General features: G+C 38.7%; 6 protein-coding genes across 7 annotated transcripts; 4 read left to right on the top strand and 2 right to left on the bottom strand.

The window, feature by feature from the left end:
* Nucleotides 1-53,776: 53,776 nt before the first annotated feature.
* Nucleotides 53,777-59,292, top strand: LOC142979050 (uncharacterized). The gene is made up of 2 exons (XM_076123811.1): nt 53,777-53,788; nt 58,426-59,292. The coding sequence occupies exons 1-2, from the start codon at nt 53,777-53,779 to the stop codon at nt 59,290-59,292; spliced, it is 879 nt and encodes a 292-aa protein (XP_075979926.1).
* Nucleotides 59,293-124,245: 64,953 nt separating this feature from the next.
* On the top strand, nt 124,246-228,505 carry LOC142978983 (neurotrimin-like). The gene is made up of 8 exons (XM_076123649.1): nt 124,246-124,710; nt 192,730-192,821; nt 224,882-225,021; nt 225,373-225,607; nt 226,026-226,219; nt 226,470-226,575; nt 226,847-227,063; nt 227,502-228,505. The coding sequence occupies exons 2-8, from the start codon at nt 192,752-192,754 to the stop codon at nt 227,533-227,535; spliced, it is 996 nt and encodes a 331-aa protein (XP_075979764.1). The 5' UTR covers nt 124,246-124,710; nt 192,730-192,751; the 3' UTR covers nt 227,536-228,505.
* A 1,233-nt stretch (nt 228,506-229,738) lies between these two features.
* On the bottom strand, nt 229,739-238,899 carry LOC142979049 (uncharacterized). Its single transcript, XM_076123810.1, has 13 exons — nt 237,497-238,899; nt 237,302-237,411; nt 237,065-237,231; nt 236,817-236,985; nt 236,503-236,690; nt 234,272-234,426; nt 233,376-233,497; nt 232,378-232,542; nt 232,104-232,281; nt 231,901-232,020; nt 231,694-231,824; nt 231,110-231,320; nt 229,739-229,845 (listed from the first exon to the last, which is right to left on the bottom strand). Exons 1-13 carry the CDS (start codon nt 238,479-238,481, stop codon nt 229,739-229,741), a joined length of 2,808 nt encoding a protein of 935 aa, XP_075979925.1. The 5' UTR covers nt 238,482-238,899.
* Nucleotides 238,900-241,467: 2,568 nt separating this feature from the next.
* LOC142978830 (uncharacterized) lies at nt 241,468-255,057 on the top strand. Of its 2 annotated transcripts, none has more exons than XM_076123418.1 (15): nt 241,468-241,670; nt 244,863-244,982; nt 245,068-245,151; nt 245,252-245,305; nt 245,656-248,803; nt 248,879-248,978; nt 249,065-249,188; nt 250,719-251,003; nt 251,102-251,204; nt 251,318-251,631; nt 251,718-251,841; nt 251,935-252,037; nt 252,125-252,217; nt 252,296-252,393; nt 254,759-255,057. In XM_076123418.1, exons 1-15 carry the CDS (start codon nt 241,607-241,609, stop codon nt 255,018-255,020), a joined length of 5,076 nt encoding a protein of 1,691 aa, XP_075979533.1. In that variant the 5' UTR covers nt 241,468-241,606; the 3' UTR covers nt 255,021-255,057. The 2 variants fall into 2 exon arrangements, with proteins under 2 accessions (XP_075979533.1, XP_075979534.1); XM_076123419.1 differs by having other exon boundaries at nt 245,236-245,305.
* A 3,673-nt stretch (nt 255,058-258,730) lies between these two features.
* Nucleotides 258,731-267,896, top strand: LOC142978717 (uncharacterized). The gene is made up of 16 exons (XM_076123252.1): nt 258,731-259,010; nt 262,642-262,761; nt 262,836-262,910; nt 263,037-263,090; nt 263,171-263,446; nt 263,531-263,756; nt 263,832-263,931; nt 264,018-264,141; nt 265,559-265,840; nt 265,931-266,033; nt 266,147-266,460; nt 266,547-266,670; nt 266,764-266,872; nt 266,960-267,052; nt 267,366-267,463; nt 267,590-267,896. The coding sequence occupies exons 1-16, from the start codon at nt 258,947-258,949 to the stop codon at nt 267,849-267,851; spliced, it is 2,424 nt and encodes an 807-aa protein (XP_075979367.1). The 5' UTR covers nt 258,731-258,946; the 3' UTR covers nt 267,852-267,896.
* Nucleotides 267,897-274,676: 6,780 nt separating this feature from the next.
* LOC142978718 (odorant receptor 4-like) lies at nt 274,677-278,594 on the bottom strand. Its single transcript, XM_076123253.1, has 9 exons — nt 278,561-278,594; nt 278,273-278,450; nt 277,862-277,991; nt 277,583-277,781; nt 276,991-277,113; nt 276,768-276,890; nt 276,108-276,207; nt 275,907-276,011; nt 274,677-275,034 (listed from the first exon to the last, which is right to left on the bottom strand). Coding segments are annotated over exons 1-9 (1,281 nt in total). The 5' UTR covers nt 278,563-278,594; the 3' UTR covers nt 274,677-274,713.
* Nucleotides 278,595-288,358: the final 9,764 nt, after the last annotated feature.

The following is a 288,358-nucleotide window of genomic DNA, read 5'->3' as shown; positions in this document are numbered from 1 at the left end:
CAAAAACACATCGCACCGACCATATCGAATTTAGAAAACTTTTATCAATCTAACATAACCTCAGTCTAGACTACAAAAGTCAGGCTGACTGTGCTTAACGATAATAATGACACACAGATTTTTTATCCACGTATGTTGGCGAGTCGATGTTTGGCATCGATGCAAAACGAGCGATGATGTGATAATCGATACGACGGTTAACGATATGTGCTCAATAAATAACTGTATTCTGTAATGAGTGTCGTGGAATAATGTGAAATATTGTAATGTAGGCTGTAGGTCAATTTAAGTTGATAATTATGCCACTACTGAGTGCAAGTCTTCAATCAAGAGATAATGAACGAAGGACTCGGCTTTGAGTTTAAAAAGAGGCGCCCATAGCCAGTTGCGCTCACCGGTCGGTAAACGATCCGTGGGTTAAGCAAACCTTGGCGCTGCCATTCCATAGATTGGTGACCACATGGTGGTATTTGAACTGGGCATCTCGGTGCTTCGGAGGGCACGTAAAAAGTCGGTCCCGTTGTTGTCGATTAAGATAACAGTCGTTAAGCCCCGTCAAAGGCCTTCGGGCGGCTTGAACCACTTTGACACTAGGTAGACCACTGACCATACGATAAGAAGAATGCCATATATTATACAGGGCATGTCCAACTTCGCGGGACTATTGATAAGTAATAAGTAAATTAAAAGACATCCCTAACCCCGGTGTCTGAGGTACATTTAGCGGTAGTTTATCTATCCAATAGCGTTAAACTAAACTTAACTTATATAAAAAAAAAACTCTATTGAATAGATAAACTACCGCTTAATGTATCTCAGAAACCGAGGGTAAGTGTTTCATAATATAACCTCGATACTTAAACCTTCACACTTCAATAAACAGCTATAAAATACAAGCTACTTTTATTTCCAGACGTTACCTTCAAGTGTCTCGAACAGTTCTCACTCAAGGAATAACTGAACTTTATGATTCAGGATTATAAGGTCGGACTTCACCTCCCTTGGGACAAGGTACAAGGTTCTTGTATAATAACACGACGTTTCTAAGAAAGACGAGAATTTAATATATCTAAAATAATTTTCATAGCAGTCTTTAATGTTGTCAAACTATGAAAAGTTAACAAATATTATATGAAAGACAGGAAACTTGAAATTGTACTTTAACCAAGCGTTTTTCATCCCAAAATAAGAGACGAGGAGAGCTAAAGTCTTAAGACCATCACACTAATTGGTTAGGTTGAGGATTTCGCATATTTTCAAGTCCTCATATTATTACCCTCAGACATTCGTGGCTGTCAATAATATTTTCCTTCACCATCAATCCAAGTGTAATATTTGTAATGTACATTTTGTCACCTTCGTCTTTCTTTTACGCCAAAACGACTAAACAGATTAAGTACAAAATTGGCAGACAGATAAAAGATCCTAAAAAGACGTAATCTACTATTTTACCAGTTAAAGCCTCGCGAGTGGAGTCACAAACATAAGCTAGTATATAAATAAAATACATTGGTAACACAATAAAACAGTGACACAGATACATGGCGGACACATAAATGAATCGATCCGAGTTGATTCGATAATCGGTGTCAGCGTCACTCGCCCACCGATGCATTCGCGATGAATAAATAAACCACTCTGTTTTATATGCATTACTGGTTTTGTTTTAATTTCTGTTTACAATACCACTGTTTAAGCCGTAATGAAAGTTTACAATGATGAATTATTTCTTTGTTTATCGGAGGGTTTTTGATTTCTTTGGTTTCAAATTCCAAGTAGTATTGGATGCTTAACCAAATTCAGATCTTTGCGATATTGCATTGACATATGAAACCACCTTTTTCCTGTAACAGAATAATATATTTACAGCAAATTGCACTTAATCTTATATTATCTTAAGGCAATCGATAGAAAAGATAACAATTTGACGATTGACCTGTGTTCTAAAACTGAAAAAAATAATCCTTTACATTTTAGAATGACATAGATTACGTTTGCACTGCATTCGTCTAGTAAAATTGTAGTGAGTGTGTCCGTGCGAGACTTGCTTCGCATCACAATCGTGTGCTATTGAATATTGTCGCCCGCGTCACGTCGCCGGAGCCTCGTCGTCGCCTTGTCGCCTTGTCGCCGCCTCGTCGACACTTAACTGAATATATAATGTACATTTCACAACATTTTTACTCAATTGAAGGATTTGAACAGGATTTTTCAGTAAGATTAGCGTCAAAGTTCGAATGGATAAGAAATATGATTTGATGTGAAATTATTCGATTTTTAGCCGTAGTTTTGAAGACATAGAGTTGTTAACTTAAGTACCTTTTAGTGGGGCTGTTGTAAGTTTGATTCTTGTATTATGCCGAAGTACTTCTCACTACATGGAACAATATAGTTTTGTTCTAACAACATAATATTTACGCTTAGCCTTAATATCGTGGGTTCAATTCCCAAAGCAGAAAATAAAGAGTAAGTGATGAATTCAAAGTTTAAACCCTTCTTCATTCCGGGAGAGAGACCCTTGGCCAGCAGTGGGACAGTCCTTATCTAAGCCAAGCTTCACTTCCAACTATGTTAGAGTCGGCTTCCAGCCGTAGGCTGGAAGCCGACTCCAGTCTCCGGATAGTATGGTTAGCGGTCAGGCCAATGACAAAGTGTGTTCAAGCCGTTCGAAGCCGAATACCCGTATGTTATATGAAGTTCTCGAATACCTGGGTTACACGACGGTAATTAATTAAACATATTTATTTTTAGAATATTTTCCAATGAAAAGTAATTATACTTTAGTAAACATAATTAAACAATTTCAAATTAAAATGTAGTTTCAATAAATATCATAATTGTGCAGTGACAACGGTGATATAAAATTCTGAAACAATTATCCCGTTCATTCGCTACAAACTAAATTATTTAAATTGACTTACAGCCAAATTAATTTACAAATTCATTATTATTTGCAAGGTAGAAATCAGATTGGTGATAATTAATATATTTGTCAATATTTTTATTACTTTTCAGGCTGTAATTGGGCTGGTGAACATCAAACCGAGATATTATGAACTTTAGATTTTAGTATTATTTGGTTTAATATAGCTTTAAACTAAAAAAAAACATGTAAATAGATAAATCAAAACAGACTTTAATTATATAACATATGTTTTTTCGTTTTATAAGGATCGTTCGTACCTAGTTGCGTTCTGTGGTCTCTGCCAATCTCTATTGGAATATTTTTATCCTTTTACAAAAGATCAGAGTTGCGGGTTTCCGTTTGTGACCTAAAAGAATTATATCAAGACCCAGAATAAATATTTGTTTACATAATATTATCAAAAATAACAACAATTAACTTAATTTCACGTTTAATTAAAACACTATCGTTAACGAAACGAAATATATTCAACAACTAACAAGATGAAACGTCACATTTTTCCAAATTAGCTTATTTTATTGAAACAGGCTAAGGTCAGGACTTAGTGATGTAGATCACGTAGTAATATCTAAAAAACTTAATTAACTTTGTTCTACTGAGAGTAATTAATGTGTAAAGTTAACACTTTGTAAGTCTATGATGACTTATTTAAATGCTGAATGTTTAGAAAATATTTGAAATAATACAAATTTTAATGCAAGAGAAATAGTTTAAATTTTGATTGATGTTAAGAATTTATTTAACTGCTAAATAAATTACGTTTCGATTATAAATGTTAAGACTATTGATTATGAAGTAATAATTAAGGATCTTGTTCTTAGCACAACAAGGTATAATAAAATAGGTTTCGGTAATTTTGCCTGAAAATAGGTATTTTTGTAGGCCAAATTTGCTACGAACATTTACCTTTGAAACTACTGTTTATATTGTTAATAAGAAGTTATTAAGATTACCCTGTAACGACCCCGAAAAATAAATTTTGTTTTCGTATGCCCAAGAACAAAAAAATAATATTTTAAACAATTGTCTAAACACAAGCCGAAAAACTGAGTTATTCCGGTCTGATCCCCCAAGCCGATCCACTACCAATTAATATTATTTTTTAATTCCTGTCTGATCTACTTTAAACTTTACCATTCCGGTCTGATCCCCTTCCTATATTTAATGGATAAGTACAGTCTATAAAAACAGATGTTATTCAGTACTTTAAAAAAAAAAAATGTAAAGAGAAGTTCAAAGGTTTTTGGGATAAACGTTTGTTAGTCGATTACTGTTGGGGTATTTTAAGAGACGCTGATCAAAATCAGTTTAAAAAAATGAGTGACCTGTGCCATTTTTGAGTTTTTGTGAGTCTCATACAAAAAGTTTTGGCAAAAATATGGTATTTTTATATATTTTTAAGTGTATTTATGACGTCCTATTTATTTTCACTTCAGTATATAACTTAAGGTTTATAATCCTATCGATACACATTAGTTTCATCTATGGGTAAAAAGCCTTGTAAAGTATCAAATCAGTTTTTATTTATAGAAATAAAAACTGATTTGAGTTACAATCATCGCAGATTTATATTGTTTGGTCTTTTGAAATAAAGGTACTACCTATATAACATTATAACAGTAATCACATTATTGCAAAATGAAACTAGGATTTGAAAAAATGATATAATAAAAAAAAATGTAAACATAAATCAAATAACAAACATCAAATTTTAATTATTAAATACAGATATAAAATTATCACAGTAATCATATTCAGTGTAGAAATAAGACTAATACAGTCTCATTGATAACCGATTTCTCAGAACGACATCACGAACTTAACTCATCAATGATTGGTTAGTTTGGAATCAATAGACAATACATTCACACACCAACAGCCTATTTCGCAGGTAAATATACTACAAAAGCTTCAGACTTTGCCGCAACGATGCTAGAAATAATTATCACATGCTCTTACGGTGAAGGAAAACATCGTGAGGAAACCTTGCAAGCCTAAAATTTGTTTGATACATTTATTGAGGGCATGCAACGTCCCCTAACCTGTACTCGGCCAGCGTGGTGGACTCAAGACCTAACCCCTCCCCTCGCTTCGGAGGAGACCCTTGCCCTGCAGCAGGACAGTAATGGGTAAAAAAATAAAATAAATAAAAACGTCAAATCAACTGTTCAGCTAGCCAAAGAAATGAATAAATCTAAATAGACTGCATGTTCCTGAAATACTAAGATAGATTTGGAGATTTCTGGGTCAAAATGTATAGAGATGAGATTAATAAAAAAATATATATATTAATTCTATAACATAATCTAATAGAACCTGTATACATATTTTGTTATTGACTGTCCTAAAAATGTGATAATAGACAGTCTGGGTATCCGATCGGAATAAAATATTTAAATTTATTATAATGTTTATATACGGGGGATCAGACCGGAATAGAAAATAATTTTCAAATATAACTGATCCCCTAGGGTATCAGTATTGGGGATCCGAACGGAATAACTCGAAAAACCACCAAAACAATTTATTTACACAAATTGAACAACAAAAAAAAAACTATTTTCAAAATCGAACAAAAGGAAAAAGTCAAAGGGCTCTCCAGCCAGTGATCATCACAATCTCGATTGTATAAACAATCGATATCTGTATCTTTAGTGAAATAAATTCGTTTTAAAAACAAACACTCGCTGAAACAGTTCGCGGGGAGACATAAAGCGTGGCTCTATCAGCTGCGCTATAAATCCTTGTGACGTATGTGTACGTACCTACAGGAGAGGACAATGAGCTAAGATGAGTATAAAGTTTTCGAGAGAAAATTTGGATAATTTTCAGGTAACGTACTCAACAATACTGTTATACCTACTTCTTTATGTGAGACGAAACAAGAAATTATAATAATACAATGATGTATATTAATAAGTCCCAAAAAAGCGTATGGTGTGGGCTACATTTTGGAATATTCGTTGTGCTACGTAAAATTAAGTAAGACAGTTAGATTAATGACAATCGCGTTAGAACAGTGATATGTAAAGTCATAATGATTCAATATCATTTGTTCCGTAAAAAGAGGAAACATGTGTCGCATGTGCATTGCAAAATTATTGAATAAAAAAATAAGAGCATCAGATACACAATTTTGTGAAATGCAAACAATATTATACATACAAATAAATCCTAACAGTAAAATAACTAATTTTAAAGATTGAAAAAACGGGCTAGTTACCGGGTTTATTGCCACTGTGAATTTGTTACTTAGAATTATGCTGATCATAACATCTCAATATTTAATATAAAAACCTTTCATTTGAATTACTCGAATGTCTCGAACTATTTAATCCAAAACATTTTTTTCCTTTTAAATACTCTTAATTCAACTCTCCAAGACTTTTATGAGGTATATCCACATGTGCCCTCTGTCCTCTATGGCGGAGTCCCGCTCCGGTGAACTTATGTCTCTCCCGGGAGCTTCTCCGTCGCTGGAGCAAACTTTTTTTAACTCTCATTACGTATTTACGACCAACTCATATTAAAAACTTTTATATAAAAAGATTTATCATCACTTTGTCATGTTTAAGCTCTCGCCTTCAAACTGAATTATATTTTTGTTAATTCGTCTGCACATTAATTTAGTTCAAATAATTTATTTGTGTAGAAATTTCTAGAATTGTTTGAAATCATCTGTTTTTGTTTGATTTTAACTTTTGATTTGATTTGTGTTAATGTTTGAATGGAGGGTCAAATACCTTTGAATTTAATAAAATTAACCTCAGTACTCTCTATTCACTAGTCACATTATTATTTTTAATATGTTTTAGTATTGAACAATGGTTTTTAATAAAGAAACAACGCGATTTGTTCAATTTAACACACCGAAATTTCGTAAAGAATAGAAGCAAACCACGATTTTATTCTAAAAAGTTAAACCTACTAGATTTAAATATGTATTTAAATATATCAGGGATCACAAAAGGAAAAGCTCGACACTTTTACATAAATGCAATTCATGATATTAGAATAATTTATAAATTAATCTAATTTCATACATAAATACACCCTACACGCCGCCATACTGTATAATATTAGCCTCTTCTCCCTTTCTTCGTATTATGATACATAAATATATCAGCCAATAATCCCAAGTGATTCGAACCCTAACGATATTACGCCCTTCGACAATGTGTGAACTGGCTAATATTGTCCGGACAATCTCTATTATTTTCGTCCTAAGGAAGAACTATCTAAATATACGACTACTAGATTTGCTCTTGATTCTGCATCCATTATATTTCGTATTTTTGGGATTATAAAAATATATTGTTTCACCGACCAGAATTTTCCCTTCTATTCCAAAAGAAAACATCGTGATACAATTATGCACGCTATTAAGTCTGAAATCTGTACTTGGCCAGAGTAATGATTTCAGTCTTGACTTTCTTCTCTTTTCAGAAGGAAACCCAATAACCCATGCTTGAGACACAGGGAGGTTAAAGAAGAATAGAAGAATATCTTGTGTTTTGTGAAGAAAAATCACCATCATCAGTGATTAAAATGTGAAATCAATTTGTTGTCCGTTTGCAAGAGTACAGTTGACATTTTCTGTTATTTTTGATTGCAGCATAAAGTTTGAAAAAATAATGAGTTGACATATCAATAAGGGAATGTGACTTATTCAATGTCGAGCTATGTAATAAATGACTATAAAAATACTAGGCTGAATGTCAAAGATATCAGTGAAAAAAGAGTGAATTTATACAAACATTAAGTTTTTTTCGCCACCTACGCAAAGGTGTATGACTTCAAATCACTAAGTACCAATTAGCTTTATACCTCCATACAAATATGAAACTGCATTAGCTAGAGAATTACATTTCACATCTTAATAACTTAAATATAAACTACACTCAAATGTTTGGTTTAAAAGAAAAACTTAATAAAAGTTCTCTTTGAGAATTACTCGCAAAAAGATTAAGTGCTTATGTTAAAACCTAGACTAAGTCTAGCCTGTTAGTTAGAACTAAGTATAATGTCACGCGATTTGTACTCAGAAAAATCATTTTTGTAATATTATTATTATTTTCAAAGTATATTTAAGCTTGCATTTTGGGGATTTTCTAGAAAAAAATATTCTTGTACTAGTAATAATGTTATATTGCCATTATATTTTAAACCAATTTGTAATCGACTTGCGCTCACGATCAACAATTCTTGCTAAGGAAAGTTGATTATCTACTCTATTTAAGACAACTGTGTGCTACAGTTGTCTGATGGTCAAGATGTTCATCATACCGATAGACAACCAATAAAAGGCGTAGATTTAGTTTCTAAATGAGGCTAATAATAAAAGTACTATAATAAGCGAGCCAGAGATATACACCGAAGATTCTCATAAATGTATACGGTCACTATCGAGCGTTCTCGGAAGCGTCCCATTGCATTTACTGTACTGGCGGTTCATGTAGTTCATTTAATTGTGATTGTACTAGGAATATCCATATTTTGATATGTGTAAAAGTAGCTGTCACACACCGAACACTAACTGCAAAAACTACTGTTAATTTGAGCAAAACTTTTAACAAAAAAGGCGACACGATAGTATCAAAACTTCGACGTCGCAATTCTAAAAAACAGCGAAACAAAACGAACTAATCAACAAAACATTTCTTTCTCTAAACATTCCATCAAGTCTTAAATGAACACGTGTTCGTAAACATTTACATTATTTATACACTTATAGTACATTAAATAAAAGTGAAGTGTAAACATCGTTAACCTATTCCCTTTAAGGTTTTCTTTGAAGATTACACTACGTCAAACGTTTACTGCACTGAGAGTGTATCAAAGGGATAAAAGACGTACTCGTATTCTAATTCAATTCAAAGTTCAAATTATCTGTTTAACCCATTACTGTCCCACTGCAGGGCAAGGGTCTCCTCCCATACGTGGGGGAGGGGTTAGGCCTTAAAATATCTTATATTCCATAAATTGTAGTGCGATTTTCTACCACTACCAACTATCGATCAGCTAGCTATCAAGAAATTAAGTAAGAAAATCTGATGATCAGCGCTTCTACCGGTATAGAAAAGGGCAATAAGCTCGCCTCTGCTATGATGAGACTAACATTGTGAATGAAAACGAGAGAAATGTGTATTTTAGGCACTTTTGCGAATATCTTCGGATATAACAGGAGTCATCGTCACCTATATACTTGTATTGCTTCAAATTTTCATGTTAAATTATACAACCTTACAGCGAATAGATACATTCTTAGATTTACTTAGTACAAAAAAATCTAAACAAACTAAACATTTTTACTACTACAACAATGAACTAACAAAATAAACAAACACCTGCACTCTGACAGTCACGTCTTAAAGAAAAACAGCTTTATTTATACAGAATGCAATTAAAAATAGAAAACTTCTCTCCTCTTATTTATAAGCAGTGTTAAATTAAAAGCTAAAACTATATAATTTAGGGAACAAATTACTGAAACACGAAGTCGTATTTAAGGGGAGCCCTTGAACTAACAAGTAGAAATAAATTGCCCTCTGTAAAGATATTTATTTGTTTTTATTAAGGACTCTTTATAATTTTAACTTAGTTACGGAATTTGTTTAAAGTGGATTTTGTAAATATTTTTGTATTTATTTTATTACAGAAAAGAACACTTTTCTTATTTTCAGTGGTTGTTTTTCTTATAATGGGCGTCTGAGATGATACAGATTTGACAATATCGAAAAAATTTATGCTACAAAACCTGAAAGATAAGAAACAGATTCTAGTATATTATAAACTTAAACATATAGAATGTTATAAAGCAAGGATCATCTTTAGGAATAATACTCTAGTAATTTCCTGTACTCCAGCATAAATCGTTAAAGATTTAACAACACTGAACACTCAACATTAACCAAACTTACAACTCGAGCAAAACCACACTAGAAACCTTCCTCCCATTATCTAAAAGAAAATTAATAATATCGAGTACACAGCGTTACGTTAACACATTAATTCACGCGGAAGAGTCGCTACCGCGCCGCAATCGCACCGCAGCCGCCACGCAATCGTCCCGCAGTTGCCACGCAGCCGCAGGTGGATTGACGACGGCGGTAATTAACGGGATTTAACGATTAATGTTGTTTTGGCGCATCGCGGTCGGTGTGACGTCGACTCGCACTACAATTAAATTACTTGGTAAATGAAAATGTCGAGCTAAACAGATGTGCGTGAACTTTGACGACGCTTTCAGGTTTTGTGAATTATGTGTCGAGTGCTGTTTGATCTTTATGCTGGTTTATTGAACATAATGAGTAGAGTAGGGCGCCATATTTTTAGCGTATGATTATTTTCAAACAGATTGCACGTTTTGAAGATTTTAACAGCTCATATCAACTGTAATGATATAGTATGAAATAGATTTGAAGCAGAAATAGGTGATATCATATCCGCTGTTATAATCCTTTGCAATTTGTTTCTAAAGGTGCCCTACCAGATTCTAAACACACAGAACTATTTGTATATGGATGAGACAAATTTACAAGTAAAACATGCTTACATAAAAAAAATAACGCCTTTTCTGATATGGTTAGGTACGATCCTTGCAAACTTCCCTTGCTTCATTCTAATATTGTTATATAATATACCACTATCAAAATAAAATAGCTAAATCATCAGTAAATCCTATAAGTGTAGCTACAGTTTAGTAGGCCACCTTGATTGCTTCACTATAAACAAACAAACAAACAAAGACAGGTCTCTTTTGTCGGTTCAGCGGCTCGCAATCAGCCCGCCCTACATAAAACGAGGCTTGCATAAAGATAGCGCTTCACTCATTACAACTGCTACTGAAATTTCCACTACTGTTACAATTATATTCAAATAATTTGACACTTTATGAAACACTTTCATGTAGATAAGTATTGGATAATTTATCCGATGGAAAAGTCTGATAATATCCTTCTTATGAAACTATCAGAAACATAAATTCACATAAAATAACGCCTTCTTCCCATAGGGGCAAGCAGAGACCAGAAAACGCCACTTCAGAGAACGAACAATCAGAGAACGCTTCAATCACATCCATACATCTTGTCAAATCATATATTTATTCAGAGGTTTTTGCTTATTGGCTTAATTTAAAGGAAGTATTGTTAGTTGTAAAATACGAAATAAATTATCCTGAGTACAAATATTTTTGTAGCACCACGTAATTTTAAACAATTTATTTTAACACGATTTGAACCTAATGCAGCCTCGCTGTTTTGATATCTAAGCAGGCTTGATTATTATTTTAATTGCTTTGCAACTTCAAAGTCAGTAAAGACCAGCAGAATCATAAAGTAAAAGTATTCATAATTCCATTTCCCACACGTCCGCAGTAGTTTAGCTAAATACATAAAAGTTTTGATTTAAAACTAAATTTTCCTCTCAGATTTTCCAAACGTGTGAAGTTTATTCAATATTAGCAGTTTAGCTAAGCGTATTCCGCAAGTGGTGAGGAGTGCCGACGGAAGCCGAGGGAAGCCGGCGAAAGAAGCCGAAAGCCGACGATTGCCGACGATGTTTGTCAATGGAAGTCGTCAGCCTCAATTTATAATGCACACAAATTATCTCCTCACACACGAACACACCAGATGTTTGGAGTTTCTGTCAACTATTTATCTCTAATATTATAAACGAGGAAACATTGTTTGCTTGGAAGTAATCTGAGGAATTACTTATGTAATTCTGATAAGTCTTATGATTCGTATAATATAAGCTCGATAGTAGTAAAAGTGGTTGTTCTGAAATCTTTCCAAAAGAGCATTCGAGTTTTTTTTTTATAACTACTCAGATACAAATATCATCACAGAAAAAGCTGTATTCGATATAAGAGAATTTTGATTTGTGTATAAAACATGGAAGTGTATGCCACAAGATGGCCGGCGGCGACGGGGAAAGACTAAATGGAGGTGGCGGGATGACCTAACCGCGTTCCTTGTTAGATGTCCAGACGCAGAAATCGACTAAAGGGACTGGAAATTCAAGGGAGAGACCGTTCTTCAATAGAGAGACATAGAAACAGACTAAATAAAAACATGCAACTTCTAGATACTGGCCTAAAAATACGTCATTTGCGAAAATTACTGTCGTATTACCGACCCTGGCTTATACGTTTTATTTTAAGTCGTTATTACCAAGACACCTAGTCCTCCTCAACTCCCCCATATTCAAAACAGCTCTGAAAAGCGTGACGTCACGAACTAATAATAGTCTTCCACGATGGTGTGAAAGTAGATTATAGGATTAGAGTCGGGTGAATGAACTGAATTATCCAACGATTTGCTATAATTGAACATACTTGTAATCTTAAGCTGCTTGCTCATTTACGTGTGATGGCGGGATTACATGATACACTGGGAAAACAGGTGGATGTATGTATGGACTTACTGTCAAACTTTTTTGAGGGTTATTAATTTTTGAAGTATAGGAATGCTAAACAAAGTATCCTTTTGGATATTTATGTCGTAAAAAAATCAACGGCTAGATACTTACAATAAGAAATAATAATATGTGAATTTGGATTGGTGATTTTGGTATTTTAGGATTGTTTTAACATTAGTGATACATACGTAAAATCACGCCATTTTGAAAAAATGCCATATTGGTACAGTCCTTACATATTTCCTTTACATCATTCACTTCCATATATCGTGTCATTCAGGACCGCCAGTTACGAGAACTACGAACCTGCACTTTATGCAAGACATCACCGATATGGCATGTTTTCCCTACCTGCGTTTTCATTATCACACAGTAAATTTTTCAAGTTATTTGACATTCATTGATTTAATTATATTATGATATTAAGATTTGAAAACTAAGTTTTTTGTTGCAACATAAAATTGCGTAGTTCAGACACTGATACAGCAACAGAAAAAAAAAATCGCACCTTCATAATTTTGATTTCGCAAAATGTAATAAAGTGATACATAAGTGAGTACTGAGCTTAACACCGTTACGTTGCCAGTCAATTGTGAAGATGTTTGTTCGTGTGGTGTGATTGATGATGAGAAAGTGATATCACTTAAATCATTATCATTTTGTGCTCTGAATTCAGTTCAGTTCAATTAATTAGTAGAAATTCACGATGTTCGTAATTATAGACTACGTTTTTTTTACGATCGCAGTAGGTAAATATAAGGCGGAAAATTATATATAACTAACTTTATATCTCCCTAAATATTTTCTCCAAAAAAGGAGCAGTATTGCCCCCGCAAAAAAAATCACCAATCTTTACCAAAACATAATATATTTGTATGTCAGTCAAATTTAACAAAATATTTATGATACTTACTCAGAAAAACAAAACACTTTTCTATCACATAATTCAATTTCCTTTCTATTTATACCGTACAAAAGGTTTAAATTAGCTGTTTCACTTGTACAAATATTATCGTAACCGTTCACAGTCACATTATCGGCTCGGCGCACACAAAACGCTCGTAATGAGCTACAGTTTTATATTATTGTGATTCTGTGTACGTCACGGCGCGCAAACACACGCGAACCGCACGTGTGTACACATGGCGGACAAAGAATTGTACTATAGATGTGACAGATCTTTGATATATTGTACTATATTTTACCTTTTCAAAAAGTCTTTCAGACTCCATTATTTGAAATCTCGTGACTTGCACTAGTAATATTTAATGGTCTCAAGCTCGATTGAAAGTGTAAGGTTATGATGCCAAATTTGTTTACTCTCATCTATACTAATATAATAAAGCTGAAGCGTTTGTTTGTTTGTTTGTTTGTTTGAACGCGCTAATCTCAGGAACTACTGGTCCGATTTGAAAAATTCTTTCAGTGTTCGATAGCCCTTTTATCGAGGAAGGCTATAGGCTATATAACATCACGCTACGGTCATTAGGAGCGGAGTAGCAGCGAAAAATGTTACAAAAACGGGGAAAATTTTGACCCATTCTCTTAGGTGACGCAAGCGAAGTTGCGCGGGTCAGCTAGTTACATTATAATACTATTCTTTATTGGCATTTTTATTTAATATTATTTTTACTTATTATTGCTCTTGAAGAAATGCAAAGTCCCCAATCCGGACCTGGGCAGTGCAATGGATTCAAGGCCGTTTCTCTCATTCCGTTTCCCTCTTTCCTAGCACAGGGACAATACTGGAGGATGGTCTAAACTACCTACCAATTACTTGGGACTGGCGAGTCAAGGTAAAGGTCCTAAGGCATAATAAAAGACGTTTAAGAACTCTTAGGCTGTATAGGGTAGTGAAAATTACATAATCTTCAGTACTTCAATAAACAATAGTTACCCGTCCAAAATCGATTTAGTTTCAGTGACATAACATACCATACATTAATTGGTAACACATTCCAATTCCCGGAAAGGTTAAAACTCATTATGAAATAATTTCTGATATTTCCACGAACACGACATATTGAAATTAATCACAGTGATTGTTATCAGAACAATTCCAAACTCGATATCGTTACTAAGAACTTATCTCGTAGGCTGAATTTAAACCAGTTTGTTGGATTGGCTGACAAAATTAGCGAGGTAGGTAAAATATGCTTCGGTTTACAGACTGCAATGGTAAAAAATGTGAACTCACCTTAAAAATAGGGCTAAACTGCACGCTTTCAAAATGATTACAAATACTGCAACACTAGATCTTCTTGTGGCCGTTTATGACTCAATATTGTTTTTTTCTCTCTGTACTTTCTTATGGTCCATTAATTATCATTTATCTTCAGCCAAATTTCGTCCACTACCTGGACTAAAAACACCTCTAATAGCACATAATATAATTCTTGAATAGCACAAACGCAATTCTAAATGCAGAGATTGTCTACTAAAAAACAAACACTTCGTCCCTATGCAAGGCCCTATAGTCAAAATAAACGTTACATGGTCGCATCTATATCACATAATCTTTGCTCCATCGCCGTATTCCTGTAATTCACAGCATGATGAATAATTCACCGTCCGAAAGACCAATTGTTTACCCCCGCCCCAGTGGCTGCGTGCGACACTATCTGCATTTATATTAAAGCATCATCGCTGCGGGCTCAGCAATTTCAACCATCATCTCGGTAACGTGTCGCTGTCAAATTAAGTGGTTTATGTGATGAAATTGTATGAGCAAAATATCTGTGCCTCTGGTGAAAAAGGGTATAAGTCCAATTTAGAATAAGAGTTCAGTTATACAGGGTGTGGATAATCCTTCACCAGCGGATGGGCGACCAGATTATAATTTATCTCTGGCATAAGTATCATAGTTTTTGAAATTGCGGCCATTTTGTGTGTTTTTTAAGAAAGCGGTTTACGTTCATAGTAGCCAAAATGTATATTGAGCATAATAGAGCATTTTTTCTAAACATTTTAGTTTACCTAACTTATTGTCGACAAAATCGAACTTATACCCTTTTTCACTAGAGCCACAGAAATATTTTTTGTTGGTATATTTTTTCCCAATATCAATGTAAAAATTGCGCTAAAGTTTTATGCTCTATTTTTAAGCGGATTTCTATTTACGCGTGTAATAAACGTTAGAAAACAAGTGAGTGAATCGTTTTTATTTCGCTTTTTATAATATACATATATAAATATCGCTTTACGCATCGATAAAGGCTTAACATATTTTCAGGAAGCCTTGATGACATGATGTTTTTAAATGTTTGATGTCATAAAAATGATTGCTTACATCATTTACATAAGACCATGTAAATTGGTAACTTAATACATACATACATAACATTACACCTTATTCTCACAGGAGTAGGCAGAGATCAAAGAACGCCACCTGGAACGATCCTTGCTAACTTCCTTTGCCACATTCATCCATACATTAATAATGCTGAAAAATACAGCATCTACTTGAAGATTTATCTGTTTAAAATACTTAAGCGGAACAAATAATAAATACAGCAAGAAAACATTTGCAGTGAATGCTAGCGTTTGCAGCCATGGGGGAGGCCTTTGCCCAGCAGTGGGACGATATAGGTTCATAGTGAAGTCAAATAATAAAAGTGATATCTTCTACTCATATCCACCTGTCTTGACTAAAACTAATCTAGTGTAGTTAGCACAAAGGCAAGATAAGCCGGTAACGAGCATGACCGACGGTATCACTAGCGGGTACAGTCAGCGTTATTTCAGTTTTAATAATCTAACTCTAGTATCATTTTAAAGCAGATAGTTTAGTATATAACGTTTACTTCATACCTAAATGTAGTATTTAGTCACATGACAGTATGCGTATCATGTATCTAAGTTGACAACTTTAAAAAAAGAGTGACATGCACAATATAAATACACGCAATAAAGACAAACTTGTTATCCCAGCCACTAGGCTCCAAAAAATAAATAAATCCTTCAGAGGTCAGCGTGTGCGATTCTACAATAAAATCCCGAGTGAAATTCAAAATTTAAGTCTCAATAAATTTAAGTTATTAGTTAAAAGTAATTTATGTCGTAAGGGATATTATACTATTAAAGATTATTTAGATGATAACAAAGCTTGGGACTGTGCTGCTTTTACTAAGTCTATTTCAAAATAATGTATTACAATTTGATATTATGACATTGTTATTAATTTGGAAATATTGACATTTAAAAAGAGCAAGCCGTGAGTTTCTTGCCGTTTCTTCTCACGAGCAACAGCTTATCCGAAACGGTGGTAGTTAAAAAAAAAAATTTGACGATTTCAAATACTTGTTAAAGTTTATGAAATAAAGAATATTTGACTTTGACTTTGACTTTAACTAGTGAACGTCAAATTGATGGTAATTCAGTACATTGCTGCTTTAATATAACGTGTTAATCACTATAATCTAGGGCAGGAAACAATGTGCAGCGTGGTTTTCAAATAGCTCCCAGATGTTTGTGCGATTTCTACGTAATAGCGAAATATTAATTACTTATTTAGCTCATCGTATCTATTTTTTGCTTTTCCAGTAAATAATTATCGACTTTGCCGATTTCGTCTACACCGAGTAAAAATAATGTATTTATTTTTACCTTTTTAATAAAAGAAAAATCAATTTAATGAGACTGGCCGCTGTAGCCGGATACCGGCTAGGACTAAATTATTAATAACAATTTGGATCTATATGTTGTCCGTTAATGTATTGCCTATAAACGTTTTAAACTTAATCACAGTACCAAAGGAAAGGCTTTTTTTCTTTGCATAAAAGGTAATTGCATGAAAAGTAAGAAGAACTGAGAACTTCAGGGCTTCATTCAAAGAATTTTAACTTACGTACTATTTGAAAAACTGGGTCAGAACTTTTGATTTTCGTAATATTGCCTATATCTGTGCCCGTTTTTTCTCGTCAAAGTATTTATATTCTTTAAAGGTAAATATTGAAGTTCAGTACAGTACAATATAGTTAAAAATTTACGACATCCCAATAAGAGCTCGTTTTTACTTAGCCATACTTTTTTCAAGTGAATTTGTATGGAAAACTCAGTACATAAAGGAAATCAATCATGTCAACGTTTGTTATGCTATATCACGAATAATCTAGACTAATAGAGCTTAAGACATAGTTTATACTTATCTAAAGAATTACCCAATTGTAAAGATAGGTACCGCTTCAAAAGCGACGATTACAGTAAAACAAATAAACTGCAAGCCCCTTAACTCTACCTTATTCTATTACAAGCTAAAACGAGCTTAGTCCAATCTACGTGGCTCTACATAGAGTGCCCGCATAAAGGCGCCACTCGTTCGTCGCCAAACACTCTCAAAGACACCATCGCCTCTCTCTACATCGTCTCTACCTCATTTACATACAGACTCTATCGAATAGACAACGAACGCTACATTACACCTGTACATGCTCTACAATTTTATTCCTTAAAGTCGGTTTTATTCGTGAACTCCTGGGAATGGGATAACAAGTTTTATATTGACTCTATATTGCATGTAGAGTCCGACTGGAAGTTAGTTTTAAGTGGGTTTTTGTCAGGTTTTGCTGTAGAAGATTCGTATATCGGATGTGTAGAGTTGGTTTGTTTTGTTTCTCGGTTTTACAGTTTGATATCGTAATTAGTCTTATTTATTTTGTGCCAATGAGGACCTAATATGGGTCTGTTTTGGGCAAGTAGTTCTGATTTTAGAAACTGTGATTCACCATTCGATTCGATGTTGGACAATTATCAAAGCTTATGAAAATAAAAAAAAATATTTGCTACAAAGTATTTTTACTAAAGAACTTATTCTTTCTTTACCCCAATATTACCTTAGACGTCGTGTCCAAAAAAAGTCCAAGAATCAAATTATTTTTGTAATCTAAACTGTGTAAATATTAATCACCAGCATTTCATTACACAATGCTTATTTAAAAGCAGCCCATTGTAAATTTCTCCGAGTGACCGCGCAATGGAATGAGTATTGAGCGTTTCATACGTGTGTTGACTCTCGTTTAATAAAGAGTGAGCTTTTTATAATGTGTACTTAGGCCGGTCACATGGGTAACGGAGATGGGGAGCCCTTCAAAAGGTACATATTCATGAGATTCTATAGGTTTATGGACTTAAAAGTCAGTAAGGATTGCATACATACATAATATCATGCTTGTTATATCCTAAAATGTAGGCAAAGGTGTATGAAACACACCGAAGTTTGCCCATTTCGAATCAATCGTGTTGATCAGTAGCTGGATACACTACCGATTGCGCCACAAAGAAAAAAGAACGACATAATTTTTTCAAACAGATATTTAATATTGTTAATAATAATATAATATAACGCTTAAAACTCCTTTACGACTATTCTAATTGAAATATTACAGTCAACAAAACAACGGTGCATTAAGGGCCTCCTCCGTGGCACAGTGGTATAGGTCGCCACGCCGCTACCAATTCATCTGGAGATCGTGGGTTCCATTCCCACACGGAACAAAAAAATAGTATCTACTTAGCAGATTATTCAATTAAGAGTAACCATTAGGAATTTTATAAAAAACCCTCGACTTTTCTCTATTTTTATAAGAGGCAGTCTCATAACCTTTCGCTCAATAGTTTCATTCTTACAAGGTATTATGTATTCATACCTTTAATTCTCCATTTGACACACAACGACCTATTTTCGCAACATTCAAACCCGATCTGCGCTAATATTTGAAATTGAAAGCCTCACACTACACTGACAGATAGGTATTTACAACTGACAAACGATTTTGAACCTCCTACAGAGTTAAACAGCTTTTGAAGGTTTTGTAGAAATATTTGGAAAGGAATATGGTTAATTTTTAAAATAAGTTAAATAAGAATACTCTCTGTGATTCGGTAGTGTGTTCGACTGCAGCGACATAATATAGCCAAGGTGATCGGTGTGATTTCTGGATTGGAAAATTAATAAGCGATTTTATTTAAAGTCCAATATGTAAAGTAAGTTTATAATATTTAATGATATGTCCCATGTCCAACAAACGGTCAAAACTGAAGCACTTTCATGGAATACCAACATAATATTGTGTGCATGGAAACTTGTAGAAGTCGACATATTTTTAAAACTTAAAAGCTGATATTCGTTTTGATATAAAAAGAAGAGAAGAGCTCAAATTCTTTGCCAAAAATCAATTCAAAATATAAATATGTTTAACTTATTCAAAATCATCAAATTCACACTCCATTGCCGTTTCAATAGATTTTATCTTTCACTTTCAAATCAAATACTCAATGTAACTTAAACCTAGGAAGGTAGGGTGTAAGCAAATGAAACAGCTATGAATTACGGCTGATATAAAACAGAGCGTTATTCTTAGAGGCTGTATTGAAAGAGGTTCTATACGGTATTGTATTACAAAGATTTATATCACTTCACGATTTTCGCTTATAAATATTGCTTAAGTTTAAAAATGTGTTTTTGTAAGCCGATTTTGAGTGCCGTATTTAATATTCATGTGTTATAATAGCGATAATTAGTTTGTCTGTCTGCCTGTCTGTTACGCTGTTTAATGGTAAACAGCTGAATCTATTTAGTTGATATTTAGTGGTAGATTCTACAGAAAGAACACATTTGTAAAGATGTATGTACATATGTATGAATGGATATTTATTGATCCTTGAAGTAAAATTGCTGAACAAATTTTGACGAAACCTTTTATGGTATGGTTACATAAAAAAAAACATGTAATTATGAAAAGACTACTATAGAAAAAGGCACTGATATCAGCAATAAATAATTCTTTACTATATAAAAATATTTGTTTTCATAAGCGTTTCTGAAATATTATTGTACAAAGAGAACTTGTATTTATTACATTAAGTCTGTAAAGGAATAAAAGTTTTGAATATTAATATTATTTCAAGTAAAAGGTCATTGCCCGCGGCTATGGGTTCCATGGAACTCCTTTGAGTAGCTTAGTCTAAGTAATTAATGATTACGATGTAATTATAACGCTTTTTCATAATAAAGATTAAATTATACATATTAATAATTTTAGTAGACCCTTAAAAATTACGTGGAATAATATTTATCTAGTTTTTAAAATTGTTCAAAATTTAGTTTCATTGGAATTTCAGCTTTGGACGAAATATGATGAAATTAAAAAACGCTATTGTATTAACAGAATTGTCTATTTATAAATACTGTTATTCAATTGCCGAATTGGACAGTTATTGTTTCTATTTATAGTTTTCTATATAAATTTTGATAATACAGATCTATTATTTTAAACGCCAAATGTTTTTAAAAAGGTCTTTTTTCTTGCCTAAATTTTCTTTAGATGATGCAGTTACCTCTCTTTATTCAAAGACAAAATTATAAGTTTTCTTGTTCAGTAGTTTAAGAGTTTATGTCTTACTTACAAACATAATTTACTTCTTAACTAAAATATAGACACATAGATACTAGTAAAGGCAATACAAAAGTGTGCAGCAGAGACATAAATATCGGTACAACGTCGTTGGGGCGGGGTTCGAACCCGCACTACTCCGTAACTTATGTGAACAGCCTACAAGTTGTTGCTCCAATTCCGACGATTGGTGTAAGAAACTACACTCCACACGAGAGACTTGTCTACTAAATTGTTCGTGAGTTTATTGATTCATTTGAGTATACGAGACTAGAGGAAATGTATGTTATAATGATAGAATTTTCGTTCTTCTTAATAAATTAATCACTCAACATTTATAGCAGAAGGCGTAGGCAGAGGTGAATAAAACACACTCACGTTTTGCCATTACATCTCATACAATGAAAAATTATCTGTATGATACCTAAGGTACATAATATGTATATTATGTTTTAAATTCTCAACTACTTGCAAAAAGTGGCAAAAGTTTACATGTTCACTCTTTATCATTTTTTTACCTTGCTCAATTGGTATAAATGTCATATTAGTAGTTAACACAGTGCTTTCTACCAATTAATGTATTTTTTTTCCTAAGTGTAAATAATAACATAACAAAAAATAATGTATTTCTCATCGCCCTGCACAGCGCTTTATAGATTGAATTCATGAGCCAGGAAGATTATTAATATCTTGCTAACAGCCGCCGATATGCTGTATTTCATTCAATATCTTCTAATAAATATAAGTCTGAAATAAACTACATAGACTTTTATGCAAACGTTTGGTACTTTTTGTTAGCAGTTGTATCTGTAATATGTTACGAATGCATAGTTACTACGTTTTTTTCTATTGCAGAAGTCTGTTTGTGATCTATTTTGCCTTTACTGAAAACCCGCTGAACTAACTTAGATGATGTTTTTGATGGCATACCAAATACCCGTATTTTTCTGTTTCTTTTTACATTCCCACCCAAATTTCCTAGTGGAGTGAGTAATTATGCCCTGTGCATACGATTATACTACATTAATAAATAGTAACGCAGATGAAATACCTTGCCCAAAAATAACTTTCTCTAACCAGATTTTCCAATAAACAATTATTTATACTGCTTAGGTCACAAAATCAGTTTACCGACATCACAGTAACGCTACAAATTAAATCTAATTCTAGAAATCTCATTGATATTACTGTAGAGTATTTCTTTGATCCTTAATCAAACTGATAACAATAGATTTTCCACGAATCGTTGATATTTATCGGTTTAATAAACATCGCTGCTAAAGTTAGGCGTCGATTATTTAATTTATTTGAAAGGGTCAATGTATGTATAAGGTCATTTTGAATGACGAATGCAAACGAATTAATGTTTGCAATTCTAAAACGGCATAACTCACGTTACAGACAAAATACATGTGCCGTTTTCGAAATGAGATATCCAATTATAATTTTCGTGAAATTATTTAGTAAGTCCTTGATTAGATTTTTCATAGACGTTGATACGAAATAAAATGACAGAGTAATTTCGTGTCAGCGGCAGACAAACTAACTTATACAAAGTTATAATGTGTTATTTTCATTTATAATTTTTAATGAATTTGTCACAACGAGTAAGTTCGTATTATTACAAGCATGTAAGTTAAAACAAGCGTATTTTGTAAAGATACCAAGTGGCGTTCATTGGTTTCTTGCGTCTCTGCCTACCCCTATGGGAGCAGGGCGTGATGTTATGTATGTACGTTTGTATGTATGAACATTGTACAATAATGTAAATAATGTAATTACCTACATACGATCGAGTTTTAATTATAACTATCATTTATTGAATATTTATCATATTATACCGGTAAATTTTCAAGCATACTGTATGTGTTTATGCAAAATTTAATTAAATCAGGTAAACTATTAGCGTTTCAGAGAGTTTATTGCAAGTTGATTTTGATTATATTCCATAGTTACAATATCACAAGCGTAATAAAAAAGGGAATGTACCCTAGTTCATTTTTAGTAAGTCTATAGAATTCTGAAGAAAAATTGAACACGTTACGTATTTTTTCTTTTCGCACTTCGTTGAAAATAATGATGAGATAGGTTGAATAGTAACATGACGTTATGATATTGTACATTTTTATAACAAACTACAACATTATGAATCCCCATTCAGAAACTTAAATACTCTAACTAACTTCTTTAACAGAAGTTTTTTTTTCACTGTCCACTAATTGGAAAACATCCCTAAGTTGTATTTTGCTAGATACAACTAAATTAACATAGTCATACAACAATCAAACCAAAACTTCATTAATCACGAATCGAAGCAGCTGACAGATCGTTCATAGCAATGTCTTTGAGTCCGTTAATCCTGGCGAGTCATTAGACCGTGTCTGGCTGTTATTGTGCTAGCCTTGCCCCCGGGCGCCCGGCCAGCGGGCCCCGTGTTGCCGGCGACAAATAGTCCCGCCCGGCAAGATTACTTACACTCATGTTATTGTCCCAACAAATTATTAGTATACTAGTAGTGTTACAGTAATATTGTAGGCTACAGGGACCTATACACTTAATGAAGTGCTGTTTTTATTTTTCTTACGAATTTCTTAGTTTTGTAAGCGTAATGAGTAAATGTAGAGATTTGTAGCTGATTTATTTTGTTCTTCGAAATTAACATTGCTTTACGTTGAGTCTCAGTTTTGAAATAGAATGCTATAACAATAATAATTACTTTTATATGTGGATTAAATGGGATATGAACGCAAAAAGAGAGAATATGCGCAACATAGCTATAAAAACGACAAACACTTTGTCAAAGGCGCTCAAGTACGTACCTAGAAACAAAACAGATAGCATTGAATTTCCACAAATATGATAACAAGCTCATTCCAATCAGATAGTGCAGCATCGTTCGTAAATCACGCTCAGCCGTATCCCGTAGCCCCGCGATAAATATAAATAAAGGCATTGATGCCGTTCGCACGGCTCCCTGTCCGCACCTCAGCGAGCGGCGTCGGCGGCTCGGGGCATCTCGGGCCGGCTCGGGCCGTCTCGGGCCGTCTTGGGGCCCTAAACGAACCGTTCCGATGCGATATTTTGAGCCGATTCCATGCGATAACCGTTTGTACGATTGTCGGTTCGGGAGTAATGTCCCTTCTTATATCGGCTTTGGGAACAAGTTTTGGGAGATGTTTATAGTTTTATTGTAAGCGTAGGGGCTGTAAAATTTTATGGTTTTTATTGGAAGATAGGTGGGATGGGATGGGTGCACTGTTTTCGTAACGGCTATATCGAAAGTTTAATATTGGATGAATTGTATCGTAAATAAGATTTGGGCATTGTGTTGGCATCGTTGATTTTAAGGCTATAAGCAATCATTAAAGAGTAGTAATGTATCCAAAAATAAATAAATTGGTAAAACGTCAAGGCGAAAGCGACCCTGCTCTCGCTATATAGCAGGGTCATAAAAATAATTGGTAAAAAACATGTCATATTACTGCTTTAAGTCTTCTGTATAGAATTTCACCATTTCAAGCTTCAATTTAGAATAAATTCGATCAAAAACTGTAGACTATCTGGAAACGAATATGAAATATGTAAAATATAACGTTTTGATACGAGACTCCATCTGGCGCCGCCTGTGCTGAATACCTGATGTTTCAGACTAACTGAAATCAATGTCTACATTCAGCCTTACCTAGCTTATATAATAATATCGTCTTCGTTCTAAATTGTATGGCTAGACTGTAAATGATTTATTAACCACCGGTTTCTGAGGTACATTTAGCGGTAGTTTATCTACTCAATAGTGTACAAACTCATGTAAAAACAAACGCTATTGAATAGATAAACTACCGCTAAATGTACTCAAAAACCGGGGGTAAGTTAAATAGATAATTATATTTATGATTGTAAAATTGTTTTAATTTCAGCACCTACAGTTTTAGTACTTTATTTGCTATAGTTTAAGAAACTGTAGCATGATTTTGTACAGAACGGTATTATCAAATACCGAGCGTTTGACATTTTAAATAACTTTCAACAGACGCTAAGGTGGCTGAACAATTTTCCATAGAAAATTTGTCGACGCTAGCCGGTTATCGATAGTTCCAACAGAAAATCGGGTTATTTACTGCAAAAAATTGTATAGAATGGGAATCATTTGTATTTCGGAATGCGAAAATAAAATATTAGCTGATATAATAATAATATTAGGTCGGGGAAAAAGTCTTTTCGCATTATAGTATGTATGAACTTGTAATAAAATCTTTTCTCTACCCAAAAAAGCTCGATATATGGGTACCTCACGAGCTCACTGAAAGAAACCTAATAAACCGTGTACTCATTTGTGACTCTTGAAGCCAACATGATTTTATTACATACTATAATGCGAAAAGACCTAATATTTAGCATTATATATTATAAAGAGAACATTATTTTCTTTATTTATTTTGTTTCACAAAAACTGACAGCCTTGTTGTACAGAAGTCAATATATCAAAACTACTAGGTAACCTAATAACTTAGCTGAACAATATAATATGTTAATATAAGTTAGAGCGCTTATGATCGCTAGTTCAATTACGTCACACGTATACAAGATGTGAACTTAGACATCAATCTTACATAAGTTATTGAGCTAGAATGTCATTAATACACGAACTGGCTTTGTTAATTTACTTGAAAATTCTATTGACTGTGCTGCCTGACTGTCTTACCCCTGGTTTCTGAGTACATTTAGCGGTAGTTTATCTATTCAATAGCGTTTTTTATATGAGTTTTAACGCTATTGAATGGACAAACTACTGTTAATTGTACCTCAGAGACCGGGGGTTTGTAGTATATCAGTAAAACATTAGTACCTTGATGGGTAACATAAAATATTATTTTATTAGGTATAAATTTTATTTGTATCATCATCAAATTTCAGTCAAAGAACTCTTAGAAATGATCCGAGGTATCATGGCAGATAGGTTATAAACCTTCATATCTCACAGACTATGTAAAACACTTGCCTTTCCGCTACTAACATCTGTGAACCATAATACCAGGCTGGATTCAACTATGTGAAATAATAATAATATTTCAGGTATAATAATGATCACAAATTTTCCTTATCGTTGGCAAACTATGCAAAAAGCATATTTTACACAATCCTCAACGTTTCTTTACTTCTCTTCGATAAGCAACTATTGCTCGCAACTCCGTCCACGTGGTTTATAGTTATAGAGCATACAACCTGCATAATTTCCGTTCCCGTAAAATTTAAACACTAGATAAAAACTATCCTAAGTACTTTCTGGGATCTCAAAACAGTTATATTCAAATTTTCATTCAAATCAGTTCGGTGATTTTGGCATTAATACGCTACAGATAGACAGACAGACAGACAGACGGACAGACAGACGGACAGACAGACAGACAGACAGACAAACAAAATAACTTTCACATTAATAATATTAGTAAGGATAGTAGGGATGTATGTTTGCACAGAGTCATAAGAGGAAAAAACACATTAATCAATTAGATATTTATGTAGCTGCACAACAGGATAACACGGAGTCAAAGCTACTTACTAACATTTTGCTAAATAAAATATTACGAGTATTTTTTGGAGATTATTTTCTAAGCAATTGGTTATATCTTTGCGTTACTTGTAGTGTTCTGTTTCTTCCTGCTTAGTTTTATTGATCGTGAATGTAAGTAGATGTTTGTTTGAAGCTTAAAGGCGAATCCAAACTGAATGAGGGAGTTTATAGTTTCTAAGCGACTTAAAGAAGCTGTATACATCTCAATTCGGGCGGTACATTTTTGATGCATATTATGTACACCGATTACGTCGAGATTTGTCAACCAATTTACGTGATATTTTTTCACTTTTTGAAGTCGCTTTTTTAATTATTTAACACTACTAAGCCTTTTATGATAAATAACCTAGAAAACCATGGATCGAGCAAAGGATAGGTAGCTTATTTCCAAACATCCACGACTAACAAAATGAGCTAAAGCCTTTTAATTGGGCGCAAATTCTTCTTATATATTGAAATAATCTGTAATACAACAGAGCCAATACTTTTCAAGCCACACACGAGTCTATTTAAAGCAGTAATGACTCAGGACGAGGCGAGACGAGACAATAATAATACGGGACGAGACAAGCACATGCAGATTTATAAAATACGTCCGATTCAATACAGTGAGCGTTATTGTAAAGCTCCGCAAAGGACACATTAAAAGGCATAGTGTAGGAAAATCAGTATACCAATGAATTAACTGTAGGTAGTTTTTTGTTTTTGTTCAAAGGGCCGCAGGAATTTAAGTTCTTCAAAAACAGTTCATAGATTTTTCGTATTACTGGTTAGGTTGTAACACATGTTAAGATTGTCATAACAGATATTACCTAATATAAAAACTCACTTGACTGTGGACTTGGTACTTGGGATAGTTACAATCATTTTAAAACTCTTTTAGAGAACTCTCAAACATGTGTTCAGCCATTTTTTTCTTTTACCATTAGAATCAGTAAATATTATTTCTAAAAACAGCACTTATTCGATTTATTATATCGATTAATTTGCTTCAATATATGGCCAGTTTATGTCCCATGTTGCTTAACATGTTTGTCGTCTATCTATTACTTAAGCAATTGATAGAAAAGGCTATATTTATAGACTAAAGCTCCACTAACTCTTTATCTACTCTGTGACATCTAGCAGTGAGACTCACTCGCAAGGGGAATGCGAATAAGACAATATTGTCTACCGAACGTTTGACCCGCGATAAATATCGCCATCGGTTGTCCTTCTCGCACTGACCACACCTGTATATGGCTATCTCTGTCGCTCGCACACCTCATCCCGATGCCTAATGGAGAGGAATGTTCTGTACGGGACTCACTTAAGCGTCGTAAACAAGTGTTGACAGTTGAACCCTTAAGAATACTGTTGTACTTTGAGATTCGACTTACGATATATGTTATTACGGATTAGAGCGTAAGTTGAGTCCGCGTAACTCGGGATATGTTACAAAAAAAAATGATTTTTGTAATCGTTTCTGCTTATTTTTGTTACTTTTACGCTAATAAATATAATGAGAGCTAGTGCAATGATTTTAACCAATTAGTACTAGTCAATGGTTCTAGTCTGCAAAGAGCGCTTGATAAAACAAAAATAATGGTACTCAATCGTATCAGCAGCTATTTTCACGATGTTTCAATAGGTAATAACGCCTTACTATGCTCTTTTATCGTGTGTAGAATTGAGCAATTTCTATTAAATTATTGAATATTTTAATAATTTTCATGAATATTATAGACATAACTAACAATTTTGCTAAAACAAACGTGTTGTAAGTAAACAGTCGCGTAACTCCGAAGTAGCGTAAAACGAGTACGCAAGCTATTTTTGTATCCAAATGTTTTATTTCGCGTTGCATTAAAGGATTTATTTGTTATTGGAAGCCCTTTGAGAGTTACTGTCGTTTATAAATGAAGAAATGAATTTGTTTTGTTATCATTCAAAACAAAGGATACGTCATGATAATGGTGTTGTTTGAAGAATTTGAAAGTTCCTTTCGACCACGCTAAATGATATCTGAAATTTGGTAACATAACTTCAAATATTCGAAATGAAATTACTTGTATGGTTGCTGCTATGTAACCAAGAAACAACTGCACCAACAAATTAATCTCTACGTCTAATATATATGTATGTTGTGTATGTATAGTGGTAAAAGTTCGAAATAAAAGAACGTTCGGACTTTTACCATCGAGAGTAGGTAAATCTTAGGTTTTACCTGAAAATCTTAGGATTTACCATAGTTCGGGCTTTTACAGTAACATGTACAACAAATATATTATACAATTGCTAAGCTATGAATCTTGTACAGTAAAAGTACAGCCCAAGATTCATGGCCTGGGAATAGTAGTTTTTGAAAAATACGACCCTTTGTGAACACATTACCATCATCTAACTTAGCAACTAAATTACATATGTATTTATACACCCCTGCCTAACCTCTTAAGGTGATAGCCCTCTGCTAATATATAGCGTGTTCATCGACATAAAACTAATTAATAGCAACAAACTGTTGAGTTCATGAATAACTTTCACATTGTGCGGTCACATCCCTCACCACTAACTAAACTATTTCTTTACCAACCAATTTCCCTAACTTTGATCCATTAAAATTCTCTTTAAACTGTATAGTAAACATCATTTATCTGTATTATATGCAAGTAGTTCCTGAGATTCCCGTTCAAACAAACAAACAAACTCTTCAGCTTTATAATATTTGTACATATAACATCACGCGTCTTATACCCGAAGGTATAGACGGAGATGTGTGAAATACAATCACGTCTCCCCGTAATTTTATTAGTCCCATGTAATCAGACCGAAGTTGTTGTAACTTGCGCTGAAACGTCTAGTAATTTTGGGTAAATGCTTGTTTGCAGCAATGCCCATTGCCCAGAAGCCCTGAAGCTCTATTTTATACCTTAGTTTTAAAGTAAGTTCTGCGAAATTGCAAGCTGTGAAGACCTTGTATTGTTTTCATTCTATCCAAAAATATTAGAAACAAACTAAAATATTATTCTACGTCTGCTTTAAATAGCAATACACCCACATTGTATTTTTACTTAATTATCTCCAATACAAAAGACTGCTCGACTATCACCTATTAAATTTTATTACAAGTTTACAAAGCGTTTACAAACTACTAATAAAAATATACTGTCCATTTTTTAAACTTTTATTTCGCTTCATTTGATTAAATTTAAATTTTCAGTAGCAATCTAGTATTGTTCGATAAAGTGTCGATTGGTTCGACAATATTGTGTGCGTCTAGTGAATAGTTAGTACCATTGAATTTTGTGAACACGAAAAATTATGTGAATAAAATTTTATTTGATTATCTACTATGGTTTGAATACCTCTGGATAAATATGGATTTCTTTAAAAAATGTGTTTTATATTGTATATTTTAATGAAATTAAATGTAGTTTGCTGCATTGTGACAGCAGCATATGTAGCATTGACGTCAACTTTAAATTTTAAATATTTTTATCACCTCTTATGTCTCTTTTACTTTCCCTATTCCAATTATCATTTCCAAGCCCTATTGCAACTAACAGTTTCTTAAAAAAATCACTTCATAAACCACTTTTTGAACGTGATATGAGAAAATGCAAAACAAATCCTATCCCCGTTCAAAAAAGCACCTACGCCACAAAAAATCGCACTACCCTCACAATTTTTCAGGTAACAGTGTACAAACTACCCTCATTCGTCGGTAGCTAACAAAGAGGTGTTACAGCGTTACAGCCGTGACGTCATATGACGCTGACACGTGATGACGTCACAAAGGAGGCTTGTTGCATTTTTACCCTACGCTTTTGAACGTATAGACTGAAGGTGTACTATGTTTCGTGAAAACGAAGTTTCGTAAAATATTGGTGTTCCTTTAGAACCTTTCTCGATCCTGTTTTGATTCTGAGTAGGCAGTATGGGATACGACCAACATTTTTATCTATACTAATATAATAAAGCTAAAGAGTTTGTTTGTTTGTTTGTTTGAACGCGCTAATCTCAGGAACTACTGGTCCGATTTGAAAAATCTGTTATTATTTCAATGTTAATAGCCCATTTATAGAGGAAGGCTATAGGCTATATATCATCACGCTACGACCAATAGGAGCAGAGTACGAGTAAAAAATGTTACAAAAACGGGGAAAATTTTGACGCATTCTCTCTTATGTGACGCAAACGAAGTTGCGCGGGTCAGCTAGTACCGGATAAAATTGTGATAAGAAACAAACGAAATTTCAACGAATATACATATATCATAATCCAGTATAGTTAGTAACAGAAGGAATTCGAAAAATCAATAGCGTTGGAATTTTTTTGGTACCTCTATAAAATTTCCTATACTACTATAACCAATAATTGGTGTCATGTGCGAAAAGACATGGATCAAGTGCCTAGAGACGCACATGATCTTCTAAACAACTTAAATATCAGATAAACCTGTCATCAACAAAACTAAATCACAAAAGCAAAGATCCTATTCAAAGATTTATAACAACAGGAATAAAATCTTCTTTCTAAGAATGACGTCACGGCACGTCGTTTATATTTCTCAAAGCGTTTAAGATTTTATTTCAACTCAATTACTTGGACGGTGCATCGTTTAGCGGTATTTCCATATTTCCTAGCTCTTTGTACAAATTGTTTTGTTAGAATAAAAAGTAGTTATCTTTTAGTTAGCTGTTGGATAAAGGATGCGGTTATTGTCTTGTTTTTATTTGATTTTGAGTATGCACTCTAGAAGGATATGAACAATATTATTAGTAATGGTTTTAAACTATAGTATGTTCTGACTTTGGGTTTGTTCCCGGGATCGAGTGCAGATATCGTTTATTTTTCATGTCTTTTCTTCCCTAAGACCCGCCGCTCATAATTGGCATTAGCAAGGAACTGAATCTTTCGGCACTTTTACATGCAAGCCTACTAGTTGAACACCAAACCTTCGTATGTTGTGGACTCCACGACATCCTTAAGGACGTTGCTGTACCCAAGGCATGACACCATAGGACACTTTTGCCCCTTTTCATTGTCGATACCAAGAACCAAACCTATGTATCCATACAGTACTTAAACCTAGAGATGATCTACTAAAAAATGTTCACAATAACCTCAAAATATTCTTTCAACTCCGCATACAAATCTGACGGCGCATGATAGGAAAATAAATACACAGAATGCAAACCGAATGTTCACTCGGCGTCGTCACGTTTTCCATCTACGACACACAGTGATCCGTCGTCAACAGAACGTTGAACATCCGTCGACACGGTGTCGCACTGTGTCAACACAGATCGTGCGGTGTGTGACGTTTGTTCTGCCTTGTATATTGAGTATGGACTTTGGAACGTAATGCAGTGATTGTACTCCAAATTTCAGTGAATTATTGTTCTCGTTCGGGTCTCCATAAATCTTTGGTTCAATGTGTTGGCTAGTTTTATTAACGAAGTTACGTTAACTTCATGTTTGAGGACATTTCAAGCTTTCAGTATTGTAAATGAAAAATGATTATTTTTATTGAGAACAAAATTTGACATGTTTTTAATCAACTCCCGCACTGCACAATTGCTCTTGTGTTGCGGGGACTTTTACAAACATACGAACAACAGACACAAAGTATAACCAGACCTAAAACAATTATTATTTTGTTGATCACACAAATAATTGGTTCTTGTGGGAATCGAGTTCACGGCCTCCAAAACCACTGATGCAGTCAAATTACTTAAGTTGTCATAAAAATAAACTCACCTGAATCTTTCAGCCTTTTTTTTTCACAAACAAAAAAGATCTAACTTCAAATTAAATAGATTTAATCAAAGACATTAATAAAACACACTAAAAACGTGTCATAAACAAAAGAACGTACTTAATTAAATAAATTAAAAAAAATCAGAACATTCCTAAAATGTCTGTATTGAATGTTATAACAAAACAAACTAATCAGTATAGAAGCTAATTCATTAGTGCTAGCAATCAGTGAACTTAATAATAGATCGTTTATTAAAATATAGAGGCGTGATGTAATGCGCTATGAATTATTAATTACAACATATTGAGGGCAATGAACTTCGTGATGTATTATTGGATCAAATTGTTCGGTTATAAGTATTCTCTGCTATTATATATTGTAGGTTATATCAGCCTAGCCTTTATTCTAAATATGTTGGAGTTGATTTCCAGCCTCATCAGATGCAGCTGAATACTAGTATTTTACATGGAGCGACTACCTATCGAACCTCCACAACCCAGTGTATGTTAGAACACCTTCGGTGAGACTGGTTGTCAAACTTTCAAACCTCTGACTGCTGGTAACGACTGTCTAAGATCTTTAATAACAACAGCCGAACTCACAATTTGAAGAGTTTTCCGAAAATCTGAGAAACTCGGTATGTATAATATGGTTACCCATGCACGGAACAAACTTGGCAAGCATAGCTTAAACATGCGACAGTTCCTCAGATATATTTTTGTAGGAGATTGTAAAAAGACACATACTCTTGAAATTATCTTCACTTTTTATTCATTTTATTAATATACAATATACATGTATGCGAAGAACAGATAGATATTATTTGACTGCCAGTCTGTTATGCTTTCACGACCAAAAAAGACTTTGAAGTTAAAGAAAGATTGAATATAGATTTTTTTTATTAAATCTAAAAGGGGTTTAAATAGGGGTTGAAAGATTGTATGTGAGCAATACCGTTTGTCGCGGTTATCAGATTAAAAATCAGCATTGACGTTCATTCGTAATTTTAGATTCTGTACATTTGCTCCTGCCATACGTCTTCTGTACACCCTAAATGACGAGGCTATTATTTATCTACTTTCTCCCTGTATAAATGTCCCCTATTTGAAGATAAACCCCATCAGTTATTGTTTATCTTGGCTCCTACTATTGTACCAATCGACGCATTAAGATCTTGATGAGTGAATGAAAAACTGTACTGTCATTGCTAACGTATTAACTTGATGATTGAAGTTCAATTACTATTTTAGCTTCATTTGTATAAATATTAAGAATTTCTGTACAATATGTATGTTTGAAGATGTGTGGTGTTAGGTTCTTAAAATAAATAATTCTATATTTGAGAAATGCTGCCATTATCTCATTTCGTGTTGGCAGAGGAAAATATATTATTGAATATAGTTTTGAGACTGAGACATGATTGTGAACCTATTATATTTTTGTGTGCAAGACTCCGACATATAAAAACGCAATCCTAAAAAAATCAATTTAACCCTATTTCGCCCAAAAATTTACTCCGGGTACATGCGTTCAGCAGTTGCATACACTGTTTGCTCACACTGTAAAAGTTCCGTAATAACAAACTTGAAATCTTTATTTTCTACTTGAAATTAATTTAAAAGAGTGAGTGTGAAATATATCTTGGTGGAGTTTATTCGTAGCGAGCTTTGCACGTGGTGTGAAGTAAATAAATATAAATTCTCTGTTCGCTTCAGTTCCACGTGTAAACTTCGCTATAGTTTTTATACTGAAGTTTTATGTAGAAATGTAATACGTGGTTCATTTAGATTGAGGTTTTTTTATGATTATTATGATGGATGTCTTTTGCTGTTTGGTTTGCTTATTGATGTGTTAACATATTTAGTTTTTAAGATGAACATAGTACATATTGAGTACCTTTTTTTTACAGATGTTTTCAGGACCATCAACGTTTCTCAGGTTGAAATAATATCAATAATAACGAAGAGCTTATTGCTGTGATTCCGTTTGTAAAACTTGCAGTGACACAATGATCTTTTTTCAAGAACCTTCACCAAAAATTCTTATTGATACATAATTTCTTTACTCGTTTTCATAAAAACCGCGTCACGTTTTTATCCCACTCACTTCTGTGAAGTGTCACATTGTACACAACAAATACACATTAAACTACTTCATACATCGACATTTATTATTTAACATCAGCAACGATAATCAGTGCCATTACTATTTCTTTCACTGGGGTACAACCCCGTATACAACCTCCAACACAGTTGAAAACCTACCCTATATTTAACTCTATAAAGCTTAATTTCTTTCGCCATTAATGTTGTACAACCAAATTATATTGCGGCTTTGAACACTCTTAAGGGGTTGAAATAAGGTTCATTTTTCTATACAAGGGTGGAATACATTATTTCGAGTGTATTTTTATCATGACGTGTAAAGGTAGGACCGGACGCATCGTGTCCGTTGGGAGCCAACGCATCTGCCGTTGAAATTCGCTTGATATATTGTTTCATGTTCGCACGTTGGGTAAGGGGATGGGGGATGAAAAGAGGGCGGATTTGGAACTGTAGATGTTAATTGTGAAAAGATTAGTAGGGTGATAATTTATAGCTCTAATTTGTAATGAGAGGAAATTTTGATTTAACTGTTAAAGTTGTTTTAATATTGTGTTCAAATGTTACTGGGTTGCTCCTAACCTATATGTTTTTTTTAAGTGTGTATGACAAGTAATATACGTGCTTTGAAATAATATGTAGGACTTTTTTGTTTTCGTTGGTACATGGCTGTGTACACTAAGGTATTGACAACGTATAATATAAAGAAAAAGCTCGCCTTCTAATTCAAAATCAACAGTTTTAGTGGCGATTCACTATACTTTTGGGTATACATTTTTGAAAATAATACAAATTACAACAAATAAATCCTTTTCTGTAAGACGATAGTCAAATCTGACAGAACAAATTTGAAGGTATTTCACCAAAAATCTCAGCGTTATATTTCAAAGATGTATATCTTAGCACTTCGTAAGATTGAGTTGAGAGATAGGTTTTACTCAACGCTTTTAGGCAATAGGACAGCGACTGTCACCGCCGGCTATAAATTGTTTTAGTACCATTTTTACACCCCCGGGGTGGTTTATAGTCCTCCCTTCTGATTTACAGCCTTATCGCCAACTATTGAATTGTATATAAAATAGAAGATTTTATCTTTATTGTGATAATTATGTTGGTCGTTAATTCATTTCTTTGAGATTAGAAATTAATATAGAATATTAAGTTACCGGTCTTATACAATTTGTAGTCAGATGTTTAGTAAAATTTTCATTCTAGGTTCAATATTAGTGAGATCGAGATGGAATGTCGACAGGTTATTATTTAATAGACAATTCTTGGAATTAACAATTATTTTGTAACGCGGGACTTCCAGAAACAAATGAAAAACAAAGTTAAAGCGGAATTTTCATATATTTACAATTCTGCGGTCAGGGTTTTACATTGTCATCATACAGAAATCATAACAAGTGTATTTAAACAAAACTTATGATATCAAAATAAAATAAAATATGCAAGCAATACTTTTCACCACTGAGCTCGCAACACAATATAAAGCAAGTCACCCAATATTTGTAAAATGGCGCACAATAAATCCAAATCTCGATAACACGGTTTTATTGTTTTATTTTTTACAAACAACTCGTTGAGTTTCATATTTACTGACCCCCAGGAAGGGGTGTAACAGGGGTGCTGGGGGTGTAAGGGTAGCGACACACACCGAACAAAAGGGTGGTAAACCCAGTGACACATTGAGATACCGTTAACCAATATTTGATTTTTATTGTGTTGAAATTGGCTTGTATGAGTTTTTATTGGTTTTCCTTTCCGTTCTGTAAAATGTAGAAAGCTTTTGCTAATCTGTTTTAAATTGGTGGCGTTGCGCGTTTTTTGTGTTCATTACTCGCGTGGATATTTATCAAGCTTTTTCCTCGTATCTGCTGATATGAAGTGGTACATCTTTGTTTTTTGTTTTAGACAATTACTCTGTATTGAGTTCTTTTAGCAATTTTTATTAAATTATTATTTATATAAAACAGGTTCTTATATTAGTTATCTATCTGATACAATGTATTAAAATATCGTCATATATTATATTATGAAGCGTCATTTTTGTGTCAGTGTATAACCACAACTACTGTTTGTGCAGCATCAAGCAAACCAAGTTGATTATGTTGTGATCATTTAGACAAAAGTTAATTGTAGATACAGTATAAATGTATTATCTATACACTACAATATTGGATTATATTATTAGCATCTAATATTATACGGGAAAGCGAAACAAATATTTTATCTTTGATGGCTTGACGGTTTAATGCAGGTTACAGTTTACACTGACCTAATTCCTCAAAGGCTACCATTAAATATAAATTCAATGCGAATGAGAAACATTTTACATACAAACAATCCTTTTAACTTTACAATATCAATTAAAATACATTAACATTGAATTCCTCTCATGATAAAACAGTATTAACATCATAATATTTGCATCATGTAGTCTCCTGTAATTGAAGGAGCATTAAGACTGAAACATTGTTAACGTTACAAATAATTTTAAGTGTATTGTATCCTTTGTTGGAGACTCAAATAAATTAATAAATCTCTCTCATCGTATGGTTAGTTGTCAACCTAGTGCCAAATTTGTTCAAGCCGCCCGGAGGCCTTTGACGTGGCTTAACGACTGTTATCTTAATTGACAACAACTGGGACCGACTTTTTACGGGCCCTCCAAAGCACGGAGACGCCTTGTTCAAATACAACTGTGCGGTCACCCATCTATGGAATGACCGCGCCAAGGTTTGCTTAACCCACAGATCGTTGATCGAAGGGTGAGCGCAACTGGCTATGGGCGCCTTAATTAATATATAAACAATTTTGAACACAGTAAAACAGCAGTGTATCTATATTGATTGAGAAGCGATTACATCGAGCGAACTGATCGATGGTGACTGCAATTCCACGTCTGATTGCAAGCCTTTGTACTAATTGCATTCGTTTACTGAACGCTGTAGAAAGAATACAAATAAATAATTGAAGAAAAAAAGGAATGTTTTACTGTTTTTTTTTTTTGAGGAACGAAAGCTTTGCTTAATGATATTTATAGTTACTATGTGTGACGAGATATGTATTAAGAAGTTTGCAGAGAAAAATAATTTATTTATAACTAGCTGACCCGCGCAACTTCGCTTGCGTCACATAAGAGAGAATGGGTCAGAAATTTCCACGTTTTTGTAACACTTTTTTACTGTTACTCTGCTCCTATTGGTCGTAGCGTGATGATATAAGTATGCTTTTTTTTTCACGAAAAATATTCTTAATTTTTTTTACATATATCTCTTAATATATATAACGAAGTCGCGCTAAGGCATATCCGCCATTACAACGGTTGCCATGACAACGGAATTTTGTTAATTTAATGTCATTATTCGCGACTTCGTTCACCACCTGAATTTTCCCGGGAAATGAGCCATTTTCCCGGGGTAAAAAGTAGCCTATGTCCTTTCTCGGGTATCAAAATATCTCCATACCAAATTTCATGCAAATTGGTTCAGTAGTTTAGGCGTGATTGAGTAGCAGACAGACAGACAGACAGACAGAGTTACTTTCGCATTTATAATATTAGTATGGATTGTGTTTTTAAAATATTACATCACACAGGAACTTATAATAGTAAATGGATTGGTGCATTTGAGATCTAAGAAGAATCTAGAACAATGGATACGACAAATTCCTTGTGAGGTCCCTTTATTTATTAGGTTAAGTATAGCGTTATGTGGTTATTAAGACTAATACTTATAATTACTAAAACAAACTAAAAACTCTTGTTTAGTGCAATCCTACTTAGCTTTTCCCAATTCCTATTATTACTTTCAAACCCTGTAATTGTGATATACTATTTACTAACAATGCAGCTATTACGTAGTCCATTATACATAATCGTATGTCTTTTATTCGTGACCCGATCGATTCAAGCCTTTTACCATTGCCCCACTAATAGGGCATTATTTTTATATGGATACGTGAATGCAATGTAGGCTAAGACAACGGAAATGCAGAGAATTGAACAAATTCTATATCTAAGGGGGGAAAAAGGTGGATTCTAGGGCCCGGGGGAGGATTTAAGGGGTGTCTTTGAACACCAATGGTGCAGTATATGATGTGGAAAAGTTTATACTTTCTAGTACTTCTGGGATGTTTCACATCTTTGGTTCTATTCAATTTTAATCGCCTCATGTATGGGGTTCAACAACCTTGTCAAAGTAACATTTTTAACATGGACATTGGACATCAGTAATTGTTTATCATATGATGTTGTTTGGTCTCTGTCTACCCTTGCGAAAACATAGTTATTTATGCATATAATTGTCTTATTTTGTAAAAATGACTGACAAAACCCAATCTCCATAACACATTCGTTCACCAAAAAAACATTTTCTAAAAACAAAATTCCACGAAAAAACTTCAATAACATTTTGTCTGACTCAAAAATCGACCCCGCGACCCTATAAATCAGGGGTTATTGCTTAAACACTATTGATATTCATACGTCTAGGGGAGGTCCCTCGGCTATTATTTAGGGGTTGTAATGGATCTAGATGTCCAATTAGAATGGAACCTAATTTAATAGGGTTTATTAATCTATTGTGGGCTCGTGGGGTTAACGTCGAACTTTGATTGGTAATCGTTAAGGGCGGTCACTTATCTGACGATTTAAAAAATTACTTGTTTTGTTGGTCAGTTAGTGTCAATTAATGAAGTCCAGAAATGTATGTTTAAACGCTGAGTTTTTACGAATTGGTATTTTTAGCCCTGGCTTTATCTTCGCTATTATTCTACAAAAAATAATAATTTGGTTTAATAATCTTGACAGAGAATAGTTTTTTGTTCGGTTTTTTTAGACAAAAAAAATAAATTTGACTTTTTTCCAACCATATACTCTCTGGTCTTCATAGTAGCTAAGCGACTAACAACATCAAGTTAAATCTAGAATAACGGGTATATCTAGACTAATCTAAAGTAATATTATAAAAAGAAACATAAAAATACTAGTTTCTAGGAACTCCAACTTACTCCCCAAATTTCATCACCCATACTAATCTTGTAAACAGGCCAACAGAGGGCACTACATATTCACATGATAATTGCATCTGTGCAGTGCCCCGGGGCTGAAGACCCTCGTGAGAGACTGACAGATGTTGTAGCGTGTGCCGAGATTGATCAAGAATGTCTAATTGTAGCCGCGGGGGTCTGTTGCTGTGGAGATTTGGGAAAGACGTCGTGCTATTGTGCAGGCGTTCGATTTCCACAAAAAGGAGGAAATATTTTTTTTTGGAGCAATAACATGATACTTACAAAGGTAAAAAAACTAACCCGGGTTCTGGAATAAACAGAAAAAGTTAAAAGAACAAAAATAATAGGTACAATGTATGTGTCATGAAATTTGTAATTATAATGTAGACTTATATAGTGCATATATTAATTTGAACCTGGATTTATTATATGTCTGGTTGTTTGTATGTGTATAGATGTCTTCTGACATTACCTGTGTAAAAATCCCATTCTATTACAAAACGTATTGAGAGTGCACTTTTGGTATTGTATTTAAGAATTTAAGGTACTTCGTGTTGTTCGTAAGTAAAATATATACAATTATTTTATGAACCTTACTTCTATGCGTAGAAAAATGGCTAATTAGGTTTTCTATCGAGAATTCACTTTAATATACACTTTATCAATTTTATGACTATCAGAGATAAGAACTAATGATTGTTCAAATTCACGCAATTTGCGGTTATCAAGTAATAGAAGTTATTCAATTGAAATAGTTAATATTATATTTTATTTGAATGTAAATAGATTTACTTTATAAATCTTAGACTATTTTCTCAGAAATTCAATTAGCACTAATATTATTTCAGTTTGCTTAAAACTTTGAATTTAACTAAATAGTGCGAATTCACGTTATGAATTAACTATCAAATAGTTGTTATCAGTGAGTGTACTTTTAGTAATCTTTCTATTTGTCTGTTTTTACTGATGTCAGCGGTAAACGCCTGAATTAATTTCAATAAAAATAAACAGAGTATAAAAAAATATGTATTTGGCTTTTCATTCGCGTTCAAAATCTTAGTGTCGTTTGACAATTATATGTATAAATGTTTGTTAAATTTCATCCACATAATCATGAAGTTTTGAGACAGAATGAAGACTTCTTCTTTAAATTAGTGTCTTAATCGCGACGACAATTTCTGCCAAACTATAGAATTACAACTAAACGGTACATGGCACAGAAACTATCATTTAGCTGGCCTGTAAACATAGCTATAGACTGTTTGAAACTCAGTATTCAATGGCGAAACATAACATAAAACAACTTTACTACCATCGATTCTTAAAACAAAAAAGCATCAATGAAGTTCTACTATTCTGTAATATTCCCCACACTTAAAAATAATATCTTCAATTTACGATTTCCTTTGACTTAATATTTTTCATCGAAAACACGTCAATTAAATATTATATCGGTGATTAGACAGGGCTATGGCAGAGGTCATCGTGACCGCTAGACGGGAGGTCGGCTTCGTTACGTATCGAGTGGTGTTTGCATCTGAATGTGCTGATTTTAGGATCTCGATACAATATGGTGTATTGTGTGAGAGTTAATAATGATACTTGTTTGTTGGGTCTGTTAGCTAGTGGTTTATTTTTCCTTGAAATGACTGTGTTGGTAGACGTTATACGGGAAAATTTATTCAATTTTAATCATTTGCTTCGCCCATGTTGCTTCTAGCAGTGAGGAAGTCATGAGTTAAAAAATATTAACAAATAAAAATGCAGATACTTTCCATTTTTGAATAAAATCAATCACATTGTTAATTTAATTCTGATCAGACAAATGTTATGAGAATTTTTGAATTCGATTCTTAACTGTATGGTTAAAATCATCATCAGTCGATACTGTCTTGTATCGAAAGTTTGACATTTTAAATGTACTGCCAAAATAGTTCTCACGACGCCCATTAGAGGCGGTGACTAGATTTTTATAAAAAAATGCTTGATGACAAGCCTGCTATCAGTAGTCGATATTGATACAGAAGCGAGCTACAGTGCATCTGCGACACCCATTAACAAACATTCAAGCAAACTAACTTGCATATATTCATATAACAAAGCAAGAAAAGTAAATATAAAACCTTTCCTAAGCGAAGTCTTATAAGTCGAACAAGTATTATATAAACGGGACGCATTATTGACCGTACCGCTAAGAGAATATGCTAAGTTTAGAGCTGAACAAGTTTCCGCCTGAAAACCGATCCAATCTGATGAATTGACGATAATACAGATATGCTTTCAAAACTTTATAATTTATTATATAAGCCATCATTTTATGAACTGATTCGAGGTTAGATTTTTTTAGCTTCACATTTTTATTTCAATTTTAAAGTGTCTGTGATTTAAGTGGCATGGTTTGTGATCCTTGTTCAAACTCTGGCTATTTAAAAAATCTTCCTATTTTACCTTTTATCCATTGCTGTTTCAAGGATTTTTGAACTTGTAGAGGCTTAGTTACGACCATAACATATTAAATATACAAATTTTTACTTGTTACATGTTTTGCTCTCATGTAATAGTGAGCGAGGCATTTGCTATAAACTGGACATTACATTACCAAACTTCCGGCAAATACTTAAAATAATTCCACAAAATCGGGATATCTCTGAAATACAGTCTCTTAATCTGAGGTGTGAAACAAAATCTTTTTAATTTACCGTCACCTACACTACTTCTTAAACATAAAATTCACTTACTCATTATTCATTACCATTTACATTTCTATCAAAAACTTACAACTCATTCATTATTACAGTACATACTTCCTCTCAATCAATATCAAACTACCCACATTGTAATATCGCGATCAAATACGGAACGAAAGTGTTGCTCTACACGGCGTCACGTATCAAAGACTAATGGCTGGAATAATCTCGAACGATCTAATATATCAAATAGATATACAAGTTTAAATCGAAACTGCTTCACTTAACTATGAGTATTTGTAGTCTATAGGAAGATGTTTTAATGTTTACGAGAAATTAGATTTGTTCTGCACTATTCATATTTTGTAAAATGTAGTATATTTGACATGGTTAATTTCCGACCACCACCGATGCTATCTTACCAAATAAAACCAAAGAAAGCCCCTTGTACTTACAGTTACTAGTCATACATTTACCTAGCACATTACCAAACTCTGGACTACTAGGTATTGAGTGACAAACATTCTAATACAAATTAGAAAACACCATTAGTATTTTGCCCGACCCGGAAATCGAACCCGAGACCTCACAATAAACCGTCAGATACACTACCGACTACTCCACAAAGGCAGTTATATGTTTAAAAATGTCATTTTTCTAATTTTAACTGTACCGAACTTGTGCTTTAAAGCAATTTTCATACGCAATTTCTAATCCCTATCTAAGACGGTATCATATCAAAGTAACATCCACAGAGGAGATGCAACACAATCAAAGTACTTAGTGCTGCCCTCTAGCAGGTACGTTCACTCACAGGCGCACGTTATAGCAATGCCTGTTATTGCTGCTACTGTTGTATCCAATTTGTTAGTTATTGGGAATGTGTAAAGGATTTCATTTGTTTTGGTACATTGAAGCAATTGAAGTATGGTGTAGACTAGTGTTTATCGTGTGTAGATTAACTGCTTTTCCTTTACATTATCTTAAAGTTAAAGGTAACTCTTTTTACAAAGGAGTTTCCGAAGGTGCATCAGTTTAATGTAGCAAGAGAGTAGAAAAGAAAAAAAATAAAATCTGGAGGAATTATTGAATTTCTTTGGTAAGACTAGGTCTTGAAATATTGTATTAGTGCTGATTACCCATAAGATTGATAGGGTAGCGAGTAACCTGAAGACGGTATTTTTTGCAAAAGAAAACAGAATCTTTTCCTTAAGTTCATGAAATAACAATAATTGTGCAGCTTAAGCTTGAATAAAGAATTAGGCTCAAATGTGTGAACAGTTTTTTTTACTAAAGCAATCAAGACGCAAGAAAAATCTAATCAAAATTATTACCAGTACCACCATTCATAACCTCCTATTAACCATACATTAGCTTTAAACAGTTTTTTACACCCCACATACAATCATGAACTAACATATCGTTTACCTTGATGACATTCTAATAAACCCATCACGTAACATCTCCAATGAATCACGTACAAAGATTGAAAAGTGAAAGGATGACCACATACTTTCCCTTTCTGGAACGCAATGGAAAGTGAAATGGAAATGTACTCGTGGACGCGTGACCTCGTCATGGTGGTCTCGTTAAACTGGATGACCTTTGGGAGAAGAGTGAAATCTTGATTGATGATGTGAATTTTTGGAGTACCTACCTTATGGTGGCTTAGAGATTTGCTCGTTATAACCTATGATGATTTTTGCTATGGCGAATTATGATGAATTACATTCATATATATGTTAAACGGTTTATTTGTTGAAGACGCTTGAAGGAGCGTGGTTTTCTTTTCGACATGCAAGCATGAGTTTTACAACTTAAAGCTTATTGTTTTCAATTATCACATGATAATATACTTATATTGAGACAGATACAGTCCCAATGCCGAGTAAAGATTTGCTTTGACCGAAAGTAGTATAGTAAAATGACCTATCAAAGTTAAGTTACCTAGTTCAGTGTTAACTATGAATAAAATAAATATATATGTTCTCTTTATCGCAACGTCCGAAGTGATTCTCAATCAGTCATAAAAACCGTATAAGCCGTCGTATTTTCAATTCTAACCACTCGTGCTACAAGCAGAAAGTGCAAGCTATACAAATAAATATTTTTACAACCTTTCAGAGATCTAATAAAGAAAATGAGCCGACTTGTTCAGAGTCTAAATAACGAATAACTTCCACGTCTATTAACTTTATTAGTTAAACACGGGACATAAAGATTTTGTTTTTACTGCCTTATCTTCGCCCGCAAGCGAGGCGGCCGAGTATTTTTATTTTTTATACCTAGCCGATGTAGTTACACCGCAGTGTGTGTACAGCCTAAAATATTCATGACTTGCCTCGTAATTTCTAGGCGTGTTTAGAAAAATCTAAAAATTCTTTTTTTGCGTTAAATTAAGATTCTCGATGGTTTATGGGTTCGTTATTTTGTAATATCGGTGAGGAATTTTATGTATCTGATTATTTTAGAGGTTAATTAAAAGAAAGTTTTATTAAAAAGCTGTTCGTAATATTTATTATGAGAACAACCTTTTCAAGAACATTTTTTAATCGGGGGGTATTTCTTAAAAGTAGTTAATATACACAACTGTCTCATTAATTAACGTCGTATAAGCTCTAATTAGTTTTCACTTATATACGGTTTCAAAACAGGGCATAACTAATCAGAGATTAATAGACATTTTCTATAATAGTAAGACATTTAGTAAGTTTATTAACTACACTTACAAATGAGTAAGACAGGTCATATATTACAAGAAATTAAAGAAACCATAGATTCCAATAGCGAAATAACCTATAAAGTATATTCAAAATGTCTGGTCAGACTAACAACTACAGATTTTATCCAGTAAATTTCCATATAAGTAGCCAAGATTTAGTAGACGATAAATGCCAATATAGTCGTCCCCTATTAGACGAGACTTGAAAAACAAAATTCGTTTGAAAAAATCCCCTCCGATAGGTAAGACACATTAAGTAAGACTCGAAGCGGATCCCAAGATACTAAAATATGATGAATTCTTAGAAAATTTCGCTCAAGTCTGCAGCCTTGAGAGTGACCTCTGAAATATGAGACCATTAGAATACGCACACATTACAGACTTTTAACATTACTACAGAATTTCGAAAACTTTCACTCATAATAGTTAATGCCAGTTTCACAAGTGTCAGATAATCTAGCTACTGCATTAATTGTATGAAAACAACTGTACAAAATCATCTGAAAAACATATCTAAAGGAAATGTCATATACTTATCTCTTCTACGGCCACTTTCAATTTCAATTCTGTTAATAACTATATTATTAGGTGCAAATGATCTATCTTATTCTTTAAGAAGAAGAAGAAAATATAAGAACTTTGCTATCCATCAATAGTTATTGAAAGCAAAGTATCAATAAATGACAGATAACACTTATCTTTAATAAGTAAACACTGGATAGATAGTGTATTGAAAACGGTCGTTGATCGCTAGTGCGCGCACGATCTTCTGAGTTCATCTACCTGATAAACACATTAACCGTAACATTAGCCATGTAGAGTTTTATTTGTTTCTCTCTTCATATTTTTATTTAAACTTTTGATTAGATACTTAGTATTTTAGTTTGTAGTTTTGGTGCTAATGAGTGCATTATAACTTAATGTCAAACTGTTTAGTAGACTATTAAGTTGAAATTAAGTTTTTTACACCAAAATTTTAGTAAGTATATAAATCATCTAGTTACTGTATGTGCTGTTGTATTTTCTTGATATATTATTGATACTTAGAAGAGTAGAATAGATTTTAGATAGGTACCAGTGGGTGAAACCATAAAACAAAGTCATATGCGAAAAGTTGAAAAATATCGATATTTTTTTATTTATGGTAGCAATTTTGTTCAATAGCCGTTTTAACAAATTACATATTCAAACAAAATAAAAATTTTTTACTACTGTAAATACACGCGCTCAAAGTATGTTGTTCATCAGTCAGTCAGTAACGGAAGAGTTTTCTATACATAGAATATAAATATTATCCAAAACCCAATATAGCTTATCCACGTATCTAAATATATAATTTAGCAGAAAATCTCGTGAATTTATCCACCGGCGTCACGTACAAGAACTGATTTGTATCAATCTCGGTACTTTCATCGTATCGTATTCTATTTGCTACATCTTCCTTCAGCCTATCTCTTTTAAATGAATATTTGTATATAACTGTGTATATTTTTGTATCAAGATAAGCAGGGTTTCAATCTTATAAATCTCGTAGTCTCGCGTCGGATTATAATATTGCTATAATGTCGGATGTCTAAGAGATTGTGTTACGTTAATGACCTTTAGAAATGGGAATGGAAATGTCACGTAGAAGTAGTGATATTGAAAATATGAAGCCTGAAAGATATCTATAGAAATGATGATACCTAAAACCTTTCTAGTACAGAAAGGTCTCTTTGATGTTATTGAAATAGGTATTACAGCCTCTGTGGTGCGGTCGGTAGTGTATCTGACTCTGCTGATCATGGAGTCTCGGGTTTGATTCCCGTACCCGGTAAGACTGGTTGTCAGACTTTGAAGCTTATGACTACTGTTAACGACTGTCAAAAACCTTTGAAAATGACAGCCAAGATACACAATTTAACGTGCTTTCCGAAACACAGAGGAATTCGATATGTATAAGATGATCACATTGATCACCCATCTACGGAACCACCTCGGCAAGCATAGCTTAACATCAGAGATCGATCCGCGCAGCTGTTGTTAACTAAGCCATGAATAAATAATTCTTATATTCTATACACATTATTTAAACGGGTAGTATTTTTCGATCCTTAGCATCTTTATCCTTTTATTTCTTGCTTAACATATAAAAAGAGCATTTTCCTATGACAAAAAGAATGCAAGTAAATAAACCGTTTATGAGGTAAAAGTAAGTTTTTTTACGCGGCCTCTCAAATTATTCGCCTGAAACAAAACGAGTACGTCGATGGACGTCGTAAATTGTACCCACGGCTAGGGCTAAGGGCTGCCACCCACGTAGAGTATACAAAATCATTTTAGAGAATTGACTATAAATTTTTACTAGGTTTGATGGAATAACATCATCAAAAATGTGGTCTCATGCTTTCCATATCTTATTCCTCCTATATAATCGGTATCAGAATTTTAATCTTCCGCTATAAAATTTAATTTACTTCGTAGCAAACCAACGATGTTACTCGATATGTGATAAAATAATACGGGTAAAAGATTCCAGAAGAAATTATAATGAATATTATAAATTAACAACTCTGGGTCGATGACATGAAAACTTTACGTTTAAGTATTTAACTCTGGCACCAATATTAAGTTTAATAATTTAACCAAACTTAACTTCACTTATAACACTATCTTAATTTTGAATTGTACTTAAAAGCCATAAACAGCGCCATTTCAAACAGTACTTAAAATAGAGTACGTTAGTAGTACATTTCAGAATTCATCAACTAGATTTTACGTCTAAAATATTCAAGCAAACTTCCGTAGTTTTCGTCAACCCTGCAAGCTAGAGCCGCAATAGCGAGGGGCGAAGTCTGTAGCGGGCCCCGGGGGCTCCGGCGGCGGATTATCGTGCTGCTAAACAACGCAGCAGACTCATACTGACCGTAAACGTTCTACCGCTATACCGCTAGGGCTATCAATGCAAACTTCGTATAAACTCCAACAAATTTGAACATTTTTGGCCACTAGATTTGTAAAGACGGCTCTGTGAAGTAAGCTAATACCATGGGCTCCGCTGGGGCCCCGTCGACAGATTATGGTGCGTGCGAAATGGTTCCACGCATAAGAATGTCCGCATTGAGTGTTACCGTAACGGAGATGAGAGGTATAATTATCTCACCCCAGCTTCCTTATGAGATTGTGACGTCACGATTCTAAGCGTACGATTATCATTTTAATGAGATCTTTCAGTGCTGATTGTGATGAAACGAACTGAAATATCTCTACAGATTTTCTTACAAAGGAGGTACGTATGTAAATTGTAATCAGGAGACTGCTACAATTTTGTGCGTTTGATCATATCGCTTACAGTTTATATAATTCTAGATGATTAGGTAGATAGAGAACACATTTTCATAAGACACTAGCTGACCCGCGCTGCTTCGCTCAAGAATTTTCTTTGCATTTTTCCGTGTCTTCAAGACAATTTAACAAAAAGAAAAATGCGATTTAGTAGTGCCGTTCTTGACCAAATGTTTTGCGCTAAGCAACATATTTATTTGGTGATTCATGTTGACATAGATTATAAAGCAAAAAAAGCTCTCAAACAATGGCATTCCACAGGTACAAATATTTTTGTACATCTTACTATTTCGTGGCAGCCCTCGTACAAGACGTTCACGGAAACAGTACAGGGTTTAGTGGCCCAGTATCTGGGCTCCACTGTCCACCGTCCTTCAGCGAACGTCCCACACAAATAATATTGTCCTTCCCGGTTTATTGGTCACGTATCACTGTACGTACATCGCTCACGGTACTATTAGATCGTACTTCTATTATTTTAAAGTAAAATACGGTCAGGAGTAAAATCTTTACTTTCTTTGGGAGAGAGAAGTTGTCGATGGCTTTCATAGCACAGTGATAAATGTAACAACTCGTAGTGCATTAAGCGGTAGTGGGATCAATTCCATTAGGAAACAACATAAATAAATTATGTGTTACATTATGGTGAAACACATAATTAATTTATGTTGTTATAATTTTTTTCTTTTTTTTCACATTTTGCTGCTATACTAACATACTTAAAATCACGCCTTCTCCCCATAGGGGTAGGCAGAGACCAAAGAATAGAAGAAATTTTCTGCTACCATACTCTAAAAATATCGTAAATCGTTGCCTTCAGCTAAAAATTACTTGTACAAAATAAATTCTCAACTCAGACAACTCACACCCGGTCATTTGATTCCTAACTAAGCAGAGCTTGTACTATGGCAACCAGACAATTGATAAACATAAGTAGGTTCTTGTAAACTTCGAAATATACAGCTATAAAGATATTGTTTTACGAAGAACACAGTTTCTTCTATCAGAGCACTGTTTAACAAAAATATCCAGTAAGCTACAAAGACAAATAAAATCCAGAACTGAGTACTTTAATACTGTTTGGAGAGCCACTTAGCGTTTATCTATTTTTACCTAGCACCAAACAGAATTTACAATTCAAGTCGGTCTCACTGAAGCCCCTCTTCTAGGAAATGCTTTTCTTAAAGTAGATCTAAATATTGCTAATGTACTGTCGTGGGCACGAATATGTTTATACTAGCGAATGTACTGCTTGTTTTTATCTATTGTTATGGTTCGGATTAGGATTGGTGTTGTATGCCTTGTTTTTTAGAAAGACAGTCTTTTTTGTTTAAACAATTGTCATGTGCTTTTTACTTTAAAAAAATGTTAGAATAGTTCTATAAAAATAATTTTTATTTAATATGAACGACGAAGTCACAATTCCTAACAATATCAAAATATTGGTTCATATAATGTAAAAAAATTGTTCATAATACTTTAACTACATGAATATGACCATATTAATGCTCATGACTACACAATATTTATTTTTCTAGTAGCCAAAGCCCTTAAACAGAAAGCTGACAACGTGTGAAGATTTGTATAGCTCAGAATAAACGCAAAAAGGTAAATGTATACAAAGGTGTACGAAAGCGATTTTCAGCTCGACTGATAAAAGGCTGGCCGGTTATAGATCTTATTAGTTGTAACCAAATCCACTTGAACAAACTATTGAAAAAGGTACAATTGAACAGTATAACAGACGAATTATGGACCTTTTACACGAAGGTAAAATTTCAGAATTTTGTTTGGTATATATCATTATCTTTACATCTTTAATAACCTTTCTTTTAAGCCGTGAGTTTCCCACTGCTGGGAAAAGGTCTTCTCCCAAACGAAGTACCTAAGAGCTTAAGTTTACCAGTCTGGCCAAGCGCGGTTTGAAGACTTTGTTGAATCCCCTAAAGAAATGTAGAAAGTAGTAGTAATTAAATAGTAAAAATTTTGTATTATTATTTCTTACTGTACCGTGCTTTCTCGGCTGAATAATTGTGAAACCGATTGAGATATTTGCTCACGATCCTGTTAGGCCTTTCATACATGCAAGTTTTGGATACTCAACAATTTTAGTCTTCAAGCACCTACTGCCATACAAATCCAATCCCGGGATGAATGACGGCGGTCACCGCGACTTGCGTGCGAACCTCAAAGGATTTATGTACCCGCAGTTGCTTGAAGACTGCCTCTAAAATCAATGAGTATAGGACACAAACTTGTGTACGAAGGGTCTAAATCAGCATTAACTTTCTTAATATTATGAACTAGCTGACCCGCGCAACTTCGCTTGCGTCACTTAAGAGAGAATGGGTCAGAATTTTCCAGGTTTTTGTAACACTTTTTACTCTTACTCTGCTCCAATTGGTCGTAGCGTGATGATATAAAATATGCTTTTTTTTCACAAAAAATATTCTCAAAATTATTTATATCTCATAATATAACGAAGTCGCGCTAAGGCATATCCGCCATTAAAACAGTTGCCATGACAACAGAATTTTGTTAATTCAATGTCATTATAATTTTGATTATTCGCGACTTCGTTCGCCACCTGAATTTTCCCAGGAAATGCGTCATTTTCCTGGGGTAAAAAGTAGCCTATGTCCTTTCTCGGGTATCAAAATATCTCCATACCAAATTTCATGCAAATTGGTTCAGTAGTTTAGGCGTGATTGAGTAGCAGACAGACAGACAGACAGAGTTACTTTCGCATTTATAATATTAGTATGGATATGTTTATAAACTAAGTAAATCATCAATAGGACAAAAATGAGAATCTTGAACCTTTCCCTGTACCAGTGTACACGGTTCTTATTCTGTGTAAACATTATTACAGACACTTTCAAAGTGTCAACGTCCTTATTCTCGGAACTCAGCTGACAATACTATCGATTACAATAGTCCCCAACATGTCGTGATTTATACAACATGTATGATTTCTTTGTACATTTCGACTTAAAAAGAGCTGTTTATTTTCATAATACTTTTGATATTGAATATTCTATCTTTGTTGTCAATAGAATTTGAAATTTTGAAGTTTTCTTTACGACTAGATTAAATATTGGATTTATTCATCGTTTTAGATTTAGTATTGTGAAGTGGTTATTTTATAGAAATGGTTATTTAAAGTCCAATTTATTTATAAAGTTGTTTGTGTACACATAAATAAATAATAATAAATATGTAAAAAATGCTATGGACATGGTGCTTTAGTAAACATGCTACTTTTAAAATGGGTGACCGGCAAGTTAGCCGCTTTTCAGAACTAAATACAGCGTCCACACAATTGACAAAACGCGATGCAGTATAGGTACAGTTGCAAAATCGACGATCTCCGCTTCTAAAATGAGCGTTTAAGAAAAGAGGCTCACCGCCTCTACCGTGGGCCGAAATAAATATTTTTGCAGTGCAATTTAAATGTCAAACTTTCGATACTCGATAGTACCGACTAAACTATCAAGTTTCTGTACTAATTTTTTGAATAATGATCCATCGCATTTTAAAACATAGCGCATTTTTTAATCCCTTCCATACTTATTTAGAGAGTACGAACCATACAAAATGACCCATTGTTCGTTTACCACAAGCCAAGTTACAAACAGTAGTTGAAGCAATATCGAGTAGTACGGTAGAGGCACGGGAGGGCACGTGAGGGCACACGAGGGCACAAGAGGGCACATAACAGTAAACCTTTATCGCGAACATAAGCACACTCGATAACCGCGATGTTGTACGTACTTAATTTACTGTAATTGCGCTAACTATGCTCTACTTACTGCAGGGCTGCTCCTGACTTACTGGCAAATAGTTTTATATATAATTTTAAGGCTATTGACCCTTGCCCATCGATGGGCAACACACACCGGCAATGGGCCCACGACGGGTTAAGAAGAAAAGCCAGTAGATAAATATTAAGATTGTAAATTAACTAACGCATTCTTTGTAATGTAATAGTAATTCTGGTAGTACTTATGTTTCTAAAAATGAAAAACGTTTTTCGTATATATTATGTCAAATTTTATCTAATTCGATTTGACTGTATCATCATCGTTATGTTATATCAAAGAGGGATTAGCAAAATGTATGCATGACTTTCTTTTACATTTATGTATGTATTAAGTACGTGCATTAAAATATAAAATCATAAATGCTTTCAGGAAGTTATTTTATGATAGATTTTTATTATTTTTATGCTAATTTATTTACGTTTTAATATCAAATAAGTCACAGCACACACGCAAGCATCCTTTCCTTTAGGTTTTAAAATAATATAATGACAAAAATTGCATTTAAATATGTTATTTATAATAATTATGCTAATTGGTGTGTACAATACATATTTTTGCAATTTTCGCAAAATTGACCGTAAGTGCATCTTTAAAGATGAGAAAATCGAGTTCATGAAATAAAAGAAAGGTATAAGAAACTAACTTAAGAATATTAATTTAACACCACAAATAGCAAAATAAAGTATTGTTTGTTTGTCGCATGGTTAGTGGTCAACCTAGTGTCAAAGTTGTTCAAGCCGCCCGAGAGGCCTTTGACGTGACTTAACGATTGTTATCTTAGTAGACAACAACCGGGACCGACTTTTAACGTGCCCTCCGAAGCACGGAGACGCCCAGTTCAATTACCACTATGCGGTCACCCATCTATGTCATGACCGCGCCAATGGTTGCTTCACCCACAGATCGTTTACCGACCGGTGAGCGCAACTGGCTATGGGCGCCTCAATAATAAATAAAGTATTAACAGCACCCAATACTAACTCCAAGTAAATGTACTACATTATAATTACAAGTGGCTATGAATAAGCGTAATTGATGTATTAATAACATGATCGACTCAATTAATGTATTTTTTGTTACGGTTCAGAATTCTTGGGAATTCGTTCTAAGTATATTTTGGGCTACGGTGAGAACTTTCTTCATACCTTTTATATGGACTTCTGGTAATAGTCAAATGTGGTAAAAGGAGCTAGATACTGTAGTTTATCTCACCCTTGGATAGCTGACGTGTTTTTTTGCTTCGATTTGGTTATAGTTTTTGCAAATATCGATTATTTTTCTTCAAAAATATTAGACTGTGATAGTTATACTTCAATTTTGCAATGAAATTCTGTACGTTATGAATTATACTCAGATTAGTCAGCTAGATTTTCGTTTTCGTTGTTACTTATCAATCATAGACGAACGTGATAAGACATATGTTATAACTGGCTCTCCAGGTAATCGTCAAAGTTATCAATCAATTGATTAAAGTCTATTAGGTATAAACTACTTATTTGAAACATGTATACCAATATGTAGCTATGTATAAACTTTGACTGCATTTTTAGCAGACATTTTATTCTTATTCTGTCTCCTTTAATAATAGCTCTTCAGTAACATCGTCGTCATTATTTATAAACGTATGCAAAACTACCAGCCAATCGATAATCGTTTACTAGGTCACACAAAATACTAGCATTTTTCTTGGAAGTCCATTGTAGACGTACAGCAAATTATTTATAACAATATTGCAAAGGCTTTCATATCGGTGATAACGCCAGAATACTTTCTTCCCACCTTCACTTTTTACCCAAAATGTTATTAACCAAATGAAGCAAGAAAACTTCGACCAAATCTTGACCATCTTTAAGACATCCCAACTCAACGGAGCTACTTAACCATGCCCGAAGAAACAACGGAATATATTCTTAACATTTAGTTTAGAATTCCGCACAGCCCTGGTGGTTACTGGCCCCTAAAGCCACATTACTTGTGCGGAACCCTCGGCCCACGGCCGGGCGTTTTTGTCATGACGGACGGGTAATTCCGCGGCCGAATTTTGCCCGTTATGACCTCCAAGGTAAGTTTATCCGGATTAAAATGTTCCGCTCTCGATATAGTCTAGGAGCTTTTTGTTTCGCTCCCGGCACGGGCTCCGAATAAAAATGTATTAGTTAATGTTTTATTAAAAGGGTACGTATATAGAATGGGAAACTATTTGTTGGTGCGCTATGTTAGCTTCGGTTGTTAAATTGATAATGTTTTTCGGTTTGTGTTTATTTATGGTTAGCTTTTTGTGACGTTTTTGTATATTATTGTTGCAATATTTATCACTTTCTTACCAGTGTTCAAGTGAACCAAAATATCTGAGAGAGAGATGTTAGTATATCACTCTAGAGTTCAACTACAAACTAAGTATTCTAGTGGTGTGAACAAAAAACTTTAGCAAAGCTTAATCCGGACTCCAAGCCCCGCTTGACAATTGGTCAACTGTTAGATTTTTCACCGTTGAAAAATTCCTACACTAACAAACAAAACCAACAGAAGTAGGATTCAGAAAAATGAATCTGTTTGCAAATATGATAGTTTTTTAATATCATTTGTATTTGTGATGATCTCTTTTATTGTCTTAAAAACCTGTAATAGACACATATTTAGTACATACATATTATAACGCCTGTTAAACCTGAACGTGTAGGCAGAGGTATTATGAAATAGTTCCATGGAATAAGAAGCAAGCCCATTGCCATCATACGTTACCAATCTCCCGGCTTCTTTTGAGAAAAAATCTAATATAAACTAAAAGAGACAAATACCTCATAGCTCAATATTGTCGTATACACTACTGCCTAAACTTTGTAGTAGTAGTAATGTATACATAGTACTGTCACTAATTACTGTATTGTGTATATTGTATCTTTACGCTTACTACAGGAGTCCCTCGTGTAAGCATCCTAATTCAAGATCTAGCACATTAAATATTAAAGTAACGGAACTTAGCAAGCGAATTATATTTGCTATCAAATAGATGTTCTCGGTATTTGAAACTGATGGAATTATGGGTTTGAATTTCTAGGAAAGCTATAAAGACGGTTTAAGTCCGTAAGGTGAAAAAGTTTCTAAGCATTAAATTTATGTACACCTTACCTCGGGATTCAAAGTGCATTTTCTTATATTTATGTTACGTTACATTCCTAACCATCGAGCTCTTACGATCACTAATACCTTTTAAAACTTCCACCTCCTAAAAAGGCTTTTTTGAAATATTACACAAAATTTACATTCACATACTTTGATTGGTCGGAAATGTATGAATAGGTTATTCTGGTCGTCCTCGTGGTCTCAGTATCGTGGATCAGCGCGAGAGAGGGCAAGCGAATACCGACCACAAATTTGTGCAGTGTGGAGCGACTTACAAGACTCAAAAAAGCGCACTTTAAAAAAAAATACTGTTCGGCCCGTGGGCGTCTCACGTTTGGATAATCAAGCATACTCCCATTCCACCTTAAATCTTTTCATAATTCTATAATTTCGGTTACTTCAGTATGTATAGCGATACCACAGATTGGATAACCTGTATCAAATCACGAAATCAAATTAATATTCTCATATTTTCAGCCGCAATTAGGATTTAATCTAAATTATTTAGTTAGTGGAGAGCTCGCGCTACGTGTGCATAATGTGCAGAGCTAATTAACCCGTATATACGTACCAACCTGTATATGTATGTATACGTGACATACACACATACATACAGACTATGTATATACACTTGACATTACAAACCAATGCCGTAGGTAATTAATTTACGTATTATTGTGAAAGCTAAATATATATGCAATAAGATAATTAATTAATTAAAATTATAATTGGTCCAAAATATGATTTTACTATTTGTTTATAACATCACCTTAAAATTTCAAAGTCGAGGCAAGAGTGTATGAACCCAATAAAACTTGTAATGTGGGATTTGAACCCGAGACCTGGCAATCAGCATTTAGACGATTTCTATGAAGTTCTCGGCCTAAAAATCCAATATTTGTTTATTTAGCCTTTTAAATCGAATGCTTTTGAGACGTTATCAATAAAATTGGCTATAAATCCTTTAAACGTCTCAAAAACTACATTCGACCACTAACCAAATAAGAAAGATCACAATAGTCCAATAAAATGCCGCGACTGAATAAATCGTGACGTCGTTTAAAATAGCAATTTAAATAGAAATAGCGCTTCCAATATCAGTGATCTTCATGTAGACGGCGGCTTAGGGCAAATCCACCGAGTCGCGGCGACGACGCGCCGACGCCGGGCCGACGCCGGGCCGACCCCGCGACGGGAGCGCCACGGGAACGTAAGGGAGAGCAACTTGGGAAAAGAATTAGAGCTAGATTTTATAGTTAGTTTACTGTTTCATCTTGATTATTGGAAATGGAATGTAAGTGTTGTTATACTTGTGACTTTTAAAAATGTAAAGCTTGTAAATCGTTGCAGAGGAAGTTGATAGATATTGTAAATCTGTAAATATTTAAGTATTAACTAAATTAATTTGTGAAAAAGTAACAAACATTCATACATCCATACGTCATCCACACATACATACATTCATCCTCACATACTATTATGGCATTTATAACATTATTAGGATTATATCTCACTATCGTTGTTCCCACTTTAACTCAAGAAGTGCTTATTATATCCTCAAAAGCCAGCCTCATCATCAACCATAGAAGTTGGTCAATAACAACACAAGTCTCCCACGACCTCTAAACAAAACACCATCTATCTACTTAGAACCTTCCTTCCAACGACCCACATTTGACCCTCAGAGGTCCCACTGACCCTGCTAAATATTTCCCTTCATTACAAACGCAGTCGGGGCTCGACACATGTTTACTCGAGACTTAAAGTTACAAGCTCGGAAATTCTCTACGATGTTTATGTGCATATAAATGTATGTAGATTTTGTTGTGTTATAAGTCCGTTGAAGTATATAGTTTGGGAAATAACCGACTTATGTGGATAATGTTTTTCTTAACATTTATCAGATGAGTGCGATTTTATAATTTCTTTTGTAATTTTGAAAAAAATCAAGTCTTTATTTTTCGTAATTTTGGTCTGATCGTTTTAGTTTGTTCCAGATCCTGGGAATTTTACTGTAAATTAGGGACCGCTTTTTTCAAGCCGTACTTTTTGTTCCGAACATTACTAAACCACAAATAGGGAATAAAGCAGAAGTTCCGTAGGACAACGCAATACCTATAAAAAAATCAAAGAATATTTCGAAATTCTTTCAATTCTTTTTAGGTGTATATTTTTAAAAACTTAAAGATTGCAATCCTATTTCAGCATACAACAAGCCATAAACAGACTACTTATCTAATCAATAACACATTACTACTAATACTAATTATCTGTAGGTGTACAAGGTGCATCAGCGGCAGATTAGCCGACAATTAGCGGCGAACATTAGGCGCGGTGATTAGCGCGATATCCTGACGACTGTACGACAAACTGTTCATTGTCAACGTTGCTGAATTACTGAATTAACTATAAGTCTGCAGTATGTAGAACGTGTTGTATGTAAAATTAGTTAACAATCTTAATTTATATAACTCAAAGGTGACTGAATAACATAATTGTCTATCAACGTACAGCCCAAACCACTGGACGGATTGGGCTGAAATTTTGCATGCAAGTAGATGTTATGACATAGGCATCTGCTAAGAAAGATTTTGTTAAATTCTACCCCGAAGTGGATAAAAGCTAGTAAAATACCTCGATGTGTTCCTGGATGGATGGCCGGACGCAACAATTGACGGAAAGGACTGGAAATTCATAGGAAAGGCCTTTGCCCTGCAGTGCGACAAAGATACAGGCTAATTTTAAAAACCTATGTGAGGGAGAGGTTAAGCCTTAAGACCATCACGCTGGCCAAGTTCAGTGAACTGTGTTAAAGAACTCTCAGACATGTAAGGTACAAGTGATAATTGTTTCTAATACACTCATAGCTTCGAAGAGTCATTGGTGTGTTGTCTCGGGTTGGTCGGTCTTGGACTTGCGTGAAAGAAAATGAAAAAAAAATAAAAATATTTTTTTATTGTTGGCAATAAACAAATACATACAATAAAAAAAAGAGAACAATATGTGCACGTATTGCCAACAATGAGGCCCTCATTCAGCTATATGCTGCAATACCACGAAGATATTGCAGCGCTGGTTTTCAATGAGAGCTTATACATATATACCACATGGCTGTCACTGCTATTTATATAAGTTATCACATTTAATTTCAATCTCTTTAGAGATCGCAGAAAAGAATGATTTCCATTTCAGTGATATTTGTTGAAAAAACCGTGCCAATTTTATTTTTACAAAATCCTGAAATAACAGAAAACACTTCGCTTGATCTTAAAATCGAACCTGTGTTATTTGTTTTGTATAAAATACTACTTGTTCTCAAAAAGCAATACAAACTTAATGAAAAACATGGCGCCGAGCATTTCCATTCGTCCTAAAAGGATTCACTAATTAAAACACTGAATGCGATTTCGTTTGAAAAATATTTTTCTATTGTTAACTATAGTCTGCCCACTTATTTATTTATTTAAGGTGGTCCAACAGCTTAGGTACTCTAATTTAACAATATTATTAATTTACTTAGAGTAATAGAGAAAGCTCTCTATTAAATTCGACGATGTGCCGACGTTTGTGGCGAAGGAGCTGCACAAGCTGCCCCCTGTCACCTTCGACCACGTCGATGTAACCAGCCTTCTGAAGGACATCGTGTCGCTGAAGGCCAGCCTTGCGGATGTGCTAGTGAAGTTAGATGCATCCCAGAATACCGTCACCGATTTGCGTAAAGAAATAAACGATTTGCGCATTAAGGTGTCGGTTTCTAGGTCAACACCCGATGCATCGAATGTCAACACGTGCCGGCGAGTCGTCGATTCGCCGTCGTCGAACTCTGCGTCAGCATATTCGACGCCAGCGCATCCGTCGCGTACTGTGGAGTGCAGCGCCCCCGCGCCCCCCACCCCCGCACCTGCCCCTGTGACATCACCATGTGACGTCGCGCGAACCGCTCGCCCCGTCCCGCTGCCACGGCCTGCAGCCCCCGTGAAGACTCAAATAAGAGACTTTGCGAGCGTTACGGCGAGCACTGCTGTTCCCAAATTCTTACCAAATGATACGGGGAATGGGAACGAAGACGACGAGGGTTTCGTGAAGGTTCAAAGGAAAAAGCGCGCCACACGAACCCAGAATCGCAGCGGTACGGCTCCTAAAGAGCCAACACCGTGCTTAAGAGCCGCGAGACCGACCACACCGGTGTACGTCTCACGTCTGCACTACCTCACCAACAAGGAGGATGTCGTGACGTATATCAGTAAGAGGACCAAGTACCAGATGAGGGTGCAGCTGTTGGAGGCGCGCCGTAACGTCGGATTCAAGTCGTTCGTGGTGCGCGTCCCAAACGATGTGCTGCCCCTCGTCATGAAGGAGGACTTTTGGCCCCAGGGCGTGGTATTCCGTCGCTTCCGCGGACTTATACCACAGGATAGCACCAAAGACACTGTGCTTAAGTGAAGTGCTACTAACATAGTCTTAAGATTTATTTACTAATAACAATATGATATATTTAATATATATGTTAGTTTGTAAGGTATATATCTATGAGCCATTGTAGCTTGAAAATAAAATGATTTATTATTATATTATTAAATTGTTCGACTATAAGGCTGCAGGCATGCACAATTAATCTAATATTTTTTCTATGTATTTTCAATATAAAGTAGTTGTTATTGTACAAGTCACCATCAGCTACATAAGCCTGTGGATTACCAATGTTTAAAATTTTACGTTTCTGTATGTCTTCAACAACCGTGAACCTTGCATACAAGGCTCTTCACAAAGTTATTGCACTATAGTTTGAAGCTCTTTCTTTCACATAGCTTTTAATTCTACTAAATCTATTATTACACCCACTTTTATGCCAAGAAATATAATCCTTATTGTCTCTGACTTTTGTACAGCTATTTATCGTAAAAGCTTACAAACAGACAAACGTACATATTTCTTTATATAGGACAATATAATCAATAAGCATGGAATAATGAAATGGATCTCAATTAAATATATTTGCAAAAAATCTAAAACTTTTTAAGAGCTCAAGCGCACTCTGTGTTAAGCATTTTGATATCAGAAATATTACAACGGTCGCAGTATAAAACGCTGAAGTTATATTAATGCAGTTTTAGATTTTCTGATTCTATAAACTCCACTTTTGGCACGACTTTCGAATTTGCTAATTATATTCAAGAAAAACATTTTAATAAATAGATAATAATATTATTATCATCATACAAAATGTGTTGATAGTCGGTTGTTTTAAAGGGTAGGAACTTGCCCCAAGCAAAGATTTTGTGCACTTTTTGGAAAACTATCGACTACTAACAAAATTTAAAGGCGCCCATAGCCAGTTGGTAAACGATCTGTGGATTAAGCAACCATTGGCGCGGTCATTCCATAGATGGGTGACCGCATAGTAGTATTTGAACTGGGCGTCTCTGTGCTTCGGTGGGCATGTTAAAAGTCGATCCCGGTTGTTGTCTACTAAGATAACAGTCGTTAAGCTACGTTGAAGGCCTCTCGGGCGGCTTGAACAACTTAGACACTAGGTTGACAACTAACCATACGAAAAACATACAAAAACATTTAAAAATCGCGATATAAAGACCTTCAAGTACAGCCAAGTCATCGATGTTAAAAGTATGATGTATGTACACCTTTATTTTCAGTTATTTATATAAAATACTCGTTCAAATATAAATATTAGACTGTGAATTTATTAGCAGAATTTATTATGTACAGTTTTTATACAGAGCTTTGTATAAACCTTTATTATTCTTTGAGATTCGACTCTATTGGGATTTGTATGAATCAATATTGTATGTTTTGTTTAATACAATCTGATATTATATGAATATGATCTGTTGTTTAAATTTTATTGAAATAAAATTGTGGAAAAACAAGACTTGTGTATATCAGTTTATTAAAATTTGACTTAGAGTTATTATTTTATCATTAATTCAATCAACGTAACAAAATCCACATGGCTTTGTGATCTATATCATCTACACGCTACTCCCACTGTGTCTAGGGTTCGATTTCCATTTTCAAAGCCCGTGGCTGTCCTACTACTGGGCAAGGGCCTCCTCCCAAAGGAGGGAGAGGAGAGTTTGTTGGCCTTGAGCCTAATAATAATTCTACCCGGAACAATTATTGTAATTAGGTCTGCTTTATAAAAAAAAGCGGGCAAACCAATGCTGAAATTTAAGCTATCGAAAACTTATCCATAAATTATTTTCAGATCTACATTTGAATGCATGCATGCCTTTTAAATGACTGAATTAAGTCATTTAAGAAAACCAATCAATTACAATAACACTAATGAATACAATATCTATTTATCCCTATAATATCACAACTCACATTAACCCTGCAGTATATTCCATCTGTCAAACAAGCGAGCGATACTTCGTAAGGTTTGCTACATACTTACACAGATATACGGTTCGGCGTTGATCGGCCTAGCTGGGTGGTAAAACCAAATGGATGTAGATGATGTTCGGAAAAAATGCCGATCAGTAGCACGATTCTCTATTATTGGAACCATCGAGTATCGAAAGTTTGACATTTAAAATGTACTGCCAAAATAGTTTTTACGACGCCTGCTAAAGGCGCTGAACCGATCGTCATGCAACATTTTTTGTTACTAGCTGGTTGTCGGTAGTCGGTAATGGTTGAGAATCGAGCTACATCATCGCCGCATCAGAATTCTGATAGTCAGACTCAAAGGGGCTACCCGAACGGCATAATGGCTACAAGAGCAGTAATTGTCTTTAGTCGGTTTTATTCAATAAAAAAAAATCAAATCATTTAGGTATTCATTAACGTCGAATGCTGACACTTATGGTAGTCGTTACAATTACTGAATCTATGACTAGCTCGGATAGTGTAGAGACTTATGAGAAGAGCTAGCAAGATACTCACGGCCACTCTTTATAATCGCCAATAGATTTACAATATGTTTGATACAATAATGTATCACGTGTGTAGCAAGCCTTATATCTCGAATATCATAAGTGAATAATAAATAATTGATTATGATGTACTATTAATATTAACGCGGGACTAATGTAGCATACGGCTTTATACGCCGTGACGTATGTGCCTGTGACGTCATAGTTGTCTGACACGCGATTGTCAACTGTCACATGGCGTTATGTCAGAGTGTTGTAATAGGGTAGTAGGTTTCTGTCGTGTAAAGGATGGGCTTGCGTGAGCTGTTCTGACTGGGAAAGTTTTTGTAGTATTTGTTAAACGATGTCTTTAATTCACAGACTATTGTAATGTAGAACGATTTTGTTAATGCGTATACATTCGATGATAACAAGCATTATGTATGTATTCGAATGTGCAGTAATTTATATGTGCCCAAGATGTAAGTTTATAGTTTATTAATCCTCATATGTTTTCTTTAACTTTAATCTGAGAAGAGCAGGCAATCAGAAGCTTGTATTGCAAGGTGAAAGCAGAGTCACTGCAATTTGTATTTATAATAAATAAACCTATATTATTTTCTAAGAAAACTAGCGAAGATACAAACAAACATCCGTACGAAGTCCAATAAAACAATAACAATTGTTAATAATCGTTAACACAACGAACAAGTCGTCTTCAAGTCTTCCACTAACGAGGGTGTAAGCCGACACGGTAGTCCACGTTGCCCACGCTGCCCACGATGCCCACTAATGACCGGAAGCCCACGCCCCGCTAATTGCGCTGCAGTCTTTGTCTCTGTGTATTTATTTATCGGAACTGTTTTGTTAGTTGACTTATTTACGGATTTACTCAGTTTATTGTTACTTTGTTAGTGCTTGATATTATTTTGTTTTGCAATATATTTTTATTGATGATATTTTTAAAACGGTAAAAATGTTATGTAACTTTTACGGATCGTGTCTTATTATAGTAAGTTCAGTTCCCAAAAATACGTTATTTTCAGTTCAAAATAATGTTTTTTATGTACGTTTTTAAGGTTTAAGATAACAAAAACTCAAGCAAGAAATAATTTGATTGTACAACTGCACTGCATAAGGATTAGAAAGGATTTAACGAAATCATGTATGTGGTAATTTGCTCCAATATACCTAGTTATAACATTGTCACACTTATTTACTTATGCCTGTATCATTTACATATATTTTTTTCTTCCTTTCCACCGAGCTGACGCAATGATATTTATATTTAGGTTTTTTAAAAATAATAATAATAATAATAATAAGCCCCCTAAATTCCTACCTTACGTCCGAGCCGAACACCAGGCCACGTGGGGGGCGGACACGCATACCATTGAAACTTATGCGGCTAACGAGGATAAAGGTAAACCCTTTATGGAGATGAGTAAAAACGTTTATAATCTACGGTCGCTTCCCGGGGGTCGCCGGGGCACATCTGGAGCCGGTGCTGGGTGTAGCAGCATGCGAACCGTCGGCGATCAGGAGTCGAGCAGGCGGGCTCCCATCGATAAATCTACGACAGCCGATCGTCGGGGGCTGAACAGGCGGGCTCGCGGCGTAGAAGTGACAGCCGATGACTCAGGCGATGAGACTATTTCATTATTTTCTTCCATCCCTTCGACTCGCCCTTCATACATGACAAGAAGTACATCTACCTTGTCCACCATTAGTACGCCCGACAGTGTTGTGCAAGAAGTCAATTTCGACTATGAGCTTGCACCCACCTCGGGCCAAACGCGCAGACGATGGACACCTGAAATAAATAAGTTCATACTGCGCACCTATCTTCAATTAACAGCGTTAGAAACCGATACAAAAACTTATTTAGAACCCCTGCATCTTAAATTTATAGAGAAGTACCCGGACATCCAAGTTAGCCGACAGCGATTAGGAGATCAGCGTAGAGCCATAGTACGTAATAAATTATTACCGCAGAAAATAATAGACGAGATATATAGAGAAGTAAAGGAGGAATTGAACCAGCTACAAATAACACTACAAACACAACACGAAGTAAATCCACTCAATCAACAAAACGTATCTACCCAAAACACAGTACAAACAGTAATCTCACACTCCCAAAACACAACAGTTACACGAATGAGATGGACAAATGAGCAAAACGAAGCTATCATGAGATCCTATTACCGTATCACCAATATAGGCACTAATGAAACGGCATATCGTCAAAAGCTGCACGAAGATTTCATTACCCGATTCCCTTCACTAGCCCACCTAAGTGAGCAACGAATTGCCGATCAGAGACGTGCAATAGTAAATAATAACTATATAAAAAAAGACAGGTTAGATGCACTAAAACAAGAAATAACAGAAGAACTCCAATCACAAAACCGTAATTCAGCCATAACTTCTACAGATCACAATTTATTTTGTAATGAATATCGTTTTGAAAACACTCAAACACCTCACATAGACACCGAACAATTAGACCTGTTTGAAGAATTACCACTGAACCTACAAACAAGTACAATAGACGCACAGACTACTTTATCTAGGGACTCACTAATAGACGAGACATTTCAACAAGCATATATATTTTATAAAGACACCGAACCTACCAACAGAACATACATACCGAAACAAAAACCATCCAGAAAACTTGCTCGCATAGTAAATTATTTAAACGTTATCACACTTAGCGAAAACACCAACAACGACACTGATTTCCTTACCTTACAGACGCTCATTTACTGTGCAGCATGGACGGCTGCAAAATTAAATGGAGCGAAAATTTTACTACAGTCTGGAGAAAATAACACACACCACCCTAAAAAAGATTACAAACCAAGTTGGCAGAAAAGATTAGAAAGAAAATTAGAGGATTTAAGAATGAAAATAGGTAGAGTAACTCAATATATAAATGGTAATAGGAGTAGGTACGTAGAAAAACAAGTTAGGAATATAATGAAACAATACAAAATACACACCATTCATGAAGAACCTAACACTCACGCCACACACACACTAGACACACTTAAACAAAAATTGTCAGTAGTAACAGGTAGATTAAAAAGATATAAAGCCTGCGATCTAAGAAAGCAACAAAATTCACAGTTCACACACAACGAGAAACTTTTCTACCGCCAAATCCGACAGGCTACATCCAACACTCAAGACAGTAGACGCCCTAGCGAAATTCCTAGCAACACTCCCACTTCAGATTCATTACACAGTTTCTGGGCACAAATATGGCAAAACCCAGTACAACACAATGCACAAGCTGACTGGATCCAAACTGAAATAACTAACAATTATGCCGAGGTCCAGTCTATGAATTTTGAGTACATCTCCCCTAGCATCCTTGACAATGTTCTTCGTCATGTACACAACTGGAAGTCCCCAGGTTCTGATAACATCCACAGCTACTGGTACAAGAAATTCACAACAGTACACCCATACTTGCACAATTTTATTAATACCTTCATCCAGGAACCCACCACAATGCCATCTTATCTGACAGTTGGTAAAACTTTCATGATACCAAAAGACCTAGATGACCTATCCAACCCTGCTAAATATCGACCTATTACATGCCTGCAGACCCTATACAAAATCATTACTTCCTGTATATCAGAAGTTATTTACAAACACATCGACTCCAACAACATCTTGGCTGAGCAACAAAAAGGGTGTCGAAGATATAGTCAGGGCTGTAAAGAACAATTAATCATCGACTCTGTAGTTCTAAAACAGGTACAGAAAACTAAATCCAATCTCTTCAGCATGTACATTGATTACAAAAAGGCCTACGATTCTGTTCCTCATTCTTGGTTAGTAAACGTACTTGAGATCTACAAGATTCATCCAACAATAGTCACATTTTTGAAAACTATTATGACACAATGGTCTACTGTTCTAAAACTAATTACATCCAATGAGTCAATAGAAACTCAGCCTATACATATACAGAGAGGCATCTTTCAAGGCGATGCCCTAAGTCCTCTATGGTTCTGTCTTGCCCTGAATCCATTATCAAATATTTTGAACTCGACTACATTAGGATACCCTTTAAGTGACACAACAAATGACGGACAGACAGATGACCAGAGACAATTATTAAATCATTTACTCTACATGGATGACATTAAATTATACGCTGAATCTGAAAATCAACTCATTGAGCTCGCTAACATCACAGAACAGTTCACAAAAGACATACAGATGGAATTCGGCATTGATAAATGTAAAATTAACTCAGTCAGAGCAGGACAAAATCACCAACATAACTACACCCTCAGCACAGGAGAACATATAGAAGCCCTAAGTGAACAGGATGCTTATAAATATTTAGGATACAATCAACTTTTACAAATACACCACAAAGAAACAAAACAAAAACTTAAGACACAATTTCAGCACCGACTTAACACTATATTAAAAACACAGCTCAACTCAAGAAATACCATAAAAGCAATAAACACCTTTGTCATCCCCTTACTAACATATTCATTTGGCGTCATTACATGGACTAAAACCGAACTTAAAACACTACAGCGAAAAATAAATACAACCATGACAAAGTTTCGCAAACATCACCCAAGATCTTGTTTGCAACGTTTGACGCTACCGAGAAAAGAAGGAGGCAGAGGACTCATAGATATCAGTAACCTACATAACAAACAAATTACTTCTCTCCGCAATTACTTCTTTGCTAAATCAACCCAATCCACCCTTCACAAAACTATAGTTCAAGCAGATCACAAACTAACTCCCCTCAACCTCAAAGATGCAACAGAACAACCCAACGAAAAAATAATAGATTTTCAGACTAAAGTTCGAGAATGGACCCAAAAGTCTCTGCATGGGAGACATCGTCATGATCTGTGCCAACAAAATGTCGACAAAGAGGCGTCGAACGCTTGGATCAATCGTGGCGAACTCTTTCCAGAGACAGAAGGGTTCATGATTGCAATACAGGATCAAGTTGTCGAAACTAAAAACTATAGAAAGTATATTATCAAGAACCTAAACGTAGACACATGTAGAAAATGTAATAGCTCTCCTGAAACCATTCAGCATATAACTGGTGCATGCAAGTCATTAGCCCAAAATGATTATAAACACAGACACGACCAAGTATCAAACATAATACACCAGAAACTTGCACACCGGTATAACCTGATTGACTCCATCACGCCTTACTACAAATATACACCACAAACTGTCCTAGAGAACACCACCACTAAATTATACTTTGATCGCGCCATCCTCACCGACCGAACTATTCACTACAATAGACCCGACATCACATTAATCAATAAAACAACAAGAACAGGATACCTAATAGACATAGCAATACCAAACACTCATAATTTACAAAACACAATAGCAGAAAAACTTTCCAAATACACAGAACTCAAAGATGAAATAACCCGGCTCTGGAATCTACAAAAAGTCACAATAGTCCCTATAGTAATATCCACAACAGGAGTAATACCAAAACAACTTCATCAGTCCTTAAACACCCTCAACCTACCAACGAACACTTACCATCTTATGCAAAAAGCTGCAATACTCAATACTTGCCGATTAGTAAGAAAATTTCTGCAAACTGAAACCGAAACCCCACCCAACCCAGCTCACTCAAATATCCCTAACCCACCCTTACCTAGTTCCACTGATGTTCACTTGGCTTAGGCCCGTAACATTAGTTTATCCGGCAGAACGCCGAGAAAAATAAAATCAAATATAAATAATAATAAAAAATATTTATTTCTCTTCAAAGGTAATACAGTTTTTCAGTGTTACAATGAATATATACAAATACCAGTTCACAGCCATTTAAAGTTTGAAATACCAACCTGCCGTAAAAATATTGGATTCCCAAAAATGAATAAAATAAGTAAAAAAGTCAGCGCTGCGGAAATTTATTTTTATTGCAAACCATTTGTCAATTTTTAACAGAATTGTTACTTTTCCAGAGTATCGTGCTATTCCTGTAGTTCACACATGTTTTCTATCTTCAAACTTTACCTCCAAAAGTATCAGCAGATGTGTGCAAATGAAATACTTAGAGCGATTCATTACTGAAGCCGGATTTTTTGTACATCCTCGAAGGAGATACATTGTTAGATGGATACTACCCTAGGCATTTTCCTGAACTAAGTGTTATACATATCAAGAATCCATGACTTTGAATAAATAAAAAATACTAAAGTGGTACTAGTAAGAGTTCACCGAGAACGTTTATGCTATTTTTTTTCTTTTATAATGTTAAAAGTTCTATTATTACACACTAAAACATTAAAATGCGACAGAGAGTCGTCCACTCTGTCGTATTTCTAAGGTATACTAAAATACGGTTTAGACATTTCTGAAAGTAATATATTGATATTGACTGACTGTTCACAGTCAATCAGAAACAAATAAAGTAAGTGTTTAAATATTTAACCAATTACACAGGAACCTTTCATACCTGCTACTCAAACCTACCAGCAATATTTAATACCATTACAAGCCAACAAAGCTACTATATTACGTATTCACATAGCAATTACACCGCCGAATAGGGAAATAATTAGAGCGGAATTACTAACAAGATTCCCTTTAACTTATTCCTATCACGTATCAAACTGGACACCTAATCAAATCCGTGTTCTTGCGAACACAATCAAACGTACAAATCGTTAGGCTTCTTTGTGGTGAGGCTATGTTGTGACCCACCTCGGGTTTGAGTAATCACGTGTTGCATTGATAAATAGTCGATGGGAGATTGCTTTGATTATTGTGGAGCATTGAAATTTTAAATTAATTGTTGGTATAAAATGCGGTCTGTTATTGAGGTAGTTACAGTCAAATATTAAAGATTAAAGTAGTATCATTGCATTGCTAGTGTTTGATGGATACGACACAAAAATTGCAATGTACTTTACTTTATTGTTGCGTAACAAACTCATATGGAAAAAGGTTTCAATAAATTACCGAGTAGAGGTTTCTGATCTCTAGGTAGAACGAGTGTACCAAAATAACTTGAGATTTTTAAACACATAAAATAACTTTTAAACTGTTGCTTTGCATGATTTGTTATGAATTAGGTAGTAACTAACACGAATATATATTTCACCTTAGAATACCTGACGATTCGGCGCAGGTTCCATTGGCTATGGTCGCAGGCTGAGCCATTAAACACATAAAATAAATCACATGCAACAATCTCAGTCGTCTAATGTGTCCACACCTTTACACACATTCGTAATATACAAATCAAATTATCCAATTCTAAATCCGCTATCCGTCTCGCTCTTTCATCCCGCGTGTGAAAGAGATAGAAAATATTATAGGGAATGAAGGTATATTCAGCGGTCAAGGAGCCCGTACAAATGCTATGATAGTGGTCCCAAATGCGAAGCCAAAGCAATCGTAATTCAATCCAATCACAGCCAGTAATGACTCACTGATGGATCATGTGTGTGTGTACAGTCAAGAGCAAAAATATGTATAAATTGTCACATTTTTAATCGCACTTTTTTGTATGAAAATGATAATCAAATGACGTAATTATTACATAGTCATTGTAATATTGTTTGATAGTCGATATAGAGTAGTAATATTAAAATTTTTCAGTGTTAAAATGTTGTTAAAAATGTGTCAATGTACATGTATCTTTGCGTCTGACTGTACATGCGTGTGTGTATAGATACGAATGATACGATATGTCGAAGTTAATTAAGGAAGATGGTATTTTGCGTCATAGTCATTTCGATTATCCTTTACGGATTATGGCTTCCCGGTACAGTTAGTCACATAAGTCGCTGAACGTGTATATGTTTGGTAAATCCTATGGGATGGTAATACTAACGACTTTACGTTCGTAAAGCTTTGTTGACTTCTAAAATAGTGAAATCTGAGAAGTGAATGTAGAATATTGATGTGTGGCTGAAGTATTAACTAAATTTTATTAATTTGGCACACAAATTAAAATATAATTACTACATAGTACAAAGCAAAGTCGCTTCAAGTATGTATGTATCTTACATCTTTAAAATTACGCAACGGATTTTGATGCGGTTTTTCTTAATAGTTAGGGTGATTTTATAGGAACGTTTATGTTTGAAAGTTGTACAGGTTAGTTTGTCACATAACTTTCTGACCCGAGCGAAGCCGGGCGGGCCGCTAGTATCAAATAAATTGGTTTATGTCAAGTAAATAGCGACGAACTCCTTAAACCTAAGATCACATGGCTACTTTTCCCCCTGTTAACTTCCATCTGCAGAAGGTTAAAGCATAAGGAATATAAATAAATACCGGTAGACACATACCTACGTTTATATATTCGGATGGTACTCCCAACCAGCTAATAACCTGAAATCTGCTATAGAACTATAACTACTACTATAGTCAAAGTAATGTATATGTTAATTGTTAAAGACGTAGTTGTAGCCGAGAGGGGCTGATCTAATGCAAATTAATACACGAACTTGCTGAGATCTCGCTTAATTTACCTGATAGTAATTTGAGTGCTTACATACAGTGCCGTGCTACTAACGTATGGATCTCTCTGATTTTGAATTATTTGCATTGATTTCAAGGTGTTTAATTGGATCAAATTAATAGTAAAGTAGTCTAAAGTTTACATTTGTTAATCATTGTGGAACCCTTCAAACAGGGACCTAAAGTTTGAGTTTTGAGTCGGTTGTGCAATAGTTGAAAATCGAATCGGCTTCCTCTCCGTTTTTCGTCGTCACGGCTATCTCTTTCGTCACTGAACAATCGGTATTATTCAGAACAATATGGTTACCAGATATTTTATTTACAGATACATTTAGAAATATACAATTCCTAGAAACGAAAATTCCAGTATACTAATCGATCCCACCAACTTTGTGAACAATAGTAACTTCGTAGTTACAAGTTTAACCACTGAACTACATAATTTTTCAATCTAACACCTTTCTCAATCAAACTTAGAAACAAATAATATCAAGAAATATTTTTTTAATACTACTACTAATAAAAATTTCTATCAAACATCAGGAAAACTTAACAGTTAATTAAATACTCCAATTGGAACAGAACAGCACATCAATATTGATAGTTTAAAACTAAACTAAACAGCTCACGTTGTGCATCATTGAATTAACGTTATAACCACAAATGTACGTGAAATGAATTATTATTGCTAATTCTATTATTGTTTATTGAATGCGATATATTAATTTGAAGTGTTGTTCAGTCACTATTTGGAAATAATTTCGCTTTATGTAGAGAGTTTAATTTCATCATGTCAATGTTAAGTAGAACTATAATATGACCACTATTTGTTTTTTCAAAATATTTTTTTTGTATTTTGTTAAGGTCACTTATGGCAAACGACCTTTACATTAGAAGGCTTTCACGAGTAGGAGATACTTTTGGCTAAAATTGGCATTTTCAAAGCTAGTTCCACTATTTTACATTTTGGCTCAGAATATCTGTAATCATTTTCGCTTGTGCACACTTGGAGTTCCTACTAATAAACAATTATACCATATATATATTTTAAAAAAAAACTTAGACCCGGGTGGAATTCGAACCCGCAACACGCGGCGCTACAGTTATTGCGGTGAGGGGACCACGTTACCCATGCGCCAAACATGCAGTTAAATTTAATAGTTTTAAACCAATCTAGAAATAGTGATAAGTGATTAACAAACGTTTAGCTCTACACAGGCTCGGATCACTTAATTATCAGGATATTCAAAACATCAAACACAAGTATACAAGTTCATTACCCGGCTTCGTTCGCGACGTTTACCATCAAACAGTAGCAGCTGTACCGTCGCATTGTTACTCCGACACAATTGACATATTGTAGCGCTGCATCGAACACTTGACTCTACAACGCTCTACAATACTCTACAATACTCTACAATGCTCTACATCTCTCTACAATGCTCTACGTAGCGCTGCTCAGTTTGTCGCCTCGTGTTGACACTGTTCAAGTGTTATACCTTTGATATTAATAACTCTACAACTATGTGTGACGATTAAAATTTGTATGTTTTATTCTGTTTTTGAGTAAAAATAATTGGGGTACGGTAGGTTAAGTGTATTATAATCTTGTTCAAATGTTGAAGGAAGAAGATTATTGACAGTTAAGACAAAAAAAAACTTATAAATAAAGCTTGGTCCGAGAAAACTGAACAAATGCAGCCAGCGTCTTTTTACTCGATTTACAGTGCTTAGACTTAAACAACTAGCTTTTTCACGATCAAACTTAACATAATTAATGTTGAAGAAGATTATCTGTGAAAACCGCAGCAAAAACCGCTCGTAAAAACTACGCAACTTGTGACGAACACTGAATACGTAGTTCTTCACAAACCTTAGTCATCAACTCTAAAAAACGTTAATTAAGAAATCTCGGCCAAAAAGCAACTTATTATACTTGCGAATAAAGCAGGCTCCGGCGCAGACCGTCATAAACCCCCAAGATACCGTAAACTGGGATTAAGTCATTTCAAAAATGTAACGGTGACCGGCGAATGCAAATGGCGACATCTCTCGCCGGCCCGCGGTTATTAAGTGCCAACATTAATTTATTCCCGTCTCGTTCATCTTAATTAAACTCTTGCACTTTTCAACCCCGCTGTGGCCATCTACGAAGCCTCTACGCCGCTACGAGCTACGACGTGCTACGTGGCTACGAACTGTTTGCATTGTTGATTGTATTCAAATGGGTGTTAGCGCTAATAGTTTTATTATAACGGTCGTTTGTCGGAACAACTCCGAGATAAATTGCAACAGTTTTACATCATGCTACAGATTATGCAATCACCTACTACGTATCTCGCGCGCTCTATATTTAGCTCTACCGAAGAGAAATGTACCAATAAAAGTGATAAACGACGCTCATTTATAAATATTACTTTTATTGTACGATGCTTTTAATAAAACACAGCCAATCAACGTCTAAGTAAGCAACGCCGCGCGTGAAACTTGTTCAATATTTAATCAAGAAAGCGAAATAAAGCGACGTACGCATTTAAACAAAGTAACAAGTAAACAAGCGAGGGATTCCCTGAAGACTTCGCGAACGGAATTTCACGAAAGAATACGAAATAACGAAGTAGACGAATAAGAAGAAGGGTTATTTATTCGTGTTGTTGCAAGACTGCACATTAGACGCTTCGTTAGGAAAAGAATATTCCGCGGCTCACACCGGCGCTTGATTTAATTTCATGTCCAATAAAACGTCGGGTCTCCGAGGGGGTGTGGCGGGTGTGTGCGGTGTGAGAGGGGGTGGTACACGGGCACTCGCAGGCTAATCTCATTTGAACCGAGTCGCTCTGTACGCGCACCGATTTTGTTAAGAGAAACTGGTTTTATTGCTTGAATCACTACAACGTATAGAGGCACGACTCCTTTTACTTTACGACTTATAGTAACGACATAAAACATTACATTGAATTATTTGTATGTTTGTTGATGCTTGTTGATTGCTGTTCGATGTTTATGGTGACGATCAAAAGGATGATTTTCATTATTCTCTTGAGTAAATAAGTTATAAAAATTGCATAAAATGAGAGATAAAAATCTCGTTTATTTTGCCGCATGTATTCATCGATGAGTTTTATTACAAGTTTTTATTGGTAATTTATTCTGCAGAGTTATTCTTTAACAGTTATTTTATAAGTCACTCGGTATTTTACATGTCTTTTTTATTTTGGGCTCGTAGTTCGGTGTTCATTAACAGCTCAAATAAATATAGCATTGGATTCGATACTCACATATAAAATTCGGAACCTAGATACTAGACATGTTTAATCTATTTCTATTTTTGAAAAATAAACGTTTCTCTTATTCATTCTTCATTTTTATCCCGTTTTTTTTTAAATATTTTTTTTCCTTCTATATATCTACTAGGTAAGAACTATGTAGATTCTGTAAAAATATTGAGTAATTTATCATAAACATTTAAAAACATTATATTCTTAAACATTGATTTTCTTTTACCACTTGAAACTCTTCAAGTTTTTTCCGTAAATCCTAAAACCAGTTTTAATTTCTCAAAATATTATAAGAGAAACAAATAGCATGACTGCTGGTACATTTTTTCTCATTTGTTGTAGTGAAGGCACAATGCGCTCTGCATAATTAGGTTTCTTTTAGTCCTTGTAATTAAGCTTAATGGAGTTAGCATCTCGAAATAACTTCACTAAGACGTAGGAACGTAACTGTCCTTCGTAATATGCTTGTACTTACTGCTTGTGTTGTGCAGTTTCTTTGAAAATATAGTCTTGTCCCTGGAAATATTTTTGAAGAAGATTTAATCTTTACTATTCCATATTAGAAATGAAAGATTCTATGTCTGGTTCATCTTTATGATTTTGTTTTTTGTAAACGACAAGTAGTTTAAATAAAAAAAGAAAAGCTTACGAGCCTACTGTACGTTAAGAGTCTGTAATACAAAAATAAGGAAAGTTTGCAAAACTGGATTTTTTTGATGTCATGCATTGCAGTGATGGTGATGTGTATGTTACTATAACGAGGTTTATCTATCACTACAAAAACAATACTATACTATTTATGCTAGTTCCAAAATACCCTAAAGTTATAAGGTATTTTCCTTAAATAAAACTTTATTCCTAACACAAGGACGTTCAAGTACAAGAGTTGTCTTTAAGAAAAATTGGCACGTAGCGCTACAGCTACGCAGGGCCTACGGCGTAGAGCGTCGTTTAAACAGTCATAATAATATATTGCGGACATATTGGCGATGATAAGGAAGGAGCGTTGGTATCAGGCCGTCAAACTGATTGATTGGATCGTTTTCTTTGGCCCACCACTGATAGCGGGGACACTCATGCATGACGGAATGGAGAAGGAACGCTTGAAACATTTAATTTTGTTCTAGCTGACTGATTTTAGCAAATTCTAATTTTTTTGGGAAATTATTGAAATTCAGATCCAATATAAAGCACTCGGCTTCAGTTTTGTGCCGCGAGAAATAATACTACGCACATGAAGTACAACAATTTTTAATGAGTGTTTCACAAAAAACCAATCACCAATCACATCAAACTCAAAGTCATCGCGCGCATAGTAAGCGTGTTGAGCACCATAATAACTAAAAACATCGACAAATTGCCATACCACATAATATACGGTGAAGCAACTTATTTCCAAATGAACTGCGAGTGAATTCTCATCATAAAGTCATGTACTTCAAAATGTCTAAGACAATAGAACTGACAATGAAGGCTTCACCTCACGAACTAAAGTGCTAACCCACACACAGGCTTAACTTAAAACTCATCTCAAACTTAGCCATTTACCTTTAGGTTTGAAATGAATCGTAGAGAAAGTACCACGCCCGAGATTCGAACTTTGGACGATTGTTTTGAAGGAAACTTGGCTGTTTGACACGATGGTGTAAAGTAATGCCGTTAGAAGAAATTCTGGAAGGAACTCTACTTCAAGTTGATATGTAGAGCTAAATGTAGAGTTTGAATAGTTTGAGATACAGTCGGATAGTTTTGAGTGAATTGGTTTGGAAGGTTTCATTTGATTGTAGATATGCTTGTGAAAATTATATTTTAATGATGTGATGAATTTTTCCTAGCTTCGGTATAAATGTTGTTTATCCTTGGCTTTAATTGTACTTTTATAAATCTTTTAAAAAGTTTCACTTTCATTAATTATATTTTTTAAGTTATGAGAAAGTTTTTACAACTTTTCTTTGGAATGAAATTTTCCTGCAGTATTTTCTGGGTTTTCATACTCAGTAAGCTCATTCGCATCCTTGTCATACAAAAAATTCTGTCAACGTAAAAAAATATTGTTTAAAAAAACCATCACCATTTTTACTTCCGTCGCATCCATTTTTTCGTAGCCCTCGCTTCCCTGCGGCTACAGTTGCGCCCCCTCCCGTGCCCCGCGCCCTCCTCGCCGGTACCTCACCCCCGCGGTGGCCCTGTGCAATGACGTCCATATTTCAACGCGGGCCAGATGAATCACCCACACACCTGACGAGTAATCGCCAACGTTTTAAAACGTAACCTCCATGAACTTAGATTTAGGTTGTGATTTTGAAAAATAGCTCCCGCAATTTGTGGGCTTTTTTTTTGTCTTCTGCAATTAATTTACAAATAACGGGCAACATTTTTTCTCCGTATCAGTGTTGAACCATGCAATATATGCTGCCACTGCAACCGCCTGAACCAGCCTTTAGCACAGGAATTCCGTACATGGTCTTTTAGAGGTAGTATTTGAAATAAGAGTCTCTATGCTTCAGGGGCACGGGGACATTTAAGGATTTTAAGCGGCTAGAACTTCACTAGATTGACCAAAAAAGTAATTTTGTAATTTATAATCAATTGTTATTATTACATTACACATGAGATAAGATAAGAGCACTGGTGACTGAATGTGAATTTCAGTGACCAGTTGTAACGCAAAGTTGACCCATAGCAACAAAAGGTGTCTGATCAAAAGTTACAGAACAAAAATCAGAGTAGAGCCTCTGATAAAAGTTAGTGCAGGAAGTGTTAGGAGTTGTCGTGAATAATTGAGCGTTGTTTCAAAGGATACATCTCGTTGAGTCGTTGTGGGCGGAGGCTTAAGCTCGTATTATTATACCGGATACTGTTGTAAGTGGGTTGGAAAAAATAAATAATAAGTTCTGTTTATTTATATCAAATAATGTTGTATTTCTCATTTTATTAACTTAGCACGCCTACGATTTGTAAAACATAATTTTCTTTCTTGTGGTACAAAAAATTGTTTAATACTATTATAGTAATATTACCGGAATTTTCCGACGTTATAAATATTTTAACAAAGCACTACATTATTTATTTTTAACAGCCGTGTAATCTTTAACTTATCAATTTGGGCACAGAAGTAACTTAGTAACGTAATATTAAAAATATCCAGCTAGTAGTATATTAGCATTCTATATACAAATGAAAGATAGATTCAATTCTAGCTCAAAAGCAGCGCATCAATAAATTGTCGTCATTCATATGAAAGGCAAATAGCAGCGAGCGTTAGTGAGTGACGGGCATCAGTCATCGTTGTGACGTCACCATCGCTCTGCACTGCCAATACACACACCCTGGTCAAATGGCCCATAGGCTGGAGGAAATATTTTATTTTTGTGACGTAGAGAATTTTAGATGGCGAAGTTCATTGTTTTAGAATAACGATATTTATTTTGGTTAATAGTTTAGTAAGTAACCAAGTCATTGTTGCCAGCAGGTAGATTTTATTCTAATCTTCTACGAATAGGTAACCATAAGGTTACCAATTCGTAATATGATTGCTACACGTGTATTGTCAAAAATGAATTAAGCAATATCAAGTAAATTTTTGTCAACGTTTTTGACAAAGGGAACTTCAAACAAATTGAGTCGAAAATTTTTTCTTTCCACGATCGACAAGTTTTTGCGCAACAGTCATATGACTATTTTTAATACTTTATAGGAAACTTAGAAACTAACGGATATTTTGAATGTGACATCTTACACATACACCCAAAGCGTGATTGTTGATATTTAAGCAGAAAAATCTAAATAAATACAAACACGCGTAGGTGTATATCGTCATACAATTTGCGTCCATTGTCGTAAAGCGCACAAATCCTCGTAATTGGAGGCAATGTTGGAGATTGTTCGCCGAGTAATTTAATTATTTGTTTTGGAAGCGGCGCAGACTTGTCGCCGCCCGCACCGCACCTCCTGATATACAACCTTCATATAAAACCTGATTAAAACGATTGTACTTGAGTACCGGTGATTTTTGTAAAGATATTGATGATGTACTTATTATGCATTTAGTAGTAAAACGTCTACGTACGTAACGGGGTCTAATAACAGTTTTCTAGGTGTCTGAAAAAAGGATAGCCTCTGAGCCTGAGTAGTGGACTATGAGTCAGAAAAATGTGGTTTTGTGAAGTTCCCATATTCTTTATACATGCGATTCGATAGTATCATTTTCATCATAACATCTGCATAGTAATTGAATGAACAGCTAAATGTGAAGGTTTTCCATACATTTTTGGGTAATTAGTGTCTTTGCGGTCCAAACATAATTGTATAAAGTCACTTAAAAATAAGAGCTTATATATAATCTTTTTAGCGGTAATCAGCTATAATTTTGTGAATAAAAAAAACAAAATAGAAGTTAAATTCCAAATGCGATTAACTGTAAATAAGTAATTTTAATCATGTCTTAAGCATCACACAATTCTGAAACTAAAGTTTCCATCATATTAAAAATAAAAAACTCCCTAACAAATTCTTTAAACATTCGCTCACAGCATTTATCATTCTAAATCTTTGTTTCAAGAAGCTCTCACATTCTCGCAACTAATTCCATTTCACTATATGTTACGGGAAAGAGATGGGACATATATTTAGTGCAAATGTGGAAGGGTGCGAGGGGGACAGCAGACTAATGTGGTGCTATTATTTAGGACGCACACTCTTACGAGCGGATAGTTTTTTAAAAGAGGCTAAAGTGGTACGTGTTCAGGCTTAGTGTAGGCAGTTGAGAGGGAATTTGTTCGGCTTGAGAAATAGACGCTCGGGTAACATATTGTTTGTCTTAGTTGATTCTTACAGCAATGACAAATAAACTAAATTATTCTAAGAAATTGCTGTCATTAAATTAGATGGACTTATATTTTGTTGAACCATTTAAATTACATTATTAGTGGTCATTTGCCTTTAGACTTTCTGCTTGTGCCATGTTTGAAACTGGATAACATATTTCTACACAGGTCACACAAGCACAGATACTTTTTTCGTATTGTAATCTAACCCGCGAACTCTCATGATGAAATTGGCGTGCTAACCATCCCCACCGCTGCGGCACAAATTATCTATAAATACTGTTTTTGACTATTTCGTTGTAATTTTACTAAATACAGTATCTTAAATAAAGAGCCACAAAATAAAGTCGATATAGTTGTGTGTACAGTTCGTGCCGTGTCTCGTGGCAGTTGGCAAGTATCTGTGCAAGCTGCCCGCAATTGAATTAACGATGTCCAAGCGACGTGACCCACTGTACCCTAGTATACCCCACTTTACCCCAGTTTACCCCACTGTACCCCAGTTACCCCACTGTACCTCAATGTGCTCAGCGCGTCTGCTCTAATGCGCCGCTGATTGGGACCTTTCAATACTTGCCTTTTTACCAATATTATGTAATGGACGAACTCTGGGCTAAACTGGTGTGCTTTTCAAGAAATAATTTAGAACAAGGATACGAATGGTGATAAAATGTTTTTTCTACTTCGGTAAAATTAATTTATTTAGAGTTAATTTTTGTATCATTAATGTTTACATTACAAATTTATATGAGATTATAATGCACGCTGAGGTGAAATAGTCTGTGGTTTCAAACTGGTCAAGCAAAGTCTACTTGTATTTTAGAATTCTTGAGGAATATGGTCACTATTAGTAATGCGGGTGATTTGATTTTTTTTTTACCAAAAGTCTACATGCATTCGCTTTACTCTTTGGGGTACAGTAACTTTAATTAAATTGAACAGTTTAAATTAAACTAGAAAAAAGTAACATTCTCTCTCTTAAATTTAACTACGTATGAATAAAATTAGCAAACAAAATTTACTTGAGATTTATGTATAGTGCTCGTACACGTATGTATGTATGTATAATGCAGTGGCGGTCAAGTGTGATCTATTGCTATGTAGAGCATGCACTACACATATCATTCGGATACCACGTGCTTTGAACATGAGTGGATCACCGTGTACACTATATTATGTATGCCTAATAGATTAACTGTTTAGGAAATAATTCTGAGGTCATATTTGCAATGTCAAAAAATATCTCTAAAGGAGGTACAAAGTACAAACAAATTGAAAATAAAACTAAGTATTTGTACGTTGTTTTTACTATTATGGCTTATTTATAAGAGCTATCCATTAACATTTACTCATTCTTTAAAACTTTGCATAGTACTGGAGCATTAAATAAATTCAATTTTCAAAATCTTAATCCTTGCTTTGATTTTGCATGATATCAACAATTTAGGTATATTCCACGTATCATCTTCTTAAGTTGAAGTTCTACAAAAACTTTGTTATATAAATATGAAACCAAGATAATCCAGAGCAAAATCACAAAACCACTTAAGAGTTTGGTAATACAAAACCACAAATTTTCAGTACCAATAAATTACTATTTCATCGAAACAGATTAAAAAGGTTCTCAGAAAGATATTCTTAAAACCTTACTTACAAAATACTTTCTCAACTAGAAAGACCTAAATTTCGTTGGAACGAACACAATCAACTTATGCCTATCCTTTACAATTTCCTCTGGGGAGTGGTTTAATGAAAAATAAAGTAAAAACCGTACAGTTTATTATCTGTATCGTGACACAGGTCCCGCGTGAGTGAGGTCTGGCGTTATCAGTACAGACTTGATTACCTTCCACATCCACTCCCCCCACTTCACCCCCCACCCTCGGGTAACGTGACCTAAACAATGGCTAAACTGAAAGAGCATGTACGTATAATGTGGGAATAATTAATGTGCTTTTTGTTTTTCTAATAAAATGTTATTTGACCTTTATTTTGGTGACAATGTACTGCGAAGTAGTGGCTCTTTTTATTTTACTTACATGGTTCAGCACATAAGTTGTTATGTGGTTGAAATCAGGGTAAAATAAATTCACTAACACGACTTTCATTAAATAGTTGTCTTTGAACATTTGGCTTATATTTACTAAAGTTCTATAAGTAATAACCTTTAAACTAATTAACAAAAATCTTTTCAGATTAACAAACGATAAAAAAGAAATCAGACATCAAAAAGTTTATTTAAATTTAAATCAGTGTTACTTTATTTATAATCACGTCGTGTTTCATGTAATTATATTACCACGGACATGATTGTAAACTCCAACAATACTGTTCACTGTTCATACATAAACAAATACAATTAAACGAACACTGAATGTTCATAATAAGTTAAAGTAAAAATATTTCCGATAACAACGCACTTGGTTGCCAATTACCCGTCCTTACACATTCACATCGGCAATTATATTTTAAAATTACATTATTATACAATTTATATCTTCACAATATTAAACAATGCAATAAACATATTGTTATTCGGTGGTCACGAACATCGAGCTATCGTAAATATTCTCGTAATGAGTATCGGATAGTATCGCTCGTACATTACGTACTTGTGAACTGTACAACCGGTCAGTACTACATGTGCTAATTAAAGAACAAAATTAATTTAAACCGTACATCGCACTCGTGTTATCAACTTTTCCAATATCCATCAAAATTATTTGCTTATTACAAACAAAGTGGCAACTTTTGTAATGAAATCAAACTTTACTAATTAATACAGTGAACTGTCTTTCGGATAATTGTTAGAATTTTTGTCCGTGAATAAATTATCAAGTTTTTAACTGGTATTTTTTTGGATAGCTTTACGAAAACGGGTCACGGCGGGTGAAAAATAGAGTAAACATTATTTAGTGATTGAGGGTCCCGCGCTCCGGCGCCGGTGGAATCGCCTCGTTACGTGACGCGCGGGCACAAGACGTCCAGAACAAACAAAAACAATTTGTAATACACGTTCGCAAAAATTTAATACTCGCCCCTCGTTACGACATTTTTCAGGCGACGCACGTGATATAAAACCTCGGGTTTCTTTCTACTGAAAATATGTAAATAGTACTTAAGGGTTTTTTCTTTGTTCAGGTGACGGGAACGGATTTGATGGTTTTACGACATAAATTATGCGATGTTCCTTCCTGTGCGAGTGTACGAGTTGAAGGTCGTACAGCACGTACAATAAATAATACATATAGCGCGTGTGTGTCGGCGACATGCTCGTCACATGTTTCCGGTGCGATCTATTTTGTGCTGAAACTTCACTAAAACGAGGACATTCGCCTTTTGTAACACGTTTTTTTCAACGGATCAATCTCAACTACTCGTGCCGATGTGAACGAGGTTCGATATTCCTAAATTGATATTTTCGCTCCGGGTTTAATTTCGCCGGCTCCACTTGACGCGTTGATTTGACGTTTAATTAGGAGCCGCGCGATCAAAATAATACTCGTATTTCTGTCTATAGATGACACCTACTCGGGGAGGTGGCGAGGATTTGAATCGGTATTGTGTTCACTGCAGGCTTCGTGCGGTTAAGTTTTGGGCGTGTGTTTGTTGGCGAGCATGCTACAGGTGCGTATGGAAAGGGATCGTTTGTTTGTCGCGGGTCGAGAGGGGAAAGAAATCGGATTCCTTTGTGTTAGCACGGGATATCGGTTTACATTGTGTGTGGTGTCCGCAATCGCGACCTCCTTTGAAACACGAACTGTTCCTTTGTCACCGGCGGACGACGACGCCGCTTTCATCCTACCTATTACGTTATGCGGGAGATTTTTTTGAATAAAATTGATACAATGCTTTGTGTCTTATTTTGATTTGTTTGAATATCAAAATACCGAGTTTGGTTTTCATTAAATTCTCAAGGTATTTTCATCAAAGTTTTGGATAGACATGAGCCCCAAGCCTTAAACGAACTTAACGGAAATCAAACCCAGTTCATTTATAATTACGAGTCCAACACTATAATTTGTGCCCAAAAATCAACAAGTAATGCTAAAGCAACAAATAAATCAGTCCATTGAATCACGAAGTACACTCGGAGGCATATCGGATACAACTTGAACCAACTTTGCCCAGTATTTATACTTTTAAGCCTTATTAAGCGTTGTAATATTAAACGCTGTTTGCTTACTGTAGGCTGAATATACACGATCAAACGAGATTATTTCAGATTTAAAGCAGTATTTTTAAAGTGATTTAGAATAATTCTAACTATTTAGTACATTTTTTTTAAATTAAATGACATACACAAAGATGACATGAATTAATCAATGTTATTTTGAATAATTTAAGTTCGTTGTAATATTTTGACAATAATCGGTATTAATGCTGCATGTTATACCAATTTAGAATTCTAATAAAATTTAGAAATTATTTATGGCGTGGGCAGTAAAGCCACCATACATTTTTTTTTCACCACAAGTGCTCAAAGTTGCACAAATGTTGTAAAAGATTATAAAATTCAACTTTGAATGCATAATTTAAATAAAAAACAAGTAGTAATAACAAAACAAGATTGTAGATTCAATAGCGCATCTATTCAGGATTTATTTGCAAAAACGGATTTAAAAAAAGCCTTAAATTGTGATCACAGCATTAAAAAGAACGAGCTTAAATCGCTTTCTTAAAAAACACACTAAATGGCCAAAATCTCAAAAACTATGATACTTGTGCCAGAGGTAAATTTTGATATTTAGATCAGTTGGGTGGTCGCCCATCCGCTGGTAAAGGATTATCCATTATTTACGCCACACCCTGTATACATATAATCAGGTCTTCTTCCCATGAGGATAGACAGAGACCAGAGAACGTTATATTGTAACTCACAAAATTTAGACATAACCAGATCGAACATCTTTTAAAACATTATAGTACCCCACTTATTGTATGCTTAGTGGTCAATCTAGTGTCAAAGTTGTTAAGCCGCCCGAAGGCCTTTGACGTGGCTTAACGACTGCTATCTTAATTGATACATCCGGAACCGACTTTTTACGTGCCCTCCGAAGCACCGAAACCAGCTAAAATACGAATAAGCGCACGGACTAAGCGGTCACCCATCGAGAAAATGACCGCGCCAAGGTTTGCTTAACCCACGTACCGTTTACCGATCCGTGAGCTCAACTGACTATGGGTCAGTGTGCCTATAAAATCAAGTTTGGGCACATTTATTTTACAATAAAATTCAGTCTTTATAAAACGTTCAATCATCCATGGATGTATTCTGTACGGTATTCAGGCGGCCTTACACAGCGCGGTCCATAATATCTGTTCTGTGGAGATTCCATTAACAGCACAAAGGCAGTTTGTTTAACTTTCATATTTTAAATGATTGTTTTGCGCAAGTTCCGCTGTCGAACCGACTACTTAGCGCTAACGACTGTGTAATTTACGTATTACTAGTCCGTCTTTTGGATGTTTGTAAATAGATACCCATTGTAGTTAAGTTGTACTTTACTGAAATTGGTTCAGCCGTTTGGGCGTAAAATAAGACTTAACAGACCAAAGAATAAGATAAGTTTTTGTTTGAAAAGGTAAAGTTCTCAATTTGTGGTGTCTCCAGGCTATCATTGTATCACAGTAGACAACGATTAAAATTTCAAAGCCACTATGCTGTACATTGTTTTCTCCATTAGATAAATTGATTAACACGTTACGTCAAAGCGACAATGTAATTAATATGACTATCAATTTGTCATACACTAGTTTTCAACTAAGATATACAGGATTTGAAACGAGAAACATAATGATAACCTATTAAATACGCACTACTAAATCATGAAGAGTAAATATCACGATAACAGTTAATAACTAAAATTATATTCATACAATAAACTGCCCTACTTCCATAATGGAACCAAAAATATCAAAAATGCTAGTCACATTCAAAATCTCATCAAGTTCAGTAAAAACAGAATCGTAATAGCGATCAGTATAAATGGTAGTTGGGCAATAAAAATGAAATCGCCCCATAGCCCCGGGGCGAGTGGGGCGTGTGGTGCGAGTGGGGCGAAGGGACGAGTGGGGCGAACGCAATAGATTAACGAGGTAAACATCGACACGACTTTAACGGTAATAACATCCTGATACTGAGCTTCAATTATATCGTAGATGCAAATAATAGTGCATTCACACACTTCCTTTTGTGGAGTACCATACACCATATTGCGACACTATCACATTGAGGGACCTGTTACCACTTTTACCTTATTGTTCAACATTAAATATTGTTAATATCAGAATCATGCCTTTATTAGAATCATGTGGAAGTCGGCTTCCGGGCTAACCAATACCTTTATTTGACATGGAGCGATGTATGTATTATAGCTGCTTTTCAGCCCTCTACAACCCAGTTTTCAGGGCTATAAGATAATAATCCCCCTGAAAGACTATAACTTGATAAATATTTCCATTTATTTAAATTCAAAAACCTGCTGTAAGAAAAGTCGATTAAAATTTACTACGTACTTAAGCACAAAAATACCTAGCAAGCATAAAAGAATATACTTTCAAAAGCTATTTCTTAATTATATTCTGTTATCCACTATTGAAAAAGTTCCCCCACAAAAACTAACTGCGGTGTAGAAGCACCATAATACATAAATAAACTTGCTGCAATTTTCTAGGAATTTCAATCTGTGCGCGCTTTGGTTAGAATCTTGATATTGGCTAGTGTAGACTTACTGAACCAATATACAATAACGGAACGGATTAAAATTTACCTTTCAACTCTAGGAAGTAAGAGTACATTTTGACTTTAGAAAAATGCATTTTTACTGCTGTTCTGAGGTAAATTTACAGCCTCTCAAAGCCTCAAATATTTGTGCAATCCACAAATAATTGTTTCAGGTGTGGTTGTAATTTGTATCCGTTGTTTGTATGTTTGTAAAATTCCCCGCGAGAAACACAAGAGCAATTCTTAGTGCGGAAGTGGACTTTTTTAAAGAGAATATTGGATGCTATTATAATGACCATAACCAAAATTTTAATACGATAAGCCATTTGGTGAACGTGAATACCAAGTCTAAACCCTGTTAATCGCTCTCCACTTTTTATGTAGGTATTGACCCCGTTAAACCTTGCTTTATTCATCGTTAACTGACCAGTGAATGCAACCAACCTCATAAAAATGTTACCAAAAATCTTAATATTAAAACAAATATAAAAGTATGAACCCGTAATTTTATTACAAATAATGCTCAACCATTTCAGCTGTAAATTACGATCCAAACCCAAATTAAATTAACCGCTATAAAAAGTAAAAGAATAAAAACAATAAAAGAGGAAAATAAAATAAAACCTCCGCGTGACTGACCGCTAATATTTGACACTATGTATAACCGAGATGAACGAATGAATGAATGAATGAATGGAACGATATCTCATTTGTCACTCGCAACCGAAGGGTTTACGAGCAAATTACGAATGTAGAAATTTACGCGGCAATATCAACTTTTTTACGTCGCCACTCTGAATTAGCACTTCGTTCCGATGATAAAATCAAATAATATTATTTGGCACACATGAAAATGTTTTATATGTCACGTATTTATTTGAATATAACTTTGTGATGACACCGCCGGCACGTTGTTAATGTTATTATGGAAATATTTCTGTTTTATCACGTTTCTATTGCTTCCTCTGTAGTTATGTTTAATGTGGCGAGTATAACGAGTGTACTTCTCACGATTTCTTTCTTATCATAATGGTTTTTATAAACACGAAAGTGATTCTGTCTGTCTATCTGTTACCCAAACAAGACTAGACTTTGAAACAAATTGACATCTGTTGGTCGAAATATTCTGCGGAATTTTTTTTTTGTCAAAAAAAATGTACATGAAATCGTATGTTTGAACTTCGTTTAAATTAAGTAGAGCCTATTATAACTTTCTAGGTATAGTTCAAGAGTTCTTTCAAAAATAAATCTAAAAGTGAAGCTCTAACGTTTATCAGTTGAAAGGAAGCAAGCCTATGTCATGTGCCAGACACAGTCGCGACTCGCGGCCCACTGCGAAGAATCCCAATGAAAGGAAAAATGGATCCAACATGCTTTTAGAATTAAAACTTGAAAGTCCCCGTGATTTATAGGTATATTTGTATTTTATAAAATGATTGTTGAAAGTTTTTGTTTTTGCCACAGAATTGCATCAAGCCAGGTTCGAACCCGAGGCAACACACCAATAACTTTTCGAAGTTATGTGTGTATTAGAAATAATTATCACATGCTCCAACGGTGAAGGAAAACATCGTGAGGAAACCTTGCATGCCTAAAACTTATTTAATAAATGCGTTTATTAAGGGCATGCAAAGTCCCCAACCCGCACTTGGCCAGGGTGGTGGACTCAAGGCCTAACCCCTCCCTCATTACGGGAGGAGACCCTTGCCCAGCAGTGGGACATTAATGGGTAAAATTTATTTATTTATTATATATGCGACTGGCAATTGCAGGGCCCCGGATTCAATGCGTTCTATTTTAATTTATACTTTTAACTATCTTCTTCATTTATTCCCTGACTACACCTTCGGGCATGACAGGCGTGATGTGATGTACCTATGTATATTTTACGATAAGAGTAAAATATCGTTATAAAACTTTGCACATCTAAGTATTTTTTCACCAGTACTTAAAGAAAGCAGTCTTTTCGTCGCACCGTCCTAGCGCAGTAGACTTCTTACTTATCTCCTTGAGGAAGGAGACCCGTGACCAACAGGGCATGATTATTTCAAGAAATAAACATAGTTTTTGTCCTACAAGCCTCTTCGAACAATTTCTCTACGTAATTTATTTCTAAAGGTTAAAGGACTTTTCCAAATTTCTCCAGGATAATAAAAAGCCAGTATTGTTATAAATAGTAAATGAAACGTTCAATATAATAAACAATGTGTAACTGTGTTGTCTCTGCAATGCGGCACTGTCTAGCTTTTAACATTCGATACTGACCGGTGCCACTGATGATTTGATCACTAAAGCACTGTGGAAGCAGTGTCTACTGTTGTACTGGTGGTCGTGAGTTTGGTTCTCCTTTGAGATTTATTTATGAGTAATGTTTTGTTTGTATGTAATTTTTTAATTTTCGATCTAGATGCCTTTTTATATTAATTGGACACGCAAAATAGGAGATAGTGAGAATTGGAACAAAATGGGGGAGGCCTTTCACCAGCAGTGGGACAGTACAGACTAACAAAAAAAAACTTTTTGAAACGTTGATACATTTTTTGGTGCTCACGGGAGCTAATATTTATTTTTTCTATGAAATAGCTGCATGAAATTATATTTAACATCATTACATATTTGGAACAGACGTTGTTAATCCGATCCTTCAAAATTTTTACCTAGGCATTACTTGACAGTGCCTACTTGCTGCAGTTATTCTGATTGTAATTATTTATTTGATCATACTTAGAATCTCCATTCTATCGGTTTTTACATTATAATCTACAAAATTACAATATGAAAGTCAAAGATACTCGTTTTTCATAGCATGCAATTGTAACACAAACAATAGAACCAAACATTTTATCTGAACACTAACTTGACTCAACCTCCAAAATTCGTGCCTGCAATACCAAAATTCTGTTATCTTCAATAAACGTTAATTCAATACACAGATATCGCACGCCAAGGTTGCCAGTGCCAATTCATATAGTGACCATTATCTGTAGTTATGTTCTCTAACCGAAGGTTGTGGCAGATTGCCAGGCTATCGGCAAAGCCTTCGTCTTCGTTATCTATTAGATAGACTACTTTTACTCTTTTAACTAGGTCTTTGGGTCAGATGGAACGGATTTGTAACGGGTTAGGTGCTTCTTTTTGAGATGAAATTAAAAGTGATTTACTTTGACTTTGTAGAGTGATGAGCGTGTTTTGTTTTAATTTTGTTTTGGAGAAGTGTAAAATACAGAATTTTCGTAAGGTATTTCATATTTCTTTATAGCTTTTAACTCATGTATTTATCACTCCGTATAGACATTACTTTTCTCTTGTCTTCTTCGTACTTAAGACACGTACGGAGTTGCTTCAGTTCGTAGTTGTCAAATCAGTAACAGCTTAGTCAATAGGTATATTCTACCGACGAAAAGACTGAAGGAAGTGATATGCTTTTTCTTTTGTCAAATTGTAGTAAAACTTTCATTTTATAATTTGGCCGGTTCGTAAAAAGAACCAGAAGATTCGATTATGAAATCTCGATCCTCTGCCGAATCGAATCTTATACTACAAGTTGGTATTTTTGAATGATTGATCACTAAGACAATTCTTCTATCGTCATCATCAATGCACTTATCATATCAATGACATAATCATGCACTTCGCATGTGGTGCAGGCTCAGCGTATAACTAATAAATAGCACGTGCAATATTCATTAGCGTGTAACAGCCGGGCTCGTTTCACGCTCCCGCTGATTGCCTGCTAGCCTGCTATAGATCGACAACTTAGTACAGAGTGTAGAGAGCCTTAGGATTCACTATTAATCTTGATAACATACATACATAGATTCATGAAATCAACCCTTTTTACTTTTGGCTGCCTCCGTAGCGCAGTGTCATCACGCCGCTACCATTGCGTGGGGGGGGGGGGGGGGTTCGTGGGTTCGATTCCCACACGAGACAATTCTTTGAGCGATCCACAAATACTGCTTTTGGGTTTGGTTGTACTTTGTGTCCGTTGTCTGTATGTATGTAGATGTCCCCGCGACACAACAGCAATTCTTAGAGCGAAAGTAGGCTTTAAAAGAAAAACAAAAACAAGTCTATGTATGTATTTCCAAAACTAAATAGCTGTATCAAAAAAACTTACGTCAGTTGCATAAGCCTGCGAGTCACTAATGTTCTAAATGCAATTTTCCAAAGCTCCGTCAGTCCTGTAGCTCGATTCTCTACTAGTATCGACTACCGACAACCGAACTGTCATCGAGAAATTTTGTATGAAAATCTGATCAGCGCCTCTGACGGGTGTCGTAGGAAACATTTTGGCAGTACATTCTAAATGTCAAATGTCGATAGCTAGCCGGTTGTCGGTAGTCGATAGTGGTAAAGAATCGAGGTACTGAACCATTCAAGACTCTCTACCAAGTGGTTGCACTACAGGCAGCGTCCCGACCATAATGCCTCACATTCAATACGAAGCTGTAATGATATGTTAAGTGTATTGTTCCTTCAACATATAACACGATTGTGATTGGCTAAGATTGTTTCAGATTTTGTAAAAATCTTTTTAAAAGTAGTAGGTTTTTAAGAATACAGTGACAGATGAGATCAGTATGAACATGATTCAATTTTTTAAAATATTTGTAGAAAAAAAAAAAAATTATCAAGTGTTTTCCCTGATATTGTTGGTTATATACCTTGAGTAAAGATAGCAAAAATCAGTAAGCTTTGTCTAATTTTAAGACATCCATTAAATATATCAGGAACTACACGACAGCGCAACGGTTGGGTTTCATACTGAAAGTGCACCAATTTGATGAATACACGAAAAATTTTTTAGATAAAAATTAAAAAATAATATTGTTTGTTTCCCAAGAAAGGCCTGATTTTAATTTACCACATTGACATTAAAAAAAGCCTTACAGATAGGTCAAAACAAAATGTCTCTTGTCCTAACACGACAGACACGCTGTTTATCAGTTCATTTATCATAAAACCCACGACCACACGTTACTCCCTGCCATCTCGCAGGGGTCCCGGGGTCACGTGACCTTCGCCGCTGACCTTGACCCTCGCTCCTTGTCTAATTTGGTGATTGATGAGCGACGCACACACGCCCGCCTGTATGCACGCCGGGTTAATGAACTGAAGGATTAACGGATTATTTAGTGAGGTTTGGTAGGAAATTCTGTAGTTTATTGTCCAATATTATAATAGTTATCTTGTAGTTTTTGCATCTGATCAGTTTCTCTGATTCAAGTTTCCACCCATTTTTAACCTTGAATGTTTCATGTCTTTTTTTTACATTTTCCAATTTTGCGAGAGCCCAACAATTGGACAATATATAGCCTTTACTACTACCGATCGCTATGGGATTTCTACTTGACGAGTATAACCAACTATGCTAACCAAGATTAGTTTTCAAAGGTATACGATGCACGTAGATGGGCTCTAAAGTTGAAAGCTGTTGAAATAAGCATAAAAATCAATATTTCTGTTCATTCATTACAGGATATTTATAGCCCATTGATCAAATAATGAGCTGCATAACTTTACCCGCATAATTACTTTTACGGAAACGCAGTAAATTATCCAAGGTTTTACTTATAAAGTATAGCTCGGAGCACACATAACAAATACGGAAGCCGATCGCCTTTTAGACCCACCTCTCAATTACAAAAATCCTTACTGGACCGCGCATTAACCAACTCTGTTAGAGCATAGACAGCTGGCTATTGATACCTAGACGTAAATACCTATAGAGCATGACAATTTTAGTAACCCATTGAACAAACATTTCACTAACCGTATAAGCACAGCATCGCCTAGCATAGCAAGCGAGTTTACATGCCAAAATTGATGGACGCCAAATTGATACCCATACCATTCATCCAAAAGTCTTTACACTCTCTTGTTAAAGGTCTCTTGCCGATACGTGTGCTGCGAGCTAGCCACGGATGAAGGTAGGGGGTAGTTGATTGATCGCGCCCCCCTCCCGCCCTGATTGGAAACGTATTAGCGCTACGCTCACATCTCAGATTTATTGCATTCCTCGCTACTGATTTTTAGATGCTTGTTTTAAGATTAATGAGAAGGGTTTTAAAGGAACTTTGTTGTATACGTGACTTTGTATGAAGAGTATACATCTATAATATGCTTTCATAGCCAGTTGCGCTTACCGGTCGGTAAACGTTCGGGTTCGGCAACCCTTGGCGCGGTCATTTTAGCGATGGGTGACCATTGGCCATGACCATGGCACAGTGGTATTCGAACGTCTCCGTGATGCGGAATGCACGTCAAAAATCGGTCACTGTTGACGTCTAACAAAATAACAGTCGTTAGATAAATCATGTCCTTCCGGCGGCTTCAACAACTTTGACACTAGAGTGACTACTGACTCGAAAAAAAAAATCATGGTACACTAATAAATATAAATTAAACTATACAGTTTTAGGAGCGTTAGTGAAGTAAATGAATAAAGAAATGGGCGGAAATTGAACCTCGATTACATGCTAGAATTCTTCGCTACGGCTAGAAGTCACTAAACTATCAGGCTACTGAATTACGTTTGCCAACTTATTTAAAAAAGAAATCTTGCTTTTTTTAATAATCCAATAGACTTTACAATACTTACTATTTTCTGTTTTGCTTTGTACAAATTATCAATATAGTGATTAAAATAAAAGCCAAACGACTTATTATAATAAGTAATCTTTCATATTGACATTAAACGTAATTATATTTGTTCGTAACATTCGGTACAAAATATATGTATACACACATAGATGGTGTGCTAAATGAGAATCACATTTAATTGTCCTCATTCATTTAATATTGACATTGTATTTAAGTCAATTATTAACATATTTTCAAGGGAATTTCAACGTGATGCTATTTTTAACTTAAAAATATTTTTAGTTAAATTTTTGAGGAAAGCATGAAAATACACCCACGCTCTATCGTTTATATTATTAAGAATGACGATAATTGTATCGTTTTTTATCTCTCCCGGTTACTACTGGTCCCAAAAGCAATTTGAAATATCTAATGACAATGTAAGACTGTAGAATAGAAACTTATACATAAAAAAAACTATAGAATACTCTATGTTTCCATAAAAAGAAAACTTATGAGGGGAAACTAGTATGCATGTGTTCATTATCCGAGTGTCAGTGTACAGTAAAATAAATTGATGCTAGTGATTATTTTAAAATTGTGTTTCTTTTTGTTTTGAAATTAATTTAATTTAATATGTAAATAGTTAAGATTAAATATTGTGAGTGGTACAAACGTACCGTTTTATTAACAAAATAAATAAATACAAATGCGACTCTCATTAGTAAAATGTTGACTGCCGATAGTGTCATTAAAAGCAAAAAGTAGCACTAAATACATAAAACTAATAATACACTTTCTATCCATACCTTTGAAACAAGACAACCGTACAATCAGAAGCTTTGCCAGCAGCCGGGCAGAGCGGCAGAGCGGCAGAGGGGCAGAGGGGCAGAGAGCGGCACTGTCTGCCAATTACGGGCAAGGTAATATCGCTCCGTATTGAACAGTAATACGCCACTAATAACACGCCTCACCCACTGATTGATACAACACTAGCTAACACGGATTTCAGGATTTTGGTAATATTGTAGCAGTTTAAGTTTACTTTTTGTAAAATATGAAGCAAACTTATCATAAGTTTGCTTCTGAAAGTGTAAAGATATCAAAATTAAAGACAATCACACTTAAGTGTGAGGTCCCAGGTTTCAATTAATAATACCGCGTAGAAATAAACTATCACGTTTATTAGAAATCGTTATTTTAGTCAGTTGTTAGTTGGTTTATATGTTCCTAAGTACTTTTTTTTACCTAATACTGTCCTACTACTACTACTGGGGTTAGTTATTAAGCTGGCCACACTGGCCAAATGCCGGTTGGGTACTTTGCATGCCTTCAAGAAAAGTATTAAAATTCTTTTTTTTTCCAAAAACAAAAAATATGGATTATCTGTTTCCCTTCTTTAAGAGAAATGTGGCGTTGTCCTCAAAATATTCAATGATGATGAATCTGAAGTGTTTATTGAATCTATTTCAAATATTTGTTTTAATACAGCGGTTTCTATTACCCAATGAGTAGTTCTGACAATATCTTACTATAGTGCACTTACCTACAGTAACTCTAGGCTGAACACATAGTCAATATCTGCCAAATCACCTCAATTCAGAATATTCAGATTGCATAGATTCTAGGAAATGCCACCATTCTAGAATTACACTCAAATTATTATGAACATAAACCTCGAAGTACACATGCGAATATAATCCAGTGACCTTTATAAAAATACCGTTTTCGTCATGTTTCCGGACAGTGTAGGCAGAGGTTAATTGATACACCTACGTGATTTTTTCGCATGTGTCAGTTAAGTGACAAAGTAACACCCACTGTTAGGCTCGTTACGTAACTTCGAGCAGATTCTGATAATAACGGGAACTTACTGTCCTTTACTGAACAAATGCCAATATCCGCGCCGTTTAGTCTCTGTGGTGAAGTCGGAAGTGTATGCGACTGGTCCGTGAAGGCCATTGGTTCGATTCCCAAATTGGGTAAATATTTTTTCTTGAGCTAAGAACCTGAAGTCAAAAACCTCCGTGCCTGGGAAAGCACGTAAAGCCGTTTTTACTCAAAGGATCTTTTACTCAAACACGACAAAATTCCCGAACGGATTCTGATGAAATTTGTTTTTAATTTGGTTTTTGTTTAGATTATAACCTGGATTAATATATAGGCTATATATGTTTATTCCATGAGACAATTTTACGCAAAAGAAGTCGCGGGCAGAAACTAGTCTATTTATAAACACAACAGTATTTTCCAATACAACATACCCAACTTAACAATAACACAAAGCAGTATTATTTCATTTTGTTTGTAAAAGAAGTAAATAAAAGTGGATCGTCCAGGGAGTAACACTGGGTCCGCACTTAATTAAGGTCTGTCCGATGCGACTAAATATATCCAAAACCTTTTACCTACAGATGATATTGAAACAGAGGCGAGTTGGAAGGATTTGTTGACTTCACTTCAAAGCGGTGAGTTTAAAGTCAAATGTTTGTTGTCAATATGTGTATTAATAGGTATTGTGATGCATTGATTAGTTGCTTTTCGTAGAAATGTTTCAAATTTTGGCCTATAGGGATGTGTAAAAAAAGTTATTTTATCTGTTACCTTAAAATAAAAATAGTAGGTAACTTAATCAAGCACTTATTTTCTTTTTCATAATTCTTGTGGGTAAGGCAAATTGTTTTACCGTCAAACTATATTTTTGTAAAATAATTTTGTCGACTTGACAGATAATGTGTGTGTCGAAAATCTGAAAAAAACAGAGTTATTCAACATATAAGTTTTTATTAATGTGAAATTCGTGATGTCAGTAAGATATTTTGAGTCAATGTAACAATTACCTCCTTTTATAAAATAGATTAAGATAGCGAAATCGCCAACAGAGAAATGGCGGCCCGTATAATTTAAAATCGTTTCCTGATTTAAAAAGCATAATATCTGCTAAATAAATTCATCTCCATATCAAAAAGCTCTCGAACAAAAATAAGTCTTAGAAGAGCAATATACCTCATAAACCTAACATTGAATACAAGCAATCTCAGAGATTTATAATATTATAAATGTAGTTGGGTGCATAAAAATATCGCGCGAGTAACTGCGGCGATAAATAAACGTCCTCCCCCCTCCCTCCCCCCGCGGGCAAACACGGGGCACATCAATATCACGGCTGAGGATATAGTGCTTTATTTAAGACGAGAAGAACTGTGCTTCACAGTTTATTGATGTTTTAGGCTGTGTTTGGAGATGAGGGGTAATCTCGATGTTTTTTAATTATTCTGCATTTATTTTAGATTTTTGTCATTTGGACAAATGCTTCCAGCTGAAGTCCCCAATTACAACAAAGTATTGGCTTTTATTCCCAATACAATAAAAAATTGTCGATTTTGTTTCTATAGCGGTCTAGTTTTTCAGATTGTGTGGGTCTTTGCAGTCTCAATAATGTGGTCTTGGGTTTGGTAACCTGGTCAGGAAAAGCTTAACTGGGTTTTTTAAATATCAGTTGATATATATGCATCGGCACAAAATTTAATTACGTGCATGATATATGTTAAAAAATACGTAATTTAACTGTTGCTACTTCTTCTTTCACCTTTTCTAAAACTTTTATTTTATTTTACTTCCACGTGTAATACAAAAGCCCTCCATAGATATTTAAAGCCAACTAAACATTTGTAACCAACATCTAATAATACAAGATCAGAATTAATCCGTAAGCCGGCGTTTATCCGTCAGAGGTAGCCGGCGCCGCGGCCCGTGTCAATACGGCTCAAATAATTAAATGTCAACTGACCTTACTGAAATAGAACTAGCCGATACTCTGGATTATGTACAGGTAACTTGTTCTACTTGCTATTGAGATTATAGTTCTATTAATTAGATTTCTTTTATGAACTGTATAAAATGTTAAAATGTATAATATAATGTGTTAAAGTTATAACTACTCGGTCTCTTGCTAGTGCGTTTGTTAGGTTTTTCCATTCTTGCCAACGTCTAAACCGATTGTGTTGTTATTAAATTGTAGAATGATACATTATAATATAAAAAAGAGGATAATTTTTGAACCAAAATACATGCAAAAAACAAAAGAATAAAGATAAAAAAAGGAGAAAGCAGAAAAATATTCTTCATAAAAAACTTAAGAAAATTCTCTTATTTACTTAACGTGCATATTATTTATATATTATAATGTTTTTTGCAAATATGAGTTTGTTATTCATATATTTTGTTGTACAATTAAACACTTCAAAAGTGTGGTATTTACTTTCGTAATACAGTACACTTTTCGTTGTCACCCATAGTTAGAAAGCGTATAAAATACGTGATTATTATACAATTCTGAAGGAAACCTTGAACAAACTTCATCAATAGTCACACAAGTACTATTACGAGGTAATCTCAATAGTGTACTCAAACTCTTGTACTTTGTTATATCACTAGTTGGAAACCGTGACTTTGCCGACGAAGATTAACCAATCAAAATGTGTCGTTACGTGTAGTCGTTTATCTTTTAATACATACATACATAAAATTACACCTCTAAGCCATAGGGGTAAGCAGAGACCAATGAACGCCACATGCAACCCGACGATCTCTACAAACTTACCTTGATTCATTCACATCAGATTTTAAATTCGCGTGTGACTCCAAAAACGTTTGCCGTTATTGTGTTACAGAAACGATGAAGAATTATTGTATCTGGTCGCAATGACTAAAAGAAAAAAGACATGAGAAACTACTGGGAAGACTACGACAGCCAAATGCGCAGGAGTTCTCATAGATGAGATTTTAAATTCGTTATACTCATAACCCGTTGAAAATATAAGCCGACTCGCGTGACGGTTCTGGTTGAAGATTTATGATTGATTTTTTCTTAGCTGGGCATTTGTTACCAAGCAGCGTTTATACCTCAACGACTATAACGAAAAAAGTCACTCAAACAAACAAACACATTTATATAACAACTAAAGATTTAAGTACATTCCCAGGCATTACTATTCAAATGCCCTCATTAGCATCGAGCGTTATTGCCACAGTTCCTTTACGATTTGACTTACGATTATTATAATAATATGACCATGTTTATTGCCCTCGACTATACTTCCCACAGTAATATCCGTAGAAAATACTAGAACAAAATGTAATGCTTGAAAGTTGTTGACCAATATTTGTGATCGGTGGCCAATGTTGGCTTTTGTTCGACTTTAAGTAATTGTTTTTGATGTGGACTTTTCTAGATTCTTTGAAACTTATATTATTATGTTTGATGATATCGTCTTACTTTAGGGTAGGTTTTTGCGGCTTCTGTTTGTATTTTCAATACATTTACGCCCCATATACTTGAGGATATTAGCTAAATTGTAAAAGACAAATCTCTCTCTCTTCCGTAGTTTGTTTATAGTTGACCTTAAAAGAATAAACCAACACGAATAGAAAAATCCAAAATTAAGTTTCGATCAAAATATTTTTTGTCAATAAGGCAGTTTTCTTCACTTTCATGATGACCTTTAATCAACTCTGAAGCACTTTTTAATGAGACGTGGCAATGTCCAATGACCCGTGTGACCTCATTCTACATAACTTCCTGCTTAACTCATAATTTAGTCGTAACCCTCTAGACGACTGTAAAATAAAATAAAAAAATTAAAATTACATCCCTGGGAGATAATGAAGTTAGCTGTTGTACAATTTAAGTGCTTTACCTGCCGTAAAATTAACGTGTCTGAATTATGGACGACAGTTAAAATGTACCTTTAAATATTAAATACTAGCGTCGTGCCCGGGACTTCGTTTTCGTGGACTTTACATACGAAAAAGCATTATTCCCGTATTTATTTCGATCTCACGGGTATCCCGAGAAGAAAAAACTATCTATATGTTGCTCCAGAACTTTTTCTATCGTGTAGTGAAAGTTCCATCAAAATCAATCTATCTGTTCCAGAGATTAGCCCGAACAAACATAGAAACAGACAGACAGATAAAAGTTTTAAAATTGCTTGTTTATGTCTTAGAATCGCGTAAAAATCTATTTTGGGGCTACAGACGGACATTTTTTATTTATTATACATAGTTTTAGTAGGCCAGTGTAGCCGGTGTTCCCAGTGTTTCGCTCATTGCAACGCTCACCAGTTTTAATGAAAGAAATTATGTACTCGCAGTTGCGCCCGTGAGTTTGTGAAACTGTTTATTTATAGTACTCTCCGTTTTTAAGATGTAAATACAGTTAAATGTGTTTCTTATTTACTTACGTTTTAACTACTTCTTTAGTTTTTAGTTTCTGGATAATGTCTTAGTTTATTTTATGTTTATTCGTTGCTTAATTAATAAGTTCTCTGGTGATATTTTGTCCGCATTTTGTAGTTTCTTCAGTTAGTTATAGTAGCAGCAGTAACCTGTACCAGGCTTTTTTGTTACCTCCCTTTTTTTGAAATACAGACAACTCTCACAATACGAAAGGAAAATAATCAGACGTGGCAAAACTCTCGCATAAATCGCACAAAAATTTGTTCCTTTGTGAGCCGAACTCATGACAACCTGATGCACCGAGTGGGGCGGCAACCACCTTAACCTTGAGCCATGAAGACCGTCACCGTCTTCTTTATTACCATTATCAATATTAATACACGAACAAACAAGTCCATATCACATAACATAACCAATAACGCATTGTACACAAAAAGCTACAGCGAGCACGAAGTAATTCACCGCATCATCATCATTAGTTGTTCCGACTTGTTCCAAAAGCCCAACAATAATATCTTCCAAACTTTTCTTTTATACGATGAAACAATAAATTGAAACAAATCGTTTTGTTCCCAACACGCACATTATGAGTGCTATTCAAATTGCTCGAGTTTCATTTGAATATTTTGGTATATTTCTTAATGAGTGTAATTGAGAACTTGTAAAAACTTTGACAAAATATATACATTTGCCCATTGTGTAATTAACGTGAAATGCTTTTGTTTGTGACTGTACCCCCGCCCCCGGGTTGTATTACACTAAATATGTTGACATATTTCATATGGTAGTTCTAGTTATTTCTTGTAAGTTATAAATAGTATTTAAATGAATCGAAAAATTAATGTTTAGGATTTTTGCAATGATAGTATGGTAAATGTTTTGTGAATGTGCACACGTGTTTTCAATTCAGCAGTCAAAGTAAAATAAAAAGCGAGCAATAAATAAAAAAGTACTGCTCGTACTAGCTTGTTTACATAAAACCTAGTAAAAAAATGTGTGACCATTTCCGCATGTATAAAAGGATCAAATTCTACAAAATTTTACCAAAGTTCCGCAATTTGTCCACAATAAAACTCCGATAACTCACAATTACAGTCACAAAATTATTATTTTTAACACCACCTACTTAACATTCAGTTAAAATAATAACACGAAATCACAATTAAATTGAACATCATAATTAATTCTGTGGCTTTGTCTGACCACTCATAACGTTTAGCTTAACGAGATATTCGCTACATTTTTCTGGCCACATCTCTACCACAAATAATATCAACTGCGTCATATGAATTGTTCTGTTTCAAATAAATATGCAAATGTATTATATTCCGTTTGTGAGTTAAAAGCTTTTCCGGGTAATTGATTTAGATTTGAAATGTAACATGCACTTTACAGGAATTTGATATTTTATACGGACGAAAGTATCAAAGGCATTTGGTTACGGTATGTGAATGTGACATACGATATGAAATAATTTATATTTGCAATTTCCCAAATGTTATATTCTAATCTGCACTGATATTATAAATAACTGTATATTGTTTTATTCTATCGGCGATTTCAATATTTTGATATATCAATATCTGTTTATTGCAACTGACTAATAAGTGATAAGTAATTTATGAATAAAACCAGTAGATAGTAATTATAGTTGTCATTTTCATTTCAAATTAATTGGTGGTTGGCAATACCGCTAACAAATTAATTATCAAAATTTGTCATAATATTCTAACTATTGCACTGACAAAATCCATGTAAGCATAGTTTTCAATATAAAACTAATAACGTACATAAAATGACGCTTTCCCATAGGGGTAAGTAGAGACCCGAAAACACCACTTGGTACGATCCTTACAAACTTCTTTTACTTCATTTACATCCATACATTTTGTCATACAGGACAGCCGGTTACGAGTACTATGCACCAAACCATAAACCTATTTCAGAATATTCTATATTCCACCAATATCGGTAATATCTTATCTCGGTCTTATTCCCGAAAGAGCTGAAGACTGAAGCTTTCAGCATAACCTAATTCCGCTCGGTAAGCTAATAACAAACGTACGGAGAAGGTAGGTGTTGAATTATTTGGCCGTCCCTCGACGATACATTATATCTAAGAGAGGGGAGTCTCATCCCTCCCTAATTAAAGGGGAATACATAATTGAGTTTTTGTAGAGATGCGATAGGTCACTCCCTCAGTGGTGAATGAGTGAATGAATGAATGAATGTTAATGTGAGGTCGTGATCTATGATCTGTGTTAGAGGTGTGTTCGACATGCTGTTTATTGTTCTGTTAGAATTCTTAAAGGGTGTAATGGTATTGATTTTAGAACATTGGTTTTCATTGAAGTTATTAGTGCCTACATAGATATTTAGCAGTTTATATGTAGATTCCTCGTCAGTTAATATTGTTTTATTTAGTTTAATCAAAATTTTTACGAAATCGATTTCCATTTGGCTTCCTACATGCACGGAGTACATGCATAGACCTAGCCAATTTGCCTGTCTATTCATTCTTGCTTGTAAACTATTAATAAAATCTTTTTTTTTTGAACTAGAAACTACACTCTCTTCTACAAAAATGGCACCCTGGTCTCATCAAAAGTGATACAGAAAAAAAAACGAAATAAATGGTCAAGCAAAAAAATATTAAAATATCCGATCTTAAGATAAAAATCATAGATTTTCTTCCTAAAGTATCAAAACTACGATGTCCAACAACACGGTGGACAACAACAGGCCATCTGGAAACAAACCGTGTGATCACTAATGATTGGCTGAACGAGTGTAATCTGTAGGGTAATTCAGCACTGCGGCACATACACTGTGACGTCACAGTCTCGTGGGACATCGGGGGCGATGTGATTGCCTTTTATTGATAGTTTAGATCATCGTATTGCAGTTTATTGTGAGAAATGTGTAGTTTTTTAATAGCAGGTTCTTGAAGTTAATCAGTAGTATCACTTTAGAATACTGTGCTGGGGACAGATTTGTAAGGTCTTCGTGTAATAAGGCGAATAACTGTGTGAGGGTAGAGGAAGGTTTAGATTTCATCAGATGTATGTTATGTTGGGTAAGAAATTTTTTTGATGAAATATGTTGGCGAAATGTGTGCTCCCGAAAGGTTTGCAGTATCATTAGCGAGACATTGATTTTGAAAATAAATAGATTTGACTTAAAAAAATATCCGACATTAAGACAGAATTTATAGCTTACACGCGTAATATAAATTAAGTGACATCGATGAATATACAGTAAATCTTCGTAAAGTAAATGTTACAAAATAAAACTTTTAGTTACTTGTGTTTTCTTAACGATAGGCTCAAAAAGTAATATCTAGATTACACGTGTTCAGTGAGTCAAGGTAAAACGTAATCATTGTATTTTATTCCTCCGAGTATATTATTTTCGTTATAAAAGCTCCTCCCAACATTTAATAAGTAGTTTGACATACTTTAGCTTCATATAAAAAGATAAAGTACGAAGGACAACACAAAAACACACAAATAAAATTGTTTCATTAAACTTTTTCTACGTCGGAAATGTATGTCAACTTATAGTAGGAGAGAGAACCACGAAACGCCGAAGTTTAGATTAAACAAAAAGCAAATATCCCAACATTCGCGAGCTCTAACACATCGGGGCACAATTAAAATGTGTCCCAATTTAAACGAGCATTATTTATCAGACGACGTACAGCATTAGCTAATTAGAGAAGCCCGTAAACTCCATGCAAAGAGGTTCATTATTTTCTTTTACGCGACCAAATTAAAAGGTCACATCTCTAATTTAATTCTTTAAGGAGAGGTACGCAGGTGGGACAGTCTTTTTATTTCCGCCGGACTGTAGTTACATGCCGGTTTCAGAGGCCCGCAGCTTTACGACTAGGACCTTATTGCCCTTATTGTCGTTTACGTCCACCCGACAAATATTTCGTAACTCACATAAAAGTGTAAGTTCCCGCTCACAGCTAGGCACTGCTAGGCGCTGCTAGGCGCTCCTAGGTCCGGAAACTTGACCTACTTCCACGATCGAATGCTGTAATACTGTTTTTCTATATCATTAAGTCGTATACGTATTTTGTGAAAGGGTTTTCTATTTACTTTTTTTTTCTTGAATATTGTGAGACCGGTTACGTCGCTTTGAAGTTGTTATTTCGCGTATTTACCGCAAATTCTATTTGAAATGCGGAAAAATAAGCGAAGAAAACTTTTAAAAGGTTTGACATACTTACAATTTACAATTCTATGTAGAAGCAGAGCGTAATGTAGAATTCTTGCATCCACAAGAGCCGGGCAAAATTTTAAAATTCCGAAACAGGTAACGGAGTGTACGGAACTTATAACAACATTGCGCCGTGTATGTGTGCGTGGTCGCTGTGTATGTGTACATGCACATGTGTGTGTAGCGTGCATCGCGGGATTTTCTTTAAAAGACTCGACTCGCGAACGGTCGCGCTCGGTAATAAAAAATGATAAACTACCAACATTATGTTAATATATTTTTCTTTTTCATCCGCCAAGATGGTGTCGGTAATGTATGACGGCGGGAGTCCCGCGGGGGCGTTAATTTCTATAATACGTGGTGTTTAGTGGCCGCGTAGTGAGTTAGTGAGCAGTAAGTGTTAGTAACAGTGTATTAATTGTGCGGAGACGTCGCTGGTCGCAGATTGGCGTGATTAATGTCCCTCTGTGCCGACTTGTCTGTTCTTACTATATATATTTGATATAATGTTATTGTGCTTCAAATAGCTGCGAAAGCTAAATATACTAGTTCTAGTATTTTTTATGATATCGTTTATTACGTGATCTAGCTAATGCTCTATTATTCATGATTTTCGTCGTTAATTATTTGTTGGTAATAGTGTTCTAACTTTTTCAGCCGAAAAACTAATTTGGCGTGGCCTTACATACATCACAGTACTATTAGAATTTTAGCATAAGTATTTAATCACATCAAAACATGGTACCAACAGTTAAATATTTTTAATTTACAAAATAGTTATGTCATAAAATTTCTATAACACCAAAGATAACTAAAGTTTTTCTCAGAAAATGAGTGCAAAGAAAAACCAAGCGGTCATTACAAGTACCGGCCAGTAATACATCAAGTGTTTCGAAAAGCGAAATTACAAACGATCCCCAGTAGAGTATCGATGAAGTTGTAGAAATATTGCTTAGATTTACGAAAACGCCCGACTACCGCCCGCGCCCCGCCCGGTTGCCGTCCGTGCCCCGCCCGACGCCCGTAGACTAGCCATCCCAAGACACTCATTATATAAGGGTCCTACTCCCTAAGGAAACGGCTTATAATGTTTATCAATAAGAAGGCTTTATCATGTGTTTGTGATACGGGTGACGGAGATCTCATTATTATTTTAATTATTTGCATTTGAATTACATCATATACTAAACCTATTTAACTGAGGCGTGTGCCTACAATACATAATATCACGACATTCAAACCCTTAACTATAAGCAGAGGTGTTTGAAATATGTTTTATGTTTCGCCATGAACAAAACTAGTCCTGTGTAATAGGGTTTTTGTCATATACCTCCGCGATACTATTGAGGAATATTTTATTATAAATAAAAAAATATAATGAGCAATTATTAAATAATATTTTGATATTCATTCACGACTGTAAAATTGGATCCTAAATCTTCTTTTTACACGTTAGCATCAAAGTAAATTCGGGCGGTCCTCAAATCAGGTTCGAACCGTTTCCTAGTATAAACTTTAACTACTCACAGACTATGTGAAGCCAATGGTGCATTTCCCTGAAAATCTCTAACTTCAAGCTCACCTACATCATTAGCCTATGACCGGTGAGCATCAAACGTCAGTAACGTTCACATCGCCACAAAACTCGTGCAAACACCGCTTCAATCGAACATGCATCATAATTACTACGATACTGCTCACTCTACCTATTACCAAGTAATTTTACTAAAACCAGAGACATAGACCTCTCATTGCTGATAAATTGTATGTAAGTATAGGTCATGTATATTGGTTATTATAGGTATGGAAAACTTATCGATATTTTGAACGGAATTAATGAATTTTTAGCATTGATGGTGACTGACTGACTTTTAGAAAGAACAAAAACTCATCTGCTTAAAATTATGAAAATTAAGAACTCTAGGTGCCCAAAAAGCGAGGCACAGGATGTCAATTAAGCTCGTGTGAAAAAAAAAACGTGTCATGAAAACGATTCTTTTATCTAAAACATCGGCGATTTTGTTTTCGAGAATACTATTTAAAGGTTCACAGTACATTTTTTTATATCAAACGCGGCGTTTCGAGCAAATTATACCGAAATATATACAAAATCTATGTAAAGAATGATGTGTACATCTCGCGATAGTTTAAAATCGTTAATCGACGTATTTCATTCCAGAGTATGCAACCCTAGTGAATATAATCGATTGAATTTCCAAAGAGCTGTGTTAGGGAACATTTTGTATGTGTCCAGGGGTCTTGTAACGTTGGTGTGGTGAGATAATCCGGGTGCTACAGCCAGGTCGCGGTGTTCAATCGGCGCGGGATTAACCGGCTGATTGCTCTCCTTATACCGAAGCGGTAGCCTTCTGTCTTCATCAGGTTTTTGTTATTGGACTGTGGTTATTAGTGAAAACATAATTGTAGGAAGACTTGATTATTCTTTATAAGACATGTTTGAATTATATCCTTTTATTTTTTATTGCAACCATTGTCTGATAAAGATAATTTTGATGCAGATCCTGCTTAAGTAACCAATAGGCAAGTTTGTAGGTATACAGACAAATTTTAAGGGTTTTTCGATTTTCCGTAGAAGTAATTAAAAAGACCTAGATTTAGGGTTCAATTGGTCAAAGTTTGTATAAGGCAACGCAGGCAATTAAAAAATCTTAATTTCAGTGATTTGATGATCAAAATTGATTTGAAGAAAAAAATCCTTTGCTGACATAACCAAAATAATTATAAGTAGTGCTTGTAGTCTACTATCTTTACGACTTTTCTTCATATCACTGATTATTTTATTCACCCAACAATTTTCACCTATAAAATCCCTAAGCTTTCAAATCTAGTCCAACGATAACACAAAATAAGGTAGTTAAGTATAACTAGAATCCACCCGAGTGCTATTATTTAGTATCAGTGTGAAATAAAAACAAACAGTTTTAAACTGGGTCGTTTCAATATAAAGCACAATGTTTACTATTTACAATACAATTGCTATAATATTTTGAATACCTCACTTAAATTTGAGTAGCACTTAAATAACATACAATTTACGTTACTTAAACGTATGTAGAGAGTATCCTGTGTCTGCTTTGGCCAGAGTGGAAGTGTGACTGATAACAAGGTTTGATTCCAAAGTTAGGCATAGAGCTAAAATAATAACTTATTCTTTTTTTTAAAGATTACTTCCGCACTAAGAATTGCTCTTGTCTTGCGGGGACTTATATAAACATACCTCTACAAACCAAAATCAAAATTGCTCTGTGTGGGAATCGAACGCACGACTTACACTGTTAAAAATAACATACGTGATGGTATAAGAAAAAAAACAAAAAACCTGCAGTGCCCCTTAAAATTGACTGACGTTTCGAAATTGGTCGTTAGAACGTATTTCTATTGAACCAGAAAACTAACTCGAGCGCAGCAAAACTAAGAATTGGACAATGACAAAATCCCATAAAGTTTTCATGCTTTATTTCTTTCAACGTAAAGTACAATACACGAACACACCAAAACAAGCAATCCATATAAAAAATCTGTTTCAACTCCACCGCATTCGATAACCTATAAACTCGCACTGAAAAACCCCTGCCCTAATTATTTTCCCGTGAGCGTTGCATAAAAAAGGTACACAAATAAAACTACACACTGTGTACTAGTTAGTAGTTATGTGACACACTGTCAACACGAGCGGCCGCATTTGTCCGTCGATGAAGTGCGTTTTTTGTACGAGTTGCGGCCAATCGAGTGCGGTGGTTGCGGCCCGAGGCACGGCGTCGGCTCCCTGCTCCCGCCACAACTTCAACCACTTTTTAGTCGGATCGGTTTGCGAGTTAGGTTTTATTGCCGCGCGGTAAAAAGGTACGAGCGAATAATTGGAATGGTTTTATTTGAGAACCGATTTGTAATACGGTAACAATTGTAGCGGTGATCGGTTTGGATTGAATATTAATTGTATCTGTTGCAAAGACTTTCATGGCTTTATAAGTTGATTATTCTATTAGTAAACTCTTTTAAGGAATCATTTATCACTAAAATTATAAAAAATATTGCATATTTGTTTTTATGATAGTTTGTTATATTCTTTATTTAATGGTATGGTTAGTGGTCCACCTAGTATCTAAGTAGTTTAAGGCACCTGAAAATCCTATGACTTAGCTTAAAGACAGTTATCTGAATCGAAAACCACTTGGGCTAACATTTTTATTTTCCATCGGAAGCTCGGTGACGCAATACTTATTACACAATTTAAAACACATATTGCGTAATATAATAATTCTCATTAATTAATTAATGAGAGTATAATCCGTAGATCGGTATTGTTTACAGTACTACTTCTAGGAAAATTAATTAGTGCGTTCTTCGATACTTAGAACTATGTCAAAACAATTTGTCGATAAAACACATTTTCTTAGTACTTATATAGATTAGGCGGAATTTTTACTTTGAATAGCAAACAAACAGGCACTTGCTTGACCTACTGATGTGGTAGTATACCAACATAATGTCGCTTTATGGGTGTAGGTAAATAACTAGAATCGTTCAAATAAAATTAGGATTGATTTTATTTGAAATGGTTAGGATATGTATTTGAAATGGTATTATTATAGCTAGTTGTGCTCACGGGTGATCAGTGAGATAACATATTCTAGATGCAAAATAGAAGGGTTGACTCCGAGCTATATGTAAGGTACGTAATTACTTTGGAAAGCCGATTACAAAAAGACGCAGCTGTAAGCAGATTCATCGAAAGTTTATTTAAAAATTTGTATATTGATTGTTAAATACATTAATCGAAGGCATGCAAAGTCCCTAACCCGCACTTGGCCAGCGTAGTGGACTCTAGGCTTCAGCCTTCCCTCGTTCAGAAGAAGATCCTCGCTCAGCAGTTGGAGAGTGATGGGTTAAACAAAATCTATGTCATTCGACATTATTGTTTGTAAATTAACCAAATAAAAACAGACTTAAGAGAAAGAAAGAATTCAAAAATTAAAATATCAAGCACATTTCACTAAATAAAATGTTGCACCGTATCCAAGTATCCTTCCAGAAATAGGTGTGAAAGAATAACATCATCAACTCAAAATATCATTAGTGAAGATATGTCAAAAATGCACTCGCCTCATCTGGCGCGTGAGTGACAAAAATAGTGCTGTTCTATTTTGACGTGCGCCGGGGGTCGGGGGTGAGGGGGACAGAGCTACCCCTCGCAATTACACTGATATATTTGTGCGCGAGTTTGTCGTGAACTCGATGCATATTCTTGCAACATACGGGGAGATAGACGAGAGTGCTTCATGTGAAGGAATTTTATGGATTTTTGTGTGGTTTAGTATTTGCTTTGAAGAGATTTTTGTATTAATGCTTTGTTTATTGAGTGTTATTTATTTTTTATCATTTTTTATTAACTTTTTTTTGCAACTACTTTAACAGTGTTTGTATTTCTATTTTACTACGATGCTTCTTATATTTTAAACACAGTTTTTCATTTCACCTCAAGCCCTAGTGTGGACTACAGAGCCTAGACAAGACTTAGACTTGACTAACTTAAAAAATCCTACTAGTTGCCGCAGAAAACCAATTATTTATAGAACACTTCACACATTTCAAACAAAGGACCCCCCAATTGTACTCGTAATTGGAAAGTCAACTCCCAAACCACCAAAAAATAACGCAACAAATTTCAAATGCAAATTGTAATCCAAATGAGTATGCCGACACGAGACGCCGTATGTGTTTCGTGTAAGGTGTGCAATACATCGCGAGAGACAACTCAATTTAACGTGCACCCTCGCGAGATGCACGTCCCCCTGTCCCCCCCGCGTCCCCCCGCGTCGCCCTCACCTTGATTAATATAAACAAAGTCTATTACAAGGCTCACTCGAGTCTTAAACCCCTCGTGTTATGGTAACCGTATTAGTGTTTATCTTCTCTAAGAATTGAGGGTACTTCAGTTACTTTTTTCTTTTACTTGACAACTGTGTGTGAAAGTTTGTTTGTTTAGGTTAAAGTACTGTACTGACGCTTGAGCTAGAAATGTTGCAGAAGACTTAAATAGTTAATTAATAATTACTCTAATTTTGTAATTACTTTTAAAAACCATATTTTTGAGTATTTCGACTAGATTAAGGGCTTAAAAAATATCCGAAGAACACTACGTTTAGTCCATGCGTTAGGTTTATTTTTAGTTAAGTATTTAGAAAACGAAATAACAGAAATAAGGATACGAATTCCATAAATATTTCTCAAAGCAGACGGTCAATGATAAACTCTCGTCCATATTGCTACAAGCTCATTCATCCATATGCAGTTATCAATGGGCTCTGTAATAGAGAGCTTATCGACTTGAGCGAGCACTTCCCACGCCTCCGCGCGGCACATATTAATACCACTTACTACCAAATTATACCAACTACCTCTATTTATGTACCATCGAACCTGAATAGAACTTCACTCGATCGAGTTATTTTAATCTTATAATCCATACAAATATGAATTTCTAGAAGTTTCCAACACGTGGGAAGTAAACTCACTTAATTCAAGAAAGATGGATTTGTTTAGAAGCCCCATGATTCAACAGAATATAATATTATAGACCCAAAAAATTACAAAGGAATAGATAACTACTAAGTAATTGCCGAACAAGAGAGAATATTTAAATAAGTGAAGAGTAACCGTAGCGGAAAAAGCTACAAAAAGGCCTAGTACTTGTAAATTAATAAAATTAAAACACCCCTTTGAAAAAAAGCGTTTCCACTTTCTTTGAAGCTTTCATTGTCGAGTGTAAGGAGAATGGCTAAAAGCCCGTCCGTCTGCGTATATTGACTTGGCCTCAATTCAAAAATGACTGAACAAAATGTAATGTAATGCCTTCGGAAACTTTAAAATCTCGTTAAATTTTCAGTGCAGCAAAAAACGTATGACTAGACCAATTTGGACGGCGTCCACTACGAAATTAGTTGCGGCGGAGACCGAGGAAGATCACTGGCTGCTCATAAATTTTAACTTAATGAAGTAGCGGGTGTAAAAATTAATAACAGACAACTATTTGAATAACATTGTGTTGTAATTAATCGGTGAGGGGGGGGGGAGTACCCTCCGATCTATCTTGTCGGGAGGCACGTCGGAGCGATGAATTGATACAGCCTTATACGAGACATGAATAAAAGAATCAACGAGATTGTTATGCAGTTTTTGATATAATAAGAGGGGTGAAAGGGACTAAATTGCTAATAAATTTTGTCTTAGAAGCTTCTATTGACAACATTTTTATTTTCTTTCGAAGTTTTAAAAATCAGAGCACTCAACTTCTTTGAATTTTAAGTCGATTGATATTTTTATGAGATTTTATGTAAAATGGACCTCGGAGTTAAACCATTGCCGCAGTGGTACGAGAATTTTAATAACATCAAACTGTATACCGATTCTTGTAGAAATCAGATTAATTTACATTTATAACAAGAATGTTGACAAAAAAGTTCCGTTCAGCGTTTAACAAACATTCCCAGTAGTTCGTGTAAACGTACTCACTGTGAGTGCGATGACCCTTTCTTCTCAAACTTAGCAGACACACTCTGTACGTCTCAATTGACGACATTAATTCACTCTTCACTTTTTCATCAGCAATTTGTTAAATGAAACTAATTTGTGACGAGACATTATTCTTCGAATCAGAAACAATTCACTTGCGCTAGAAATTAATCTCATAGACTTTATAATCAAGTAAACCATTGAAAGTAAAAGTCGATGACATCAGGTAACTCTAAGAATAACCGATAATAAACCCTTTAAAGTGCTTACACGCAAGAACAACTAATATTTGCCCTCCAAATATCACTAAGACGAGCTAAGACAGTATTACTTACCAGCCTATATAACAACTAGGGGTAAGTATTTCATAACTTAAGGCTATTGGGCAAGGTGCTGCTAATGAACCTGTAGTACCAGTACCAGTGGCCAGGACCAACTTGCTGGCAAAAGCGCCGCTCACGCGAACGATACGAGTGCTCAATGAAGTCCATGAGCGACTTGACATTTTTTCGTCAGACTTGGGTGGACTCACTAAAGTTTTATTAAATATTGTAACTTATTAAGTATAAGTTTATATTATAAGTATATAAGTAAGTATTGATATGTGTGTATAATATAGGTATAAGTGTTCTATTTATGTATTAGGCATGGTAGTCTAATTTAATTTATGTTATGTAATATTTCAGTTTAGTATGGTAAGAATAGTCATATTAAAAATTCATTATATTATGTTAATTTAGACTAAGTTACATTATGAATATGCCACACTGTCGCATTGGGTACAAACCTGTAAAGATAGTTGTAAGGAAGATAAATAAATAAATAAATAAATAAATAAGCGTAATTTTTACTCAAGCTTATCAGGCCAAGTATAAGTAAAGTAATGCTATCCTTGAAATGAAACGAGGTTCACATCTCATCCTTATCCCTGAACATTTGAATGTTACGTAAGGTAAGGCGCGCATCCTCACGACCAAGCAGATTTCACTCGCTCATAAATTAAACACGAACAAAGGACAACGGCGACCATCTGACAACGCTGTCCTTTCTCTCTCCTTCATAATCCCACCGTCGCTTTACGACGCCGGCTACAAAACATGGAGGAGCCATTCTCAAGGCACCACATGGTGAAATAAAAATCCACATAAAACAAATACAGCTATAATGAAAGAGAATTTTACGACAAATTCGCGGAAAGTTTATGGTGCGTTACCCCATAACGTACAAACGATATGGTGCAGCAAATAAATGCATGGCGTTGTCTACACCATAGCTTTCGTGTGCTTATTGTTGCCCCTCGTTTCCTCAATCGAGCGGACTCCCCCAACATTGATAACACTCCATTCCCGAGAGATACTATCGCTCGCCATCAACTGTAATTGGCGCGCAGGAAATTGGTCATTACTGTTCCATAAATAAAGGTCACAGCGATAGCAGCGGTATGTTTGTCAACACCAAACTCGTATTGCATTAATGACGTCACACAAAGGAGCCGCGCTGCAATTATTGATTCGTCTCGTGTGATATCTTTGCTGTAATCTAGGATTACGTTTCCATTCACTTTATTTTAGTTGTAATCTCGCTCCGCGGGTGTCTGCTTGCTGTTAAATCTCTACGTGAGATACAATTTATCTGCATTTCTTTAACGAAAATTAGATTTTTTTCACTCAAAGGGAATTCGTTCTATTCCATTGAAGTCAATTTGGAGTTCAGAGTAAATGATTTTGGAAGACATTCTGTTAGTCTGTATAAAATAAACGTATTGTGTTTATTTTTGTGCATGTAAAAATCGTTGTTGTTTATAGTCCTACCTGAAGAAAATAAAGGCTCTCCCCCTGTTCAATCTTTTACCCTAACCTGAACGTTTATTTACCCTCTTTCACGGGGGTAAAAATCAGGCTATTTGGAAGATAGAGGGCTGTTAGTGAATGCGTCGTCACGTTTAATCATAGGTCCTCCCCTCAGCATGAATCAAGTGCTGGTTAACGAGTCGCGAGGGTATCGTGACCATACATCATGTATAGACAGCTAATGTATTAATTATGTAAATATTTATTGTAAAGGTTATCTTCAAAGAAAACGGTCCTGTTTCAATATTTATTTATTAGTTTTGACAGTGACTCCCTCTACGGTACAGTTTATCAAGATTGTCACCCCTCGGCTCGAGAATGCTTTGATTAAATATTTTTGAGTCACACACTTCGTTTGATAAAATACGTCGTTAATATAGTGAAAGCTACTCAGTAGATATTTATTGAATTTTATCGACATAGAGTGAAAGTAAATATTGGGCTTTCTTCTAAGAATTATAGCTGATTTTAGAAACAGAACTAAATTATAATACTAAACGAAAAATATTTTAACACAGAAATTAAATGTAATAAGCGTAACTACAAGCCATAGCTGTTTCAAATTATTGCCACAATACCTAATACGTATGGAGTAACTTTGAGTCCTAATTCTCTTTTACAACCAAAATTAAAATAATATAAAATGTCAACCAGTATAATTTGAATAAAATATAATTTGGAATGATAAAATTTCATAGTGTCTTTTCGCAATAAATGTCAGGTTTATATTCGAGACCCTTGCCCAGCAGTGGGACAGTAATGGGTTTTATTTATTTGTTTATTTTATTTTATATTGAAGGTCCATGAAGCCTCTTCACATTTTAGAGCAAATTTTATCTATTATAATAATATGACTGAACTAAAATACGTTATCGAGTTCTCTGTGCACTGATTCGAATATGAAAATATGACTTGATTTGTATTTCTTGAAATGAATGGTAGAGTGCGATTTAAATATTTTTTATCTTTATTCATTTACATGAAAGCCGTGTTTTGCTCTACTGAGCAAAAGGCGAAAGTTATGATCTGTATTGTATCTTATTTTGAAAGCTATGTGCTTTCAAACTTCTTTAAGCTAAGTGAATTACGTAAACCATTTTTACTATAAACGCCTGGATAAGCAGGTCTTGAAGTCTGTGACTGTCAGTGATATTTATCTTTCTAATTTATAAGAGTCTGATTACATTCCTACAGTTATGCAAGTAAACCTCTGCATGGCATAAATAACACGGTTTCGTTTCAGTGCGACGAGAACGAAAAGTATAAAAAAATGTTCCTTTCGCCTGAATATCGAGTTTGCTCACAGATAAAATCTAACCACGGTTATCAGAGCGAAATGAAGATATAGTAAAAACAGCTGTTTACGCGGACGCATAAATCACGAAGTTTGTGGTGAATTCGGTCGGAGACAGCGGTGCGCGCCCGCGCCGCGGCGAGTCGCGTCGAGTCGCGTCGCCTCGCGTCGCGCGTCATGCAACCGACAACCCCGCCGGCCGGAGTGGCGCGACTCGGTGCGTTTTGTCGCACTTTATTTACGACTGTTTGCCTAAATATTCGTGCTTAAACAAGATTAATTGATGATAGCATATTCGGGGAATATTTTTGAGAATGGATTAACTTTTTATGATTTATATGGCGTGATTTTGTTTTAATAGTTTTAAATAATGTTACTTTGTTTAAATAACTGTATGTAGATATATTTTGGTAGCATAACTTATCATATTGTTATATATTTTTGGTGACAGGATTTCTACGGACATGAAAATTACCAAAAGTACATCCTACATTATCAATGGAAATCATGCAGTAAACAAATTCAACACATTCATGTTCAGCACACAAATTGTGTCCGCAACAAAGCAGGTACATTGTAAATCGTGCAAGTGTCCACATGCCATCACCATTCGTTCGTGTATCGCAGGTGAGCGCCACACACCGTGAGCACAGAGCGTCCAGGAAAGCGTCGCCGCCGGGAGAATGAATTGAATCGCATTCTTAAGGCGGCAACATATTTGAGAAAATATTTAAATCTAATAAAAGAATCATGTAATAAAATATACCTACATACATACATCAGATCACTTTTTTTTCTGAATGATGCTTAAAAAAATTACTGTTTAACGTCTCTCAATTCTCTCCGGCCAGTACTGTTGAGTATCGTCCATTTCACATTTAAGTAACAAAAATAGTACCTGCAGAGCGTCTGCTAGAGGCGTTAATTTGATTTTATACAATATATTTTGTCGATAGCTAGCCGGCTGTCGATAGTCGATAGTAAATGGACCCTCTGGATACATAGGTAGTACCTATTCGAAATACATACTTGCTGCAAGTCAGCTTTTTTCCTAAAATAATGGAAATTTTAAGTTAGGTACACATTTTCTAAAATACCATATACCAATAAGCATATAATAGAAGACAAAGCTAAATATTTATGTATTTGCCAAAACGTAATTCTCTTTTCGTCACACATGAATCTGTGCAAGCCTTAAGGCTGCATTCCTCTCGGGCCGACCGCAAACCGTTCGCAACATGGTACCGAGGGCATTTCTAAATCTAAATCTGAACAATTACATCGTCCAAAGTAGCCAATACCAGTGCTATTCGATTTTAACTATTGCAATTTTACTGTTCAATGTAATACAACATTTATGTGGTTTTAAAATATCTTCTATCTCTTTTTTTAAGAGGAAATGCGCAGGACAGCATGCTATGTCAATTCTGACAAATTTTTATTTTGTACTAGCTGACCCGCGTAACTTCGCTTGCGTCACATAAGAGAGAATGGGTCAGAATTTTTCACGTTTTTGTAACACTTTTTTACTGTTACTCTGCTCCTATTGGTCGTAGCGTGATGATATAAAATATGCTTTTTTTTTCACGAAAAATATTCTTATAAAAATTATTTATATCTCTTAATATAACGAAGTTGCGCTAAGGTATATCCGTCATTAAAACAGTTGCCATGACAACGGAATTTTGTTAATTCAATGTCATTATAATGTTGATTATTCGCGACTTCGTTCGTCACCTGAATTTTCCCGGAAAATGCGTCATTTTCCCGGGGTAAAAAGTAGCCTATGTCCTTTCTCGGGTATCAAAATATCTCCATACCAAATTTCATGCAAATTGGTTCAGTAGTTTAGGCGTGATTGAGTAGCAGACAGACAGACAGACAGACAGACAGACAGAGTTACTTTCGCATTTATAATATTAGTATGGATGTACGCATATTATTTTGACATACATAATATCTCAGTTGACACCAAGATTACGTCAAATTGATGGTCGCTATTCAGTACATTAGTAGCATATTGATCACTATAACCTAAGGGAAAAAACAATGTGTAGCAAAGTGGTTTTCAAATAGTTGTCAACTATACGTGATACCCCATGAATTTATTTTTCCTTGAACTAAATATAACTTAGCAGAATTGTTCCACCGAATAAAATAAAAATAAAACTCCGTTGCGTAGCAATGTCATCTGACCTCAAAATATTTTCAGAAAATTCCGTCAGAATTTTGCCATATTTTGTTTGTAAATAAGTACCAGGATACAAAATATTTTTGGATTCGTTTCAATGTTATTCAAAATATTTATCTCACTCAATTCAAAGAATTTGATCCCATATAAAAATAATTGCACTCTGAGCGAAGTTAAGTGTCAATATTGTAATATCCGACGCATTGGGTGCCATGTTGCCGATATTTTGTGTTAAATTACAATATTTTCCTTTTATTTATTTGTTGTAGTATCAAATATAACAAAGCAGTTCTACTAATGGGAATCATATTCAATTTCAGAGAGTAGTTTACTCAAATACATTATATTTATTGGTGAACATTTTACATTTGATTGTCAAACAAATAACATTATCAACCTAGCCTTCTTCCAACTATGTTGGAGTCGGCTTCCAGTCTCACCGGATGCAGTCGAATACCTACTGCCTATCTGACCTCCACCACCCTGGCTCCAAGCTACTTTACGATACCCTTCGGTAAGACTGGTTGACAGACTTTGAGGCTTTTGACAATTGTTAACGACTGACAAAAATCTTTGAAAATGACAGCTAGGACCCAAAATTTGACAAAAGATGACAACCTCGGCAAGTTTAGACTCCAGAGATCTATCCGTGCGGCTGTTGATAAAAAAGTGGCCAGGAGTTTCTTGCCAGCTCTTCTCATCGGCCCTAACTTCCGAACTGGTGGTAAATTCTCTCACTCTCTGTATCATTGACTATCATAAATATCAACATTTGACCTAAGTGACTTCATTTTGACTTTTTGCCGTTACTTAGCCGTGAGCTCCTCCTAACAGCTGAAACGATTAATATACGATATATATATATAACAGCAATAAACAAATACAAATGACCACTATACAAATAAGCTTCATAAGCAGTCGGAACAACACAATCGATTCGTACAAAAGTTACAAAGTAACAGTGTCCCTACTATAGTTTGTGAAAACGAAATTTCGTTCAATGTTGAAGATGTTTACGATTTTTTTCTATTCTATTATTTATTTTATATTTGACAAGGAGTACGCAAAATAAATAAATAGTCAAAGTCAAATACGTTTATTTCATAAACTTTTGCCAAGTATTTGAAATCGTCATAATATTTTAAATCTACCTATTGTGTGACAACTAACACACGGTCATCTGATTCCAAACTAAGCAGAGCTTGTACTATGGTAACCAAATATCGGATAAGCGTGCATTATGTTCCTGTACCATAGTTGGATAGACACTTTATAACGAATGTGATAAGCAACAAACGAAATTTCAAGGAATATTCGCTTTCGTTGATTCTAGTAAGGCCTCAGAAACAAAGCTACTTTATTCGAAGGCCTCGCGGAAAGCCTTAGATAAATCTAGTCCCAAACCCGACTCGGACTGGATACAACATAAGTTTAATCAAAATAATAGCTCACATTTTTCATACAAATTCTACAGATTTATAAACAAACGTTATTCGTATCTTTTCCTTGTCTTTTATATAAATACTAGTGGTCTGGTCCGACTTCGTCCGGGTAAAGAACCATTTTATCCACTTGATTCCATTGCCGTGGCAATTATGGTCACGTTCCATACATGTAAAAAAAATATCCTATTTGATTTAGTGTTCAGTAAGTACACATTTCAGTGATTTATTTATATTTATAAAGATGAGTCGCCAAATGCAGGAAGATGTTGCTTTAGCACAAATCTTAATAATGGCACAACCAATTCAAATTTCCGTTTTTGTCCATTTGTCTTTAAGATACGAGAAAAGTATTTTGGAAGAGAAAAAAAATGCAAAAGGAAATTCGCGAGCAAAGCTGCGCGGGTCAACTAGAGTATAAATTTATACATTTAAAAAAAATATTTGGTAGACATTTTTGGTCGATTTTTTTTATTTGGCAAGTCAATAGTAGCGAATTATATGCTTCTTTGGTTTTCGTTTGTTCTTACAATATTGATATAAGAATGAAATGACCTTTCCTGATATACTTTTAAACACGGATTTAAAAACCATTGAAACCATTGAATAAAATGAAAATATTGGTTTGTTTATTAATATCAATACGGTTTTAAGTCGTTCATTGTATCGTTTTTTTTTATTCGGTCAACATTATCAGCGGGTAGATGCTTATGTATGTTTTGTGGAAAACAGAAAAATGAAGTTTACACTAAAAGAACAAGGCTTAAACTATGAAGAAAAATACAAAATAGAATAGAGATGTCAATTACCTTGCTTTCAGCAATAGTTTTTCCCAAAAACAATGATCCCTGAGAATAGCTTGAAACATTTTTCAGCAATAAGTGCAGTAAAAATCAAAACTCTAAAAATCTTTTCGTTTCAAAAATTTTTCGCCGATTTTTTGTTAAGCTTTAAACCAAAAAGGTGAAGTTTTGCTAAAAGTCCGTAAAAGGCAATGGATTCGATGTTACAAGAGTATTAAGTTTAACGCTATAACGGGACCGAGGTTCTGAGAATCACACTGAAAAATGTAACCACACATTGACCAATTGAGTAACGACCAGAAACTCTTTGATCTACTTACATAATTTTAAACTGGATAGACCATAAAGGCAGCATTCAAATTAATTTCCCCGCAAATATTCTCATCATTTTCCTTCCTCATAATAATGTTCCCCGAACAATCAGAGTACGTCAAGCATCGAATCCACGATTACCGTCTCCTAGTTAATTATTCACCCGTTCTCCAGGGAATACTTTGCTGTTGGTTTCTGGGTCAGTTCGCGCATCCGTCCCGCACACGCCCACTAATCGCGCAGTGGAACGTAAAATGAAACTCTAATTCTGTCCGTACTACATGTGGGCGTCGGGTCATTATTATTTAGAAAGGATTAACAATTTTTCGTACAGATTTTCTGTTCGGGGAATCGGAAATGTTTGCACAGTATATTGTAGGTTTTATGTGGGGATCTCTTTAGATTTGCAAAATTAACAAGCTTTTTCGTATGAAAACTGGGTGGTAAAAATTTTGATACCAAACAACATTTCTTTTGTACGAAAAGAAATATGAAATTTTTTGTTAGTTGAGTTGAGAGACTAATGATGTTTTACACGAGCACATTCGTGATTTATTTGTTACAACTTATCGACTAATTTGCGAAACTAGAAGAAAAGATACGTAGAGATAATAAAAGCCTCAAATGTTAAGGTTCATCCTACTAAGATATGGGTGAGATTTTCTGAAGGAGAATATAAATATAGTGAGATGTTGAGCAATATCCCGCTCGTAATAGTTAGTGGCGCAAACTTTAAGCCGCGCATCAAAACTGTTTAGAAAATTTTAAAATACCTTTTTGTTGGACGCGACGCTACCTAAAAGTTATTTTAGTGACTTATTCCAATAAACCCCATGAATATTCAGTGGAGTTATCTCGTTGGAATATGGAAATTGGAGTTTAATCTGTCTTTTTATTATTACATCTGCGAGATCAGTGACCGGCTGTGCGTAGCTTTTTTAGCTTAGCGTTCTCAATGTATTGATTTTATTCAGCTCTTTTCAATTCTACGTAATCCTCTACAAAGTCAAATTCGCAATTTTAATATTAAAATTCATGTTTTCGTAACTACGTAACGTCTGAGTGTGTCGGTCGTAATCTCTAACAAAATAACAATCGCGAATTAAAATCTGTCGGTAATATGTTTATGTAGTAGCGGTACTTAACCCTGCGGCGCTCAACTTATAACGACAAGGAGGCAGCGCGTTATCTGCTCACTGTGCGCTTGTAATTTGTATCGGCAGTGAGGGGTCGACGCTGAGCGCGGCGGCGGCGGTGAGCGGTGTCGCGATTGTTCGCAAGTTGTCGGCCGCGGGCGACGCGCTCGCCTCCATTGAGCCGTCGCCGCCGCTCGCTCTGCACCCATCCAGTTAATTTAAGTTCGCGGCCAGTCTTCCAGTAATTGCTGAACCGTTTACTGATTCATATGGCCGGTGTATTTGCTCGTCGAGGCCTCCGGGCCCTGCGCCGCCGCCGACGTCGCCTCACAATCGCCCTCATCATATTAAATGAAGTACCAATTAACATTTTCAACGCGTCTCGGTGCACCGCGCATTAGATATGCGACAAAGCGATCGTCGAATGAATAGAACCTCTCGAACGAACCTCCCCGGTTAATAATAATCTCTCGCGTCGACTCTCATCAGTAATGTGGAGGACCGGTGAGAGCCCCGCGCCCGCGCCTTTCTCTTGATTCATGATTTTAATCACACATGTACGGGAGGAAGTTTTACAAAAGTTTGCCAACCGCGTACGTAACAACTTAACTAGAGCGGAATTCTAATTAAGAAATGGAGGATAATACGTCTGTAGGCAGCGGAGGAGCGAGCACCGAGCGCCGAGACACCGCGCCGCGTGTTGTTCACAACACACGAACAACACTACAAGTCTTCATTGTAATCAGCGTGGTGTGCGGCGGCGACGGCGGTGCGCCACAGATAATGAACGGCGGATAGAACAACGTTTAATATTTCCGAAACAAATTGACCAATAAAACAAAAAGTTGGCAAGTCTTGATTTCCTCGGAGCTCGAACTTGTTCAAAGTTCCAATTGTAGTCGGATTGTTTTTTAAAGTATTCCGCGAGTCCGTCCCGGGGGTGCCGGAGGGCAAGCGGGGCGGTGAGGCGTGCGCCGCGCGGGGGGGAGTGATGTGAGTGAGACGGGAGCGCCGAGGCAAGGAGGCTTCACTCAATAAAAAATCAGCACGGCGTTGGTTACGGGAACGTTTTCATTCGCTAATCTCCGGCGAGGCGCGAGCCGCGAGACGCCGCGAGGCACCGCGAAGCGCGGGAGACTAATCCTACGTGACGGACGGGCCCATGTTTATTTTATTCCCTTTCGAAATTTATTTAAGCCGAAAGGAATTCGGTTCGGACGCGAGCTAAGTTTTTAATAGAATTTGCCAAAGTTTAAATAAGTTACTGTTATTGTTGGGGTAACTGACGTCGCGCCATTACTCTGTCAATATTAGATCATTCCCTTGAATTAATAACTAAATCTTCTTACAAATGAACTTTCTCACGACGTGCTACATACGTAACGAATGAGACAAGTTGCATGATTCTGTACAGTCGGTACTTTCGAGTATCGAGAGTTTGACATTGGAAATGTACTACAAAAATATTTTCTACGGCGCCCGCTAGAGGCGCTAAACCAATTGTTATACAATATTTTCGATAGCTAGCCGGTTGCCGGTGGTCGATAGTGGTAGAGAATGAGCATGAATAACTAAGTGCTGTATAGAAAGATATCGGGTGTACAAGCGGTGCAAGTGTTATAAGTAGACAGTTGTTAGTTCGCAGCCGCTTGACCGCAGCTCGGCCGGCGTTATCCGGCCGGAGTCGGAGCACGATCAAATTTCATGCAATTTGAAGCTTCGGAGTAACTGATCGTTCTTGTGATAACTGTTCAATACACTTTCACGACAGACTTGCTTCAGTTTAACGTACCTACATAAAAAAATGGTACTTGGTTTGATGCCCGAATCCAATTAAGCAACAATAAGTATTTGTTTGACACTATCAATAAAGAAACAGTTGGCTCGCCTACAAAAATATGGGTTCGAATAACGTACATAAAAAGCAAAGCAAAATAAATAAAAGCGATGTAAGTTGTATACTCAGACATGCAAGATTTGCTTACAATCATAACTTTTTAACTTGTGTGTATAACTCCTGTATGCCTCTGCCTATATGTGCCTTTGGGTATTATTATAACAGACGTGATGTAATGTATTTATGTAATACTTAACTTACGAACTAATGCATTATATTTTCTTAAATCATCGATGTGTTGTATGAGATTTAATTCAACCACTTGCGTGGGAGTTCAATGTGCCTTTATCTTCAAATGATAATATACAAACAAAGTGGTATTAAATTCTAAGAAACCGAAGTATAAATTATGTATTAGTAAGTCGGGAGCCACGTATGTTCGTAATCCCTCTGTCGGTGGGATTATAGCAATCAGGGACCTGTAGGATCGAAGCAAGGGTTTAGGACCAAACCCGCCGAGACCCGTGAATAAGATGTGGTCTAGTTATATTGAGAACTAGCTGACCCGCGCAACTTCGCTTGCGTCACATAAGAGAGAATAGGTCATATTTTCCCCCGTTTTTGTAACATTTTTCACTGGTACTCTGCTCCTATTGGTCGTAGCGTGATATATAGCCTATAGCCTTCCTCGATAAATGAACTATCTAACACTGAAATATTTTTTCAAATAGGGCCAGTAGTTCCTGAGATTGGCGCGTTCAAACAAACAAACACTTCAGCTTTATAATATTAGTATAAATTTTAATAGACTTTAGACGGTTTATGAAGGATAAAATTAAGTATGGGATAACTTTACTGCTAGATAAAGAGATAATTAATGAACACAGCTGTTTAAATTTCGCCTGATCAGCTATCTTCTACTTCTCATAATGAGGTGATACTGGACCTAAGAATGCATTTTTTTGTAGTCTTCTTCTGTAGTTTGTATGATGAAACATGCAACTGTTTACCGCGAGGTCTTGTGTTTGATTCCTGTGACAATATTTGATAGAGATGATTCGCATGGCTCTCACATAATTTAGTTAAACTAAGAAACGTTTTTGAAGCAGAATTTCTTCGCGCGGCTTAATTTTATGGCGCGGCATTAATTATATTGGCAAGGAATATTACATAATAGACCGGAATTTAGTGCCCATGTGACTATTCTAGACAAGTTTCTTCACATACATGAAATAACAAGCAAATTACGACATGTATAAAAAACATGAAATTATAAATCTATGCTTAAGATTGTCGTTTATTCGTCAATAAGGTGTATATTCCATTCCCACTTATCAAACATCATTCAAAGTCGAGGAAAACGTGAGAGTTAACATAATTTGAGTAAAACTCAGCCGTTTCGGAGAAATAATAACACAATACATTAAAAATATCTAGTAAGAGATCCCTGGACGGTATTTACAGGAAAAATATAAAATAAAATAAAAACCTTGTTACATCCGTCATCTTTTGTTCGAAAGAAAATTTATGAAGCAGCTCTTTATCAGGAATCTATATAAATAAAAATAAATCACCGAAATGTATGTACGCGTATAACTTTTGAACAGCTAAACTAAATCGGATCATTATTTTTTAAATATGTTTGTAACTGTCGGGACTAGGTTTGTATGGGGTCGATGGGATCAAAAAATCCACGAGAATGGAATCAACGGGATAAAATTGTACTGTATCACTGGTATAATAATATTAAACAAATAATGTTTATGCTTACGAACTGTGGCATCGTCTACGAAAAAAAAAATATCGGAGGAAGGCTAAGTCAGGTTAAAACTACATGAGTGGCAATGTTCATCAAAAATGCAGTTTGTAGTTTTTGCGTGAAAGAGTAACAAACACGCATACATCTTCAGAAAGTTTCGCGTTTATATTATTAGTACATTTATAATTTAGAGGAATTGGGTAACGTGGCCGTATTTGGCAATAATTTCGCCTCCATTACATTAGTTTAACCTATTTCATACACTTCTGTCTACACCTTTGTATATAACAAGCGTGAAGTTATATAATAAAGTAGTGTTGTATGTACGTGAGTGATGAGGTGAGAGGAGTTATTTCCTCTCTCGAGGTGAGTACAGCCTCCGAGAGATGCTGCAACTTTGTTGTTTATTTCGAGATCTCATCTCTGACTGAAACGTTTCAGCACTACATGTTTTACGGGCTCTACTATACACTTGTAATATCCGCTTGCTCCATCAAAAAACTGAAAGTTACATGTAGAAATAGAAGGGTGTTTTTTTTTTTAAATATGTTGAGCTCAATTATTGTAACAAATACGCCGGTTGATACTGAGAAATAGATTAACATACCAGTTTTCCTGATTTACAATTTTGTAATTGTTGAGATAATTTAACGATTCGTTCAATAAATGTTATTCAGCCACAATAAACAACACATGGTTAATCTCCCCATTAGCGATATCGTCGAGATCTCGATGACTCCATACTCAATCAAACGATAAAGCCATAAAATGATAATCACCCGTTCATAAATAATTATCGAAGTAAAACCAATCCATTGTAACATTCCGCGCGTATCGCCCCCATCTCTCCGAGCCAAAAGTAAAAATAAGAGAGCTCAAATATATGGTTTTCATTGTACCCGCAATTACGTAACAATAGAGTTGAATTGAAAAGCACTCGAGTACCGACAGGAGCCCCGCGCCCCGCGGCCCGCGCGAGCCGCCCTCACCCCCTCCGCCGCCCGTTACATCCACAAATCGTATCATCCCAAACTTTCCAAAGAAACTGCAAGAAAAACTGACGTCATCGCCTTCAGTGGAGTAATGTAAGCCGCAAATCCTTACAATATCCAATAGCGTAAAAGAAATGCGCCAAATTAAATTCCGAAGCGTAGCCGTTTGTCGCGCGCCGCAGCGCTACGCGGGCTACGGATTAGCGGGACACGCAGCGCCGCGCGGTCACGCGCTACGCCGGCCGGCTACGACAGCCTACGTCAGGCTACGCTGGGCGGCTGCCGCGCTACGGCCCGCGGCTACAACTTTTTTCGCACGTATGAAGTTTGCCGGAGGGCGCTTTATCTCGTTTGTATTTCAAACTTTCTCAATAAAATAAAAATACATTGTTTATTGAAATCTGAATTAGTTTACGTGATGAATTCGATATCGGGAGGCCCTCGTTTATAATTTACGTTTCGAGCGAGAGTTGATACAAAACTTAGTTATGCATCGTCGTACGAATTCGGCAATAAATTGTCTATATGCGGTCCCGCGAATATATTCCCGTAACACGAACTAGATAATTTCGAGTTCAATTCTGTATCGACGTCTATCAATAATCGTTATCGGGGAATCGGTGGCGTATCAATAAATTTCCAAAATAATTATCGAAGCTCAACAAAGGAAACCCTCGTCGAATCGAATAATTTTCGTGCCCCCGACAAAAATTCCGATTCTCGTTATTCAAATACGAAACCGGAACACGATTCCGGAACTCATTCGAAGCTCGCGCCGCCACGTCGTCGAAGGCCGCTCAATCGAAAATTGAATTTCAATGTCACAACAGTGCAGATGTAAAAATCGTCGGAGGCTCGGGGGCGATCGTTGGGCGGTGCGCGCGCAGGCGAGCGCGGGGCGGGGCGCGGGGCGCGGGGCCGGGGGTGCGGGGCGCGCGCGGCGCGGGGGGGCGCCGGGCGTGCGCCGCGCCAGTGTCCCGGGCGCGCCGCGTCCGCCGCACGTGTGTGCCATGCCCCGCCCCGCGCCCCCCGCACGCCCCGCGCCCGCCGCGCCCCGCGCGTGATCGTGCTGTGCCCGCAGTGAGTGCTCTATGTGGCCGCCCGCCAGCGACGCGACTGTGGCGCGCGGCGGCGCGATGCTCGCGCGACACGCTCGCGACTGATGCGATTTGTCGCATTTACGGATTTCTGTACGTACTGTAAGTTTCGTGTTGTCGCCGGCTCGGCGAGTGCACATCGCCGGCCGACGTGCTAAGTTAACTTTGGAGTTATCTCCGCGAGGGATCGCTCGTCAGTGAAACGTTTCAAGTGTCGACGAGGAGTCGCTGCACTGCTATCTGTCACCCGGTGCGATTGACGCGAGTTATCTCATCTCGCGCCGGACCGGCACCGGAACTTCGCCGGAGCTCCGGCGGCCGCCACCGGCTCCGTTTTCACTAGGTACATACTCACACTGACTCTTGTGCCGCTCACTAACTTTAACTCCACTTTGTGAATCTAAAAGTTTACTTACTTTTTAATTGCGATGCGGAACAAGTTGTTCTGCAAAATTTTTAATCTGCGTCAGTTTATTCATGAAGTAGATAACTGAATTAAAACAAAACCGCACGACGACGGCGTGAAGTGTTTACGATCGCAGATTTGCATGTCGCGCGGCGCGGAGCGGTGTCGCGCGCCGGCAGATGCTGCTGCATTCATTACGAGTCCGTGCCGCGCTGCACCGCGCCGCGCCGCGTGCTGCCGAGCAAGTGCCGCGCCGCGTCGACCGAACCCGCGTAAAAGTTTATGAGCGGTTTAAAGCGAACATTAGCCGCGGAGCACTCGGCACAGATAACGCCGGCCTCTGAATAAAACATTCAATCTCCGGGAGGAGCCACTCTATTTGATTAACGTCGTAATTACTCATATAACTCGGCAGACGTCTCGGGATCAACCGATACTCGCCGCAGATCTATCCGCCGCCGACACTTTGTTTAAATAATCGCGGCCGCGCTCACCGCCGCCAACAAAGATGCGGACGTTATTAAAAGAATATTTGAATAGAATATCGCGAAGACGTTTCTTTTATTAAAAAGTTAAAGCCAGCGGCTGTCTCCGTCGCCGTCGGCCGACCGCACTCTCGCTACACCCTGTATAGTGGTACAAGTAAAAATGCGAGGCAGGTGGCGAAGACGCCACAAACTGCGCAAAGAGGATCTCTTTTTAATCCGACGGTGAATAGCAGAGTTTGAATAGCGCGCGAGCGAGCCGAGCAATAGTTGTGAGGTTATTGCAGGTCGAGGCGCCATTCAACGCTCGAGCCTCCGCCGACGGAATCGCTTTACCGAGGGTTGAATGGGATTAGCCCTTTCGAGGGGACGCGATAAACTAATATGCGGACTGGAATTGGCTTCGAATAACCCAAAGTAATGCGCAGTCGAAGCCGTCACCCGACGACATCACACTATTTATCGGACCGCCAGTTAACAATCGCGCTCGCCGCTCGCCCGACACCCGCCACACGTAAAAGCTTTACACAATACTCTTTCAGCATTTTCAATATTCTGTCATCCGCGTTATATATTACGAAGAACATTGTAAAAGCGAAGCGAAATGAAATGGAAAGAATCCAATTATTAGTTTAGTAGAAAGCAAGTATCCGCAACAAAGCAATGTTAATAAAGAACTTTTTACAAGAGGTAATAAAAGCTGAGGCGAGATCAAACGCGCCGCGCTCAGCGCGTGACTCACGCTCGCACACAGTCACAAACAGTCACAAACAGTCGCCAACAGTCGCCAAAAGTCTCAGCGGTCGCACGACACGAACCATCACCGAACGACAATTAATTAGATGATAATTTAAGAGCGGTTAATAGAGGCGACACTCGAGTATTCTGCGAATCGTTTAATGAATAGATTGTTGCGGAATAAATTATGAAAGACGAAGGCTTTACGGGAGCCTTCAGACGATTTTGGTTCGTAATCTCAGATTATAATAGACAAAGAAAAAGATTAAGGTTTCGTAATTGGAGAATTTATAATCGTTTGAGAACTTGTGGGTAGACGCACACACGTAAACAGCTGTCTGTACGTACACGCACACACGCACACACGCACACACGCACACACGCACACACACACACACACACACGTACGCGTGAGAGTGATAGTGTTGAATAAGTAATGATCACTTAATGCGTGCGCCGGAGAGTGTAAAACTTTAAGAAACGGTGAGAGTAATCCCGCTCCGGCGTCGTTTTCATTAGCACAACTAGCTACATTAGTTATTTACTTGAAAACACTTAAGTACGTGTCGTACTTATTAGTGAGGTACTTCACTGTGACAATTGTTGAGCGAATTGTTTAAGACGTATATTGTGCGTAATTCCTTCTTTAGTTCCCGCATAAGTAGCAAAGGATTTCAAGGCGCTTAACAATTGCTTTCTTATTACAAAACGTAGTTTATCCTTAAACCCGTGCTTCACTTCAGATTTTTTAAAGACACTGAGACACTTTTGACACTACACTACGTTCAAATTTCTAACTTTTGGTTAGCTATAAGAATACTGCCATAAAGCCACTGGAATTGGAATTATCATGTCATATGCTACTGATTTTCAAGATCCAAGTAACCATGAGATCTATCTATCTCTATCTAACTCATTGGTAGTTAAGTGATTTAACTGGTCTACATCGAAACTTTTCTTTATAATAGTGTAGTCAATACATCAGTAGTTAAGTGTGTACTTATGGATCATTAAACAATTTAGTGATCGAGTGTGAGGCGCGCTCAAGCACGCTGTAGCACACGATTAACTTGTATGGACACTGTCATACTGAGTAACGAGGGGCTACTTAGTTTCAGAGAGCTTTTTGAAATAATTACCTAATTATATTAGGCTTGTAATAACACATTTTTTTATGTTGCGTGAGTCCTATCCTACTGTGTTATTTATAAATGAAAATGTTATTTATAAAATTTATCTGTCTATTGCGTTTTCGCGACAAAATAGAACAACAGTTTTGCTCAATCAAACATATCTAATCATAGTTTAAGAACCGTGTTTTAATATAGGCTATTTTTTTATTCGATAATTTATCCTTGTACGGCTAAAATAGAGGATGAAACTTAAATCGCGTGTGACGGATCAGTGAGTAATTATATATTAAAAAGAAATTAAAAAAAACACTTAGGGGGTAGGCAGAGAATAACAAACATTTACTTATTACAATCCCTTAAACTTGTTTTTTCTTATAACGTTAAAAACAGTACTACAATTTAAAGCTGAAACATTTCAGTAACTACATTTAGTTAAAATAATATGTTACGCTAATCAAGGTTTATATAACTTTGTTATAAGTTTTATAAGTTGTTCCAGTTAAATGGCTTTTGATGGAAGCCTTCAAACGAGTGTTTTTATTATATGTAGTTAAGATCAAATAATATAAGGTTTAAAACTTGTAAACGAGCTTCAACAGTACCAATGAATTAAAAATATGATATTTTACTCTCTACAGATATTTTCCGTTTGAGGGAAAGTCTACTTTTCTTTAAATATGCTTATTTCTCCGATATATATTATGGACATGATAGTTATTTTCGTAATAGTGACGTAGTTGGCTTCTTTACAGCTTCTTTACTTTCAAACATTAAGCTGTGAATTATAAAAGTGATTATCTTACTAAACTAAGTATAGGTCTCTCAAACAATCGTTGGTTGGTTTCAATAAAACTGGCCGCTGTAGCCTATTATAGGCCAGGAGTAAATTACATCTTCCACTAAACTCTTCCTCAGACACATATTCTATCTTTATTCTATAAAAAGCTGTCTAATCCGTAAACATAGAATAAAGTCAGCAAGTAATAAAACTGGAACGATTGATCCACATTTAAGTGTGATCTCAAAACGGTCAGCTGTCATTAAACGAGAGACCCTAACGTTTCGTCGACGCGGCTCCTTCTCGTAAATAAACAGCTCTTTATCGATACTCATTATAGAGTTAATAGCTGTGCGTAGAACGTCATACGCTCAATCGCATCTTAGCGATTTTCGATACGAATTTTGGCTATCAAACAAAATTCTTTTTTATAGAATTTATCCTGTATTTCCGAAAACTTTTACAAATTATAGTAATGAAAATTGCTGTTTCGTATATATCATACAACCATGAAACGTTAAATTGTGCATTTTTTTTTCTCCGCCTGAGCATCGAAGTTGAGACCTTTAAAACCAAATTTTTGTTCTTGCGTACGATTTTATTTTCGTAGACGCAATAAAAATATGCAGTAGTATAATTAACACATAATTTTTATAAATTTTTATACATAACTCCAACGACACTTTCAAAGGAATGAAATTGTCCTAAAATTCACGAAATTTCTTTCAAATATTTATTTTCTCTGAATACGAGTAGATCCCTGCGGCGAGACTTTAGCGTCCATCTTGCCGATCACATAGGTCCCGAAGGAATAGATAAGCCAGTACGAGCGCGTTACGTAAACGTTTACTATTTTATGACGCAATTCTACATCACAAACTGATAAACTTATGTTTCGTTGTGCTTTATATTCGCTTTCGGAACAGTGAAGACGATGCAATATAATTTAAGTCAAAGCCGGTGACGGATACTCCAAAAAAAATTGTGAAACTGTGGGCTTAACTTATAGTGATTTATAATACTGATAGAGAGTGATTTAATACAGTCGGTACTATATCGAGAGATTGAAAGTTAAAATGTTCTGAAGAAATAGTTTCTACGGCATCCGCTAGGGGCGCTGATTTGATTTTCATAATATTTTTCCGGTATCTTGCCGGATGTCGAATGCCGGTACTGATGGACGTTACGTAAGGCTATTTTTCTTTTTTATTTTCTAGTGAATAGTAAGCGTTAATTAAGTTTCCAGTAACATTCGTAAAAATGACTTTTTATGTTCTCAAATACGCTCTACGTTATTTAATAAATGTAACTTCTCAAATGTTTCTTTGAACGAAGCTAGTAGGTCGTTTAACACAAAGATGATATTTCAAAGTACATTCTAGGAAACAAACCCGTAATTCTCTGCCTAACTATTCAAAGAAAAGGCTGCTAATAATTTCCAGTTAACTGTCCAGAATCAGACAATACGTTCTCGATCGCGGCGTGCTACGACTTAATCACTTCCCTTTGAAGTAGTTTCTAATAAATCTTTGAGGCAGTAGTGAGTTCATTACAAGATAATCCTTCATGTCCTGGCTAAACAAATGGCTCTAGAGATAAAAAGGGTGTAACGCCCCTATTTCCTACTATTCAATACTACAGATTTATTATAAGTATAGACTTTTATGTTACCTTTTTACGGTTTCTACAACAATTTTGCAATTTTCTATAAATCAAAAAAAAGATATGCAGTAGAAGTATCTTAAATGTTGCTACAATACCTATTTATTCTACGTCTGGACTGAAATGTAGTGCAATCCATTCCGTAGTTTTTACGTAATTTTGGAACATACAAACAGACAGACAAAAAAATATAAATTGCAGATACGTTCGTCAGTATCCGTTACTTATTATCCCTCCTATGTCATTTTATATATTCAATGTACACATAGACATCTTTACGGATTTATTATAAGTATATAATATATTATTATATAGATTATTTTCTTGTTCCGTTCAAATTAGAACGTTGCCTCATTATATTGCGGGTAGTCTCTTGTCTGCTCGGAACAGTTGCACACAGTCTGTTTGAGATGGCACTGCTGCTTTTGTCTCGAAGATATCTTAGATATTGTGGCATAATAATGTTCGTATTCACTTAATTGGTTCCAAGAAAATAAGCTTTATTTTAGTATTCGTTGAATAAAATGTATGTGAGCTTATTTAGTTTTATATAAATAAATGTTCTAAAAACATTAAGCGGACAGTTAATGTGAAGTTTTTTGTGTACTTTAAGAGATGTAAAAGGTCAGTAAAATGACACAAAAAGGCCATTTATTTTTACAACCGATGTAATACGATAAAGATTATTTAACTTAGTCATAGTACCTTTAAAATATTCACGAGAACAATTTTTCGTAGACCTCTATAAGAACCCTTTCAATCGCTCAGTATATTTAATGAAACCCACTTGAACGCAATTTCAATATCAAATAATAAAACGAATGGCAATATCTTCAAAGTGAAATTTCCCAAGCCGTTATTAATCTTTATAACGGGTGTTAATTGGAGCGAGACAGGGCGGCGTCAAAATACCCCGTTCGCAGTGAAATTGTGGTAAAAAGTAATCAATTTATATAATTAAATAATTGTGTGGAGCGTCCGCCTTCGACTCATGAACGAAACGACCGTCGCACCGTTTGAATTATTCAATATCACAAATTACATTACCATCTAGCAGCAAGTAGCAAGTAGCAATCGTAGCAAGAACAACCCTGGCGTTATTAGTTTATAACGTTATTAGTGACGTTATCGTTGTGATATTAGTTTGTTTGTTTAGTGACTAATAACTTATGTTGAAGTGATTTATTTGCTATAAAAGCAGTTTTGAAAGATAGAAAGAATAATGCTAAAGTGGTTTAAGAAGGTTTCTGTGAGTGATAAATAAAGTGCGTCCCTCAGTGAGCGAAAATGGTGTGATATTTTTTTCCTTAACTCAGACCCCCATTAATGAAGTTAAAAGTCTGTGATCCCTCGTTACAAGGGAGTCTTTATAAATAGGATTTTCGAATTACATTGTGAACGAAAATAAGGTAAATGAAAGTACTATAAATAAACCACAAGAAGCTAATTAGTGATGAATAGAAGATCTTTGCGAAGTTCTGGCTTAAGACCTCAATTGAATATGAACATACGAAATAAATTGTGTGGGTTGTACTTAGTTCTTTTGAGATGCTTGTAATGGGAGAGAAAATTTTCCTAAACAAACATTTTGCTTGATAAAGCTTTTTAAGATATTTTTCGATTCTAATGAATAAACTGAATTTAATGATTACATAATAATATGATGTCCTACCACTATTATAAATGATAATGTAGAAAATAATGTTGGGTACTCTATTGAGCTAAAACTGCTCAATGAATTTTATTGAAATTGTGGACACAGATAGTTAATGGATTTAGCATTCTACAGATTATAACTGAGATTATATATTGGAAACTTACTTTTACAAAAAAAAACAATTTTCCCTTAATTAAACGTAAACGAAGTCGTAAGCAGAAACCAGTTAATAATTTTAGTATGCTTTACACTAATAAAATACAGTTCAAATACTAAATGTTCGTTCATTAAAATAATGTATTCAGTACATAGCGGAGGTTTTCGTGAGCGTATTGTATGTGCTGTTGGAAGTACGCCCAATAGGTCAGCTTACCTTGCCATATCTAGTGTTATTATATCAGAGATCTATGGCTAGACTCGCTATCTGTGACTGTTTAAGTGTAGCGTGGTGAGTGTTTTAAGGACTTTAGTGATCTATTTGTGTTAGGCATTTTTTTGAGTTAGATTATGTCTTATTACATGCATAAAATCACGCCTTTTTCCCAAATGGGTAGGCATTGGCAGTGGTAGCATTTTATGGATTTAGTCGGTTTCATTTTGCTGTAGCAATTCTGTGCGTTGAATAAAGTTATTGTAATGATAGGTAATATTATAGAACGCTCTCTTCGTGTTTTAGGTGTATACGACTGCTGATCGCGAGGTCTTAGGTTTGAAAACCAGGTCGGGAAAAATACTATTGATTTCTTCCAATTTATACGTGTCTAAAAACTTACACGTGTTTTCTCATGATTTTTTTTTCATCGCTTGCGTTATAAATACTTATAAAAATATATTTCTGTGTTTATGATAGTAAATATATTATTTTTAAAGGATATTTTTGATTTCTTGAGAGCTGTCCAAAACTTTTTCATTTAATATTTTTATGCTTGAAAACAACGGTGAGAAATAAAATGTTTAAGTGTACCACCAAAAATCTAGCGTTGATGACATTTTTACGTTCATTTAATGGTTAAACCGGGAGTATAATTTATGTTTCTCGATTTATTTTATTTCAAATACATTAAATGCAAATATTCTGCTTGCATTTCGATAAATAATAAAATTAATATTTCCACAACCACAATCAAACTTAAAAACAAGTTTCATGTAAAAATTAAACCAACGTCCCTTGGGCACGAATAAAATCTAATCAAATCTTAACTACTGTAGCGCAATTTTTTACAGTCGGTACTGTCGAGTATCGAGAGTTTAACATTCAAATTCTACTGCCAAAACAGTTACTACAACGCGCGTTAGAGGCGCTGATCAAATTTTTATACAAAATTTCTCGATAGCTAGCCGGTTGTCGATAGTCGATAGTGGTAGAGAATCGAGCTACTGCGCTATGGATACATATTTGCCAAAATATTTGGAACGGAATTCTAACGTATTTTCTGATATTTATCTCTCATACATTACTGTTGACTGATACCCTAGACTGCACACGTTCACGACGCGTCGTGATGGATCGTCGTCCATCGCGCGCCCGCCGCCACTTTATTGGACATTAATCGTTCCCGCGCAGCAATGGACACGCGACACCGCGGCTCGGTGTCCGGTTCCTGCGACAACATCACACACATCTATCATCATAATTCCTGATATGTGTTTCTGATGTGTTTTCGCTACTATCCAATATATCTCCTAGTCAAATATGTACTTACTTATAACCTAGTTATTTCAGAAAATATAAAAGTCTAACGATAGAAGAAAATATCGTGATAAAACCTTGCGTGCCTGATAGTTCTTTAAAATTGGTCTTGAAGCAATGCAAAATCTTCGAACCGTTTTAAATCAGTGTGTTGAATTCAAAACCCATCGCGTTTCTCATTTCGTAAGGCTACCCTTGTTCAGCAGTGGGACAGGAATAGATCATGGGCTTACTTATCTCAATAATAATCAGAACTGTGTGTAATGAAAAGGCTGTAGAAACTAATCCACTTCATACGTTCGCTAGGTTTGACTCCCAATTTCGAGTCTTCTATAAAAAACTTGTTAGTGTCTCAATCTTACTTATCATGAACTACTAAAATAATGTGCAAAATATATTTCTACATCTCCAAGTTACTTAACGTCTATTCTAAGTGATTTAGTAAATTGGAATTAAGTTCATAAGAGCTAAATACAAATAAAACTCGCAAGGTGACCTCACCTCGTTAAGGGTCACTTATAATGATTAAGTTTCATGTCGAAACTCATAAATCAATGGCCGCACACTCGCTTTACTTAAATTATATTTTCTTTATTTCGATTGTGGTCGACATACTGGCATACTTTATAAAAACTTACTTTCTGACTTGGTTTTGTGAATTAAATCTTAATTTCTACGCTGGGATAGTTTTTTAATGATTTATTGAAGGACTAGAAATGGTGATTTTATTAAATTTATCCGAAAATCAGTTAAGCAGATAATACTATTCTATATGCTCACTGATCGTTTATGAGTCGATGCTTGCAAACTGATTTACCTTTTTTTAGACTCGTTCTTTTTTTCGAAAGCATTGAAAGTAATCTTAAGATTTATGTATTAAGTGTAAATAAAACAACATACTTATTAATAAATCACTGCGTTCTCCAAAAATAACTCATCTCAGTAACTCTTCATAATCCATAGAAATTCATCTGAAATCTTAATCTGCACTCATTAGTAAGAGAGCTCACTCAAATCCTCGCCATAAATCTTATACTAATTACAATTTTACATTCCACGAAATAAAAACAGAAGGTCTATTAGCAGAAACATTTGTTTACTAAAACTGTGTATTTCTAGTAAAATAGATGCGGTAATTAAGGGATAGTAAATAGTAGATTGTTTAGTGTACAATGGCGATGTAATCGACTCGCTATTAATAACGGCTGGTATAATTAAAGCTCGCTTTGTGGGGAGCGTTGCGAAGCGTTGCGGGGCGTTGCGAAGCGAAGCGTGGTGAAGCGAAGCGGCGTTATCTTCCATCTGACTAATGACCCTCGTCGCACGCTTACGTGTAGCGCACGAGTTTTTTAAGCCAAAACGCGCCCTACGATCAATCGTTGAAAGCCTTCAGGCTTATTTTTATGGCGTATTTGCTACTTACACGCTTTTCGGACTAATCTTACACGTATATAAGTTGCTATTGTAAGCTTGGGTCATCGTTGAGAAACCGGCTAGAAAATCGTGTTTTCTCGTAAACCTTTGCTTGGTTTTTGTGCTAGTGTAGTCGGTACACTACAAACTAAAAAAATATGGTTTTAAACATGTACAAAATTCCATATAAATACATACATGTAGGTGGTCCCCAGCGTAGGAAATCAATAATACACGCCGCGAAATTGAGTAATGTACTTAACAAAAACACAACAAAATTGAATTCACTTCGAACAGCTACAAATACACATCACGTATTTAAATTCAATTTATAAAACAATCAGAACTTCGCATGATTTATTATGAAACAATGCAGTGAAATATCACAGCGTAATAATTATAATTATAAACAAAATGGTGTATTGATGTGTTCTTGTTGAGCTTATTACGTGGTTTGTACAATCATCACAAAAATTTAAATATGTACTTTGATTTTCAGGTGTATTTCTATACATATGTAACTACTAGCTGACCCGCTCAACTTCGCTTCCGTCACACATAAGAGAGAATGGGTCATAATTTCCCCGTTTTTGTAACATTTTTTACTGTTACTCTGCTCTTATTAGTCGTAGCGTGATGATATATAGCCTATAGCCTTTCTCGATAAATGGACTATCTAACACCGAAATAATTTTTCAAATCGGACCAGAAGTTCCTAAGATTAGTGCGTTCAAACAAACAAACTCTTTAGCTTTATAATATTAGTATAGATTAGTATAGATTAAACTCTACCTTCCGAACTGGCGGTAAATTCACTGTCTGTATCATTGACTATCATAAGTGTCAGCATTTGACCTATATGAATAAACGATTTGATTTTGATTTTGATTTTTGCTCGCGACTTTGTCCGCGTGAAAAGATTTCCGTGGTTCATTTTCAGTGGTCCAGATAATAAACTACTTATATGTGTAAAAATATCAGTAGGAGAAATATCCTGAAGAAATCAATGAAAACAAACATTAATGACTTATAATTTGTTAATACATACGCCACGTTAACATAAAGATTTACATAATATATAGGGTTTAAACAATCTATGTATATTATGCTTCCGTTACTGAGTGATTGACTGACTGATGGACAAAGCACAGCCAAAGCTACTAAGCGTAGAAAGTTGACATTTGGTATAAGGATTTCTTAGAAAGTATAGAAGAGCACTAAGGGAGGATTTCTGGAAATTTCGTCCCCGAAGGGAGAGAAAACAGGAAAGATAAGTCCACGCGGACGAAGTCGTGGGTGATCGCTAGTTGTAATATTAAATTCCGCAGTAATTATAATTAAGAGTTGAATTTTTTAATTTATTTATTTGCAATATTTATCATTTCACTTAAACCCAATAATATGTGTCAATAGTCAATATGTACATATTTTTGCTGATATAAATTATGACATATTTATTATTCACTAGTTATTTATTAAAAAACAAAGAGAGTGTAATTATTTTCAATTAACGTTGAGTTTAACGTTACATGCTATGGGGTGGTTTATGTTAGTGTTGCTTATAACGTATGTGAGTGTTTTAGAAGTATGATGTTGAAAGTGGCGAGGTAGTGATGTATTCTGTTCGAATTTTTCGAATTCTCTGCCTACCTTTATGGGAAAAGAGCGTCATATTATGTATGTATGTAAATTCGCCACCTAGTAGTATATAGACAAAAAATAATAAACGACTAAACGTAGGCATATTTCATATACCTATACCCACCAACAAGAAAAGTGATATAAATGAAATAGTAATACAACTAAACGTATTGTATTTCATACAATACTGTCTATATAACAAAGGTTAAAAGGAAAAGTAATTAAAAACGTAATAAAAGTGCGTCAATACTCTTAAACAATTAGTAAGAAACAATTCTCTTTATCTCGCAATCTCGTTCTAGTTCTATAAATAATACAATTAACTGCGTCTTTGTGTCCTTTATTCTAGTAATTTGACTGAGACCTAAGCTTTGTACAGACTGAAACAGACACTGTCTTCAACAGTGTATTCTATGATACAAGTGGAGGATAAAGTTCAACAACTTAACATGACAGAACTGGTCACTCTCCAGTGATTTGTGAAAATTTGAATAAAAGAAATAATAATAACGTCCTCCTAGCCGATATACGGCTACGGCGGTCAGTTTCATTGAAACTGGCCATCTGTGCAGGACTTTGTTTATAGTGTCCAAGTGTGTGCACAATACACAGGTACACTCTCTATTCCATCACTCTCATAGTTTGGTGGGACGGATAACCGACACGACCAGTGAGAGGTCAGGCGCGGTCCTGCGCCTGACCTCTCACTGGTCGTGTCGGTTTTACGTGCTCTCCGAGGCACGGAGGTCTTCGACCTCAACTTCCTAACTCCGGGCAATCTCTAAGAAATTCTTAACAGAAAATCTCAGAAAAGACTTTTTGGCCCGACCCAGGATTCGAACCCGAGACCTCTCGCACCGCAGTCGCATATACTACCGACCGCGCCACAGAGCAGGCAGAATAAAAGAAAAGTAGCCCTAGAGATCCTAAATCTTTATGCAAAATTTTATCAAAATCAATTCGAAAGCAGTCGACACTGTATATTCTGCACTAGCTGACCCTGGGTCATAATTTTCCCCGTTTTTGTAACATTTTCCGTTGCTACTCCGCTCCTAATGGCCGTAGCGTGATGTTATATAGCCTAAAGCCTATCTCTCCATCTGCCACAAGGCTCTTATAAACCGTAATAGCTAGTAAGCTGAAATTTTCACAACAAAAAAAAAAAAAAATCGTTGCAAACTTTAAAGTAAATGTAAAATGGACTTTTTTCTTATGACAACTTAAACGATTATGAAATTAACGATCACCTATTGTACAAAGCAGTCCACACGTAGCGGTGCTTGAGTGTACGAACATATCTCAGTGTCGGTGGTCAGCTAGTTTATGTCTCACGCTTTAAAATACTATGTAGGGACTTTACTATGTTTCTACTAGAAATACTCGTAAGAGAGTGGATAAGGAGTGAAGGTATGTATGTTTTGTAAAGTTTTGTTTCTATTTCGTGGTGTACTATCAAGGCTTCAAGGCTCTAACAAGTTACCTCTTCTTAGCCGTTAAATAGCTCTTGATTAAATTTAATTACTTTTGATTGGTGGTGAGGTGAAGGTAAAACATAAAGTTAAAGTAACAATGCAGTGTTGTATGAATTAAATTGTGAAAGCAATAAAAGGTTATTTGTTTCTTAAATCTCAGAGAATTTTTAATTTTACTCCTGATTTAATTTTCGTAAAATCTTATTTGAAAATGCGCTAAACACTGACAAGATTACAAAGCTACATTTAAACAACATCTTAGAGTGTGAAGCTCAATTGCACATTAACCCACAATTTCAACAAAATCCTAGATTTACTCACAACAAACGTATTTCACAAAAGCATTCGTAGCCAATTAGCGTTTGCTTACAAACGTCTCAGGCGGTGAATGTGGTGCAATTAATGCATTATCACACACTAAGCTGTGTCACACACTAAGCTGTGTCACACACTCTCTCAGTACGCTAGGTACCGAGTCTCGTCTCACGTTACACGAGGTACACACAACCCTAAGTAGGGTTCCATGTAATACACGCTCATCCAATCGGATTAACAACACGCACATTGTCAAACCATTCTCACCTTTATTTCTAGGCTTTAGTTGTTATATTCGCGTGTACTGTACTCGTAAATAATGCTAAGGATGATACTTTTTATTAATTAAAATTGAAATGTTTTTGACATGGTCTTAGAAGGTTTTGAATGGTTATTTGAATTGTGAAATGTTTAGAGTGTGATTGTAAATTCATTATTTGTACTTGGTTATTACGTCGTTGGACTGGTAATTACGTAGAGCTAATGTTTTAGCATGTCTTTAAGGAGTTGAGCAGAGATGTTTCTCAAAATGGATACATTTTTAGACCCTTCGTAATAACAACATACTATGATTCTTAAGCTTTTTAGAATGTCATACAAAAGTTACTCGAGATTTTTTATTTGTATTTTATTGAGTGTGTGTGTGTGTAGAAGACTGTGTCTTTAAATATGTACATTATATACTCATTATTACACACGCGTGTGTAAAGTGTGTCTCTGTATTCTCATATTATGTGTGTGTGTGTGAGTTGTGGACAAGTTATCAGCAGCACTGGCGGCACAAGTTGCAGCCGCGAGACTTGCCAACTGCACATCGTATGATATAATGTATGCACCAACATTCACGATAAATAGTGCCAAAATAACACACATTTGGAACCATTGTTATCTCTCATTATTTATACGTAGTGTTTAAACGTTTTATGGTGTGTGACTAACTTGTATTGTTTCTTTCATACTTAAATTGTAATTGAAAATTCTGCCTGTCTGTTACGCTTTTCTTATATAACCGCTAAACTCAAATTTAATTATACGTATAGTTGTCTATACAGGGTCAACATAATATAGGCTATTTAAAAAGTGCGGAGTCACGCGAGTCCGCTGGTAAAAATATTAAATCAAATATGAAATTACAGTAGATGGTAAAGTAAATTTAAACAAAATTAAAACAGAATCACTTAAAATTATGTGAAAACTGTAAAAGTACATAAAAGATATCTAATCAAATCAATCCAAAACCGATAAAAAAGTAGTTTTAGTGAATATAAAATCATATTTACTAAAAGTCTGGCCATCGACAAAATGCTCAACAAAAACTAAAATACTCAGTAAAACGTAGCGAACAATTAAAAGTTACAACAATCGAAAACACTTTAAAAATCAATATCTAGAGCATTAATAACTTGATCACTTTCCACTATTTTTATTCATTTCTCTTCAGAATCCGTTTACAGTGAAACTAAAAGATCCATCTATCCGGCCAGGGATGCCATTTGCGAAAGAAATACCTTTTTATTATTCTCCGAGCGTTTAGTGCCTATACCTACGTTTATTTGATATCGATGCGAACGAACATTTATATGAAGCTACAATCTTTGTGCTTTTGTTCTAAGTTGAGGTACTATTTTTAGATTTGATAACGTAGTACTATTGCTGCTAAACAATAGGGAATGTGAAAAGTCCTATTTTACTGTTAGCAAAGATGAGAGAAACAGTATTTTTATTCAGATTTCTTAAAAATCTATGATTCGAAATTTTACAGATTTTCAGAAAACTGTCTCTGGAATGAAGTATATACAGGTATCGGCTGATCCCGAGGTCTTGGGTTCGATTCCCGAGGAGGGCAAAGTGCTAAAAGGTTTTTTTTTAATTTATTTAGTTTGGTAACGTGCCCGATATATGGCGACAGGCTTGCCGTCTATTATATGGGAGTTACATCTTAAATGTCAAAACTGGCTGCCTAAAACTCACACCCTCCAGCATAAAGATACATACATAATATCACGCGTTTTTCCCATAGGGGTACGCAGAGACCAAAGAACGCCACGTGGAGCGATCCTTACAAGCTTCTTAATATGAAGATATCTTTAAAATAAATAAATAATTTGGAAATTTCGCCACAGCGTCCTAAGACTGACCTCAAGCCCACGTTCTAATACGTCTAAGTACATAATAAGCCCACACTTGACTTAACCCTCAACAATGTGACTTACAATGAACCTCGTTCTAGAACATTCACAAACACATTATACCTAGCACTTAGACTTGTACTCTCGTTAGATTAAACTAACCGAATACTAAGAGTTTCTCTTTTAGTGTATTGTTATTTAGATTAATTAGTAATTTATTACTATGTTATTTAATTATTTATCTCATGATTAGTTATTTTGAAAACATACATATCAGCACAGGTAGTAAATTTTGTGCTTAATTATCTAAGTCAGTTTAAACACTACCTGGCTGGTTAATAGAGAATAGCAATATACCTAAGGGTACATTTTGCGGAGACTGCCCAGCGATGGCAGTATAGCATCGGAAAAAACTAGCTAACCTACTTCAGATATTCGAGCCACCTAAAACTCTAAAAGTAATCTTAACTTGAAGTGGATTTAAATTTTGACGCTTATCTGATATACTACATTTGTACAATTTCTGCGTCAAAAGTTGCTTAACCCACGCAGTTCATTAACCAACCGATAATAGCAACTAGTAATAATCTCTTCAATAAAGTATTAATCCCTCAGTCTAATAAGTACTTGATCTCTAAGTACCTACTGAAGATTGTAACTAATAATATCAACACTCGACACTTTATTAATATAATATGAGCTTCGAGAACTTTCTAAGGAAACCCGACGAGCTGAAAGTTGTTAATTAAGACGTTTTGTTAGCTCAGAGGTTTGAGGATGGTTTCAACAACTTTGACCACACGAGCGACTATTATTTATGTGATTCACTAATAGTTGTTTTGCTTGAAATCTATTGTTTGTAGATCAGAAAAATGTCGACGTGAAAGATCGTTTTAGTACGGTAGCTGTCTTTTAAAGGAAAAACGAAAGAAAAACAAAAACATGGCGTCTTTTTCTTATCTCAGTTTCATATTTCAGCAGATTGGTGAAATAATAAAGTGATCCCAAATCCGCGGAGTGTCGGTGAAGCGATCGTCGCGCTGTACGTCACAGATAAGAGGCTGTCAAAATCCCGCGTTATCCTGAGATCAGCACAAATAAGGTGCAGGGCGTCGTACGAGGTGCTACGCCTTCAACACGTTTAAAATGTATAACACAGCCTGTTCGAATAATTTTATCGGGTCGTCGGTGAGGCACGTCCCGCCACTTTGTTCAGGCGAGGGGCGCGAGTGCCCTCCTTCACAACTTTGACAAAGAGTGTCAACCTCTTAGCTGTCAAAATTAAGAAGCGTGGCAGGTGGCTTGTGCAAATAATTAGGGTGCACTCGATTGCCCCTCTCTCACTACTACCACCGGCGCCGGGGTGCGGGGTGCGGGGGCGGCAGGTGAGGCGACGCGGCGACGCTTGTCAACGCAACATTAAGCGTGGCTCATTGTTATCTCGTCGTGTAAAATGATTCAAGTTTGGACAAGTACAAATTGTTGCCGTTACGGTTATTAAGTGCGGTTCCGAACAAGCGTCTGCATTGTTCTCTAGATTTATACATTTTATTTTGAAAGTTGGAAAGAAATAAACGAAGTAGCCAGTGATTAATATTCCAACATCAGAAGTATCAGATTCTCGTTGTCTAAAAATAGCTTTGTTTTATGACAAAATTAGATGAAACATAGAGTATCAAAAGCAAAGATTGAACTGTTTCGTTGTATCAAATATCATTCTATTCAAATATAAAGCAATTATTCAAAGAGGAATATTCCGTGAGAACTTGAGCCCTAAATTAGCTGGGAGTCAAACTTACTGTAATTATTTATACAGAATAAAATCCCGAGTATTTATGTTCTTGAAGTCTCGCTACTTAAACTTTCAGTCGAACTATTGGTAACTCGCACTGAAAGTTCTCGTCACTGACTTTATTAAAATATTAGCTTTTTTCCAAAAAGTAGGTTAAGTTGAAACATTCTATATATTCCCGAGAGAGTCTGGGGCGCTTCGGACCTTTTTCTTCTGTGCCTTTCAGATGTGATGTTACGTAAAGTGTTCTAGTTTATTCTGTTAGTTTTCAGACTTTATTATGTTTTATTTATTATGATGAGGGTGATGTTTGAAGAAATAATATTTATCTTTTTAGATCTCGTTAAAAATTGATGCGAAATATTTACACTTTTAGTACGTAGCTAAAAATATTTCACAAACCAAATGGTATGACAGAAATGGAAATAATTATTTGATAACATCGAGCTCATATTATTATAACGGCTTGACATGAATAAACTAGAAAAACGGCCATAAATAAATATGAAAATCTTTCCTATTGTATTAGAAGCGTACATTTCAACACGCTAGACTTTTTAATCTGTGCTAAACGGGAATGTTGAAGTACTGGGAGAGTAATCCGTAAAGCCTGTCATTACCGCGGACAGTAAAACATAACAAGGAACAAAACAAACGCGAACAGGAACAACGCTAGTGTTGCTAATAACGAACACTGTCCGACAATGACGGGAATACACTCGGACAGTAACGGGAATTATACTAAGACAATATATGGAACACATTTTTTCTACTGTCATATTTGCTTTTGCAAAAGTTTTACGTCAAAATTGCATTGAATTTCTTTATCCAGGAATATTTTAAGGTTGTACGAAATAACGAAATATATATTTATAAATATTTGTTTTTTGTCCTCTTGAGATTGAAATTAGGTACTTCGCGTATCTAAACTTTACTACAAATTATTTACAACAAAGTATAGCTTACCTCCTGCTTAATATTTCGCTTCTCAACAAGACTTAAATACATCGTTTTGGTAGCCATTCAATTGTTGAACGCTAAGCAAAGGTTTTCCTCTTCCCCTATTAACAATGCAAACTGTATGTTTACTCCCAGATAGGTACTTCTTAATATCGATTCATCTATCAGCCTAAATCGCGGCGTCATTCTGCATTCATCCGTCCCGAACGGTCCCGTATTTTTACTCGCGCCATAAATATGTATCCCGGCTAAAGACGCCATTAGCATATAAGGTGAGCAGTTCTAACGCGTTCAGAATGCTCACATTTTAGAACTATTTCCTAAAATGGAGGCACAACTTCATCGGGGAATGATTGTGAATTCTATTTGTGGAACTGTTATGGACTGCATTTACATTAACGATTGCTTGTGATAGAGTGGAAATTATGACTAGGTTTTGTTATTGAACTGGTGTTGACAGTGCTTGAAAAAATAGCGTCTGCTGACGACTTGGTTGTACTTTGTGTCCGTTGTTTGTATGGTTATTGAAGTCCCCGCGACACAAGAGCAATTCTTGGTGCGGGAGTTAAAAATCATTATAAAGATCAACTTTTGTACATAGAAAAAAATATATGTATCTCTTTGCAATGTTTGTAATTGCTAAGATCAGCATGGTTTTGACTATGTATTACGTTAACCAGGCACATTTTACGGAAGCAGATCCGAGGATTAGGTCAAAGCTTCAGTGGAGAAAGTAACTGAAAACTTTTAGTGCGTCAGTTTTTATTGTCTTTTGTAAGATGTTACGGTATAACTATATGATAATAATATAACATTATTATATACATATAATAATTCTGTAACAAATTTGCAAGTAATTATTACTGTGGATATAAATAGATCACGTATACACGCACGTATGCAATTATCGTACTTTTTTTTATTATTGATTATAATCTCCTTCTTGAGTAAATCCGATCAGTCAGCTAACTCTCTTCCATTCATGGGATAGTTATAACCAAAATATATTATATTTTGTAGTACTTATACTTGCGAAATAACCTAAAACTGCTTAGTTTTAACAACAATAAGATTTAAAGCCACGCTCGCCTGACTCTTTGTAATAGTTTCTTTCGCGTGGTTACTTCGGTTACAGTGTGGTTGCTGTGGTTTCAGTGGCCAGCGGTCAAGCTTGTAACAAAGTTCGCAAGCTGTTAGAGATACATGTGTGCTTCAACTTGCACACAATGTTCTTAGTGTTTCAAGTTGAGTAAATGTACGAAATCTAAGGCTTTGTTTTTTTTCTATTTAAAAAATGTTTTCAATGTTGTCTCATCGCCAGTGAGACATGACATTTAATGGTACCTTCTGTGTCAATAAGGACTTATTAATTTAGTTGCTACGTCTGAAACTAACATGATTTGACTATACGTGTTTGTGTTTAGGAGAGGTGGTGAAATCAAGGAATGCGAATCCTGTCCCTAATGTCTATGACTTTTGAAAAAAATGCCAATTAATAGTTAATGCAATCATATCTAGGATGGTATAGTTTAGTGCGACTTTTATTTTAAAGTAAATACCAGAGTAGAGAAGTCGGTCAGTCATAACAGGACTACGGCTTCTCAGAAAATTTTCTTTAGCAAAAACAGAAACATAATTTCATAAAACAGAAAATCTAATATAACAAATGTACAAAGATTTAATTCTAAATGTACAAAACGTTATCTTTTGATAAAATACTCGTGATATTTCGTTAAAGTTCGTGATATTTCGTGAAATTTTTATGAGCAATAAATCACGAGATGAATAAAGATCTGTAGAATTAATATGAGACTTGATCAAACGGTCAGATTTGAATGTTCTCGCTCTAAATCTCAGAGATATCTTGTACTATTAAATAGCCTAACAATTTTCTGTTGTTAAGCCAACAAATTATATCATTTCACAAATTTTACTAAAATGTTTTTGGTTTCTACGCAAGATAATTATTTGACTGCCTCCATGGCGCAGCGGTTTAGGCTGCCATGCCGCTACCATTGCTTCGAGGTCTTAGGTTCGATGCCCACACGGAACAATTTTATTTGTGCGATCCACAATAATTGTTTCGGGTCTGGATGTAATTGCGACACAAAAGCTATTCTTAATGCGAGAGTTGTATTTAAAAAAAATAAACATTCTCCGTACTCAGGACGCGACTGCTTAACTTACTAGATCTTATACTGGGTTAGATTCCCAAGTCTTTTCTGAATTTATGTTAGAATATTCTCAACAGTTCGTGTATTAAAAAACCTCAATAGCAACCTGGAGTTTGTTTGAGTTTGTATATGAAAATAGGTTCGCCCCTTGTTAGATGGGACTATCGTTATAACTATATTATATATTCAAATAACTCTACCTACTTCTTTAATAATAAAATTACGTAATTAATAAAATTACTCATAAAATTTCAAGTTGTTACATAAGACGATATGTATACAAGATTATATTGTATTACAAGTAATTAGTGTGATAATACATAACTTAAGTAATGATTGTACTAATTTGTTGTTGTTGATTGGATTAATTAATTATACATATAATACAAGAATATCTTTGTTGAGTAAATTGTAATTATTACAGTGACTTGTCGACATTTGTGTGCGAGGCTTATGTATCATTGATATACCATTACAAAAATATTTCTATGTTTGCTTGTGTATGTAAAATACACTTTCTGAGGCAGGTAGAGACTAAAGTAACTTAGGAAGTTATAGACTACCTGTGTACCAAATTTCATCGAAATCCGCCAAAATGCGGATCATATACACGCAGTGGATGCTTAGCTTAAAAACCCATTTTAAAACAACATTATAAAGAATTTACAATTCGATCTGAAATGCCACCTCAACGTATTTCAGAAACCGCCATTAAAGCATATAATAAAAGTACAGAAGTTAATCGGTAGGCTCTCATTAACACGAGCCGTTAACGCGACGCGCACGACGCGGCGACGACGCGGGGACGAGGCGGGGACGTAACGAGTGACGTCATAAACATTCACGTAAGCCGTTTAGAGAAGCTATTAAAACTTGTACAACGTATTATGATATTGTTTTAATAACGTATAAGGGAAAGGGTTTGTTTAAGTGCTCAGATGGCATTTTCTAAGAATATTGTGTAAATAGACTCTGTCGTCTGTGCAGTGTATGACTGTTGAGAACGACGTCTTGGGCTCGATTCCCGGGAAAGGCAAAGTGCTTTTGGGTTTTTCTAATTTCAACAATAATAATGCCAATAGTTTTCTCCTAGCTCGGTGACGTGCCCAGTATATAGCAATAAACTAATTTAAGCCTCCTATTATAATGATATGGTACCAATGGTTTTGAATCATTGGTAAACGCCACTTCCAAAACGTTTCAGGAAAAACGACGAGAGAAAAAATCTGTCCCTTGTTTTAAAAAATATTCTAAATCTAGTTTTCTGTTTTATAAATAAAACCCTTGTTTGTTTCACTGCTGGGCAAGGGACCCCTCGTGGAATAAGGGAGGTGTTAGGTCTTGAGTCCACATCTAAACTAAAATTATTTCAGTAACAAAATTCAGTCGATCCTCTATAAACAAATGTAAGACTAAATAAATAACATAGTCAGAAATATTTCCATACATATGACAGTTGTTGAAAACAAACCGTAGCAGTATATCCCGCGATTGAAACTAAGTAAATAAGTTGTCGTGCAGTTGAAACTTGTGGAAGTATGTGCAGTTAGTATCATACACTTGTTACTGTTGCTGGGTTATTTATGTGCACCACACTGTACCGTGCTGGCACTTGCATGACACTTGCTTAGCTAGTGAAGTGCTGCACAAACTTAGTTTAAAATACTTGTAACCATTGTTTTTTTTATATGTTGATCGATGAATGTTTGTAGATACTGAGGAAAGGACCTTACTGGGCTCTGCTAGAAGAGGGTCTCCTAAGAAATGTGGGGGCGTTATGGTCTGAGTGTATCGTATTGAGCAAAAGTGTAGCGTGGACTTATGTTTCTTTAAGACTTTTAAAAGGACTTCCAAGCTTCTTTTTGATAGATCAAGTTATTGTTTTTTGTATACAGAATAAAATAGTACCATTAGTTTGAGTATACAAAAAAACAGTGTTTCTTAAATTAACGTTGAAAGACTTCACAATGTACGCTATAGCAAAAAGTCTTATCTTTTAAAATAGAACACTACAGCCCATATTTATAACAACTAAAAACTTATTAAAATGCATAGTTTTTATGAAGAAACCGAAAACTCGTGATAAAGCAACATAACTGTGGAGGAAAGTTTTACAAAAGTGACTTGTTGTAAATAACACAATCTCACGAAGCACGTACAAGTACAAGTATAACGGAACAAAAAGTGCTAAATAAAAACAATAGCGCAATGAAATAGTGTGACAGTAAACGATACTGTTCATGCTAACCCCGTGTACGAGCTAGCTTGTAAAAAGCTTAAGCGTGTACATTATACCTTGTATTTATGACTTTATTGAAATGAGCAGGTTATTCAATAAGTATGGACGTTTTTCATGGCAATCATGTCGCGAGTTAGTAACCGTTTTTCATACATACATACATACATGATATTAAGCCTTTTTCCCCACCACGTTAGGTGGAAACAAAAGAACCGCTTTTGATTTTGCTGTTAAATTAAGTTTGTACAATAATATACTAAACTGTTACATCGGTCGTGTATTTATAATAACTTTCAAAAAAAAATAATGAAGTTTTCGTCTCCATAAATGCCAAAAAAAATGACGGTTCAATTGAGTGAACTTTTAAAGTTTAAATGATGTTGAATGGCAAGGCAGGTAGTATCCCTGTTATAAAACTAAACAATTACTAAACCATTTTTAGTCTCAATATCCTTAAATAATAAACACAGTTACTCACACAAGAGTCTCCTAAGTTGTTCAAGTAAGTAGGTAAGTAATAGTTAGTTAAATATGAACGCGGGGCGAGTTCGCGTGAAGTGCGGACATGTTCATTGAGCGGACAGGTGCGAGCTGCGAGCTCACGACATTACACCGACCTGATAGGGTAGCCAAGAAATAAGCAAAATACTGCGAATATTTTCTAAATGTTTACTTTTTCAATTTTTCGAAAAGCATCTTCTTAAATCTTATGATTTTGGTAGTGGTGTGGTATGTCTAAACAATTTGGCTTTAAAGTTGTAAAAATAGTATAGCAGTATAGATAGCACCTAGGTTTAGGCTAATGCCCGATATAGTAGGCCTATTGCCTGCCCAACTCCAGACAGTTATGGAGAATTATAATCCTTCTTATTTTAGTAAATCATAGGTTATACCATCGTCCTTCATGTCTCTTCGTGCTGTAGTCCTGTTTAAGTGTATATTTTCAGCTATACTAGCTAATTACAACTTGGCAAAATAAAACCTCACAAAATATTTATAAATTTTACAGGACTGTCTGCACAACTTTATTATACATGGTGTTCCCAGCCATCGCGTGTTGTATAACGAGTGCATTATGTCACACCGAATCACTAACATCGCGCGCACCCTGTATAATTTGACGTACATTACACCAACGACCAAACATAAAAGCACTTTATCACAACGAAAATAAGGTTTAATTTAGAATGTAAATATTTGGCATATGTTACATTAAGTTTTTGTTTGTTCATGTTGAATGAACTAAGCTAATCAAATGTATGATGCCTTTGAAATGTTAGCAAAATGTCTGATTGACCTCTGAATTAAAATACGTGGTGAATTATTTACAGTTCACATGTTATATGCAGTCACTCGCATCAATGGTTGAAATATTTGGTTTTAATTAAAACTCGATGTAATTTAAGTTGTTTAATTAATACGTGTGTGTTAGAACAATGACCCTGCAGAGTTTGACTTTTAGGATTTTTTTATTTGCACGTGATATGGTGCAGTGAGTTTAGTGATCTCATTGCTAACGATTCCATTGTCGTAAGTGGTGTGGGTTCGATTACCCTACTCGTCAATTATTACTTGCGTGGTCATCAAACAGAGAAGAATTCAATTTTGAGCCTGGTTTCAAAGTTATTTTATGTATGTGTATGTGTATATATAGAAGTATGTTTATCAGTGGTAATAGTCTAGTTAGCATAACCTTATCTAACTGTGCTTAATTTCGCATTATATTGATTGTGTAATTTGTTTTTACGAATTTGTACCGTTCGTGTTATAAATTAAAGCCTTTTTAATATAACTCTTGGGGTTTTAAGTCCCACACCTGAACACTCATCTTTGAGTTTCGAAAGTTATGAGTGTTTTATAAATTAATTATAAGTTGTCTTTATCTGAAATCATCGTTAGGAAGGTTTCATGGTCCCTTTTATAAACTTTTATTAACCCTTACACGAGTCACACCCAGTATAAAAACTTTTCTTGTGTGCTTTCGCCTGGTCCGTTTTACATCATGCATGTTTTTGGTACTTTAACTAAATATACAAACTGCAAAACGAACAGACACGGCTGGAATTTGAAAAAGGCCTGGAATGACACATTTTAAATTATCCCATTGCTGTCCCTCTGATCGGTCCTGCTCTCCACTGGTTTAGTTAACTGACCAAATATTAATGTGGTTAATTGCATCTTTTAAAACGGTTTTAAAGAACTCTTAGACATGTAAGGTTTGATCCCGTGGTTTCACTTTACCGCTAAGTCGTCAATACATGAGACGCCGTCGAATAATAATTGTAAAAATGAGTATGAAATAAACGAACTTTGAAGTACATTATTTGGTCTCCATATTAAGTGCAGTAGTTATTGCGTATAAAGGTTATAAACAAAAGCGTGGTATGTAAATAAGTTGAACATTAGACTGAGCGCCCACTCGTTTGTTTAAGAAACACAAGAACTCCCACGGTGTATGATGTACGAGGCTCACTGGAAAACACCTACATTATTACCTTGTTTAGGCTCACTTTTCACCATATACAGATGTAATGTGTGAATGTGATGGGAAAATTCAGTGTAAGATTTATTGTCATTTCTTTTCATATGATTAAGGATCAATGTGGTAATAAGTGTTTTAAAACTAGCTTAGTGTTGATTTCTGCCTTAAAGTGGCCTCCGAACCGAAGCATCAAGACGTAATTACAGAGTAAATGGCCATCCATCTAAAAGGCATTCGCATCAAAGATTGCTTAACTTACCAATTGTGTACGGAGTAGTGACATGATGGTAATTCTATTCTATCATGTCGCTTTCTTCTTGTATTTGGGACTTTTACGTATAAATTGACATCATATTTAAAGCTAGTATTAATGTCTCACTATCGCGAGCGAGTTGATGGGTATTGAGTTATTCTCTCAAGGAAAATTTAAAGCATTACTCTAACACATCTTTGGTGAAAACACAGCCTTAACGAGAAATACACACAGTATATTACATCCTATGATAATGTACTCACAAACAACGTAGCTTAATGAATAAATCAAATTTTGTGAAAGCCTTTATGTAAAACAATTTCTAAAGACTGAAACAGTAATTAGCTTAGAATTTAGGCCAAACAATGTTATAGCGTGATTTAGGTCTCAAATTAGATCTGAGATAACCTAAATAGGTATTAGACGTTGATAGGAATCTAAATATATAATGTGAATGTACATATGTGACTCTTTGTGGTATAATGTGTGTGGAATTATATGTAGGTTTAGTATCGTTTAATTGGTAAATAGTGGGCAGAAATAACTCGGCTTTTTATTAAAGGCAAATGTACTGCTAAAGGAGTTTGTTAATTGTTTTTGTTATATGTGACTGTGTGGAAATGGTTTATGAAATACACCTACGTTTCAGTTTGTTTTTTGGTCCAAAATAACAGGGATTCGTCACCATTTATCGCGCGTGTTCTACTTTTGGTTGCATAAACATTTTTCTCGAGTCTATAATTCTTTGGCGACTATATTCGAAATACTCTAAGACTATTAAAATTACCAATTGCTGCAGTTGTTTTTAATAAAACTAGTTGTAACTAGTTTTGTATTAGAATCGAATCAATAACACCTGTACTCTCATCTTAACTACTGGGCCATTATCCTACTTATATTATAAATGCTAAAGTTTGTGAGAATGTATGTATGTATGGATGTTTGTTACTCTTTCACGCGAATACTACTGAACCGATTACAATGAAATTTGGTAAATTTTTATCTTTTTATCCCAGAGTTCGCAAGGGATCATGATTTGGCGGCCTCTAGTAACTATATAATTGTATAGACCAACCCATTCTCAGCCTGTTCTTGAATTACTCTCGTTAATCGTGTATACTATATAAATAGTAAGTCGTCACTCAGTGCGGATACAAGCGAGGATTAAACGCTTATGTACTCACCCGCCCGGAGCGCCTCCAGACACCATTTGTTCACCATTTGTACTCGTCTACTATAGCCCTACAACTTAATGGAAAGCCTCTGCGTACACTATTTATACATACATACATAATATTACGCCTTTTTCCCAAAGGGGTAGATAAGAGCATGTAAGTATCTGCTACCAACACTACCGAACACACTTTGGTCATAACATAAATTAAATCGATATATTAAGGTGCTAATAAACAAGATATCAAATAGTATTGGAAGCATAATAGGAGCATTTACATAATATAGGTATTGGAATCATAAGAGGCACCTAAAGAGCATACTGTGTCAATTTATCAACATTAATAATTCTGGGCATTTTCAATATTCAGTTACTGTATGAGAGAGGCCACCATCAGTTGCAAAAGGCTACCGGTCATTGATGTTCTAAATTATGAATACTATGTATCGCCGCCAAATGTAGAGCTTGCTGAAGGCTGTCTACTTAGTGGTTGGACTATAATCATATTAGCAAAATAAATGAAATAATTACTCAGTGGTTTATTTTTGGGCAATGTTATGATAGCTTGGGCTTTAACTTCCTACATAAAATAGTTTAATATATTTCTGTTTAGATTTAAATAGATTTGATTAAGAGATTACGTTTGAGTGTTTGAAATCGTTTGAAGGCGTTATTGTTGATGATTACAATGAATGCAATAACATTTTTTTTATATATAAGTTAACTGCGCCACATAATTCGCGTAACAATTTTCAACCCCCAACTTGAACTCAAATGGGCTTTGGATCCCAGATCTTAAGTTATATCTATCCCAAATTTCATCAAAATGGGCTACAGTTAGGCAGGCACCCATATCTAAGTGTAATTTCGTACGTTTTTTTAGGAAACTTCACGCCTTTCGACTGATTCCAAATACTCAACACCTGTGTAAAGAAGTAATCAAGTTTTGTTAACGTAATTAATGAATCGATGACCGCGGTGAGTAGTCGGTCAGTTTCGGTCAGTAGTCGGTCGCGGGCCCCTCCTCGTTCAATTAATAACTTGTACACACCACACAAGGTCAAGGATGGCACTAAATACTTAATGGCGGAAGACAACTGTGTAGTGTTGTTGTCCCGCAAGACAAATAGTTCAAATGTTATATATGCTACTCGTGTGCTTAGTTCTATTCCTTTTTTAATAAGATTTTGTTGAACAGTTAATTTTTGGTAAGGGACCCCTGTGTTTAATACCGAATATACAACTATCAAATTTCATAAAGAAATGTTTTGATGAACCATATAGAACAAACGTAAAACACATACAGATTATGTCTCTATCTCTTAGTCTATCAAATTTAATTTCTGTGTTTCAAATATCAGCACGATAGTATATGTATATAGATAGAAGTAACAAAGCGCTAAGTCTATTTTGAGATAATCTATTTCTGGACTACTAATTAGAGATTGTAGCGTTAATGTGAATCGCGCATGGAATCAACAAAATACTAAGGACCAAATTTCTACGAAATTGAACGATCCCTATATCTATAATACAATCTCTGCTACCAGAATAAAAGAAAATAGTAATTTTCTCGACATTAATACATTACAATTTATAATAACATTGATTTAATACTCCTACAACTTTCATAATTAATGTGTATTAATTCGTAAATGACTGATATCCTGACCGTCCGTACAGTTCTTCATTAATATTGCCTACAAATACGTAGCTGCAGTAATTACTCGAATACTGTATGAGCTCTACGACTCTACGACTCTACGTAGAGACTAATTGTTATAAAGGTAGGCTCTACCGAAGCTCCCTGCTCTACCACACTGAATAATGGTGGACATTTATTATGCCAAATTTCACTAACGATACCTAGTGAGCGCTGTACTTACTTTAGTAGCTAGCTGATAGTTTCTGCAGAGGTAGTTCAGGATAGGATACCGGAAAAACAATAATTTGGTTGTGTTTTCTTTTTTTTGAAATTAATAAACGGTAGCGCGATTCTGAACAGTCGGTACTGTCGAGTATCGAAAGTTTGACATTTAGAATGTACTGTCAAAATAGTTCTTACGACGCCCGTCAGTGGCGCTGATGAAATTTAAAAAAAAAATCACGATGATAAGCCGCTTGCCAGTAGTTGATAGTAGCAGACAATCGAGCTACTAGTCTTGTTTCATAAGGACTTGTGACATACACAAGATCAATATCATTAGTCTTCTAAAGCAAATTCGTAGAACCTATATGTTTCGGGGGAGAAATAAAATCACAGCCACTAGAACAATGAAATAGGCGTGATGACTGGCATAACCGCCACGCCATGAGAGATATAGAAACAAATGTCAAAATTACCACTAATGATTTTAACTAGATACTGTTCCCATCAGTTAGACATTAGGCTACTAGTATGCGTATCACGTATCTCAGTTGACAACTAGTATACGTCGAATTGATGGTCACTATTCAGTACATTGCTACTTAGACGTAACATGTTAATCACTAGAATCTAAGGGAGAAGACAATGTACAGCATAGTGATTTACAAATAGTTGTCAATAGAGATAATGTAACGAAATAAAACTGGTATTCTTATGTTCGAAAAAAGGCTTTTCTAATGAACTCACATGACTACAAGAACCACTAATCTTTAATAACTGCTGCGTTATACCGCGGCTTTACTCGGGTCCTTTTTAAAGCCGATCCCTCCTGTATTGAGACTTTAATGTCAATATTTTAGACGCCACGTTTAAATATATACGGAGGGATGTTTTCTTTGAGCTTGTAAAAGGACCTCTCGAGATTGTGGTCTGAAGGAAGTTTTTTATTTGGGACTATTTGTGATACCGTTTGTAATAGAAGGAAATGTTTATAAAGCACCCATTACTGGTGATTGGAAAAAAAATATGGGCTGTATGCTTCGTTGCCTAATATACTTAAAAAAATATTCGCAAATGATTCTGTCTGTTTGTTACGTTCATGTACCTGAATGGCTGAATCGTTGAATATGAACTTTCACGGGACAAATAGACTATTTCAAGCATTTGCATATGATTTATGTGACTGTGAATTAGACCATCTACGGAACCGATAAAGAAAAATAATTGTGTCGTAAATTATATGCCGAGAAAGGACACAAATTCTCTAAGAGAAATATCCAGAATACTGCGGATAAAAACTACTTTTTTTGAAGTGTATACAAAAGTTTCACAATATACCTAGATTATTCGCTCTACCTAGGGCACCTGGACAATCTAGGGCTTAGAATAAACCCCAGTTTTTATTTAACACATAACAAAAGAATTTATAGTATAATACGTTAAAAAGAGTCCTTTTATCCTAGTTTTTTTCCTGGAGAAAGGAAAATAATGGGGGTTTTTTAATGAAAGAAGCTGTGCGTTGTGAGGTCCTTGCCTTCGGGCTCGAGTTACAGGAGTAACCTTAGTTAAATAAACTAGGCTACGAATATTGTGTAGAAATAAAATAATGTTTGTATTAAATCATAAATTGTATAACTATCAACTTAACAGATTAGAAATAATTATTTTAGCCTCTAGACCTCGACTATCTCGATGTCAATTTTCATTATCAAAATCGGTTTAGCAGTTTAGAGTTACAGTTCAGATATGTGAATCATCTAATGTTATTTTCTGGTTTATTTCTTAAATGTCGATATACTAAAGATTGAGTTTTAGTAGGCAAAGTGTTTAACGCGCCCGGTGTAATGACAAAACTGTCGTTTTCCTAAACATATAAACAACTCTGCCTAGCTTTGGTAAGCGTGATATTATGAAAAAATAAGGTTTAAATATATTTAAATTAACACATATACCAATGTTTATAAACGAAACATTTTATTGAGACGATCAGTAAACAATCGTTAACTCTTATTCAAAGGTAATGTGACGAATGTTTTATATCAAATACTATTTATTTACTAACACTTTCAATAACATTTCAATCTATTACTTTAATAGATTAGTTTGGAAGAATAACGAGCCTATTTTAAAGTCTATTTCGTTTAAAATACTCTAGACTGTTATTGTGATATATTTATGAAAACAAACTATACATTTTCTATTTCGGTTTAGTACTTTACTGACAAAAAAGCATTAGAAATAAACAGAGAAACGTATTACCTCGGGGAAGGTATGGACTGCTTTTTGACACCATGTAAAATATTATATGAATTAATTCAACCGCATGACTAATAAAGCACAAGTAACAAAAATTCACATTTATAATTTCAATTATCGATAATTATTTGGACAACGTTAAAATTGGTATTATAATAGTAATTAAGAAGGTCGGTTTACAAAAATAAACTTAACTTTTTACCCTCATTATATCACTCAAACATATCTCCCAGTAAATCTGAACACTGACACTAAGACTTATTTTGAATTCAGTCTATTTTTTTGGCACAAATAATAAAATATAGTAAATCAACATATGGGGATTAACACAAACATATATTTCACCCCAAATTTTTTGACGTTTTGGCACAGAGAACACTGACCATATCACAAGCTCCTGTCTCCAGTCTAATGGTTTGAGTAATTTAGTTCGAGTAAATACAATTTTTTGAGAGGAATTCAATTAGAGCTAGGTATCACACAAAACCTGCACACGCATTCTTGACTTCTGTTTGAAACGAAGCAGAAATAATCTGACAAGATGCTCACTTTCCTTTAAAACGTTTTAATACAATTTCGTCGACTTAAGTATATTACATAAGTTTCCACGCGAGATAAACAGAAACATCTCTATTAATTACGCAGTAGTTAGCGAACACGTCCGGTGGGACGCGAGCGCGAGCGAACACGCACCGTGGGACTACGAACACACACGAACACACACGAACATAGCCGAACATTGCCGAGTGCGTGAACACAACTAAACGCATGTATCATTAGCATAAACACACAATGAATAAAACGTGTCGCCGCCTGTTACACCGTTATGAGTTGTGATGATAATTGAATAGCGCGCTACTAAACGATGTGGGGAATTCAATTTTGTGACGGTTTAATGTGCGGCCGCAATGAGTATGTGCTCAACATTTTGTGTGGTTTTAGTTTGATGAATGTAGTGGGATGTTGTTATGATTTAAAGCTCCCTGAGTGCTTTGTTGAAGTTCTATCTTTACTGAATAGTTACTGTTACAAATTTTATTCAAGTTAGAAAGATTACTGTCTAAATTTACTTTCTCTGTGGCGCGGTGGATGATGTATACGACTACTGAGCAGAGGTCTTGGGTTCGATTCCCGAGTTTACCAAAAAAGTTTTTCACTCGAATTTTTCTGACAAGAAATGCTAAATGCATTGCCATAGTTAGAAATTTGAGATTGTAAACGTAGACCTTCATGCATCGAAGATCACTTTTAGCCGTCAGCGCCAGCTCCTGACCTCTCTCTAGTTGTGTCAGTTCTAACCCACTGGCCTGTGAGAGTAAGGGAATAGAAAGTGTACCTGTGCATTGTGCACACCCTTGGACACTTTAAGTCCTGAACAGATAGCTGGTTAAATTGAAGCTGGAATTTAGAGAATTGGAGAATTATAAAGACTACTTAGTCTCAGGAAGAATAAAAATCATTGCAGATGAATGTTGCTAATTTTGGAGGTAAATTCGAAAAATATATTATTTTCTTGTTAATAATTTGCTTTTAAAGACTCACCAATAGTCACCAATTAACTGTTTTTCTTAGAACCGGTTTTATCCGTGATGTCGTTTTTTGACAGAATATTTTATCACCATATTCTTGGAACACGGACATCAAAAAATAAATTTTCCATTTCTCTAGGTTCCCGGAAAAGTTTGACGTTTTGAAAATATACATTTCGTGGAAAGTAGGAAAGGTAACAGTTTATTTAAAAAACAAGCACCTGTTAAAAAACACCCCATTTTAAATAAAAATATATTCAAAAAGCGACTATCATCATGGTTGTTTTGTCGTGTCGTACGTGTTGATTACATGTACATAATATATCGCTTATATTATTCATTTATATATATATACTATGAATAAATTAACAACCGATTTAGTTTTTTGAACTATACAATATTCACTAAAGTATTTTAGTAATATTTCCCTCGTATGATAATAAATTATTCGTATAATACTGTACATAATAATAACAGTGATTCAGTGTAGAACGACTGCGCCATTCATTATCAATTCCGCAACTATCGCGACGCATATCCGATAGAGTCGTGTAACAGCTCTACCGTCCTCCCAGGAAGTTGTAAACGGTTCAAACGCGACAAATTGTACGTGTGTGACTCTACGTAGAGACGAGCGTGCGCCTGTGTGCGTGCGGGGGACACGGGGAGGGACTCCACGCCTCGTCGTAAATAGCCCCTTTGATGTAGAGCCAGGTGACGCTCTACCTAGAGCCGACTCTCCCACAAGATATATTGCTGCCTTGTTAAAACCTACAGTTTAAATTCCCTCCTAAATTAGCTTCAGTTTCAACCAATGACATTTTTACTACGGAACCGGAAATACAGCCGGCCATTTTGTATGTAATTTCAAGGCTAATTAGTTGTAGAGTTAGAGTGATTAAATATGAAGTCTATGGTATGAGCGGTTGTTAGGTAGAGTTTATTTCCGACAACATAATTACATGAAACAAACTAACTCGAAGGCAATTTACTGAAACTTGGTGAACACTTTCGCTTCGTTTGTTATAAGTTTGTACAAAAACTTAATATTAAGAAATACGATGAATATTTTTTCTACATAATATTGTTCATATTGATGTTTGAACTAGTTGTTATTTTACTAGTTAGATGAAATTTTTGTTTGCTTAATAATATTACATGACTGACTGCGTCTAAAGTGAAACAGTTAGACCGTGTGCTATGCCACCGTTACTGTGCGAAAGGGCCTGACTGCCTGAGTTCGGTACATGTACTTGACACCAGCGGGATGAGGCTTTTCAAGTTCGATAAATAACTGCTAAATTGCTGTAATTTCACGACCTCACTACAAATTATTGATCAATTTCGAAACTGTATATTAGTTAAAACGACAAAGTCTTAACTAATCAGAGCTAACACGATGTGTATAGTAAGAGCGTAAAAGTTTATATTATGTGGAAGTCACGTAAATAACCATGAAAAAAAATCTGTTTCTTTAACTTAATAATATGCATAAGTAAGCTTCAGTCCCAGCTCATTTTAGCAAAACAAATCCTCTTCAGGAGTAAAGTCCAAGTAGTGATTATTCAGGGCACGGTGTGGGCCGGACGTTAAAACTTGTCGATGTTAGCCTCTGTGCATAAATTATCGCTACATGTCCCCCCCCCTCCCCCTCTCAACCCCTCCCCTCCCCCTCCCTCGTCTCGGACTTACAAGTGACACTATCTACTGACATGCGTCAATTAGCAATTCTAGACGTTTACGAGTATAATGCCTAATTTATACTACAGGCTTTAGGGGTCCTCTTGTCTTAAATAGGGGTCAGTTCAGTAATGGTTTCTGTGTTACTGTTGTTAAAGACAATAAAATGTATAAGCCTGTTTGGCATGCTATGTTGTCAAAGACAGTTAAAAAAATCTAAGATTAGAAATCTTCCCAAATACTCGTAAATTAATCGAAACGACGGGTAAAGAAATACGGCATCCTAACTTTTAATTTTCAATCGCATTTAAGACATTCACATTTTAATATTATGTGTACAAGTCGCGAGAGCTTAAAACCGTTAACAATGTTTTTATCATAAAATCATCATTCACAGAATATCATTATAATTTTTTATTCGTTAAAATCTATTTAGTAATTACGCTATAGAAGCATATCAAACACACATACTTTCTCATTCTAATAAGAATATAATGTAAAGTTGTTTACGTAACATAATATCAACACAAAGAAAATATTACTAGAGCTTATAACACACGTCATAAGAGCTGTTTATCGTGTAGAGTCAGTCGGAACTGTGCGCCTACTTTATTGCGCTACGCCTCTACGACAGTCTCTACGTAGAGGCGTAGGCTTTAAACTCGTAGCACTATCGATGCTCATTGCGGACTATTCTAATGTATTGCGTAATGCTCTATCATAGAGACAGGTTGGTTATTGATCTAATCAAATATTTAGTGGTGAACCTATGTGTACTGATGTAATAGAACTGAAGATGTTGTTTGTTTGTACGCATTAATCTCAAGAACTGCTAATCTTATTTGAAAGTATACGCGTATTAAGTTTCATCCCTTATTTTTTTCGCTAGGGGGTTGTCTTTAGAATTAAAGTCACCCTGTTTGATTCCGGGATTTACACTTTCTGCATACTAAATTTCATCAAAATTTATTTAGTTTTCAAGTGTAAAAGCGCCAACAGTCAAACAGATTTTGGCATTTATAATTTGTACAGATATAAGATTAAAGTGGGTCGAACATTTTATTCATTAAGCCTTACTAGAGATAGAATATAGAAATCGAACTTAACGAATTGAGTAATTTAGCTACAATACAATTTTAAACACTAACTACACTAAATAAAGTAAGTTATTGATCTAACTAGCACGATTAAGTAATTTTTTACGAAAGGTTGAAATATAGCCGACTATTAGGGCTTGTAAAAGTTTCCATATTGAGTATTATAGTCATAAAGAAGTAGTTAAGGCTCGTACTGTAATATTATACAAGATTGAACGGTCTATTTATCAAAATAGTTTTAATAACAACTTTATAGAAAACAGTATATGAATGGAGTTGGTAATTTATTTCTTTAAATAATGAGTGGCGTGGCAGTAGGCTTACTTTATATTTATTACATGGGACTAAAATTTGCGAAACGTGAGTGTATTTCATACACCTCTATACCCAATTATCTCTGTAGAGTGACTAATTCTTAATAATTTATATAGATTTTGGTTCTGATACATAATGTTCATGCAGTACACTGTAATACCTTATATTAAGCTTTCGTCATCTTAACTTTGTTCCTCAGTATAAAAAGCGATGATTTTCTTTTAACACTTATTAAATACTTACACGTGTTTTGATAAAAATATTCGTGTTTTGTTCCCGACCCCGTGTCCCCGTGGGCGGCGATAACCAGAAGATTATTTATTTCTTTTCTAAAGGAAACCTCCTCGAGCGATAATTATAGCTATTATGAAGGAATAGAACAATTGACCGCAATTATAACGATTTCATATAATTTCTATTTTGTTATCGTTACGATAATTACGTCATGGAGTTAGCGGCCTTTTAAATGTGGCTAAATAACTTATAATACAAGTATACAATTATAGTAGGTGTGTCAAAACCAGTTAGTACTAAATATGATTTTGTGAGTATGTAATTGTAGAGGTAGAATAAGTTCGCGGGCAACATGTTCCTTCGTGATGTATCATTCCTTTATGCTCTCTATGTAAATGCAAGTCAATACCTTTTTCATTCAATACAAATGGGTGTATAAATCAATGTGTGACATAGTGAGTATTCGGAATGTGGCTGTCGCAAACCTCACTCGTTTGAACTGCAACTTTTACTGTCCCTGCAGACTGAGCTTATATGTATGTAAGTATAAGTATTGAGTACTGCGATTTTTTTTGATTCGCTGCTCGAGTTTGGTACATCTTTATATATATAATTCTTCTGTAAGTGTGTATGTCACTGAACTTCTCTTAAACGACTGGACCGATTTTGATGAAATTTTTTGTGTGTGTTCAAGGGGATCTGAGAATGGTTTAGATTCACAATTTTGTCCGCTGGACAATGTTTTTTTGACGTGTAGACAGGACAACGTCTGTCGGGTCCGCTAGTTCTGTATAATTTCTGGGGTTATGTGACATCTTCCATACATCTCAGATTTCAAAGCACCTTTGACTCTGCTACCTCTTACACTAATCAATTCAAATAATCTCAAGTAATTACTAGAGTGTGACGTCACACGTGTATCAATCAAGTACATAATAATATCAAGTGGTTGTTGAGCGTCGATTTCCTTATATCCTTCTATGATCTATCTGATCTGTGTGTTACAGGATACAGTATCAGGTACCGAGTAGGAGTGCCTTCCTAGTATGAGTACCGTGTAAGAGTAACTACTGAGTATAGGCACTCAGTTTGAACAAATTATTTCTTTTTCAATCTTTTTATTAAATTATAAACAATTCCTAATATTAAAATAACATGAAACCTCACAATCTTAGCATTATTACACGAACTGCAGCAATATCCTCAGTACCACGTAGTATGCACCTGTAGTTGTCAGCAACACGACACAGTCGCTCGTCTGTGTGGCGCGCGATGTAATACAATGCGCTACGTGAATAACCAATCTTGTGTTATCACGGCTTGATTGAGGTTTTTGATGTTGCTTACGAATAGATGCTGCGGAAAAGCTGATAAGTGGTCCAAACTGGGTGGGCCTGGGTTTGGTTCCCAAGTTCATTACGCATGTCTAATGCAAATTAGGTCCTCTTAATAACTATGCAAATGAGTAATTTTAAACATATCGTTACTTGGCTCGCATTATTTATTGTTTGACCGACATTTCGGCCCAATATTACTTGCCATGATCGTAAACCGACTGGCAGATTTTGAATAAATAGTTTGTTAGCAATTGAATCAAAGTCGTAAAACGTATGTGTTATAGTCCAATATGCAAAGAACTAGGCGTAATATTGCAAAAAGTCTTTAATTAACGGAGAGTACGTGATATTTTATTCGTCATTATAAATGTATGGGACGTCAGTTTTGTACAAGTGAACAGTATGACGCAGTGAGCAGAGTAACTCGTAAAGTTCTCCTTGAATACAAATTGGATTAGATAATTACGTCAGCCTCATCTAATTTATTTCAGTCACTGGCTTGTTATTTACCAAACGAAATATACCCAATATTGACGGCTCATCTTTATAATTCTGTGTAAAATGAATTAATGTTCGAGTTGAGATTCATCTTGTTTGATATTGTCCTGCGAATAATACTTCAAAATGGAACCAAAATAAATATAAGGAAAACATCGTGATGCAGCTTTACATGCCCAAAAGTTGTTTAACACATTTCTTGAGGGTATGCAAGTTACCCAACCCACACATAACCAGCTCGGTAGGGTTCAAACTTGATTCGGGTGGATACCTTGCCCAGCAGTGGGACACACACAGTATAAAAAGACTTAATTCTATTGGAGACGCTTGCCCAGCAATGGGACAGCAACAGCAAAAAAATTAGCTACAATATACGCGGTTATTTGTCTTTGAGTTTGTGCTGCGGTAATTAAATTATTTTATTATTTACATTTCATATCTGACATTCTGCTTAGCAGTAGAATATAATTATAGAGGTCAACGAAACATTTTTAATTATTTATCAGACTTAAAAAATACTCGTGCTCATCACCCAATATTAAATATTTGTTCTTGCTCGATTTAGAAATTCCAATACCTAGCGCTTAGTAATTTAATAATCATAATTAATGATTATTTCCCTTTTTATAAATTTACTTTCCTACTTTTAATAGTCTATAATGTGTGTACATTCATAAGAAAATGTACAAACATAATTACGTTTATAAATTAAAAATAGAATAATCTAACCGATCACCATGTAAACGCAATTAATTTAAAGCAATATTTTTAATGTTAATATTTATAAAAGTAAATTGAAGATATGAATGTGAATGCTTTTGCGTCGTTTATACTGGTCAAGATAACAAACTCTGGGCTACAATTGAGAAATATTCTAATATAAATGAAAAATGAAAGAAAAAAAATTCTAATATGAAAGAAAAGACTATTAGCAACCTGGCCAACCCTAGAATCAAACTCGATACTCTACCGACTGAGCCACGGAGGCAGCAGACAAACATAGAACTTATATTATTTTTCCTTGTAGCCAAACATCTATTGCTACAGAATGTAAGTCTTACACTTACGCTCGTACAAGGTTGTATTGTATTAAACGTTTGTTTCTCTCGTGTTGTACCGAGAGGGCGAGAGAGGGCGAGACGTGACGAGGACACTGTTTGCTTTATATATGTATGGACGTCTTATTGTTTTGCGTATGGCCAGTATGTTTTGGCAGGGCTTTGGTTAGGACATTCTTAGGCTTGAGATGTATGGACCATAGGATGAAAATCAGTAGAGAACCAACAACAGAACGAACGCCATCAGAACTACGCATTTTGACTACGCTGTTGCCACCATTGTCCTGTATCATGTCTAGCATGTCTTAAATATATATCAGACAATAATAATTTCTACTTTCGGAGACATCAGTGAAAAAAATATTAAGATTATGGATTCGATTCTCACGTGAAAAAATATTTTTATTGTGATATACGAATACTTGTTTTGACCCTATACCGTGTAACCATTGTAATAACACGCCTTTTTCTTGTAAGGGTAGACCGAGGCCAAAGAAAACCACTTGGTACGATCCTTACAAACTTGCCTTGCCTTGCCTTGCCTCATTCACATCCTTATATCAGTGTAAAAACAATATAAAATAAAGTCGTAGGTAAGGAGTTGTTTCGTTATAAAAAGAAAGCAGCTAGCTCACCGATAATGACAAAGTATCGCGTGTGTCACCCTTAATGACATTCGATCGCATTGTAAAACAAAGAGAAAATAAAGCGTAGTGTAGACAGTTGGGAAGCTCACGTTCCAAGGTCGCTTCGATTTCGTTCTGTACGTCGTTCACTACTGTGTGTACTGACTTATATACTCTACTTACTGGGTAAAATAAATGACTGTTTACACGTGTTTAGTGATGGAACAGTTTATAATAAGCTTTCAATGTGTCGTTATTATTTTGATTGTAAAAGGTCGTATGTTGTTTGTGGGCATTTTGGTTTGACTTTTTTTTTTCTTTCGCTGTAGTATTGTAAGCATAAAAGTTTATCTGTATGAATAAAAGATAAAATAATGAGATGTGAGCATTTCACAGTAATCAAAACGACTTTACAGTTAAAAAAGAGGAACTCATATAAAAAGTCGTAAATAATAATATGATAAATACATCAACAAAATGTAATATTTACAAAACTCTATCGGGAAATACTTCTCACTATACAATATACATGTTTCAAAACTCGATATCGTTTACATAGAAAAATGTTGGTACATTTCGGTTCACAACCCACATACAGGGAGCTGTCGAAGGCTCTTTTTGTTCGGTTTAGGCCGATATAGAAGCGAGCCTGGACAAAACTGTCACAAAACTGTCAGAGGAAAATACCTTTGCGATTTTAACACACAATGCCCCGTATTTTGGTTTTCCCAAATGTCAGTCGTACGATTTTATCGAGAGGTAGAATTTTCGATGCGGAAATCACGGGCCGACTACCGCCCGTGCCCCGCCCGCGCCCCGCCCGCGCCCCGCCCGCGCCCCGCCCGCGCCCCGCCCGCGCCCCGCCCGCGCCCCGCACGCGTCCCGCCCGACTCCCGGCCGAGTTAGGACGTCCGGTACTAGAGGCTTATAACGTACTTGAGCCTTTGTTTATCGGTACAACTATGACAGTGCCTTTGAAATCCCGTGTCGGAAATCACTCGAGTCCTCTTTACGTATCATGCTTTGTACGTACTCTAGTGTGTACGCGTTCTTGGGAACGTACGTTTGTACTCAAAGCATGGTATGGTTCAAAGGAGATCAGATTTGTCCTTCTGCAAGATATCTATAACTGTTATAAGACGTCACTCTAATTGCCGAAAATACACAACTGTACTTTTTGGTCATCAGCTATGGTTACTTCTTTATTGCTGCTACTTGAAAGGATTTTTATTATATCTTATTAAAATTTGTAATTTTAGAGATTGTAAATATTCTTTTATAGAAAACAAATAGGTACTAGCTAACAAGTCCTAGTAAAAACAACAAACACCACCAACGTCTAAAACATTTCATAAGATTTAAATAACATTGATATGGGCGATTTACAAATTTCACTGATATATTAGGTAATATCAATCATAAAATAATTCAAAATGCTCTAGGAACATTAAACAAATTCCCATATGAAAACAAAACCGTCGCTAGCAGACCAGTGGCTAGCTCACATTGGTTTATATTCATCTCCCTGTAGTGACATTCACGTTGCACTCGCTACAGCGTGCAGTACCGAGCCAGTAAGACGAATACGCCCCGTTATGAGCTGGTATTACTATGCGGCGTGCGTTCCGCGGGATTGCCTTATACAATTTGTGGGCATTTCTATCTGCGACCGTAAAACTGACCGCTATAACTCTTCGTCCAGTGCCGCCCCCTGGTGGGGACTGTTTCAACCATGTTACTTGCTAGATGGATGACCGCCGTAAATTGTACTCGTGAATATATTCCTGTCATATTGTTAAGCATTTGCTGATGAATTTCCTCGTGTGAGACATCTTACGGCGACGATTTTGGACTGAATTGGAAGTCTGAAAAAGAAAGTTCATATTCAGATATAGTTTTCTTTTATTCATTGATTCCAATTGCACACAGTATATGATTAGGTGCTCTTTTTAATAAGGCTAGCTGCTATTTTACGAGCCTTGTTGAAATGAGTATTAAGCATATTTCACTATTCCAATCCGATTCGAAAATACGATGAAATTCATGAATCTTTATTTAGTGTGCTTAGATGAGTGTGTACTAAACCACTTACAACGATAGATCAAGGATAACACACAGCAGTAGTAACAGTCACAGAAAACATCACATGACATAAAGTTAGTTTATATAGTAGCGAGTGTACGAGTGTACGAGTGTACGAGTGTACGGGTGTAGTGTCACGCAGTGTCCAGTGTCGTATAACTTGTACAACCCGCCACATGCACTTTATTTCGTCCATTACTGTAATGAACCGTGAAATAGCGCCTTCGCTGAAATATAGCGCAATTATTTTTTTGCGAGGCGGCATGATTGCGCCGAGACGTGGCCCTATATCACTCTGAGCGACAACCGCGCCCCCCGCGCCCCGCACACTCCCCCCCGGCCCGCGCCCGCGACCTGCGTCCTCTGTCCTAACATATGCGCCTACACTGTATATTAAATGACTCGAACTGTTCCGCTTCACAAGCGAAAAATATAAACACATTTTTTGCAAACGTTAGTTTGGATTCTTTAGTAACAGCGAGCGTGAAACAAACGACACAAAACGAATGTGAAACAATACCGTACGTCGGTCTGGTACTACACGATACGTCAAGTTTTTTGCCTTTGTGTGACGACAACTCGAATCGAGTTTTGATGTAGTCGACAAAAAGCATTCTCGCGAGCGTCAGGACCTAGGCGCGGCGAGTGGCTGACGCGAAATAATCCCGCTAAGTTATTTTTGATGGCCACTGTCGGAGCGAGATTAATAGGGTCCTTTGTCACGACAACGGGACCTTAACAGTGATGTGTCTCAATTTATATTCTTTTTATGGAGCTGAGTCGGGGAGTTGTAAAGTTTAGTGGGGAAACAAAAACAAGTTTCGGCCGCGGAGGCTCCCGCGCGCCCCCCGGCGGCCGAGTGCAGGCGACTGGCACACGCCCTCGGCCATAAGTTCGGGTGTAAACAAAAGTTGTTGTCCCTTCACACATAGAACGGCTCTCACATAGAATAAAGATTAACGTGACGTGTATAGGAAATCAGACACGTTGCATTGAAACTTTGGCACCGAACTATTTCTGTGTGGGGCGGGGACGCTTCCGGGTGACAACTTTGAGAGGCGGAACTAAGTTACGTGTTCACGCACACATATACGTGTGTCACGGTGTTTTGGTGATATGTTGCTCGCTGAGAACACTAATAGCATAACGCGAAAGTATGAAACATAGGAAGAAACATTGACAACGAGACGATTAAACCCACAGAACTTTTAAAACAACGTTATATATGAAACACTTGAAAATACTTAACTATCGACGTTACTTAGAGAATTTCCGTCACATAAGGTAATCCCAGGTTTTATTAATTCACATTACGTACTTGTTAAGTAAAGAATGCAGGTATTTCACTTAGTTAGCAACTTAGCAGCAGTTAGTCAACTGTTGTAAACTCATGATCTCGGGGGAGCACTCCACGTGCGATGCACTAGATCTCTAGTAACTAATAAAAGTGTGAAACTGTAAGTCTTTGTGAACAATATTCAGTTACTAAAGAACTTCGTGTCTAGCGTTCTACAGAGTTTTATGAACGTGAAGATTTGAAGTTGAAACCAACCGTAACTTTCTTACCAGTATTTTTAATCAAGAACACTTACATCAGTAGCGCAATTATCTCCACTCGGTACTGTCGAGCATCAAAAGTTTATCATATAAGTATTGCCAAATATGTAGTTCCTCTGCAGCCCGCTAGAGGGGATAGCTAGCCGCTTGTCAGTCGATATTGGTAAAGAATCGAGCTTCAGGTACTTTGATCTTTGTGTGTATGTTAATTGATATTATCTACATATATTACTATTACATAGACGAAAGCCAGTTCATATACTTTGGTAACTGTACCGCTGAACCCATTTTAATGTACTTAGAGATAGTGTGTAACCAAGAAACAAACAAAGACTACAATTATTTTTTAATATAGTTTAGGGCTCAAAAAATCAAGGGTCCTACGAGAGTTACACTCATTCTGACTCAGGAATCAAGCCAGCTTTACCACATCAGCCATTTTCTTTACAACTATTTACCGTGCTTCTACGGCGCGTTTGGTACACATAATAAATGCCACCTCTACCAACATCTCCGAGTATAACAATCCTGATGTTATATGATACATCGTCTCACATCAAAGCTTCAATTTCAATGTCTCGTCAATGTTGTAACATGATACAATGATACAATCAATAAGCTTTGTAACGAACACTACTAAGTGTTACTTGAGTACGAGAGATAATTACTGGATTATATTGTAATATTATTAGTTATATGCTGAACACTTCATCGTGAATTTAGTTAAGATGTATAATCTAGTGAATGGAGGAATAACAATTGTATTGGTTTAAGATTTTTATATGAAACTGGATGTTAATTTCACATAGACTCATACGTGAATTGTTTTAGAATCTTGTCTTATTTATATCGACGATTAAATATACAAGAAAAATAGTTGCTGTGACGCCCGAAAGAGGCGCTGATTAGATTTTAATACAATTTTTTACATCTAGCCGGTGTCTTGTTATGCTGTGATAGGCAATAGTCGTAAAGAATAGCTTGCAAAACAAAATTTCATAGACTTTCACGTAAGCTAAAATAATATTAACCTAACTATCTAGCTACCAAGCAAGCAGTGACACAATAAATACTACCTCTACTCCTAAATCAAAAGAAACAGTTTATAAAAATCACTTTATATCAGTTAGAGGTAAGTTGCGGAAACAATCTCGCGAATAAAAGCATATAACACGCGTTATCCGGCGGATCCGCTCGCATATCGCGTAATCTCTCGCATCCACGTTACGACGTACGATGCTCGCGTGACGGACCTACTTGTACTTACTACAGACGGGAACATTTATAAAGAGTATTTACTTGAAACAAACGGCCTTTTGGGATGTACGGTGTTTTGTTATTGTTTTCAAAATATATGGGGTAAATGTAGTTTTCATGAACTTACATATTATTATATATGTTCTGTTTATTAGTTACCAGATTTTACCCGCGACTTCATCCGCGTGCTTTGTAACTTGGGGCAGAATGTTCATACAAACTTTATTTCCCCCTTGGGGGTAGAATTGATCGAAATCTTTTCTTAATAGATGCACACGTCATAACATATACCTGTATGCCAAATTTCAGCCGAGAGCCAGATCCATCCAGTGGTATGGGCTGTGCGTTAATAGAACACTATGTTAGTAAGTCACTATATATGTACATATATTATTTAGATTCCCTGCAACAGGACGGAAAGGTTGTTAATAGCTTTTAAACTTTACAAATTAACATCTAATTTACAACCTCTGTGCATTGTTCTCTTATTTACGTCTATAGACAATTAATATTGTATACACGCAAATGTTAAAATTGCAATCTGTCTGTTCAGCTTTCAGTTACACGGTTGAGCTCATTCGAGTTTAAAATGTTATGGAAATATTTCAAGTGCCCGCGTGGGATAGCTAGTTATTTAGCTATATTTTTTTGTGTTTCATATTTTAACCACTTAAGAGTGGCGACATTATTACAATGACAATGAAATCTTCAATGATGACATTCAATTAAGAATAAAAAAAAACTTCTTTCAGACGAAAAATGCTTTAATTATAGACTAACTTCTATTACTACACTACTATTTATTTTGATACGTGACAACTTTTATTTTCCACGTGTTACAAGAAACCCTTCCACCGTGTCGTTACCTTCATATAACAGTACATGTGGGAGCAGCGCTGTATCGAGGAGCTCGCAGTGAACATCGTTGTTTGTGTGATGCATAGTTGATGGAACGCGATTGTTCTACTCACTGTGTTCACTGTACAGTGTACAGTATTCATAGTTGAGGGTGGATGGTGCTTGTTTAAATGTTTATTTCTAAGGTCTGTGTGGATACTGTGGTGTTAGGAACGTTACAAAATAAATAAATAGTGCGATTAATGATAGGTGTTAGGAAAATACAAGGAAAATTCAACAAGTAATTTATGTTTTACTCGTTTTAGCGAGCAATTGGTTAAATACTTAGGTTTGAATTGATTGACGTTTCCGTGATACTTATTCGATTAGCGCTGTGAGTACAATAGATATGGTTTAACAAAGGTATAACTTTTATTCCATTTGTCAACCGGGTAGCTAATGAGAAATGGCTCATAAAAAACATCTTATCGCCCCAGCTAACCCCATACTTATCTTTAATTAGGTTTTCAATGTCTATAAATAGTAAATGCTCAGCACCAAGATGTTTTTGTTTAACTCAGCAAACCTATTTCAATCCTTATTTAAGTACTACGACATATTAAAATATCTTAAACTTACATTAATGCATAGTACTTACTCAATCACGAGACTAGAAGTAAAACATCCATGTAGTAATAATACTCCAGGCAATATATAATAACAACGAAGCGTGACGTCACTCGCCAGTCTACCCCCGTGGCAACGAGACGTAATTATAATTCACACTGAACACAAAATAAATGTAATTACCACGTCTATTTAAGAGTTTCTCAGTAATCGCTGTATTAATGCAAAGCGTTACCCTTCACCCCCTCCTGCCCCCCTCCCGAGGTGCTCGCGACAACTTTCTAAGAAAATTAATTTATGTTTTTAAAGTACTTAAACATCGATGTACTGGTGTTATAATGAGGTTCAATCTGTTTGTTTTGAAGATACTGACGAAGTTGGAAATCCATAATTCAATGTTCCTAGGAAATTGGTATTTTGTTCAGCTTTGGAATGGAAAGTGACTGGCATTTGTTTTCCTCGAAAACGGAGGATTATATTTTTTTAATATAACACAGCTACATAAATATTACTTATCTGAAACTGAAAAAAAAAACTTGTATAAGTTCACATTCAGTAATCAACTCGCGACCCTCACGCGGTGGTGGTAGCGATTTGATAATCACTATAACGCGCCACGTCGCGTTGTCATATTAGAATTAAAGCAGTCAGTTGAAACCTCTCTGTATAAAATAAGGATATTCTTAGCCACGAGGAAAACTATTATTCAATACTAACATCAAAAAATGCTTTAATCTGAATATCGTTATCGCACTGAATAAAACACCTTGGAGATACGTAAATCGGTTTCTGATCGCGAGAGCTTCGACACAGCGTGTGTTCGCGGCGTGACGTCACAACATGGCCGCCGCCCGGACGCGCGCCTTTGTCTCATAAGGGAAGGATTTGTCGCACAAAGCTAGTTTGATTCAATCTCACAGATCAAAGATGATGTTCTCAAGTGTTTTATCTTGAGGGAGGCTTTCGTTTATCTTTCTGGATAGCCGGGACTTGGGCTGTGACTAATGTTGTTGCTATGCTGAGATTTTGTGGTTGGAACTTTAGTAACTGTAGATTTAAGGAAATAAGTTGAAAGAACAATAGCAAGTACCTTAAAACTACCCCAATACTTAGTATTAATTAAATTTTCTCCAACTTTAGGGAAGACTAGCTGACCCGCGCAACTTCGCTTGCGTCACATAAGAGAGAATGCGTCATAATTTTCCCCGTTTTTGTAACATTTCTCGTTGCTACTCCGCTCCTATTGGTCGCAGCGTAATGATGTATAGCCTTCCTCAATAAATAGGCTATCTAACACTGAAAGAATTTTTCAAATCGGATCAGTAGTTCCTGAGATTAGCGCGTTCAAACAAACAAACAAACAAACAAACAAACTCTTCAGCTTTATAATATAGTATATAGTATAGATGACTACCAGTCCAATCAGCTACTCTTTATGAAAGGTCAAAAACACATTTTAGTATAGAAACACAATGCAGTGACGTCACAGTTTCGTATTTCATTGGTATCAAATGAGTGCTAAATAAAATGTTTCAGTCTGTAAATCTATCTACAATTTCAACATTATTTACCAAAAAAATGACATAGCCTGAGCATTTTAGATGAAGCCATTTACGAGCACAAGTTTAGTAATGTTTCGTTAACCCAGCCGACTACCCGATTCATTAATTAATCATTTTTGAAGAACCACACATCTTTATTTTTCGAACATTGCCATGAGTGGTGATTTTCATGAGTAATCCCAATGAATCATGTGAGGCAGTCAATAAAGCATCGGTACAAGCTATTAGCACTCAATAACACGTGGCCACGTGCGCTGACAAACTGCCGCAACTGGCCGCACAGGTGCCGCGTATGAGCTGCGACATACATCGCTGCTAATGTATGGCATTAACTGCCGCACCGTTAATGCCCGCGAGTAATGTATGTTACAGCGTTTTATTGAGGAAAAATATTGAGGAGCTTATTTGTACATGTGCGAATGATTGAGTTAACACGAATCATAGTAAAGCCAAAGGGTTGGTAGATTCAGTAAACCTTCTGATAACGTATTGAGTACTGAATATGATTTATTTTGAACATGAATCAAAATTAACCATTTTAACTCAACTATTATACATGAACAATAAATTGATGAAAAATTTTAAGTAAATAAAATAATCAACAATAAAAATCATTCATCAAATTAACATAAACCGTTGACATTTTCATAGCATTGAAATAAATAACAAAAAATACTTATATACTAAAAATATGTAATTGAAATATCTCTGAATAAAGTTACCTGAATAATTCTCTGTTGAAATAAGTTCGCGTTGGTTCAAACATTCAGTGTTGAATGTTATACAATACTCGGAAGTAATGCATTTTATTATCACTGTCCTGGGACCTCCCACCTAAGTTTTATACAACCCATCTACATACACACGTATTATATTATATATGTTTGTATGTATGTGTAGTAAGTACAGTCAGCAGATTGTTTAACCTTTATAGTGTTACTATGGATATCACGGTGGTTGACAGAATGCGTCACAAAATAACAATGTTATTTTGTTACGTCTTGGGTATTAAAGATCAAATGTTTTCGTTTTTTGTGAAAAATCTTATAAATTACGTGTTGAATTGTTCGTTATGACAAATAATAGTTATTTTATGAATTAACATTTCATATAGATAATTTTGTCCTAAATTGTCCTTGAAAAAAACTATCGCACTAAACACAATCTTTTAGTTACATATTAAAAACATTCACAACTCAAAACAAATATTTCTGCATCACACCAATATTCTTTCCACGTAAATATCGCACCACGTCCGCAGCGGCTACAGCGTGGTGACCACCATAACCAAACAATCCCATTCACAATATCAATCACAAACAATATTTATACATATATTTGTGGTGCTGGCTGTACCCCGAGTACGGCACTCTGCCGGTTCCTTCCAAGGAATAACAAACGACCGTCTGATTTGAATAACAAATGTGTGCTCGGAGATTAATCTGCTCTCCTAATAAATACAACACTATTAATTATCTCACCGCCTCTCACAAATAACATGCTTTTTGCTTCACTACCATTTATTTAGTTTGGTTTAGTTATGCCCGGTTTCTGAGTACATTTTGCGGTAGTTTATCTATTCAAACTGTCATGTTTATATGAGTTTTAACGCTATTGAATAGATAAACTATCGCTAAATGTACTTCAGAAACCGGGGGTTAGTGATAGCCGAGTTGTGCCTTCCACGCCCCCTCAATCCAAGGCAACACACTACTGACTTATTGAAGTTATAGGCGTATTAGTAATCATTATCACTTGTCCCAACGGTTAAGGAAAACATCGTGATACAATCTTGTAGGCCCGAGAGTTCTTTAGAACAGTTCTTGTAGGTATGCAAAACCAACCCGCACGCTAGCGTGGTGAAGTCAAGCCCTAAGCCCTCCCTCATTACGGGAGGAGTTGCCCAGCAGTGGGATTAGTCCCAATGTCTACCACAAAATTTATTAGTTTATTTTAGTTTATATAAATGAGTATGGCTTATGCCGCGGACGTTTAGAGCTCAGATCAAAAATAACACGATTGTTATTACAAGTGAAGGCGAATCTTGTATCAATATTGTTCTTTCTTTGGTTTATATTTTTGTTAGTTGCTGGGGAACATGAAATATATACCTTATCTGTTAGTAACGGAAAGTTTGTGTTTTTGTATATAAAAATATCAATCTGAATATACTAAAATTATTGTTATTTTCCTTCATAGAAAGTCTTAAATAAGCACGCATACGTATTATTCAAAGTAACAATTAATCGCTGTTTGTCTTAAAAATATCTACCAATAACTAGAGAACATGTCAATAAAGGTAAGACCTATGGAGAAAAAAGAACTAGGGCAGTAGTTTCTAACTTCTATTACCACCACAGATTCCCAAAATCACAGTTATGCAGTGTAATTTCATTGGCCAATTTGGACCGAAAATCTCGCCATTTCGGCCCAAAATGACTACATTTAGTTTGTATACTCGTACAGTTTCCATTACTTGACCCTTTCGCCGGCTAGTGTTTGTTGTGAGCCGGCAGCGACACGCAGTTATAAATACATTAGACGCGCCGAATCAATACACGAGAATAGCCGGGCTTAATATTTAACTTGTAGTCCACACTCCGCACTCCACACTCCACAACTGTAGTCCACAACTAAGGAGTTATTGTCTGTTTCATGTATGTACGTCATCAGGTCAGGGTTTGTGGACTCTTGACCTTATTAAAGTGTTTATTACTACTTTAGTTCAATATTTATGTGTTTGATTCTGAAAATAGGTACCTGCTCAGTAATATTATGAGGTTGTTAAAGCAGTTATATTTGACACGTATTTACTCCACGTACTCGTAGTATTCGCGTGATATTAGTCCTTTGGTATTGGTCTTTCGAGCCTTTCTTAAGCTATTTTAACTTACCACAATAAAATCTCATTGTAGGGATCTTCTACTGTTATAAAAATGGTTATTTCGTAGTTATTGTAACCGCGATCCCTCTCTTAGGGCTATGGTAAACTACCCTACACGCACCGCGTGAAAGAGTGAGTTGATGTCACCGTGTAGTAGTACGATTAAAGTGCAAGACTGCAATAAAAAAGTTTTTGCAAACAACCCACAGCCTACTTTTACGTACATGAACTATCGGCGTCAAAAATATGTACTAAACTATTAGATGTTCGAAAGTATTTTTTTCAAATTGCTACTGCATATTTAATATTTTTTTCTGAACAAAATATAATAACAATGAAATTTATATTTTCAGTGTAAACATGTTTCCGACGCTGAATGTACGCGTAACACGTATTAGTGAATTTCCCCCAAAGCGATAACATATTATCGGAAGTGAATTAGTGCTGCAAATCGCGCTAATGCTCTCGCCCAACTTACTTCCACCAGGATTACGACACTAACAATATAACGCTTGCCGCGAATTTCACATGAATTTCAACGGAATATTCAACAAGCTGTTTTGAGCTTAATTCTCTAGTTATATGGTATAATTATGTTTAGTTACCGCTGTAGCCCGATTTCAACTTTTTACGTTCAGTAGTTTCGGTTGTGCGTTGCCCGTCAGTCAGTCAGTCACTCAGGAGCGGAAAAGTTTTAAATATAATTGACACATAATATTACTGTTCGCATAAGAGTGGGCAAATTCCAGAGAAATCCACTTGTTTTTAACAAATAAAGTTCAACATAAAAAATACGAATAAAGATATGAATAAAGAAATAATCAGTTAAGTAAATAATTCGCACTAAGTGAACGTAAAGCTGTTATTTAAATGAACATAAATACAGAACAGTCTGACCGGCGGCGGCGCTCTCGCGTGACCTGATTTCTTTCCCGCGAATACTTCACCTTTAGCCCACACTGATGTTTGTATATATAGGAGCAGATGAACTCATAAATATACAAATATTATAAAATGGTTGAGTTTGTTTGTTTGAACGCGCTAATCTCTTAACTACTAGGATAGACTATTTATTAAGAAAGGCGAAATAACATCACGCTACGACCAAAAGAAGCAGAGCAGTTACCAGTTAAAAATGTTACAAAAACGGGAAAAATTTGACTCATTTTCTCTTATGCGACACAAGCCAAAATCACTACCACCGCTCAGTGGTTTAAGCACAAAGAAGAAACAGTTACTTTCGCTAATATTGTTAGGGATTGTTTCATATTTCGCGTATTAGCAAGTTTAATGATCGTGTTATTTGTGCTATTGTCTGTTACTTAGCGAGGGTGAAGGTCGGCCGCGGCACTTAACTTCGACGCGGCTCCGATAAGTCAACGACTAGTACTTATCAACTCGATAGTTACAACACTTAGTTGTTACCTAACTTATGTAATGATTACTTACTATTTGTGTGTTTTGTTAACTCGATAGTTTCGTGGTTTAGTTATAGTTTAATGACCTTGGTAAGATATGTATTATTGGGTAATAAATATAAACGTGGATCGTAATCATAACTTTTTAATTTCCTAATATAACGCTTCGGAAAGCACGTAAAGTCGGCGAGCCGCGACTGAGAACGGGTCATGTCGGTTTTCCGTCCCTAGGGGCTATGAGTGTGATGGAATAGTGTACCTGTGTATTATACACTTATTTAAAAATTTAAACACTATAAACGAACATATTTCAGTGAAGCAAGACTTTGTAGCAGAATATCTGAACACCAGCCTGTTCGGGCTAAAACGCGTACTCTTTGACGCATTATGAAACCACGTGTAACGTGAGAGCACAAACATGTCACACATATCAATATGTTATAAGCTATACATAAAAACAATGCATAATAGACTGAATGCTAGTCTCGCGACTCATGGACAAGTGACGGATAACATATCCAATAGATAAAATGGCAGCAAATAAAAAAAAGCGTGACAATGATCTACATCAAAGTTAACTTATTCCGAAGTAGTGAAACTAGTTATAATCGTATATATGTACATAGTCACGTGTGTTGCTCACATGCGGTATCTAAGTAGTTATTTCGCAATTTACTAATAACAGGCGCTAGTCCAACTTGCTTCCGAGTTTAACTGAATTTGATAATATATGTGTGATACATATTCCATGAGCAAGTTTCGAGTGCCACTGTTGTTAGTTATTCCTCTGTACGTTTGTAACATTCAATAAAACCAGCCTAGCCGTTCTTCCATCTATGAACTAGTCAGCTTCCAGTCTCACCAGATGCAGCTGGATACGAGTATTTCACATGGAGTTACAGCCTATCGGACCTCCACAACCCAGTTACCTGGGTTATAACACGATACCGCTCCGTAAGACAGGTTATCAGACTTTTAAGCTTCTGACTACTCTATTTGTAACATTAATGATCAAAAGAATATGCATAAGTTTTTATATTTATAAGCAATCAAAAAGACTATGCAAATAAAGCAGAATCCATTTTCATATTAATTGGAGAGCTGAAGAAAAACAAACTAGTGGGTGGTCGGTGGTCGTTGGTCGGTAATAGCGGCCCCACAACTAGTTACAAGTTTTCATCGGCAAATAACTGAGAAAAATATATTCAGCTATTCAAACCACCGAATTAGTTTTCAACTGAATTTCAGCGCACGGATTCAGTGAGTTTTTAAGACTCGTTCACAGAAATAAGACCAAAGAAATTCTCAACTTGTACAAGTTTATATTCAAAGTTTATTTATTTTTATTTTGTAGAACGCGAATGGCTGATCTTTTAACCTCATCGAATAAAGTGCTTGTTTTAGCAGACAGTTGGAGTTGTAATAAAATCTATTGAGATTTCAATTCATTGGATTTCTCTTCGGCTACTATTTCGGCTTTATTTTATGAAAATATTATTTTAGTAAGTATTTATTATTTTCATTACTTGACTAGAAATTGTATAAATATTCACTGTAATTTTGCAAGCTTTTAAACACCAATTCTAACGTATTTGAAGATCTATTCCGACGATCTCTTTATACCTATTTTACTATAAATTTTAATTGGAGCTTCATTACTCTGCAGAGGAAAGATCTTTCTACTTTAACCTGCAATAAGTCGTCAGACATTCCAAGGTACAATGCGGGTTCGCGATAAATCCCATATTATATTAAAAAATAATCATGCAACGCGGAAATTTAAAATCGTCCTTTATTTCGCGTATTGATAAAACAATAGCAAATACTATAATATCTCGTTGATCAGTTCCCCACCATTACTAATGTTTAGAGTACCGTCTTTGGCACACAGGTCTCCTTTGTCACCCGAGGAGAGTCGTTAGCACGCTCCCGAGACTCGATTAAAGTAATTTACAATCGCCAAGCGTCAACCCTACACTCTGTTCTAGTCCGACAACTTAGTAGAGAGCCCTTGTATGCAAGACCTTGCGATATTCTCAAGTTAGTGGACGTATATAAGGACATCAGTGACCCAAACATTTGCAGCTGACAGTGGCCTGTTTGGAGATACGAATAAATAAATAATAATTATAATCTAGATAAATTGTGCATGCTAAGCTGCATGCTCTCTACTATTTCCCGGTTTCTGAGGTACATTTAGCGGTATTTATCCATTCAAACTGTCATGTTTATATCAGCTTAAACGCTTTTGAATATAAGAACCACCCCAAAATGTACCTCAGAACCCGGGGGTTAGTTGTCAGACTATAGTAAATAGTGTAGTTTGGCTTCTTAAATACATGCAGTACAAGACTATGTGTCTCTGCTGTGCAATATAATGGTATCACACAGAGTTGCGATCTAAATTTAATCATAAACTCGGATTTTAGCTGCTTTGTACGGAAACCTTGTTCCTAGCTAGTTTCCAATATTCATAGTTATATATTTCATAGTGTAAGTCCTTACTAGTATACTAGCTTTCAATTACATCATTGATATATACGCTGATACCCACGTCTTCACTCGCATGATTAGGTTTCCCGCATTTTATGTATCCTGTGACCTTAAGAAAAGTATTCTTTGATTTTCTCCAGAAAGCAAAATGTCAACGCTAAGTTAAAGGTTATCATGAAAATAGAAATAATAAAAACCAAAGATTTCCAGCTCAATAGACTGACGTGAAAAATAATGAAAGAAATAATTGTATCTAAACTCACGTGACACATAAGATCGTGAACACAGAACACGAGTAGATATTGAAATCACGCACATAAGGCAGTCTCTCCACGTAACACATAACACAAGTCATAACAACACAATATTACAACAGACACACGGAACACCGCCATTAATTCTTTCTGTGCCGTTATTTGTATCATTTGTAAGAGAAAAACCGCGTCACGATATTTGCATGGTTCTTGCCGCGTGCCGCATGCCGCGTGCCGCGTGCCGCGCGAGTTTGCCGCCGATACGTGCGACGTGCGACAATATCGTGCATAAGTTCTGCCAGTGACTTTGCTTGTCGACCAAATTGTTTCCGCTTCTCGAAGTATGCCAACATTTCCAGTTTAATACCACATTTGTGTAATAAAATTGTTTTATATTGTTACTTTTTGTTAACTTACTTGCTTTTATGTATGGTTCCTGATACTTTTTTTTAAGTTAAAGTAATTTTGTGTTGGAATTTGTAAAATAGAGAATGCTTTCGGTATGTGCTAAATTTAGCATCAATCTGATCAATGTACATGACCGTCTTGCTGGCATTATACAATCTGTTTTTTAGATAACGCAATTATTCATATTATTCACATTATTTACCTTAGTTTGTGTGATATTTCAGTCGTCGAATTGCCCGCTGTTCGTACAGCTTCTAAAAGAAACGACTTTCATTGAGGAGAACCTAATGGACCAAGATCCCAGAGCTGCCAGACCTACGTCATTTTAGCAAAGCTGAAACTTTGAGGATTGTTAGTATAAAGGGTCTGTTAAGAGGTATGCACATCCACTACCTTGAAAGAGGGGCCGTTTCTGAGGTAGCGCGGAGTGAAGGTGCGTAAAAAACGACCCAACCCACGTTATAGTAGCAAAGTTGGTTTTCAGATATGTTATTAATGATATTATGTAGAATTAAAATTGACTATTGCCAGACCGTTTCCCGGGGCCATTACTTCTGCCAGACGCCTTAAATGTTATAAAAAAATGAGGTCAACTACGTCATAGTAGCAAGCCTAAATTTTATATATGTTATTAAAGGTACAATTTTAAGACCCCCTGTATGCGGACAGACCATTCCGCAGGGCCCTTCGTCCCCTAGACGCCATTAAACTTTCCCTATGAGTGCGAGAGTAAGAGCATTATTCATACGCATAAGTGAAAAACAATTGAATTAAAAAAATAAAAATTGAAAAATTATTGAATACTAACTGACCCGCGCATCTTTGCTTGCGTCACTTAAGAGAAATAGGTCAAAATGTTACATAAACGAGTTATGTAACATTTTTCACTGGTACTCTGCTCCTATTGGTCGTAGCGTGATGATATATAGCTTATAGCTTTTCTCAATAAATAGGCTATCCAACAGTAAAATATTTTTTTATTCGCACCAGTAGTTCCTGAGATTAGCGCGTTCACACAAACAAACAAACTTCTCAGCTTTATAAAATTAGTATAGATTAAAAGTACTTGGAATGTTTAGGAAGATAAGTAACATTATTTTGGGAATTATTTTAAAAATAGATATGGTTTACACTATTCACAAAAATTATGAAAAAAAAATTGTAGTCATTCATCATCATTATCATTATCTGAGCTCTTACTTCCCTCATCAAATTGAATATTTAAATCATCTCCACCATCGTCTTCATTGTTACTTGAATTCGCTGTAAAAAAAATGTAGGTAATGATGTTGAAAACAGTTACAAGTAGGTATATTGAAATAATTTATAGTTAAAATAAAATACCTAATTCGTTTTCAAGTGATTCGCTTACGAAACTTGGCAATTGGTCACCATCAAACCACTTAAAATGATAATGGTTATCCTTTAGAACCCACCCTTTATTTGCTGGGCTTAAAATGCTAGGACGCTTTATATGAGCATTACTCCAGACACCCGCAATATAATTTGCTCGTCGAAATTGTTGAAGCAATTCAGATTTACAAGGAGGTAAATTACTTGCGTCGAATTTTTTAACATTTTGCCAGTGGAATTTCTCATTCACATCGCCGACTGTATACGTGTTAATGAAAAGTTGTAGCCGTGCAGCATCTACATCAATTCAGCTCAGACCATTTAAAATTTTGAAGAAATCGCCAGAATATCAAGAAGCTTTTGTTCAATTCGGAGAAGTTGAATTATCTATTGATAAAGCGAAGGAACAAAATATATTTGATGTAATTCAAAAATTTATCTGCGAGTTATATAATGTTCCCGGATTAATTGATGTAGATACTGCACGGCTACAACTTTTCATTAACACGTATACAGTCGGCGATGTGAATGAGAAATTCCACCGGCAAAATGTTAAAAAATTCGACGCAAGTAATTTACCTCCTTGTAAATCTGAATTGCTTCAACAATTTCGACGAGCAAATTATATTGCGGGTGTCTGGAGTAATGCTCATATAAAGCGTCCTAGCATTTTAAGCCCAGCAAATAAAGGGTGGGTTCTAAAGGATAACCATTATCATTTTAAGTGGTTTGATGGTGACCAATTTCCAAGTTTCGTAAGCGAATCACTTGAAAACGAATTAGGTATTTTATTTTAACTATAAATTATTTCAATATACCTACTTGTAACTGTTTTCAACATCATTACCTACATTTTTTTTACAGCGAATTCAAGTAACAATGAAGACGATGGTGGAGATGATTTAAATATTCAATTTGATGAGGGAAGTAAGAGCTCAGATAATGATGATGATGATGAATGACTACAATTTTTTTTTCATAATGAAATGAAATGAAATGAAATGAAATGATTAATTATTATATTTTTGTGAATAGTGTAAACCATATCTATTTTTAAAATTATTCCCAAAATAATGTTACTTATCTTCCTAAACATTCCAAGTACTTTTAATCTATACTAATTTTATAAAGCTGAGAAGTTTGTTTGTTTGTGTGAACGCGCTAATCTCAGGAACTACTGGTGCGAATAAAAAAATATTTTACTGTTGGATAGCCCATTTATTGAGAAAAGCTATAAGCTATATATCATCACGCTACGACCAATAGGAGCAGAGTACCAGTGAAAAATGTTACATAACCCGTTTATGTAACATTTTGACCTATTTCTCTTAAGTGACGCAAGCAAAGATGCGCGGGTCAGTTAGTATTCAATAATTTTTCAATTTTTATTTTTTTAATTCAATTGTTTTTCATTTATACGTATGAATAATGCTCTTACTCTCGCACTCATAGGGAAAGTTTAATGGCGTCTAGGGGACGAAGGGCCCTGCGGAATGGTCTGTCCGCATACAGGGGGTCTTAAAATTGTACCTTTAATAACATATATAAAATTTAGGCTTGCTACTATGACGTAGTTGACCTCATTTTTTTATAACATTTAAGGCGTCTGGCAGAAGTAATGGCCCCGGGAAACGGTCTGGCAATAGTCAATTTTAATTCTACATAATATCATTAATAACATATCTGAAAACCAACTTTGCTACTATAACGTGGGTTGGGTCGTTTTTTACGCACCTTCACTCCGCGCTACCTCAGAAACGGCCCCGCTTTCAAGGTAGTGGATGTGCATACCTCTTAACAGACCCTTTATACTAACAATCCTCAAAGTTTCAGCTTTGCTAAAATGACGTAGGTCTGGCAGCTCTGGGATCTTACTCTATAAAGCTGTATAAACATTTAAATGTATCGTAGTATACACACAGACAATCACAAAAAGTGTTGCATATTATATGAGACGAGGTGGAGGCACGTTCCGTCGCCGCGTAAATTCCGCCTCGCACCACATTACTTACTTTTAGTGCGTAATTCCGCGCTTGCCGCTGTTACGTTTGCATCTCGCTTTTGTTTCTACAATGACATGAACATAGACTAGATATAATACTTCTGTACCACTATCGGCTACCGAGAACTAGCTAGCTATCGAAAAAAATTGTATAGCAATCGGTTCAGCGCCTCTAACGGGCGTCGTCTAAACTACTTTTGAAGCACATTTTAAATGTCAAACCCTCGATATTTTTCCAATTGTAGAGAATTGGTTTGGTTTTAAAGTCTTGCAGGGTTATCTCATATTTTGTCACGACAGTCTATAGCAATCCGGAATACCATGGCGAGCGTCGTAAATGGCTTTTGCATTGTCTCTCTGTGGTGACACGTCCCTACCTCATTCCTACCTTTTTGAGGAAAACACAAGCGAGTCACAAGAAATATCGTTGGTAACGCTTTAAGTAACACAGGAAAAGTAGCGAATATCTCTCTCACATCGTTACCTGAGACGTTTCCTCAACAACACGCGCTACAATTATTTAATCTAACAAGCGAATATCAAACGAAACGTTCTCAAACATTCTCTGAGGAAAGTAAACGTTGTTAACGATTTATTGATGTTCAATGTTCATACAATCAAATGTATTTGTTTGATTACAGCGCTCATTAGCCGCGGCCCGACCACATTAACCCGCGACAATATATCGCACACGACAACTATCGCCGCACACCGAGCGATATTTATTTGTTGTGGAGCGAATAAATATCGGTGCGGTATTATTTATAGAGCCATTATTTAGTTAGTCGCACATATTTAATGATATTCCGTAGTTATTGTATTTATGGTCGCGACTCGTGGGCTCTCCCACATTGTGCTCTATCTGAGGCCTCGTTTACTATTTCACAACATAATAGTGATTTACATTGCCGAATAAATCTGAGCTTATTTTAACTGAAAACGTCGAGCTTGTAAATCAACGTATCATATTTTCGATTATAATAGTAGAAGCTTTTATAATAAAATTATTTAGTCTTCAAATTCCAATGAAATCAACAACTTACAAATCTCTAAACATCGACACTTTCTCTATAATTTTTTTCCTTTCAACTTGTTTGTTAAACAACATCCTTCCTTACACTCAATATATTTATGTGAAATATTTCCAGTAAGTATAAAAATGTCTCCCGGGAGACGGAACTTGGTAAACATGTAAATTGTGGAGGTGTAGCGATGAAATTTAACTTTAACTTATTTACGAACATCTGTAAGTAGCTGATTTTGTTTGACAAGTATTTATAATAACGTTACCGAGTTACCGGCAGTTTGTGCGCACCCGCCTCTCACCCGCGCCGTCCGTGTCGCACCGCACCGCATTGTATCTAATGTGTTGTGTACGGAGGCGGCTGTACAAAGTGCTCGTTTAAAACATACTTCCGAAGCTCAACAAGTTTTACCCAATCACAGTTCAATTAGCATTTAAATGAAAACATATAAAAATACATCGTAAAATTCACATTTCCACGCATAAAAGGGTGTAAAAATAAAGTCCACATTGCATCAATTTGATTACGTGTACGTTATAATAACGGCGGGTCGTGAAATTGTCAATATGTTAATATTGTGTATAATCCCCTCGCAGGGTGTAACGAGCGACGCCGCGCGTATTACTTGTGCGGCGTTTAAACGACGATTGAGTCGCGCTAACTGCACGTTAACCAGCTGATTGCACCCAGGGCTACCATCGACACGTATAAACCTTTTTTGTTTGCAAAACCCCGGATGTTCCATTCTCGCGATGGGTTTTAAGGCTTTGTTTGTTTTTTAATGACAATTACCGGTGCTTTGCTGTGTGTCCTTGTAGATTGGTCATTTGGTTCAATGACTCAGAGGTTGAATCTCTAATTAAAGTATTAACTCCCGTCCTAAATTGATACAAACCAATGTGCTTATCTTTTACTTTGAATGCCAGTTATTTTTTAGAACTTTAATTTTAGGAAAGCAAAAAGTGTAATTAATTATTAACGCCCAAAAACTCACAGAAATGAGCACAATACAAAAACTCGGAGTCAAACAGAACAAAAACGGAGAAGTTTTTAAACAAAATCTGACTAATTAAATTGGACAAATTCGTACGTGTGACATCCGTATAAATTCGTACAGTTGGCACCCCTAATTGCACAGTGGGATGACACCGGCGCGTGCCGCACCGCGCCGCGCACCCTCCCCCCTCGCCGCACGCCCCCCGGCGCCCCCCGCCTCGCCCCCTGCAGGCTATATAAAGCGGCAGGCTCTGGTCCAGGTCACTGTCAGTACTCAGACGCGCAGAGCTCGGTCATGTTGTCACACCGCACACGACTAACACGTTGTGTAATACAGATTACTTCTCAACACCACTTCACAGATGGCGTTATATTTGTTTATTTGAGTAGAGAACTTACAAGCCTATAAATTCTAGTGTGAAATTATTCAGTCTTACAGATATTACAATATTGAAATTTTAAATAACGCAATGCGGATACAGAAATTAATGATGAATATAATTTTAATTTGATTAATACTAAAATATTGTGAAAGCAACTTCTTAAAAAAATCACATGATACTTTTATTAAATATCACAACACATTACGATAATTTAAAGCAGTACAATTGCGTAGAATCAATATAACAAACAAGTTAAAAATATCAACACACAAACCGCGTAGCTTCTCGTAGCCGCGTAGCTCTCTTCCTAACCGCGTAACCGCAAAACGCTACGTAGCCTCTTGTCCTACAAAGCAAACCTCGTAGATAAATATAGTATACGACTGGCGATCAATCTTTGTTTACTTTTATCTTCTAAACTTAGGGTAAAGGACAGACTGCAGGGTATTATGTATCATCTTAATCTGTTTCTAAAACCTGCTAGAATGTAAAGACCGATTTTCTACAAATAAACAATTCTAATCATTTCTGACTGTCCCACTCACTACTGAGCAAAGGTTTGGTCACGAAACGAGAGAGGGTCTGGGCCTCGAGGCAGATCGATTTGTTTATTTCTTAAAATTCTAAACATTAATACAGATTGAGCGATAAGATTCGGATCGCTCCACAATTTTAATACGAGCACGTCAATTACGTTAACAGTTTAAGCAAAAAGTTAAACATTAACGACATAGTTCCACGGAAGGGCGGCGTGTAATCAAACCGCCACTTTTACCATTTTAATTGTGAGAGTTCTCGTCGTCAAAGCTTGGAATTTAATCCGGCGGCTCGCGCGGCTTGCGCCAGGTGCGGCGTGCGGCGCGCGGCGGCGACTTCACATCAAATGTTTTACGACGGTGGCACGCGCCGTGACGTGCACTATGACCTCTGCTGACCCACTGTGTAATAACGTCAACGTTTCCTCTTTAAATTGTGCCACGGATTGTTAAATTAAACGCTTGTATTTGTAGAGGTAATGCCTCGATACTTGAGGTCAGTTTATTGCAGACGCTCACGGTTTAACCACGGAACGCTGTTTGAGTGGAAGATGAAATAAAATCGCTGCTTGTGACCTACATACTAACAGTCTCCGAGTACAATTGTTTTGTTTATAAAACAGAATATACTCGTAGTTACTAATTACATGCTTCGCCTTTTGATGTTTACAATAAGTTTTTGTTTTTAATTATCTTTAAAGTGTGAAACTAAGTTGAAGCTAAGTAAAAACAATGGTTATAAACTTATTTGTATTAAACTAGGTCAGAGAGAACGAATATTCTCTCAGTGTATCGTTTCAGATTGTGAACATTATAACAAAAAGTATTTTCCACGAACCTGAGCCGAAACTGTTCATTTCTTTTTAGAACACAACTATATACAGTGTGGTACACGCGTGTAGTTCTTTTTATTTTATTTCGGCCTCCGAACGAAAATACGTGTATTTTTCCACGTTGTTATCCTAAACCAATTGTAGGGCACACGTTGTAAAACGGCAAGCGGCGGCGGCATATTTCATCCGATCGGCGCGAGGCCCCCCCGATGTTCGGCGATACCGCGCGATTGCGCGTATCGGCGCGCCCGGCGGTTTAAACACGCCGCCAGATCGGTTACTGGATAACGAAAGCCTTCGTAGAAAATGAAAATTTCAGCTTCAGAACATCAGGGAGATTTCAAGGCTTTTGTTGTTAGCGGCAATATTCACGTAGCCTTGAACAATCAGTGTTTATCTGTCCGCCATTGTTCGCTCTAATACGAAGCGACGTCTTAACGTATTGAGTTTATCTTCACCGTCTAGATAATGAATTACGAGACTGTAAACTGTGCTAAACTTTTGTATGGTTTTGTTCATTAATTAGTCTTTACAAGGTTTAACTGAAACAATGAGCGGCGCGGGGAATTATGTAGGAATTCTCAGTAATCTGGTAATTGTTTGTAGTTCGTCAAAAACGTCACTTGTTACCGGGGTGATGAACTAATCATTACTGACAGGCTCACAATGAAACTCCTGAGTCCTGGGTGTACTGAGAATTTTAACGAGATATTTACTTTTATTCTGCGAAATCTTATGTTATGCAGAAAAAACGCTTCATTTATTCACATCAGTAGCTTAGTTCTCTACAGTCGGAACCATCGAGTATCGAGAGATTGACACTTACAATGTACTGCAAAAATAATTTTTACGACGTCCGTAGAGGCGGTGTTCAGATTTTTATACAATTATTTTAGCTATGACTAGCTGATTGTCGATACTCGATAGTAGTAGAGTATTTGGCTACAGATATAGATACATATATCTGCAAGTAAAATAATGTCCTTTCAGAGTATATTTTCATTGAAGTTGTTTCTCATAGAGCAGCGCGTTAACTTTACAATCAGTTCATAATCGTGTACAAACTGCGCTCGTTCATTTCGCGGCCGCTTTCAACCCCACTGCGACGTTTTCCTCAACATTTACTTTGTTTTTTCACATTAAGAGCTTTTCTCACTGATGCTTCATTCACTCTCAACGGAAACTGAATTTAAACGACTTCATATCGTATCGCGGGATTTAATGAAACCATACATTTCTGTAGCACGATTGACTATGTACGGTATTATCGAGTATCGAAAGTTTGACATTCCGCAAATGATACTAGCAGTCTTTACTATAATATTATACAAAGATGCTAGAGTAATTCTGCTTCTCCTTTATGCCTAAACTATCGTTATCGATTGAGATTAAATTTTGTACATAGATAGTCGGACACCCAAGAAAGGATATAGGAGACTTTTTATCCCAGAAATGCAACGGGAACTATAATAAGCCATTACTATAGTCCACGCGGACAAAGTCGCGAACAAGAGTTAACGTAAAACAAATTCATGTATCTTTATACATATTGTTTATTAAACAGTAGGAAGTATGTATTTACGTAAATGTCAAAGTTAATGAAACAGTCTTCATAACAAAGTAATCTAAATTGTAAATTATATTTAAAAGGTGTTCAAACACGCAATTATTAGACGTAGTGTTTACGGAAACATATTGACATGAAAACCTTGAACTACTACCTATTGCCATATTATTAATTCAGCGTTATAATTATATTTAACGTTATAATTCAGTTGATTAGATAGCGATATAAAGCACATACTAATATTTTAAACGAAATTACTGCTGAACCGGTTTTATTCAATAAATATATAAAACACTTCCCTTACTGACTGACTGACTGAAAGCCAAAACTACTGAGCGTAGGTAGTAGGCTATATAATAATAAAGTCATTCAAATAAGCTAAAACTTTATCATACATTTTATCTAGATTGGTAAGAAGTTTAACTGTGAAATTGTAACAAACATACAAGTCCGCTTTCGTAATTATTACGAAAACCGGTTTGTATACCAGAAAGAGAAAAATATTGACAAAAGAATTACAAATATAATATTTTCTAATTCTGTGATTTATTGCCAGATATAGAGCATTTATGAAAGTAATATTTTTGCTTGTTGTTATGTTGTTCCATTGTTGTTAGTTGTATTGTTCATTTGTTAAGTGGCGGTGACCTTTACATGTGCCCCTGGTCCCCGGGGGCGGGGGGCAAACGCTGGCTATGTTTTACGACACACTGTATCTACGCACTCCGATCCTTACTTGACTGTCATAATCTGATTCATTTGTTAATTGAGGACGTTTTTATAACTGGGATGTTAAGCTTTCATTTATTATTTGTGGTTATCCTAGTGGCGAAGTAGTTCAAGCCGCCGGAAGGCCTTTGACATGGCTTGACGACTGTTATCTGATTTACGATAACTGGGAACCATTTTTGTGCCCTCCGAAGCACGGAGATCACCCATATATGGAATGACCGCGCCAATGTTTGCTTAACCCACAGATCGTTTATCGACTAGTGAGACTAGCTATGGGCGTCTCGATTCGATAGTGGATAGTGGTAAGAAATCGTCGTTCCGATAAACTTTTTATACACAAACCGATAAACTCCTTTTTTGCGTTTATAAAACAAATCTAAACCTGATTGAGTTATTTACAATAAGTATTGTTGTTAGTATCGAGTATTATTTGTGTAGTGACTGTAGTGAGCGATGTTCGTGCCAGTTAGTATTAGGTAGTAAATCTGTTGATTCACTGCGCGGTATTGAGACGTCGTCTTCACATTGTTCATTGTATACACCCTTCGGTTCACTTTGTACTACCTTTGAACTAAACAGAACATTTGTGTTAGTGCTCTATTTGATGGTCGTTTTAGTATAGATATTTATTGAAAGTTTAGGAGTTAGGGGTTGTGATGTGCGATGAGTTGAAGCTTGGACTATTGAAAATTGTGACAAATTCCGAATATGCACTTATAAATAGAACATAAAGTTGCATCCGACAAATTAAAAACATGGTATACCGATTTTTTTTGAAGGGTCTCGATTCATTCGAGGCACCATCTCGATGCTTCGAACAGCTAGTTAGAAGTCACTTTACTTATTACCTTACTAGAATATGTTAACAATTGCTAGGCCATAGCCACCATTCAATAAAAAAGACAATTATTTTTTTTACTCATATTGTTTCTCAAATGAACGTTCATATCGTGTTATAAACTTCTAAATTAAAGAGAGATAGGAAGTACATAGTTTTGGTGCAAGTCGCTCGGTCGTAGTAACGGAGTACTGTTTATGTGCGGTGGTCACGCGTCACGCCGACTGTCGCCGACTGTTGCCGAATGTTGCCGAGAGTTGCCGAGAGTTGCCAAGTAGCGTGCGTCTCACGCACCCACCACCACGGCACACGACATCTTCATTGTAAACTAGAGCAAGGACTTTATTTACAGTATATATACTATACCTACTAGTAGATCGCTTCGTCTTCACTCGGATTACTTTAAGCTTACCTTAACATATTTGTATAAAAGGACCTTCTTCGGGAATAATTTCGTTCTTTGGTGAAAACTGCATGAAAATCCGTTCAGTAGATTTTGAGTTTGTCACAAACAGACAGACAGACGCGGAGAAGGACTATGTTTGATTATATGCAATAGTTTCGATTATGTTGAATAATATTATTTACAACAAGTATTTCTAACTGTGAAGGTAAACATCGTGCACTTTCAAGAGTTTTTTAAACAGTTGCTGATCGCATGTAAGGTCCCAAACACACACTTGACCACAGTGAGATCATAACTATTTTCTTCTACCACACATGAACATTTGAACAAGGTATATAAACATCATACACCGTTCACTCTCAAAGTCGTATCCACAGCAATGTTTGAAATAGATTTTAATTGCTGTAACGCTTAAGGAAACTATGTTGACTAGTCGCAAATGTTATTTTTCTTAACAATTAGTCACGCATGTCTTTACATGCATGGATATTGGATTATACTTGCTAATGTTATAAATGCGAAAGTTAGAATGTTTGTTTGCTCCTCAATCATGCCAACACTACTGAACGGATTTTTATGAAATTTGGTACAAATATAGTTTATAGCCTGAATTAACATATGAGAGACTTTTCACTCCGGTATTTTCTTTTACGTAGACAAAGTCACGAGTATTAGTTAGCAAGGAATTACACTAAGTCATGACTCTACTTACCTATTACTAAAAAAACTGGGATTTTTGAAAATGTTTTATAAACAACGTTATCACAGGTCTAACTAAATCATTAGTTTTAAAGTAAGCAAGGTAATTAACAAGAAAGCTTTCAGCTTAGACTATATGTATGTACAGATAAGTAGTATAACACTGAACAACGGATAGATAGACGCTGATCCAGATTACTCTCAGGCCATGTTAATAATTAATTTCTTAAATGTGATGTTATCTTGCATCAGTCATCATAATAATATATTCATAGGTCGAATTAGGATTAACAGATTTGAATTTTTTAATAATATATGACAAATTACGAAGAGCACACAAACATCACTCTGCTTACATACTAAGGTGTAAGCATAGTTGTGTGAAACATGGTTTTACAATATAAGTCCCGTGCAATAGGCGGTGAGCCAGTACTGTCACAAGTTTATAAAAAATCTTTCATAGCATTATGCAAACATGATTTACAAAAAGTGGGTTATTTGTCGTTATAGACTTAGTACTTTGTTATAAGTTTTATTTAATCCAGAAAAGCTGATTTTGGAAGTAATAAAAACTGATTAAAAAATTAAGTTTGCCCATAACACTAGTATACTTAGTGTTGAGCCTGCTGTCAACGAAAAATTTAAAGTATACACCTAAATATTTAAATCCTCTGTTTTTAGTGTAGTAAGTAACAGTCTTTTCCAGATAAAACAACCAGACGAAAAATTTCGATCAGCGCCTTCAAACAGCGAGCGCTTGCAAATTTTAAATATATTTTTTTCTAAAATTCATATTTTCATATGAATAAATTTGAATAGATGATTGAAAATTCTATCTTTATATCGATATAGACTTTCTTTTACGACTTATATAAAAATATATACTTAAAACAAACAACACGCTTATCATATTATTATTGAAATTGTTGAACCTACTCATAAATCTAAACGTTTTAAATTATATATAATATTATACATAAGTTTGTTTGTACATTCAAAATGTGTAATCAAGCATATGTTTAATACTTAAAAACATATAAAGTACATACATATAATTAAAAGCATAATAAATAAGTAAGTGCATGTTATTATAACCATTCAGACAACTTAAGTTATAATTACTATCATTATTGTTCTTTATAAGGCTATTACTGTAATGTAAATACTCAAATATTAGTACATATCTAGACTTATAGTATTAGTAAATGTCTCGTGTCATTGTTGTATACATTTGTACTTCAGTCCATCGTTGAAATTGAATGAGTAGTCAATACGTAACTCTCTTTAGTAACGCATAAGTCGATACCAAATTAAAAAGTAAAACAGTATTAGGAGATCAGCTTGGTAAACAACAGCCGCACGGATCGATCTCTGAGGTTAAGCTACTCTCTAATTCTGCAGATGGGTGACCATCTTATACTGTTAACGACTGTCATAGATCTTTGTAAATATCAGCCGGGAGTGGCCGGGACCCACAATTTAACGTGTCTTCCGAAACATTGAGAAATTAGTTCTTGTGTTTTTCAAAGATTTTTGATAGTGTTTAACAGTAGTCAAAAGCTTGAAAGCCTGACAACCAGTCTTAACGAAAGGTATCGTGTTATAACCCAGGGAACTGGGTTGTGGAGGTCCGATAGGCAGTAGCTCCATGTAAAATACTGGTATACAGCTGCATTAGGTGAGACTGGAAGATGACCCCAAGATAGTTGTAAGAAAGGCTATTGAAAGAAACGCTGAAATATTTTACTCCGTCTAAGGGCAGCGGTACTTTATAAATGCTTGTAATCCTAATGTCCTAAATAAAGAATGATTTGATTCTACCAACAATAAACATAGTCAAAGATTTCCTCTAGCAGACCTTAGGGTATAATCTGGCACAAGTGTGTTGTTATTTGTTTAAAGTAATTTCTCTATTGCGTACAGTATAGTGTAGTAAAGTGATCGTTTAACGCATTAAGTGAAGTTAACAGCCGCGCCAGGGGACTGAGGTAATGAGTCGTAAGTGTGAGAGAGTCAACCGACTTGCTATGTGCAGATTATGCGTCTTTATAAACATACATATACTATTCTATTCATTATCACGTGTGTGTAATCTGTGCTAAGCATTTTTTGTTAGGTTTTTTTATTCGATTATCGGGTTAAGCGAAGACGCGTTTTCTTGTAATAGATGGCATTGTAGATTACAGAATACAATAATCCTTTTCAACCGCTCCTATGAAATTATCATAGTTATTTAAGAAGTGATGTCGAATCATTGTCACTGCACTGTTGTGAAGCCCCTCTTCACACTTCAGTATCTCGATTCTCTACTACTATCGACTACCGACAAGCGGCTAGCTATCGCCTTTAACAGACTCCGTAGAAACTATTTTTGCAGTACATTTTAAATGTCGAACTCTCGATACCCGACAGTACCAACGGTAAAGAATTGCGCTACTGAACTCTCTGTTAAAAAGTCAAGTTCAATAATGTGTGACAAAGGCTGTAGTCAATATATTAATGTGTGTGTGTTGTGTGTTGCAGAGTGTGTGGCGGCGCGCGCAGGATGTGCGCGTGCGCGTGGCGCCTGCACGTCTTCACCGCCGCCCTCGTGCTCGCCGCGCATCTCATCAAAGGTAACCTTACACGCGTACTCCTATACTACTACCTAATGTAATAATGTTCAAATATACATCAAGTATGATGCGTGCGGTTGTATGCAAGTCTTAATTGTATTGTTTTAGCGTTTTCTTAATTTCGTTAAATCCTCCTCTGAAATCAATAGCAAGCGTGTCGGCGGCGCGCCCGGAGCCGCTCCTACTTCACGTAAAGGTCACGTATTATGAGCATTTATTGTATGTTATCAAAAGAAACGGCACAGTTGAGCGGTAATCTCGGCCTTTGTGCCTCTCGCTGACCATAACGTCAGATTTCAAATGAATTTTAGATAATGCCCGTTACGTCACGCGCTCGTGCCACTCTCCGCTATTTTCAGATAAAATGCGAAACACACCTGTTTGTGAATTAATAACGACGGAGGCTTTCAAATATGTACATAAACGCGTAGTGACACTACGCGTAACAAATCCGAATGTAAATGCGTCGATGTATTGTAAACAACGAGTAGCTATCGTATTGGCGGGATCCAGTTTGCGCTACTTGTTACTGCAGCTAATGGATGTAGCGTTAAGTGGCGGCGTGTAAACAGCGGCGCGCGTGTTCGCGACCGCTTCACACGCCTCGACAACGTTCGCCGCCACTCGGGACCACTCGGCGTCGCTCGGCAGCGCTCGGCAGTGTTCGGCGGCGCTCGCGACATCCACTCGAGCGCTTCGCGGGAGCGCGACAGTAGTTTTAATGAATATTTAAACGTTTGCCGAGACATCAATTCGGAAGGTGAAAATTTGTGGCGTACTCGTTGAAAACTTGCTCTTTATTCGTTAACTTGTCGCCAGAATCATAAACAAGTTTTAATGGGAATAAAATGAAAAGTTTAAAAGTTATGAGTGACGTCACGACGGCGGCGCGCGGCCACCGGCACTCACCGTCGCTTGCACCGAGACTCGCTAATGAAGTTTTGTGTGTTTTTTCACAAGCGGTCTAGGTTTCAGTTCCGTGAAACGTTTATGTATTTACGACGTAATTAAGCAGCGGAAGGAAACGTGTAATTTGTACCTTTTACTGTTTGCGATAGTCACAGAAAAAGAGAGTTAGGAATTATTTTAGCGGGGAGAACGTGACTAGTTAAATAATTAGCTCGTAGCTTAACAAACAAAGTGCACTTATTAATGAGCACGCCGGTGCAGGAGGCCGGCGGCGGCATACACCGACACAGTTAACGAACACCTAGTGTTAACAAATCAAACAGAGTGCAGCGGAGCACCACATTAACTCTGTCGCCGCTTATTTATGACGGCATTACGTCGCACCTGCACGCGCCGCACCGCGCCGCGTCGCACGGCGTCGCATCGCGTCGCATCGGCTCGGTAACGATGCTTTAATGTGTAGTGTCGTGTGTCTAAATAGTGGCACAGAATTTGGGTCAAATATCCCAGGAGGTGTCGTAATGTCGCACTATCTGTACTATCTACAGACTCTACCGTCAACTACACGCCGCTACCACTCTTATGATTTACGTAACTTGTCGCTAGTATTCATACTTTATATAAAATATTTTTTCTCTAAGAATATAGATTACTTATTTTCCTATAATTGGAAAGTAATTGCTTTCTACTATCGCTCGTTTTGACTCACCGTATTAATAGTCTGGGTATTTTTTTCGTCGTTTCGATAAAATTGCTTCAAGTCTCAGGAAAAATTAATGGTCGCTCCGCCGTGGGATGTTACGATAAAATGATAAAATACATTTTGAAATATTATATTTTAGAATGATTAAATATGCCGAGTTATTCGAGCGAGTATTGCGGCCATCAAATTCGGAGGAAACTCATTAATAGTAATATATTTACTTTGTACAACAGGAACTGTGTAAAATTATTTGAAATTATATCATTTAGCAATGAACCGTGTACGTTGCGGAAACACAGTTATTATTTATGAATTAATTAACTCCGCCGTAACTAAACATTGTCTAAATTGTGTATATTAAGTATTCAGTGAACGCCATTACGTCGGTAATGGCTGATCACAAACAATACACGTTTGTGATCAATAATCTAAAAATGAAATCGTCGCCTCGTAATTACTTTGACATTAAAGCGGATAATAAAAGAAGTAGTAAAACACTGGGGGGACAATAAACTAGTCGCACAAAAGCTCCGAGAATAGTCGAATAAAGGCTAACTTCTTTAGAAATAGCGTTGAATGAATTAATTTGGAAGTATTTGGTGAGCGTGGGTACTTTGCGTGGTTAATGTGGTGTCTGTAGTCCCCCCCCCCATCGCCGCGCGTCCCCCTCACGTCCCCCGCGACTCTCGGCAGGCGGTGAGGCGCTACAGACAAGATTTATAGTATTGTTTACTGTCACAAATGGTCGCCAATAGAGAGGTACTTTAGTTTTTTCAGCGGCTCTTTTTCAGCATCGCATGGACTGTTTACGGCGACCCCTCGACATAACGCTTCCTTTCAAAATAACTACGAGTTTTTTTAGAATAGCAAATAGTTTCATTGTTTGCTTTGTGCTTTATTTATAGGTAGAGAGAAATAATAACATAGGAATTAACAGTTTCAAATAAGTTATACAAAAATAAGGGTATCGCGTCAAATAAACTCTTGGCTGTAAGTTATGGACGACGAATACTTATATTATGATTACAAAGTAAATACCAGTTTTTAAGCTAAAAAACAGCTTTAACACATCTTCCCTAGTTCGTTCCACTCTTGATGCAGTATATCATCAACCACGAGCCCCTGTGCATTATGTCGTAGAGCCTTAATAGCGCACGCTCTAACATCTCCACAAGTGAGGTGAAGCAACACATGTGACCTCTCACCGCCGCCGCCGTCACCGCCGTCACCGTCGTCAGTCTATAGACATACTCCTCCACAAGTGTCGGCTGACACGCGCCTTTTTCATTCAAATTCATTATTTTCACGTGTAAATTAAGCAGAGTGAGGGCTTTGTCCCTCGCCCTCTCGCTCGTGGGGGCTCCGTGCGGATAAACACGGATCTTTTGATCTGAGCTTTTAACTGGTGCCCGCTAGACCTCGCCCCTCCTCCTACCCCTCTCTGTCCCCCCGTGTCCCCCCGTGACCAGAGACCTCGCCCTCTGATGTAAGATATTGTATGTCAGCTTTTTTCGGCTCAGCGGCTCACAAAGAACCATTGAATGGTCACCGACAAAGATCTACTTTTAACTCAAAATGCAACATAAAGTTTATTTTTGGTATATTATTCACAAGCCTTTGTCCGCGCCTCGGTCTGCGAGGAATTGTAAATCGGAAACCTTTTAAGGGTCCATTTTTGAAAACCCTTTATTGCTGTCTATTTGTTTGCTGAGTTTCAATTGTGTTTTGGCAGACGTATAGTTCAATCACTTGTCGGTTTATTGGTCTGCGTGGTCATGAGTGTTAGCTGTCTACACCCGCGGTACAACAGTGACAATATTATATAATCCGGAACTAGTAATAAATCAATATCAATTAGTATTAGTTCGATGGCGTGTCGTATAACTGGTAACGGGTACATAATGAACGTTATTATTTTATAACGCACAGCGCAACGTGAATTAATGATACGTACGTGTTCCACGCTCACATCATTCATGTTTCATATCAATAATAGCCGTAACATTCTATTGCTTTTTAGTTTGTTTACTAAACTTTGTTGTATAAAATATAAAACTTATTTTTGTTAATAACAGTACTTTAGTAACTATTAATTCCTAAAAAATATACATACTTTACTAGCACCCTATATTGATTTAATTTGTGTTATGACCTATGTGTGTACGGTAGTGTTGGTAGTAGCTCCTTACATCATCAGTGATTTATACCAAACATAAATATTGTTAAAACCATTTGGCGATTACAAAGAGTGGCCAGGAGTTTCTTGCCAGCTCTTCTCATTGGCCCTACCTTACCTTCCGAACTGGCGGTAAATTTACTCTCTGTATCATTGACTATCATAAGTGTCAGCATTTGACCTATGTGAATAAATGCTTTGATTAAGATTTTGAAATGTTTGGGATTCAAACCTGAATTACACGAACTATGACGAATACTTACACTTTACCTAACATTGCTGTATTTAACCTTAACCCGACCTTAAAAATAAACTGCCAAAGAATTTCTTCAAAAACACTGAAAATCGTATAAACGGCTCTTTGATCCAAATATAATCCTATTTGAGGAGCGAGCTCTTAAAAGCGATAGGTATTTTTATTAGTCTTAAAATAAAAAGGGCAAAACATATACCCTTTTATTAAAAAGTACGTGTTTTATTAAAAATACAAGCATGTATGTAATACGAGTTTTCAAACTTTGATTCCTCAGTGTTGACTTAGAAGAAATATTTTTTTAAATATTCTTTCTTTATTCTTCTCAGTGAGTATATCGTCCGTTATAGTGTCGAGATAATTCTTTACCAATAGGTGATGGATATGTTTTCCACATAGAATAATAAGTAGTTCTGGGTCTTATTTATTTTGTAAAAGTCCTGAGACCCAAGATGAGATCCAAATTAAAAAGTGTGTCCTAAAAAATATTATTACATATGTAATGTGGAATGAAGCATAAGAAGTTTTAAACGATCGTACATAGTGGTGTTCTCTGGTCTCTGCCTTCTTCTGTGGAAAGACGTGATTTTATATCTTTTATATGTATGAATATAAGTATGTATATTATTACTGTTTAATAAATAAGATGTATTTACTTTAATCATTAATCTGAGAGTCTGTAGTTATTTTCTCTAAAGCGAGTCTCAAGACGATAGCAATGAATCAAAGGCGGGTAAAACAAATGTATTTCGTAGTGGGCTGCAGTACTCTTGACTAATGATCACATTACAGCTGGCTTTACGAAGCCCTCAGACACTACTATATCATTACAACTGATATTTTTCTACTAGAATGTTCTGTATATAAAGTACGGGTGATATAAATTACGCTATTTATTTGAGTTAAGATACAGGCTATATTAATGTAGAGTCGATAATTGTGAAAGTAAAGCATCATGAACGTAAGTGCTTTTAGAAAAGGCATTATATTTAGGATAGTAGTGCTTGAGCTGACAGTTTTTCTTATCTTTAAGCGCTCATAGTATGACAACTTTCACGTCTCTTAGTTGAATACTAGGACGCAAGTTACGCAGGCCATGTCTCACTTGTGTTCGACAATTAGGAACCACCACTTTTAAGATACAAGTCAATGTTGTTCAAGCCGCCACGGCTTGAGACAACAACCGGGATGGACTTTTACGTCCTCTCCGAAGCACGGAGACGCCCAGTTCAAATACAACTATGCGGTCAACGATCTATGGAATGACCGCGCAAAGGGTTGCTTAACCCACAGATCGTTTGCTGACCGGTGAGCGCAACTGAAACTCAACAAGAGCACTTATTTTATGTTGTACTAAAATAGTGATAGAAGCGAATTTGGTCAGTAAGTTGCACAATAATGACGTCACAGTACAGTACTCCACGGCCACGCTAATGTCACGTTATAGCCAGATAGCCAACACTCTGTGTTAACATTTGCACTTAAACGCACGCCACGCGCTGCGCTCACTACTCGATACTAATTCCAAATCGGTTCAAGTACCGTTTGTGTGTTATGGCTTTTTGTTCTATTCAAATTCTCTTTATTATATTTTGACTGCCTCTGTGGCGCGGTCGGTAGTGTATTTTTGTCGCACTGCTGGACAAGGGTCTCCTCCCAGACGAGCGAAAGGTTTAGGCTTTGAGTCCACCATGCCAGCCAAGTGCGGATTAGGAACTTTGCATGCCCTCAATAAATATATTTAAGAAATTTTATTTTTAAGGTGTGATGTTATAAATCACAAATAAATAAAACTTATCCACGATACAATTTATCAGGTAGTGTTGCCAATAACATATTGATTCGCTTGCACTGTTAAGAAACTATCAGATTTGATAAAGAGCCAAGTTTTAAGAGCTACAAGCTCTAACTGAACAATTCTGCTCTCTAGACAAATATCATTTTCTGTTAAGAATTTCTCAGAGATTGCCCGGAGTAAGGAAGCTGAGGTCATAGACCTCCGTGCCCCGGAGAGCACGTAAAGCCGTCGGTCCTGCGCCTAACCTCTCACTGATCGGGCTATAAGAATATAGAAATAGAGAGTGTACCTGAGTATTGTACACCACACTTGGACTCTATAAACAAAGTCCTGCACCGTTGGCCAGTTTCAATGAAACTGACTGCCGCTAGCCGTAACCGGTTATCAGCTAGGACATTATTATATGTAATTTTGACCGTTTGTGTGTTGGTATGTACAGTGATAACAACTCGTGTCACGTGTACGATTCAATAAATAGTGGCGTTGATGTGACCGCGGACGTAAATATTACTTGTTACCGTCAATTGTTTTAATAGGACATGTCGTAATTATTAGTTGAGTGTGTTCGTGTAATACCAGGCTTGTGTAGTAGGACGTTATTTTGTAAATTGTAAGGGTTTTGTTATCATATCCACCGGTTAGTGTTTAGTTGATACGTAAATATACTAGTATGTACAATTAATATGTGTTGTTTATAATTTACTGTTGTACAAAATTAAATACCCAAGACAGTTTCTTTTAATTAATAAAATATTTATTCTGAAATTAGTTTAGAAGCAAGTAAAGCTCAAGTTAGCTAAGGTTGCCGATCAGTATTTTTGCCAAGAATTTGCTGGTTGACGATATAAGTAGGAAATCACCTCTGAGCTTGTGTTTGTATTGAAAAGAATAAGTATAGTTAACAACATGATTTCTATTCAAACAGAACAATTTAACTATTATATTTAAAACGTTGCTAGGCTATAGTAAACTAAGATTAGCTGCCAGTGTCTGACGTGGCGTGGTGTAACGTGGACGTGAATGAGTCAGTAATGATAGTGATCCATCGCCGGCGCCCGCCGCCGCGTCACTCCGCGCCGCCCTTCCGGAAGCGACTTGTAACGCGCGCGCCGCACGCGACACCACACACCACTTTAACACTAGTACAGAATACACTAAACTCTTTTCTTTTTAGGGATCCGTACCAAAAGGGTAAAACGGGACCCTATTACTAAGCCTCCGCTGTCTGTCTGTCTGTCTGTCTGTCTGTCTCCAGGTTGTATATCATAAACCGTGATAGCTGGAAAGCTGATTTTCACAAATGATGTATTTTTTTATTCATTTGTGCCATAAGTAGCTATCAGGGACGAGAAGCGGTTGATATTCGCATTTTGACGAATAGGTACATCACATCGCACTCTACTTGCCTGTACACAACGGTAGCACGATTCTCTACAATTGGAGCCATCATGACGTATCGAGAGTTTAACATTTAAAATGTACTTCCAAAATAGTTTCTACAACGCCCGCTAGAGGCGCTGAACCGATTGTCATACAATACATTTTTCAATAGTTAACCAGTTGCCGGTAGTCTTTTGCAGAGAAACGGGCTACGGGTAACATTACTATTATATTTTAACAAATATTCATAATTTTATCTTGTATGAGAACAGAACTCACAACAAGATCTCTCATTGCATACTACTATGCCACGGATATCGTCGGCTTATTCTAAAACATAAGTTATATAATGTACTCATATACTCCGAAATGATGCGGCCACTTGTCTGTAATATACAAAGTTAAAACAGTGCGAGTGCAAGATCTAATAGGATATCGTTACAACTCCAATTCGCTGTGTGCGGTCAGCTCGCGGTGCGGGTGCGGTGCGGGTGCGGTGCGGGCGCGGGGTGGTCGCGGGGAGGGTGCGGGGAGGTCGCGGTCCGCACTCGCGGTATAATTGCTTGTTAAAACTCCGCCTCGCTTAGCTTCGCCTATCTCCTATCGTTACAAACCTTTATTCCTTCAAACTACGAGTACTTAGGTTTTATCTAGAAACCTCGTTCCTGATGAAGTAATCAAAAATATATTAAACAATTCAAGTATACATTCCCTTTTTTTGGTTGACGACACCTGCGGCGTTATAGTTGAGATCATCAACGCCAGACCGGTGTTCAATTCCCGCCAAAGCTAATGTTCTCGCGATTCACAAATCTTAACGCGTAAATAAATAAAGTAGTTATTGCCTCATACATAACATATTATTATACGTATTAGCGTTAGTCGTATGTGAAACATTAGCGTCGCCAAATTAGCAGCATTAATAAATGATGGCGTGTTTGTCAGACAAGATACAATTAATATCAAAGTGCTATCACAAAGGACACTGAGCTACTTATACGATATCTCCGGGAAAATTCACCTTCATAACATAATTGGCTTTATCTTCCTTGTGCAGTAGTTAAGACTAACACACTACGCGAGCCAAGTAAACAATGCTCCAAGTTTGATTTTTAACAAAAACCTTATGCACTTTGCCATATACACGAGTTTTTAGCAACAGTAGTAGTTTTCAGTAAAATATAATGACCAAAATATTAGCTAAAATAAGTTGGGTGTTAGATGCGATGTGCGATAGAGGTAAACACATAAGTGGCGGTAAGTGGGTGCTAACAAATCACCGAGATCGGAGAACACACAAAAAAGCTATTAGCCGCCGTGACCGGAACCGTGCACGTGCGAGCCGCCGGTCACACGCCGGTCAGCCGCCGGTCAGCCGCCGGTCAGCCGCCGAGCACACGCTGCTCACTAGTGCGAGAGCTGGTGTGCAATGTTTACTATGCTAATATACTTTAAGTGACTGCTGAAACTGTTCGTCGTGAGTGTTAATTGATTAAATCTGTCCAAAGTTTTAGTTGAATCGTTTGATTTTAGCTTTCAGTATGATATTCTCTTATTTGCACGAAAGTTTTAAGTAGTTTGATAGTGTGAGATGAGATTAAACCCAATTATTCTTAGCTACAGTGCGATGTATATTCAATGAAATAGTTGGTAATTGCGACATAGGCCGATATGTCAAGCAAAATTAAGGTTAATATGCTGCGTAATCCTTAAAACTTGATAAGAAAGCTATGTCTCTAAAGTCAAGGGCTTAAGTTATTTTAAAAGACGCCACAATGTTAAGAATAGAAGCGCCTCAATAATAACTTGTATGTTCAGTGCAAGAACCATTGTTATTCACCTTCAAACGAGTTTATTGTGACGCGACACGAGTGCACTGCAACTTTACTTAGCGTTTGTCGCCGACGTGCGACACGCGACAAGCTACAGTCGCAGTGTCGCTCGCAGACATCTTGCTTGTTTGTCGCGAGTCAACAGACGAGGTCGCGCCCGTCGACGTCACTCTTAAATACGACGATTATAATAGCTTCTATCTAATTGTTATAAAGTTTTTGTTTTCAGCACTAAAACGTTTGGTTCTCAATTGTGTATCCTTTCCTTTGTTAAGACCCTAAACTGATCAATATCATTAAAATCAGAGTAAGTACATACCAATTTAGTTACATAACAAAGACAGAGAGTACGATTTATTATGTTACTGTGTTTTTAGCGTGTACACTGTGTTCAGTCGCTTAATGAAATGTGTCAGTTCATTTGATGTTGACGGCAGATAAATGACTAACAAGTGTCAGTGTCGCGAGTGTCGCGAGTGTCGGCTCCCGCGAGCTCTCGCCGCAACCGAACATTCCGAACAAAGCAGAACAACACAAGCAAAATTAAAATCTTTACGATTGTTGCGGCGGATCGTTTTATTCCGTTGTTTGTCAACAACAAACCAATTCATCTCCAACACAAAGGAATACATAATCCTTTTCGTAAAAATGAGCGTCCCGCCGCCCCCGCGCGCCCAGCCGCCCCCGCGCCCCCCGCGACCTGGTGATACTACACCGAGTGTACGTTAATACACAAAGTTTGTATTAACTAGTAACCGTTTACGATCACGAGTGTTTCGGAACATTTCCTATTAGCATCGTTACGTCTGTTACGTACAATGTAAGTACATACGCATATACGGGATCGTGAACGTTTCGGGTGCAACCTGTTTTAGATAATTACGGAAACAAAAGTGAGCGGTTTTTATAGTCTGGGAGTCAGCGGCGCGGAGAGGCCGCATCCGGCGGGATTACCGCCTTTGTTCTGCGGCCGAGCCCGGGGCCGGGCCGCGGCCGGGCCGGGACCGGCGCGCAGCGGGCGCGGAGCCGGCGGCGCACGAGGGCTCGCATTGTTTCTAATTAATCACGAGCCTCGGAGAGTCTACATTGTGTTTCTTTTCTATTATGTACGCGCGCTGTGCATACATAGCGCGGCGAGGAGCGGCGTGGAGCGCGTGTGCCGGCTGAAGATCAGCCACAGTTTTATTTGGTAGCGAGCACGTTCCGCTCGCAGTCAGTGGCGTGTAAATAATCCGCTGTATGTAGTTAACCTCACGGCGAGGCTCCGTGTTTGCCGCGTGTATGCCTGTGTACTGTGTACTCTGTGTACCGTGTACTGTGTGTGCGCTCACGAACAGCTGTTGTTTTTGCGAATTATTATTATGAACAACGTACAAGCTAACTTTACTCACTGAAGGCAACTTTAATTTAACCACAAACCTTTGATATCAGCGTTTTATTCATAAACTTTATCTGATGCACATTTGTGTTGTGCATGACTTCGTGCTACTTTTAGAGAATACTCTACAATGTTTGTGCCACGTAATAGATAGAGACAGTGAAATAACGTACAGCGAAAAACGTGGAATTGTTTCACAAAAACACGTCTGTTTAGACTGAGGATAATAGCGGGTACTTGAACAATATAGTTATAATATTACTGCATACGCATTAACCAGTTACTTATTACGTTAAAGCTAAGAGTGGTCGAGTGATCGAGGTAAGCACAGCACTATGTCACACTCGTCACTGACAGACATACTCGCGAGCAGCCGACAACGCGACCAGATTGATTCTATTCGCAAAAAACAAACATAATCAATCGCTATAAACTGCTTCCGCCAACGTTTTATATCTTCACATTTCAGCATTTTACAAAGACGTTACCCCACCTGAGTACAGATTTGACAGCTGATAACCAATAACGCCAAGTTCACTCACCCACGTATTTTTCTTTTTATAACAAACGTAATAAATGAGTTCTCATTTCTGACAAAACTTCTTACCTACGCAGGTGATTAGTCAGCCGCTAACGGAACTTAGGCCCTCGTTAGAACAATACAAAAAATACATTTCAGCGGCGAGCTCGGTCAAATACTTTTTACATTCGCCGAATAAAATGACTGGGAAAAAGTTTACCGACGACTGGGGAGCGATACAAAGTCCGACATAAAACGAATCTGTGTTTCTGAATGTCGTTATATCTCCACGACTACGCGGAGTTTTTACAAGGCTTTGCTGTGTACCTACGAGTTGAAATGATCAACTTTGTCAATTTCTGGTCGCCACTTCTACCGGAACGTTAAAAAAATTAAAAAATCATGAACAGTTTAACGTTTTCTGTCGCTGTTTGTCGTCGCTCTGTACATTCAGTGCTCTCTATTTAAATGGAGAGGAAAATTGTAATAGTAATGACGTCACGCAAGTCCGCCCGTTGTGTGTGTGTGTGAGTACGTGTCCGCGCGCACTAATCCGAGCATTACCGCGCACCCGCGACATTATCCGATAATGTCACTTGCGAACATTGTCCATTGCGCACCGCTATTAGCTTAACTAACACAAAACTATTAAAAGTAAAGTCACCTGCGGCTCGCGTGCGCGCTCCCACCACTTAATACATTCTGCCGACCAACTTACCAATGTTAGATAACAAGCGTTCTAGCGCGACACATGCGAATATCATCCCTATATCTACCCGTGCAGGGTTGTAAGTGTGTTCGGTGCGGTGGCGGTAGGCGCAAGGCTGTGTTTGCAGCGAGGTCCGATATCTCACGGCGTCGGCGATGGGCCGCGATAAGGTTTGGTTTAGAGGCGGTACGAGTCCACAGATAAGCTGAACGCTAACGCTCGCCGGACACTTCACTCACTTAACTGTTACGTTCAGGACTTCGGCGTCGTTTCACACGATTATTTTTAGCTGCGCTTTTGATTGTGTTCCGATTAAACTATTCTTCGCCGCCTCTCCTGTCCCATTTGCGTGATTTGTGGAAATAAAGACTGTTGTTTGAACAATTTATGCTAAGTATATACTAAGTTAATTGAAGCATTCCACCGCCAAAATACCAGCTTGTATCCTATTTACAAAAGTAGCAGCTATCTATGTTGTAATCATAAATCTTACATTATATCAGTCACCAATACTTGTGCGACCTATATTTGTTTTGGATTTATAGAAAGCATACGAAAAAAGCCTACAAACTTAGTACAGTAAATCTATCAAATCTAGCCTTTTTCCAATAGATACGTTTAAATTGTATGTTGGTCATAACGCTGCACATTCTCGCGGGGCGGCGGGGCGCGAGGCGAACGGCGCGGGGCGGGGGGGTCGTGCTCGGGAATAGCCATTATATCGCTTTTATATTGGCTCTAATATTACAGCTCGTTCTGTGGCCGGGGTTCACTCGCTCATGGCAAGTCTTCCGCGTCGATGTTCATTATCATTATGACGTATTGTAATCGCGACTCGCGTTATGCGATTATCTCTACATACTCATCATAATCTTTTATCTGTTCTCCTTATGTACTTTGTACATGGCATAAGTAGAAAGATTATATTTACAGTTGCAAACAATCGAGTGATCAAAGCATTCGCTTTTCACGCAAATCGTCAAGGGTTTGGACCCGAGGCAACATGACAAATTTTGAATGTGGTATTCAAAATCATTTCATATGTTCTTACAGTAAATAAAAACAACGTGACGCAACCTCGCATGAGTTGTTTAATACGTTTATTGAGGGCATGCAAAGTCCTCAACCCGCACTTGGCCAGCGTGGTGGACTCATAACTCATTCTAATCTTTCCCTCGTTTGGGAGGAGACCCTTGCCCAGCAGTGGGACATAAATTAATGGGTTAAAAAAAAATATCTTTGTGTTACTAGATCATTTAAATGTAATACTAGTAGTAGCACGGCGCTGGAACTAGCTGCCCTGAGTTATAGTGAGTGTAGTGAGTGGTGGCTCGTACCGGCGACGTCGATGATGTTGCCTCACTCACGACGTCATACTACGTGCACTATTTATACGTGATATCGCTCAACTTTGTACACCTCAGCGCCGCCGAGCGATATCAAACTCTAAAGTATAGGTGTGAGGTTGTAATTGAAACGCTCGCGTCGGGTAAGTAGGCAACATGTAGTGTTGTGCCACACGAGCAGCGAGCACACACGAGTCACAGGCACAATGCGCGCGGCACTTTACGAGCGGCCGCGGTCAGGCGCCGCGCCGCTATCGCTACACTTACCATATTTCTACGATAAACACCGCCGCACACCCGATAATCGACCTTAAAATTACACCCGCACAGCTCAAATCACATCAACGAGCTTTATACCGTGTTCCGTGTACTTAGCGAGATGTTATTCAGTAATACGAGTCGGGGCGAGTTTAATTTATTATTTTACAAGTTTCGCTCGTTTCTGCGAGCTTAGTTCAGCAAGAAAAGTTTGAAGCGAGGCTTTCTTTCCATGCGCCGACGTACTTAGTGCGAGTGCACAATATTTCACAGGAAGTAGTCGGAGCGCACGTAAATATAAAGTCATGCGAACGTTCTGATAAAGATAGCGTTTAATGGCTTCCTCCGTCGGCGATGGACTCAAATAAATTACACCGACGATAGCGTGTTCATGATTGTAGGCAAATAGCGAGATGTAGTGAGCGAATCAGTGCGAGCCGCTGAATATTCACGAGTACATCCCGGGACAATATTGGCGTAGCGCGTGCTCGTGCGCTCACAGCGCGCAAATACCAATCAGCTACGATGCTACGAGACCGCTACGACGTAGCGCTTCACTAGGAAGACACCGCAACGCGCAGTTGAGTGTACAGAAGCGAGTATGATAGTTGGGACAAGTCTGAAGATAAATACTTAATAGTTATTGCCGAGTGGCGGAGATATGATAAGCGCTAGTGCGGCCTGTTTACTGCCTGTAAAGTTGTAGTGTGAGTGTCGGGAGTGTCGGGACATGGAGGCGCGTGATATACGAGCGGGAGTTGGCTTACTCCGCCAACTAATCTTTATCGCTACACAAATTATGTGTATCTAATTTAAATAGTTCGCGTCGGCAATATTCCAACCGATATGTGATAGGTTCATTTGGTGTGCTAAACTTATATTAAAACAAATTTAATTGTGTGACAAAGATAATGCTTTAGTATCGATCTAGTTAATTATTTTAACATACATTAATAGTGTTTGCTGTTCGTGTCGGAGCAGCGTGTGAGTAGGTACCGGTCGAGTGATAAATATCGCAACTGCGCTTAATATTCGATAAAATTGTACCCGTCTTTGTTGTGTAATAGAATTACCCTTGTTTTTATCATTAAACACGCACAAAAGAATACTATCAACACCACACACACACGGACACAAACGCACACATTCGTAAATACTCGACTGACACGTGAAGTGAGAAACACTCACACATGTAGAAAACGTCACTTAAACCCACACATACACGCAGCGTGCGAATAAATATAGACGCACACATGCACAGTGAGACATACAAATGTTTAATGAAGCGAACAGCAGCGAACGCAGACGAGTGCTCCGTCTGTAGTGTCTGTCTGTCTGTGAGGGTGTAAGATTAACTTTCATTCATCCCCGAGTTACTCCCTAGTGGGTAGTACTCGGCTACTGTTTAATGTAATACCGTATTCTCTTCATTATACATTAATACTCTGCTTCGTTTTTAGGTTCCGTACCCAAAGAAAGAAAAAAAACGTACTATAGACATGTGCACTCTGGAACACGTCAGAGTATCAACAATGCAAATAATTCATTTGATTCACAAACAACAAATAGAAATCATCAGCCTATTAGCTCATCCAACAGGATGCAAGGGCATGTTGCAATATTGTTTGTTATATTACCACCTTAACGTGTGCATTGACGACAAGGCTACATACGAGTGCAGCAATCGATGCGTTAACCAGGCATAAAAACCCCTCCGATATTCGATTTTATTTTCATTGAAGCAGTAATAGCTGCGTGATAGCACGATTGAACGGTAGACCGTCTCCATCACCGGCGAGGTCTTTACATGCTCTATAAGTATACACAAAACATTTAGACGGCGCCATCCATTATCCAGATCACAAATATTTTTTGTCTTGAGTCCGGATCATATTCACGCAACGGAAGCATTAAGTAATGACCACGTTATTTGTAGATGAATATCAGTTCAAAACTAATAAGTGACCCCGCTGTATCAGTGACAACTGCGACGAGGGCGCTCGCGGAGTGATTGAAACTGTATGTGCGGAGCGTGGGGCCGGCGTCGGTCGGCGGCGGAGTTGGCACGTATTCATGCGGCGCATCTCTACTGCCTATTTATGTGTGCAATAAGCAATAACCCCGGCCCGGCGCCCGCTCGCTCCCGCACTCGCCCGCGCTCGCCCGCAGGTCCCGCGCGCGCCGGCCTCTAACCTTCCGCCGCACAACACTAAAAGTGGCCAATTGCGGCGCGTGACACGAATCTCTATTGTACGGCCGCGACCGACCTTAACACCCCCCCCCCCCCCCTCCCTCTCGGTCCCTGCGACCGACCCCTCCCCCCTCCCACATACACTATTTGCATACACACCAAGCTCATTACAGCGAATAGCTGAGTACCCACAGAATTAGCCCTCTACACAATATACAGCCTCTATCTAAACTTTTATTCGTGAGATAAGATTTTTTCAATCAGTATAACCGCATTTCCACTCGAAACGCTCCCTGGATCTAATCTATGATATGTTTCTTTAAGAATTTTGCGAAAACGAAATGTATAAATGGAACCCGCGGGGAGGCTGCGAGCTTTATCTGCGGAGGCTGACATCAATCGAATATAATGTCAAGCGAACCTCCTTTATGACTATGAGAGATGACACGGATCTGAACGGATATGATGGAAATTCTAAGAAACTGATGTCTTATTTCGCGTGACGTCATATCTAAAAATAGAGAAGCGTAGCACGTCTACACGTACCGCGTTCATACATTACGTAGTCTCGTAGCTCATAGCTCGTAGCTGACGTAGCGGCGTAGCAAGCTCGTAGTAAAAGTATTGTTGTGGAGTGCACTCGAGCGTGAACAACGCTTGTATGACAACTGTGTGTGACGAATGACTAAGTCGAGGTTTAAAGTAACATCGGATGTTTTGTGGCCGCGATACTCACCGTGACGGATATCGCTTGATGTTCTTTTAATGGCGATTAAAGTGCTTTTATACATTCCGAAGAAATATTGACATTGAACGTCCACAATTTTACCTGTTATGACCAAGACACAAAAGAACATATGCCTGTCGGAGTGCCGGCCATAATAATTAAATCTGTATTTTGTTTCAAATCACACTATCTCACGGTAATGTTTTCCTTAGAAACTGTAATCATAGCAGATGTTGAGTTATTTCCAAAGAGTTATGTTCATGGTCATGAGGCAAGCACACCCGCGTGTGTCACATGGCTGTGTACTGTGTGTGCTCGCCTGAGTCTCGCGGGACACTATCACTATCACGTACAGCTCATGTCCAGCACCGCGCGCTATTTAGCGCCCTGCACAAGGCACAGGTTAACAGTCTATTCATTTTCAAACACTATTACAGCAAATTATTTAAGTAGAGTTGTACTAAGTAGCGTAGTTCTCTGCTTATCCCCGAGAGAACAAAGCGCTTTGTGTGTGTAGGTAAGAGAGTAAACAAACACATACACACAATATGTGTGCGTGTGTGTGTGAGGTAATACAATAATAATACAGACGATATGAATGCGGATGTTGAATTAATTATATGGGGCGAGGATAATGTGTTATTCAAAGCAGAACTCGTAACAGTGGCTAATGTAAGTAACCCTGTTACAAATATTTGTGATATTATCATTATTATTACACGAACGCTCCACATACATCCGCCTTGTACAACGTGTTGTATTTAAAACTCTTCCACTGGCACATATTACTGCGTGTGTAACGCGCACGGTACAGTAATTAATGAAACAATTGAACAGTTGCAGACGCGGCGATTACGTTGCAACAACACATGTATTGATCAGAACACTTACACAAGCGCGGCTTAAAGAGCGCGTGTTCATCTCTCAGTAATGACAGCGGATTGTCGGCGCTTCCTCGCCGGCACAGCTCCGCGCCGCGACGCACCGCGCCGCTCCGCACCGCGCCGCTCCGCGCTGTCCGCTGCCAGGAAATAAAACATTCATCACGAGCGGTTCGTTAGGCACAAAGCGGCGCCATCAAAAACCAATGAAATTATAAGAGCGACGAACAAATTGGAAAACTATTATGTGTCCGTCAGACTCTCACGTTATTTACTGAGCAATTTGCTCAATGGAATTAACTCGTACGCGACTCCAACAACTGCCCTCCAATTTGCTCTCGTCGCACACACACACACACACACACACACAGCCGCAGCGAGTTTGTACGATGTAGTGACACAGAAAAACGGCGCTCATGAATATCCGCACGTTGCGAGCTCCCTTTTATCATTTTGATTGTAACAAGGTATAAGATTAAATTATAAAAAGGCCGCCTCGTGAAATGAATCCGCGCGGGTGCGTGACGCGAATCTCTGAGACGTGCACAATAAAAACACTGTGTCCGTTGTTCCAACCCCCCCCGCCTCCACCCCCCCGCCTCGCCTGCGCTCGGCCGTGCTCGCCCGGCCGCAGCTCGGTGGATTATTTAGCTAACACAGGTGCCCGTGACCCTAGGAGATTATTCTGTTCACATTGTACAAACAAAGGTCTTTACACAAAGTTTTATTCGGTCGCTACACGACCGGCCGCGGTAATTTGTAGAGCACACACACCGACCACCGCCGCCCGACCACCGCCCGACCACCGCCCGCCGACTGCTCGCCTTTTACTCCTATAATTCAATTGTCCGAATATTCGTTAAGAGAATAAACGGCGGATAGCGTAGCACTCAAAGAGGAATTTCAAATGTGTTTTGTCCCAGGCAGTGTAGTCTCATAAATCATCTGCAATACAATTCCTACGTTAAAACGAGAAGGTAGTTAGATGTAGGCTAGATGAGGAGAGCAATGGTCTGTGCGGCGCGGTTCAATGACCGCTCCAGATACCTAGTGCATGACATCTGTGCGGCGACATAATTCATTAACCTACATCTTGTGTGAGGTGGCGGCGGCGGCGGCGGCGGTCCTCGCTGTATAACAAACAAAAATCCAATTTGTCTCCATTCCCCGGGCGGCAGTGATCGCGCCACATCAAAGGGCTCGCTTTAATTTGCAATCTGTCGTACAACTCGCGACCCTCACACAATGTACCCCATACACTCAGCCTGCGTACACTCGTACACTCGTACACTCGTACACATTACACCCACGACGTACAGTCTCGTGACCGTCGAGTTCATTTCATACGTCTCTGTACAAACATTGTTGTGAGTTCAACACATATTCAAATTAAATTAAGTTTATATGAAATCTAAACAGACTTGTATGAACTTGGCGGAGGCTCTGAGTCAGGTCTCGTCAAATGATGACGAACTACTTTATGAATTGTTCTTCAGTCATTAATATATGTAGATGTACTTACATAGTGCATAGAGTCAATATCACTTATTTAATATTTGCGTCAACAGATGGACGGGTGCTACAGAGCTCCGTGTAAAAAATGCGTCGTTCCGCTCCGTGTACAATAAACAACTAAGTTTGTTTTTACGCTCGGGGTCAAAGCACATGATATTTTGATACACTTTGGCGCAGTGGTTAAAGTGGTCACCTCGCCGCAATAACCGTAGCGCAGCGTGTGGTGGGTTCGAATCTCACCCGGGAAAAATCTTTGTGTGATGAGCACGAGTATTTGTTCTGAGCCTGGATGTTAATGTATTTTTATAAGTATGTATTTAGAACTGCTGGTATGTACATATATCACTTATTTGGTTACCATAGTACAAGCTCTGCTTAGTTTGGAATCAAAGAGCGTGTGTGAGTTGTCCAATGATAGGCCTATTTTATTTAATTATTAACATTCGTAGGCTCTATACGTAGACGAAAGATTGTTCGATAAGAATTTTGAATCGGTTGTCATTGGAACGCTCTATTGTGTAGTGTGGCTTATATGTTGTGAGCGACAGAGAGCTCTGTACCGCGCGAGATTCACTCGCCGCCGAGGAGATTAAAAGTTGATTCTATTAAGCAGCGGTCAGTGCGATTACGCGCTAGTTCCGCGCTAGTACCGCGATAGTTCCGCGCTAAATCCGCGCTTAAACTTCCACCTTGTATTCTACAATAATTTGAAGACGATGTACATTCTCTTCACATTTAGATTATGCTCTATCGCAATTATTATCTATGTAATATTTTTATTTGTGTACAATGAATGTATTGATTTATAAATATTTTAACTGAACAAAGAAATAATGCAAGTAAAATTCAGTCAGGTAATATATTATAGTAATTGTTTTTAACAGTAAATCTACGAATATGGTGATAGTACGGGGTATTTATTTGTTCAGAGCGAGTTGTTAATGAATTTACGAGAAACAATAAATCACACTTGTGCTATAATGCACCCGGGAGTGTGTGTGTTACTCTGCTGATATTGGGAGATGTTTGATTGCCTCGGGCGCGCAGTGGATAAGGTCGCCACACCGCTGCCATTGCGTCGGGAGGTCGTAGGTTTGATTCCCACACGAAACAATTATTTGTACGGTCTACAAATAGTAGTTCCGGGTCTGGTTGTCCTTTTTATCCGTTGTTTGTATGTTTTTAGCAAATCTTAGTGCGGGAGTTGTATTATTTATTTAAACAAAAAAATATTCTAACACTTAGAGTTGCTATGACGCGGCTGAATACTGTTACTTGTATAGCGAATAGAAACAGCAGCAGCGAAGCACCGCGATACAATCTGACAGTCCATTAACTAAACTAATCTATACCCCTCCCCCCCCCCTCGCCGCCACCGGCCGACTGAACCGACAATATTTCATGCGCCAATCACCCGTGTATCTGCGTTTTAAACTGATAACTGTGTGTTTTGCTCTACGCTAGTACCCTAGTACAAGCCACAATGCGTCTCTACGCAGTACTTACACTACTGTCGCAATGTTGCTCTGTACGAGTGGGCGAGAGCGACACATTTACATAGTTTGAAGAGATAACTTCACTATGATGCTTGTATGTCCACTCGATACTGAATCAAGCAGTATTGACGACGCGACACTTTAATTTAAAATAACTTCTCCCTCTGAAAATGACTTCCGTGCAAACTTTCATGTCTTATTTTACAGCATTAGAGATTTAAAGAATTACAATTTTAGTTTTTAATCGCACCACAAATGTATTGTGACATAGACTACGTAGAACTTATATCAATGAACTACTACTTATACTTATTACTTCAAACGGTTTCACATGAAAACCGATGATGCTAGCCATGTATGTGTGTTTGCTCACTACACACAGTCACACACAGACACACACACACGCGCGCAGGTTCAGTTCAGCGAGGTTTACAATAAAGCTGGTCGTCATCAGTCGTCATATGTCTGCGGCCGAGATGTTGCTGACGCGACACCCGCCCCCGCGCCCCCCGCGCTCCCCCGCCCGTCGCCCGCCGCGCCCCCATCCCTCGCGACGCATTCAATAGACGAGGGGGTGAAAAATATCTAAGAGCAGCAGAATATCTGGCCGCCGCCACCACACCCGCTCCTTTCATAAATTATCGCTTTAAATCTTCACTTATTCAGTTCACAAGTGCGCACTTTGAATTAGTATTAACGCTCACGCTCATTATTATGTTACATACTCTTTACCAGCGGGTAACTATCTGCTAGATGATAACCAGGATAATTTGCATACATATATAGTTTATAATATGCTCCTTCATTGAGTTTTGTTAGGTAATAATATAATGTATAACAAATAGCCATATACTTATTCAACTTTGTCTGAATCTCCGGAAATTAAGTGTCCAATTAAACTCCTTACTGTCACTGTAAAAACGGAACTATTTATGAAACTTGATACTTTTCTCCTCCGCGAGTTATCATTATTTTATAATTATAACTGTCCAAGGTAATTGGAGTGATGCCGACCTTGTCATGAGCACCAAGCGTGGGAGCCCACTTATTTATTTATTTATGTATTTAGGAAAAACAAACAGTTAGTTACATTTCGTACGTAATACATCATGGAGTAGCACAATATGTACTTGGTTGTGTAACACTCGTCGATCGTACAGTGATGTGCAGTTCACCCGCTGAGACGTCAGTGAGGCGAGTGATGGCAGGTGACGGCAGGTGATGTCAGGTGATGTCAGGTGATGGCAGGTGATGGCAGGCGGCGGCAGGTGATGGCAGGCGACGGCAGGTCGCAGGAACTGGCGGGAAGGCGCCGAGAGTGCGCCGCTTCCGCCGCGCGCTACACAATGAGCCCTAACAGCTGACTCTACATGACTCTACATTTATTCCCGATCTTTAACAACGTGTAGGATTTATGTTTTAGTAGAACGATGTTAACATTTTTCACAATTTCACCATAGAAAAATGTTTTTTTTTTTTACAGCAGTACTGTTAATGCATTATCTGTTAACATAGCAGTGACGGTGACACACTGGTTAAGATACTCGCATCGCTTTTTGCTTTTATATTATACTTGTTCTCTGCTCGTATTGGTCGTAGCGTTATGATATATAGCCTACAGACTTCCTCGATAAATGGGCTATCTAACATTGAAACAATTTTTCAAATCGGACCAGTAGTTCCTGAGATTAGCGCGTTCAAACAAACAAACTCTTCAGTATTATATTATTAGTATAGATGAACGGTTTCAAATAAAGCAATCAAAGGAAACGAATCAAGACGTGTAACCTGATATGTGACGTCACATACATACTTCTTATCGCTAACACAGAAGGAGGTATTTTATAGTAATAGAATTATAAGGAATATAATAATAGCAGAAATTGTAAGGAATAATTTTAACCACCTCAGTCGTCAGTGTGAAGTGACCATATCTCAGTCACACGACGCTCATTACTAATCGAAGTTGCTTCTTTGTTGAGCGTCGCCGCGTCGTGAGCAGGACGCGTCGTTATGATCTGTGAGTGAGAGCGAACCAATTACGTTATTAATTAACTGCTGTAATTACGAGTGAGGATTACGACGCGTCTACACAATGCGCGCCTCATCGAGGGCTCCGGCCGATTGTCACCCCCCCCCCTCCCCCTCGCAGCTGCTCTCCGCCACGTTCACGTCCGTGCCTCACCCCCGCGGCTCATAACACGCCTAATTACGGTGTTTTGACGCAAATGATAAATGCGAGATCACTTTGCAATAATCGCCACGACGACCAACATCACTTGTAAAGTAAACTTACATATAAGATGACTTCGATAAATAGTTTTAATGCTTCGAACACGTTATTTTGTTTCACTACGACTCTCTTTTGTAAAGTTGTTTCTTTTCATTCTGTCGTGTAATATAAAACTGTTTATAATAGAATACGTTGTGAAGATGACGATTCTCCAGTGTGTGTCACAGCTAATCGCGACGCTGCTGTATGAAATGTTAATACAGTTTCAGCGGTTTAATAAATGTAGTTAAACAGAGGGAAGTGCCCTCGTGTGCAACACTTCACATAATGCGTGTTGTCAGCTTGTCGCGCGACATTGCCGCGTCGTGTCGCGCTGTGTCGCGCTGTGTTGCGCCGTGTCGCGAACACGTGCTACTCCGCCCGGCGCCACTCAACGTTTTATTTATCGCTCTCTGTACATTTGCGTCGCGCCTTCAATAATGACGTATAATGAGGCCTCCACAATGCGTTCGCGCGTTTCATACATTTATAATTCTCTGCCGCTTTTTGAGAAGCCCCGACAACGAGATGGAGTACATTGTAACTGTCACTTACGAGTGTAAATTATAAAAGTATATTAACATACACATAATTATATAATTGAGTACATTTGCGTCGCCCTCTCGCCCTCGAGGCCGCGTGAGGGAAAAATTGGGGTATCTCACGGCGAGCACAATCAAATAAAAGTTGTGCGCGTCTGTTTCCAGTTAATGGTGTTATCGAGTTAGAACTCACAGCGACGCGGTGGTGGCGCGGTGGTGGCGCGGTGGTAGCGCGGTGGTGGCGCGGTGGTGGCGCGGTGGTAGCGCGGTGGTGGCGCGGTGGTGGCGCGGTGGCGGCGAGGTGGCGGCGAGGTGGCGGCGCGGTGGTGGCGCGGTGGCGGCGAGGTGGCGGCGCGGTGGTAGCGCTGTGGTGGCGTGGTCGTAGCGCGGTCGTAGCGCGGTCGTAGCGCGGACCATTTACCCAACTATCAGCGCAATACAACACACTGAATATTATATTTTTCATCGATTCACGAAACGACGAAGCAGCAAAAAATAGATGATTTCTACGACACCCAGTAGATTCACTTATGTTTGTATGGTTTTATTTGTATATATTTGTGAATAGACAACTAGTATAAATGTAATTATTAGGAAATATCGTGTGTAAATAAATTATATTTAATTACAAAAAGTAAACTAAATCATCAGCTCTGGTCTTGCCAAGCTCTGAAATATTAAAATAAAGAGAAAACACTCATCAAATGTCATGAATTCAAAGATGTAATTCAGAGTTTTGTTTAGATATCTATCCAAAGCTCAGTAAAACGGCAGGACGCAGATGTTCGGTCGTTGGACGCGGCGTGGTGGCGGCGTGGCCCTATGATTGGCAGCGCTCTCGTGTCGTTAGTGAATCATAGTTAGAACGTTACACGATACTGCGTGTTGTTGATTGTCACGGGTTGCTTCAGTGCTGCGTGTGAACTCACTGCTGTCCTCCGTGTGAGTGTGTGTCAGTGTGTGCTCCACGGTCGACTTGAAAGCCGCGCCACACAGGGGTGTGGACGCATTTCCTCTGCTGAACCCATTATTTCAGACTCGTGTAAGTGACACGTACTGTGTTTGCCACCGGTGATGTGCTTCTGAAAATGTGACACCTTTATGCATATCTACATAGACGGAGTGTGGTGTGGCGGTTCTAGGCAGTCGCTAGGCCACGTGCAGTGCGTGTGTACAATACGAACTACGTCTTCATGGACTGACGCAACATCACGACAGACTAGTGATGCGCTACTGACTCGCTCATGTTACAACACATTTATGTTTACTCCGCAATATAAAATGTATCCATCATGTTCCATTGTGACACGAGTGTAGTTGGAAACAACGTTTGATTCGACGAGGAGCACATCACCACAGGTGAACTTGCGACGCGACATTTTAGTCGCAATGTTTGCAGCGGGAGCGCGGGCGGTCGCGCAGTGGTTCGCGGGACTCGAAAGCCGATTACGGTCCCGGGAGGGCGCGCCCGCCGGCTTGCACTATCCGATTGTTCGGGCGGATTGCGCCGGATTGCACCGGATTGCCGGCTCCGCTCCCCGTGGGTTAGAAAAACAAGTGCACCGTCGAACAGTGGGCAACAATGCTCGACAATCGCTTTGTGAAGTGTACGCGTTTCTTTTGTAACGTTTAACTGGTTGCGAGCACGAACCGAGCCCGCCCGCTGCTCCTACTGGCACTACCTACGGCATCAGTTTTGTTTGTTACATGGCGTTATGTTATGAATTAGTTCATATTTGCCACTCGTTTCATTAAACGCAACTGACAGCTTATATCCTACTTACACACTGAAGTGTTACTACACTATGATATCTGAGAGCAGTAGCCGGCGTCGAGGCAATATGATCCCCGTCACTCACTCTACGTAGTGTGTCACGGTGTAGTACTGAACACTAATGTACAGTGTGTAGTGCGGTGCGGCGCTGCGGTCAGTAATCTGTTACAGATTACGGGTGGTTCATTACTCGTGCCGTGTGACGTCACCGCACGCACGTCACGTCACACGCACTATCTACTACTGTATCGAACCTACACACTATTCATATTCAGTGGCCGAGTCGATACTGCCGAGTATCGAAAGTTTGACATTTAAAATGTACTGCCAAAATAGTTACTACGGTGCCCGTTAGAGGAACTGATCAGATTTTCATCTGAATTTCTCGATGACCAGCCGGTTGTTGGTAGTCGATAGTTGTAGAGAATCGACCTACAGATACCGAATAAGAAGTTTCATATGACTTACGAATATAGCATTATTCACAAAGTGATATTTTTTCACTGTCAGCTAGCTTGATATGTGGATTGATGTACAGCCGCAGCAGCTCGGCCGCTGAAGCGTGTGTATTAAACTCGTCCCCGGAATTTCATAAACAGCAATTTTGAACAAGTTGAGCTTTCCATTTAGCTTTATGTGAATTTCAAAGCGCGAGGTCCAATATACCGCGTGAGGTACGCCGCGTCTTTTATTATGTACAGTGTAAGCAAGCAGTGCTCGACCTCACCTCCTGGCATTTGGAGGTGGATGACGTGTGAGCGTCATGTGTGACTGTGTGTCGGTGTCGTGCCGCGGTCGGAAACAAGTTTAATTTGTTCTAACACAAGCGTCGCGCCGACGTCGCCGCACCCGCCAATTAAAAAGTCAGATTACTTAAGGTATTAACTTGCTACTTCAATTGAGACTGAAACTAGGCACTAACGAGCCCTCGTAGCCTCGTAGCCACAACTGAGCTACGTGCCGTAGAAGCCGCGTAGCAATAAACTAGTAGAGATAGGTTCGATTGGCATGACGCGGAAACCTTGTGCGGGTAGCGCGTGTGCGAGTGTTAGCGCGACAATAAAATAGAGTGTACAGTATTTTTTTATATTTTTTTTCAATGTAGAGATATGACCTCTCTACAGATTCATTATGTGTAGCTAGAGATGACAAGGTGTGTGGTTCAATTTCATTTTATCTCAATCGATGTCTGTTGTTCCCTTACAGCGAATAAATGATTGATTGTAATTATCGAGAGACCGGAGGGAAAATTAATGACATTTGAGATTGCTCAATGCACAATGAGCAACAAATTATAGTGTACTCTAGACTAATATGGGATGTAAAGACACCGCGTCGGTCAAATGTTCATTTGTCGGCGGAACATAGTGTCGGCGACAGCGCGCCACTAATGTGTTAAATGCGCTCTCTCACTTCAATACGCCGCCCCTCCCCCGCGCGCCCCCGCCGCACCCCGCGCACACCCGGGCACGCCGCCAGACCCGATATCATTTTAATATTTAAACTTCGATTCCAATGGAAGTTAAAAAAATATCGCGCTATAAATTTTCCTCTCCGGGCGCATGAATAGTTCGCATCGCCGCGGGAAATTCACATGCGAACTGGAAAAGAAATATTGTAAAGGGAATCCGTTTTAGAGTCGTACGGGTGCATGGCTGGTGCACGCCGCGAAAGTGAGGGGCGGGGGGGGGCGGTTACGTAACCGACACCGGAGCGAGTGGAGTGTAAAACTTCAACAATATGACGGAAATAAATTTATTTCTATCTGCGGCGCTTTCGCAGTTTTAGCTTTGAACCACGGCTCGGGGAGCGCCTCCACACATCTTGGCCGGCGACTAATTGCCGGGGTGTTCCCACGCAGCTCGCAGCGCTGCCAGCAGTGCAGCGCGCGACTGCGCTCCTAATTTGTATTTAATTACCTGCCGCTCGCCGATGAATAATTTCCTTTATTGCGCCCCGAGCGTGCGTTTAAGCGCTCTAACACTCAGTTAAGCGCTCGTTAACTATTTGTATTGTTTCAGTGTCGACACCGACACTCAATTATTTCAACTATTTACCTGCGCTGAGAACGGTTAAGCTTAAGATATTCAGTCGGCTCATCTCCACGTACACAAAGCTGAGAATACAGCCCGCGTGATCGCGCACGATGCAAATTCTTTGCTGATACTAATATTTGTGAACTGCATAAAATAGATATACGATAACAGTGTGCCGTACGTGACAATCGACCTCTCTCTTGACAACGACCAACAGTCAATCTCATACCTAATAATTACTAGTTATTTTCTTTCCGACACATCTAATGTCACCTCTCAGTATCAGTAGCAATCGTATGACGCACGCGGAATTGAGTTCAAATAAGAGACAACTCAGACTGCGGACGTTTGACAATAACCGTTTAAAACTATCACTTATTTACACTCAGTTACCAATGTAGTGATAACGATCACAATATCATAGAGTACTGGTATTCAATTGGCGTAACTATCAATTATAATAGATACGGAGCCATAGGCGCTAATAACAGATAGTCGGCGGACGTCAGCACGCGACTCGACACTATTAACTTAATTAAAATAACGGCAGCTCTAAGAACCGGAACCGTATGATAAATATGCACAGAAAGGACATCAACATTACTTTCATGTCGTACACGACGTAGTTCATCGCTAATGTCAAGTGCAGTCTTTCGTTCCAACATCAGAGTTACTTGTATTCTCGTAATGGTTACTTGGTACCTGTGATTGCGGAATGAATACACGACACCTGTGTTTGTCCACAAGATGTCGCCACAGTGGCGGCGGCGGCGTGTTCAGCTCACGGAGTGTAGCGTCGTAGTCGAGACGTCAGCGCTGTACAAGTTTACAAACTTTACTCGAGTGCAGCCACTTGCGCCGTACATTGTTGTACACTCACTTTGTTGTGTTGCCGCGTCAGCGCGGAGACACAAACTAAACACTTTATTAATAGTAATTCAACACTCCGAAAACTTCAATATCCGAGCAAACTATTATCTATCAGTTAATGCATAGGCTACATCGGGCCGCCCGTTGACAACTATTTGATAGTCTCTATCCTGTACATTGTTTTTTCTCTTAAAATATATATAGTGTTTAACACGTTACATCAAAGCAGCCATTTACTGAATAGTGGCCATCAATTTGACGTACACTAGCTGTTAATTGTGAAAAGTGATACGCACATTGGTATAGTTGATATACTATATATTTATTTGAATCATTCTTTGGTGACAAATGCAAAGACAACAACGATCTTGCCTTGTAATCGAGAAATCCAAATAGTCGTGTGGAAGCTACTAACCTGTCGTAAGCGTCCAAGTGAAGGAGGGCAGGATGTGGGACAGCTGTCCTGAAGTGTGGAGGAAGGAGGGAAGAGGGGGTCTATTGTTGCTAACGATGCTGTTGTTCGCGCCAATTCGTTCCGCAAAAGTATCCGTCCATTTGTGCCGCCGCCGCTGATGTGATGCGATAACTCCTCGCCGGAAACTATCCACTAGGCACTACCTCACATCGCTCGCAACGTTTGGACTTATGTTGCCTGTTACAATGTTTATTCTATAGTACGGTACCAATATTGCAATGTACAAAGCATGCGACTATCTTTATAGTAGGAAATTAGAAGGACTTAACTACCTAAGGCTCTGGATAAAATGGCTGACAGAGCTCTATCACCCACTTGAAGCACGTTTACCAGCGCAGATGTCAGCGCGAGTGCACAGTTAAGGAGTAGTATCGCTCCGAGTTGTGGCTGAACTCCGTCCACAATTACTCGCCATAGATCGTGATTCAGTAGCAGGCACGTGGCACGAGCACGGCGAGGGTGCTCTCATTCACACAATATACATTGTACTGCACCAAGCTAACACGTCGCGCAGAGTCGCGCCGCGCCGTGTGGCGCAGCTCGCTCTCCACTGCCGCGAGCCGCACACAAAAAGCCTAATGAGCCGACTAATGTGAGCGTAACGTGTAATCTCACAATGGAATATTCAATGTGCTCGCGTACATTATTCATCGACGCGCGTTGAATAATTAACATTTCGTATGTTTGGACCACTTTTACAATATACGTGTCGACTGTCAGTTACGTGCCCGCGTGTGTGCGCGAGTGTGGGCCACACTGCGTCTAAGCTCTTGGCTTATGATTATTTTCAGCGACGAGGTGAACTGGTTTTTGCAGTTCCGTAATCCAGTCTTTAAACTTTAATCTTAGGCATAGATCGCGAGCTCCGAACCATTAAAAAAAAACCCTCTATAGTATTATTAGCTGGCATATTTGTTTTGTTATAATGCGGGAGCGCCACGCTATGAATTTAATATCGCTCTAGAGCAAACGAATGATTTACGTTCGTGTTGTGTGTTGCAAATTAAAGGGAACACTCTCCATTATACAACAACGACATGGTAAATGTGTACGCGGCATGCGAGCAAGCCTCGTAGCGGTTCGTAGCAGTGCTACGAGGGCGCGTGTATCCACACGTTCGGCTACGGTTCCGCTACGTAGCGCTGCATCAAAATGGAACGTAACAAGCGGCGTGCTAACCTGTTGTTTGTAGTATGAGTCACGACTCAAGCCATTATGTTCAATTGCGGTGAACTGTAATTTAAAACTTAAACGACTTAAAGCGATAAATACCTTAATATGTTCTACAATTTACAGAATTGTTGTAAAATTAAAATACATTCACGCACGACAGTAATATATACCCTTACTCCAACGAGTATACTTAGTATCGTAGAATGGTACATTTAAGAGTAAGGCGACAGCGACTGTTTGTCCGCGGCAGCAGCGTGCATCACTTACAATGCACGCTTGACGTGAGACTGGAGGCGACGACGCGTGACGCGACGCGACGCTGCTCTGCGCGACAGGAAATTGACAAAGTTGTATCTGACGTTGTTGCACGACACACGAATATACACACACACAGACACACATACACACACACACAGGCGACACTCACATGACCCATCTAATAACTCCAAATTTAGATTTAATCGCCCTGACAAAGATTCTATTTCTTTAAAATTTCGTGCATAATTATTTTTGATCAGTATAATTAGAGTGTTAATTATTCATTTTAAACTTTAAAAAAAAGAACATTGTCAAAGTTTGATGCGGTGCGTATCGTTTGGATATTTTATAAGAATACAATGTATCCGTCATTTGTGATGTGATGATAATTATATCGTATCGTAACGTGTGCTCGTGACACCCGCTCGCCTTTCTCGACACACAACTCTTTCTGTTCCCTATGGTTCCTTAATTCTAACCTAACTTTACTTACACAGTAAGACAAAGACATATAATATATTATTATTATCCAACAAAATATTTGCTCACCGGAATATTAAGGTGACGTCAATTTATCATAATTAATGATCATCAAAAGTAATTAATTTACATAATTGGAGGAGCAGTACAGCATTGAAATGCTAAATACTCAAGCGAAACAAGTCAAAACGAACATTTGCATAACGATGGAATTAATTACGTAGCACCCGAGGGCTACACCGCGACCGGTGCGTCGTAGCACCGTAGCCAGCTCGTAGCACGTTACGAATACCCACATTGTCGAGGCAAATTCTATTCGTCCACGTGCGTGTTGTTTTCTTTTATTGTGAGATGTTAATATTATGAATGAACAATGACATACCAAGAGTGTTTAGATTTTTTAATATGAAAGCTCGCTGATGAATTATTATTTTAATAAACATTGTTAATTATTCCAATTCCTGGTGGTTGGCGTCCTCCACTCATGATAGTAGACAGAAACGCTTAGATGTTGTCTGCCATCGTTAATACTGTTATACGGTATACGTAGAGACAATACGCAACATCAAAGCAGTCATAAACACAATGTCCCGCTGCCGAGTGTAGGGTCGAGTAGCGCAAAACAATACTGAGTTGACCTACTGATCTGATTGCTTGTATGTGTGAGTTGTGCACACAAACTATGCGACTGTTTTAATTGCCGCTGCCACACTATAAATGTTCGATACTGCCGCGATCAGCGATGGTTTGTCCAGAAACTCAACGGTGAAACTTTAAGGAAACTGAACGAAAACGCGTGCGCGTATGTTTGTGTATGTTTGAAAGATGTGTGCGTGTGTGTCATGTTCAGCGGCTGTTATGTACACGGCTACATCCAGAGCTAGTGGTTGGAAAATAAATCTAAATGCAACTATTTAACAGCGCGGTTTGATTACGCGACGTTTTATAAATTCATCACTATACATTCAGAAGACGAGAGTAATTAAGTATTAATAGAAGCGAGACGCGGGAGCCTCTAATGAATACTAGTCATTTGTCAGGAGCAGGATGCGGAGCGCCGGCTGGAGAGGGGGGGGGGGTCGGTCTAGGCCCCGATGGAACAAGAAACCATTCGTAATGTTCGCTTTGTGTTTGCGGTGGACTATATTTGATTCATAAGTAATGTGTTCCTGAGGTGCAGTTAGCCGCCGCCGATCACCTCGAACACGTCGTGGCTCGTCGCACGCGGCGGATCTGGTCGTGGTCACGTGCCCACGCTCCTCACACACCACACACCAGACTTGCACTCTTCGTGTTGCACTCCCTCTGCTCCTGGTCGCGCCACACTGAACTAAGTACTTAAACACAGCGTGGAAGCAATGGCCGCCGACCGTCTCCGCGGATGATGTGGGACTTCATTTCTTAATATCCGGGGCAGACGTCGATGTCCGGGTAGCATCGATAAAAACTACATTTCGTCCGGTAGTCTATTCTTTGCGACCGCACCCTCCCTTCACCCTCAGGCGTTTGCTCTACTGTACAAGCAGCAACACTAACAACTGTACCGTTACTGCTACACACGTCATATACGTATAATGTGTTTTACTTAGTTCATTTACCGGCAAGTTAAATAAAATCAAAATGAGCACACGTACCCAATAAGTCAAGTCAATCAATCAATCAGTGAGTGAAAGTATACAAATTAAAATCGTGTAATTAATAAGATCCAGATCCCGAGAGCGGGGGTAGTGCGGGTTGGTGCGGGGACGAGGGGCGGAATGTTCAGTGGCGGGCTCTCGCACATAAATCTCGTTTTTATTGGGTCCCCGCTCCGGAAATCGGGAATGGATATGAAGGCAGCGGTCGACGGACGCGCGCTCCGGACGCGCCGCCGCTCTCGCCCAAGCCCGGCGGTGCTTAGTGTACCTACTTACACGCTGCCGCTACACCTAAACTATTATCTTTTTCGTATCCTAACATCGAATAACATTTTTTTTTTTTATTACAGTTATGTATTCATACGACTTCGCCTACTACATAACGCATCATACTTTGAACATAGATCAATGAACATATACAAAAATATAGTGTGTATGGTGAATTGTAGCGAGTTATTGTTGTTGTTGCAGTGTTGTCATGTGGCGAGGCGGGCGGTGGGCCGCGGCTCACCAAGCGCTACGTGGGGCTGTACACGGGCCCGTACTTCGACCCCACCGCGCCCAACAACATCACCACGCAGCTCGGCACGCACGCCTACCTGCCCTGCAAGGTCAGGCCTTGTTTCATTCACTCTGTCGCTGAACGCGCATCAACTTAGCCACGGAAACATACACAATAAAACGTGCTTTTATGAGATTTGTAATTTAATATTACGATCATGCATACAACTATTAACAAGTTATGGCTAGCGCAAAATATCTTTGTGCATTTGTATATAGCCCCAAGCTGCTGCATGAAAGTAGATAGTAATCTTTTGAGAAAAATATATGAGAGACGGGACTGATGGACACCGCCGCTGTAACGTCTCCGTCATCCACGCTCCTCTCAAGTTATTTCGTTTACGTTTTAGTTATTTGGTTGCGCCGACTGGCGGCTGTACTATGTGATGTCGGCGTTGCAGGTGCGTCAGCTGAGCAACAAGTCAGTGTCGTGGATCCGGCGGCGCGACGCTCACATCCTCACGGTGGACCGCTTCACGTTCATCGCGGACGAGCGCTTCCAGGCGTTCCTGGTGGAGGCCACGGACACGTGGACGCTGCAGGTGAAGTACGTGCAGGCGCGCGACGCCGGCGTCTACGAGTGCCAGGTCGGCACCGAGCCCAAGATGAGCCACTTCGTGCAGCTCAACGTAGTTGGTACGTAAACGACCTCGCACTTCACTTCTACCACTTTGCTGTAGAGCAAGTCCTGTCGTAAGGGACTATCGTTTGCGTCCATTACTATCTGACGCGCAACATGGGTTCCTACAAGCTGGCAGTGCAGCTACTACGTCTAGTACTGATACTGACCTCCTTCACTTTGTGGTTACCGTAGTACCGGCGGTAGATGCATGGGCCCAGGTGGACGTAGATTATCTAGATTTAGAGATGTCTTCAACACTGTCTAACTGACATACGTTTTACTACTGAACACAGAAGATCATCAAAATGAACGCGCCAAATACAATTAATTCTCACTTTACTCTGCCGATAATTCCTCTTGAATGATCGTCGCAATCACATAGGTGAGTTGAGACGACGTGTGTAGTGATGGCGCGGTGTGATCGTGTTTCAGTGCCAAAGATCGAGATCGTGGGCGAGTCGGAGCTGTACGTGAAGGCGGGCACGACGGTGAGCCTCAAGTGCGTGATCACGCAGGCGCTGGAGGAGCCCGCCTACATCTTCTGGTACCACAACGACGAGCGCGTGCTCAACTACGACAAGAGCCTCGTCGAGATCCGCATGGAGCGCGTCGCGCCCGACACCACGGTACGCACTGTCTCTCTCTCTGTCTCTCTCTGTCTCCATAGCGTCATACAAATTTGCGTCCTCTACAGAATCCCTCGCGTCCTGTCCTAAATAGACCTCGTATAAAAAAAATATTCATCAAATCAAAATCAAACATTTCTTAGCCCTAATATTAACAAACATTTTGTTTGGTGCAACACAACAGCAACATAATAATATATGTATAATAATTAATTGGGAATATTTATAATAGGATATGTGTATGTTGCAGGTGGGCAACCTGATCATCTACAGTCCGCGGCGCGAGGACTCGGGCAACTACTCGTGCTCGCCCTCCAACCTCGACTCCGCCTCCGTCATGCTGCACGTGCTCAGCGGTCAGTACTCTCACTACTCTCACTACTACATACACTCTCAGTACCGAATCACTTGTTACTTATTGCGATTTCTTTTCTATCGTAAGCCTACCTACGTATGCTTCCGAATGCGTACATTAATTATGATTCGAGTCAGTATATGCGTATCTTTACATAACAAGACAAGATACCAAAAATAATTATACTATTTTTGGCATCTTGATCTTGATCTTGATTATAATTATACTAATGTGTATCGTTGAACTAACAAAGTACATGGTGTGTGGTGCAGGTGAGCAGCCGGCGGCGATGCAGCACGGCAACGGCGGCGCGCGGTCCGCGCCCGCGCCGCGCACCGTCCTGGCCGCCGCGCTCGCCGCGCTGTGTCCCGCGCTGTGGCCCGCGCTGTGCGTCGCCGCGGCGCCCGCGCTCAGTCCCGCGCTCAGGCCCGCGCTGAGGCCCGCCTTGCTCAGGCTACTGGCGCTCGTCGCCGCCGCACTTGTATTCCCGTGAGTTATCTACCACTGCTGACTGTCTCTGAGTATATATATTATAATACAACCTCAATGTGTTCTCGTTATGAATTGCCAAGACTGAGAATTTTCAACCTAGGCTCTTCGTCGTTCTTCAGAGCTCGATGGTATTTAGTGGGCCATATAACCCAGCATTTTCAAATCAAATCAAACCATCTCCCGCAGGAAATTTGGGCATCCGAAAGGATTGTTCCCCACAGTCTAAATGACAATTGTGGCTTCGCTACTCTGTTGCTCTTCCATAATGATTGCCTGAAAGAGGTCGCTTTTCCATGAGATAAGTTCAATGTTTATTCACTTGTTTAATTCTGTCGAAGCATTCTTCTGTGCTTTCGGTTAAGAGAGAAAAGACAAACAAGAACAGCTAAGTAGTACACAGCTTGAATGATGATCGTTGTGTTGCGTGTGTTGCAGGTTGCTGTGTCACGACGAGGACGAGGGCAAATAGCGGAGCGACGCGTGAGCGACGCGCGACCGAGCCGCCGCCGACACGTGACTGTCAGTGACACTGCGCCGAGTGTGTGTGTGTGTGTGCGTGTGCGCCTGTGCGCGTGTGTGTGTGCGCGCCCCGAGTGCGGCGCCTCACGTCCAACAAACACTACGCATCCGATGCATAGTGGATTAATTTAAATGTATTGTAAAAATTTCAAATGTATTACTTAGATAAAGAGAACGGTCAGTCGTACGCGTTGTGATATGAACGATATGTGAGAAGATTAATTAACTTACGAGATTATTCGTATCGATACCTACCTACTAAAGTTTATATTATGGGAAACAAAAACTATGTACATAGGGCGACGCGACGAGCGGGCGGGCGACAGTCGCCAGTCGGCTTCACGCCGCCGCGCGCGTGTTTCACGTTTGTAAAATTGTACATACTTATTATAAATGATTACGATTAATTACATTATAGTAACATTGGTTAAACTCCCGTGCGAGCATGCGTCACGACACATCGCCACGTGTCACACGTTGCGTCGTGGCGTGGCGTGTCGTGTCGTGTCGTGACACGCGCTCGCACGGAGTTTTGCTCGACTACTGATAGCGACATCGAAATGGTTCGGACGAATCGCGGCTGTGTCGTCACACTAATCACCTCGTCTCATATTCTCAGTACAAACATGCAATGGAATTGTGCTGTCACCTGCGAATTATTCTGAATTGAATATCATCTGCCATGTTATAAATATATATGATATGTTATGTATATATGATGTAGCCGCGCGGTGCGGGGCGGCGGCGGTCGCGACGCTGAGGCGACGGCGGCCGCTCCCGCGCGCGGCGCGTTAACTTAACGTAACTCATGTCGTCGAACACTGATTCAGAGTTGTATAAGTTTGGTTCGTTGACACTGTTACTGCCTCACTTGTAAATATATAAATGTAAGTAATACAGAATAAAGATGAAATCGTTGAAACATTTTGAGTAGTATCATTACGCATACATTCCTCTTTCGTGGTCTCCCTCTCTTTGGCACGGAACACAGACAATTGGCACAGAACGATTACTTGTCAATTTTGTCATTTGAAAAAGCAAATATCTTTTATTTTTTTTTAAATGGTCCAGATGAATATAAACTCTCGCATCAAGGGTTCCTTCAATTTAGGCGTCTCGTGTTGGACCGCTGCAAGTTTCACATTTATGACACTCACTCATAATCTGAAAAACAGTCATTTTAACTATTTCGGAGCGCGATGCTCGAAAACTGATAATAATTTCTATAAAGTGTGTATAACAAAAGTTGTAGACAATTTTATCATCTTTCATTATGTAGAAAACACCTTTTCTCTACGACGAACCGTTTTAAAGTTATTAGTGAAAACCTAAAAAATGGGAACTTTAACCCCCTCCCCCCACTCCGGCGCCCCCCTAGAGGCGGGGATTTTTAGTATGTTTATTCTCTAAGCATCCTGACCCAATTTCTGAAGAAATTGCTTAGGTTGTTTGCTGCTTAATCTCACGCACTCTACACCCGCTTTTGAAGTATTCTTTGAGGCTTTGAGCGGACTATTAGTTTCTGAAGTAAGTAAGATATATGGAATCTATGAATATTTGGTACATCGGAAACCAACTGTATGAGGGCTCATGAAAACGACGAAACACTTCGAGAAAAGCTAGATAAGTGCCCTTGCACTTCGCTCGGCTTGTCTTGGCGGTCGGATAATATATAAATATCGTTGGACAACTCGCACATGGTCATCCGATTCTAAATTAAGGCTTTTACAATAGTAACCTGACTACTGATAAACGCATTAATAAGCACAGAACAGATACTCATGCTCATAACACAAATATTTATTGAATTCGAACCCACCACTAAATGCACTACAGCCCCTGCGCCAAGCATGTAATTATACGTTTTACGTGCTACAAGCGGACGCAGCTCTATCAAATCTATATTGAATAAAGAGGTTTATAGATGGTACACTCTGGCGCCGTCGGTTTCCTCACTATAACAGGAGACGTGTGAAAGAGAACTTCAAAGATGATTTAAATAATAAAAATTTCAGTCAAAATATAAACATTACTTTGTAATCGAGAAAGGTGTTGTAAAATGTGACACAAGTAATGTAACAGAACAGATATAAATAAGACAATATGTAAGTAGAGTGCACGGTCCGCGGTGAGGGTGTGACGGTGTGATGACGTCACTGCTCCCCGCGCAGGTACTGCCGCAGATGGTCGCGCAGCGCGTAGTTGGGAGGCGCGCGCGCGTTGTGCAGCCGCCGCCGCGACACCGGCGACACCGCGCCGTCTGCACACACAAACACATTGACATACATACACATATACACATACACACATGCATACATACACACTATAATAATGTATGTATTTAAAAAATTTGGACCCCTTTTTACGAAAGTTACGCGGACGCAGGAATATGAAATTTGGCACACCTACAGTAACAGTTTATGTGTATGAGAAGTGGAGAACGCTAATATTTTTTAATATGACATACATTCAGTACATATAAAGTACATTAAATCAATAAATAAAACCTTACATACACTACCGTGCATTTGAAATTTGTCTATATACATAGAGCACTGACGTAGACATGGAGTACCGTTTTATATGTTTAATTTACTTAATGTCATGCATTTTTATATTGAGTAACTTATAATTTAAATTCATTATAGTCGAATTTCGGCTACTGGGCGACCACTAGTACTTATCCATACTAATATTATAAATGCGAAAGTAACTCTGTCTGTCTGTCTGTCTGCTACTCAATCACGCCTAAACTACTGAACCAATTTGCATGAAATTTGGTATGGAGATATTTTGATACCCGAGAAAGGACATAGGCTACTTTTTACCCCGGGAAAATGCGCATTTCCCGTAAAAATTCAGGTGGTGAACGAAGTCGCGAATAACCAATATTATATTGACATTGAATTAACAACATTCCGTTGTCATGGCAACTGTTTTAATGGCGGATATGCGTTAGCGCGACTTCGTTATATTATGAGGTATAAATAATTTTGAGAATATTTTTCATCATCATATCATCACGCTACGACCAATAGAATAGGAGCAGAGTAACAGTAAGTGTTACAAAAACGTGGAAAATTCTGACCCATTCTCTCTTATGTGACGCAAGCGAAGTTGCGCGGGTCAGCTAGTAATTCCATAGCCATATTTACAATGCTATATTAGAATAATATGGAGGGTATACGCTCTAACTATTCATTACGCGACCAAAGCTTGGAACCGGTTTAAAAAATACCGGTTTATTACGGTTTTCTTCCGAACTTTTCTTAAGAACGTGAACATTGTAGGAACTTTATTTTAACCTAAATTAACCGGTTTATTCGTCGAGCGGCATTTCCACAGACTACTAGGCATGTCGGTAAACTGCACGGCACGGCAACTAAAATGTATTATGATAACCGGTTTTTATTGCTCTAAACCGTACATTCGAAAAAACCTTTATGTAAATACTGCTCCAAATACCTTTTTTTAGGAAAGGTTTTGCGTCAAGTACATAATGGCGGTTTGAAAATTTAACCGGCCTTGTTCGCGACAAGTCTGAGAGTGTCTGAGAGCGACTGAGAGCGACTGAGAGCGAGTGAGAGAGAGCGAGAGCGAGTGAGAGCGACCTGCAGCGATGAACCAGTCGAGGATGTTGGCGCGCTCGTACGTGTAGCCGTCGGCGGCGCGCGCCGGCTCGCGCAGCAGCCGGTGCGACAGCGGACACAGCAGCGCGTGCGGCGCGCCCCGCTCCTGCAGTCACCACATACTGTCACGCTACATGTTACTCACTACTTACAACCCTAGTGAACCTAGCGGATCCTCGACGCTTCCCGACAAAACACTGTCGGTGGGACTTTTTACCATATTTATACCCAACGAAGGGAACACATTGTACAAAAAGTTTATCCCAAGAGTCAATCAATCAAACCAAGTCAGCAGTTGTGTTCATTGTCGTCCACGCCAGAGGGGCAGTCAGTGTTCTGGCTGTTTGTTGAAAATAGGTTAAGGCCGACTTGACAGCTGACAGACATGAATGGGGAAAGAAAGCGTATTAATGGCAAAAATACGTTGAACGCACAAATACACAGTAGAACATGTATGGGTCTATAAGATGGCGACTGACCAACGTGAGAGGCGGCGGTGCGCGGCGCAGCCACGTGAGCTCGTCGCGGAGACGCGCGCGTATCGCATCACGCCGCTCCCGCTCCTCGTGCTCCGCCCCTGCCTCGTCGTCCTCCGCCGCCACCGTGTTGCCTGTGGGCACATCACGCAGCGACCAGTTATTACAATAGTGAAGCGACAGTGGGCTTCGCACACGACCACACCATACCGTATCCGAGTTCTTCTAATAGTTCATCGATAGGATCGTTGATAAGCCTGGAGCCGGTGACGTTCGCGTCGTGCGTCCTTTGTATTAAAGCTAACTCCTCCTCGAAATTAACTTGCGCTCCTGTAAATCCAAACCGTTCGATGTGAGCGAACACATTCATTCGCACAGTATTCTGGTAGCAAACGTGGTAAGTGTAAACCGACCGGGCACGCGGGTGACATATTCTCGTATCCAGCGAGCGACGCCGGCGGGCCCCCACAGACACGGCGGCGCCGCCTCGTCGTCGTCCTCGTCGTGCAGCTCGTCGAACGGCAGCTGCCACAGCGACAGCTCGCCCGCCAGCGTGCCGGCCGCCAGCAGCGGGGGCGCGGGCGCGGCGCGCGACACCAGCGCCGCGGCCAGCACGCCGCCCGCGCCCGCCGCCGGCGCCGCGCCCGCCGCGCGCGCCACGCCGCCGCCCGCCGCCACGAGCCACACCCGCGCCCAGCGGTCCGCGCCCGCGCTCGCCAGCAACGCGCCGCCCGCCCCGCCCGCGTCCCCCGCACACCCCGCACTGCTCCACCGCAGACTGGCCGAGCCCCCGCCGTGCGCCGCCACCTGACGCACCAGCCGCACTGTCGCGTCCTGCACTTCGCCGTCTTCCTGGTACCAAAATAAATATTAACATACTCCAGTGATAATACACCTCTGCTTCGCAACATATCACCGAGCCGAGTGCCTTTGCTGCTGAAGTTGGCCTGTAGTTGTAATAGGTAATGATAATATGTAATTTATTTATTCAAAACAAAAGTTTAGAAACAGACAATAATGAAAATCTGAATAAATACAGATATTTTACATGTGCCCTACGTACCATGTGAACTACGATAAATAGTGTTTCAAGTGGGCAGTACTAGACGTTGCAGCCGCTGTACACGCACGAAAGTGACGATTCTATTGCCGTGGCAGTGGAGCTGATAACGAGGGATCTTGAATATATTAGGAGCTGGTCAGAGGGATCCTGACTACGAACCCGTCTAAGTGCCAAGCCTTGCAGCAGGTTGCCAACGACACTGTGGTAGTACATTGACTAGGACACTGAGCCGGAGTACATGTTTCGCAGGTAAGTCAAAAGGCGACGGGCGTCCTACGTACCTATTCTCCGTCGCTTAAAAACCTTTTTTCTCAACCTAGACCAAGATGACGCTTGTGCTGACTTTAATCCTTCGTTTAATCGACGACATCTCTCCGCGTGCACTCGATGACATAGTCGAGCCTGCTCACTGGTGCCTGGCGGATTATTCCCTGCATCAGCTAGCGTTTTGGAGCATAACGTAGAGTTCTGGTCGTGATCCGACCTATTTACTCCTAGAATGCTACGCTCTAAGTTGTTCCCGTATTGTAGTATGTAATAAACATGCAAGTTTTGAAGTTACAAAATGAGTATTGTTATAATATTATTGAAGTTAGAACTAAGATGGATGTGTGTAAAGTACTTGTGTGGTTTGAAGGATCCACAGCTTGATGAAGGAGTCGCAGCCGGCGGTGGCGAGCATGTACGAGTGCTCGGGCAGCTCCAGCTCGCTGGACGACGGAGCGAAGTCACAGCTCTGCACTCCTGCACACATATTATACAAGTTATCGTTTAAGGCAGCCTCGGTCTCTTATGTAATGATCTTCTAGCTCTATTGGTATACCTCGACTTCCGACGATAGCATTATTTTCTCTGTCAAATAGTCTAAGAAAATCCTTTTTTTGCCCTATCTTCAAAGTTGGAGATCAGACGATAATGAAATTTCTTTGAAACGAATGACTCCACGGAAAGATAAGAATCAAATCAGACCATAAATACCGGAGATGATGAAGTAACAAACATAAACACAAAAAACTACAAGGGCAAAGTATGTATCAGTTTTCTGTCTCAGGAAATTGATACATGCTCGCGATATTTGTTTGTAAAAGTTGGTATAGAGAGTTATGTATAGCTCCAATTTGTTATTAAGTACGTATCATGTCACTAAAACTTCATTGACTTTCTGCACTAATTTGGTGGCATTCGGCTCATATTGTCACGAGGCGATCTTTGCATTACTAAAGATCAACTCAAAAAATGACACCTTGATGCAGCTTTAGGATCACTCAAGGTAACATCGTGACAGAAAAGGGGTGTGGTTTTTAGCTGTAAATGTAGGCTCTACAATTAGTCAAGAGTTCTAGGAACTTAGATGGACTCCTAAAAGGACATCCATTGAATAATAAGTGAAATCGAGTATATAAGATCAGAGCGACATGATTATTGATAGGTAATATTTAGTGGTATGTTACAAAGTGCACGACGTATATGAGTGTGTGTGATGAGAGTGATGAGAGGCGAGTAGAGCGTGGTAGTGACCGAGGTCGTGCGCGCGTGCCTCGTGGTGCAGCAGCGCGGCGCGCGGCGGCGGCGCCAGCACGCGCAGCTCGCCGCTGGCCGCGCCCGTGGCCGCCACGCGCCCGTCCGCCGACCACGCGCAGCACGTCACCGCCTCCGCGTGCCCCGCGTACACGCTACACATACACATACATTATGTTATCTTAACACACACACACGTACAGACCTAACTAACTAACTTCTACTAACAACATACATTACATACATTTCTTCGATCGAAGTTCTAACATTGAACTATTTATATTGGGCTTGACATAGATATGTTTCAGTGAACTTTAATAGTACATTACGAGCTTTTATTATGTAAGTGCCTTTGAATTGTGTGGCACGGTCGGTACTGCATCCGTCTGCTGATCTTGAGGTTTCAGCTTCCATTCCCGGGTCGGGCAAAGTACGATTGGTATGTTCTAATTTATTAGAATATTTTAACAGTAGCCCGGAGTTTGATGACGTTTCCGTTAAATGACAATAGGCTGGCTCCCTATACCGCACTCCAGTATAACATCAACCCTTACGACCTAGAGGACATCATCATACACAAACATACCTTCAATTCATTCATGAAACACATCCACTCAATAGTTAACACCTTAAAAACTTTCAACGTACCATTTAGACATACCAACACATACACCCAAACTCACACACACACACATATACATATAACATTTAACCCGTTACTGTCCCACTGCTGGGCAAGGGTCTCCTCCCGTAATGAGGGAGGGGGTTAGGCCTTGAGTTTAATTTGAGTTTTAATTTCTAGGTATAACAATAGACTCGAAATTACAGTGGGGACCACATATATCACAATTGTCGAATAGACTTAGTTCTGCAGCCTTTGAGGTTAGAAAAATTCGCCAACTCACTGACATTGAAACAGCTAGGTTAGTTTACTTCAGTTACTTCCATAGTGTCATGTCCTATGGAATTTTGCTCTGGGGTAACGCTGCCGACATCCAAACCATCTTTGTGTTGCAGAAGAGGGCTATTCGTGCAATTTATGAATTAGGCAGTAGACATTCACTAAGGGAAAAATTTAAGGAAATTAATATATTGACGGTGGCAGGTCAATATATTTATGAAAACCTAATTTATGTACACAAAAATATCGCACTTTTCAAGAAACATAGCGATATACATGACATTTATACACGAAACAAAAATAAACTCGTTATTCCAACCACTAGGCTTCAAAAAATAAACAAATCCTTCAGAGGTCAATGTGTGCGTTTCTACAATAAAATCCCAAGCGAAATTCAAAATTTAAGTTTCAATAAATTTAAATTAGTGATTAAACGAAATTTATGCCTAAAAGGCTATTATACTGTTAAAGATTATTTGGACGATAATAAAGCTTGGGACTGTGCTGCTTCTACCAAGCTTGTTTCAAAACTGTTATAATACTCTAATGTACGATGTTTTACTGTGTCCTACCTATAAATATCCTCTTTACTTTTTTTTATTATTACAACTAGTTTTGTTTTAGGATATGTGACTGTTTTATTAACTGCACACAGTAAATCATCAATAGAAAATCTGTAATAATTATATTGACATTTTAAAAGAGCAAGCCGTGAGTTTCTTGCCGTTTCTTCTCACGAGCAACCAGCTTTCTCGAAACGGACAAACTACTGACTGTTTCAAATACTTTGTGAAAAGTTTACGAAATAAAGAATATTTTGAATTTGAATTTGAATTTGAATTTGAGTCCACCACGCTGGCCAAGTGCGGGTTGGGGACTTTGCATGCCCTCAATAAACGTATTAAACAAATTTTAGGCATGCAAGGTTTCCTCACGATGTTTTCCTTCACCGTTGGAACATGTGATAATTATTTCTAATACACACATAACTTCGAAAAGTCATTGGTGTGTTGCCTCGGGTTCGAACCTGCGATCACTTGCGTGGGAGGTGTCAACTTATACCACTCGGCTATCACTGCTCTATACATATACATCCATATAATCATACTAGGTCCTAAGCATTAATGTTTTTAGCACCTAAGATTAATTCATAATTTACACACTATATCAAATAGCAATAAACTCCCCCAGGGGGTGGTTTTAACCCTCTGGGGAAATCTAAAAAAAAACGTGGGTGCATTTCGTACACCTCTCTCTACGTTCACCGTCGGGTTTAACATGCGTGATATGAAGTATGTATGTTAGTTATGTAAAGTAAGTGTGTGCTGACTGCGCGGGGCGGGGGTCGGCGCTGTCGAGGCACCAGAGCGGCGCCACTCCGTCGTCGGTGGCGAGCAGCAGGCGCGCGGGCCGCTGCGGGGACACGCGCGCCCCCCGCACGCCGCCGCCCCCCGCCTCGCCCCCCGCACCAGCTCCGCTCGCGCCCCACACACTGAGCACCCTCAACTGCACCCCAGACTGGAACACATAGCTCAGCATTACAGTCACAACACAGTTTAACAAAACCCATGCATTCACTTCGAAATTGTTTGCAACTTTTTGCCTAGCATTATGGTAACCTCACTAGTAAAACGCCTGCAATACCTGAACATCCCAGAGGCAGGCTCGTCCGTCGAGGCCGGCGCTGAGCAGCAGCGCACCGCCCGCGCCGAAGTCCACCGACATGGCCGGGTACTGGTGTGCCTCCAGCGCGTGCTCCTCCACCAGCGCGGCCGCCTGCTCGTGCCAGCGGTACACCCGCACCCACCCGTCGCTGGCGGCACACGCACACATACAACATCAACACGTCGATAATACGCGGCCGCTGTCACTGGCTAAGCGAGTCTGCACACCTGGAGGCGGTAGCGACGAGGTCGCCGTGAGTCGCGATACAGTTGATGGGTCCGGCGTGCGCGTGCGCGTCGTGCCACACGCGCCGCGCGCCGCTGCCCTCCGCCTCGCTCTCCGCGTCCGCCAGCGCCGTCACCTCCTCCGGCGACTCCTCGACGGGCCCGATGCCCTGCAACACGCAGTGCACTGCATGAGCGCTGTCGATAGCGACTTACTACTAGCGATTTACGACCGCCCACCTCGAGATCTCCCAGAGCGAAGTGTTCGAGCACCGCGCACGCAATCTCCAACTCGTCGACCAGTGACAAAGAACTCAGCGACCACATCCTTACAGACTTGTCGTTCGAGCCTGGAAAACGTTCACCTTCAGTGCGTAATCTTACACGTACCTACTACGATTAAGAATTAACAATTCTGCGTCAGGCATAACGTACCAGTGAGCATGTAGCGCATGTCGTGCGACAGCGTAATACAGGTGAGATAACGCGTGTGCGCGTGCAGAACGTGCAGACACGTGGCGTCCTCCGCGACCGACCACAGGCGGGCCGTGCGGTCCAGCGAGGCCGACGCGAGCACGGCCCCGTCCCCCGCCCAGCGCAGCGCCGTCACCGCCGCGGAGTGGCCCACCAGCTCCCCGGCCGGCGCCAGCCCGGGCCCCGCCACGCGCCACAGGCGCACCAGCGCGTCGTGGCCGCCCGTCGCCGCCGCGGCGCCGTCCTCGGTCGCGTCCGCACACAGCGCGCCCATGTCGTGCGCGCCGTCCACCCACGTCAGGGGCGCCGGCGCCGCGTCGCCGTCCGCGCCGCTCCTGCAAACCTCTGCGACACATAACGTACGTCGACGTCTTTCCGCGACGCGTCGTCGGATCGCGACGATCGCAGAGACACGCTCACCTGCCAGGTCGAACACCTTCAGCACTCCGTCGGTGCAGGCCGTGAGCAGCAGCGCGCCGCGCGCCGGGGCGGCCACGGCGTGCAGCGCGCCCTCGTGCGCCAGCAGGCGCGCCAGCAGCACGGCGCGCGGCGCGTGCCACACGTGCAGCGCGCCGTCGTCGTGGCCCACCAGCACGCGCGAGCGCCCCGCCCAGCACAGCGCTCGCGCAGCGGCCGCGCCCGGCGCCGCCAGCGTGCGGCGCGGCGCCAATGTGCGGCCGCACCACACGCGCGCCGCGCCGTCCACGCCGGCCGAGGCCAGCAGCACGCCGCCGGGTGCCCAGCGCGCCGCCGTCACGCCGTAGCGGTGCGCGTCCGGGGCGCGGGCCGCCTCGTCCCAGCCGCGCGCCGCCGCCCAGCGCCACAGGCGCAGCGCGCGGTCGCCGGCGCCGGTGACCAGGTGCGCGCCCACCGCGTCGACGCAGCTCACCTCGCTGCGGTGACCGCGCACGGTCTGCAGCAACGTCGGCTCGCGTACTTCTTCCATCCCGCGAGCGCCGCCTCTCGCCTCGGCGCCGATGGAACGTGACACACCGAGATCGAGAGTGATATCTCGGCGGAGTCGGCGGCGAGCCTCGGCGCGCGATCGATCAACGTACGGGAGGTCGCGTTTCAGTAATGACGTCCGGCGGGTGTCGACGATCGATCGTCTATGTCACTGACGCGACGATTAACCTCGTTGTAGATGTTTTCTGTTTTATTATTGTTGTTTTATTGAACGTCAAATCATAACAGTAAATCGAAAGATTAACTAAACGGATAGTGTTCACCACCATTTTTATATTAGTATTATACCTGCGAGCGAGCAACCACCGTTTGTTTGTTAAATAAAAACTGCATTGTTTTGTACAATTGACGAGTAGAGTGGCGGGCAAGTTAGCACGGAAGTGCGTGCAGTGAGTGTGGCCGCCAGTCGGCGCCAGTATGATGCGCGAGGCCACAGCGAGGCGCTCGAGGGACGAGCGCGGGGCGGCCGCGGCGGGGAGCGCTGACGTGGTGTGCCGGCGTGTGGTGTGTGGTGACGACCACCATGGGCCGGTGGTGGTCACCACACACCACCACACACGTCGGTCGCACGCACGGGTGACTCTCACTAATAATGTTTACTCTGCCATCGCTCGTAATCGAAGTACCAACAACACGAGCGACACAGCTAATGATAGCGTCGACCTTCACTATAACTGTGCTATAACTTACAACGTGCTATATATCATAGACATTTATTTATATTCAATAATAACATGATAGCCGAGTGGTATAAGTTGACACCTCCCACGCAAGTGGTCGCAGGTTCGAACCCGAGGCAACACACCAATGACTTTTCGAAGTTATGTGTGAATTAGAAATAATTATCACATGCTCCAACGGTGAAGGAAAACATCGTAAGGAAACCTTGCATGCCTAAAAAAATTGTTTATTACATTAAAGTGAGGGCATGCAAAGTCCCCAACCCGCACTTGGCCAGCGTGGTGGACTCAAGGCCTAACCCCTTCCTCATTACGGGAGGAGACCCTTGCCCAGCAGTGGGACAGTAATGGGTTAAATTTATTTATTTTTATTAATAGCATGACGCCTGCTAGACGCGCAAGTGCAGGCAGAGTATTCATACACGCACGGTTCGCCACTAATAATGTCAGTCCCCGTAGCACTGCTGCACTGTATAACACGTACATCATGTCATTGTGTAATAATAATATGTAGGTACTCATAGGTTTTGGCTCAGTCTTACCAGCACTTACAAATCTTGTGAGTCCAACGCGTCTTTTCACTCAGTATCCTTGGCGATTGATCATCAACCTTTTTTATTCTCACAATTTATAATCCTCTTATAAGAATAAATAGCTGACGCTACAGCTATTTATCCTTATAAGAGGATTATAAATTGTTTACTGTTCTCCACCTTATAAATGCATGTTTAATTCATAAGATTATTCATCTATATCTATCTATACTTATGATAAATCTGTAGTGAGGTCAATTCTATGCATTTAATAATAATAATGTCCTCCTAGCCGATATACGGCTACGGCGGTCAGTTTCATTGAAACTGGCCATCTGTGCAGGACTTTATTTTATAGTGTCCAAGTGTGTGCACAATACACAGGTACACTCTCTATTCCATCACTCTCATAGTTTTGGTGGGACGAATAACCGACACGACCAGTGAAAGGTCAGGCGCAGGACCGACGGCTTTACGTGCTCTCCGAGGCACGGAGGTCTTCGACCTCAACTTCCTAACTCCGGGCAATCTCTAAGAAATTCTTAACAGAAAATTCCAGAAAAGACTTTTTGGCCCGACCCAGGATTCGAACCCGAGACCTCTCGCACCGCAGTCGCATATACTACCGACCGCGCCACAGAGGCAGTTGCCATGCATTGAATATATTTAAAAAAACCAATGGGGGATGTTAAGAAACGGGTACTGTAGCTCGATTCTCTACTACTATCGACTACCCACAATCGAACTGTCATCGAGAAATTTTGTATGGAAATCTGATCAGCGCCTCTGACGGTGCCGTAGGAAATATTTTGGCAGTATATCCTAAGTGTCAAAATTTCGATAGCTAGCCGGTTGTCGGTAGTCAATAGTGGTAGAGAATCGAGGTACTGATACCGAATCTCTATTTTATATTCTTTTTTTCTGTCTGTCGTCCGTCTGTATAGTGGAGCAACATATAGGATACTTTTTATTGCATAAAATTTTATAGACTTCTATAAAATTGCAAAAAATACGTAGAAATCGTTTGAACCTGAGTTTTCTTAAGAAGACCACAGGTGGCGTTGCTATCCATTGCACAACATACGCGAAATATGTTTGTTTTGTTTAGCAATCAAAATGTATCATAACATAAGCTTTTCAATCTTAAACAATCTATGACGGGATAAGAGGTTAAATCGTAACTTATCTTTAATATTTTATGAATATAAAACTGTAGTTAACGCGTCGCCGGCTGTATCGATTGAACCTGTTGTTCGCCCCAACCAATAGATGGTGTTATAGTCCATAACACGGCATATTTTGCCTAATTAACTTATTTTGATTACTTTATTTAAAAAAATAGCAATGAAAAGTGCACCGGTGCAAATAGGTCTGTCTGTATATTCTGTATCCACTAGGCCTAAATCCAGAGGGCCCAGCAATATATCAGTCTTATAATAAGGTATTTTATTTTATTGTATATCGTTTATATCGCGATTGCAGGTGTTGGTCACGCGTTTTACGCTGTAGACTGGTAAGGATCCAGACGAGAGCGGAAAAGAGGGTAACCACGGGAAATCAGACCTGCCTGTGTGCGTGTTGGTTTGTCTGTGTAAGTGTTTGTTTACTTCAGCTAGCTCTTGAATACTATCAATACTATGTAAATCGATGTAAATTAGTAAATTGGCAGAGAAGGAAGTCTGGCCGGTTTTTGACGGCTGTTGCGGAAAGAAACGGGCCAATAATAAAAATAAACGATTGGGTGGGGCGCGCGAATCCTTGGCCTCTCGTAATCCTGTCTGCACCGGTCCGCGCCGGCGGTCGTGTCAGTAGTGTAGTGGCGAGTGAGTGGTGAGCCAGTGAGCAGTGCGAGTGAGCAACTACTGCGTGCAGTGTAGAGAGCGGGCGGACACATGCGCGCCACACGGAGCCGCGCCGCGCTCGCGCTCGCCACCGCCGCGTGCGCGCTGGCGCTCGGTGAGTGCACACACTACACACATCAGCCGGGTTCACCCTCAGTGTAGCAGCACACATACATTACATATGTCAGTCTCGATTGAAGTAGGGACGTGTTAGTGCTAGGCAGTAATAGTCGCGTGTGACGAGCACTTGTCTGACGCCTCTCACGCGGGTGATTGGATCAATGATCACTTTAAGAGACTTTGATCTATTCGTTCATTTCGTTTAATAACAGAAAGTTTGTTTCAGCGTCGTTATTCCTCCTATTCCTTCCTAACATTCTCAATCAATTGTCTGAATAAGTTATTTCAGATACAAGCGAGAATTTTATAAAAGACATAGAATACAATTGTATTTATTTTTGTATAAGAATATGTTTTGTTCAGTAAACAGACGGTTGGATGGTCCCCGCGGCGAAGTGGTCGCCACATAACTGCGCCGAGATTTATGCGATCCACAAACTGTTGTTTCTGATCTGTATGTTAAATGCGTCCGTTGTTTGTGTGTTTGTGAAAATCGTTGTCTTTGGTTTTACATAAAAGTAATTATCGGATAAAGAACCAAGCTGAATCGTAGCACTCAACAAAACAACTTGAATCACTCAGTTAGTTTTAGGAGATTCAATGTATTCTGTAAATATGCTCCCGGAATAATAAGTATTATTTACGTTAGGTTCCGTACACAAAGGATATAAACGGGACCCTATCACTAAAACTTCGCAGTCCGACTGTGTCAAAGTCAAATCATTTATTCATTCAGGTCAAATGCTGACACTTATGATAATCAATGATATAAATGGCAATAATGCTTTATTGGCCCTTGCCTCGCCGCGTGCCATCTGTAGTAATTCTTCTGTAAGTGTGTATGTCACTGAACTTCTCTTAAACGACTGGACCGATTTTGATGAATTTTTTTGTGTGTGTTCAAGGGGATCTTAGAATGGTTTAGAATCACAGCAAAAAAATTCTCGCGTCACAGTTTTCGTTGCCAGAGCATATTGAGTAGGTCTGAGAATCGGCCAACATCTATTTTTCATACCCCTAAGTGACAATTTTTTTTTTTATTTACTAAACGACGTTTGCCGGGTCAGCTAGTGTATTATGTAATATAAGGTATATTAGTATGAATGTTTATTTTGTTCCTCATTGTCTATAGACTGATTTATAGTGTGCTTAGTGTAAGAATTGATAACGGTAATTTCAAGTATAGCTTTGAGCTAATTCTATAGACAGACAGTTTCATTTTGTTTAGGGCATGGTGCGGCACCGACTTTTATCAGTACAGTACAGTTTATGTGCTACCTCGTAATAATAGTTTTTTTTCCGTAAGGAAATCTTTATCCAGCTAAGTATTTTTCATCATATCTCTTGTTGTTTGTTTCACACTTCAAATTCAAGTTGCAAAATGCATGCTTTATTCACATGATACATCGACACATTTGATAGTAAAAACTTTGATGACCGTTACTTCTCTATATCTTGAGATAAGCAGGAACGCACCAGCGTTGTCAAACTTTGCTTGGTTTATAATAATTTATACGTCATACCCCCGGTTTCTGAGGTAAATTTCGCGTCTTTTTATATGAGTTGTAACGATATAGAATGGATAAATTATCATTAAAATGACTCAGAAGCCGGGGGATACTCATTTATTTCATAATTTATGTGTGTATATTTGATATTTCATAATCGTTATCAAAGTGCAAGTTAATAGGTATATTTATTTAAAACATTTAATAAGTATATGAAATCGTCATGTGTTTTTATCTACCACCGTTTCTGAAAAGCTGTTTCTCGTGATAAGTAACGGCAAGAAACTCACGGCTTGCTCTTTTTAATAGTCAATATATTCATATTATTATTGCAATGATTACACTGATTGACGAAAACGACCTCAATAAAAGTTAAATTAATTTGAATGGGATATTTTGTATCTACAATTAGCCTGTTAATAATCTGCATGTTTAAAAAGTTTCAGCCACACTCAGTTTTCTTGCAACTGCAATACACTTTTTTTTAAGTAATATGTTTGAAAATTGAATTTAATCAAGAAAAACCACTAACATTTGACTTTTATTCAGGATTTTAGGGAATATTTTGCGTCAGGTACATCTCTTTTGAGTGTCTAACACTAATCAGCCAACATGTTCGGACACCACTTGCCTTGGTACCGATTTTCCATATTGGGTATATCCTGATGGAATCGCTCGCCACGTTCATCACTAACGGTGCCAAAATTTTGAAATAAACCAACACATTGTGCACAACAAACACCAGGAGTCCAGGTTTTGTCCAAATTTCATACCCGAAAGCCAAAATAATTAAAATAACAGTTTTTAACTAATGGTGTCAAATTACGACTTTGATTTTTAATAGTAAACCGCAAATGTATCAAAAGTTATTAGGATGGTTTACACACACTCTGGGCATCTTATTACGATGTACAGAAACGACAATCACAAAAAAAAACCGTTTTTATTTCAATAATTCAATATTGATTTATCGGAGACATGCGTCGGTAAGCATAATTTGCGTATTCAATATAGTGTATGTTTAACGAAAACTGAGGGTGATTGAACAAAACTAAGTATGAGGTTTATATGCGGGTAGGTAGTAGTGGTAGTAGTGTTTAAAAAAGCGACTCGATTTTGTTTAACAAAAATACTGTTGACTAGTGTTATTTTTACGAAAACCGATCTGTTCTTGTGCAAACAGGTTACTGGGTAAAAGAATAATAATATTATTATAATATCCGTCTAAATCATTAGTCATCTTTCAATGTTAGTAAATGGGTAAAATAATTTAGTAAAGACGTGCCTACTGTGATAGCCGAGTGGTTGACGTTGGCACCTCCCGCTCAAGTGGTCGCAGGTTAAAACCCGAGGCAACACACCAATTACTTTTCGAAGTTATGTGTGTATTAGAAATAATTATGCCATCAAAAACATCCTATAAAAACCTCAAGAAAAAATAAAGAAACCATAAAACTCATAATACAACCTTTTTCATTCGTAGTATAGAACTGATCAACATGATCGATATATGAACCAGGACGAGTTTATAACTCGTTTTAGGTTTTACTAGATATTTCCAGCAATTGACCACATTTTGAAATCGGATATTACTAATACGAAGCTAATAATAATGTATAAAAATATATTATTATGACGTAATGATCGTACGAGTGCATGACTGTGCTGCGGTTCCAAAGGCTGCGCGGCGACAACCACGCTGCAGGATGTGCGGCGCTCCGGAGCCAGCCACGCCGGCCCGGTCAGCCAGGCACCGCGACGCACGCGCTCCGCCGACCAGGCGCTGCCACTCTCATCGGGTGAGTAGTAGACTACGATTCGCGGACTTCGCTTAGAACAACTCACTGCATAATAATATATACTGAGCCGTCACACTGGTTGCAGAGAGAGCACACGTCGACCCCCGAAGCGCGGGCACCGATGTGCCTGCGAAGTTCGTTCCTCCCTTCAGACCACCCATGGAGTACAGTGAGTGAACACTTTTTATTGTAATGTTTATTACACCGAGTATTACTATTTACAATTATGCATGAAGTAATTGTTTCTGTAAAGTATCTTTTTGCCACAGCGGACGAGAACGGCGATTCATGGAGCTTGAAGCGTACGATGTATGAGTATTTGAGTAAGTGTCCAGATAGCTGCGCGCCACCTCCCGGTCCCTCGCCTGAACTCTTGACCCTACCGACATGCCCGACGTCTTTGCCCCCCCACCAACGTCACCCCCGACCTCCACGGAACACCCGTCACTCCCGATAACCTCGACGCAACCGTCAACCCTTGACACCACCGACACTCCCGACCTCTCCGACATCCTCGTTACCTCGGACAGCCCCTTCACCGAAAACCTCCTCGCTACCCCCGACGATCTCGTTACCCCCGACCTCCCCGACACCCGCGACCGCAGTATCCGAGTATAAATATTTGCAATTATGAATGAAGTAGTTGTTTCTGTAACGTGTCGTTTTGCCGCAGCCGACGAGAACGTGGTGCGTGTGCGGTATGAGTATTCGAAGAGTTGCCTGAGTAAGTGCACAGATAGCTGCGCGCCACCTTCAGTCCCATCCCCCGGGCCACCGCCTAACTTCTTGACACTCCCAACATCCCCGACGTCCTCGTCAGCCCCGACCACATTAACACCCCTGACACCCACGTCGCCCCGAACCTCCACGAAAGACCCGTCACCCCCGACCTCCACGAAACTCCCGTCACTCCCGATAACATCGACACAACCGTCAACCCCGACCTTGACACCACCGCCACTCCCGACCTCCCCGTCACCCTCGAAAAGACCGGCTCCCTCGACCTCCTCGCTACCCCCAACATCTCCGACACATCAGACTCCCCCACCACCTCCGACCTTCACAACACCCTCAACATCCATGCCATCGCTGACATCCTCGTCAACCCCGAAACAACCGTCGACCCCGAAACCACTGACTCCCTCAACCACCTCGTCACCCCCGGGAAGACTGACCTCCTCGCCACCCCTAGCACCTACGACATCGCCGACATCCTCGTCACCACCGAAACCAACGTCGCCCCGGAAACCACCGTCAACCCCGAAACCACAGACTCCTTTGACCCCCCCATCACCTCCGAGAAGACCAACCTCCTCGCCACCCCCAACATCCCCGACAGCTCAGACTCCCCCATCACCTCCGACCTTCAAACCACCCTCGACACCCACGACATCGCCGACATCCTCGTCACCACCGAAACCAACGTCGCCCCGGAAACCACCGTCACCCCCGAAACCACAGACTCCTTTGACCCCCCCATCACCTCCGAGAAGACCATCCTCCTCGCCACCCCCAACATCCCCGACAGTTCAGACTCCTTCAACACCCCCAACCTTCACAACACCCTCAACACCCACGACATCGCCGACATCCTCAACCTGGAAGCCACCGCCGGCCTCGAAACCACCGAATCCGTCGACCTCCCCGACACCTCCGGTAACACCGACTCCCTCGACCTCCTCGTCACGCCCAACATCCCCAAAACTACCGACACCCCCAACACCTCCGACATCCTCTTCACCTCCGAAACTACCGACTCCCTTGACCTCCTCGACATCCCCCACCTTCCCGAAACCCCCGAAAACAACGACTTACTGGAACTCCTCGCCACTCCCAACATCCCCGACACCTCAGACTCCCCCATCACCTCCGACCTTCAAACCACCCTCGACACCCACGACATCGCCGACATCCTCGTCACCACCGAAACCAACGTCGCCCCGGAAACCACCGTCACCCCCGAAACCACAGACTCCTTTGACCTCCCCATCACCTCCGAGAAGACCAACCTCCTCGCCACCCCCAACATCCCCGACAGCTCAGACTCCCCCATCACCTCCGACCTTCAAACCACCCTCGACACCCACGACATCGCCGACATCCTCGTCACCACCGAAACCAACGTCGCCCCGGAAACCACCGTCACCCCCGAAACCACAGACTCCTTTGACCCCCCCATCACCTCCGAGAAGACCATCCTCCTCGCCACCCCCAACATCTCCGACACATCAGACTCCCCCACCACCTCCGACCTTCACAACACCCTCAACATCCATGCCATCGCTGACATCCTCGTCAACCCCGAAACAACCGTCGACCCCGAAACCACTGACTCCCTCAACCACCTCGTCACCCCCGGGAAGACTGACCTCCTCGCCACCCCTAGCACCTACGACATCGCCGACATCCTCGTCACCACCGAAACCAACGTCGCCCCGGAAACCACCGTCAACCCCGAAACCACAGACTCCTTTGACCCCCCCATCACCTCCGAGAAGACCAACCTCCTCGCCACCCCCAACATCCCCGACAGCTCAGACTCCTTCATCACCCCCGACCTTCACAACACCCTCAACACCCACGACATCGCCGACATCCTCAACCTGGAAGCCACCGCCGGCCTCGAAACCACCGAATCCGTCGACCTCCCCGACACCTCCGGTAACACCGACTCCCTCGACCTCCTCGTCACGCCCAACATCCCCAAAACTACCGACACCCCCAACACCCCCGACATCCTCTTCACCTCCGAAACTACCGACTCCCTTGACCTCCTCGACATCCCCCACCTTCCCGAAACCCCCGAAAACAACGACTTACTGGAACTCCTCGCCACTCCCAACATCCCCGACACCTCAGACTCCCCCATCACCTCCGACCTTCAAACCACCCTCGACACCCACGACATCGCCGACATCCTCGTCACCACCGAAACCAACGTCGCCCCGGAAACCACCGTCACCCCCGAAACCACAGACTCCTTTGACCTCCCCATCACCTCCGAGAAGACCAACCTCCTCGCCACCCCCAACATCCCCGACACCTCAGACTCCCCCATCACCTCCGACCTTCAAACCACCCTCGACACCCACGACATCGCCGACATCCTCGTCACCACCGAAACCAACGTCGCCCCGGAAACCACCGTCACCCCCGAAACCACAGACTCCTTTGACCCCCCCATCACCTCCGAGAAGACCATCCTCCTCGCCACCCCCAACATCCCCGACAGTTCAGACTCCTTCAACACCCCCAACCTTCACAACACCCTCAACACCCACGACATCGCCGACATCCTCAACCTGGAAGCCACCGCCGGCCTCGAAACCACCGAATCCGTCGACCTCCTCGAAATCTCCGACCTCCCCGACGCCTCCGGTAACACCGACTCCCTCGACCTCCTCGTCACGCCCAACATCCCCGAAACTACCGACACCCCCAACACCCCCGACATCCTCTTCACCTCCGAAACTACCGACTCCCTTGACCTCCTCGACATCCCCCACCTTCCCGAAACCCCCGAAAACAACGACTTACTGGAACTCCTCGCCACCCCCTACATCCCTGACACCTACGACCCCCCCATCACGCCCGACTTTCGCAACACTCCCGACCTCCTTGACATCCCCGACCTCCTCAACACCCCCGACATACCCGCCACCCCCAATATCTGGATGTAGTGAGTCGTGCAGGCCACCAGATCACCCTCCGGCCGTAGCGGCGGGCGGGCCGTCCAAGCCGCCGGTGTTCGATCGCTCCATGATGTTGCAGGCCACGCTCTCTGTGCCGCGCGCCGGCTTCGCAGAGAATTATACCGTGTGGTGAGTCCCAGTACGTTCTAGCGGCCCGTACTCCGAACGTCTATACGAGGATACACCGTGTTTGTTATGCGACAGGTGGGACTCTGTGACCGGCGCGTCGCGCTACGACTACCATAATGGCGATACGTCCACGTACCGCATGGTGTTACCCGACAGACGCGTGCGGATGGTGCGGGTGAGTGCACACTCTTGGTACAGCGGATGCTGTGTGGTTGATGTGTTGACGTGTTGACGTGTTGACGTGTGGATGCGTATCGCCAGGCCTCGTGGGACCGCACCGGCGAGCGTGACAAGCGCGTGTGCACGGTGATGGCGCCGCGCGACGTCAACTCCAAGAAGCGCATACTGCCTGTACTGCCTGACTTTTCGGGCTTCACGTTCGACGGTAGAAGCCTTTACATTAAATAGCATTCATAAACATTATTTCTAGAATAAACATTGTGATCCAAAGCAACATCATCTGTATCATCAAACCTTTATATTACGGTTCCTTCTAATGTGATAGGCATTTGATTTGAAGGTTGTCAACGCCAGTTCCCTCCCAAAACGCCTAACGTGTCTCATACAATCATAGCCTGGATTTAGACGTCACCAACACGCCTCACATGACACTAATTAAACTCTATCTACGCGAGATGATAATGTAAATATGAGATTGTACTTTTATGTGGACAGGCAACAGCTCTACACTGACTTGAGACACCAAATCATGTGTAATAATAAAATCAGCTACTCTTTATGAAATGACAAAAACACACTTTAGAATAGAAATACGGTGTGGAAACGTAACAGTTTTAGTAATAATAATAAATCTATAAAAAACCTCTACGTGTTGGCTTCGGTCGCACGCACGCCTTTCTAATGTCCGGGACTCTGTAGTCCCGAGATATGATACAGACGTACATAATAAATCTCCTTATTGTCCACAATGTATCAGAACAAAATACAGTAAATAAAAACAGTGAGAACTCAAATATAAATCCGATACTAATGCATAATCGGCGGCCTCATCGCACAAGGCAATCAGTTTTATTTTTCGTTCGTATCAAATGAGTGCTTAATAAAATGTTTCGTCTGTAATAATGCAATTTAAATTAATCAACATTATAATCAAATACTAAAGATTGTCACCAAATAGCTTTAGACAGAGGTAGATGGAAGAGGGAAGGGAGGCCTTTGCCCTGCAGTGAGACAATATGGGCTGATAATAATAATATTTTTTTAAAAACAAAATACCTATCCCTATTTCCTCTTTTCGTTAACCCAGTCAACTACCTAATTATCACGATATTATGATAATTTCTAATAACTCGCTATTACAATACGTACCCATGTATACTCGTAAATGATGGGAAAATACATGACTGTGTCACAACGATAACAGGCGCAATTTCGACTTTTTATTTTGTGTATCGAAATAAATTTTAGTATAAGTGTCTAATCTAACATCAAAAGTTGCGGAAAATCGAGGATATTCGTTTAAGACACTACATTCGAAAATTTCGTGCACCTGTTTTGAACACCTGAAAAAACAATGTAATTTGTGTATGTCGACAAGGTCGGAAATCGTTTGCACCTGTTTTTTTAAGATATACAATTGGTAACCAATTGTATATCTAAGTATGTAACGTCTTTCTAGAGACTTAGCCGCTTTTTAATTAAGGAAGAAATGAAATTTGGTTTAACTGCTCAGCAATGTTCTGTATCTCTTAAACTATTAATCGCAGAAAAATGATTCTTAGACCAAAAGCATCGAAAGTTGTATTAGACTACATTCAAAAGTGAAAAACGACCAACTGTGGCTTAGCTGCCTTTGCGGGTGTCCGATTAAACGCGATGCAGTACCGCGGCGGTCGCTAAAGCGCCAGCTACCGATGATATACGAAGCTAGTGTGTGGCCTCCCATAATGTGTAGGATACGTGCGGGTGCCGGAGCAGATGAGAAACGTCTCGGTGGTGGTGGAGCGCTGGCGGCGCCGGGACACGATGCAGTGCTGCCACGACGAGCGGCTCACGTACCGCCACGAGCTGCTGCTGGCGCGCGCCGCCGACAACCACACGCTCACGCCGCTGCGCTACGCCGTCGCCGTCGACAGCTCGTTGCTCGGCAACAACAGCGACTGCTACGTGCACCGCTTCACCAAAGTGCGCACGGGCAAGCGACCTAAAGCCGACGTGTTATGTCCCAAAATGATGGAGGGTAAGTGTTAGCTCCCCTCCCCCCTACTCCCGCTGCCCCCTTATCGCAATCGCGTCTGTATGTCTGTTGTTCTAGAACTTTAACTTTCCTTTAACCAGTGTGCGATGTGGTCCACAAAACTGAAGACGAGGACCACGTACATCCACTGAGGCAGTTTAAGTTGTTTCACCCCGACCCCAAGCACGATGTCTTGCATCAATGGTGAGTGTCGCCGGAGACCTGCAACGTGCTAAGTGCTGCCCAGTGCCCTGCAGCGCGCAGCATGAGTCGCACTGCTGACTGTCGATGCACACTCATATCTGTGATTTGTTCAGGTTTAAACAGAGATACAGACGACGGTATAAGGATAATGTCGAAGAGGTCATTCGCAAAAATATATTGATGCAAACTTCCCGATTTATTTCGTCGACGAACCGGAAAGGTAATCATTACCTTCTAAAAATCAACTTCTGGGCGGACCGATTGAAGTCAGAGCGAGAGATATTATACGGAGCGAGTGAGAATGGAACCTCATCTGGCGGCAAACAATTCCCATTCCCGTACGACGAAGAGTATCTGAGAGCAAGCAAAGGCCAATTCGTGTCGGATTTCGATTGGCGCCCGCGAGGGGCAGTCACACCCGTGCGCAGTAAGTGTCTCCAATGTCCGTTTATTTAATGTAGATTGTTTTCGAGTATGTAGATTTGACGCAGCACAATAAACGATCACTTGCAGATCAAATGCTGTGCATGTCATGCTGGGCGTTCGCAGTAGTGGGAGCCGTCGAAGGAGCGTTGTTCCTGAAGACCAACCACCTCGTGCCGCTCAGTGAACAGAGCCTCGTCGACTGCGGCCACCTGTCAGTGCTCTCTGTTCATTCATACTGTACGCGAGTCATTAATGATTCACCGCTCACGACATCTTTCTAAAGTAGTGTCTGTTAACTGTGCAGGACCAAAGCTAATGGGTGTAGACGGACCTGGCCCGTTCACGCATACAACTATATACAACAGAAAGGCCTCCCGGCACTAGAAGATTACCCATATGCAGGCAAAGTAAACATCGTTTACTCTTAAATAGAAACGGCACAATATCACGTGATAGTAGAACATAATACTCATGTAATGTGGCGATGTGTGCAGGTGCTCCAGTGTAACGCCGACCAGGTGCCGACCGTCACTCGCATCAGCGGACACGTCAACGTCAACGGCTCACTACCCGTCGTCGCGCTCAAGGTACGTGCGGTACACGACGTACACGAGTAGTCGGTGTGATATGTATGACGTAACGAGTGTGTCTGTGTTGTGGCGCAGGTGGCGATCAGGAACCACGGCCCCACCGTCGTGCTCGTCGACGGAACACCAGATACCTTCCTCTATTACTCATCGAGTTTCTACAGCGACGCTGAATGGTTTGCCAAATAAATACTTAAATATTCGGTTTATTTTAATGGACGGCCGGCGGCGTCCGGCCATTCCGCGACCGCGAGGTATGTTTATGCGTCAACAGAAGACAAAATAACTATTATAAGAAAGTAGTGTTTTTAAAGTGAAACCGTGCTCTTAGTGTTGCATACCAGTTAGGTAGGCAGACGGACTCCAGAGCTTTAAAATAATCACTTCTCATAGATGTTGATCAGGACACCTTTTACTCCTACCATACCAATCGGCAAAATACGTTGCAATAAAGCCTAACTCTCTTATACACCACATTTGATGTTCTACCTGTAGGAGCCAATACAAACAAATTATCGGAGCTAGTGACGCGCGAGAAAGCTACATAAAGCTGTCCGAGTAAAAAACAGCTCGTCCTAAGATCGACACCGGCGGCTCGAAGTCTGACCTTGCGACTTGTTAATGGTCATCGCAAAACATGGAGTAACGGGAAACTGCACGCGCTTGAATTGAAATGGAAAATGATTTGGGATTAGCGGTATGCGTGGTGTAAATACTACTTCACCAGATCCACAACCCGTAAGAATTTCGGCTTCCAAGGTCCTATACCATCGAAACATCATCTTCGTCAGGTGACAACCTAAGAACTACACGACGCAGCCGGTCTTCTTCTAACTGTATCAATCGGGTGTCACTGGATTGTGTTTGCCTCAATTCTTGCACACGACTCTTTTCTTCTTCCAGGGGATTAGCGGTAATTTCCTGTCGTTCATAGTAGCGACTGCGAGCGGCCGACATACACAAATTATATTGCTCATTTGTTTCGAACATCCAGGATATTTCGTGGCGATGGTGGTCGGCAGACAGCCGTGAACTTCTTTCCTCATCTGTTTGTAGAGAACGTGAGATTTCATGGCGAGAACTTGAATGAACTTGGCGCTGAGTGAATGTCTCAGACTCGCGGGATACGATGTGACGCTCACGGTCAGCTGTGAGACGCTCTTCACGCTGAGTGAATGTCTCAGACTCGCGGGATACGATGTGACGCTCACGGTCAGCTGTGAGACGCTCTTCACGCTGAGTGAATGTCTCAGACTCGCGGGATACGATGTGACGCTCACGGTCAGCTGTGAGACGCTCTTCACGCTGAGTGAATGTCTCAGACTCGCGGGATACGACGTGACGCTCACGGTCAGCTGTGAGACGCTCTTCACGCTGAGTGAATGTCTCAGACTCGCGGGATACGACGTGACGCTCACGGTCAGCTGTGAGACGCTCTTCACGCTGAGTGAATGTCTCAGACTCGCGGGATACGATGTGACGCTCACGGTCAGCTGTGAGACGCTCTTCACGCTGAGTGAATGTCTCAGACTCGCGGGATACGACGTGACGCTCACGGTCAGCTGTGAGACGCTCTTCACGCTGAGTGAATGTCTCAGACTCGCGGGATACGACGTGACGCTCACGGTCAGCTGTGAGACGCTATGTTAGCAAGGATTAATAGCTATAATATATTATAACAAAAAAGTTTCATTAAAATCCGTCTAGAAGTTTTTGCGTGAAAAACGGACAACAAACAGACAGACAAAAAAAATAAACTATATTTTTGGCTTCTATTGGTTATATTAAGATCCCCCATCTTAGTTTTTCTTTAATATCTATAATGTACAGACATGAGGTTGTTATAATTTTATTATATTATTATGTAAAGGTTAGACATTGGAACAATATTGCATATCGACCAAACAAATGTGTAAAGATAACGATGTTACTGATCAATTACTACCAGCTCATATCGTTCAGCCTGCATACATTTTTGGCATTTCTTCAAAGTACCGCCCTATAAAAAAATGGCATACATCGATAGAACTAGCCACTTAGAGCAATAGTTCGTATGGTACAAAACCTGTAGGATCGTTTTGAACCGAGTTTGAAGATTAATGATATTTAAACATATTCATTATTGAAAGTGCTGGGAATCATAAAATAGTTATTGATATTACTAGAATTGACTATCCGAAGCGATTGTCATTGTAAAGCGACCACTTTAATATTGATATAATTATCGCATTATGTTCTCTGTATTGGGTCTACTGTTTTCTAATACACGTACATTCATATTCATGTTTCCATCTCCAAAATCGATACACTTTCGCCTCGTATTTATTTTGATGTTAATAACGACCTAAATAAAAGTTTCACTCCTCAAGCTAGAGACTTTCGGGCATGCGATCCCGACCCACGACACTTACTGCACTTTTTCATCAACTTCATCCGCACAGCTGTGCAGTGTGAGTAGTGAGCCACGGGCCTCGCCCGACCTACATATACATATACATTATTATACATGCTCGTATTACTAATATATTGTTTGTTTTTCAGTCGCACGAATATGTCTACGCACGCCATGCTGGCGGTGGGGTGGAGGACGTTCCGCGGACACACGTACTTCACGCTGAAGAACTCGTGGACGACGGGGTGGGGCGAGCAGGGCTACATCCACGTGCGCGCCGACACCAACACGTGCGGCGTGCTGCGCCTGCCCTCCTACCCCGTGCTGGAGCGCGAGCCCAACGTCGACTACATCCCGCACTCGGCGAGGATGGGCGCTCCCACTGCCGTCCCGCCTTGCAAGACATGCTGATACCACTACTAGTCACTACTTATTATTATATTATTACTAAACACTTGCATTCTCCATTCATTTCAAGAATTGCCACCCCTGCATATGTTAAGTATAACACCTAGCCCGATTTTATTCAAACGTAAGCAAATAATGATACACAGAGCATTCTGAACAAGACACTTAAGCAATATTTAAACCGAGCTATACTAGCCGACATGTCAATACAACCCACTATGACAGGTCAGTCGTCACCCTAATAGGAAACAATAACAAAAGTGTCCAACCCACCGACATAGCTGTCCTCATACTCACAAAGTGCATTGAATATTTGAAAAACTCTCACAGTACATTGATTTTAAAATCTAAATTTCCAGAATCTCACAATAATATCTATTGTTATTTCTAACACTGGAGTTATACTTAACAATAACTGCACCAATTAATTATATCTCTAGACGACAGCAAGACTGTTTCAAAATGTGGTACCTATATGACTCAAAATAGTTACGTTCGAAAACTACAAAAATGGTTTTATCGCTAGTTTATTAGCTTTAAGTTCCTGGTCTTTATACCATCAGAAAAATAAAGACAGTGTCTAAGTACTTGTGTACAATAGCAAACACTTGCTAGAACTTATCATTTGTCTCATCATCCAAGGATCATTACAGGACTTAACACTGCTGAAAATCTAAATCAAATCATTTATGCATTTAAATCACATGCTGACACTTATGATAGTGAATTTACCGCCAGCTGGGAAGGTAGCGCCAGCCAGCTAGAAGGTAGCTGGTTTATGAACCGCGCGGTTGGCGTTCGGAACGAGTGATTCCCTGAACTACACACTAGTCAAAATCTGTAGTCATTGTTCTGACAGCATTCAAATTCAAATTAACATGAGTACCTACAATACTTACGTCTTATACTTTAATTACATAATACTATAAAGTTAGGAAGTCTGTACTATGATAGAATCCATAAAACAAGTATTACATTAGAGCAGGAAAATTGACACAATATTGAAACATTAATCATAATAAGCATTACTTTAAATTCTACCAAAATTAGCTTTAGGCAGTACTACAAATAGGTACGTGCTAGGTAAAAATCTGAGTTACAGTGAGACAGAGAATATGCCCGTCAGTATCCTTCGTAAAACACAGATTGCAGTACATTGTTCATTAAAAACAAAATATAATATTAGGTCAGGGAAAAAGTCTTTTCGCATTGTAGTATGTATGAACTTGTAATAAAATCTCTTTGGCTTCAAGAATCACAAATGAGTACACGGTTCATTAGGTTTCGTTCAGTGAGCTCGTGAGGTACCCAAATATCGATCATTTTTGTGTAGAGAAAAGATTTTTTTACAAGTTCATACATAATGCGAAAAAACTTTTTCCCCGACCTTATAATAATGTGACATTAATTAGCTACAAATAAAACAATACTCTTGAACTCAAAACATGATGACAACAATAATTTATATCTAGATTAAAAATGTAGTGTTAGTTGATATATGTACGAGTACTTATGCTTAGTAAGGGATCGCGTGTAAGTGGGTTAGTAGAGTTATGATGAAATTTATACATCGTTTGAACAAACAAGGAATACAAAAACTAAGAAATACAATTCATCAAATCATTCGTGTAAACTAGTTCTATTTAAGTTTAATTAAAACGACTATGCACCCTCGTAATCAACCGAGTTGATATTATATTATCTCAGTTCAGCAGCTTTTCTGGCCGGACAATCTGCTTCTCCCGTCTGATGGTTGTTGGGCTTTTTAAAACGTGAGCAAGTGGCGTATTTTTTTGGCTCATGTTTGGGCACTCCAACACTGTATGTCCCTGTACCACACAGTGTCCGCAAACAGGGTCATCTTCGCGGCGGGGTTTTGCCGCGTGCCCGTACTGCTGGCACTTGCAACAACGAGCTACAATTGTGAAGTCCCTGACAGGACAACATGTCCAATTAATGAATATGCGAGACTGGGTGATGAGGGCTTTTAGTATATTGGCAGGAACTTCCATTACGAAGTTGCAGGGCATCCTTCCGGTCGGATTTATGGCTCAATTTGCATGCGGTCAAAAAGGAATGCAGAGACATTGACGGAATCTTGTCGGCTAAATTTTGAATCTGAAATATTGGATCGAAAATGCAATTGAAAACCTCATTTTCGGCCATAGTGGAGGGTACCCCGACGACCACGATCCGAGGTTTGCGCTTTTGGTGTTCATTAGCTGTAAGTCCGGAAGTGGACGACTGGACTGCCTGTTTTAATTTGACTGCATCAGTCTTAGGCTAAGTTCATATGACCGCGCGGTGCCGCGCGGAACTTTCGACCGAGCGGTACAAGATCGAAGTAAACAGCTAGTATCGTCTACAAGTTGTGACAATATCTAGGTACTCCCGTACCTCCGCCAAGGTGGCACCAAGCGAAACATTACCAACCTTTTCTCGCTTCACCAACAAAACTTTTTTTGTATGAAACACTTTCATATGGCTCATCACAGGCTAGTGTAATTGTTGATATCAAATGAGAGACAGACATGTTGTTTATGTTTGCAATTATTTTTATTTAAACCTTATGATAAGAGCAGTGATAGACGAGTGGTATAAGTTGACACCTTCCACGCCAGTGGTCGCAGGTTCGAATCCGAGGCAAAACACCAATGCCATTCGAAGTTATGTGTGTATAAGAAATAATTATCACATGCTCCAACGGTGAAGGAAAACATCGTGAGGAAACCTTGCATGCCTAAAATTTGTTTAATACATTTATTGAGGACATGCAAAGTCCCCAACCATCACTTGGCCAGCGTGGTGGACTTAAGGCCTAACCCCTCCGTCATTACGGGAGGAGATCCTTGCCCAGCAGTGGGACAGTAATGGGTTAAATCTATACTAATCTATACTAATATTATAAAGCTGAAGAGTTTGTTTTGTTTGATTGTTTGTTTGTTTGTTTAAACGCGCTAATCTCAGGAACTACTGGTCTGATTTGAAAAATTCTTTCAGTGTTACATAGCCCATTTATCGAGGGAGGCTATAGGCTATATATCATCACGCTACGACCAATAGGAGCAGAGCAGCAGTGAAACATGTTACATAAACGGGGAAAATTTTGACCCATTCTCTCTTATGTGACGCAAGCGAAGTTGCGCGGGTCAGCTAGTTTATTATAAACCTTATGAAATAAATAGAACTGCTAATATATTTAAATGCTGCACTTAGGGAACAGCTATGTTGTATCCGGAAAATACTTTTTTTTGTTAATCAGTTAATTACCTAATTGATTAGATTATGCATCAGAAGCTGCTTACAATCAGAGATAGATTATTAGTATATGATATTACGCAGAATAAGAATAATTAAAAAATAAAAGTTAAGATTTAAACAATTAATATCAAATTGTAGGCAGTGCCACAAATATGGATCACTAATTGCTCACATTTTACAATATTTCTACGGACTGCTTAGTTTATACAATTGTAATGGCAAATAAACAGATATCAAGAAATTTAGGGAGTCGCGATCAAGTGAGCCACTCCATTGAGCTTATATCATTATGATTCTCGTAAATTTTATAATAACATTTCCTAGCGAGATGTCCGTCGACAACAAACGTATAAGTAGTACACGACTAACCGCTATCGACTGATGACCAACACTCAACACTCAACACTCAATACCACCACAGTACCACACACAGTACCTACCAGTCACCGGTGACGGCAACTCACATCGCTCCGAAGCTCGGAGAGAGCGGCGGTGGGGCGCGCGCATCTCTGGCCCCTCTCGGTGGCGTCGAGCCGCGTGTAGCGCAATCCCGTCTGCACCGGTCCGCGCCGGCGGTCGTGTCAGTAGTGTAGTGGCGAGTGAGTGGTGAGCCAGTGAGCAGTGCGAGTGAGCAACTACTGCGTGCAGTGTAGAGAGCGGGCGGACACATGCGCGCCACACGGAGCCGCGCCGCGCTCGCGCTCGCCACCGCCGCGTGCGCGCTGGCGCTCGGTGAGTGCACACACTACACACATCAGCCGGGTTCACCCTCAGTGTAGCAGCACACATACATTACATATGTCAGTCTCGATTGAAGTAGGGACGTGTTAGTGCTAGGCAGTAATAGTCGCGTGTGACGAGCACTTGTCTGACGCCTCTCACGCGGATGATTGGATCAAAGTCAAAGTCAAAGTATATTTATTTGCATAACACAGTAAATAAATAGATGTTAGGTACATTAAAAATAAAGCACGGTATGTTATGACCATTAGTGGCATGCAAATGTTATTAAAATTATTGCAATAAAATTCAGAATGATGTCAAAAACAAGAACTATAATATTATGTCATCAAGCAATTGAATTAAATAATAAAAAAATGAAGTTCAAATAAAATATTACTATGTCAAAAAATAAAATAAATTTTAATATCAACAACAAACAAAAAAAATAAATACTATAAAATGTCAAAAGGAGTCGTTGAGAAAATCATTCAAATTGTAATAACTTTTGGTGTACAATAATTCTTTGAGTTTATGTCTGAATAAATTAACATTAAGATTTTTTATATTATTTGGCATCTTATTGTAAACTTTAGGCGCTATACAAAATACACTTTTCCACATAAGTGTTGTGTCACTGATCAATGATCACTTTAAGAGACTTTGATCTATTCGTTCATTTCGTTTAAAAACAGAAAGTTTGTTTCAGCGAAGTTATTCCTCCTATTCCTTCCTAACATTCTCAATCAATTGTCTGAATAAGTTATTTCAGATACAAGGGAGAATTTTATAAAAGACATAGAATACAGTTGTATTTATTTTTGTAAAAAATACTACCGGACCCGACAGACGTCCGATTGGTTGAGCCGTTCCTGTGTTTTGCGCTTAGCAACACATTTGGCGACTCATTTTATTTAGTCTACTCGTAGAAAAGGTACCTACCATAATTTGTTTGCATAATTTACAAAGAGATCTTTTGCGTCTATAATGTTCGGGTAGTAAGAAAAGTTTAAGTTTTGCAAGTTGAAGCGACATCTGTCGTGCAGTAGCTGAGTTATAGAGAAATAATCGTAATATTACATTGTTGAATGATAAAGGTAATAAAAATATAAAATTAATCACCAAATGTGTTGTAAAGCGGAAAATAACAACTCAACTAATTCGGCTTATTGATTTCGCTGAATTGTATAATATGAGTATACGTTATACATTAAAAATGCGTGAGCAGAGCTGCGCGGGACGGCTAGTATACATACATGTATATACTTGCGTATATAAAGTTATATTGTATTAAATAGTGAAGATTGGAAACGAAATCGATGTTTAAAGCCACTCTTTGATTTTAAATTAGCATCAATCCTATACGCCTGTGACAATTTAGTTAGACCCTTATTCTAATAAATAAAATTGAAACCTTCTGATTTTAACTTATTTGCATTTTTTTATTTCAAGTGCATAAGTTTCAATAAATAAAAAAGTTACTGTTTTTCAAAACCTTAAAGAGGAGCTCGTGGCTTAGTTTACAACAGCCGCACGGATCGATCTCCGAGGTTAAGCTACGCTTGCCGAGGTTGTTCCGTGGATGGGTGACCATCCTAAACATATCGAGTTTCTCCGTGTTTCGGAAGGCACGTTAAATTGTGGGTCCCGGCTGTCATTTTCGAAGATCTTTGACAGTCGTAAACAGTAGTCAGGAGCTTGAAAGTCTGACAACCAGTCTTACCGAAGGGTATCGTGTTAATACCTAAGTAACTGGGTTGTGGAGGTCAGATAGGCAGTCGCTCCATGTAAAACACTGGTATTCAGCTGCATCCGGTGAGACTGGAAGCCGACTCCAACATAGTTTGGAACAAAGGCTAAGCGAATATACTGTTTTTCAAAACCTTCTTCCCCGGAGACAATCGCATATTATAACGAGTTAGGTTTTAGAGGTAAATAACGTATTTGAACTCGCTATACGAAATAGAGACATTGGTACTGAAACAGTAAAACTAAAAAAACGCAATCTATTGTTAAAAAAAGAAAATTCTACACTTACATGTAGCTGCTATCTCTGATTGCTATAGGTGATATACTATCTCTATATCGTGCAATTATAGTCTTCGTAAAGCACGTTGGAAAATTGTACTTCTAAAATATAAATATTTGCATAGGCTGCCTAAACATTTGCATAAAACTAAAAACAATGTATGGCAACCGGCTCATCCTAAATAGTTCTACAAAAAAGTCAGCAACATCATACTTCTGTGTTTTATATTTAAGCAGAAATAGAAGGATTTATGTATGTCACAGAAGCTACTTAAATGTAGCTTACGTTTCGATCATTATTTAAACAAGCAAATATGAATCCTTATGATAATAAATAATGTTATCAACACAGGAACCTCTTGGAGATACAATTATCTGTTTACTGTACGTCAACTGGTTGTGGTGTTCCGGAATAACATACAATTGCTGAAACGCAAAATACCACCAAAACGTAATTTTGTGAGCGAATGTTTCTTTACCCCTAGATGGCGTTGTGCAAATGACTACATTTTAAAAATCACGGTGTACCTAAATATTCTCCGCGAAGTGCCTCAATTTTATCTATACCTACTAATATTATTGAATCACTCTAAAGCAGGTGAACGAATTTAAATGAAATTTAACACACAGGAAGAATATGTCCTTTAATAATATAATATCTATCGTATGGTTAGTGGTCAACCTAGTGTCAAAGTTGTTCAAGCTGCCCGAAAGGCCTTCGACGTGGCTGAAAAACTGTTATCTTAATTGACAACAACCGGGATCGACTTTTTATACGCCCTCGTAAGCACGGAGACGCTCAGTTCAAATACCACTATGCGGTCACCCATTTATAGAATGACTTCGCGAACAGTTGTTTAACCCGCAGATCGTTTACCGGCCAGTGAGCACAACTGGCTATGAGCCTTTAATAAAACATAGGGTACTATTTATCCCAGGGACGGAATCCAATATTTCCGAATTCTACCCGGACGAAGTGGTGGGTAGAAGCTAGTTCTTAATAAAGCAGAGGTAGTGTTAGAGTTCTCTTCGGAACACCTTCGTTGTTTGAAGGTTTATAGATTCAGTACAGGTTTAATATATTATATTTACGTTACCTTAAAAAACCCCAAACAAATGTAACGACAATATCCTCACATACCTGAACTTACAGGTTCTACAGCTGTTTTCTAAAAGCCGTAGATTTGCACGCAATTTAATTGACTCTCTCACAACTACTGTTACGATACGAGTATCATTATTATAGAGATCGGCATAAGTTGTTAGGGAAGTTAAAAATGTCGAATGACGCATTGATCCTTGTTTTATTACAAACTCGTACTCGAACTCGTAGTTTGTTTGGAAAATGCGATAAACCGTTTTTCACCCTTAAAAGCTGTTAAGACAACAAAGACTATATCCTGTATACAACACATAGAATATATCCTGGAATAAAACATACGATACCATTTTTCCGGGGACGGGATTCCGTGGAATATTAAAATATCTAAATCAAAAATATTTTATTGATATAAAATCTGTTACAATATCCATATATTGTCCTGACATCTATGCTAACCGAAGCTGTGTTACAATAATGATCATACGAGTACATGACTGTGCTGCGGTTCCAAAGGCTGCGCGGCGACAACCTCGCTGCAGGATGTGCTGCGCTCCGGAGCCAGCCACGCCGGCCCGGTCAGCCAGGCGCCGCGACGCACGCGCTCCGCTGACCAGGCGCTGCCACTGTCCTCAGGTGGGTAGTGGAGTGCGTATCGCGCACTCACTCCATATACCTCTATATATACTGAGCCGTCACACTGGTTGCAGAGAGAGCACGCGCCGATGTGCCCACCGAGCTCGCGCATCCCTTCAGTACCTACTGGCTACCACCTAAGAAGTATAGTGAGTGAACACTTTTTATTGTAACGTTTGTTTCATTTTGTTATTTAGTATCCGAGTATTACTACTCGAGTACTCACAGTTATGAATGAAGAGCAGTTGTTTCTGTAACGTGTCGTTTTGCCGCAGCGGACGAGAACGGCGCTTCAGTGCACTTAGTGTTTCTGCCGACGAGCTGCCCGAGTGAGTGCCACAAACAAACAAATTACTTGTTTTGTGTGTTATACAATAATTATGGATTTATTTCACGCCACATTACGCAGAGTGTCCAGATAGCTGCGTGCCCCCTTCGGTCCCAGCCCGCGGGCCCTCGCCGAAACTCTTGACACCGCCGACACCCCCGCCACCCCCGACGCCCCCGACAACTCCGACACCCCCGACGACTCCAACACCCCCGACACCCCCGGCTCCCCCGTCAACCCCGACAACCTCTGCGCCCCCGGTACCAACCGTGTTCACAACCTCGCCAACCACAAGACAAGAAGAAGACGTAACGCCCGCGCCGCCATCATCAATTTCTATACATTTCCCTCCTGCCGGTAAGATAAGTCTCATTGTCACGTCACTATACTTAATCATCGATTCTAGCTTTTGAAACATTCATATAACGTTTTGATTTACAGAAAATACACAAGAGTTGATAGCTCAATTTAAGGCTCATTTGGGACTGAACTTCGGAAACCTAGCCGGCACTCAGAAGGGATGTAGTGAGTCGTGCAGGCCACCAGATCACCCTCCGGCCGTAGCGGCGGGCGGGCCGTCCAAGCCGCCGGTGTTCGATCGCTCCATGATGTTGCAGGCCACGCTCTCTGTGCCGCGCGCCGGCTTCGCAGAGAATTATACCGTGTGGTGAGTCCCAGTACGTTCTAGCGGCCCGTACTCCGAACGTCTATACGAGGATACACCGTGTTTGTTATGCGACAGGTGGGACTCTGTGACCGGCGCGTCGCGCTACGACTACCATAATGGCGATACGTCCACGTACCGCATGGTGTTACCCGACAGACGCGTGCGGATGGTGCGGGTGAGTGCACACTCTTGGTACAGCGGATGCTGTGTGGTTGATGTGTTGACGTGTTGACGTGTTGACGTGTGGATGCGTGTCGCCAGGCCTCGTGGGACCGCACCGGCGAGCGTGACAAGCGCGTGTGCACGGTGATGGCGCCGCGCGACGTCAACTCCAAGAAGCGCATACTGCCTGTACTGCCTGACTTTTCGGGCTTCACGTTCGACGGTAAAAGCCTTTACATTAAATAGCATTCATGAACATTATTTCTAGAATAATTCGTCGCTTCTCTACCGCCGCCTCAATCAACGGTATGTAACAACGAGCTCCGGAATCACAGTAATTTATGTTGTTTTGCTATATCAATATGTTTGAATGTCCATTACTAAAAACTTAAATTCCTTGCAAAGCCGTCCCGGTCTGCGTAAGCCTTAAATGTGTATGTGGCAGACTATCCCAATAAAAATAGAGATTCTTTCATTGTTCTTTCGAACGACGACTCCTATCAACTAAAATGTTTTAATAATAATTATCTACTTAATTTTTACGTTCGTACTAGATTCTAAATATCAAATTTATCGAACAATTGAGTACTTGTCAACCGTTAACTTAGTCTCACTCAGTTAACTCAGTCATCAGACTCTTTATAAAATGTCCAAAACACACTTTAGTATACGGTTACAGCATTAATTACAGCAGTAATTACAATTTAAATTAAATCAACATTATTTAGGAAAATAATTACACGGCCTCAGCGTTTTAAATGAACCTTTGACACGTACAAGTGGAATATTTGTTCGGTAACAGAGTCAACTCCCCAATTGTTACGATATTGTAATAATTTCTTAAAACAATGAATTTTTTTGTCAAAATTCTATGGTTTCTCTCTAAGGTCGAAAATTTCGTACACCTTTTTTGGACAGCGGCCATTAATAGCAATCGTTAGCACGACACCTTTCATCATAACAAGTGGTTTTTTGACATTCATAAAACCACGTATTATATATTTGTCGGAGCGCCAGCATCGAGGCGCTATATCTTCGAACAATCTAATTAAAATTAGCTTGATTTGATTGTTAAGAATTAATTTAATGTAACGGAAACGTCAAGTGTTAACACTTGGGTGTGGTCGGTACAATGTTGGCAACACAGGCAGATGACGGTTGGCATGTGACAATAGGCAGCTGTCATTCAGAGGTATGATGGTTGGAACGTCAGTGTGGTTAGAGGATTCATCATTCGAACTTAAGGGAAAACGGTCGTTGCCACGTTGAACCGAACTCACCGCGTTTCTGTCTTGCATCCAACTAGATCGGTTAAATCCTAGTCTATTTTTGTAATGTGATCATTGTAATGGACAAATACACCAGTGAGCTAAGTCTAGTGCGTATTATTTTGGACTATTCGTCATGACTGACCAATCTGATAGCGAGGTACCCCATATGCCTTCGATATCAGAAGTGAAATGTCAGGATACAAACCCCACACACCACACCGTGCTCCCGACATATTATATAGTATTATTATATCAAATGTCTGTCAAAAAAAAATTCCCTGAAAGAACAATGTAATGTATGTCGACATTGTGAGAGAAATCGCTTCGACCTGTTTTTTACGATCGACGATGATACGACGAAATTCGTAGGTTACATCCGGGTGCCGGCGCGGATGGGCAGCGTCTCGGCGCTCGTGGAGCGCTGGCGGCACCAGGACACGATGCAGGGCTTCCGCGACGAGCGGCTCACGTACCGCCACGAGCTACTGCTGGCGCGCGCTGCCGACAACCACACGCTCACGCCGCTGCGCTACGCCGTCGCCGTCGACAGCTCGCTGCTCGGCAACAACAGCGACTACTACGTGCACCGCTTCACCACCGTGCGCACGTACAAGCCTAAAGCCGACGTGTTGCGTCTCAACATAATGGAGGGTAAGTGTTGCCTGCCCGAGTTGCTCCCGCTTATCCGCAGTCTCATCTATGCGTCTGCTGTTCTGTAACTTTAACTTGTTCTTTAACCAGTGTGCGATGTGGTCCACAAAACTGAAGACGAGGACCACGTACATCCACTGAGGCAGTTTAAGTTGTTTCACCCCGACCCCAAGCACGATGTCTTGCATCAATGGTGAGTGTCGCCGGAGACCTGCAACGTGCTAAGTGCTGCCCAGTGCTCTGCAGCGCGCAGCATGAGTCGCTCTGCTGACTGTCGATGCACACTCATATCTGTGATTTGTTCAGGTTTAAACAGAGATACAGACGACGGTATAAGGATAATGTCGAAGAGGTGATTCGCAAAAATATATTGATGCAAACTTCCCGATTTATTTCGTCGACCAACCGGAAAGGTAATCATTACGTTCTAAAAATCAACTTCTTGGCGGACCGATTGAAGTCAGAGCGAGAGATTTTATACGGAGCGAGTGAGAATGGAACCTCATCTGGCGGCAAACAATTCCCATTCCCGTACGACGAAGAGTATCTGAGAGCAAGCAAAGGCCAATTCGTGTCGGATTTCGATTGGCGCCCGCGAGGGGCAGTCACACCCGTGCGCAGTAAGTGTCTCCAATGTCCGTTTATTTAATGTAGATTGTTTTCGAGTATGTGGATTTGACGCAGCACAATAAACGATCACTTGCAGATCAAATGCTGTGCATGTCATGCTGGGCATTCGCAGTAGTGGGAGCCGTCGAAGGAGCGTTGTTCCTGAAGACCAACCACCTCGTGCCGCTCAGTGAACAGAGCCTCGTCGACTGCGGCCACCTGTCAGTGCTCTCTGTTCATTCATACTGTACGCGAGTCATTAATGATTCACCGCTCACGACATCTTTCTAAAGTAGTGTCTGTTAACTGTGCAGGACCAAAGCTAATGGATGTAAACCGACCTGGCCCGTTCACGCATACAACTATATACAACAGAAGGGCCTCCCGGCACAAGACGAGTACCCACATTCATATACGGGCAAAGTAAATATCGTTTACTCTTAAATAGAAACGGCACAATATCACGTGATAGTAGAACATAATACTCATGTAATGTGGCGATGTGTGCAGGTGCTCCAGTGTAACGCCGACCAGGTGCCGACCGTCACTCGCATCAGCGGACACGTCAACGTCACCGGCTCAGCACGCGTCGTCGCGCTCAAGGTACGTGCGGTACACGACGTATACGAGCATTGCTGGCTGCTTCCATGGCGCAGTGGTTAAGGTAACCACGCCGCTACCATTGCGTCGGGAGGTTGTGGATTCGATTCTCACACGGAACAATTATTTTTGCAATCCATAAATAAGTGTTTCGGGTCTGGTTGTACTGTGTGTCCATTGTTTGTATGTTTGTAAAAGTCCCCGCGACATAAGAGCAAATCTTAATGCGGGAGTTGTATTATATTTACAGAAAAAAAATGTTGGTGTGTCGGTGTGATATGTATGACGTAACGAGTGTGTTTGTGTTGTGGCGCAGGTGGCGATCAGGAACCACGGCCCCACCGTCGTACTCGTCGACGGAACACCAGCCTCCTTCGCTTCCTACGCATCGGGTTTCTACAGCGACCCTGAGTGGTTTGTCAAATAAATATTTCAATATTCTGTTTATTGTGCATTTCTTATCCATTGTAAGTTTTTCTCGGCTGACACCAATACCGAGTGGTGTGAGAGTGAGTAAATACATAAAGGTTTGTGTTTCAGTCGGCGGGATAAGTCTACGCACGCCATGCTGGCGGTGGGGTGGAGGACGTTCCGCGGGCACACGTACTTCACGCTGAAGAACTCGTGGACGACGGGGTGGGGCGAGCAGGGCTACATCCACGTGCGCGCCGACACCAACACGTGCGGCGTGCTGCGCCTGCCCTCCTACCCCGTGCTGGAGCGCGAGCCCAACGTCGACTACATCCCGCACTCGGCGAGGATGGGCGCTCCCACTGCCGTCCCGCCTTGCAAGACATGCTGATACCACTACTAGTCACTACTTATTATTATATTACTACTAAACACTTCGTGCATTCTCCATTCATTTCAAGGATTGCCACCCCTGCGCATATGTTATACTTACCTAGCCCGATTTAATTCAAACGTAAGCAAATAATGATACACAGAGCATTCTGAACAAGACACCTAAGCAATATTTAAACCGAGCTATACTAGCCGACATGTCAATACAACCCACTATGACAGGTCACTCGTCACCCTAATAGGAAACAATAACAAAAGTGTCCAACCCACCGACATAGCTGTCCTCATACTCACAAAGTATATTAAAAAAAAATCGAAATCTAAATAAAATCATTTATGTCGAATGCTGACAATTACAGTTCGGAAGGTAGAGCCAATGAGAAGGGCTGGCAAGAAACTTCTAGTCATTCTTTTTATTCGCCAAATGGTTTTTACAACCACTTTGATCGTAACATAAATTAATCTATCCATACTAATATTATAAATGCGAAAGTAACTCTGTCTGTCTGTCTGTCTGTCTGTCTGTCTGTCTGTCTGTCTGTCTGTCTGTCTGTCTGTCTGCTACTCAATCACGTCTAAACTACTGAACCAATTTGCATGAAATTTGGTATTGAGATATTTTGATACCCGAGAAAGGACATAGGCTACTTTTTACCCCGGGAAAATGACATATTTCCCGGGGTAAGTCGCGAAAAATCAATATTATAATGACATTGAATTAACAAAATTCCGTTGCCATGGCAACTGTTTTAATGGCGGATATGCCTTAGCGCGACTTCGTTGTACTAAGAGATATAAATCATTTTGAGAATATTTTTCGTAAAAAAAAAAGCATATTTTATATCATCACGCTACGACCAATAGGAGCAGAGTAGGTAACAGTAAAAAGTGTTACAAGAACATGTAAAATTCTGACCCATTCTCTCTTATGTGACGCAAGCGAAGTTGCGCGGGTCAGCTAGTATGTATATAAAAATGAGTTGCTGCTCGTTAGTCTCGCTAAAACTCGAGAACGGCTGGACTGATCTAGCTAATTTTGGTCTTGAATTATTCGTGGAAGTCCAGAGAAGGTTTAAAAGGTGAATAAATTTGAAGATGCGCGGTACTAAATAAAAACAAGAAAGCCGGAAAAATTTCCGGCTTTCTTGTTTTCAATTTCAAAAACACCAATTTGCAACATCGCCAAAAATAGCGAGATGAAGACAACTCTTGGTAGTTTTTCTTCACATGAAGGCGTGATGAAGACGTCTCTTGGTAGTTTTTCCTCACTTGAAGACGTCTCTTAGTAGTTTTTCCTCACTCGAAGGTGGTCTCATGGTAGTTTTTCCTCACTCGAAGACGTCTCTTGGTAGTTTTTCCCCACTTGAAGATGTCTCTTGGTAGTTTTTCCTCACTTGAAGACGTCTCTTAGTAGTTTTTCCTCACTCGAAGGTGGTCTCATGGTAGTTTTTCCTCACTCGAAGACGTCTCTTGGTAGTTTTTCCTCACTTGAAGACGTCTCTTGGTAGTTTTTCCTCACTTGAAGCCGTCTCTTGGTAGTTTTTCCTCACTCGAAGACGTCTCTTGGTAGTTTTTCCCCACTTGAAGATGTCTCTTGGTAGTTTTTCCTCACTCGAAGACGTCTCTTGGTAGTTTTTCCTCACTTGAAGACGTCTCTTGGTAGTTTTTCCTCACTCGAAGGTGGTCTCATGGTAGTTTTTCCTCACTTGAAGGTGGTCTCATGGTAGTTTTTCCTCACTCGAAGACGTCTCATGGTAGTTTTTCCTCACTCGAAGACGGTCTCATGGTAGTTTTTCCTCACTTGAAGACGTCTCTTGGTAGTTTTTCCTCACTTGAAGCCGTCTCTTGGTAGTTTTTCCCCACTTGAAGATGTCTCTTGGTAGTTTTTCCCCACTTGAAGATGTCTCTTGGTAGTTTTTCCTCACTCGAAGACGTCTCTTGGTAGTTTTTCCTCACTCGAAGGTGGTCTCATGGTAGTTTTTCCTCACTCGAAGACGTCTCTTGGTAGTTTTTCCTCACTTGAAGACGTCTCTTGGTAGTTTTTCCCCACTTGAAGATGTCTCTTGGTAGTTTTTCCTCACTCGAAGACGTCTCTTGGTAGTTTTTCCTCACTCGAAGGTGGTCTCATGGTAGTTTTTCCTCACTCGAAGACGTCTCATGGTAGTTCTTCCTGACGCGAAGACGTCTCTAGGTAGTTTTTCCTCACTCGAAGACGTCTCTTGGTAGTTTTTCTATACAGGGTGTAAATGACAGCTAACCGAAAACTTTACTGGTAAGTTTGTGACACTGTATGCGCGAAATTTACTCCAACGATATTTCTCGGAAATGATTGGTTCCCGAGTTAGTCATTTTTGAGCGTTCAATGTTTAGTGAACAACGCGATGTATCTCCGCGCATGCCTACGAGATTTCTGGCGGCGGCGGCGCGCTTTGCGACGACATGTCGCGCGTCGTAGGTACGTACGCGTACCACCACGTCTATGCGCTCACTAGTATGCAACGCTTTAGATAACAATTTTATGTATCGTTTATGGTATCGTAAGTAGGCCCGTATGTTACAATAGCTCATAGTAAAATTGTAAGTAGGTAGGTACCTACTTGGCTTACGTGAAATCAAACAATAATAGCAAAACGTAACCAATAATAAGGAAGTGCTAAAACAAATTGTTATCAATGTCTATCAACACGCAAATACCTGGTGTATGGCGAGAGTTTGAGTACCTTTGGATCCGGACGTACAGGTGCAGAGCACGCCGTGCACTTCCACGTGCTTCACCATACATAACACATCAACATTTCTTCCTATTTACGAACACAACTGCACTTTGAAAACAATAACAACAAAAATAATAACAATAAAAACACTAACAACTCAAAACCGGAACAATAACAAGTAATAATAAACAGCAGTTCACACACGACACGACGAATAGGACATAACGAACGACACCGGTGAAGAGCATCCGTCTTCCACGAGCGAATTGCTCGAACTATCGATCAAAGAGAGCCGCCGGCGCGGGCGCCTCTCCGCTCACTCGCGCCGCCCCTCGCCCGCGCCACCCGCTCCCTCCGCGCCGTCCGCCCGCGCGCCGCCGATTTGGTGACGAGCGACGAGTTAGGATCCCAGCGAGAGATTAGATTCAATAAAATATTGATGTGGCATTACTATTTTTACTTGTCACGGTTGTTACTGGTTGCATTGTAGTTTTATTCAAATACCAAATAACATTACAAACATTATTGATGTAAGTTTAAAAAACTTTGATATTTATAACATAAAATCAGCTTAAAGTAAATAAAATAAACACGAAACGTTTATTTAATTAAACCATAAAAAATGTAGGTACATAACAATGATAACAATCAATATCCATTAATATTCTTATCAGAGAAACTAACTTATCATAATTCATAATCCCCGGAGAATTACTTAACATCCATTTTGTCGCATCCCATCTATGTAACATCCACGCGCGGTCGCGGCGTCACGCGTCACTACGGCCATCTACTTTTCGAGTCGCACCGCGCTTGTATGAAGTATGAATGAGCGTGTAAATATCGAATAGAATTTTGCAAGAACAAATGGAACAAAGCGACAATACATGTTAAATTGTTTATTGTAGATTTTTATAGCGCTAAAGAATATCAATAGGATTTTTTGTTGTTCTGTATGTATTTGTACGTGTAATAATAAGATATCACACATTTTAAATCTTATGAATTTACCTTTTATCGGAGAGCGGGATAATTATGTAATTTTCATTTTTAACATAGAACAAATACTAAGTAACGCTGCATACTAGTGAGTGTGAGGTTGACAGCTGTGTGCGTAATCGTGTCTGTGTGGCGCGCGTAGGTAAGCGGCGCGTGACGTCGACCGTCGCGGCCGGCCGCCGCCGGCGCGGTGTCGTTGGCCGAACAGCTGATAGCGAATTTATACGTTGTTTTAATCCATTGCTGTTTTTTGCGAAAAACAGTAATATGACGGTTTTTTTTTCATATTCATGTTGCATTGTGTAGTATTAACGAAATAATACCAGAAAAAATAAAAAAAAACGCATAAAAAATCGAAAAAATCAAGAAAAAACCGATGAAAATTTTCAACACCATAAGCACCAGAATCGTGTCTAAAGTCATTTTTTTTCGTTTTCGGTAGGCTGTCGTTTACACCCTGTATAATATTAAGGGTGCTAGTAAACAAGATATCAAATAATATTGAATGCATGATGAGAGCATCTACTTACGTAATATTAGTATTGAAATCATAAAAGGCGTTTACGGAGCATAGTATGGTACAAGGAAATATAGTAGTTACACGTAATTGCTTAAAATTTTGGCAAATTCACCGCACCCAGGACGACCAGTCACCCCACGCGGCACCCGTTCACGAGTATGACGCATGGACCAGCCATTACCCCCTTCACATGTAGGTACTAAAGGGAAGGGGATGACGCCCCACACGACGCCGCATTTATATTATGATTGCCACTATTCTTAGGAAACAAGTTGATGTTCTGTTTGATCAACAACAAAATCGCTAAAATACACTGTGATGCCACCGTCAGTATACCTATTTTCCCAAATACCTCCCACGGAGAGTCCCGCGCTCCTAAACGAGATTGCTCTCTTTTGAATAACAAAAAATGTGTCTATATCAGCCACCCTTCCCTAAAGTAGAACATCGTAGGACCAGACGCTATGAAAATAAACAAAGCTAGCCTGCTGCTCGAGTTCTACACATTATACTTTTATTATCGCTTGGGCTACGGAGCTGAGTCTGCCCACGAGATTTGTTATTTTAATTAACAAATCTCGTGAGCAGACAAATAACTTATTTAATTTAAGTGCCCCATTGAAGCTTATAAGCTAAATCTACACCTAGGAAGTTTGCGGAGTTGGCCATGTCTAATACTCATCGTTTATATTAATTTCGTACCTAGATTCCTAGGGTTGGGCATGGTAAACATTTAATGCATTTTTTTAATTGTAGAGTAAATTGTTCGCTAAAAACCAGTCACCATCTAGGACCTGTGTAAATGCACCATTTACATCGTCAAAATCTATTTTCTTATAGTATCAACAAATAGTACGATATCACACAGATCCTGTACTTTATGTACTCAGACGAGTAAGATGCAAGTAAGTCAAGTGCGACAACCTCAATCCCGTAGTACATAAGTTTACATAAGGCCCGGCGCAGACAGACCGGAATAATCCTCGCGCGGTCTCGAGCATTTTCTTTACGGCTCGCGTATGCTCGAGCATGCTCGCGACTGCGCGAACCTGCGCGAGGAAAAAGTTCTGGGTAACCATTTTACATTAAACATGCCAGTTTGTCGCGAAATTCGTCAACGATGGTGGACTGGGCCATAATTATAATTACTCTTTTGGCTGAAGAAGAATAAAAATGACGTTCTCCCTCTTTAAACTCAGTAACAACATTGAAATTTTTCGTACGATGCCGGCGGCGACGCGATACCGCGCGGGGGTACCCGCGCATCGTCGAGGACGCGCGAGCATTTTTTGTCAGGTTCAAGCAATTATGCACTTTATTTTAATAATGTTAAAGTTGATTTTCAAGTGCGTTAAGAAAATCCTCTCCGCTGCGCTCCTCTCGGTCTGCGCAGACCCTAAGGCCCAGCGCAGACAGACCGGAATAAACCTCGCGCGGTCTCGAGCATTTTCTTTACGACTCGCGGATGGCCGAGCATGCTCGCGACTGCGCGAGCCTGTGCGAAGAGAATGTTCTGGGTTACCACTTTACATTAAACATGCCAGTTTGTCGTGAAAATTCGTCAACGATGGTGGACTGGGCCATGATTATAATTGCTCTTTTGGCTGAAGAAGAATAAAAATGACGTTCTCCCGCTTTAAACTCAGTAACAACATTGAAATTTTTCGTACGATGCCGGCGGCGACGCGATGCCGCGCGGGGGTACCCGCGCATCCTCTAGGACGCGCGAGCATTTTTTGTCAGGTTCAAGCAATTATGCACTTTATTATAATAATTTTAAAGTTGATATTCAAGTGCGTTAAAAAAATCCTCTCCGCTGCGCTCCTCTCGGTCTGCGCTGACCCTAAAAGAGTATCATGGTCAACACAATCAATAACTTAAGACAGATCGACACTGATTGTTAACATTTGTTGTGTCGTGTTTTTAAAAAATTAAAGAAACTCTCACAGTACATTGATTTGAAAAACGAAAATGCCACAATAATACCTATTGTTATTTCTACCACTGAAATGTAACCATGGCCAATGGATAGTGGCACAGATTTGGATCAGCCTTCGGAAGATGGACCCGGCAACACATATCACCCGCGTAACTGATGTTATTAGCATATTGCCCGTAATGCCCATAGAGCATCCAATGTTGGTGTTGCACGTATGACCAATGCACAGGCTCGCCGCCGCAGCCCACACTCCACTCTGTCACATTGTTGAGGTCACGCCGACCCGCCTGCTACGCGCACATCGCATACTTGTGCTGATCGCTATGCCAACGTTTTCGTATGACTCCGATTCCCTCTGTTTCAGTTTTTTCCAGAGGTGACCAAAACCGACTAAACCGAAGGTGAATATGGGTGACCGATACAGAAACAAAACAGCATTGCTGACACTTTTGGTAGACGTGTAGCCGCATATCTCGAATGCTCTGTGCTGTATCTGTACTCATCCACAGCTATCATGTCAAGTTCAAGTTGTGTATTGTAGTCGCGCCAATTATTCAAGTTCACAAGTTGATCGATCACCTTTACAAGCTGCCGTTACTTCGCTAATGTGTGTCATGTAAAATTATTGCAATCGGACAGAAACATAAAAAGACAATGTTTTGTTAGCTTCGCGATTTATTGTATAATATTACAAAACAAAATTTAAGTCGAAGCGCTCGCCTCCTTGGTTTGTCGCAGAACTGCGTAGAAACTGTAGGACGACTTTAAAATCTGTAAATAGATAGATAACATTGGAGTGTGGTGGAGTGTGTTGGAGTGTGGTGGAGTGTGGTGTAGTGTGGTGGCGGCTCACCGTGACGAAGGTGTCGAGCGTGAGCGGAATGATGAGGCCGGCGGTGGGTCGCAGCGGCCGCTTGGCTCTCTCCGTCACCACCAGCAGCGCGCGCTGGAAGCGCAGCGGCGCGCGCCTCCACTCCATGCTGTAGATCGACTCCCCGACGCGATCGCTCTGTCCGCAAACACTCACCAACTTACTCACGCGCCTCTAAACTTACACTGTACTGACTGTACACGCCGCTGTGTATGCCACTCGTAACTCTCAGAACGGTTCCACTCCGATAGCTGATTAAAGTAAACTACACTACACTAGACTGGATATGACTGGACTACAACGTGTGGCGATTTCGGATGTATTTTAACAAAACCGATGTCAATTCCTCCTGAAGGCAATAAATTAAGCTGCTTATAAATAGCTTGATTAAAACAACAGATAACAAACTGTTCTAGCTGGGGTTAGAAAAGTATCAAAATGGATATAGTTATTCGTTTAAATTATATTATATGTAAAGTAAGGCCAACCAGACGAGATAAAGAATGTAAACAAAGTTTCAGATTATTATGGAGTTCGAATTTTAAACAAAAACCAAGTAAATACGAAGACAAAAAAATATGTGTCAATTCGAACGCAATCCAAACAGGATTAGATTGTCCGCAAAATGGCGGACCAAATGTTGATAACTACGGTACTGACTGCTTTCGTGTACCACGAACTACACAGCGCCATCTTTCGTCGCCATTACGGCGCGTACGAGAGATAAGGGCAGAGATAATAATCGCTCGTTATCGCAATGCAACTTAGCAACGGTCCGCTTGTTTACGTTTTTTATCTCGTTTGGTTGGCCTTTCTTTAATGTAAAGGACAAATGTCCATAGCAATATTATAAATGCGCAATAAGTTGTGTCTGCTGCACGTTCTGACAAGCTGTTTTTTTATATAAAAAAAATGAATATACTTAAGTATAGAAAAAATGTATGGAGATTTATTTTTTTTCTCGAACTTTTCCATGTGATTCTTTTACGAGTTACGGAAACGGAACATACCTCCACGGTGACTTCGTTGCCAAAATAACAGAACAAGAATAATTCCATGAGGATGCAGATGATAAACAGCGTGGTCGACGCGAACTCGATGCTTAGCACGTTCAGCTGCCGACACACAGAGCGATTAGAGAGCCAGCTGACGTACACACACACACGCACACGCGCACTGTGTCCCGCCGAGCACTGACACGCGACACTCACGCTGACTATCTTGTAGGCCGCCATGCACAGGATCCAGCCGCCCACGCCGAAGTTCACCAGCAGCGGCACGCAGAAGATCTCGTGCAGCTCCGTGCACAACCTGCGCGCACACACACACTCACACACTGTCCGCCTGCTACACTTCTATACTAATAAAGTATAATAGTCTTTGTAAGTCTATATGTAGGGGTCATCTCTGAATCTACTGAACAGATTTTCTAAATTATTTCACTTACGAGTAGCTGCATTAAATGAAAAAAAAATATGATATTGACATAGCTTAACGACTAATATCTTAATTGACAACAACAGGGACCGACGTTTTACGTTCCCTCCGAAGCACGGAGAAGCTAGGTTCAAATGTCTTGTTGGGTCGATAAGTACCTTTTCCGCAAAATTAATGTCACTTCACAAGTTATTCAGAGTCATAATCATTGATTGGGGTGAAAAATACACAGATAATTTCGCGGTGTAATACAGTGACGTGCCCAGTGAAAATGTACCCTTTCAATCACTGTCATAGTTCAGTCGACTTCAGTCGTCTCGTTAAGTTTGCGAACTCAACTTTTCTCTGCAGGTAAAATATTAGTAATATATGAATGTTTCTGACGATAGTCGTCGTCGGCAGAGTCGTGCTAGCAGTAGTCTGAGGTTACTCACTCGATGATCTTCTGGTAGTGCAGCAAGCACTCGATGAGTAGCGAGTGCAGGGCGGCGTGTGCGGGCGCGTGCGAGAGCGCCGCGGCCGCGCGCGCTCGCTCCGGCAGCGTCTCGAAGTTCATCCTGTAACGCTCCATCTGTGAGTTCCGCGACACCTGTCTCTGATCTCATCTCTGAACCATACACTCACAACGCTTATTTCCATTGTTTCTTAAAAACTGACCGTAAGATGTGCAGTTGCGTTTTGCATTGATCCAGGATGACAGCCATGAACGTATCCATCGACGTGTGACCGACGGCGACGAGATTGGTAGAGTAAAACGAGTACACCAATACTGCAATAAACCTGAAAACATATTATAAATAAACTAGCTGACCCGCGCGACTTCGCTTGCGTCACATAAGAGAGAATGGATCACAATTTTCCCCGTTTTCGTAACACTTTTTACTAGTACTCTGCTCCTATTGGTCATAGCGTGATGATAGCCTATAGCCTTCCTCGATAAATGGGCTATCTAACTCTAAAATATTTTTTGACCAGTAATTCCTGAGCTTAGCGCATTCAAACAAACAAACAAACTCTTCAGCTTTATAATATTAGTATAATTTAGACAAAGTGTGCCACCAGTTTCTCAAAGAAATACAGCCACATTCTAAAAGATATAGTTGATCCATAAAGCGATTTGTAATCATCAAACATTTTAGAACGTTGAACATTACGGCTGCTTAAAAAATGCTTAAGGGACCTTCGTGGGTGTATTTCGAGGAATATTCTTTTTATTTGATTATAGTTTAAAGTAGGCCGTGATAGTTACACCAGGATATAATCGTAGTTGAGGCCGATCCAAAACGCAAACTCGAAGCGTCGTCCCTGAATCCTGTCGAGCACCGGGAAGGCGGTCCACAGCACACACGTGGCCACGGCGCAGCCCGCGTACACGCGCAGCAGCCGCGCCGCGGCGCGCGCGCGCTCCCGCAGCAGCGCCGCGCCCGCCGCCTGGTTCATCAGCGGCTCTGCGCACACACACATCTATACCAGTATACTGTACTCACACGTACTCACGCATACCCACACGCTGACTCGATCCACTCACCGTCGAGCCTCGCAATCAGCTTGTCGATTCTATCAGCGCGCAAGTGGAATGCGATCTGTTTAGACACGCATGTGACGTGACACAGCAGGACGAACATCACCCGCGACAACTTGTCCATGTCGCCTCTTTGCTGTAACACACGTGATACGGATCCGAGCTTATAAATCACCATCATCCATCCTATCACCTTTCACGCCAAATTTAACCTTTCTAACGGCTATTACACACAAGCTGCGAAAAGATGCAGGCAACCCGCCGGCACTCCAGGCACCGGCACCCACTTTTTCAATCCAAGCCCATGGTTAAAATATGACAAACCACGTCAAGAAAAGGTAGGTGTGCCCTTGCGCTTCGCTGAGCTCGTGCCTCCAGACTGTATCATTATGTTACAAACAGAGGCCGGACGGTCACCTGATATGCGTAGATAAACTGCAGCAGCACGTAGGTGGAGGTAGCGAGTAGCGCGAACACGTGGTAGACGCGGTGCAAGGCGCCGACGAGGGAGCGCGGCGCGGGCGCCTGCAGCCGGCAGAAGCCCACCAGCCGCAGCACGCGCAGCGGCGCCGCCACGCTCTGCGCGCACAGAGACCTGCACACAACCACGCAACAACTCAACAACGCATCACATCACTCGTTCTGTACATGCAATACGTTCTAAACATACAAACAAACATTTCATCTAATCCTTACGTTACGCACATTTTATGCGGTACTTTATTTATGTATTGTGAATCCTCCAAATATCCTGAAAATAGTGAGCGCCTTTATGCCAACACTGGCCCAATTAATTTATTATTTACCTCATACAAATTATATAGTATTGCCTGCATAGACGCGTAATGAACGCGTCGACTCATAAAGTAATCATAGGTAAATGGTAAACAATGTTAATAGGTAATACTAGGACGTAGTAACGACACCCTGCGACTCGCTGCGGCTCCGGTAATCATATGTTACACATGTTACACGCGTGGAAACCATGGTTATGCGATTGCTAGATGGGCGTAGAGAATGACTAATGAGTAAGCAAGGCGTAACGGACTCGTCGCCGGTGATACGTCATATTGTGCTATTCTCACATTCATTATGTGGCGATGACAAGGACTATATTGATGAAACCGGATCCGAGACAGGATTCAGGATAAATGACTATTATTACTATTTAATCTATTGTATCTATCAGTGGCGAAGGGTGAGTTTTGTCAAAAACCAAGCTGGAGCTAAAAATGCTTCCCTCGACACAAGCAGTTCGGCAACTAATTAGTTGTATGTAGTATGTACGTTCATATACTGTTGTATTATCAGAATCTATGCTTTAATCGCGGCATCAAAAGCTATTTAATGGGTAGGTATACCTCTCAAAATATCCGTATTTATGAACCACTTCGTTACATTCCTATTCGCCCATTCGCCCATAGCTAGTTGCGCTCACCGGTCGGTGAACGATCTGCGGGTTAAGCAAACCTTGGTGCGGTCATTCCATAGGTGGGTAACTGGCAGCGACTAGAACAAGTTTGACATTAGGTTGACCACTAAACATACGATATCAAAATAAATCGTTGTATTGCGATCCGATCTGATTCTACTTGCTAGTAGGCTCACCTACTAAGTATGAACTTCGCAATTATTGATGAGGGATTGCTGCACAAGGTCTTGGTATTTAAATATAACTTTAATTGGCTCCAAATGCTACCTACAGGTTAAAAGTATTTATTACCAAGACACATACGATACTATTGAATGTATATGTATATAATGCAGAATATTGAAGAACCAGTAATTCACACAATCACTACGATTTTAAAACCAAACAATACCTCGTATGTTCATAAGTTTTAAGACGAAATAAAGTTTTTTTTTTTTTTTTTTTTTTTTTTTTTTTTTCACAACATTCAATAACATTCAATAGATAATAGTCAACAATATAATACAATTGTTATTCCAAATGTCCACCATTATTTTTTTTTTTTTTAATACAGGCCTTTTCCAGCGATTGTCTTTACTTCGCGCTCCAGGGCTCGTTTCAGTGACTCCAAGTTTGGATAAGACTTTCGGCAGGCGCTAAGCTGTAATTCCGCCCAAAAAAAAAAATAAAAAAAAAAAAAAAAAAAAAAAAATAAAAAAAAAAAAAATGGAGGGCCATTCGTTGGCCGCGATGAAGGCACATTTTCCCTCAACCATGCTTGGGTGGTTTTTGCTTCATGAGATGGCGCCGAGTCTTGTTGGAAAACCCAATTCATGGCCTGCCAAGGCATGGGTTTCGGCGAAGGCGCTCTCGAATAATTTTCTATTTCTCGAATGATTTCCCACCACTCTTTTGGCGATCTTGCAACGAACTCGTCTCCTTGTATCGATTTATAGTGTAATAGGCTTGTATCGATTTATGGTTACGGCTCACAGCAAAAAAAAAAAAAAAAAAAAAAAAAAAAAAAAAAAAAAAAAAAAAACGAAATGACCAAAATGAACGAAATGAACAACATGAACGAAATAAACGAAATGAACAAAATTAACGAAATCTCTACCCAAACTGTATCGAATTCAATGTATGCGTATCAAAATCCAAGTCTGAATCCATATCCCTTGTACAGTCGGAATCCGAATCCAAAACCGAATCCCAATCCTAATCCCGATCCCGATCCCGATCCCGATCCCCATCCCCATCCCCATCCTGATCCCGATCCCGATCCCGATCCCGATCCCGATCTCGATCCCCGATCCCCGATCCCGATCCCGAAACAAACAAGCATAATCGATTCAAGCAAATAAACATTAATTCTTTATCGTCACGGCCAAGTAATGTGGGTGTGATTCCGACGGCAACGAGGTGTGACAAGCAACCTGTGAATAGGAAGGTTAGGTTAGGTTAGGTTAGGTTAGGTTAGGTTAGGTTAGGTTAGGTTAGGTTAGGTTAGGTTAGGTTAGGTTAGGTTAGGTTAGGTTAGGTTAGGTTAGGTTAGGTTAGGTTAGGTTAGGTTAGGTTAGGTTAGGTTAGGTTAGGTTAGGTTAGGTTAGGTTAGGTTAGGTTAGGTTAGGTTAGGTTAGGTTAGGTTAGGTTAGGTTAGGTTAGGTTAGGTTAGGTTAGGTTAGGTTAGGTTAGGTTAGGTTAGGTTAGGTTAGGTTAGGTTAGGTTAGGTTAGGTTAGGTTAGGTTAGGTTAGGTTAGGTTAGGTTAGGTTAGGTTAGGTTAGGTTAGGTTAGGTTAGGTTAGGTTAGGTTAGGTTAGGTTAGGTTAGGTTAGGTTAGGTTAGGTTAGGTTAGGTTAGGTTAGGTTAGGTTAGGTTAGGTTAGGTTAGGTTAGGTTTTTTTTTTTTTTTTTTTTTTTTTTTTTTTTTTTTTTTTTTTTTTTTTTTTTTTTTTCGCCTAGCTACCCCTAACATGGAGGTCAGGGACCTTGTTATTCTATCCTATCTAATTCCTTACTTCTATGTTAATATATAGGACTACCCTTAAATGGGCCTACTCTTCTCTTACATTCCGAGCCTCTTTGTCATTCCAGTTCTATCATTTATGCCTCTCGTACTTTTATTCATCGCTTTCATACTTTCATACCTAGTCTACTTTTAATACTATTCAGTACACAACACAGGTTGGGGTGGTGGGGGGAGGGGGGGAGGAAGGTGGTGGTGGGAGGGGGGGGTTGGTTTTTATTTATTTACAGTTTTGTTTATACTTAATACTATTTCCACACTTACACACTATTTTTCTTTATTTACAGTTCTTATCAATTATCTTAACTTACATTAACATCTATGCTATTAAAATATATGTTTGACAATATATTTAATAAACATATTTTCTTATTTCTACTTCGTTTGTTTTTACATTTTATGTTTACGTTGACACAGGGCTTACAAATGTTATGGACATCGTTCTTCAGCGTCGGCCAGACACTTACGCACGTGCTAAGGATGGGATGGGTTTTCAGGTTCATACCTACAATGAACCGAAGACATTCTGTGTTGTTTCGTGTGTTTGTGTCTGTGTGGCTTTGTCGGTGGATGCGGGGTTTCTTGCCCTTGCATTTAAGGTTACTTAAGTACTCGGGCAAGTCGCCCCGTCTCACGAAAGTCACTGCCCACTGAGATTGTGTGTTTGTGTGCTCGTCTGTGTTATGTAGTGTGTCTTTGTTTAGTGTTTTTGTGCCCCCCCGATTTTCTGGTGGCTTTAATTGCCCTAGTTTTATTCTCCAGTTCCCCGTTTCCACCTTAGCAGTATGCTACAGCTGCTCGAGCTAGCGCGTCCCACTTCCGCCTTACCGGACATTCATTGCTGAATGCGTTGTGCTGGACGTTGGCCGCGCCAGCCCGAGTGCAGTTCCTGCAGGATGGTGGTTCCCCGGCTGTCTTGTCTGGGCAGTCAATCTTCAGGTGCGGGCCACCGCAGTGGCTGCAGAGGTCGGAGGGCTCCTTGCAGAGGCGCTTGCTATGGCCGTAGGCCAGACACCGGGTGCACTGCACCAGCGGCGACTGGTCCTCCACGCGCACGTTCTGCAAGTCGACTCTCAGTCTCCCTGCAGCCACTGCTCGTGTCCATATTGCAGGCGAGACTCGCATCACAATATGGGCATTGTGTGGATTTCGCGCCTTTTTCCTAAACTTAACTTCCATGCGGTCGTCCTCGCCGGCGAGGTTACCGAAAACGCCAGCGTTCTGGTTCCGAAGGGCGCCCATGACCTCCTCATCACTGTGGATGGTCAGGACGTCCCTCAGCACCAGGAGCGGATCCTTGTTTTTGGCTTCCTCGACGACGAGGTGACCGCCCTTTTCCTTAAACCTATCTACTATTTTTTGCCGCTCTTCCATCGTCTTGCATCCCATCACTACTTTCCTGTCTCTTGCTTTCCTTACTCTTTCAATCTTGACCCATCCATTCTTTGCATCTACTATTTTTCTGACTTTCTCCAGTACTTCTTCCCCAGTATCCTCTTCGTCCTTCGAGGTCACGATCAGCGAATGGAGAGTCGCAGGTTCCCTGCTGCTTTCCGCTTGTAAGACGTTGGCGTAGGTTTGCTGCGGTCTCTCCACCAGCTGGTCCAACCTCTCTCTATTTTCTTTCAGGATCTTATTATTTTCCTCTACTTTCGTCAGAAGGTCCCTAATCTCCATCGAGGTGGGACAGGCGGGCGGGGAAGGGTCCCCACTCGCCTGCTCCACCCCCCTAGTTTCCTCTCTCTCCGTTTTCTGTCCTACACCCGCTGATGTCTCCGCCTCCGCCTCCTTGTAGAGCCTCATCATGTTATTGAGGACCGCCTTCAGCTTCTCTTTTATGTCGCCCCTTAAGTTTCGCGACTCAGAGAGGGCCGCGTGACCCTTGGCGAACCAGGAGTTCGCCTGCTCTCTCCTGGTCTTAGGGGGGCTCTGAGGCGAGATAGCCAGCTTGGGGTGAAAGCCTCCCTCGCTGGGTTCGATCACTCGCTTGGCTTTTTTGGCAACTGTTTGTTGCCGGAGGTGTAGTGTCGGTGGGGGAGACGGGGACACCCCCGGGCGGGGGCTCCTTCTGGTGGGGCTGGTAACCCTGTTACCTGTCTTATTGGCAGGTGTCCTCTCCATTTTTCCTACCTTGTCCTAACTTAACTAACTTATACTAGTTTACGTTTAGTAATATAAAACTTTGTCCTTTTCAGGTACTGCCCAGCAGCTGTCTCCGTGTATCGGCGCAATAGGCTTCCGAGGTGAGTATTGTGTAAGTATGCGTGTTTTGTGTGTATGTACGTGGGTGTGTATGTGTGTGTGTTTGTGTGTGTGTGTGTGTGTGTGTGTTGGTGTGTGTGTATGTGTATGTGTTACTGTATGTGTATACAGCGTGTCTCCGGTGGGAGTTTGTTCCACGTGTAAAGGGCGTGGAACGTCAAGGGGGGGGACAGGGGGGGTCGGGGGGGTCACGGGTAGGTTTAGGTAGGGGGGGTACTGTTATACAGAGAGGAGGTGGGGTAGGTAGGCACGTCCAGCAGGCACTGACCGACTCTGTCGAATTTTGGTCCGGGATTTTGTTCCCGTACTATCCCGGGATGGCGGGATTCTGAGCTGACCAGAAGAAAACGGTACCCAGCGCTTCGCCAAGGTCTGTAAAGAAAGCTCCGTTCAAGTCGGACTATCCAGACCGAAGTTACGGCACTTTTTAGAAATTCAAGATGGCGGTCAAAATGGCCGCCACCATGTGTAGTGCTCGCTAATACCGCCTGCTCCTGCTCAGTTCTTCAGTGAAAATCCCACGTCTCTACGACCACTGAGGCCGGAGTTATCGTAGCTTGAAGTTTTCCAAGATGGCTGCCAATATGGCTGCCACTTAGCTGTCAAAGTTGTCAGTCAATTTTTGAAATTGATTATCTCCGTCCCCAGGCACCGCAGAAACACGGGACTTTCACTGTTTGCCACTTAGCTGTCAAAGTTGTCAGTTTTTCACTGTTGTGATGTGCGGTACCTTGCATTATTCCCGAATTCAAAAATTTTCCGGGGGAAATGGTCAAATTTGACGCAAGCACTCGCTAGCTCTTCTCGAGCGCTCTCCAGAGACACCAATCACGATTACTTTTGGTCAAGGATCACCGGAGTTATGGCGGTCTGAATTTTTCAAGATGGCGGACTCGCAATTTTCAAACCGCGATTTCTCGGGCTTCCCGTGACGCAATTTCGTCGTGCTTGGTATCCCTAGAATCGTCTCGGCGAGCTCTAGTCCGCGAGCGTGTCAAATCAGGGTCGAAAATTTTCACCCTGTGGAAAATTTTTGGAAATTGCGCGAAATCGCGAGTTTCACTCGGAAAATTCTGAAACTCAGAACTTACGGTCTAGGGCCTTATAGCTACCTAAAACTAACTTAAAATTAAGGGGTCACAGATCTTGTTTACGAGATAAAGGTGATACAAATTTGGGAAAATTCAAATGTCAATATCTCCTGAAGTTTTCCACTTATCTCGATGCTCGAAGTGTCCCCTGGCTGCTCTCGGCGGTCCCCGTCGATCGGCGTATCGGGCTCCTCTCGGACTCCTCTGGATCACCGACCACGTGCCACGTGGTTTTCCGGTTTTCCCGCTATAACTCGATGGTTTTTCACGGGAAAAATCTGGAACTTCGCACGCACTTGGAGGGTCACTAGGCACAACTTTTGGCACAATAAAAACAATATGTCCTCGATCGCTTTTCGGAGTTATTAGCGTTTTTCTGTGCACTTTTAAGGTTATAAAACAGTTTTTCACTAATAACTCCTCACTCCGATGTGTCCGGTTGAAACGGTTTTCACTGGCTTGTAGGTCTCGCGAAGCCCGAACTTTTGGTGTATAGCTCGATACCGTACGGTGAGAAAAAACCGGGTTTTCGAATTTTTAACTGCGGAGCGGTGCGGAAAAGCAGCTGTTTCGGACCGCGGTTGAGTCGCCACTGGTTAGGTTAGGTTAGGTTAGGTTAGGTTAGGTTAGGTTAGGTTAGGTTAGGTTAGGTTAGGTTAGGTTAGGTTAGGTTAGGTTAGGTTAGGTTAGGTTAGGTTAGGTTAGGTTAGGTTAGGTTAGGTTAGGTTAGGTTAGGTTAGGTTAGGTTAGGTTAGGTTAGGTTAGGTTAGGTTAGGTTAGGTTAGGTTAGGTTAGGTTAGGTTAGGTTAGGTTAGGTTAGGTTAGGTTAGGTTAGGTTAGGTTAGGTTAGGTTAGGTTTTTTTTTTTTTTTTTTTTTTTTTTTTTTTTTTTTTTTTTTCCTAGCTACCCCTAACATGGAGGTCAGGGTCCTTGGCAAGCTATCTAATTTCTTATCAGCTATTTTGAAACTACCCGGAAATGGGCCTATACTCCTCAATCATTCTAGTCCTCTATTACCATACCGTTCTCGCTTTTATGCCTCTCGCACTTCTTTTCCTCATCTTTCATACTTGCATACCTATTCTATTTTTAATCTACCATTAAGTACACACAGGGGGGGCTTAGGTTAGGGTCGGATGGTGGGATGGGAAGGGGGGGGGGGGAGAAGGGTCATTTGTTTTATTTTTACATTTGTGTTTTCTGCTTATATCTATATACTTAACACTACTTATATTACACTTATGATTATTGCTTACTCATTCTTACAATTTTTATTTATACTTATACTAAATCTATATGCTATTTTTAATATATATAACAATATATTAAATAGTCATATTTTTCTTATGCTATTTTTATATTTAGTACAATTTTGTCTTATAGCTACCAATACACAATTATTACTAGTTGTTTGGTTCCCAGCCAGTCTAGGCCAGTTTTTGACGTGAGCGGATTTCGCAGGTTTTGTTCCAGGATGCATTATCAGGATGGACTGAGAACAAACTGCTGCCACTCGGTGGTAAGTCGTTGACTGACCTGACCTTTTGTTGTGCGTTTTCTTTTCCTCTTGTTTAACAAAACTTAAACCTTCGGAAAAGCTGCCACTCTCCGCGCGGGCCATTGCAACCAAGTTGGTCGTGTAGATTTGTGTGCTTGTGTGTGTATTTTGTGTTGTAGTGTAGTGTGTGCGAGTGTTCATCTGCTTTTCGCTTCTCCTCTCCAGTGTGGTTATGCTGCTTTTGGTCCCCATTTCCACCTTAGCAGTAGGCAACCGACGCTCGGGCCAGAGCGTCCCACTTCCTTCGCACTGGGCATTCAGCACTGAATGCGTTGTGCTGGACGTGGGCCGCGCCCGCCCGGGCGCAGTTGCGACACGCTGGTGGTTCTCCCGCTGCCATGTCTGCGCACTTGTCCCTCATGTGAGGGCCTCCGCAGTGGCTGCAGAGATCGGCCGGCTCCCTGCAGAGGCGCTTGCTGTGTCCATATGCGAGGCACCGGGTGCACTGCACCAGCGGCGACTGGTCCTCAACTCGCACGTTCTGCAGGTCGACCTTCAGTCTTCCTGCAGCCACTGCCCTTGCCCATATTGTCGGAGACACCCTCAAAACGATGTTTGCGTTGTGGGGGTTCCGCGCTTTCCTCCTATACTTGACTTCCATCCTGTCTTCCTCGTCGGCGAGGGCGCCAAAAACACCCGCATTCTGGCTCCGAAGGGCGCCCAGTACCTCCACATCGCTGTGGACGGTCAGGACGTCCCTCAGGACCAGGAGCGGGTCCTTGTTTTTGACCTCCTCGGCGACGAGTTGACCCCCGCTGTCCTTAAGCTTGCTAATTACTTTTTCCCTTTCTTCCTTCGTCTTGCATCCTAGTACTATTTTCCTATCCCTAGCTTTCCGCACTCTTTCAACTTTCACCCATCCATTCTTAGCATCAATCGTCTTTCTTACCTTCTCTAATACTTCCTCTCCAGTGTCCTCTTCATTCTTTGATGTGACTATGACTGAGTGAAGAGTCGCAGGCTCCCTACTGCGGTTAGGTTAGGTTAGGTTAGGTTAGGTTAGGTTAGGTTAGGTTAGGTTAGGTTAGGTTAGGTTAGGTTAGGTTAGGTTAGGTTAGGTTAGGTTAGGTTAGGTTAGGTTAGGTTAGGTTAGGTTAGGTTAGGTTAGGTTAGGTTAGGTTAGGTTAGGTTAGGTTAGGTTAGGTTAGGTTAGGTTAGGTTAGGTTAGGTTAGGTTAGGTTAGGTTAGGTTAGGTTAGGTTAGGTTAGGTTAGGTTAGGTTAGGTTAGGTTAGGTTAGGTTAGGTTAGGTTAGGTTAGGTTAGGTTAGGTTAGGTTAGGTTAGGTTAGGTTAGGTTAGGTTAGGTTAGGTTAGGTTAGGTTAGGTTAGGTTAGGTTAGGTTAGGTTAGGTTAGGTTAGGTTAGGTTAGGTTTGGCGGGCGACCCTCCCTGGGAACTTCAGGCAGGCGTCCTGGCGCGGGTGTATTCCTGCAGAGCAGAGGCGCGAACTCGGGGCGAACGCCCAGATTTTGATGAGGTGCGGAGAGTCAGGGCAGAAGCGCAATCAAACCTGATTGATAGATGGGACGAACAGCTGCGGTCCCCAGTCGCTGGCCGCGACACGGTAGAGGCGATACAGCCACACCTATCGAGATGGCTGGGAAGAAAGTGGGGGGTTCTGTCCTTCCGGCTGGTGCAGGTGCTTACCGGACACGGTTGTTTCGGCAAGTACCTGCACCAGATTGCGGGCCGGGAACCAACGCCGGCCTGCCACGAATGTGACGCGCCAACAGACACGGCGCACCACACACTGGTCGAGTGCGCGGCCTGGGCGCCGCAAAGGCACGCCATGTCGGCGTTTGTGGAGGGGGACCTCTCGCTAACTAACGTGATCAGCTCGATGCTGAATAGCGAGGGGTCCTGGAGGGCGGTGGCCACCTTCTGCGAGTCAGTCATTTCGCAGAAGGAGGCCGCGGAGCGGGATCGTGAGGCGTCTTCCTCCGACCCGCGCCGCCAACGGAGGCGGGGTGTACGAAGAAGGAGGTATGCACACCTCCTCCCCCCGCCGTAGTCAGTAGCTAGTAGGAGTAGTTGTTGGGCCGCCTGGTCCGGGAGAGGGCAGTCTGCCAACTCCGGGCTCGGTGGCCGGTGCGGATGATACCGGAGGCCGGGACATACTGCGCATCTGCGCGCAGTCTGTCCCGGCCTCCGAAGGCCCTCT

Source organism: Anticarsia gemmatalis, chromosome 15 (assembly GCF_050436995.1).
Source record: "Anticarsia gemmatalis isolate Benzon Research Colony breed Stoneville strain chromosome 15, ilAntGemm2 primary, whole genome shotgun sequence".
NCBI lineage: Eukaryota > Metazoa > Arthropoda > Insecta > Lepidoptera > Erebidae > Anticarsia > Anticarsia gemmatalis.
Note: the sequence above shows the minus strand (reverse complement) of the source record. Positions and strands in the feature narration are given on the sequence as shown.

What these genes read in the sequence shown, in the direction of transcription:
- LOC142979049 (XM_076123810.1), bottom strand. Translation starts at nt 238,481, where the DNA reads ATGGAAGAAGTACGCGAGCCGACGTTGCTGCAGACCGTGCGCGGTCAC. An exon ending in GGCACGCGCGCACGACCTCG is followed by an intron (nt 233,498 to 234,271) that starts GTCACTACCACG and finishes ATATGTGTGCAG; the next exon opens with GAGTGCAGAGCTGTGACTTC. An exon ending in GGATCCTTCAAACCACACAA is followed by an intron (nt 232,543 to 233,375) that starts GTACTTTACACA and finishes TTTTGGTACCAG; the next exon opens with GAAGACGGCGAAGTGCAGGA.
- LOC142978718 (XM_076123253.1), bottom strand. An exon ending in AGTTTATCTACGCATATCAG is followed by an intron (nt 277,992 to 278,272) that starts GTGACCGTCCGG and finishes CGTGTGTTACAG; the next exon opens with CAAAGAGGCGACATGGACAA. An exon ending in GCTGATTGCGAGGCTCGACG is followed by an intron (nt 277,782 to 277,861) that starts GTGAGTGGATCG and finishes GTGTGTGCGCAG; the next exon opens with AGCCGCTGATGAACCAGGCG.
- LOC142978830 (XM_076123418.1), top strand. Translation starts at nt 241,607, where the DNA reads ATGCGCGCCACACGGAGCCGCGCCGCGCTCGCGCTCGCCACCGCCGCG. An exon ending in GGCAGTCACACCCGTGCGCA is followed by an intron (nt 251,632 to 251,717) that starts GTAAGTGTCTCC and finishes GATCACTTGCAG; the next exon opens with ATCAAATGCTGTGCATGTCA. An exon ending in ATTACCCATATGCAGGCAAA is followed by an intron (nt 252,038 to 252,124) that starts GTAAACATCGTT and finishes CGATGTGTGCAG; the next exon opens with GTGCTCCAGTGTAACGCCGA.
- LOC142978717 (XM_076123252.1), top strand. Translation starts at nt 258,947, where the DNA reads ATGCGCGCCACACGGAGCCGCGCCGCGCTCGCGCTCGCCACCGCCGCG. An exon ending in GCAGAGAATTATACCGTGTG is followed by an intron (nt 263,757 to 263,831) that starts GTGAGTCCCAGT and finishes GTTATGCGACAG; the next exon opens with GTGGGACTCTGTGACCGGCG. An exon ending in TTCTACAGCGACCCTGAGTG is followed by an intron (nt 267,464 to 267,589) that starts GTTTGTCAAATA and finishes TTTGTGTTTCAG; the next exon opens with TCGGCGGGATAAGTCTACGC.
- LOC142978983 (XM_076123649.1), top strand. Translation starts at nt 192,752, where the DNA reads ATGTGCGCGTGCGCGTGGCGCCTGCACGTCTTCACCGCCGCCCTCGTG. An exon ending in CGCCGCGCATCTCATCAAAG is followed by an intron (nt 192,822 to 224,881) that starts GTAACCTTACAC and finishes TTGTTGTTGCAG; the next exon opens with TGTTGTCATGTGGCGAGGCG. An exon ending in GCGTCGCGCCCGACACCACG is followed by an intron (nt 226,220 to 226,469) that starts GTACGCACTGTC and finishes TGTATGTTGCAG; the next exon opens with GTGGGCAACCTGATCATCTA.